General features: G+C 39.5%; 6 protein-coding genes across 22 annotated transcripts; 5 read left to right on the top strand and 1 right to left on the bottom strand.

Annotated features, from left to right (window-relative positions):
• Window positions 1-344: 344 nt before the first annotated feature.
• Window positions 345-12,168, top strand: LOC121943712 (von Willebrand factor A domain-containing protein 5A-like). 5 transcript variants are annotated; one of them, XM_088078644.1, is made up of 20 exons: window positions 345-457; window positions 2,190-2,237; window positions 2,563-2,765; window positions 2,966-3,188; window positions 4,831-4,997; window positions 5,104-5,218; window positions 5,356-5,528; window positions 5,607-5,695; window positions 6,035-6,179; window positions 6,505-6,584; window positions 6,683-6,797; window positions 6,931-7,089; window positions 7,828-7,931; window positions 8,027-8,247; window positions 8,944-8,988; window positions 9,692-9,760; window positions 10,155-10,220; window positions 10,632-10,828; window positions 11,036-11,159; window positions 11,253-12,168. In XM_088078644.1, exons 2-20 carry the CDS (start codon window positions 2,195-2,197, stop codon window positions 11,330-11,332), a joined length of 2,418 nt encoding a protein of 805 aa, XP_087934770.1. In that variant the 5' UTR covers window positions 345-457; window positions 2,190-2,194; the 3' UTR covers window positions 11,333-12,168. The 5 variants fall into 5 exon arrangements, with proteins under 5 accessions (XP_087934770.1, XP_087934767.1, XP_087934766.1 ...); XM_088078641.1 differs by lacking the exon at window positions 345-457 and adding an exon at window positions 470-940 and having other exon boundaries at window positions 10,158-10,220; XM_088078640.1 differs by lacking the exon at window positions 345-457 and adding an exon at window positions 470-940.
• Window positions 12,169-15,205: 3,037 nt separating this feature from the next.
• On the top strand, window positions 15,206-125,002 carry LOC121943293 (rap1 GTPase-activating protein 2-like). 9 transcript variants are annotated; one of them, XM_088078639.1, is made up of 24 exons: window positions 15,206-15,276; window positions 38,679-38,714; window positions 96,248-96,332; window positions 105,268-105,303; window positions 108,912-108,944; window positions 109,612-109,644; window positions 109,870-110,091; window positions 110,203-110,306; window positions 112,042-112,120; window positions 112,705-112,758; window positions 113,569-113,652; window positions 113,761-113,861; window positions 114,353-114,482; window positions 115,220-115,375; window positions 115,652-115,723; window positions 116,609-116,695; window positions 116,850-116,990; window positions 118,123-118,272; window positions 118,792-118,904; window positions 119,503-119,601; window positions 119,747-119,870; window positions 121,688-121,790; window positions 121,904-121,977; window positions 122,808-125,002. In XM_088078639.1, the coding sequence occupies exons 3-24, from the start codon at window positions 96,327-96,329 to the stop codon at window positions 122,814-122,816; spliced, it is 2,010 nt and encodes a 669-aa protein (XP_087934765.1). In that variant the 5' UTR covers window positions 15,206-15,276; window positions 38,679-38,714; window positions 96,248-96,326; the 3' UTR covers window positions 122,817-125,002. The 9 variants fall into 9 exon arrangements, with proteins under 9 accessions (XP_087934765.1, XP_087934763.1, XP_087934762.1 ...); XM_088078637.1 differs by lacking the exon at window positions 15,206-15,276 and adding an exon at window positions 19,713-19,824; XM_088078636.1 differs by lacking the exon at window positions 15,206-15,276 and adding an exon at window positions 33,528-33,899.
• On the bottom strand, window positions 118,132-128,853 carry LOC121943295 (uncharacterized). Of its 2 annotated transcripts, XM_042486803.2 has the most exons (6): window positions 128,590-128,853; window positions 127,375-127,701; window positions 127,013-127,264; window positions 126,873-126,901; window positions 126,617-126,730; window positions 118,132-118,270 (listed from the first exon to the last, which is right to left on the bottom strand). In XM_042486803.2, exons 1-5 carry the CDS (start codon window positions 128,639-128,641, stop codon window positions 126,632-126,634), a joined length of 759 nt encoding a protein of 252 aa, XP_042342737.1. In that variant the 5' UTR covers window positions 128,642-128,853; the 3' UTR covers window positions 118,132-118,270; window positions 126,617-126,631. The 2 variants fall into 2 exon arrangements, with proteins under 2 accessions (XP_042342737.1, XP_042342736.1); XM_042486802.2 differs by lacking the exon at window positions 118,132-118,270 and having other exon boundaries at window positions 125,657-126,730; window positions 128,590-128,850.
• Window positions 128,854-131,162: 2,309 nt separating this feature from the next.
• On the top strand, window positions 131,163-156,678 carry blmh (bleomycin hydrolase). The gene is made up of 12 exons (XM_042486903.2): window positions 131,163-131,316; window positions 133,416-133,613; window positions 134,623-134,732; window positions 137,263-137,404; window positions 137,645-137,733; window positions 137,845-137,937; window positions 148,246-148,401; window positions 148,528-148,686; window positions 148,800-148,867; window positions 149,949-150,066; window positions 150,350-150,416; window positions 156,370-156,678. Exons 1-12 carry the CDS (start codon window positions 131,307-131,309, stop codon window positions 156,516-156,518), a joined length of 1,359 nt encoding a protein of 452 aa, XP_042342837.1. The 5' UTR covers window positions 131,163-131,306; the 3' UTR covers window positions 156,519-156,678.
• Window positions 156,679-159,591: 2,913 nt separating this feature from the next.
• On the top strand, window positions 159,592-181,577 carry slc6a4a (solute carrier family 6 member 4a). 3 transcript variants are annotated; one of them, XM_088078633.1, is made up of 14 exons: window positions 159,592-160,345; window positions 167,956-168,898; window positions 170,180-170,314; window positions 171,583-171,805; window positions 173,876-174,014; window positions 174,288-174,422; window positions 174,526-174,629; window positions 175,233-175,360; window positions 175,615-175,727; window positions 176,532-176,663; window positions 177,487-177,586; window positions 177,899-177,999; window positions 178,126-178,293; window positions 179,881-181,577. In XM_088078633.1, the coding sequence occupies exons 2-14, from the start codon at window positions 168,427-168,429 to the stop codon at window positions 179,953-179,955; spliced, it is 2,025 nt and encodes a 674-aa protein (XP_087934759.1). In that variant the 5' UTR covers window positions 159,592-160,345; window positions 167,956-168,426; the 3' UTR covers window positions 179,956-181,577. The 3 variants fall into 3 exon arrangements, with proteins under 3 accessions (XP_087934759.1, XP_087934760.1, XP_042342757.1); XM_088078634.1 differs by lacking the exon at window positions 159,592-160,345 and adding an exon at window positions 163,085-163,213; XM_042486823.2 differs by lacking the exon at window positions 159,592-160,345 and adding an exon at window positions 165,823-166,037.
• Window positions 181,578-191,087: 9,510 nt separating this feature from the next.
• ssh2a (slingshot protein phosphatase 2a) lies at window positions 191,088-226,200 on the top strand. Of its 2 annotated transcripts, XM_042486334.2 has the most exons (15): window positions 191,088-191,289; window positions 194,639-194,682; window positions 214,111-214,223; window positions 214,864-214,928; window positions 215,288-215,409; window positions 215,680-215,745; window positions 215,933-215,998; window positions 216,641-216,835; window positions 219,944-220,037; window positions 220,159-220,287; window positions 221,015-221,061; window positions 221,527-221,673; window positions 221,785-221,985; window positions 222,079-223,000; window positions 223,975-226,200. In XM_042486334.2, exons 1-15 carry the CDS (start codon window positions 191,227-191,229, stop codon window positions 225,667-225,669), a joined length of 3,969 nt encoding a protein of 1,322 aa, XP_042342268.2. In that variant the 5' UTR covers window positions 191,088-191,226; the 3' UTR covers window positions 225,670-226,200. The 2 variants fall into 2 exon arrangements, with proteins under 2 accessions (XP_042342268.2, XP_042342267.2); XM_042486333.2 differs by lacking the exons at window positions 191,088-191,289; window positions 194,639-194,682 and adding an exon at window positions 206,939-207,505.
• The last annotated feature ends 17,174 nt before the right edge of the window (window positions 226,201-243,374 follow it).

Genomic DNA, 243,374 nt, shown 5'->3' with positions numbered 1-243,374 from the left:
GGGTTAAATTATACTGTTATAGTGTGTATAGCTGGCAGTTGGGGGTGAAGTAAGAAAAGACTGAGAACTGTTGGCAGTAACACAACTGCACTGCATTTTTGTGTGGGCTTTATGACACACTATGAGTGGATCCTTTGTGCGTTTTAGCAGAGAAAGTTGCTTTTTGTGAGCTGTGATTTCAGTTGTAGCAACTGCAGGTTATCACCAGATATACGATCGAGTTTTGCAGCTCTTCAGAGGCGTTTTAGAATAAAAAATGAAAGGAATTAGGCATTTTGGAGCAGGAGTCATGTTGCAAATTCGAGCCCCACCCACCTGCTGCGCACTTGCACACAAATCGAGCGTAACCTACCTTGTGGGAGTGACTTTCAGTTTCACATTTGTCAGTTTGCGTCTCTGCGAGTCGTCTCATCTTTACAAAGAGGACTGCAGTAAAACTATCGCGTGTAAATCAAAGGTTGGCATCCTTTTGCAGTGTGTTTATTCAAATAATGTGATCGGCTGGGGAAAACCTGTTACGAGACACAATATACTGGAAAACCTTGCAAAAATAAGTACTGGATAATGTGGTGGTATTGGGTTTGAATTTGCACACTAACTCCAGAGGATTGTTGTGACGGCGGCTAGTTACCTCCGATTTACATCAGCTTGTTTCAGTGCTGAGCTGTAATTCCTATTTTTATCTCCCAGTCGCTGTTAGAAACGTGGCTAAACGCCTGCGCTGTCATGGGTTTATAAAAACAGGAAGTTCAGCGTTTGTTGTTCTGCGCACCCATGCTTTTTTCCAGGCTATTCGGTGCATAGTAAAAACATACTGCTGTTTTGGGGATACGCTGGTTAATTTAACACTGCGACAAGGCAAAAAGATAAAGCTGAGAATCAGACATGAAGCTGATTTTAAGGAGCAAACTAGTGTGGTGCTGTGTGTTCTTGACATACTGTAAGTATGTATACTGTTAGTTTTTATTTTTTCATTGACTTCTATGTAGAAATCATTCATTATTTACGAATTATGCTACTGTGCTACTATGTTTTTCTATGTGCATTGATTCAGAACTTAATACTGTAAGTTTATGTTATTTTCTCTCTTTATACAAACGTGGGGTAAACGTGTTAAATAAATAAATAAATAAATTACATCACATCATCGGCACTCAGCTGCCATGCCCGAATACAGCCACCACATATCTCTGCCTACTCCAAATGCTGTGTGACCCTCAGTAGTCATTTGTGCTGGAGGAAGGATTTCATGTAGTTGCTGTCAGGTTCTGTGTAAATATATATCTTTATATTCAACTGTGGTTGCATTAATATCTCCAGTATATAATAATAATATAATATAATCCTTGTTTATATATTTTAGATTGATTGCAAGTCACTTTTAGTCAGTAGGCTATTATATGGAGATAGATGGGGTGTAAAATTTAGTTGGTGTATTTACCCTCCAAAATAACCCTGCTGAGAAAAAAACAACAACAAAAAAACAAAAAAGAAACGTATGCTGGTAGCTGGTTTTAGTCGGTTTTTGCTGGTTAAAGATTGTCTTAGATGGTCCTAAACCAGTTCTTGCTGGTGTTACCAGCCTATCAAGCTGTGCACATTCATCTTTATGCATATCACATGACAGAAGACTTAACTAATTTCAGCCTTTGCTTTTTATCCTTCCCCCTCCTGATGCTGTTATTTACCATACTCAAGGACATGGATTTGGTTTCAATTTTACAGGAACTTCAATGGAGAAATCAGCTAGAGTGTCCATCACAAGCTGGTATGAGCAGCTAAACCATAAGAAATTATGCAAAAATATACCAAAAGCTGGTCAACAAGTTAAACCATCTTAAGCTGGTCAAGCAGTTATTTTTGACAAGTATATTTAATGGGTTATTATCTTTTGTTGAGTTTTTGACCTAGGAGATTTTTAAAGGAAATCTGCAAAATGTTTTATAAGGATTTTTAGACCTTTTCTCAGGGAAAATCCAATTCAGTCCTGTGGTCATAGTATCGTTTAAAAATAATGGCTGCAACATCTTTTTGGTGGTGCAAAACAAATCCATAGATACCATAAAATGTGTTTATTAGTTTAAAAATAGCTTATTTTAATTGCAGAACATACAGAATATAGAGTAAAATTATTATTAAAATCCATCACGAATAGGAAACCTCTAATGCTCTTGCTGATTGTTGTACAGGTACAATGGCGAACTGCTGTGGTCTGATAACCTCCCAGAAGGAACCAGGTAAAGAGTTTTCAGAAAACAGACATACAAATGTATATTTCCTCCATAATCTTTTTTTTGCTCATGTTAACTTCAAATGTCGCCTGTGTTGGCTGTGTTGACTATTAGGTACATCATTGCATCCTTTTCAACACACTATGAGACAGAGGCATCTATAACAATCATCTTAGCTAACAGTTTCAGCTCTTGTGTAGCTTAAACACACTTCAGTAAAGACAAAGCTAGAAGCATTATTCTCAACAAGAAAGAAAAAATGTGATAAAACATAACACAGAATCTTCTCAGTTTCACGGTTTATGGCTATTATGTTTCCTGTTCTTGTCAGTTCCTCTGAAGAGCATCGAGGTGGAGGTGGAGGTGAGGGACCATGTGGCCACAGTGGTCTCCACTCTTAACTATGAGAACAAGGAGGACAAACCAGTAGAGGCAGTTTTTGTCTTCCCTCTGCCTGGAGATGCTGCTGTCTGTCATTTCAGCGCAAAGATTGGACAGAAAGAGATTGTAGCTGAGGTGAAGGAGAAACAGAAGGTGAGCTGGACAGTTAAGACTAACCCAATACAAGTGATCTTAAAAACACATTGAATACACTGTGATGAATTTTTTTGCAGCAATTTTTGCATTTTCTGCTTGTATCTGTGGCAGAAATGTTTTTTATAGGAGGGGACAAAGGTACATGTTATAAATATTGAGAGGAATCTACATTCACATGTGTATCAACTGTACTCCAGGCTCGTGAGGAGTATGATGATGCACTGAGCTCCGGTCAGCAGGCCTTTCTGTTGGAGGAGAGTGAGCAGAGTCCAGATATATTCTCTCTGAGTGTGGGCAGTCTGCCTCCAGGAGAGAGCGCCTCCATCAGGCTGGAGTACGTCACTGAGCTGGCTGTGCAGGCTGATGACGGGCTCAGGTTTTGTCTGCCTGCTGTGCTTAACCCTCGCTACCAGCCTCAGGGTAGGAAAACCAACCATCACTTTAATCTCAGTGCTCACCACATGTCCATCCTTAAATCCGTTTTCATCCACAGCAAACTGAGCGAAGTACTCCGGGTGTTCTTTCATCCAGCAATGCCCTCCATCTCTTTCTGAGGGATTCTGAGGAATTTTTAGGCCAGATGAATATATAATCCCTCCAATGTGTTTCGGGTCTTCCCTGGGGCCCAGTATCAATTGGACATGCTCAGAAAACCTTTAATAGGAGGCGCCAGGAGGTATCTTTATCAGATGCCCAGACCACCCTAACTGGCCCCTTTTGAAGCAAAGGAGTAGCGACTCTGCTCCATGCACTCCTCAAATGTCTGAGCTTTTTCACCCTGTCCCTAAGGCAGAGCCCAGATACCCTATGGAGAAAACTCAATATAGCGGTTTGTTCTAATTCTTTTGGTCACTGTCAAAGCTCATGACCATAGGTGATGGCGGGAATGTAGACGGACCTGTAAGCAAGAGGGAGCTTCTGGCGCAGCTCCCTCCTCACCACAACAGTTGGGAGCAATACCTGCATCACTACTGATGCTGCGCCGGACTGCTGTTCATCTCATGCTGCAGTTTACCATAATTTGTGAACAGGACCCCTACATTCATAAACTCCTTCCCTTGGGGCAGTAACCCTCACCCAACCCCGAGGTGGCAATCCACCATTTTCTGACTAAGAACCATGACCTCAGACTTGAAGTTAATGACTCTCATCCCAAACGCTTCGCACTCAGCTGCAGACCGCCTCAGTGCATGCTGGAGGACACCGAGTTTAGCCAACAGACCTACATCATCTGCAAAGAGCAGAGATGCAATTCGGAGTCTCCTTCCCACAGATATGCCTCGAAATCCTGTCCATTAATATCACAAACTAAATTGTTGGTAAGGGACAACCCTGGTGGAGGCCAAAAGCCACTGAAAATGTGTTTGATTTGGTTATACCAGATGGCTTGTAGCAATTGCTATGGTATCCAGTAACCTCGCAGTCCCCCCTCCTGTCCTCCTGGTCTTGAGCCTTCTCCAAGTCCAGCAAGGGAAAGAGCTGGTCAACTGTACCACGGCCAATATAGAATCTGCAATGCTCCTTCAAAATCTGAGGTTCAACAATCAGTCTGAGCATCCTTCCCAGCACCCTGGAAAAAAACGTTCTTATGGAGGCTAAGCAATGTGATACCCTGATAGTTGGAACACATCGTCTGGTACCCTTTTTTAAAAAATGGGAACCAGTGCTAAGGTCTGCCATTATACACTTGTCTCTACAAAATAAGTCAAAAATGAATGTCCATTTCACTGTCAGAACACATCATCTTACAACTTCTTTCACAGGCCAGAAACACTCTTCCAGCCTCTATCAATTGAGATAAGAGGTCAACACCAAAGAATTTGAGATTTTAAAATCAATACTGATGTTATAGAAAACCTTATACTGACTGATATTCCTTTTTACAGAAACACATACAAATCTTTTGTAAAGCAACAAAAGTTATATTTTCATTCAGTATTTCTTATCAAAATCTGTTAAGTGAATCTATGAGTTCCTCTTTGGTCATCCAGAACTTCTGCTGGACTGAAGATTCTCAGTTTTTAATGCCTCTTATAGTATTACTGACTTCCTAACTTTACAGGAAGTGAAGGTGGCAGTGTCCAGGTGACCTCTGTTCCAGCCTCTCTGGTGCCCTACAATCTGTCTTTCTCTGCCCGAGTGTCCTCTCCTCGTCCAGTCTCTAAAGTAGAGTCCAACTGTTCCCTGGAGCCTCTCCAGTACCTCAACACAGAGCAAACTCAGGCCACGGTGGGTACAGTGTTGATGTGTCTGCTGTGTGTGATTGCTCCTCAATACTGAAAACAAGATATATACAAATGTATGTGTATTGATGAGTGTGTTTTGTGAACTACAGGTCAAATTGGCTGCAGGACACAAGTTTGACAGAGATGTTGAGCTACTGATTTATTACAAAGACGCCCACCAGCCCACTGCTGTGGTGGAGGCAGGACAGGCCTCTGCCAAGCCTGGTGAGTGCAAATTAGTGAAGGTTTTACGTTGCAAAGAAGAAGTTCATCATTTTCATTATCAAACTGAAGAGTTGTGTTGTATTATATTTTTTAATCCAGCTTTGTGGTAATTTTTCTGTCTCTCCTCTGTGTTGCAGGCACTCTGATGGGTGATCCAGTAGTGATGCTGAGCCTGTACCCAGAGTTTCCTCAGTCTGTGATGTCTTCAGTTGCCTCATGTGGAGAGTTTGTGTTCTTACTGGATCGATCTGGAAGTATGGAATCAAGTATGGACAACACTGCTAGTCAGGATCGCATCAGCAGTGCCAGGGTATTCATCATTTCTGATTTCTGTCATAAAATCGCTCTTATATAGCAGCCTTTATCATCTGCTCTCTCTTCCCTTAAGGACACTCTGTTGCTCCTTTTGAAGAGCTTACCAATGGGCTGTTATTTTAACATCTACAGTTTCGGGTCCAGCTATGAACACATCTTCCCGTAAGTCACTCCTTCATGTCACCCGGTCAAAAAAATGAGCTAAATTCTTTGATATCACTATACGTGGAAACTCATATCAGCTCTGCCAGCTAACAGATAATTGCTATTGGGTGATTCTGTAGATCCATAGATTATGTTTAATGTCAGTATTTTAAATGTTCACTCCCAAAATTTAAAACAAATTATTCCCGCAAATTATATTACTTAAGCAATGAGAAAGATTGTGTTTAGACGTAAAAAGTTGTCTCTGAGACTGGATGTGAATTCCAAATTGTGGTGTTTAAGTTGATTGTGCTACAACCATCCACCACCTGACGTCGTCCGTTTGTGTTTCTGCAGTAAAAGTGTGGCGTACAGTGAGAAGACCATGGAGGAGGCTTTGAAGAAAGTTGAAGTGATGGACGCTGACCTAGGAGGAACAGAGATCCTTGAGCCCCTCAAACACATTTACAGCCAGCCCTCCATACCCAATCAACCTAGACAAGTACTAAACACACCCACCCACACACACACACACACACACACACACACACACACACACACACACACATATAGCTAGATAGATATATAGGTAGATCAGCTCAATAACTCCTAATATTCTACTAACACCTTTCCAAGTTACAATCTTGGCCAAACCGGTTTATTCGCCTCACACTACTACACATTTGTTGTTCTTCATACTTCACCATTAAAACCACTTATGTAACTGAAACATCAATCCAACACAGCTTCCAGTAAATGATTTGATGACTCAATATGTGCTGCATGTTTCTGGCTGTGATATGACATATGTAAACTCTCCTCCTTAGCTATTTGTCTTTACTGACGGAGAGGTGGGGAACACCAAAGAAGTCATCAATCTGGTGAAGCAGAATTCAGGTTCTCACAGGTGAAACCACAAAAACACAACAAAACACCCTCACATTACACAGAATATGTCTCTTTTTCTGATTCTTTGTGTACTTAAAGAAAACCACTGTGTTGTAGGTGCTTCTCTTTTGGGATTGGTCAAGGGGCCAGCTCTGCTCTTATCAATGGGTTGGCGAAGGAAGGAAGAGGTCACGCTCAGTTCATCACAGGAAAAGAGAGGATGCAACCCAAAGTAAGACATCACAGTCATTATATACAATTTTTCTATATAAGAATAATTTCAACATGATTAGAATTGTTCCCAAATACGTTTAGTACAAACCCAGTGCTTCCTTTAGTTGTTGTGAACTGTTTTTACTCATTAGGTGATGCAATTGCTGCGATTCGCTCTGCAACCAGCTGTGGTGGACATCTCAGTTGACTGGGATGTGCCAAAGGAAGTCTCTGTCACTGTCCTCTCTCCACCAATCACAGCACTTTTCCATGGTCAAAGGTCACTGATTTATGCCCAGCTCACAGGACAGGTAGGAGCGTCACCACCTCATAGTGAAATAACTTTGTGGTTAGATTTGTCAGGTTTGAAAAATATGCACAACAGTGATTTTTATGTAATTATGCAGCCTTTTCTGATTCACTGTTTGTACTTAGCAACAAACCTTATGCACTATTATTGATATGTAACCCACGTAACTGTGAATCAAGAGGCTGTGATCATGTAACCAATCCACATTAGGCTGTCATTCATCATATGACGGGATCAAAGGAGGTAGCAAGGTGACAGGTTCAACATAGGGAAGAGGGTTAGGGTAGTAGATGGGGTCAAACAAACACAGGACTTTGACGCAGGAAACTGCTGTTTGTGTCCTGTGTGAAACCAAAAGTCGTGACGTGACGTGGCGTGGCGTGACGTGACGTGACGTGACGTGACGTGGCGTGACGTGACGTGACGGACGTGACGTGACGTGACGTGACGTGACGTGACGTGACGTGACGTGACGTGACGTGACGTGACGTGACGTGACGTGACGTGACGTGACGTTGTCAGTTTTGTACATAGCATGACAATGCCTAACCATGATTCTATTCCTAAACCTAACCTAACTAATAGGGGCACTATTTTGTAAGATATCATGGCAGTAATTCTTAAGATATAATACAGACCATGTGCATAACTTTTCATATAATATCATAAGAACAGTTGTATAAGAGCATATTGAATTATGATGATAAGGTTGATGTCCAACACTGTCATGGTTTCTCAGAGTTCAGAGGCAGCAGATGGCCTTGTGACAGTGAAGTACAGCCTGGCAGGTCATCCCTCTCAGAACCAGCTCCACTTCAGTCTCAAACCTGCAGAGGACACTGGGTATATCAGGTTTTGGTCAGAAAGCAGAGTCACTTAAAATTAGATACTGACTTCACAATACTGACACAATTTTGTCTGTATGAATCCCCCTGCAGATTAACAGTCCACAGGTTGGCTGCTCGGACTGTGATTCGCTCCCTGGAGTTGGAGGAGAGAGAGCACAGAGGAGAGCGAGATAAAGAAGTGAAGAAGAAAGTTGTGGATCTCAGTGTTCAATCAGGAGTGAGCAGTGTCTTCACTGCCTTCATCGCTGTCAATAAAAGCTCTGGCCAAGCAATTCATGGACCTCTGGTGCACAGAAATATTCCAACGCCAAGTGAGTGTTTTTTTATAATAAGTTATGAAGCAGGGAAGCTCTACACCTCAACCACATTATGCATGTTGTATGTTTGAGACTATGGCTTTTTCCCGGCTCAGTATGTTATAACATTTCTTATAGACATGTCTAGTCTGGTGGACAAACGAAACACCTTATGTATCTGAGCACATCGTGCCTTCTTCTTCGTTTAATCTGACAAAGTTTATAACTATGATGAATCATATTTTTTTTGGCAACAGCAACATGAACCACCCTTATGATGTTATTTTTTTGTGTTGCTGTGACTCTGCTGTTTTGAGTTTGTGAAAGAGAGACAAAGTGAAAGACGAGGCTCTGTTGTTTTGTTGTCTGAACACATGGCAGCGTAGCCGTAAATGTCGTAGAAACAACACAAAGTTACATGATGTTGTGGTCTGATTACTGATATCGTGTTCGGATATTTATTCTTTGGCCTTTTATATCCAGTGGCATTTATTAAAACTGCATAGTCTAAATAATTTTCTTCCTGCAAAAATTAGCCCATGCAGATAAAGGTATCTATATTAGATTTGTGAAAAACTTTAAGTTTTATATATGAAGTAATTGTGCCCAATACAGTTATTATCGGTTATCAGTTTATTATCAGTTTTTTGTTTAATTTTTACCTCACTAATGATGATTTTCCTTTATTATCCTATTCTCTTTTTACTGCAGGGTTTCATTTGATAAAAAAGGCTGGTGCTAGCCACAGATTACTTTGTGAGTAAATGGTTCATTTGCTGTTTTAAACACACACTGTTGTATTTCTATATCCACTGGACAGAAAAACACATGATGACACATGTTTTTTCATATACAGTCATATGCCCAGTCAGCACTACTCTAACATATATTGAATTGCTTGCTACCATCTTTTTGTTTGTTTTTGTATAAGGTGTTTTATAAATACAACAACTGATTGGTTTTGTTCCGGACATAATAAAAGATAGTTATTGAAGAATATTTACTTCAATGGATACTGATTTACACCTTAGCATAATCTGATAGCAGGACTACATACAACTCAATGACATGTTGGTTCAGAAAAATGAGCAAAGGTGGGGGTCTAGTCTAATCTTTTATTGTAGGGTAGTTGGACTGTTTCTTGGTTTTAGTAACATTAATCCAGACGTCATAGTTATCTAGCAAATCATGATGTAGATAGTTAACGTTATATTCTTGCTTTTACCTAATCTTGTGTGCTAATAAAATTAAATAAAAAAATTAATTGGTTCCTGATTGCAATAAATACGTTACTACAACAAAGGCAATTTAGTTTCACAACTAAATCAACATAATCACAGTTTAAACATGAAGACAGAAGTTTCCCTTAAGCAGTTTATTTTGTATTTGGGGTGCGGATAAGTTTATTAAGCTGATTAAAAAAAAAACTTTTAACCAAAAGTTAACTCACTGTTTACAGCTCAACCTTTTAGAATGATGGGGCATGCACGTGTATCCAACCAGCACCTTGGCAAAAGATCTTTCAGAGGTGAGTCTATGAAGCCTCTGAGGCTCAGCCCATCCAGGGAGCACAGCACCAGGTAGAGTAGGGTTCAAGGAAGAGGGAATTTTCTACAGTTTGGGACACAACTGCAGGTTGTGTCCAAAGCTCCATTAGATGTAATTGATATTTGGGGTGCAGTACAAAAATTCATGTGTTGTAACTCTAGATTATCACAGAGCGTGAGGGTGGGAGACTGTTTAATCTCAGGGTCACATGGGTATAAAGCTAAAACAAACCAGAGTCTGGCACAGAGTAGCTCAGGGTTACAGATCAGCAATTTAATGTAACATAGGGACACTGATATTTTTTCATTAGTATCATAACATATTTTGGCATGATTTTTGCTATTCTAACAGTGCATTTTTTTCTGAAACATCAGCAGATGATGACGAAGAAGATGTCGATGGAGACTTTGGGATTTTGGAAGAGTTACATGAAAACGAAGGTATCTGTTTTGTTTCAGTGTTACACACAACACATGTATTGATTCTGAGAACAAATGTGTGATTCCTTTTGTTAAAAGCCATAACTGATGGAGGGAGTAATCAGTGGATAAATGCCCATTCATTCAAATGAAACCTGCTCACATACTGTAGGCGTAGACAGTTTCCACCACTTACATGTTCCTTTCTAGCGTAGCTACCCATAATGCTATAATGCATGTGTATCAGTGCGTTTAAGTATTTTTTTTCCGACTCATGATGCCTTTTAACATATATAGTGGCTAATGAGTGATATTTTGGCAATTCAAGGAGTATTTTTTTAACTTGTGGTGTTCTAATATTTTTAGTCCTTATTTTAACTGTGGTTTCTTTTGACATTGAAATGCATTGCATAAATTCTCCTTGGGTCCCAGGGTTTGATGCCCTCATGTCATCCTCAATAGTTTGTGCTGGAGACGCTGAAGTCTGCAGGCCCAAGCAGCCACCCAGAGACCCTCTGCTGCAGCTGGTCTCCCTCCAGAATGCATCTGGCAGCTGGAAGCTGGATCCAGCTCTGGCTGCTGCACTGGGAAAGACGCAGGAGGAGGTGGAGAACACAAAACCTTCAGGAGTAAGTCATTGTCAAAAATATTAATCTGCATAAATAGTGATACTTTTATAATGATCAATGGGAATCAGTCTTAAAGAAATTTTGTGTGATGTCTTATTTTATGTAGTATACAGTGTTGTTACAACCATTTAAATAAATTCTGTTTCTCCTTTGTTTTCTATAATCTTTTTATCTTATTGTCTGTTTTTCTTTGATTTGGTGACTAAGGTAAATCAGGATGTGTGGGCCACTACTCTGGCTCTGATCTGGCTTCACGGTTACGAGAAGGATGCTCAGGATGAGTGGGAGCTCCTGGCTATGAAGGCTGTGTCGTGGCTCCGTGCTCAGAATGGTACTAACTGGAATAAAAAGTGTGGATATGTTGTTGATTTTCACAGCATGTGCTGGTTCACTCTATTGATTGCTTGTTGTTATTATTTTTCAGCTCCATATGGGACAGAGTGTTTGAAAGCTGGAAATGCTCTGTTGGGTTTCAACGTGCAGAAAGACGCCCTAGGACTCTGAAGCTTTTCTTCATGATTGAAGCAGATTTACTGCATATTACAACTGTTGCATTGCTTGTTACACTTTGCACTAATCTGATTTTATTATACTGTATGTCTTTGTATACTGTGTACTGTCAAGCACTGCCAGCAATAAGGGGGCACAAGGGGGGAAAGCTTTATGGGGCGCAGCTGCAGAGGATGGTGTGGTAGGTGGGACATACAGTATAAACTTTTCCCACCAACAGTAACATGTGCGCATGGGTTTTTCAAACATGACTAAAAGTAGGCAATAGATTGCTTTCCCATTGCAAAGAGAGAAGGGCTTATACACGGATCTGCAGCAGACAAGTGTTTGTTTTGTGTGTATGTGGGGTTTTGTTTTGCTGTGTCCATGTGACGTCACGGACGGATGTGAGAACAGTAGAAAGCAGCATGGACAGAGGTCTGTGAAAACTTTAGAGTGGTTCCTTGTCTTTATATATCTCTCATTTATTCAGTCTGTTTTAGAATGGTGTTGTAAGCAAATTTTTAAGCAAGGCTGAGCTGCCTATTCGAGTGCCTGTCTTATATGAGTAAAGGAGATTTTTGAGATAACAATGATATATATATATATATATATATAATTATATTTACCCAGTGACTTTGGAAACATCATTCAGTTATTGAACTTTAAGAAAGTCTTTTAGTGGTAGTCTTTGATGTAGTAAATCAGGTGAACCAGGAAGTGTGGGCCACCATTCTGGCACTGATCTGTCTTCACTGTTTCAGGAAGGATGCTCGGGGAGAGTGGGAGCTTCTGGTTATGAAGGCTGTGTCATGGCTCCGTGCTCAGAATAATAAAAACTAGAATCACAAGTGTTGATCTGTTGTTTTTAACAATGTGTGCTGGTAAAAATCAGCTGTTTGCCCACATTAACTCTGCTGACGACTTGTTCTCAGTGTGTTATTCAGCACCAGAAAGACACCCTGGGACTTTTTATTGTAGTGGTTTTTTGCATACAGAAGCAGATACAACCTTTACTTTTTCAGCGTTGCACATTTGCACTGTTCACATTTAATTACACAGATGTTTGTTTTTGGCTTTTTGGAAAATGATTTTTTTTTGTTTGTTTGTTTCTTCACTCCTTTTGTTTGATTTTTGTTTTTAATATACTTTAATGACTGTTTTTTTTAATATACTATACTTTAATATACTATACTGCACTAGTTTTATGTTCATACTTTTGTTTTGTGAGATACTATATCCATTCAGAGTCAAACATTTGACAAAGAGTTGTTTTTTTTTCAGTTTTGAAAATAAAAACATGAACTTTAATTGAGAATATGCGGATAAAGAAATAAAGGCTCTTCAGGGTTATGTGTGAAGTGTGAATAGATAGAAAACAATGCCAACACTTCTATTCATGAAGAGTCTGAATTATTTAAGTGTAAATGGTGTGAGAACATTACAAAGGCACCACTATTCACTCTGCATTCACAAACTGACAGAGACTGCATTTAAAAGGCGGTTGGCTCTGTAATGATAAGTGGATGTCATAATGTCTCTATAGTGGCTGATACCATCTCTCTTTGCATCTGTTATAAATCTGTTGAAATATATTATTGATAATGTTATTGATAAAGCTATGAAGGAAACAGGAGACCTCACCCTAGTTTCAACCTGTTGTAACAATCCACTGGTAATGCTGACCTTTTGCAGGTGTGATATGGGTATTTCATTGAGCATTTGCATTGAATTAGTTCAACATCACCATCTGTGACTGAGCCTTGCTCGTTATTTGGGGAGCTTCATTATGGTGTGAACAAACCAAGTTGGCCAAACAAATACAAAGCAGGGTGCCTTTAGTTAAACAGTATCTACTTTAATAATGTATAAGAGCAATTATTAACTTGCTATGTATTATATATGTATGACAACTGTACTGCTTTTTTGTGGGCCAACCTTTGTTGCAACCTCCTTTCTTCCTTCATGCCATGCAGATGGATGAAGTTTTCCAAGGCTTTCTACCAGAAAGTGTTTTCTTGGTTAAAGTTAGGGGGAAAATAGTCATGGTTTAGGTTAGAACAAATAGATTGTTGTCAGACTGGGTTCTCCTGGAAAAGCGTAAAAGAAAACTTCTACCATGTGCTGATATCACTAAGACCACTATTAGACCTTAACCTGGTCTTTCACTACCACCCAGTGGTCTGTGTGTAAATGTAGCAACTCTGCAAGACCCATCAGGAAGACCTTTGGCCACTTTCTTCCTTCGGTTCCTCGTGTCCCTGTAAAAAAATGCACTTTATTTTGAAGGATAAACCCACAGACTTTTTTAAGGGTCTCTTGCATGGTAACCTGTTTTTTCCCCCAGTCAAACTATTTTATTGCACAGTTCTTGGTATTATTAAGCCTTCTGACATGCTGCGCCTTTGCAGAGTCACTGTTATAATATACCCTTTTTTGTGCTATTTATTTTAAGCAATTGCACTTCTTGCATTCAATTTTATTTCATTATGTTCTTAGCACTGGACTACTGTTTAAGACAGACTTGAAAAGTTGTGAACCTATACTTTAACAGTATAATCAGAAAGGCCTGCACGGGCCTAGACAAAAACTCAAGATTCAGAGCCACTAAAGTCATTGAATCATACAAGCTTTTCTTTCATAACAATATGCAGTATTGTCTGCCTTTGTGCCATAGCATAGCTCTGAATGAGAAAACCAGTGATTAGTCATATTTATCCACCTTAAAGTATTAGTCTGGTAGTGGAAGAATTACAGAATATTAATCTCAGTGGGGGGGAAATATGAATACACAGAGATAATATGACTCTGGGAAAACCTTGTTTCAAAATCAATTCAGTATTAAGTGTTGATATGTCTGTGCTATATTTCCCAAAATCCCTGAGTACACACAATATTATGTCAAGGCTTAAAGGGTACAATATTATCTCATGTTTTGTATCAAAGTGACTAATGGAAAAAACAATCCTCTCAGCCCAGTACTCAGTAAGAGCACTACAGACAGGCTACAATGTAACTGCTTGGGGTGTGCGTGCACCATCAATTAAGGTTTACTGAGAGAGGTGGAGTCATTGAGGAGAGATAAGTCCCCTCCTGCTGGTTGCTGCAAGGACTACAAACCATCATGGCATCCAGTAAAAGACTACAAGACCCATAGTAAGCAAGCTGGGCAGTCAGGGCAATGATTGCTGCCTGAAACAGATCAGCTGATTGCCCCAGTGAGGAAGCTGAGAGGAAAACAGTGCATGTTGTGAAGTTTTTAGACAAATTAAAAAAAAATACAGTTGGTTAGAATTTTGATTTAAATATCTGTGTTTGTTTTTTTTAACTTCTGTCTTGTTGGAGAGCAAAGTTTGGCTGTCCTCATTTCCTGCACAAAGCTCCACGGGAAAAGCTGACCTCTGAAGACATCTAAGTGCACATCACTTTAACATTGCTGCTGGTAAAGGTAGGGCTAAATTTAACTGCTTCACAGCTGGGTGGCTTGTGATTGTGGTCTTTATCTGTAATATATCATTGTTTATTTGTTGATTACATTTTGTGATGAGATGAAGATGATGATAGATGAAGTAATCTTGGTTTGTGGGCAAAATTACCATACTTGGATTGGAGTTTTTTGTATTTCTCAGCCCTGGAAGTAGCTGCTTGCTATAAAGAAGTACAAAATATAAATATTCAAGTAAAATACAAGTAACTCAGAATTGTTCTTAAACATTAGTTGAGTCAGTGTATCCAACTACCTTCCACTGCAGGCTATATATTTAGTTCAAAATATTAGAATATTGCTAATGGAATAACTTCTTTAATATGATGTGTGATAACCAGAGCTGTGTTTTGTTTTTCTCCAGGCAGTGATCGTCATTGGAGGAGTGGGCAGTAGACTCTCTGCGGTATCACAGCCTGTCCAGCTTGGAAGAGGTAGTGCTCAGCCTGCCGGAGTCTGTTCCTGCCAACACAAGGTCAACACCACAGAATCTAGAGCAGCAACTAGCACACTCACTGCTGGCTAACTTTTTAAACCAGGATTCTGTAAAATTATACTTTAAAATATTAGGCTGTGCGTTATTGGGAAGATATATATTTCTCAAAAAATATTTGTTTTGTTGAATCAGCTGGAAGATGAATTTCAGTGATGTATTTTAACTATTCTAAAAGCCTCTCAAAAACTACTGTTGACAGAAAAGGCAGACAAATCAACAAAAGTATTTTTAAAAAAGATTAGATCATAAGTATGCATCTAAAGTGTGTTTAAAATAATAAAAGTAATTATAATAATGGTAGTAGCACAACACATAGTGAAGACTGGTATGGCTGCTTATGTGGTTTTCATCATCTGGTTTTTGACCAGAAAAACCTGTTTGTCTGACATAATTAATTTTCTTTAGTCATAATGTCCGGCAGAAATATTTCCCTCTAATATGTAGGTCTAACACCTTGCACTAACAGCAAGCAAACATCTCTCTGTCCACACTTAATCTGTATCAAAATTCACAGTGTATGCAACATATTGGACTGCATGAGTGCTAGCTGTTACAACTAAACGAACCTAAACAATTCTGTTTTCACAGAGTAATGTTTATATAGATTTATTAACCAGAGTAATCTGTATACTTAATTAGGGCTGAATTTTCTATTTAGAATTACAAAGAACAAACAGGTTAAATAACTTCTGTCTTTCTGTACCAGGCATATGTAATCACTTCACCATCTCACAACAAAAACAATGGGAAATAAAGACTAATAGTACATATAATGTTAAATATTAGACAAAATTGTATTCACATATTTTCATAAAAATCTTTTCCAGGTCTGGTTTGTTTATAGACAGGGTTGAATTGAATTCCTACACATATAATAGGAACCATAAGCGCTGGCTTGTATTGAGCATTAGGCATGTGCCATCAGCTGACACCCTGACAAAAGCTCTGACATGTCGCTTGTTACTGGAACTCACAGAGACAGATTTAGTCCTGTGGGGGACTTGTTACTATGGCAGACAACAGTGATACGCGATGCAACCTAACGTCGACCCAGACTTCTCCAATTTAGATCATATAAATCTTCCTTCAGACTGTACAAGCTATTGATTATTTGGATGTTGTTCATCTTCAAAGTGAGGTTTTGCTCTCCATATTGAAAAAGGTTTGGCCAAGTGCAACATGTTGCATGTACATTAGAGCTGAATTTCACTTAACATGGCGTGTTTCTGACATCTATAGAAGGCAATAAATAGCAATCCGCTTCACTATGCATCGTATGTCTCTATTTGCATCAATGATACCATGTCAGTTACAGTAGCCCATTAAAGACGATCTTAACCAAACCTTTGGCAGACCTCCAACCAACACTTTCTAAACTGGTTTCCAAGGCAACTCCAACCAGCAGGACCAATTAGAATTGACATGGACTCTTAGACCACTAAACTGCCTGGAGATTAGAGGAAAAGAAGACACATCCTCAAAACAAACACAAATGAAAGGAGGGGGTTCTGATCGGCTGGTGTGTCTTTGAGTGTGTGTATATGTGGTCTTGTTTGGGGGGAGGGGCAAGACGAAGAGAAAGAGATGCCCGCAGGTGCATCCTGCATGAGGATGCACCTGTGGGCTCAGTTGTGTCAGCTTTGGTCGATTCATTAAGAGGGATTTAAGATTTTAATTAAACCTGCCCTCCCTGCCTTTCTCTCTCTGTAAGACGGCGATGTGTCCATGTGTGTTGTTAGAGCCACAGGCAGGAAACCAGATCAATGAGAAATAGTTTAGAGAGGCTGCAGTGCCGTTTTTTTTTTTCTTTTTTAGAGGCCATCAATGGAGCGCTGTGGCCTCTGAGCTGCACCTCAGTCACATACTGTGTAAGTGTGTGTGTGTGTGTGTGTGTGTGTGAGTGTGTGTGATTGATCTGATAGCCTTTGTACTTCAATGGGGATCTACTTTATTGAATAACGGACACCTATGACCCCATAGTGCGTGTTGGTTATTGTGTGTATGTGTGTGTCAGTGGTGGCTGTTTCTCTGGGAGTTGAAATGTGTCAAACATCAAAATCTGTGACCTTTACTGTGAAACCTTTTAGCACGCTCCTGTGAGGTGAGAGTGGGGTTTTAGTCATTCTAACAGTCATACGGCTCTATAAAGCCAAAACATGCTGACTACATATTTGGACTATGTGACCAAAATATGGTTTGGTAATCTCAAACACAGCGTTTATGTGATATCAGTAAGACCCTAATTACATGAATAAAAGTCTTAGTCCTAGTTGGAGATATCAGGAATTTATGCCTACAATAGTGTCTCCTACTTCGTGATAAGAACTACAACTATCGCCAAACTTGGGGCAAAAAGCCACAATTGCTGGCAGTTACATTGTCATTGTCTTCTCGAAGATGATTGTCCGCCTTAATATCCAGCCCGCTCTCATACCGACCTTGTAAAATAGTGCTGTATTGACAGTGCATTTGGCATAAGTTTGCAACAGCAAAAGGCACCTTTCATGTGCACATGGCATAAGTAGCAACATGTGACAACATAAGAATATGTTGCAATACCACAGTTTACAGCACAAGACCTCAGTTATCAATAATACAAAGTAGTGCTGATATAAGTAACTCTAGGCATTGATTATTATGATATATTATGATACATATTATTATGATATGAAACAAGCGTAGTTTGTCATTAACACATTCTCAGTCAATATGTAAACAAACCATACACCACCCCATTGCTGAAATGTCTGTGGGCTTCACAGGATTTATGCTTTCTGTACTGAAGGTATACATTTATACCATAAACAAGATACTTGGTAGTATAATGTTGCAGGCAGTGATGCAGGGTCAACACTGACATTTTGCTGTCAGGTTGTATGTGTCAATGTTGTTAATAGCCACAATTTGGCCATATAAACCCTGGTTGGGGTGTCACGGTGGTGCAGTGGTTAGCACTGGCGCCTCACAGCAAATGTATCAGTGCAGGTGTTTCTCCAGGGTCCTCTCATACTAAAATTCCCTTAGGATTGAATGTGAGTGTGAATGGTTGTCTGTCTTTATATGTCAGCCTTGTGATAGTCTGGTGACCTGCTGACGACCTCTCACCCAATATCAGCTGGGATAGCCTCCAGGCCCCTCCACAACCTTGTACCATGGTAAACGGCTACCCGTAATGAATGAGCAATCCCTGACATCCTTGCTGAATTACTCTCGGTATTCTCTCAGTACCCTTCTTCTCTAGTTTGACAATTTAGTGGGTTGGGAAACTTTCTTAATTGTGTTTTTGACTGCACCGCCCACTGTAGAGCCTCGACTGATACAGCCACAGCTAACCTTGGCTAATTTCAAAGAAGAATTGATTTATTAGCAGTTATCTACAATAGAAAATGTGATGATTTGACATCTTGGTAAATCATTTAGTTAATCAACTTTATTAAATGAGGCAATACCAGCATCCATAATTAAAACCCAGTTAAACCCATGCTAAAGGTATACTAACTAACTAGCTTAGCAGATCTCCTCTCAATTTCTCATGGCTACACTAGAATTCATGTCAGTTTGGTTCACCTTGGCCACATTTAGATCAAATGTTTAAATGTATCACATTATAGATTAACTGATTTCAGTGTGCTAAATTTATTAACACCAGACAGACAGAAGCAGAGAAGCATGCCCTGAGATATGGACATAATTCCTTTAAACATATTTGCACAAATAGACTTGAAGGCTTAAAGAACACCTTCTGTTTGTGGATAACAAATTTGTCCCCTGAATGCTGTGACAGTTATCCAAAGGCAGAGGGCAGTACTTTTTTAAGGATGATGTGTAGCTTTAATAAAGATGATTTCTTTGGGTGAAATATTCAGCACTTTCTACTTTACGCTCATGTCAAGACCTCCAAATCGATTTTCCAGTTTTCTTTTTGTACGTGTTTTCAGCTAATAAAGTCGGTCTACATATCTGTATCTGACCTGTGTCAAGGCCAGTGCAATGCTGCTGTTGGTACTGATAATGAGTCGAGAGCACATCTTGCCCCAGGTCATGATCTTTGAACTTGCCAGCACCCTGTCTCCTCCCTCCCTCTCCCTCCTTATTAATATCCTTTTCTGCTGACTATCTTTAATATTTAGTCTGTCTTTTGTGCCTTGGTCAAAAAAGTTCTGCCATTTTTTCCCTTGACTTTCTCTCTCAGCTTTCTTTTACTCTGTTGGGCTTTAAAGGAGTTTAAGTGTAGCCCTCTCCATGGTAACACCATCTCCCATTTTTTCCACACATACACATTTTCTTGCTGTCTCTCATAATTCTGTCCTATCCTGCGCTTTATCGCTGTACCCTCCCCCCTATATGCACTCTCTCTCTCTCTCTCTCTCTCTCTCTCTCTCTCTCTCCCTCTCCCTCTCCCCTCCTCTCTCACACACATACACTCAACCTCTCCTGCTCTGGATGCGGGTCTGCTGTCAATGCTGCACCATCCACTGATTGCGAGATGTTCACCCCAGCTTGTAAAGGATCTGCAGGGGAGCCGAGGTAAGGCTTTCACACCCGCTCCCTCTGGAGCAGAAACACAGCAGAGATGTTACTGCTGCTGTTGTTGGCTGCTGACTGGGAGCCAAATGAATGATGGGAAGAGCGTGAGTGTGCGCGTGTGCTGATTTGTGTGAGAACCCTCCAGCTGGAGTGGGGAGCCTATGTAAGTTGCAGGTTAGGTATAACACTTGTGAGCTGCAGAAACTCACATTCAAGTGAGGTGTGAAATCTATTTCCAGGGTTCTTTGTCTGTTGTGTGTTTACTTAAACTTGAAAATATTGCTCTGTGTGTATTTATTTGTGTATTGTGTAGAGTAGACATGCATGTGAATGTGTGTTTATGTGTAAATGCTGGGAGAGAGCCAGGTGAAGCATATTGGCATGCAGATTGTCTTTTGAGTAATGCTGCAATGGTGCTGCAATGCCTGGTTGTGGTGCTACATTCTCTGATGGTTTATAGCACCATGTTGTGTTCATGTGTGTGTGCGTTTGATTGCAGGCGGATGGTGAGAAAGGGGTATGAAGTTAGGTTTCTACATATGTGAGTGAGTGGATGAGAACAGTGTTTCTTAATATTTTCATTAATTCAACTCAAAATACTGTGTCAGTGTCACAGGAGGTAATTCAAGGGAAGCAACAGATAGAAAACCAAGAATTGTAGAAGTCTTATTATGAGAAGAATTATAATATGTGTATGATATGTGAAATGTGAGCTTTCTGAACTGTGTGCAAGCCAGCGGGTAAATGTCTTCATGCATGCATGGATTTTCGAGCATTTGTGTGTGTGTGTGTGTGTGTGTGTGTGTGTGTGTGTGTGTGTGTGTGTGTGTCTCAGTGGGTATTTGCTCATGTTTGTGTGCATACAGTACATGCGGAGTGTTACTAATATGTGAAAGCAAAAGTCCCCTTAAGGAAACGTGGTCCCTACTCTATGCAGTGCAGAAGGAGATGCGTCTTGATTTATGAGTCTGTTTCTCCAGAGAGCGCACTGCATATGCTGTAACAACAGACATCAAGCATTGTTCAAGACATTTAGTAAATGATATAGGTTTTTATGAAGTCCTTTACACAAAAAAGGAAGCTAAATATCTATTGGCAACATCATCGAAAAAAAAGAAGGTATTCTTTTTCATTCTGCTCTGTTTGAGGCAGACTCTAAAGTGCGAGAAAAAAAAAAGTATACTCCTACAAATAAAAAATCACAACAACCTTCCCAGCTGCTACTGGACATCAGTATGACTTTTGACTCTTACATCAAACAGATATTTAATTTTGGTTGGAATGTAAATCAGGTTGATGATATTTAATTGATGCTTTATTAGACATTTTGCAGACGTTAGGTTCTGTCCTCCAGACCTTACAAATAAATTACGTTATTCTCTGTCAAAATGACATTCGCATGACACGTTTGCCAGATTTTTGATTTTGATGACTTAACCACAATAACTTCAAATCAACCAAATATCAGCGTCAGATATCATCAGGATTTTACATCAAGTTGATGTTGGTATTAGACATTCTGACATTTAATTGTGGTCACCTGATGCCAACCTACATTCAACCAAATATCAGTCTAACAACGCTGGTGGCCAGCTGGGTAATTTGTCATGGTATGACCTGTAGCTTATGGTGGCTAATGTTAGCTAATGTCAATAAACTGCAAGTTACATGGAGCTGCACATTATTGCATCTGTTGAATGACTTCTTGACTCTCTACCACTATTACACAACGTTTTAACATTTAGCATTGTCCCCTTATTGCCATTTCAGGCCATAGTGACTGCTGCTCAGCAAAAGTTACTGTGGATTCCTTACACCAGGCACTATCATTGACGTCAACCAAGTGGGAAGAGGCTACAATTCTATCTATAGTATGCCACCACCTTTTTTCAGAGCTGCGTAACCAATTGACTGGTGTGAACATGTTGCATAATTTCTTGCACAGATTGTAAGCTGCCAGTTTCTAGAACGCTCAGAGCTGTGAGTTCACAATGATGTTCATAAGATCTTATTATAGTTGTGTCATCCGTCGTACAGTATGTGTGGAGATGTTCGTAGTGTGGAGTTATGCCTTCAGATAAAGCCCTGCAAGTACTGTATGAATGGCTGCTGACTTTGGCTTTGGACCTTCAAAACCATGCTCATGTCAAAGCAAGATGAGTTTATTTGTATAGCACCTTTCGACAAAAGTCAATTCACCATGCTTCACAAAAGACATAAAGACATTATAGGGATAGTTGAGATCTTTTTATAATGGAGATATGTGAGAAATGTATCCATAGTCAGAGTATTACATGTGGTAGATGTGTGTTGGTATGCTTCCAGTCTGAAGACGCAGGCAGGAATACCGGCACCGAATGGACTGCTGTGGTTGGGGGTCAGCAACAAAATGTATTTTCGCTACAAAAAAAAATTCCACCTTAAAACAACAATATCAGTTTAAGTGTATGCTGCATTGAGAGTATTTTCAACACTTTACCTTTCCGTCAGACAATGGGGAAGCTCTTAACAACTTCAGTTCCTCATATGCTTTCCTCAAAGCCACCAAACTCCACTGACAAAACCAGTAATCTGACATCATTGAACACTGGAGCTGCTGGTCTGCCGCTGCCTCAATCAGTTAGTTAGTTTCTGTGATCGTGTGACATTGGTATAAACTAACCCTTTACAATGCTAAAGTCACACAATACCACAAATAATATAACTGATTGAGGCAGCGACAGAACAGCAGTTCCTGAATTCAGCCATGTTAAATGACTGTTTTTCTCAATGAGGAGTGGCTTTAAAGGGAGCAATATAAAGGCTTTAGTTCCCCACTAGAAATTGCTGTCTGACAGCAAGGTAAAGCAGTAAGAATATTCTAAATATAGTGTACCCTTAAACTTGTAATGATTATTCTTTCTGTGCCTCCACAGCAGTTCATTCGCTTCTGTGTTGATACTTCTGCCTGCTTCTCCAAACTGGGGGCATGCCAAATGACATCTACTATAAATGAAACACTGATTATCAATACGGCCCCACTTCCAAAGTTCAAAACTATGCTTTTAAGAAAAGACATGCTTAAAAGGATAAAAATAAGATACAACAGAACGCAGCAGGTTAAACATCGAACGCAGCTGCAGTGCAAGATATGAATAGTCCCGATATCAACCATAAAAAGAGTCTTGACACAGCAGACCTAGAATAAGAGGCTTCACAAATCCCAGTTCTGCAGTGTCAAGTGGACGGCCGGTGCAGCTCTGTGCTCTATCTGCTGCTGATTCCTGCTCAAAATAGGTGGTGGCTAATCTGTACTTCTCAGGTGGAGTGAATTCAGGATTTGTCCCAGTTAAATGTATGGGAGCATGCACAGAAATATGCACATGTGCTGTGTGTGATTTATGCTTTCAGTGACTTATGCAAAGACAGCAGAAAAATTGGCCAGCGGTGACTGGAATGTCATCTTTTAAAAAAACAAACAAAAAACTCATTCATGTGAATGTTTTATTTCCCCTGACTCTGTTTGACTGTTTTTTCTCATCTCTCAAGTCTCATCTCTATTGTCCCTATTATGACTTGCAGTCCTCTTGTGAGCTGATAAAAGTCAAAAACCACTCAATGAAGACCACAAGCACAGTCATGTCTCCTCATCACACCTCTCCTTCCTTCTTCTGCTCATTATCAACTTTTTAACTCTTGCATGAATCCACCTTCAATCTGCCAACACTTCTCACTTCCTATCTTCTCTCCCTCCTCCCTTCCCTCCTTACACCTCCATGCTTTCCTCACATGCTTCCCCTGTGGTCATTAAGTCTCCTCTGTGATTGTCCCTCATCCCCTCTTGTAGATCATTACCTTTCCAAACCTCTGTTGCTCTTCATCTCTGCAGTTGTTTTTCTTCATTCTTTGGCTCTAATTGATTCCGAACCAAATTCCTCCATTTATCCGCCTCTTATTCGCTCTCCTACTGTGGTGATGAGATCAATGCGCACTTTGATACAGCAACACACGAGTCAGCTTCAGAGGGGATTTGCTGTAAAACTTCTGCAGCTTGTGTTTGTATTTGTGTGTTCGCATTAAGTGGGAAATGAAATGGTGCGAGGAAATTGCCATGTTCTTAGAGCGCACCTGATTAAATTGTTTGTGTGTGGGCTGAGAGTTTGCAGTCGCCCCTGTGGGTGTTTCTCATTGTGCTGGCGGATTCTTGGGTCTGCATCCTGCTTTTTAGAGCCTGCCCGAGCTGCAGTAGAGGGGAAGTACGCATATTAAATTGATGTTTTTCTCTGATCAATGTTGTCTGGAAGAGTGAACAACGGGGAGGAGAAGGGCTGAAGGCACCGTGGAGGCCGTGGGTGGAGGAGGTGCAGTGTGTGCATGTGTGTGCAAATGTCACAGCTTGTTAATTTGTGTGCACACGAGCCGAGTCTGCATGTCTTTGTATAGTCTATCTGTGCTCATCTGTAAACGTCTGTATGGATTTGTACATTCATCTATGTGTGTGTGATCTGGAAGAGTGGGTGTATGGGTGGGCTTGCTGTCACTTTTACTAAAATCCACCAGCAGGGACAAGAACTATAGGGGGGAACTGTGGGAAAATAAAAATAGAATGCAAACAAGAAGTTGGCTTAGTGAGGAGTGAAAGATTGAGTACTATGAAAGACAAGAAAAGGGGAGAAGGACAGAAAATAATGAAAGCTGAGAACAAGCTAGAAGAATGAAAACAATATTAGTATATAATATAAGAAAAAAATGTATATCCACATACTGTTCATTCCTGTACCCAAAGAAGCTTAATAGCTCCCACGGTCAGAGCTAAAGAAGGTCCTAATAATGAAACACAAGTCCGAATTGATAAAAGCTTTAATCAATGTAGATTATATTGGTTGGTAAAGTGCACATCTCCTGTCACATCTGTGTAAGTGCACATCACAGATGTAACACTGCAAACCTCTTTTTTTGACAAATTTGCAGCAGTAGAAAGTAAATACTGTAACTACATTAACTCAAGTGTTGCACTGAAGTATGAGTCCTTTACAAAGGCACTTCCTCTTTCATTCCTTCTCCACTTCATTTCTCAGCAAATATTGTACTTTTAAACTGAAGATGTTTCAGTTACTTTACATAGTTAACTTTTAACACACATTATAATATAAAATGCATTGCTGCAGATCGATCAAACAGCCCTAAAGGTCATAAGGTAGCTAAAATTAGCTCCATTTCACAGCTACAACATTTTTCATGAATGTCTATCTTTTTTCATTTGCCAGTTTTTGAAAAGCGACATTGTTCTATACTCCTGTTTCTCAAACTTGCACCCAACTGTGCAATAGTTTCCCCCACATCCTCTGATGCCAGCCCAGCTAAACTGCTGTGTTCAAAATAATTGAAATTCTTGTTTGCACTTCAGCTCATAAACTTTGTCTTTACCCAATCAGTGCCCAATCAGTTCTGAAAATGTGCAATGATAAAACACTAACAGAGGCCATTCTGCTGCATATGAGTACTTTAAGTACTTTACAGGTATACTTTGAAGGATTTCCTAAAAAAAAAAAAAAAAAAGCAAAGACTGTTTGTCATCAATCAGTCTTTGCAAAGGACGGGGCTCAGCAGGGAATTAGTCATAACTAAAGATGACTTTGAGCAATCCCGGTAAAAAAAAAAATGAAATGGACAGACCCGGCACTAAATGCTACCTGTACCTGTCAAGTTTAGTTCACATTCAATTAAGGCGAAGCAAAACGTTTTCTTGCGCTTTCAGTGCAATTACTGAAACGTTGCATACATTGTTATGATAAAGTCTCACTCCTATAGGCCAATTAAACCTGGGGGACTTTGTTCAGTTTTGAAACACTTGACACATGCTCGCTGTTGCTTGCGACCTTGCTTTAGTGAAATCCTTATTTTTGATGAGAAATGCCTTTAACCTGGAATTAACTTCCTTGCAGTTGTCTTCTTTACTTCCTTTGCTGGTGTGGTGCTGTGTTTCTTGGCGTGCTTCTGCCACCTGTTGTTCAGTGAAATAGTTTTAAAAAACAACATAAAAACTGCTCACTGTGGTCAGAACCTCCACAGGATACATTAACTATGAAGCTGAATTCGGGACTTTTACTTTTAGTCTTTTTGTAGTGTGTGTCTGTAGTGTGGTATTGCTACTTCTTCCTTTACTGCAAATTCATTTCATAAAATGTTAATGATGTTCCAGGTCGTATAAATGCTATTTGAAGGAAATGTTTATTTCCCAAAACGGATTTAGATTCAGACAACTTTATTAATCCTTCCAGGGGCAATTTGTTTTAACAGCTTGCTGTACACTCATACAGTAGACACAAAAATAGATTAGTAATAATAATTAGTAATAATTACAAAATTAAAAAAAGGAATCCAAAAATATATGTTAGGTTTGATGATCAATTATAAATAAACACAAAACCAATAAAATATAACAGTTACAGAAAATTCTACTATAGGAAACACATAATAATCTGTCTTGCACCCAACTGATTTGCACTGTGTCCTTCCATGTGTGAATATGAGCTGAGTCATGATTGGTGAAATGATGCATGAGCCCTTTATAGGCCTCTTATAGAAATCACAGCACTTGCTGGAAACGACCTATCAGAGTTCACATCAAAGGTGTTTTTGCGTACAGCATATGCCATTTGTGTATCATGTGAATCATTTTTGTTACGTCATGTTCAAAACATCAAATGGACGATCATCATCAGCCCATGTGGTGTTTATACAACAGTCCAGTCACAAATTTTAAATTACTCTTTAAATGATACCAACATCAACGCAATTATGTGATTAGCTTGGGCAGTGAGCTCCGTAGTGTGCCATCCATTCATTCTTAATAATGGACACTTTGTCAGGGATTATCCCTTATATAATGTGTTGACATGTATTCACAATTGAATTATTACATAATCATCGTATCATAAGGCCTGTTTAATATACATTTTGGTTTAATAAGAGAAATCATAGTGGTTTCTATGTCTGCCTGTCACATCTTTCAATATGATAAATAAATCAACATTGTGACAAGACCTGCAATGATAAATTAGTTCTCAACTATTATGTTAATTTCTAACTAAATTAATAACTGGTTCATTGTGTTGAGATTTTTTAATTTTTGATTTTTGATTTTTGATTTTTAATTTCAGCTTCTTACATGTGAATATTTTCTGTTTCTGTACTACTCAATGACAGTAACCTGAATAACTTGGGATTGTAGACAAAACAAGAAATTTGAGGATGTCTTCTTGGGCTTTGGGAAACACTGATTGACTTTTTTGACATTTTTTTGCAATTTTATACACAAAACAACTCATTGATAAACTCAGAAAATATACATATTAATCAACAATGAAAAAAAATGTTAGAGATGCATGATAATACTGGCATGTCAGCGGTATCTGCAGATAATGGCACAACATTTGTGTTGCTATGTACGGTGGTAAGAGGATGTGACTTTAATTAGTTGAAATATGTCAAATTAGCTCTTGTGTTGGCTATTGTCAGAAATGTTTAAGGAAGAGCATGATCCAAGGGTGTTAAAATGGGATGAATTTGACAGTGTTGTTAAAAAATGATTACATTAAAATAAAAGATTTATGTTTTACATGTAACCTAGGTTGAAGTAGTTGTATTGTTTTGGCCAGTGAATTTGTACATTATGATAAGCATTGTATTTTACTTCTGCATCTGCCATCAGCAGACCATCACAATTACAGTAGATAAGGCTACTAAAGGAGAGACTGCATAAATAATCTGCATCGCCATTGGTAATCAGTCAAAAATGATTAATAAAATGTCAGCATATTAGATATCACTAGTTGTGACCTCTGCTGACATCTGTTACAAAATTGGGTGAAAAGTTTAAGGGACTCACACAGCAATCATCAACTGGTTATCTAATGATAATGGGATAATGACCTTAATATAATCTGAATAAAATACATCTGGCAGGATCATGTTTAAGTTGATCGGCTGAAATCACACTTCATGCAAAATCCTGACTTTGAGATCAGCAGTTTGCAGCTTAATTAATGTCTCTAATAATAAAATAGCTGTGCTTTACCAGTCTGTATACAGGAAAGCAATGTAAAAGACATGAGAAGATGCATTCGCTGTGGCTCAATATGTAGCTTTGATGCCTGTTCTCTGCATGTGAGTATCCGTTTATAATAGATGGTGATGGATGTGGTTGAGACAGGAGCCATTAAAGCAGAGATTCAGCTCAGTCTCTAAATCAGCATCCCTTCTGGAAAACCTCATATGACTGAGTAACCTATTAGAGACAAAGGGGACGGATGAAGGGAGGGAGAGACAGATGAAGAGAAAGAGAAAGGTCTTTCACGTCCGTCTGGGCGTATATCACCCCCCGGGAGTCCATCTAATGACTAAATACATTATTACATGGTGAGGAGAGAGAAGGAAGGGGGAGAGGCGGCGAGGAAGGAACAAAAGTAATAAAGATGGAAACATCACGTCTCTCGTAGGTCTCACTGCCAATGGATGACAGGGAGGACATTATTGAGAATGAGATGAGGGACTGAGACAAAATAAACAAACCCGGATTGATGTGTGTGTGTGTGTGAGAGAGAGAGAGAGAGAGAAAGAGAGACAGAACGCCATTAATGACCATTTGAAAAAATGTTCTGTGAGACATAATCCTAAGTGAGAAATCAGTGCATTAATATCTCCACACTGCATCATTATGCACAATCATTATTACAATACACTTGTGTTCTGTTTGCATAAAACATGAACAAACTGCAAAACTGACCCTTCCTTTTGCAGAAGATTTTTCATTTCAGAGTCAGAAAACATATTTTACCACAGCCTGTAGTGATATCTAGTCACTAGCTGATAGTTTTGCTTTTAAATGTCCAGTTTTTTTTTTACACCAAATGAGGGCCAAAACCATAATTTCTTGTGCCAAACAGCAGACAGACACAGTCAGAGGCTAGCTGAAAAATTAGGCAGCTTATGAGCCAGATATTTCCCTCAGGAAAGACCAAAGACAGAGCTGGAAGAAGAGTGGATATTAGATTTAGTTATCAAATGGACACAACACGACTCCAAATGAATAATAATGTTGCTCCACAACTGCTGGATGTGTAAATTGCAGTACCAACTTAGAAGCTGAAGTTTCACAATTTGTTTCTGTTGTACTGAAGTAGGCAAAAAAATCAATTATTGCAAGTTTAAAATATTGCACATTATCCAGCAACAAGGCCTTGTATTGGGGAACCACAGGTTCACAACACAACTCATCACATGTTGCAGAACTGGAACACTAATAGCATGTCAGCATCCTGAGACTTTATATGTTTAGCGACAGTTTAATTTTGCTCCAGCCTCCAGTCTTTCTCACCTCCCTCTCCCACTTACACACACCTGTGTAAGTGCGAGAGAGGCAAATGTCAAGCATGCTGTGGTGACCTGGTAATATTGTCATCCAATTAGCTGCTGTAGGGTGATGTCATGCAACCCACTTCCCAACTTTTCAGCAGTAACAGGAAACGTGGTGGTGCTGGTGGTGTTAATAGGATGATGTCAGTGTGTTTGACTCAAAAACAGTGAGGAGTCATCGGAAACAAACTCTGAAAGCAACAACTAAATCGATTATTTTCAGTTGATAATGTTCTTGAAAGCTGACTTAATAACTGAACCTGCCACAGTGCATCAATAGGAAAAAATGCCTATATTACAACAGGCAGTAAATATAGACAGCCAGTAGATTAAATAGATTATCAAAGCAAGAAGCAAAAGATCTGCTGTCTGTTCTGTGTCTGTTATGATGCTATATTTAAGTTATCTTTATCGCATATCTAAGAGTTTGTAGAGTGTGAGACATTTGTAAATGCAATCAGGAGTATTATTATTGAATCTTGGAGTGGCCCAGGAGGTTTTTTATGTTTGATTGATATGCAGGCAACAAGTCTGATACGGCAAAAATAATAAACATGTTAAACTCAGATGAAAGCTATAAGGCATTTACTGAGACTTTTGAATAGCTTCTATATCTATCTATCTGTCTATCAATTATAACAGTAGCATATACATTATATATATTTATTTTTTTGTCTTACCAGTGACATTTACTGAAGAAAATAAAAACATGGGAAATTAGAAAATTAAAAAAATGCATATTTCTCCCTTGAAAAAAATGTTAACAGATTATTTTGGCCTCATTGGGGCAGCATAACAACCTATAAACACAACATTGACATCACTTTTTAATATGACATGGCGCACGTGTTAACGTTTGCAGGTACGGAGCAGAGTAGCATTTACTTGAAGTGGTGTTCCCTTCGAAGACTATCAGTAGACATAACTGGCTCTTTAGCGGCTAAATGCTCCATGTTTTATATATATATATATGTACTTTTTTTTGCTTTAATGCTAGCCTGCTGTGCCCAAAATGCATATGCAATAATGCGAGATGCATCATGACCTAACTCCACTGTGGATACCACTGTTCTCATTCAAACACTGTGGTCCATAGCGGCATTTACTGATATACAGGTTAAAAGTATGTTGTGTTTTTTCATGTTAGTGTGTGCAAGTGCATTGCTCAGCGACTGAGCAAAAGCTAGCAAGATCACCAAGAAGTTGACCTTAAATTGTAATATAATGTTAGTTCTACAACCATGCAACAGACATATTTCTGTGTTTTGGACTCATTCATTTTTAAACCTGTCTGACTGTTCTCTCACAGGACATCTGCAAACCACTAGAGGGAGGGTGAGGTCTGCACTCAGAGCTGTTACTGTCAGGTAGTCTAATACATGACGTGTATTTCCTTAAATGCTGGTAAAACTATTTTCCATTCTTTTCTATTCTATTCTATTCTATCTTTTATTCAGGTAATTATTAATGCTCGGTGTGTGTGTGTGTGTGTGTGTGTGTGTGTGTGTGTGTGTGTGTACGTACGCAGACCCGCAAACACACACCACATTAGGCCAGTGGAGCGTTTAATTGCTTTTAATCAGAGCAATCTCGCCATGAGAGAGATATGGACTGAGAGCACCTCCACTCATCAGCCTCAAAGACAGAATGAGTCAAAGCACATCGATACTATTTAACTGTGAAAGCTTTTGACCATAATCATTCTCAACAGGTCTCAGAAGTGCCTGTTTGGTTTCTCAGACTCATGAGTACTTTTTAAAGTGATTCGTAATTCAAGTCAAGGTTATATTAAAAGAAGAAAAGACATCGGAGTTCAGGTTTCATGCGAAAATGAAACCTGCAAGCTCTTACTAAATAATTAGTTAATTTTTTTAGGAGCTATCATGCTTAGTGTTTGTCTTTGAGGTCCAGTTCACACAAGATAATGGTGTAATCCAATATAAAAGCCTGGAAAATAAATATGTGAGTAAATATTACCTTTGTCAGAGGGGATGGGCCCTTTAATGATTTTTGAGGCCATACTTTGCGACAGCGTTGCACTCGATTCAAGGTTTAAACCAGGTCCCCAAAATACCAGGTCCACTGTGTGTCAGGTGATTTTGTGAGTATGATGACTTGCAAAGTTCTTAGGGAATTTGCACTTTATCAAACACCTCTCTTGGTCCCGATGCCGCACCATCGGAGTGTGAGTGCGTGTGAGTGGTCACTGAGTAGCAGGTGGCACCCTGTGCAGCAGCCTCGGCAACCAGTGTGTGAATGTGTGTGTTTGAAAGGGTGGATGAGACATGTAGTGTGAAAGTGCTTTGATTTGTCAGGAGACCATAGAAAAGCATGATACAAGTGCGCTCCATTTACCATTTACAATTTAGGAGGACCATGTTTCAAAGACTAACATCAGGATCTGTATTATTTCATTCATTTGGTGCTCAGATTTATATTTTTGAAGTTAAGCTGAAGTTGAAATTAATTTCTGATAAGAAATCAGTATTTTCTTGGGGTTTGTTTAAACTTATATACTTATTTGGCTTATTTTGTGCGTTCTCTGTGTGGGCAGGTACCACCAGTAACCGGATTTGGGGCTGATCTGTTGCTTTATCCCATCATTTATTTTAACTCTGTGTTTCTGTGCGACATCAGAAGTCTGTGATGACATGAAGTCCTGACCTTTCTTAAACTGAGGGGATGTGTACACTCATAATGTGATATATTTCCTTCCACATGAGGTCTTAGTTGGTATCATTGCAGCACTGTTTATTTAATAATATATGTTATAGGGGCCAGGTGCAATAGTAAACCTTAATGTTGTAATGTGTCTTATGAATTTCTGGTGGTACCGGTTGTTCTCTGGGGCTCTGGGCATAGGCAATAACAAAGCTGTAATGCGTAGTTCGAGGTTTGCTCTGAACTTGAGTATTACAGTGAAGTTTACAGGATAAACACACAATGTACAGAGGGCAGGGGCTGTGGGTTGGAGGGTCAACATAGCAGCAGACAGCACATGTTTTTCCACAACAGCTTAATGCATCCATCATAGGAATTAATTCTATATCATGTAAGATAATAATAAGCCCGTTGAAACCTGGATTGACATCAGTTTTCTATGTCTTTCTGTGCAACTTGGCATAAAATGTCCTGATTATTATATAAATTGCACAACATTATTCAAAGGTCATATGTAAATTGCCTGAAAATTATCTTAGAAAATGGAGAGAGAGCGTGAATTATTAGAAAATTATCAAAAACACTAGGAGGAAATTTTGTGAAAATTCTAATTCTAATTATTAGAATTATATATTTAAAATTGGGTTACAGTGAAAAATGTATAACTAATATAAATTCTGTTATTATCATATTATTTGAGCGCTTTTTACAGGTCATTTCCTGTTTTTGTTATTGTTTTGTGCTCATTTTTAAAAGTTTTTTTGTAGTTTTTTTTTTTACCAAAACGTTGCTAATATTCGGCTGATATCTCACAAAGTCACTCACAGGTTTCAAAGGGTTAAACAAAGTCTCAATATACAAATATTTTGTAGAGTTATTTCATAGGGTTTCTTGAAACAAAGGTTTCAGTCAACCCTTTCAGTTCTGTAATTCGCTGTGAGAACATTAACTCTTCGAGTGAGACCTGTCAAATCAGGAGTGAGGAGGAAGGGTGTCAGGAAGGACACTCCCTTTGGTCACAACATGGGAGGTTTCTATGTATATACCGCCGTCTGACTGCACAGCGGTTCAACCACTCCCTTTTCCTTTAGTAGTCTAATATCGCACTCTGTGTTACAGTTTCACTCCATTGTTGAGTATCTGACAGGAGTCCCATTTAATACAGACTCCTGCAATGAAGTTTAATTGATTTCATGACTCAGGACCTTCAATCCATATCAAAATGAAAAGATTTGAAGAGAACCATTTGGCTGAAAACATGATCTCAGTGTTATTTTTGACTCAGACAGCAGGTGTCATGGGTTGTGGGTGTATTGTGATTACAGTGTACTTTGCTGTATCTTTGCACATTTAGGGCATTAGAATGAGTGTGAACTTTAAGTGTGAACTGTGAGTGGCTCACCACGGGTTACCCAGTGCAAACAGTGACCTTGTTTGCTGGTGGGGTGCATGTGGGCAGACCACAGATGTTGAGGCTCTTTGTAATGATTCAAGAGTCAAAATGCTAGTTTCCACTGAGCAGCTCTCAGCGTCAGTGTCTGGGAAACGAACCTAGAGGGTCAGATGGTAGATTGTGGCCCCTCCTCACATTGCTCCTCCCCCCTGCTGAAACATGTGCGTACCTCACTGTACCTGTATGTGTCAGTGTGTCAGACTGTGTGTGTCTGTGACAGCCAAAGAGCAAGCAGTGTTTCAGGAAAGCAGTCGACTGGTCAAGTGACAAAGTGGAAAACGACAGCTCTGGGGAAGAGGAGAAGGAGACAAAAGAGGGAAAAAAGAGGGTAAATAGAGACGAGAGAGTGAGAGAGAGAGAGAGAGAGAGAGGACGTGAGCCAGGGAGATTGGGTCAGAGAGAGAAAAAAAGTGCAAGTCTACACAGTATTGAGAGTGAGAGTGACTGTCAGCAGAGCATACACTTCCCAGAGGAAAGAGCCTGAGAGCGAGAGAGACTGCTGAGAAGTTCAGTCTGACAAAATGCTGAGGAGGAGGAGAAGCGTGTCATTTGGTGGATTTGGATGGTATGTTTCCTTTTCATTGGATGCTGATGTGTGTGTGTGTTTCTGCATCATGTAGCTGCTTCATGCTCATCATTGTGCACATTATGATTACAGCTGTATAGTGAGTTTAAATGATGCACATAACGCTGCTGAAATGTGTATGTGCTAAGTGTTATGGGTGTGTGTGTTGAAGAAATGTCAACTTTTTTTCTAAAAAGGAAGGATGGGCGGAGGGCTGAGGCTGCTCCTCTGTGTCACACCTCTGACACTCTGTCCTTTGTGTGTGTGTGTGTGTGTGTGTGTGTGTGTGTGTGTGTGTGTGTGTGTGAATGCAGAGTTTCACTCTGTGCTGTCTCCACTTGGGGAGGGATGGCGATCAACGAGCTGCTTTGTCTCTGTCTCTGTCTGAGTCTGCGTCTGTTGTTGTTGCTGCTGTCCTGTTATGGGACTGCGGGCACAGCTCTTACCAGTCATGTTCTCCTGCTCTCTTGGCCAAGTTTAGTTCCCATGATGCAGCGCTGAAGAAGATGCCAGGGAGCCCATTTAGTGCTGAATGCACTGACACACTTGGATGGAGTGTTTTTGTGCTTGCTCCCTTGCTGATTGTTGTTCTGACACTGAAGCGCTGCTTCAGAGCACTTAACCTTCCCAGCTGGACTAAAGCAGCACGACAGGCTGAAATAGGCTGAAACAAGACAAAGCTGGGAAATAGCATATTGCACATAACAGGGTTGAGTAGTGATAAAACAGAACAAAAGAATCTGATGGGTTTTTTTTAATATAAAAACAGGTGATTTCTTAAAGGGACACCGACATGAAGTTTTGCTCACTCGTCATGAAGGGCATCTCCCTCTGAGTCTGAAGCCATTTTTACCTAGTTTTGGTTAGCCTGGACTTTTTGTGTAATAATGCACTTAAAACCTCAGACCCTCAATGCACAATGAAGTTATAGACATCTTTTTTTTCAGGATAAACTGGGCTATCAGAAAATTTAGGCTGCAGTGATGTCACTTGAATGTACAAATAGTTATGAGACCTTAAAGACAAAAGAAAAAACAAGACAAAATTGAATTGTACAGATCTTTAGTGATAAATCACTCAATAGTATTATGCACAAACTTTTTTTCCTGTAGAAAACCTTTCTCCTAAGTGCTGGGAATCAGAAAGTGAAAAAATAAACATTATAACTATTATAGTTCAAAAGTGGACACACTTTTCCAAAAAAAGTTTTTTGTTTTGCAGTTGTGTGTGTGTCCCATTATCTGTCCCATTCTGCAAAGCATCTCCTCTCTGTGATGCTGCAGAGGGTCACATCACACTCCTGACACTTCAGAGAGGGGCCTGATCCTCCTGCCTGCTCTGCCTGCAGTCAACACAGAGTTTACATCCATATGAGGCCCTGCTGCTTGTTACACTGTCTCCTGATTTACCCTTGTGTCGTTATTATTATATTATTATTGTTGTTGTTGTTGTTGTTGTTGTTGTTGTTGTTGTTGTTGTTGTTCTTCTTCTTCTTCTTCTTCTTCTTCTTCTTCTTCTTCTTCTTCTTCTTCTTCTTCTTATTATTATTATTATTATTATTATTATTATTATTATTATTATTATTATTATTATTATTATTATTATTATTATTATTATTATTATTATTATTATTATTATTATTATTATTATTATAGGGGCTACCAGCGATAGATAGAGTAGGATTAGGCCAATCACATTACAGTTTGCCTCAGGTGACGCGTGGCAATGAAAGCGGATACGTCGGTCTGTCTTCCAATTGGACGGTGAGACCAAAACAAACCGCTGACATCTCTCCAAAGGGACTGTGGGAAACCAATATGGCGTTTAGTATCGATGCTAACATACTTTTATCACCGAAATATGATTAAAATATAGACGGAAGACATCCAATATCGGATCTGTCATCACGGATTTATTGAACAACGTCCCGTTTCCAGGGCTGAATCGAGAGGTTTCTAAAAGAGCTACGATGCATCCGAGTCATCCCCGTGAAAGGCACCAAAGTAAGACGATCCGACCTACGGTCTCAAAGTTGGACACTTTACATAAAGTTTAGCACATTTTAGTCGCACTATGGCGGGCTCAGAGGTTAAGCAGGATTTTTGTTTAGTCCTGCACGCAAACTACTGATAATCCACATTTAACTGAAGTCTAGAATTTATTAGTTTAAACTGATCAAAGTTTGCATGCAGAAAAGACAGGAAAGTAGACAAAGCATTAAGGAACAATGTGCGTCTTTCTTCTTCACGCCTCTTAAATGAGAAAACTGTGCAGGGTCACTGCAAAACATCCAGTTGCATGCTGTTATCTCACTAACAGCAGGCTTTGAGGATGAATCCTAACATTGTCATTTATAAAGCAGAGATATAAATAGAATTATACTCCTGAGCTTTTTTATTTGGGATACTTTATGAGCTTTCATATAGCACTACTACTTTAAATTGTAGTATTACAAAACAGTTTTCAGTGTATGGATTGTTCCAACAATTTCAAAGCATAAGTTGCAATGCATTTGCAGCCTTTGGGGGATAAAGTATCTATCTGAAGCTCTAGTTTTCAGCCTATTCAGTCCCATAATGAAATTTGCTTGTTTCCCTTCGTGAACATGGACAGACACACATATTGATGCATCGATGGCTACTCCAGAAAGTGAATGCATTACCGAATGTAGGGCTAACTTTGAGCCAGCAGGCCGCAGTTTTGTCCCAAGCATGTGTTTACATGCTGACATGCGCTGGATTGTCCTTTGGTCTTTGAGATGTGGAGTGAATAAAGTTCACACATGATAGAATGATTTTTTTGATGATTCAGGCATAAGGTGGGCGGCGTATCTTCTCGACTGCTTTGTGATAAATCCTGTGAGAGCACAGACTGCAGCTCCATCATAATATAAAAGAGGCCAACATTTGTTGTCCAGCACAATCAGATACCATTGAGAATATAAGGTGTCACTACGGCACAGCAGGAAACCAAATATGACATCACAGTGGAAGTGTGCTTATTGCATTGTTTAACTGTATTTCTGTCGATTGTGGTGTGTTTTTATTAATGCATTATGCAAACGTTAATATAAACTACATTAGCGGCCTCTGCTGCATGAGCTACCTCACTAGCTGTTGCCTAATATGAATCTTTATCCTGAAGTTCTGTAAACAACATTACAATTACAGAGGCTCAGTTCTCTCTGCTCCGTGCAAATTGCCTGGGTTGACGCTGCTGTAATGTGTACTGTTACTGATACACCATTCAAAAACCCTGGAAACAAATTCAAATGATATTCAAAACTCCAGGTTGGGTGAAGGTGCAGTTACAATAGAGTACGCTGTGTAACTGTTGTGAGTGTGTGTTTTTGCATGAAATAGATCAGGCACAATTCTGCACGGTTCAGTCTGCAAATTAATGGGATTATAGAATGAATATCATAACATCCTTGTCAGAGATGCATGTGAGAGTGCTGTATAACAAGCACTGAGCATGGACATACATAGATGCATGCACACTCACACATACATAAACAGAAGAGGTAAAAACATATTTGTATGTGCAGTTTCACTCCAACAGAAGCCTCATGTTCTTCACAGATCCTCCTCCATGATCAGCATTAACAGAACTGGAAGGTTGTTAGTGTCTTCTCACTGTCATGTTTTTAGTATGAACAGGATGTGGTGAGGCATGAATAAATCCCTTATAAACACAGAGACCTCTTGTAACCGGTCTGAGCAGGTTGCTGAGATGCAACCTTGTTCATTCAAGTCAGGTGTCATGAAGCGTGCTCTGCTCTCTGCCGGTGAGTTGACACTGACACCTGTACACACTAACTGTCCTCAGGCTCTACGTACTCTCTCTGAATTACAGATCAATTATGGAAATTAGCTCATGTATTTTCGGCCTCCATGACCCGGTTAGCTTGATTGCACCAACCACAAAATATGTAGGGGAAAATACATATTTTACAAACCCTCGTAATGTTGACAGTTTTGTTTCTTCATCACTCATACAAGCTGTTAGTTCATGCACTGAAAATGCATACTGCACGCATACTGTACTGTATTCTTTTAAAGCTGTAGTTGGTAACTTTTCTAAAATAACTTTTTGTCTTATTTGTTGAAACTGTCACTGTACCTTGACAGTAGTACATAAGACAGATAATCTGTGAAAAAAATAAAACCAACCTCATGGTTTTTCTAATGGTATTTGTTATATAACTATAACAACCAATCACAACCAAGGAGTCTCTAGCCCAACTGTCATTCACTTCTCTTGAACTGCAGTAAAACCATCAAACTACGCAGTGCTGATCTATATGAATCAGCATTCAGATAGATTTCAGTGTTGTGTTTAGCTGTAAAATGAAAAAGCAAAACAAAAACAAAAACTATTGAGCGAAAACCAAGCACTGCCAACCGGCCAGACCAACTTTCTCATTTAAAGCTAAGCAGGACCCTAAAATATGTTTCTGAAACATTGTATAACATACACTACTGTGTGGATGTAGAAGCAGTAACAGCAAATATGACAAAAGTTATTGGCATAAAAGTTATCAACTGTAGCTTCAAGGCGCCACAGCACCCAGGGGAGACCGAGTTCCACTCCTCATCATCTTGATTTACAGTGCTCATTTCCCTAATCTGTCTCTAAAAAAAAGAAGAAGAAGAAGAAGAGCACTTACAGCAAATAATTTAATTGCTGCTTTTGAGCAGTTTGTATCAGAGATGTGATCAATAATCTCTCTCTTTCTCTCTCTTTCTCTCTGTGTCTTCCTCTCTGCTTCTTCTGCAGGATTGACAAGTCCACTTTGTCTGCACTGAAAGCCCGGTGAGTTCTTCTTGCTTTTAACATTATCAAAAGTATCTCAATGTCTAGTTAATATTCTTATCTTAATTTCTCAGTCAAAGCGATAATTTTTGTAAATGTGCATGTGGAGAGGTTCCTGGTGAACACTGACACTGCGACTGCAGCTTCAATTTAAAGCTTCATTCAACCCAGACCTTATTTCCACTCACTCTCCATTACGGTGATTGATTCTGACTAAAACCTCAACAATCGATTCACTGTAAGGCTATGGACATTTCACTTTAGCAGCACACAACACAAAACAGCTCACGCTCACTCAAAGCAAGCCTTCTCCAACAAGTGAAAATGAAAATTGCTCCTTTCTTGTGCAGTTTTGATGCTATTTTGACTGCTGCTTTGTTGCATTTTTGTTGACCAATATTGTTTTTTTTAGGGCTGATAGTGATACTGATTATTAGTACTTAATGAGACCAATAACCAATATTTGGATTTGATATGCATTTACAATAAAAATAAAGATCTTTTTTGCCAATATTTAGAATTTGTAATATAACAAACTCCAACACAAAACTTTGTTTAAATACATTTGGCAAATGTTTCATCAAACTGAGACTAAAGTAAAAGCTCCTTCCATGCTGACACTTTCTTTGCACTTTTTAATGAATTAATTTTATCTGCGAACATTAAAATAAAACAGCGATACAAATAATCAGCAAAATGCCAAATATGGGCCCCAATTATCAGCCAGGCTGATAATCTGTGGACCCCTAGTTTACACTTAACCTGCCACCTCTCTCCTACTTGCTTTCATGTGCTCCTGTGTGAGGAGAGTGATTGAAATCATGTTCCTCTGAGCTTTTGGACATGTCACGCCACTACTTACTACAGCCAGTTGTAGTAAAAGACTGTGTTTGTATTTTGGTTCCCACGTGTGAATGTAGCTTAATTTATAAATATGAAGCAGCAAGAGTGTCATTTCCATCCCTCTTATATCCAAAAGTTCAAAGGTCAACTTCACTGTGAGATCACAATGCTAAAATACTTTCTCGGGAGCGTTATTTTGAAACTGTGCTGACTGTATAGATCTTTTATGCTGCCGGGTTGAGGATGTGTGTGAAGCATCCATGTTTCATGTAGCTTTTTTGCAGCAGCGTCCATATCTGAGCCGTTGTCTAACTGTCATGGTTACATATGACTTTGAACCGACACGGGCGTAAACTGAAACTGCAGTTTGACTGCAAAGCAGAAGCATACATTTGCGATTGCATTTTTTTTTAGCAAAGCTGATGGAGAGATTTTTTGAACAGCTAATTTTCTACTTGGACAAGCTGTTGAAGGCTGCAGTTAAAAGATTAACAACAGTGCATCATTTTGATCTCAGATGGCACTCGCTGCAAGGTGGCATGCTGTTCAGGTGCTTACTACAGTCACAGCAAGAAGCCACTTAGTCAGTTTCCTCTGTTTTTTCTGCTTTTCTCCCACAGTTAAAGGCATACATGTTAGGCATCAGTAGTACTCCTGCTTTTGTCTTTGATTAAAACACTGGCCTCAGAGATGGAGATGATCTGTGGGCAATGTGGCTGCCCCCACTGCTCTAAAATAGTTAGGACGGGTCAAATGCAGAGGACTGATTGCCCCACAGGAATGAAAAAATATAACGGACTGGATGAAATTATGTAACTGTTTTATAGAAGTGGGTTATGGACACTTTCTGCAGGATAGTTTACTTAGTTGCTTATTTTTCTCAAACATGTGACCTGTAATAGCCACAGCACACTGTTTAATCGCTGCAGTAAGCTGCGCTGTTGTGCTCCACCGCTTACTTTGTTGATGCCTTATTCACTGGACGAATGCCATTGTTCACTCTCACTTTGGTTTTCTGTGTTTTGGAAACAAGAAGTGACAGCGACAACAGATAATTATGAGTGTCCTTTACAACTGACAGCTGTAAAAGGAGAAGCAGCAGTGGGTGTTTTGACAGACGTGGATTTTAATGTGTGACTGGGTTGTGCAAGATGAGAAAACCATTAATTAGAAGTGAAAGTCACATTGTGTCATGACCATTTGAGACATAAATAACAGCTGTAGCATCAAAATAATTTTGTATTGGAGAGCTAATGTGAATATAACTTGCTGAGTTGTGTACCAGTTTCAGGGGATGTTCTGTGTGAGGAGTTTCCTTTTGTTGAAACAAACCATCTGCAAGCCCTGTTAATGGAGGTTGCCATAGTGATGGGAGGTGAAGCTCTTGTGTGCATGTTTGTGAGTGTGTATTTATACTAAACCCCACCCTCTATGTGTCTCAATCATTTTTGACTCAATCACACTGACATTTACTCTATAAGAAAACATGCTTAAACCTTTTTGTGTTGCCCCATGGGTTGTCCTCATGTCTCACCTGCTACCTTCACCAGGGCTCAGGCTGTCTGTATTTACCATGATGGCGCCACCTGTTGAAACTCAGCATATCACTGTTGACTTCAACTTGGGTTTTTTTGACAAATTTGGAAAAATTTGTTGGGAAAAGGTGGAAACTCAACTGTCAGTTTGCTCCCGGCACTCAGTAACATGCTCCGAATCGTCTCTCTTAGTTATTTCGGCACGCCTCCTTTCAAATTAAAAGCGCTGACGCACCAAGCAACTGGTCTGCAATCAGTCAATGTTGGGCCTTCAGTGAGCGTCTGTCAGCTTGTTCTCATTCCAACTAAAATGGCGCTGCTTTGTCAGTGCTTTTGGCGTAAGAGTGCAGCGGCAAAAAGCACCTTTTGCTTGTGCATGAAACGATGCTAGTTGGTGTCTGATGAGAACCCGGCCGCAGTGTTATTATATGCCAATGGATGGATGAGAAACGTGGCAGGATGGTGTCAGTGTCAGTGTCAGTCAGGTTGTTGTTTTCAGGTTTGTTTCAGGCATAAAGAAAAAAATGAGGTCAGTCTGAGTCATATAAAATAGGACTTGTCTGTTATCTACAGTGTTCTAACACACACACACACACACACACACACACACACACACATCTCCACCTCCAGTGTCTCCCTCAGTCTCTGGCCAGGTGTCATTAGACCGTCTGCTCTGGAGTGGCTCTGAATATGAATGAGTGAGTCGTGACTCTGCCCAGACGCTGAATAGCACAACTTGTGTGCATGCATGCATGTGTGTGTGTGTGTGTGTCAGTGTGTCTGTGTTTTTGATCCAGGTGTTAGATGTGAGAAAACAGTGCAAAGACAAGCACTACAGAGCTAAGAAAGAGATGAATGATGATTACACTTTGCAGGATGGAAAGGATTAATACATGTCAACCCAAAATAATAATGACTTCCAATTAGCATGCAACCTGAGGGGAGGTTGAACAGATGGGAGTGAGTTTATCACCCTTGTTGCGGGGACGCGTGACATGCTGACAGGGGATTCATGATATAGTTTTGAATATAAAGAAATGCCATTTAAATTATTCTGTTTTGGGATGCCCGGTAGCTCAGTGGATGGCATGAGCCCCCAGGTCATGTCCTTGCTGCAGCGGCCGTGGGTTTGCTTCCAGCTCATTGCCCTTTGGTGCATCCCAGCTAGCAGGGAACATTCCTACAACATTGGCTAACGTTAGCTACAAGTTGCAATAACGTTTTAAGGAAAACATTTTAATCTCATGTTCGTTTTAAGGATGCTTATCATTTCAACTAATCTTCCTGTAAGGTTAAATGCTAACTAAGACGTAACGTTTTAACTGAAACTTTCTGAGGATGTTTTGGTGATGTTTGGAGGTGACAGATGATAGAATCTTCTTCGATAAAACGTTCCTGCAATGTTGCATAAGTACAAAGGAACATTTTCAAAGCAGCATTCATAACATGTTATCAAGGACCGAGATTACACAACATTTTTTAAATGAAAGTGTAATGTAATATAATATGACACACAAAAAAACCCACATATTTTGATGTTTATAAATTATACAACCTGGTCTTTAAGAAGAATGTTCTGGGAACTTAATTAAACTTATTGCTGTAAACATTACTAAAACATTGCATTAGTTGCATCGTACCATTCTCAGAACTTTTTTCGAACCAAACATTTGCCAGCTGTCACCCCATCTCTCTCCCCTTTTTACACTTACATTCTTCCCAGGCACATAAAGACAAAATGCCCCCCCCTCCCTCAAAATAATAATAATTAAAAAATACTTATCATTTTCAGCTAAAGCAAAGAAGCATCAGAAACTTAGTAGGCGACACATAGACAAGACATGCTCCTAATTTATGACTTTAAATGTGCTCCATTGGCTCAGTAGCTGGCGGTCTCCTGCAGTGGAATTGCACAAGGACAAATGTACAGCAGAATAAAGCCACAGAGGGAAAAAGGAAAAGGTGAAAAAGGGAAAAAGGAAAAGGTGAAAAAGGGAAGTGGAAGGCCACGGGCACAAAAGCATCAGATGGGTCGCTCACTTCAAAGTTTGAGGCTGCAGAGTAGCAGGTGTGCTGATTTTATTTTGTTGCCATCTCCCTTTTCCCCCCTGCCTGCCCTCAGTTCACACTGTGCTTTATGTATCCTCTCTCGATCAACCTTTCTCTCCCCCTATTTCGCCTTTCTTCTCTCTCCTCTTTCATTAATCCCCCGTTCCTCTGCCTCTCCTCTGCGCATGGTTACTACAAAGAGATCCCTCTGCCTCTCACACATACACACACACACACACACACACACACACACACACACAAACACCAACCTCATTAATAACTGCATAATCAAACCTGTGTGTGTGTGTGAGCAAACACATACATCTGTGGGGTTTTGTCTTGAAGTGGTGGTGAGGGTGAATGAATATTACAAGTGCACAAACAGGGATAATAGAGGAGAGAGGATGAAATGCAGAGAGATAGAGCGAGAGGTTGCTCCCGATCAGATTCTTAATAGATTGTGACGATGCCCCGAAAATTGTGGTGAGTAACTGCTGTCTGTCATTTGTGTATTTTTGCACCATCCACATAGTTGTATTTACATGATTACAGTAATTTTTTTTTTTCTTTTAGCACTTTCTAAGTTGTTTCAAACTTGCACTTAATCTGTAGAATAAATGCTGTCCAGACTGAGATTTTTATCATGTAATTGCTGCTGGCAGCACGAGCTGCTGTTTAAATAATGAATCAGGTACTCACAGAAAGTCTGAAAAAGTTGTGTGATTAGTTAATACATTTTGGAGTGAAGACAGCATCATTTACTTGAAAACATTTTCTACAACATGTTTGCACTGACATTTACCATTTTTAGATCTTTATTGAATTTGGAGTCATAGTGTGCACATTGATACAATGCTGATATTGTATTTATTTGCATGGTAAATTGTGTGGCTAAATATGGAGCTGGTTTTGCTCCTGTTAGCTGTGATTCTAATCTGTTCAGCTTTATTTAAGGTCACAGGATCACTTTATTGGTTATTACAATTCTCTTTAGTTAACAAAAGTTTAGTTAGACATAATAATACTACTGCACCTAGTAAGTAGGCTCATTAAAGGAATACCTTACCACTCAAATGACCATTTGTCTATCAATCACTCACTCCGTATTACATTGAATTCCTGAAAAAAATTCTTTTCACACCTCTAGTGAACAAAGAATCCAACAACTGAAACACTTATTGAATTGAAGTATTTTGAGACCATATTTAAGGCAGAACTATATCAAACATCTGTTTACAAACTCTCACACAACTTGTGCCCTATAATCCAAGCTGCATTAATCCAGCTGCATGCTCAATACTTTCCAAATATACAGTCCTCTCGACGGGGAGCTGAACTAAGAAAAAAACAAAGACAAAAAACCCAACTTTACTATGCTGTCTTCAAAGAAAGACTCAGTGCACAAACACAGTAATTTTACCTTGCTGAAGACAGGAGCTGCTAGTCTACCACTGCCTCAAGCAGTTAGTTTGTTTCTGTTAAAATTCAGCTTTGGTGTTTGATGGATTAATCCTGAATCACCAAAGTCACACAGTGATTCAAATGAGCTACAGATGGAGGCAGTGGTAGAAGAGCAGCTCCGTGTTCAGAGAGGTAAATCTACTGAGTTTTTTTTAAGGGACGCTGGCTTAGAAGAGAGTTTAGATAAATTTTACTTTCAGTTCATCTCTCCATCAGAAAAAAACAGTCTTTGGGTTGTACTGAGCATGCAACTGGATAAGTGAGACTTGAATTATATTGCAGGCAGCTTTGAGAGTTTTTAAACGGATGTTTTGCTATAGATTTGTTGTTGTTAAACACGATCCCCAATGTCTTCAATAAATAAAAAAGAAACTCTCCATTTTTGGATTCTTTGTCCACCGTTGAGGCATGTGAGAAAATGAATGCAATTAAACAGTGTTAGTGTGTGTTGTATGATCCCTCAGGATATTCAGTGCCAGTCCTTATGTTTAGCTTCATTTGCATGATGTAAAAGGGCTTATGTAGATTTCAAGTTTAAGTACCAAAACAAATTACTTTTGCCTCTCCGGCTATATCCCAGATGGTTTTACTTGTTGGATTTTCATTCTGGCCAACTGTCTGCCTGCCTCCTCTAACATGCTGTTAAATGCATGTATGTGTGTGTGTGTGTGTGTGTGTGTGTGTGCGTGCATGCGTGTTGGGGGTCTGCAGCCAGCTGCTTCTAATTAGACGGTGATATTCGACATGCATTATTTCCATCCTCCTCAGCCCCTCCTTGGTTGTCTTCTCTTCTCCTCACCTCTGCCATTCTCTGCTCGGTTCAGTCAGAGCAGCTGCTTACATCTGACAGCGTGGTCTCGCTCAGACACACCGCTCACTCGCAGCGCTGTGATGTTAATCCACAGGCACCTGTGGCACTGTCCTCTCTGCTTTTCAAGAATAAGGGTGCAGCCAGGTCACTCTTTGCTGGATGGTGCTGATTTGTAGTCGAATGTAGCATTTATTTCACCTTTTTACCACTATGTTTTGAGTCTTAAATCTGGACTGTGGAAGTCTGACATATAAATGAAGCACCATTACATTCAAGCCCTTGCTGATTAATTTCTCACAATGCTGATTAGCTATCGTCGCCAGGGAAATCTTTTGGTTTTTCACAGTGTGCCAGAGTTGTGGTGTCTGTGGCGGCTTTCCCACGCTGGCGCACCAAGAGTAATGAGAGCTAAGGGGGGGGGATTGCAGTTAAAAAAAAACAAAAAAACTTTAAGCAAGCGCTTTGAGGATGCAGCAAGCTCAGTTTCAGCTGATGTCATAAGCACACATCAACAGTGCTCATGTAAATACTCCCAATGCCAGAAGGGGGAGACAAAAGTGTCAAACTCAAGCTTGAGCATCCTTTTGTTTGGAACTGCTTACATTTGCTTACATTTGATTTTATTCCCCTTTGCTCACCTAATCTTATTTTATTACATAGTGGTAGTGTGTAATGTGTGCACAAATACTAATGTTATGACCCCATAGGTAGTACAAAGAGCAAGGAAGTCTGCGTAGGGAGGAAGACCTGATGGTAGATAAGTCAATCAATCACTGGAATTTAACCTATGAGGCCACTGTTCATGTCCCCTGTGAAACAAAATGTCAATGTTGACCACTTTTACCTTTCATCCTTTATCCTTTATTTACAATGTACTTACATCCTGTATGTATAACAAACTTTTATTGTAGCCAAACACACTCTTTTCTAAACCTAAAGAGGTAGTTTTGGCACCTAAACCCAACTGTGCCGCCACCACTCAATGCAGGGTTAAGAGGTCCTGGTAATATATTTCTCTTTAATCCATTTCGCCAACCTGATCGCATTGATTACGTGAAATGACCGTGACCGCTTAAGACCGCAGCCTATTACGTGGACGTGGCAGGTAATGTGTGAGGACCTGGTGGTGGATGAGTCAAACAAACACAGGACTTTCACCCAGGAGGCCACTGTTTGTGTCCCTCATGACAAAGAAGTCAGTGTCCTTTACGACTAATTTACATTCCATATGTAACAAACTGTTATTTTAACCAAAAATATAATCTTTTTAAAAACCTAACAAGTCATTTTAGGGCCTAAACCACATAATGCTTGGTCTTTTCAACCTTTTTTTGCACATATAAGGAAAGTGATAAGATAAATAACATTACTGTCCACCTGAGTTGTTGACTGTCATGTGGACTGACAGGCAGGATGAGTGACAGGAATGAGGCTGAGCAATTGGAGAAACTGGGCTCAGATGAAATTATAGGCATCTTTAAAAGACTAGAGAAGGATGATAAGAGGAGGTGCCTCCTTCCTTGAGGTGTGCCCTCCCTTTATCGTTGTCTAGCCTAGTTTTTTGGGGCCAGGTGTAAATGTTATCTGTCTGCCAGCATCATGGAAAAGAGCAAATGGGCTGCTGCTATTTCTGGAGCCTGGCATTTACTCTATCTCCTGGCGCAGCTTCCATATTGCGGGGAACGATGGTGAGTTGTGACCACCAAACAAACACGACACTAAATGTCTGCTGATATCATATTTACTTTAGGTGATGGCTTATTAAAGCTCAAGGCTTTGCTCTGTATCATAGGAGAAGAAGAGGCAGTGATTAGTCACAGAGAGGTTGTATGCAGCCTTAATGAGCTGTCAGCTTTATGGTGTTTTGCTTATTGGAAGTAGATGTTGATGTAGTGTACACTGTTACAGTCTGTTAACCTAATATAAGGAGTAGTGATGGAGGACAGGAAATGAGTCAGTATGATACTCAGCTAGGGTTAATTTGGGAACCAGGGTTTAATATAACTGCAAACACTTGCATATAAATCTATTTAATGGGACTGACTCACTCCCCTACCATGCTTTCACTTCACTTTTTAAAACAATACAGCCTTGAGTGTGTTCCCCCTGGCTATGGGTGGCTGCATGAGTGTGTGTGAGAAAAAGGTAGAGAAACCCAAACCACAAGGTTGCGGTGATACTTGTAGCAGTGTAATGTGGGAAGTGGTGGAACTCCACCCATCCTCAAAAACTCTAGGGGGGATGTTGCACTTCCTCTCCTCTCAAATTCCACTTAAGTTACAGAGTATTACTGAGGACATTTTATATACATTACTATTTTTTGGCTCCTATTTTAAAATGAAAATTATGGTCAACTTTAAGATTACAGCCGATGGCAGCACTGTGGCTATATCTGCATTAGTAATAGTAATAAGACAAAAGCAATTAAATCAACTTTTGGATTAATTGAGCTTAAAATTGCAATTTCTGGTCATGTATTTACTTCTGATACTGTCCTCTTGCACAAATTACTGCATTAATCTGTCCATGGGGAATAAAATGGTACAGTCCACACATTTTCACCTATTTTTGCTCTGACCACAAGAGGGAGCTGCCAGCACACATTTGTTTCAAAGGTCCTCTCAGAGGGAGTAATGGCTGCACAGTAATGAAGGCAGCTGATGTAAAAAGAAGTGATCACTAGAGTGAGCAATTTCTCTATTTTCATGAGTGCTGAATCAGTGAGGAGGTCTGACCCACCTGTAAATGCTTCCACCTGTTTAGGCTGACATTTAGAAAAGCTCTACACGGCTGGTATACATTGTGAAGCCAATTTGCTCTCCTTGTTTTGTTATCTACTAGTAACTAGTGTAAGCAAAAGAAAAGCAATGGCATTTAAAAAAAATGTACTTTATTGCAAACAGTGTAAAGAAGAAATACTCAAACTTGCCCAAACTGTGTCCTCCATCTAGATGTCCCTGGACAAACCTTTAAACCCTGTAGGATTTTGTCTTTTAGTAACCACTGCAAGACAAGTGTTTCTTTTTATCAGCCACGCTGTATGTCGCAGCCTATAGGGAGCTGCAGCTGTCGCCGAGGCAACGAGAACTGACGATCACCTAAAAGATGCTCTAAGCATGAGCCATTACCATGGTGATAGGGCCTGGTTTTCTCGCCTTGCAGCCATACTTCATCGCCAGTGCATCAAAACATGACCAGCAGAAAGATAATTTGACTTGCAACACTAGTGGTTGCCCATAGTGACCACAACAATGGATTTAGAGATTGTGTGAGTGTGTTGAAAGGAACGTGTGGGGGACAGCAGGTTGTGCCCTGTGTAATGAACCATAACTCTGGTGGGTCTGTCTGTTACATTTCATTCATCACCTTGCATTCTTTTATGTAGAGGGATTTTACATTGTGCCTACAAGTTTGTAGTCAGGAGAGACATCTTTATTAAAGGTGGATCAGGTGGCTGTTGCAGGCTGATGACCACTTAAAGACAGGAGACAGGAGCTTCACCGGCGAACAGTCTGATGTCGCTGTTGATGGGCTGGAGGCTGCACTGCGGTCCGTATTCAGGGGAGTGATAAAGAGTAAAGGAGCTTATGGATCTGATGAGAGAGGATGATTAATAGCTGTAGTGTTTCGCAAATAGTTACTTACAGTGAGCTGATACAGAGAAACATTAGCATTAATTTGCAGTCTTGTTTCTGGCTACATAACAATTTAAAAGAGTACTTCAGCTCCCAAATGACCACTTGTATTTCAGTTGTATACCCTTAGCTTGCATTTGTGAAGAACACTTTGCTAAAATAAATACAGAAAATTCCTGTTGAATTTAAGTTATAGGGTTCTACGTCTAACAAGAGCAAAACTGTATCAAAACATCTGCTTACAAAGTTGAGCAGTATAATCCAAATCTTATTTCAGTCACATGCTCAGGGCTTCCCAAACAGAATGGGTGATGTCACAGTAGCTATGTCCATTATTTGTCCAGTCTATGTCTATGAACAGCCAAACTCAAATCTGGGACGTATTTCACTCATGTGTGCATAAAGCCAGAAAGCAAAGTCAGTTTCCCAAAAGTGTATGACTGTTTCTACCCTTTTTACCCTTTGAAACCTGGAGTGACATCACTTTTCTTGTGACGTCTTTTACAACCTTTGAAAACCTGAGCAAACTGGTGTGATTTCAAAAACATGGGGAAAAGGGCAGTGGCAACTTGGTAAGAAATGTTCCACAAATTGCAAGAAATAAGTAGATTTAGATTTAAAAAAAAAAAAAAAAAAAAGCTAGGGGAAAATGTATAGGGGAAAAAAATACAGAATTATAATAAAATATTTAAAGTTTATTGGTGCTTTTCCAGGTTAATTCCTTGTTTGCTTTTTTGTTTTTATTTAAAAAACAGAAAGAAAAAATAATTTTGAAGTAATTTTCTAATATCTTGTTACTTCTGGGTAATTTCAATGCTTTCAATTCTCATTGTCTTTACTTCATTTTTTTGAAATAACATGGGAAGCCATGTGAGCCAAAGGGCTCTATGAGCTCAGCGGATTAAAAATGTGTGCTGTTATCTAAGGTTTGTCCTATCTACTGAAGTATTAACATTTCAAATGCAAGAAATTTATTGGATGGCAGTGGTTGTTCTTGGTATGACTTTGTTATGGCTTGTGAAAAACAGCAGCATTAATGTACTCTGCGGAGGCAACCTGCCCTGCCTGTCATCCATTAATTTCTCATAGTAGACACCAATGTTTTTCCACTTTACCAGCTAGTCCTGTGTGTTGTGTTTGTTTATGTTCTTTTCTTAATTTTCATTCCCTTTTGCACTTGTAAAATATGACACCAGATGCAAATACGCCTGAAGGCTAACTGCCTTTTTTACATCTTGTCTGTGACTGTGTCCCTGACAAAAAACAACAACAAAAAAACAAAAAAAAAAAACCCAAAACATAATCTCTGCTTTTCTTTCTTCAGTCTCTAAAATATGTATTGCCACCGCTGTCACTGTATGTGTACCCTGCTTGTTAAGCCAGAGTCTTGTTACTCCAAAGTCCCCCAGACAACCAGCTGCCTCTTCGCTTTTGACAAATATTTACTCCTTGCTTTCTGGCTGATGCTGCACACACTCACACACTTAGACACACAGAGTAGCTGATAAGCGCACCATCTGGCTTGAGTGCTAGCTGTTAAGGGCTCATAAAACAGACCCTCACCTATTTAGAGGCAGAGGGCTCCCTGAGCGGCAGGCTGTGGAGAAAAGGTAAACAGCACGCACACATGTGCATACACACAAGCACACTAGCATGCACGCCCACCCCCACGGGGGACGTAGGAGGTGAGAGGATCAGAGGATGTACCTGTTCTTGCTCTGCGAACGTCTTTATCTCTACCGCCCTCACTGACTTTCTTTGAGGATAAAGATATACAGGAATTGATTCTGCAAACTTATCCTACATTTACGAGTGCGGCAGTACTGCAAAATACTCAACTTTATACAACATGTCAGTGCTAGGTTTGCTTGTTTTTCCATCACAATAAAAGCAAAGTTGTCTCACCTGTTCCTGGGTCCTCCATAACCTCACATAAAGCCTAAATTGTTTAATATGTTATTTATGCATCTAAAAAAAACTGAAGGAAGTTATTTCACTAACAATTATTGTCTGAGTATCCAAAGCTCTGTTGTTGTCCAAAATCTATTTAAAAAAAACATCAATAAGCAATGCTGTGCACTGGGTGACATGTCCCTTCTCTACCATGAACACACACATTGTAGTTTATTTTGAGTTAGTTTCTCACACACCGCCCTGCTGCACCCAATACTAACTAGAGCACAAAATATGTATTAATCTGCTGCTGGAAATAACTCCTAAACAAATGCTCTAGTAACTGCTATGTCCTTGAAAGACAATTTTGAAAATGCATTTATAAGGAAAATCAGTTTTTACAGATGGACTAACACAGAAGTAGTTTAAGTCTTTTAACAAAACAAACAAATACTAGAAAAGATAACTAAATGTGGTTATGCAGTTGTGTATGAGTGCATACATATTTAGCTGAAAAAGAAAAGAGAGAAGTGACAACCTTTAATTAAGCCTAAGATTAAGCCAATGTGGAAGAGCCAAAAGCTGCAGTTCCTTAATTGTCCACTCGAGGCTGGCTCTTTAACAGAGCACCATAAAACTTCACATATAAGCCCAGTTAAAATTAGACGGCCAGTCCTTTTTACTAGCCCGGTTTGGTGACACATTTGACAAATAAAGGCCTATCTCAATTAGAAGCCCGGTCTAGTTGCCATGCAGTTAATTTTTATAAAAGATCTTTAGATATATAAGACCATGTTGTTTGCTGCCTGCTTGAGATTAGTTAGCTGCTTAGATTGCATTTACAAATATGATCGTTTAAACTTTTGACAATACCAATATGCTACACACATGGTTAGTTTGGAAAGATTCTCTACAATTCAATCATTCAGTTCATGTTACTGAAACCGTGAGTACCAAAGAAGACAACAACATCAGCATAGTAAACAAGAGATGCAAAAAATAAGATTCAATAAACAGTTCCACTGTATTGCCCATCTTTGCTGAGCAACAGTTTTGTGTAAAAGAAATTAAAAGCCAGTCACTACACCTGTCCCAAATATAAGCCTATTGAGTTCAATGGTTTAAGCAATTAATGGCCTAGGCTATTAATTGAAGTTTAAGAGTAAATCCCCACAGACCTCAATGTTAAAATGTCCAACTTTACAGCAGAAATAAGCATGTTTACAGCCTGATCCAAAAATGGTTTTGGTCTCTAGAGCTAATTTTAACATTCATGACAACTGAACATGATAATTTTTATATAACTCAACTATTTCCAATTTATTACAGCCCAAAGTTAGTCATATTTAAGGGCAGGGCAGCTTGACGGAAAGGGAGTCTGGGGTTGTCGCTACCAGCTGTTGCAGCCTGTGAGTCAGATCTGCCCATGATTGCTCCCCATTTTTTAACCTTTTGTCCAAATATGGTAACCTTTGGCAACAAAAAAACAAGATGGCAATGGCTGAAATGCCGAGCTCGAGGCTTCCACAAACTAATGGGTAACATCAAGGTAGCTATGCTCATTATTCATACAGACAATGGATTAAACAGCTGAGCAGCTAAGAGAGTGGGATCGGATGGATCGGACTCAAACCCGTGCCGCTGCCAAAGACTCAGATGGGGTGGGGAGCTCGCGGCTGCCCCAACATATAATAAGTAAACTTGAAAAATAAAATAAAATAATGAACAAAACAGTTGAGTTTGCAGCCTTTGGTGCTTGCCTTGTCAGAGAACACAAAAAAGTAAAGGGTTTTTAATCTTAATAGTCACATGAAGTCATGACAGTAGTCATGATGACTAATTAAGATGAGGTCACATTGGGAAATGATTTCTTTTAGATAATTAAATTAAAATCTGACATTTAGAGGTTGTTTTGGAACCTTTTGTTTCATGCCCTTTTTAGTGGCAACTCCAATATCACAGTTGCGGATTAAAGAAATATTAATAATAATATAATATATCCTGATTAAGGGAACCAATAACACCCATAATGTGTGTTTTCATCTTTGTTCTGCTACTTACAGAGCAGCTGATCTTGTGTGTCGTGTACATCTCCTCTCCCTCTTGTCACTCTCTGTTGTGTCTCTGGGAGTCTTTGCCAAAACTAACCAGCCAGGCCTGGCAGTGTTGCCGTTGGAAACCAGCTAAGGAGGATGTTGTAAGTTATGCTCTGCGATTGCTGCTGTTACTGTTTTGTACACAAACACTTGACATAAGCTGGCGGCAAATTACAGCCCGTTCCCGCAGAATCCGAAAGTAAGGAGGGCGATGCTGTAGAAGGAGTGTGGAAAATGAGAAAGAGAACGAGCGAGGGAGACTAGCAAAGTTCGGAAGAGAGACAAAAGGATCAAGGGTGATAGAGGAGAACAAGGAGACAATAATAGACCAGGGGAGATGGATCCTTTGCTGAGATTGGATAAATATAAAAGAGATGAGAGAGTCAGGCCTTTCCTCCTCCTCTCCTTCCTGGCACTGCTGTCTTCCCCGCAAAACAGACATGCTCTTAGCCTCTAAAAAGAGAGAAGAGGGTCATGAAGGGGACAGAAAAAGATAAGATGGAAGGGGATGAGGGTTAGAGGAATAGAAAAAGAGCTGGATTCTCTCGGGAAAAATGAGTCGATGGGGGAGAAAGAGGGCAAAGGAAGGACAGGGAGGGCGAGAGGAAGGGGTTATGGAAGAAAATCTTTTTTTTCCTTTCTGTTTCTCCCTTGTAAAGTGTGACCTCTGTGGAGAAATGTGAGCGAGTGAATGCATGTGTGGCATCTCTGTGACCCTGTGAGGTCAAACATCCACGTTACAGCTGTTGACAGATAGTGGAGTGCCGACGTCCTTGTCCATCCTCTCATTCAAAGACATTTCAGAACTTTCTATCAACTAACAATTGCTTTTCTCTCACCTCTGCCTGTGTCTTTATTTGTCTGAGTCTGAGGCTCACCTTGCTCATAATCCCAGTCATAAATTGACTTTTAGGGATGTGGATTTGGCTTCTTTTTAGTCCTGTGTTTCATATGCAAACACACATAAAAAACACACACACTTCTCCTCTCAGTGCGTCCATTTTGTACATACATCAGAGGCAGGGAACAAGGCCCGGTCTCGCTCCAGCAGAGCTGAGCTCAAACCCAATTTGCTTTCAAAGGAATAATTCATCTCCATGTGAGCAAGCTGCAGATATGGCCACAGCTTGTCCTTGCCCGCGCAGCCCGTAAGCTGTTGCTAACAAGTAAAATGGTTATGGCTTGTGTTGATAGATCATCGCAATTTACACCCGGTCACTACAAAATCAAATTACGGGCTGCAGACGATGAAAATCTAAATGTATGGTGAGATATGCACCACTTTATAAAAATAACAGCTGCTTCCACAAAATGGTTTAGAAAAAAGAAAACAAATGGATGGTGCTATTGAAACCATTAAAATTACTGTTGTGCAATTTGTTATAGCAAATTAGGCCATAACAAATTGTGAAACCCCCCTACGCCTAAGGGGAATGGCACATGCTGTTTACAATAATAACCGGCAGATTCAAGCCTTGAAATTCTTGGTAACCTTTGAAACAGTGGATTCTTGATTTCAGACAGAGAGAGAAACAGGAAAGCAGCTTCTCACCTACCTGTAGTTGGCAACTCCAGATTTTACTGGCTGCAGTAACAACTGCCACTGGCATATTTTATCAGCTTTACATAGCTAGCTAATTAAGTTGAGCTCTGTGAGTTGGCTGAAAACACTGTCTCCGGTTGACCTTTCAGTGGCTCTAACTGACTTATTTTGAAACAAGAACACTGTTTAAGTGTCTCGTCTACCTGTATGTGCTTGAGGGCTGATGCTATAACTGCATGTCCATGTCAGCATCCTCACCAGCTGATGACCTGTGTGTGAGACACAGAAATAAAGAAATCGCTTTTTTATTGTATAGCTTGCAGACCTTAGTCCTGATAGTGATAAAGAGGACTGTGATATTGGAAAACACATTCTCGCTCCGAAGTCATCGCATGGTGACGGTCCGTTAGTGACCTGCCACATCAAACTATGACATTGTAGTTATCCTTTGATGTTCTGGGATGCCACTACGGCGATGTCAACAAAAGCACGCGGTGGGATGACGTCATGGTGGGATGACGCAGCCCGTTACCGTCTCTATATTCACACAACAGCACCAAACTGTCACGATGGTTGGGATTAGGGACCAAATTCACAGACGGTTAGGTTTAGGCACACACACACACACACACACACACACACATACAGGATGCAAACTCTGGACTCCCACATGAAAGCGGGTTATTTGTGGGATACCCCCTCTCTAAAACGTGATAGGTTGATGTGGAAGGTCACTGAATGACCGTCAGCATTTAACACTTCGGAGTGAGACGGTGTTATATTGGGCTGTTCATTCATCATTCATTTAACCTTGCTTGCCAGAGAAAACACTTTCAGGAAGAGAACTAACTTAACCGATATGTTCGGTAACAAATCTGACCAGGGTTGCTGGAGGGTAAATTTTCCCAGAGCCGGAAGTGGCAAACCTTGGTCTAAACTCCAGCAGCATCCAGTGGGAGATACTTATAGTCGATGTGCTTGTTGTTAATGGTGTGGTTGGGTATCATTTGGGTTTTTACAATACTGGTGCTAAAACGATACTTTTAAAACAGTATCAGTGCCACAGTGGCAGAACCAATACTTTAAAAAAAAAGCACAAAACAACAGCCAATGACATTTCTGAACATCTTTTTCATTTTTGTTTTTTTTTTCGCAAAGGCAAATTTGAACTTGAAATTGTTACAAGTTTAAAGTATACTAAAATATATATGGCTAAAGACAAAACACTATTAACAGATTCCCCTAATTAATAAAACATAACCCAAGTACAATCATTTAACACTAAATAACAGTTACAGAGACGTTTTTTTATTATCTGTTTAGGAGCGTTTGTCCCACACTACAGTCCACCTTAAGTGAGCCTGGTTAAGTTCCAAAAAGAAGCTCACTTAGCTTGCTAAGTCGGCTTCAGTCTTTATGTGTTGCAGCATTTATTCAAGGTTACATAGCTGAGACTGTCCACATACTGCACTGCTTTGTTAAACTTCAGTCTTATTTGTCTGTGTGCATGTGTGTGTAAGTGTGTATGAGAGAGAGAGAGAAATCATGGCCCAAAGCCAATTTTGCTAACACATCATAAGCAGAGATAAACAATCATGCTGCAAATAGCCCGCCGCAGTGTGTGAAAATAATTGTCCAATGACATTTCTGCAGCGGTGAGATGAGAGCAGCGAGCGGGGGGCTAGTCAAGGCCAGTGTGCTTGGTGATTAACAAAGGACTGTCTGTGATTTGACACTGTAATCAGCGCTCACAAAAGGAACGGATATATCTCCTATTCATCATCACCCCGCTTCCCTCGCATCTCATTTCTCTGCTGCAACTCTCGTCTGTGATGTCTCACTTGCATTTTCTCTCTGTGAATTCCGGCTCATCCTCTTTCTTGTTTGTCGCCTGCCTCTCATTTCAGTACTCAATCTCACTTCTGCACTTGTTTTCATGCTCTCTTTTCTTATATTCTTTTCATTTGTTGTGCAGCATGCATCATCTTTTCCTCTTCTGATTTCTTGTTCCTCTTTTCTCAGTTTAATTCGTATGTTGTTGAAATTTTGGAAAACACGCTTATTTGTTGTCTTGCATAGAGTTTGATAAGAGGATCAAACCCAATCTCATGTCTGTGCGGGGAATATTTGGCTGAATTCAGCCTCTTAGATTAGCATAGTTTAGCAGAAAGTCTGGAACTAGGGGAAAACAGCCAGGCTCAAGAACGTCATTTGTTATAAAGGAGGTTATGGGACAGAAGTTACTGGTCCCAGCCATAGACTGTATATAAAGATGGACGACGCTCCCCCACTTACCTTGCTATGCTGAAGTGAGGTTAAAATATCTGAGGTACAGGCATCGCCATCTTTAAGCTTTTGGGGTTTTTCCTTTTTCTTGTTTTGTATAGTATTATTATGCTTGTAAAAGGTCTCCTAAACAATAAAACCCAAAGTCCAAGCCAAAGGGAGCTCTTTCTCCTTCAAAATGCACTGCTCCTAAGATGAATCAGCTCATTTGAGTTTCAACGTTTACTTCCCTAACTTGGTTATAACACAATGTAACAAACAGAACAGAATCTGCATGGAGAGAGCCAGCTGACCAATCAGAGCAGACTGGGCTTCTCAGGAGGCGGGACATACGCTCAGACAGACTGTTTTAGACAGAGGTGCTGCAGCCAAGGGCAGTAAGAGACACATGGTGTGTTTTTTGACCACTAAAGCATATAAACCTATCGTAGTAGACCCCCAAAATACAAATATAATCCCAAAAATGAGCATAACAGGGCCTCTTTAAATGCAGATCATGTTTCCTTTGGACAGAGCAAGGTTAGCTGTTTTTCCTGTTTCCAGTCTTTGTGCTAAGCTCAGCTAGCTGGCCGCTGGCTCTACTTATTTGCTGTACAGACATGATCAGATATCGATCTTCTCCTTAAATTCTAGAGAAGGAATGTGCATCTCCTAAAATGTCAAAATATTGCTGAGGCAGGAGAAGTCAACACCTTTTGCTGTGGGACATGATAAGCCAAGTTGTAATCCATAAATGGCATCTGGTGCTGACAGTTTCTAATAATGTGAAAAAGATCCTGAGGTCCTCTGTTTTATAGCGACCTGTGAAGGGTGTATTCGGCCTCTCCCCGATGCATGCTGGGATATACAAAAGCCCCCACGACCCTGGACAGGATAAGTGGTTTAGAAAATGGATGGATAGAGAGATGGACGGAAACACATCCTCTCCCTCTTTGCTAACTTCCCCTCATTTCCTCCGTCTCAGATGTTTTATAAGACTGGACAGGTGCAGGCTGGTGCTTCACTTCACAGCTGTTACTGATTCACTCATGTCAAATCAGTGTTTGACCAAGAGGAGATGGATGACTGCATGATGAGGTTGGGTCAAATTGCATTGATTTATTTTCTGTTTGTTTCCCCTCAGAGAGAGAGAGCGAGAGAAAAGTTTTAGAATTTCCTTTTAAACTTTAAAGTCCATTTCTTGGGGTGCCTGGTGGCTGAGTGGATGGAGCAGCGCCCCACGTGCAGAGGTTGTGTCCTCACCGCAGCAGCCTTCTCCCCCTTTCACACTTAAACTGTCCTGTCCATTAAAGACAATAAAAGCCCCCACAAAAAAAGTCAATTTCTTTACAGCATGAATTCATAATTAAAAAAGAAGGAAGCAAAGTTAAAGTTTTTTTGGGAAAAAAAAGTTTATTCATTTGGTTATTATTGTCATTGTTTAATGCTCTTAACGTGTTTCATCAACACTGTGTTAGTGTGGTTTGATCACACTTGGACAACATAAGTAAACACCCACTCAAATGTCATCACATTTCCATTCAAATGTTGCTAAATTCTGATTGCTGCATGAAAATTTGCAATGTCACTAATTTCCAGTTGAGCCCTGGCCACTTAAAATCAGTATTTAAATTGTCTGTCCATCACTCATAGTGAGATGACGATGAAAAACAGAGCCCTGTTTAAACTCAGACTTCCTTTTACTAGCCGGGTTTGGCTACAAATTTTTACAAATAAACAGTTTTCATTGATTCTGCAAAGCAGTTCATTTGTGAGTTATTTAGATGTGCAAAACATCTTAAAGCCTTCCAAGTTGTCGGAAGACCACTTGATCTAAACTGCATAGATCACGCATTTAAACACAAATGTTTCAACTTTTGTCATTTAAACATGCTACACATTATTAACTTGGTTAAATTCTCCACACTTCAATTGTTGAGTTCATTTTACTAAAACCATGAGCACCAAAGCATAATTCATTCAGATTTATCTCCATGGAGAGCAACAGAGAAGAAAAAAAGAGGTGACTCCCCACCTTTGAATTGGTCATGAAGTTTGAATGTGTCTATTCCTGATTGTTTGCATTATTTTGGTTGAAAAAAAATAATCAAAATTAATTCAAGTTGATGTTGTGAAGTCCATTGCTCAGTGTATGCTAACTTTGTTTGACAAACAAACAATGCACTTTAATCGAGATAAACTATTTTCTCTTCTCGCTGCACCGTGTTGTTGGGTACGCTTGTTTTCTTTACCTCGCTGCCTACAAAATTAATGTTTCCCAACCTTTCTCCGTAAGGTTTTCACCCCTCTCTCACTACTTTCCTCTTGCAGCCATAAAGTTTTGTAGGATTTCATAATTTCTAAGGTAGGCTCCTGGCATTTTGATCGGAATATTTTAGGTCCTCGAAAGGACATTGAAGAAGTGCAATAAAGGCCACATGGATCAGAGATTTGCTAACATTTATGATGACCATTATCCTTCATGTTATTTTATTACACATAGATTTTTTCCAGTTTCTTAATACTGCAGTCACATTTGTCTTGCAGTTGTATCATCACTTTCATCACTTGGTATTTATAGTTATTGATCCATGATTTTGCAGCTTTAATAAGTATAGATTCTGCCCTTTCTTTCTGATGCTGAGAGCACGGGCCATGCTGCTTTGCACTGGCTGTCTGAGTTGTCTGTGTCACAGCCTATCTGGAGAGCAGACACCAATAGCCCTGCTGATGGATCATTCATCAGACACCACTTTGGACGCTCTGGGGGCAAGAGAGCAGTTCGTAATAGCTGTCTGGGCTGTCGTGCTGTGAGTGTGTGTATGTGCGGCCCTTGCAAATGCCCTGTTCTCCTCTGCACCTTGGTTCTGCTCTGAATCTCACAGGACTGCTCCCTGGTCCTGCTGGTGCATCTTCTCTCTCTCTCTCTCTCTTTCTCTCTCTCTGTCTCTCTCTCTCTCTTGCTTTCAATCTCTCTCTCTCTCTCTCTCACACACACACACACACACACACACACACACACACACACACACACAAAGACAGTTTTATCACTATATCCTCTTTTGTTTATCGTCCCTATTTCCCACAGCTGGGGCCCATGGGAAGTAACTGCTGTTTGTGTGTGTGTGTGTGTGTGTGTGTGTGTGTGTGTGTGTGTGTGTGTGTGTGCGTGTGCATATATTTGTTGCCCATATTGCAGTTCAGCTCGTCCCCAAGCATTGTGCTCCTGTGTTTACTGCCATTATCACTCAAGGCCATCCGAGGCCCAGGTGAATGTGCCGTCATCAAACAACCTCTGAGAAAGTTCAGAGCTACAGACACTCCTGTCTCCGTCCTTTCTGCATGACAAACACTGTTCATATACTGACGCACTGAGATTCTACATTGACTCATCCATCATGATATTTGTCTCCTACAAACCTCTCAAGTATAAATTTTCAGTTGGAGAAGAAATCACAGCAAAGTTACTGCTATAATACGAAGGAGAGCCATCCATTTCAAGTTCTGCAGTATTAATGAGTCGCAATGCTTGAGGGATTCAAGCTCAAATTAAAGTAATAACACAACAATTACACATTAATTACCTTTGCTACATTCTATTTCCCATTGGGATAGGACACCTGTGATCAATCTTGCCTTCTGGTGATAAAAGCTTTTGCAGCCAAACAGCAGGTGGAAGGTGGATGTTTACTTTTTTTTTCAGGAGCAGTGATACAGTGATAACAGCATAGCACCATGGCAGCAGAAACAAAGACCAAAAAGCTTTGTCAAATCACAAAGCTGTAATTTATAAAATTAGCAATATTCAACTCTATCCAAATGTAGTACAAATTTTAACCAAATTTCTAGAAAATCCGCAAAAGAAAGTACAAATTGTCGTAAAGAACTGGTGGTGCTAATTCTCCAATTGGGTGGCAAAGGAGGGTCAATAAACCTCAAAAAATGGAAAACCCTGTAGGAAACTTGTTAAATATGACATTACTTCTAAGTATTAATTTAACCTGCTGTCATTCCCAGCGGACTCTGTCACACACGCTCTGCAACGCATAACAATGCACAATGTAGCCTTTAGCATCTGTAAGAGATGCACAGCTGCCTCCTGGGGTGAAACAAGGTTTCACATGTAGTAAACATTGTGAAACAGTTGCAGTTATTTTCAGGCAACAAAAGTTTAGAAAAAAAATATCATGTTTTTTAGTACATTTGTTACAAGGTTTGGATTGCACCAACCCAGTCTCACCCCAAAGTCATTACAAATGTGAAGGTCGGGCAGTGACCGTCCATGTCAACCTATAACGTGTCAGGTATCCATGCCACACCAAGCTTTGACGTTCCAAATTTGGTGTGAGAACGGGTTGCATAACCATGCAGTATTAAGGACCATGAGGGCGGGTAGGTGAGGAGGTGGATGAGTCACACGAACAGCCGACTTTCGTGCAGGAGTCTGGAGTTTGCGTCCCGTGTGGATGTCGTGAACATATATCGTGCCCCTTTGTCCCACCACACATGCATCGGGTTGTGTCATCCAACCATGACGTCTTCCCATCACACGAACATTTCTGTAGCAGCATCCTGGCACATCATAGCTTGACGTAGGAAGGATACCTGTAACATCATTGATCGACATGGAAGGTCCCCCCCGAACATCACCATGCGACGAGTTCGGAGTGACAATGTGTTGGTAACACATAATGTGATATAAATACATGACATAACATATGTACATAACTTACTAATGTTGCGCTTAAATGGATTAAGGTAGACTATTGGTTTCACATGGGACACAAACACCAGTCTCCCTGAGAGAAAGCCCAGTGTTTGTTTGACCCATCCACAAACCCCAACCTCATGTCTATGGGGGTTTTGGTCTCTCTTCATCGCAGTTGCTCTGAGCATCTCATATTGCCAAGGATGGGTTTAAATTAGAGCTAGTTGAAATCCCGTTGAGTCTCATACAGACACTAATATAAGCCTTGTGCATTAGTATGAGATGCCAAGGGAGTGTTAAAAAGCATCACTGTATTAGTTTGGAGAACCACCAGACTGACTAAGTAGAGCATGTTCCTATCATCACTTCTCTTAAGTGGGGGCGGGATCCTCAGCGGACGTTTGGTGTCATGATTTATGCATTTAGTCTCTTTTATTGCATTTCAGTACATTTTGTTTTTATTAAACATTAACATTCATAACCCAACCAAGCATGAAAACTTTTTTTCTCTATTATTTCCATTCAGGATTTTTAATGTGCATGAAAACAGTTGAATGGAAACACTCTTATTGGCTTGGTTTTATAAAGTGTCCCAGTCAGTACTGAGATTGGCTCACCTGTCGTCCAATGACATTAAAGGATCACTGATTTATACCTGTTCTGAATAACCACACTCAAAATCATGGGTGAAACCAACTTCCTACCTGGTCTGTCCCAAAACTTGGGCCTTTTCTCAAATTAGGTGAATAACTGTTGCTTGAAGTGGGCATGATTGTTGGATTCTCTTTTTTTGGAAAGCCCCCCCCCCCCGCTGTTAGACAATTTGACAAGCACTTATTTAATACTGGGGCCTTAAAGATGATGACTACATACATGTTTCATGTTTCATTTTATGAAAAACAGTTTGTTTGGCTTAATTTTGCCATTTTAGTTTCAAGGTTGACTGACCTCTTGCTCTCTGTGCTGAGTCACTTTGTTACAGACGAGGCACAGATTTGTCTTCAGATTCAGTTCAGTTTGAAACAGTGAACAACAGCTGAGTTTTAATGAGCTCTTATTCTGTGTGTCACCTAATCTCACTCTGTAAGGCTGGGCTTGGGTGTGTGCACATGTTTGCGTGCTTATGCATGTGTGTGAGTGTATATTGACCGTCACACACCCCACATCCCTCTTCTTGTCTCTCCCTCTCCTCTCCTCCCTCTCCATCTGTCGCCTCTTGACAAACACATGGTGTCTTGTTTGGCCAACTCAGCAAGGCCCCCGGCTTTATGGGCTACATGTACCATATAGTCGCACATTCTCCTCCATCTCTCATGCATTGTTGTGTGTAGGATAACGGGTCTCGGGAACATAGAGAGTGTGGGATTTGAATAGTTTGGAGAAAATGGCAGACGGATGCATCATGAAACACAGAATTGACAAGCAAGGGAAGCAAAGAAAGAGAAAAAATAAGATGGCTCTCCACTGCGGTGCATCCACTTGAGGCTGTTTGGCAGAATTTCAGGACACACAGGACGAACCTGCAGAGTGTGAGCATTATATGGAGAGAGGTTAGTTACAGAGAGCAGAGGAGAGGGCTGGTGGGAAGAGCACACAAGCATAAATACTGACAATTACTGGCGGAGAGAAACACAGACACACAGCTCATACAGGGATTGACAAAAACATGACTAAATAGTTTTACTCTGTTAATTATTTGGGTTCAGTGTGCATGCAGGGCAACAGGGTGAGACTTGGAACAAACTCATGTTGAATGCCATCAGTGCCAGTCGCACTGCTTGCCACAGGGAGTCAAGTAGCATGCAGATCTCTAGGATTACAACTGTTTATTAAGGGGCAACACGAGGTGTAGAAAGTGGCACAACTCGTATCTGCAGCGATGCAGTAGAGCTCATAGTTGTTTCATCCACTTGTAAATAATAGAAGTTTTTCTTTTTTCAGCATTTGAGAGATTTGGGGAATGTTTTATGAGTTTGAGAGTCAAAGGTCTGCACAAAGTAGTATTCTGGCTTTACATTTAATCTGAATATGAATTAGTGCTTCATACAGACATTAAGCCTGGAGCATCAAGTGTAATGTTTAACAGCTTTGGTTAAGACCTTGGTCAATTGTTAACAGACCTAAAGAGAGACCCGTGGCCTTGGTTTTATTGTCTGAGAAGTGTTTTCAATTCAAATCAAACACTTAAAAACACACATAAAAAGTGTTAAAAAAGTGGGGTTGCTATTTTTTCCCTATGCCATTAAAACTTCTCAAACTTCTGCCTAAAAAAATCATCATTGCCACTGACACTGTGACATGGAGGCAGAAGCAATAAGTATAAATCTGTTTCAGTTGATTTAGCTGGATACGAAGCATTAATTTGGTTTCCTGGAACTGGCCACCAGATGAATTGAAGTTCAATATTAAATCTCTTTAGTTCTGTTTTGGTCTCCACCAACTCCTTGGGGAAATATCTTGCTCTTAATCTGATCTCATCCCTGTTGACATATTTTGACACTGAAGCCTCCATTCTCACTATAATGACACTGCAAGCAGCCTTTAGCATTGTAGCATGATGTAAGGAGCTGGAGAGGAGGCTTGTAAGCAGAGGAGGTTGTGATTAGGTTAAGGCAGCAAGACTACTTGGTTCTGGTTAAGAAAAGATTGTGGTTGATGTTGACTCAGGATTAACAACTGACTTGACAGCATAAGTCAACATTGTTTCAGACAGGACATAAGCATTGGTCTCCTGAGTCAAAGTCTTGTGCTTGTTGGACCCATCAGCCTTCTTTTCCTCTCCCTACCAAAGGAGACTGTGGAACTCCTAAATTTACATCCATTGCCCTGAAGATCTAACAACAATGTGAATGGGGTTACATTGGAGTTGGTTGAAAGCCCCATGTGTCTCACACAGACACTAAAGGGTGCCCCCAGCTTTATTAGAGTGGTGCCAGGTGAGGAAGCTGCCTAATAGGTGTATTTTGATGCCCTGGGAGTGAGACCAGGCTGAGCTGCTAAATGACTAACTAACCATGGTCTTATTTGTCTGTTTGCCGTTTGGTGCAGGTAGTGTACAATCGGTTATCAGAGCTTTTTCACTGATAATAAAGCTCTGTTGTGTTTGGAAACAGTGTTGATGAGTGGCTAAGTGATAATAACTTTAATAATAACTTTATACACACACACACACATATATATAACATCTTTAAAAACAGAGTTTACGAAGTGCTTTGATAAATAAAGCAAAGCAGATACATATACGGCAATATGGAAAGCCAAATAGTCCCATTGGACAAAAGCAAGAAGACATAAAATTAAAACTAGAGAACAAATATTGCAAGATGTAGGACAAATGACATCAATATAAAACAATACAAAGAAATAGACAATAAATAACAACAGAAACAGTATAAACAATGAAACCACAAATAAAGCAAAATAAAACAGATAAGACATTAATTAAAAGGGTAAAATAAATAGAAAGAAAGAAAAGGAAAAGAGAACCAAAAAGTGAACCAAACCAGTAAAGCTGTGTGCCATAAAACCAAAACAATGAGCTGAAAGATGCTAAAATGCTTCCAGTGGTAGAGCTGATGGAAACTGCAGTGTCCGGTGATGAATCTCTGTGAGTTTGTCACTCCTAATAACACACTCACATCACACTCCGTGACTGAATTAATTGTTGATATATAAATCTTATTTAATTCAGCTCAAACTCACATATTCACATTTACATACTGTGGGAAGTTTGTGACATAATAATTATAATAGTTGTGGTAATGTGGGGTTGTGTGACATGTTGATGCGCTCGTCCTGTAGCATAGTCATCATGCTGTCTCATGTGCTCTGGGTAGTTGGTTTTAACACCCCTATTACACCTTTTCATCCACACAACATGATGCATGTGTCTCACACGAACATGAACGGTACTTGAACCTGAGTAACCTATGTACCTTTTTACACAATGAGTGTGGCTGAGTGCTGCCATTATTAAGGTTTGAAAGAAAAAATAGACAGACAGTGAGGCAGAAAACAAAGGGGAACTTGTGTTAGGTCAGAATAAAGTTGGTGTAAGGAGACCTGAGTGAAACACAACTACAGTGGCCTTATGTAAACTGATATACAGTGACTGGATTATCAAATGGTTAATGATACATTAGGGCAGAACAGGGTAAGTGGAGCCAGTGAGTAAAACAAAAACATAAGAAGGACGTACCTTAAAATGACTCAAAGGTCACTTAAAGTTTACACAGTACCAAACATTCATCTCCCGCAGGAAAGTCCTGTGTTTGTTGTGATCAATCCACCATCCCAACGCGCATCCTTACAGACCGCTCAGAACCGCATCCTTGTTTCCTCTTCTGCTTTCTGATGTGGGGTATGCGTGAATTACTGGCTCATGATAACATGGGATATATACAAATTTGGGTGTATTACTTCTCATAGAAAAATGTACAAACATTTTATGAGAACTGCCTAACAAAAGTAATGATGTGACCACAAATTAAGAAAATTGTTTATTTTATTTATTTAAAAGGGACCATTCACAGTTTAAAACATAAATGTTACCATTTGATACAACATACCAGATTATAGCTTAGAGATAATTCACATGTGCAGTCCCTCGGCAGGTCAGAACATGTTATGTAATCCATGTTAGTGAAAACACGTTTTGGACATTTTCACATGTTAATTTAAGTCAGTGAAGCAACAAATTAGGCCATAAATGCAGCATATTGTGGATCTGAGCTTCTGTGTTAAACAGTTTTGACAAAATGAAGGTTGTGGGGTAAAATGTGCCAATGATGTTGGAACATGTTTACTCAATGGCTCAATTTACCCCAAAAAGTCTAAATGGGCTCTAAATGTACAGACTAATCTGTGTGTATAAGTATAATTGTCTGATATTCTGCAGATAGAATCAAAATGGCAAGGGAGTGCAAAATGAAGACAAATAGAGGCTCAAGCAAGAATAGCATTTACATTACCTCGTCTCCAGGCAAAGTCAGGCATCCAGGCACCTCATAATAAGACAGCCATAAGCGAAATATAACCCTTGATGAAATTTAAGACCTTTTGGGCTCTCGGGCTTTCTTTCCAAAGCCAGTAAACAAAATCATCAGTGCTTATGCTGCTTTTCATTAAAAATCACTGATCCTAGGCTTTAGTGTCACATGGAACATATCAAATTACTCTACAATGGAAGTTGCTCGCTCTACCTCTTCATATATATATATTAATATATATATATACTTCATAATGGCACTTTAGATGGGGTTACAGTGAAATATATTGAAAGGATTTGTCATCCATTGCTGCAAATTGTGGTTGTGCACACTGATCTGAACTCATCACTTCCCATGTCACTTAATATGATATACAGTCGTGTATGTGGGTGCATGTTTGTCTGTGGGCGTGACTGTCTTATTTTATGTGAGCATTACTTATGTAATAGCAATTTTCCAGCCTCAGTACAGTATCTGAGTAATAACTCTCTTCTGATACCTCGCCTGAGAGCAACAGACAGCGTGCCACAGTAAAGTTATCGTAAAGTAATAATCCACCAGCCTCTGTGGTTTGTTAGCTGCCCTGTCGCTGATATGGCACAGCAGTGATTCATGAAGCTTTTACGTTTAAAAACAGCTGTCAAGTATGTCTGGGAAAATCCTCGATCACATGGTTGATGATTCATTTTATGTTGCCTGCAGAGGAAATGGGTAGTTAGCATGAGAGGCTACAGCTGCCAAACAAACAAATAAGAGCGACACCCAGAGACACTTAAATCTTATTAACAGAAAAACAAGACAAAAACTCAACGGCTTAATTAGACAGAGAAAGGCAAGTGTACTGAGAGGAAAAGTGATGTGTCTGACTGAACACTAAGCTGTCGCCTTTGCTTCTGTATTATCAGGTGAAGTGTACATTGTGTGACTTTATTATTATTTTATGCATGTATTGTGCGCAGATGTGAGTTTTAAAATCAGGAACAAGACTGTTAGATGAAAAAGACTTGGTTAAATGGCATTAGACATTGACTGGGCTTGTAGACTAAAGAGCAGAAGTGATCTTGAGCATTAAATTGTAAAAACCACAAATGCAAAGTAAAGACATGAAATATCAGTGAAAAGGAATAAAGGCTCATTTATGCTCAACCTTAAGTACTTGTGGTCTATATGAACTGAGCTCTCTGTCTGCACAGATCATAGACTGTATATAAAGATGGACGAAGCCCCTCTTCACTTTGCACCACTGTACAAAAATGAAGCCAAAATGTCAACTCTATGGCCTCTGCACCAGTGACATCATTTGAAGCCAGAATCTACGCTGATTTTTGCTCTGCAGACTGTGTCGAATTCCCGCTGATACACCTGTCTGACCCAATCACAAGCAGCACTATTGACTGTGAGCACACCGCTTGGCTCAGTCATCCTGTCAAATTCCATTTTTATGGCATCAAATAACTAATTAAAACCAAACATATCAGAAAAAAAGAACATACGGCGGTGTGATGAGAACTAAAATGTAACTAACCATCTTTGGAAAAAAATGATTTGATGTGTACCTTGAGTTTGTCAGCTGCTAAGATGAACGGGGGTGGGGTTTATGACCTTTACTGCAGCCAGCCACTAAGGGGCCACTATGTTTTCACCTCACTTTTGGGTACACATCATGTCATCCATCCTTATATGCAGTTTATGTACAGAATGGAGCAGTGCCACCAGAGGTCATGGGGGCAGTGTAGCATCGTTCCAGCAAGAGACATCCACAAAAAAAGACAAATACATTTTTAAAATGGCAGAATAGAACAAATATAGTAAAAAGGACTTTCCATCCACATGTCACAGTGTATTCACTGGCCTCATAGACCACAGCCTTCTGCATCGGCCACAAATCCCATTAAAACAATAATGTCATCAGTGTTACTGTCCACCTCTCTAAACTTTCCAACTTTCCCAGTGATGCTTAGTCCCAAGCCTGTTAGCTCCTTTTGATTATGTAAATCTTTGGTTAAAAAAGGGGTCACAAATATATAGTCTAATTAATAAGAAAATTCTGTAATTTCCTAGAACTGCTGGGAATTCTAAGTTTAAGCAAATGTTCTCAAACAGGAGCAAAAAAAGGCAATTTCTCTGGGACTATTTTCAGTTGCGGATTAATCCACATTTAGTGCTCCAGTGAGTATGTGGGGCAGCAGCATGTGTTCATTGTAATAAGGAAACATGTCACCCATTGCAACTGCACTGTGGCGCCTTAATGTGTTTTTAATAGTTTTTGGATGACAGCGGAGCTCTACAGCACAGAGGAATAAACTAATAGTGCTTTGACTTCATAGACATTGCTTGAAGCATTAGTTTATTGTTGCATTTGTTTGTTTCACTCTTTTGTAAAAATGTAGAGATGTTTCCTCTCTACAGTTTATATAATAAGACAAGACAAGACCACAGACAAAAGACAAGAGGCCGCTGCTGACCTGACTGCACACACATTCTCTGGAGTGGGAAATTATACTTAATGAGACATGAGTAGAACAGAAAGAGGAACAGTTTATGATTATATAAATGACCCTGTTGAGTCTTTTATGAATGCATATTTATTGTAAACTCCTCATAAATCACTTGACACAGTCTTCACTCAAGGTCTGTGTGTGCGCATTTGGTTTTGAGTGTACCTGTGTGAGTGTTACACTTGTGTGTATAATAAATGGGCACTCTTTGGGAAAATGGGCTTGGATTCAGATACTGAGTGGTGGAAGGGATCATTGTGTACTGTACGAGGCAGAAGAGTACACAAAGTGAGGAGATTAAAAAAAGGAGGTGTGATACGAGGTGAGACTAAGTGGCAGATAGGTGTGGATGGAGGATTAGACTCTCAATTGATGCAGGTAATTAGCTGCACATAACTGATTATCTAAAAAAAAAAAAAACATGATCGCTGATAATGTATTCTGTTGGGATAATCACATTTAGATTACTTTCCTCCAAAATCCACTGACTGCAGATGCTATCATTAAGATGTGTTATTAGGTTGGTAGGTCAGAACTCTTCCCTCCTGCATATACATGTTTCTGTTTTTTTTTTTAACTACAGAAGTTATCCTTCATCTGGTTTCCCTACAGAACCGTTTTCTAATTACATTTCTGTAATCTTCTGCAGTTTACTCTGTAATACTGTTGATAAGAAGAAGGGAGGAAATTGAAGGAGTTGAATGTTAGGAGGACAAAAACGCTGAGATAAAAGAAAAATAACGACAACTAAAGAGAATATAGTGTGCTGAAAAAAAGATGCAGGTGAGCAGAAAGCTCTGAAAAAGCCTCAGCATGGCTGGAAAATGTGAAAGCCAAAGTAAAGAAAGTTCTTTACTTTGGCTTTCATGTCACAAAGAAAATTCTTTGTGACATGAAGAGTTAAAGAGCCAAACAAAACAAGGCTTTGAAGTACAAACATATACTTGGATAATATCAGATAATTGGTAAATGAGGCCAAACAATACATGTCAGACTTTCACCCTTTAATTAAAGGGATAAGATACTAATTTCACCAGAGTGACACCAGCACACCAAGGAGGGAATTTCTTTCACCAGCTGGTACTGACAAGACGAACAGAGACTCTGTACATGAGGACCAACCATGTCTTTAAAAAACATGTCACATGATCCAACATGATCCAAAACAAAGAATAAATTCTGTTTAGAAAGCAATTAAAGCAGGTAAAAAAGCCTTGTGTACATGCTCGGTGCACACAGTATTGCCTTATAGGGACTGTGATATAGAAATGCTGCTACATCAAAATAAAATACCAAGACTTGAAAGCGACTTTTTGTTTGCTGCTCACATAATCAAAGCCTACAGCACATTTATAACACCATAAAACACGTGTGAGCTCAACATGTGAAGTTCCCATTCCCAAAGCACTTACAGCTGTTTGAAAGGTAGGGAGGATGACATTTTCTTGTATTTACCCCCAAAGCTCATCATTTGATTTATATGACAACATGACATTTCAGAGTTTATCTCTTATTTATGGTACATTTGCCATTTCCATTCCAACCTTGTTGTTTTTTCATAAACACTGAACACGCGTTCCTTGTCCACTGACAGGTACTGTTAGTGGTCAGAGTACACACAGACACACACACACACTTAGACACACATGGCACTGACAACTACAACGAGGTTTCACATACAGGTGTCAAGCTGAGGTTTTTTTTATTATATACATAGAACATGGAGGGGATTGGGAAAAGGAATTGAAGAGGAAAGTGGGAGAAGGGAGGGAGTGTAATTTTTTTTTTGTGTGTGTGTGTGTGTGTGTGTGTGTGTGTGTGTGTGTGTGTGTGTGTTGGGGGATGGAGTATTTTCTCAGCAGCAGTTGTGAAGGTCATTTTCTTCAACCGACGTGCAACCGGGTCAAGCATTTTGTTTGTGAGAGTTATGTATGTAATCTGTGTGTGTGTGTGTGTGTGTGTGTGTGTGTGTGTGTGTGTGTCCTGTGATAGAATGAGCTGCAAAGAGAGGTGACGTTGGTAGACTGGCATCTGTTTGTGTGACAGAAACTTGAGAAGCTGTGAAGTGACAGGGAAAGCTGGTGGCACCACTGACACATTTAGCATTTCACGTTTAGGAATTTGATCAGTTTTGCACATAGATTAAACAAGTCTGGATATATTTCCGCATGACACATGTAACAATCTTTTTTAAAAATGAAAATTATAAAATTATTTAAAAAATGAGGATGTGCCTTTTTCATCATCTGATCATGTTTCAGCAGTGAGTTGTACTGCAAATGTTGGCACTTATTCTGAGCACTGGTGCTAATTTATGTTAATAATTTCTGCATCTACTCAAAACAATTGAATCAACCACCCTCAAGCTCAAGAAAACCATCTGCAATGCCCATAGCCCGCATTACTTGTTACTATATGGATTTTTAAAAAAGTATCCAAATGCATGCATTTAAGCACTATAGGAAATAAACAGTTTCAAACACTGATTTTCAGTATGGGCTATGCCATGCAAAGTATGCTGGGTTTGCTAACAAATTATTGTAAATTTGTCCCTGACTGTACGCTGAAGCATATGGGTGCTCAGCCTTCTCCGTGGGTGTTTGGGCCCATCACGGGATCTGCGCCATGTAATGTGCGTACCTCCACCCACTGGTATGCGATGTTAAACTACACAATATCTGCTGCAAATGTTTATTATTAATGGTACTGGTACACCTCTCGATCTCACGGGAACAATGTTGCACCTGTGGAGTGTGTGTGCGCATATGTGTGAGTGAGAGAACAACCGGGGGGGGGGGGTTGAAAGAGCAGTAGTGTTTGTGAGTAGTGAATAGATACACGTGTCTAATTTTTCTCCCCTCGATGACGCACAATAGGACCCTGGTGAAATGGCCAAGTCACTACAAGTGTGTGTGTGAAGGAGAGAGAGACAGTGTGTGTTTGTGTGTGTGTAGATTAGATGTTTTTTTTACAAACAGTCTCTGGCGGATATTTGATAGTCCAGTTGAGCTTGTTTGTTTGCCTCGACACAGGAGCTGGGAAATCCTCAAGTGGTTCTTGTGACGACGCCATGACCCCAGATTATGTCAATCAAAAATCACAAACTCTAGTTTTTGGAACCAAAGTCCGCAAAGGGCAGTAACCAAAGACCCAGCAAGCCTTTTTCACATTGTGGTTGTTAAGGGGATACAGCCTTCAGGGTCCTCTGGGCAGATCTTCAGGCAGGTGTCTGGTTGCTATGGCGCTGATGTTACACAGGAAGAGCGATGCATAAGAAGAGAAATGGCACTTTCCATTTAGCTGTTGTGTTTTTTGCTGTTTTGCTGGCTAAATGTATTCTCTGGCTGCTGTCTGAAGCATCTCATCTCCCCAGATGTCTTTGTCTCTTGTCTCGAGTGATGCATTTCTCTAATTATCCTCTGCACAAGGAGTCCAAGACACTCCATTTATGCTATCGAACAACATTATCCCCTTTCCTATTGTCACCACTGTCAGATGTGCTCCAGATGTGCAGCGTGATTCATTGTGTATTTTTCTGCTGGTTCAGGCTTTTATGCTGCTAGTACAGTTTTATGTCTGTGTCCTTGTCTGTCTAGAGAGTTTTATACCTGCCGCCATGTGAGAATTTCATAACTCAAATGGCTACTTTTACCGTGAATTGAAAGATAACGATTTTATGTTTGATGTTTCATCATCCAAAGAAAATATACAAACTCTTTCAAACATAAACTCAGTGGGAGAAATGAGGAAATCATTGCAGAAAAGCCAGACTGTTAAATTGTTTAATGAGATGGATGAAAATTAACAAATCAGTGCTTCATTACTCTTCCATTGGTGCACAAAGATGTTTCTGGTGTTACTTTAATAATTGAAAATACAGTTTTTGTTCAACAGCTGTATCTTTTAAAACCTTTTAAAAGAAAAAGGTATGCATATTTTAATGGTCAAATGAGGGCTTAGAAATGTTGGGAAATACCCTCATTGAGATGAGAGATATCACTCTTAAATATGAAGCTGGAGCCACCAATTTAACATAAAGACTGGAGACACAGGAAAACAGCTAGACTAGCCCTGTTCAAAGATGCGAAGCTTCACCGGTCGGCACCTCTTAAGCTCACTAATTATATCTATCCAAAAACCACAATGTAACCGAGCACCAGGCATCCAGTAAAGAGATTCCCGCGTCCAGTCTTTCTGCAAAGGCAAGCTGACTATGACTTCCTATTCCTAACACTACAGACACGATGGAGGTATCATCTCTCTTATCTAACTTTTGTCAACAAAGCAAATCAGCGCATTTCCCAGAAAGCCGAACTATTCCTTAAAAAAAAACACACACACACACACACACACACACACACACACACACACACACACACACAAAAAAAAAACATCCAGACTAAATATACATGAAGCAAATGATATAACAAAATGACTAAACAATCCCAAAGTTAATGATGGACCAGCTTGGTTTAAGGAAGAAACTGGCTGAAGATATTATGTGAGTTGTTCCTACTAGTATCAGAAATGCCTCCAATACTTTTCAGAATGCTGGATCAGATATCAGCAAGTATGCAAGTCTATGCACCAATCTGATCCAGCGTAATTTATTAATACATTTTTAAGTAAAAAAAAAAAGATAAAATGACAGTTTTCCTGGAAATCAGTTTTTCTTTACCTCTTAAGAAATATACATATATTTCTGGTAAATAGTAGAACATTAGTAGTAACAATAATAATAATAAACTTTATTTGTACAGCACATTTCATACAAGAAATGCAGCCCAACATGCTTTGTAACAAAGCAATTACATGTACCAGGTGCTTCACAATAAAGACATTAAGACATATTAAAACCTGCATTTAATGATAAGAGCAGAAAAGAATACATTGAATGTCTTTACATGGATAAAACCCATTTGATAATACTAGTAAAAGTAAGATAAAATAGAATGCACAGAATTCATAACATAAGAGGGAAAATAAAACCCACTGAGATAATAGAAAAAAACTGAATCTATAAAATGTGTAAAATTAAGGAAAATACAACATTTTAAAGAGGTGCAGCAGTGTGAGAGTGCAAAGAAAAGTGCAAAGCAGTTAATTTAGAAAATGTTAGCCATTTGGAAACATTTAACATTGGATAAAAGCGTGTTGGCACTCTGTCTCTGTATGTTTGTTCTTCACTTTTTTATTACAAAAGGTTAAACCTGAGCCATGACACACCACAATGATAGTTATCATTTCATATCTATATAGGATTAGTGGTTTACATGCTGTTAATTAACTTTATTTTTTAAATTCAGTTGTATTGGATCCGTGCTCTACCAATACACACGTTGAAATATCGGAATTGGTATCGGCCAGAAAACCATGGTGCCAAAACATCTCTAAATACTATATAAGAAAATTAAATGATGCCAACTAGTGCTGCTAATGCTACTGGAATTAATGCAGCTAGTGAGTCCATTAGCTCTTCATTCACTCACCCACTCAGTCACTCAGTTGGTTCGCTCACTAACAAAGAGGAAGAAGAACAGGTGGCCCAAGATGAAACAAAACACTTGCAGATCAATATATTCTGGGAAGATGACTACTTTAGCTCCGTTTACTGATGCGTACCAGAAGAGGAAACTGTCTCTGGTTGGAGCTGGAGATAAACACTAGCTTAGTAGACTGTATATTTGTCAGAAAAACAAGAAGCATGTAGACAGTTTATTAGTTCGAGGCATTCAAACTGAGCTAAATTGTAGGAAAGATGTGTCACGACGGGATAATAGCAGGTAACGAACGAAGAAATGCAGTGTGAAAAAAACGTGTTATGTATTTCCCCGTGTCTGGAGAGCATGTAAAATTCTTAAAATTATCTTTTTTTTTATGTGGTGTCATTTAATCTCCCTTCATTTAGTGAGGTTACATTTCAATTCCAATGTCCTTGGCAGCGGCACAGCAGGCAATACGCTGATAAGCCTGTTTGAATTGAGATTTCACACAGGGGACTGCGTGTTTGTGTGTGTGTGTATGTGTGTGTATGTGTGTGTGTGTGTGTGTGTGTGTGTGTGTGTGAGTGTGAAAAAGAGAGCGACAGGGTGGGGTAGTGTGCATGCATGTGCCCAGAAATAAAATCATAAAATCAGGCATTGATAGAACAAGGTCAGGGAGATTAATATAAAATTATTAACAAGGTAGAAACAAGGACATGGAGAGATAGAGGCAAGCATACAGTAGAGGAGGAGGAGGCGGTACTTGTACCAGCTCCAGCCTATCAGAGGAAGGAGGGCGGGACTCAGCAGTCAGGAAGGAGGGAGCAGAGCAGCAGCAGACACAGGGAGAGAAGAAACGGAGCATGTTAGAGAAGGGGGAAGAGGTGGGAAGGTAGAGGTAGGTAGACAGAGAGATGCAGTGCCACAGTGTGTATGTCTGCGAAGCTGTCAGCAGCGCAACTCTTCATCCTCTCGTCAGGGACCATGATGTGTTGTGGAGCTACGATGCACAGATTCACTGCAGAAGCAGGGAATGCAGATAGAAGTTCACCTTGAGCTGGAGTCCACCGGTGCCACTCTGGACCTCTGGGATTACAAGAAATGCCCATTGATCTCAAGATTGGAGATTTAAACGGACCTGACAACCTGCCAAACCAAAAGTGGCTCCAGAATTTTTAACTTTTGGATTACTGGTCCAGACTAAATCCAGAACATATGACGGAGAGGCTCTAAACTGACAACCCAGGGTTAGAAATCAAACAGGTACTTGGTTTGGCAGAAACTTGCCAGCTACCTCCAAACCGGACAGCATACAAGATTGTGACATCCACAGTTCACACTGGAACCTCGCAAAGCTACGACCAAGCAGGTCCTGCATCCCAGGGATCCTGGAGCCGGCCTGACCTTGGACCGTCTGTCACCTGAACCTCTCCTGGCACCGGCAGAGACGTCCGGCATGTCACAGAGCGGAGGACGGTTCCACAACAAAAAGGCTGGCATACGGGCCGCCGTGATCCTAATAGGACTCCTGCACAAGTCTCGCAAGGCCAAGGAGAGGGAGAGAGAGAAAGAGGAGAACGAAGGGTGGGTGAAGTTTGTCCCGTTGTGTCATCTGATTCGGCGGGCATGCTGGGTAGATGGTGTACAGCTCACTGACAGTAAGAGAGTCTGCAGTGCAGTGCTGAGTTTGGATTGTAAAGAAAACTTTATTAGCTTGTAATGTCTTAGTTTTTCCAGAGGCATGGGTATTTTGTGCTCTTTACGGTTCAATGAGTTTGCAACCGCAGTTTTATAATAGGTCCTTTTATTGGAGTGTATGTGTCTGTGTGAGTGTGTATCTCGGTGAGTGCAAAAAAAACAGACAGGAAAGATATTGAGGATTGTGGGTGAATGGAGGTGTGTTTCTGAAGAGCCAACACGAAGGACTGAGAGGGCATAATCAAGGCTGAGGACAGGTCATGAAAAGAGAAAGGAAAAAATGAGAAGCGTTAAAAGCTAGAGCTGAATCGAATGAGAAGGCAACGGTGCAGGGCAAAGGTCATTCACTCATATATTTTTGTCTTTCTATGTCAGTTTCTTTGCAGTTTTTGCTGTAAACTCCAAGCATCAATGGACACTTGTTGATGCCTGTAATGGTTCAGAAACGGTTTCAGTCCTTGCAGCGGCAGAGTAAACACAGGTTCTTATGTTGGCTGAGAGTTCAGTAGGTGAGCTCCAAACTGCAGTAGAGAAAATAATGCAACACCGTGATTTTCTGCCCACAACCCTGCTGTGAACAGCGGCTGTTAATATAAGATTTTAAAAGGTTTTGAAATGACTTTATTATGAACCATGAAGGCTACAAAGAAAGAAGCAATACTGTGTTTCTCAATCTCTTGAAGACCTTTAGGCAGTTTAGTATAATGAAAGAAATACCAGATTGAGCCTTCAAGAAGACTGTTGATGCTTTACTTCTTCACAGACAGCCACTCCGAATGCACTTGTAAAGGGATTTTCATTGCATGCTGTGTAGCGTCCAGATCATCTTACCGCTAATACTACCTGAGATGAGTGTAGTCAATATGACCCCTGGGAATATCCCACCTGGTAACAAACAGTGTATGAGGTTGCCAACACTTCCACCCACTAAGCCTCTCTCTGGGTAGACCTGCTTTGGTCAAGCGAACATTAGCAACCATGCATGTATAGTTAAAATGGATTCTGAGCAGAGGGTTGTAGACTCAGCATGGCTATTTTTTGTTATTGTGGTGAAAGATGTGTACAGTGTGATCTTTGTTTGGTGTATGTGTGTGAACATGTTGATATGGAGCACTGAATGCACTCAGCTACTCTGTTCTAATGGCCTCGACCAAAATAGGCTACATCGAAATAGACTGTAACTCACTTTGCAAATGCTGATAAGTTTATCTGACCTCTGTGTGTGTGTGTATGTGTGTGTGTATGTGTGTCTGTGTGTGTATAGTGTAAAATTAACCCCTGGAGGCAAGGCTGGATTAGCAACCACGCAAATCCGGCAACTGCCCCAGACCTCCTGGGGCCCCTAAAAGCTGCAGGTTTATCATGTGATAGCTGGTTTGTGGTACTTTGATTAATTGTGATTTAGTTCAGATGTATGCACTTCTAAAACAATTGTCAACTTTAACCTTACCCTAAAGTCTTGGTTGGTATAAGCAGCCAAGCCTTTATTAATTTAGTTGATAGTGTGCTGACATTGTTTATATTCCCAAATAAATGTGTCTTTTACTCTTTTCCCACCAGAGCATTTTGCCAGCCAGCGCCTCAAGACCTATTATATAAACCTATTACCTATTATATAAACAATTAATACAATTAATCAAGATAAAGAACAGATCTTCAGCTTTCATACACACAAAAAAACCCTTTTGATTCTAGCTTCTTCCATTCTTTTTATAACCAAAATATGAATTTGTGCATTTTCAATTTAAAAAAATGACATTCTGGACAAAAAGCTGAGAAAAACACAGTTTTGTAAAAGAAAGGAATCTTCAAGTGCAAAATCAATTTCATTTTTACATTTTTTTTTCTTCTCTTCTTATTTTCTTATGTTAACTTCAATTGGACAAAAACAATGCCGAAAATAATATTCTGTTTGCGTTATAGTGGGACCACAGCTACAGAAGCAGGCCTAACAGCTTTGCTGCAAACAGCATATTTACATGTTGTTCTGCTTGTTGTTGGTTGGAAGGAATCAAACATCAGATATCAGTTTATTCTTTCAACATAAGTGAGCTGGAAACTCACTTCATCTGAATTCACACCACGAGTAGCGCCTCCTCTCGTCCGCCTGTCTATGTCACACACACACCTGGCGCAGGAGGAGAGAGAGGGGAGAGGCTGGTGTTCTGCAGTTACTGTGAAGAGCGGGCATGGGAATAAAAGACAGTATATGTCCTCCTTGTTCCCCGATGATCTAAAAAAGTTGCTAAGTGTGTCTCTTGCTGCTTTTTAAATAAAACGCAGCTGAGAGGGTCTGAAAAGCCGCTAAATAGCGATATAGTCGGCGCATTAGTAGTTCTCTCCTCCCGTCACCCTGGGATCTTAGATCATCTCGTTTGTTTGTTTTTTGACATGGAAATATTGTTTTATTGCACAACAACTGTAACAGTGCCCCCTGCACTATAAAAGTGAAAACACAGAGTGAGGGAAAATCTCGTCAATGGAGGGGAAGAGTCAGTTAAGTGACACAAAGCAAACTGGTAGCTTAGTGGTTTTCCAGTGTAAAATTGGTTGTTTTCTTTGGCTTTGAGGAAAATATATACTTGACTGCAACAGGGTGCATTCAAAGTGAGTGTAAGGAAGGGGTAGTCAGTGGGGGCTCAGTGCTTCATTTTTGCCCCAAGGCCCTCCATTGGATTAACCCAGCCATGCCTGGAGGCTATAATCACCTGTGAATGCAGCGATACTGCATTGTCAAACAGATACAGGTAAATTATGCACACCTTTTCAACATGAATACTTTTGTGCATGTCTTTCACATGCTAGCTGTGTGAATTATGATTGCAACCCTGCATGTTATTGCCTCCTATCAAACGACAACAATACAATCATGCCTGGACAGCAGAAATGGCCCAAGGCACTGCTCTAACAATATTCTGCTGTTGTCATTTCTATCACTGGGGCTCTGTCACATAATGATCCAGGCACAATGGCAGACAATTTTGAGGTATCTTGGTCCAAGTGGTAGTTGTTATGTGCATGATTGCAGTCCTTTCAGGCGTTTACTACTATTTCTCTGAACATATAGGCATCCACTGTGGCAAGACATTTTATATCCTTTAAAGCAAGCATATTCTAACAGTGAATACAATGAAAACTGAGTTACAGACTAAGGAAATAATAACAGCACAGCACTTTGCATGGACTGCCATAAAAAAGAGTGTTTTTATTGGGTTTTTGCCACCTGAGTTTGCAGCAGACAGTTCAGCAGACAGTTCATGAAAATGTAATTTTCAGTTTTTGGGCAACATTTTTCTGCCTCTCCACAAACACAACATATACAAGTACACATGCAACATACAGGAATGCAATATTTCTCCTCGAATGTATCTTCTATGTATGCCTCTCGCTCTTTATCTCTGCACTGATAGAGCCATAATGTATATCTGCCCTCCATTAAGTTGAAACCACAGAAAGTCTGCCGCTTGTATTTGAATGTTTATATTACTCTCCATGCATTAATGCCCACCACAGCCTATTTATCTTCAGCTGCAGACCTGTTTTGTCTGTGTGTGTGTGTGTGTGTGTGTGTGTGTGTGTGTGTGTGTGTGTGCTTGTGAATGAAGTGTTTGTCCCACAGTGTGTGCAGCTTCATATGCATGAGGTGTGACGAGGCAGTTTCTTATACAAGTGCCTAAGCGGTTATGGGTACATTTCCCTGTTGGTTTGTGGTTGTGTGGTGCAGTCACTGGGTTAGTGTGTGTGTGTGTGTGTGTGTGTGTGTGTGTGTGTGTGTGTGTGTGTGTGTGTGTGTGTGTGTGTGTGTGTGTGTGTGTGCATGCGAGCGTGCATGCGAGCATGCATGTGTGGCAGAGGAGACAGACTCATTTATGATGCCAGAGTATATTTGAGACCTAATCTGTAATCACAGCACAGGGCTTCTTGTTCACAAACTGTGTTGTCCCAGTTTAAGATTAAAAGCTTTTACTAAAATGTACCACGTAACAAGATGGCATGCTATGCTACATGTGTTTTGAGTAGGCATGAGACACATAATAGGTTCACTGCAATTTCAGAGTCATTTTGAGACAAAACATGCACCTGAGGTGCAAATTGCAGTATTTAGTTATCACTTTTTTATGACTGTACTTTCCCACTGGTACACTACCTCCTGCTGATAACATGGAATGGGACAGTAATGGCACAGGAAAAAGGCTTGACCCCCACTGTAAATTAGAGGTTTAGGGCTCATTTAAACTGCATTAGGTGGTTCATTTTGTAAGACTGATTCACTGACAAATGCGGGGAGAATAAATGTCCAGATGTAGAGATGAACTGCTAACCGTCTGTAAATTAAGCTTTCATGCTGGTGACTATAACTACAGAGGCTGAGCAGATGCTAGATAATACAAGCCTACATCAGCTGTAAATGCCAAAAGGCTTTACAGGAAAAGGTTGTTGCACAGGCATTAAAAACATGCGAATGTAAAATGATACTGCAGTAATTTATTCGATATTGCATAATGCATTTCTGAGAATACTTTTTTGGTGTTTTTCTTGTCTTTTTTCATGCTTGACAGGGTTGTGAAATTCCCTGCCAAAACATACATTTTCCCCATGCAATTAAAAAATCCCCTAGCCTGATTCAGTATTGTCAATTTAGCCCACCCATTTTGGCTCTTATTCACTGTATTAAATAGATGTTTTTAGTTGTTATTGGTATCAAAGATATAGGCCCTGTTACACCAGCTAGTAGATAAAGAACATTGCTATCAGCTCATTAAATTCCCTTTGTCATCGGGAACAATTTTGTTAGGTTTAATCTTTACTTTCATAAGGTTAGGGCAAAGGCTGTAGAAACAACATGGTTTGGCTTAAGTCTGTCTGTCAATAATGTGAATGTAAATGACATATGCCACGTGACATAGACTACAAAACATGATTTGAATTTCTTGATGTTTACTTTCAGTTTTACATGGCACACAAACTCCATTCTCCTGAAAGTCCTGTTTGTTTGACCCATTCAACATCCTGACCTCCTCCATACACAGACCTTCTCACTCTTACTGCACTATTCTTTACTAACATTAAATCACCCAACTTCCTCTGTCATGGCATAAATAAACATGGTCATTTAATGGACTGATAATGGCCCTATGAACCTACTATTCAGTGTTGCAGGACCCTGCTAACCCATATCTCAAATGTTGATAAACACTAATGCCCATTTAATCAAGTGATAACATACGAACGAACGAGGGGATTTAGCAGACCTCTTTTTGTGCAACTTTTTTAGCATTTCATCTACTTTTCAGGGTCATATGGGTTTTATTTTTCAGCTTTGAAATACTCAAGGCAACCCATCTAAAAGGAAATACCACTTTGTTCCGGCCTATTTGATGGAAAGTTTCATGGTCAGTTCATGTCAGTTAATAAAAAAAAAAAAAAATTAAAAATGAATTTTAAAAAAAAAAAAGGACTTTAGAAAATCCAAATCTCTTACACAGCAATACATTCAGAGGAAAAGATGGACACCAGTGGCATATCTGACCAGTAAGTATGAGGCTACAGCCATGAGTCGCTAAGGTTAGCTTTGCACAAAGACTAAAAACAGCTGGCCCGACTCAGTTTTTTGTATGTATTAAACAAAGAAGATACCATGTGTTAATTCATGAGCTTTTAAGATTACTGTTGGTGGAGTGGTGTCAATCATAGCATCTAACTCTCAGCAGGAAAGTGAATAAGTGTATTTCTGGACATGTCACATGACTATTTCTTTATCAAGAAAAGTGGTAATGCATGCAAATTTGGAACCTAGTCAGATTTTCTTCAGGTCAAAATGTCTAAATATAGTCACTAAACCCATATACTGTAAGTACTAATTTGCTGATAAGTCATTCACAAGTCAACCATCCACTGTGAATGGGAACTGTGCCCTTAACCTACAGGTCCTAGTTAACTATAGACAGTCTGTCTCCCTTTAAATCAAATTCTTCTTCAGATCCTCACAAGGTCTTCCTCACCTTCTTTATATTATTTATAAGAACACCTGTCAAAGCAATGATGAGACACATAATAAAATGTGCTGATGATTCGGTTGTTAGTCAGCCTACTTGGACGGGGTGGAATAAGATCACCGGCCTGTGGAGGAGGACTTTGTGTCACGGCCTGACAAGCCCTTCATCCTGCTAAATGTAGCAAAAACTAAGGACACAAGTATTGATTTTAGAGAGTCGTCCTCTGCTGCTTAAATGACTGTTATTAAGTGAGAGGAAATCGAGCTGGTGTCACACGACAAATATTTGGGCACAGTTCTGGACAAGAAACTGAGTTCTAAAATCAATTTAGAGCTTTAAAGAGATGCAGCGAGTTTTCATCGTGAGGAAAATGAACTCCCTTAAGTGTTTTTCTGCTTTGATGACTATTTTTATAGAGGGTTTAAAGACCTACCTTCATCTTATCTTTATTTACTGTTGTCTGACATGTAAATCTTAGAAGTAAGGGTGAGTCAGACCCTGCAAGCAGCTCCGTAGTTTGTCCTGCTGAAAGAGTTTGAACTCATTGCCTTCATCTCACTTGAAAAAAAAGCTGAATGTTGGCCTTGTATGTATGACTAATGATGGTCTGAACGTAGAAAACTGTATACACATTAATAGCTTACCTCTTGGCCTCTTTTTTCACTGAAATGTTGCTTTTTCCGTGTATGTATTTGCACTTTATGCAACTTCAAATCTGATGTGACTTTTTAATCATTTTTATGGTCTTACAGTTTGTGTGATTGTCCCAGTTGCCTGATTTGTTTTGTTTTTGTGTTTTAAACCCTGCATGCATATCATATTTCCCATCGGAGTAGATAGATTGATTTGATTTGACAGTTATGCAAGTATCTCAACAGCTGCAGTTCCCTGAAGAGAGAATCTCATCAAACAGTAGTCGGTGGTCGATTACATATCTCTTTGAGGGTCCTTACCATGGAGATATTGCGGAGCTCAGGGGGCATAACAACAGACGTTGAAATGGTCACAGAGTGAGTGTTGTCTCCTTTTGAAGAGCATGGTGCGCTGTAGAAAATGTCTATATTTTTCAAACAAGCATGCACACTTATGATGAAGTTCTTCTTGTTTAATTGACCAGATGAGCTCTTCTTATACCATCCAGTTGGGCCGATGGAGTAACTATGTCCTTCAGTAGCTATGTGATTGTTGAAATGTTTGCGGCCGAACAACTGAGAGTAAATTACACTAGCAGCTGGTCGCAGCTACAGCCCATTCTTCTGACAGTCATCCACGCCATTGCAGCCGGCCAGGCAGTTGTCCAGAAGACGAAAATGAAAACGCACCCATGAACACAGTACAGAGCACCCTCTAGTTTTGACTTCTGCTGTGTAATTACACATTAATTAAATCTAATCTGGTAACATATTGGCAAGGTAAAACTGACTAACACTAAGGAACAGATGAACAGCTTTTGGCATTCTGGCTGCTATTGACCATTGGCTACTGTTGCTACCCCTGTCAGCCTGCTCTTCTCACACATTGGCAGAATTATTGCTTGAAATTCTCGGTCATTTATATGCCTACGCCCTGGCGACAGCCTTGGACAGAGGCATTATGTTTTTGGGTTATTAGTATTCGATCTTTCCTATTCTTGACGATGCAACAAATTTGGCACAAATGTCCACATGGACTCAAGATAAACTTGTTAGAATTTGGTGGTCAAAGATCAAGATCACTGTGAACTTGTGTCCATCTTGTTCTCATGATGCAGTATGTCGAGAAAGCCTCGAGGGATCGGCACCAGCCGACTCAAAGATGAACTGATTGGATTTTAGTGGTCAAAGGTTCCTTTGACCTCAGAAAATATGTTTTTGTCTGTAATTCAAAAATCCATGCACTAATGGTAGCACATTTTCAAACAGATATGTAATAGGATAAAATGATGACGTTCAACTGTCAACTTCACTATGACATCAGAATGTTCTGCAAATACATGTTTTTGGCCGTAACCCAATGTCTTTACTCAGGAACAGAAGGGGAGACATTTGGTCTGGTACTGAATGGGTAACATTAATCTTGGGATTTCACCTTTAAACTTTGCAGATTGCATAACATTCAGAGGAAAAGATGGACACCAGTGCCATATCTGACCAGTAGTGTGCATGCTTGTTTGAAAAAAATAGACATGTGTGTGAGACGTCGATGTTTTAGAGTTTGTAGCTTCTTTGCAGCCACATTTAAGCAGTGATGCTGTATTGGTGACGTGAGGCTGGACAGAAATTAATATAAAATGCAGCTTGACTGGTGGGTGGTGGCGTACAACTGTGAGCTAGCAAAATCTACTTGTTTCTGCAGAAATTAAGAAAAACAATCCTTTCTGTTGGTGAACATTTATCCAAAATGTTTTTTCAATGTGTGTGAAGCAGATGGAACACTCTGAACATTTGCCCTTAGAGAGAAAACAGCTGATGTTTTAAAGTGCAGTCTTTTGTGTTGCTTTTCTTGACCACCTTACACAGTTTTTCCTCGTCCCTTCCCTCCTCCCGCTGTCGAACCCTCCTTCTCTGGCCTTTAAACATAACCACTTTTTATTCACCGACTCACTCATATTTCCATACCCGGTCTCCCCCCTGTTTTTCCTCTCTACCCTCAATTACTCCATCTTTTAAACTCCCTCTTGTTCCTTATGTGTTTCACTCGTGTTGTGATTGGCAGCTGCGGGGGACCACTCATATAGTCTCTCTCTCACACACACAGACACACACAGGCACACATTTGATTGCACTTGAACTCCCATGCTTCTTGCTGTCTGTTTGTACAAATATGTGTGTGTGAGTGTGTGTGTTTATGCGTGACTATGCACCTTGTCTTGGGGTGTAAAGGATGAGATGGTATTGTCTCTAACAAGTGTCCAAACACCCACCCAAGACGGCCCTATTTACCCAGCTCTGCACAGGGGATTGAGGGTGCTATTTTTAGTCTGCAGAGATTCATTTATTCTTTCTCTCCCCATACCTCGCTCTGCGGCCTTCTCTCTTTCAGGCCTGACATTCATTCATTCTGCGCCTCTCCCTCTCTGTCTTCATATCTCTCTCCTTTTCCTCAGGACCTTTCTGTTGGTGTGTTTATCTGCTAGTCTGAAGTGGTGGAGTTGGTTGGGAAGTATTCAGTGTCATGTGAGAGATGCTTAACTCTTTTTTTTTTCTCTCTCTCTTTTGACTCAAGTCAGTGAGACAGGGTAAGATTGAACTATATGATAAAGAGGAAGAGGGTCCCAGAAAATGAATAGGATTAGATAGAATTTATGGCATTTCCTGTGATATGACAGAGATAGTTGGTGATGCCAGGCAACCATGTTTTTCACTGCAATGCAGTACTGTGGTAGAGGACAAAAACCTCTGCTGGTTAAAAGCAAAACTTTTAAATCTAATCACTCTCACAAATATATATTTACATCCTTGTCATTGTCCAGACTTAAAAATTAAATAGCACACATTTCAGATGAGAAGATGATGCACAGTCATTTTGTGCCACACACTAAAAGTGGCAGAGAGCTTTTGCAAATGACAAAAAATGAACCATGAAGCACTTTTGAATTACATCCAAGGATGTGCATGTGCAGATATTGTGCAACGTAATTGAAAGAGAATTCACATGACACCTTTTTTATCTGTTGAACCCAAACAGAGTGAAAATTCTCTCAATGAGTTGTTTTTACCTGTTATTCACATTGAGCTTTAATTCAGATGTTTTTTGGATCAAAAGGCTCTGTTTTTATGCACCTGCTAATGCATTATAGTCATCTAACACTAAATTGACTATCAGCTCTGCCGAGCTATCCAAATAAAGTGAGATTAACTGTGTAAAGGACAGCCATAGACAAAGAAACAAACATGATTCAGCCTGTGGCCTTTATCAGTGTCTCGCTGCTGTTGGGAAGAAGGAACAGGTAAATGTCTGTCAGAGGTCTCTTGGCACCATTTGTGCAGTAAGACACAAAACAGCACTGACATTTCAAAGGCAAGACAAAAGCCGCAGTACGTAACCTTTTACTAGCTTGTAGTGTTTTCCTTCGCTGTTTAGAATGTAAATCTAGCATCAAGATACAGTGTGTTTGCATGTGTGTGTCATGTAGCCTGTTTGTGATCTTTAAAGTCAGCATTTAAGGCAACAAATAGGCTTCAGTACTTGGTAGCTATTATGTTAAATGTTACAGTGAACCATCAGGTAATTCAGGGTTACAAACTTACTGCAGCATTATCAAGGTACACGGAAGATTTATTTGTCATCTTTCTTAAAATGAAAATATTAAATCAAAATTGACCCTAAATCCTGCGACATCTTTTTGGCATTGAAGGGGGAGTTGAGGAGTCTCACAGCCTGAAAAAGAAGCTGCTCCATAATCTGGTGGTTCGGCAGCGAGAACTTCTGTATAACCTGGTTTGTTTTGGAGGAACAAATTGGCACACACACACTCATAGTCTCTCGGAGTGGGACAGTGTGTTCCCGGAGAGGGCGAGACCTTCACCAGGGTCGGTTTAGTCTAACACTTGTATTAATTACAAAAATAATTGAGAGAGGAGAGAAGAAGAGAGGAGAGCAGTGGCAGGTACTGCTTTATGTCGGCATTAAAGTATTTTCTCCTGTATTTTTACAGTTTAATGACACATTTTCGCACCTTTTTATTCTTTTTTGTTATCACAGCCTGTTTCTGGCACTGTACAGCAGTGTATGCCCGATGACTCTGAAAGTCCTCTGTTTCCCTCCCATTGGCATTTCCACATTAGTTGGGCGCAGCTGCTGGTGGAAACCTCTCCATGCTGACTGCGTTATGCATCCGTGATGGGCAGGGATTTCATGGGTTCCTCAGGAGTAAGGGGGTTTGGGCACCTCAGCTGTCTTCCAGAGACAGTGTGCCTCCTGTTCCACCCAGCTTAGGCATCCAGGATTTGGCCAGGCAGGACAACCATCTTTGGATCTCTAGTGTGAGACTAGCCTGCAGCCTGGCTTTCCTCCCTCTTCCTTAGTACTCTGCTGGAGGGCTTTTTTTTTTTTTTTTTTGCAGGAAACACAGTTTTTGAAACTATGTGTATGTAGACCATCACTCGTACTTTAGCTAATAGCACTACAGTATCTTATGGTTTCTTACATTCCTGTCGTTAGAAATTTGATTTAAAAGCCAAACATAGCACACTAGACTGCTAAAGTTAGTCTGCAAATTTACTCAGCTGAAATGAAAATCTTTTAAAATTAAAAACTAAACATCACTTAATTGAAAACTGCATTGAGTCAGTGACAAAAATACACGTGGGGAAGTTGTGTGTGTGTGTGTGTGTGTGTGTGTGCCAGTTAATTTGTTTTTCTTAAAGGTTTATATAATGTGTTAAAACAGGGTCCGCCCATGTACACACACACACACACACACACACACACACACACACACGCACACACACAGACACAATGCTTCCAGTCTATCAGCAGGACAGCTAAATGAAAAGGTTATTTACTTCCTGTTCCTTCTCTTGCCAGCTCTATAGTTAAAGGACTAATTATTTTTTGAACAAATATATTAATTTATAAAAGTAGCGATATCTCAACCTGAGACATGCTGCTCCACTCCGCCTTATCACCGCCTCACCACCCGTCTGTTCTTCTCTTTTTTATTGATAATGAGTATTTCAGGTTGTCTGGCTGGACCGTCTTATCTCCTGTCTGCCGCATCTTTGTATCTATTCATATCACAGAAAGTGAGAGAGGGCGAGGCTTGGCGTTCCCACAGGAAACAGCCGGTGACTTGCAGTGCAGTTGCCTCCTAATTATTGCTCTCCTGACCTCTCTGCATATCTGTGCATATCTGAGATGCCTGTACTGTTGGGCAGCTGACTGACATCCATTTCTTTGCTTTCTATGTGGAGCGGACTTTGTAACAAGGACAGACTGATAGATAGTAGATCGTAAAGTGGGAAATAGAGGAAGGACAAGAAGACAAAGTCATTGTATTTTAAATTGCTGCCCAAAGTCCATGAAGAGATGTGACAGCACTGTGATGTACGTACCTTACAATGCAACAGGTTATTTTTAGTCATACTTTCGCTAAAATAGCCCCGAAATTTTGTCAGAAAATCACTCATTCACTAATCACTATATCATAGATGCTCAGTAGAAGTGAGCAGTAAATTAAGACTTGTAGGTTGTGTAACCTTTTAGATTATTGTTTAAATACTTGTACTTCTTTATTAATGTTTTAATTAGCAATTCCACATACAGTTTATTAAGCTTATAGTATTTGTAGTTTTTTGATTAATGGCATTTTTGTGCGTTTATCTGGTGGTAATCTGCTCTACAATTGCCCTTACAGTGATAAATAAAGACAGGAGTCAGTTTTACTTTAAACTACTACTACTACTACTACTACTACTTACTACTACTTTTTATCTATAAAAGGCACATTGCTTTGTGGGATTATTAGCAGAGAGTAGTGGACGTGTTAGCATGCACTGGCTAATAAGAGCAGCTCAGATTCATAGGGATGTGATCAGTATTTGTTTATAAAATATTGGATGAGTTGAAACTTTGTCTTGATGATGGTGTAAAGTTAAGGGATCACTAAAGTTCCTGCAGTTTATCCTGAGCGGAACATGAATATTTGTACCTGATTTTTGTGGCAATCTATCAAGTAAAGTACTTGTTGAGCAAATTCTCTCAAAATTTGAATCTCATGTTGCTGCTAGAAATAAAGTAAGTCTGGACCAAAGTGGTGGTAAAAAGGTTACGCATTAACATGCAGCTACTTACATACAAATGGAAGATGTTAGTTAACATCATTTGTTCTCATATTATGTTGCAAGTGAATCGTGGCAACAGCTTTGGGCTTGTAATTGTTAATGCTGAAATCTAAAATGTGTCAATCTTCTTATCCATCACTCTGTCAATCATTAAATTACCACCTATACCTTTTGTAAGATGTGTTCACACACATAATTAACTTGGTTATGTTAAAAGGTAACTGCGACCATTTGCAAAATTCATAGCCAACAATCAGAAAATCTAAGTACATATGAACAACTCTGTCCCAAATCCAAAAGCTGGATTGCTAAAACTCAAATTTTTGATGTCATAGAGTTGACAGTGAATTGGGAAAGTTCTGGCCTGTTCTTGATAAAACTGCGAGCACCCAGGGGGATGTTCCTAGAGAACGCTACACTAGAGTAAAACTCATTTGGTTATAGAATAGAAAACAAACATCCTGTGGGTCCAAAAAATCAGGCTTCAATTCATCGTCGATGAAGCAGCTCCAGATTTTACATCCTATGAAGTCACAAGTTTGAGACTTACTGGTTTCTGGCTTTGAGAGAGAGCATCTCATGTTCACATATATTGACTGAGCTTTTCTGGGCCATGGAAAAACATACTGTGATTCTTAATTTAGGTGGGGTTCCCCTTTAAGAAATGAGCATCACCTGTCCCACATGCGTCCTGTAACATCAGCTCTTTAAAGTGCTCATCAGAGCTGCGACTGTCATGTCTTATATATACCATTGAGGAGGACTGTGTGACGTGATTCTTTCTTCTCAGTCGACTTTAATACACATCAGGCTTGATGGGTCCATCCCGCCACAGCGGTCTTATGTTCCCTGCCCTCCACTCTCTCCACCTCTGCTCAACCCTCATCTTTCCCCTTTTCTCTGTCTCCAATTATTGTTGTATTAACTCCATTAGAGAGACCATCAGTTGTGTAATTGGCCAATCAGCATGAGGATCAGACTCCTTATCAAGTTTCATAACAAATATTAAGCCCAACTGGAAACAGGAGTGCACAGAAAGCCCCCATGGGAGAGGCTTTATATCCGAGACCCGGTGTTCACCCCCTCCTCCATCTTCTTGTTCTTTATTTTTATCCTCATTACACCCTCCATCACCATCACTCTCTGTTCTCACCCCCCTCCTGTGACCAGTGGGGATGTGTCCTGTCCCAGTCCGATGTCCTGCTATCCTAATCTTATCTCAAAGGTATAATCAATACATGAAGTAACAGAAATGTATCACAGTCTCTCCCTCTAGCTGGCCCTGTCTCTGTCACAAACACACACTCACATGTGAATTACAGCATCATTAGATAAACATGATGACTGTGTAGATGTAATTACTGTTGAATCAACGATAATTAGCTGCAGCCAAACGCAAGCAGGATTATAGACATGCTGGTGCACAAGAAAGGTACATTTTGTACTAGTTTGGACATAAATGTGGAGCATCATCTGCCCTATTTTTTGCCCAGCAGATTTATAACCACTTCATCTTAGCTCGCGGTGACAGCAGCTTGAGTTAAGTTACACTTTATTCATTCACCTGGACAAATTTATCCAGCAACAATAATTTTACCTCCAAATCCTTTAAAGAGCATGTTTATTATTGTGGATGAATGAATTTTTCAGAAGTGACTCCACAGTTTTTGGCAGAGCGCCCGGCCAGAGAGGGTCACACAAACCAACACAGCTGTCGTTTGCTCCCCACAGCCAGTGTTTACTGTGTATTAAAATAATGAAATTGTGTGGCAGCCGCTGTGTTTTGCCTCCCTGGGAAATTTCTGCCAGGCATTGTTTGTACGTGCTCAGAGCCAGAAGTTTGAATGCAGTTTGACCTTGTGATTTCATTTAGCAGCTCAGGTGCTTATTTCCTCAAAGCCAACATTGAACTTATTAACAGAGCAGAACTGACCAAAAAGTCTAATCAAAAACTACCCATTTATCCATTAAGTTAGAGCTTTAATTAATTACACCAAGCCCCCTTTTTAGCAAGACACCCAACTCTCTGTGTTACCATGCATTTTATCTAACTCTAATTCCTTTATGGACTATTGTGTGAAATCCTGAATTAGATCCGGACTCGCCATTTGTAAAATACGCTCCTATGTATGATGACTTTTTCTCTCAGCAGTTTCAGGTGGCATCACTGTTGGTGCCGCTACTGCAAAGACAAGCGGATCGATTGTAGTTTTCCGCAGAGCAAAGCGACAAGGCTCTGCCAGGTAAAGTTTCCACAGTTAGGGTAGATGATCCACATCTGCTGGAGTAAATAAAAATGGTACTTAAGTTGTCATTATATGACTATACTGACTCAAGTAGAAGTAAAAGTACTCATAAAAAATGAAGGCTAGCAGAGTAAGAGTAAAAGAGTATCTTGTGGAAAAAACTACTTGGGTAGTAGGTTCATTAGATTCAATGTATTACATCAAAGAATTACAAATAGGTCCATAAATAATGACAAATTTGAGATACACACATGCATGTAAAACCACAGAAATGACAAAATGTGTGAGAGAAAAACTTTGTTTCATGAGCAGAACAGAATCCCAAAAGAAGAGGCTTGGTCTGCGTTGTTAATGTAGGGAGAAAGAAAATGTGTCTATTTCCACTTAAAGGAATGATAATGATATTATATTAATCTTGTAATATTTGAGGCAAATGTCATGTATGTTTGCAATTAAGCCCAGTTTGTCTCTCCAACATCATCTTATTATATTTATTTCACACAGCCAAACATATGTTCTTAAAAAAAAAAAAAAAAAGTCCAGTCATTTTTTAAAATCCAAAAGTCAACAATATGTACACATTTTCCCAAGGAACATCCAGACTCCTCAAAGACTCTTTTAACTACCTGAATGAAAAAACTTTCCATCTGCTGCACAGTGAAAACAAAGACCTCAATCAAACGAAGATGGTCGCCGTAAATACGTTGTTGCTTATTTTATATGAAACAGTAAAAACATAAATGCTGGGTTTTTTTGTTAAAAATGTCAAATAATACAAAGAAACATAATAATGGGAATTATAACTGCTAAAACTTTTAAATGTTGGTTCATATCATACTAATTTAGCAAGGTAATAAATCATTTCTGGACACCATTTTTGCTCAGCTCTGTGTCTCTGAACATGAAAAGGGCAAACTGGGGTAAGTCTGCGACAGTCTCCTGTATAAAAGTCTAATGTGTTTCACTCCCGTCCACCACACCCTTAATTTCCACCGTGTCAAAAGCAATAAAGTACAGATTACTTCCTGCGTTGGCAGTCAGCGTTAGTATTGGACAGAAATCGTGAGGTGCTGAACCTTTTAATGTAAACATAGTTCGTAGGGATACTGGGCTGACATTTGATGTTGCTGTTATATACAAAGCACCTTCCAGTGTCTCGACAGCACACGTCTCATCTCACCCTCTTTCCACAGTTCCCTCCTCTGACTCACTTTGTCCATGACCTAATCTCGCTAAACTGTTTCTTAGCTTCCTCCCTCCTGCTGTCCCAGTATGTGCGCTCCCTCCCTGCTTCCCTCCCATCCTTTGTGGGAGTCGGTGGCAGTGACGTAGCTGTTGTTTCATCGCCACAGAAACAGTCAAGGCTGCAAGGACAGCAGCTCCTCGTCTTTCTCTCTCTCACAGACACACAACAATTTCCTCTGGAAACAGCATCGCTCTGTGTGCAGGTGTGAGTCAGTGTGTAGCGCAGAAAAAAAGGTGTTTTCCTCGTGTCCATTTAGGGCAGCTGTAGAGACACGCAGCAAGGATCCGCCCCAGGGACAGTGGTCTTAACAAGCTTTTCCTTTTCACAGGTCAGTGGTGGGGAGCACACAGTGTCCTCTTTACCTCAGACTGAAGAGAACAAAGAGAACAATGGACAGTGTCCACCTGAAACCATGTTTGGTTTTGTTTTTCAGATTTATAAACTCTCAGTCTGTCTTGCCTTATGATGCTCATTCAAACATTGTCCACCTTTGGCTACTGTGAGATAACATACTGCAGTATTTCACACACAGGGCAACACAGTGGTGTATTGTGTGAAAAGCTGAACCTGTGGAAAGAGCCAGCCGGAGCGAGCTTTTCCTCCGGACAGAGGAATGAATGGTGTTGAAAAGGAATTTGGGTTTGGCCTGTGGTGACTGAGGGAGGCTCTGGTGTTGCTTTCCCTATTTATTTGGGCGTCTTTGAGCCTCAGGTAGAAATTTAGATGGCTATTCAAACTCCAAAGAGCATTTTTGACTAAATTCAACAGAGGAAAAGGGCGGAAACAGATCTCTGCACCTCTCATTTCTCTCCTTGACAACAGCAAGCTGCCTCAAGTTTGCCCTTTCACCTTTTTATACTGAGTGCGACTTAGCGTTTTTGCTGTTCACAGCCACTTGACACAGCACATGAGATAATGGAGAACGAGGTACTATAATTCCAGCTAATGAAGTTAAACAAGGGGTATATTAATTTCAAACAAGCACTCAATTTAAACTATAGTTTCTTGTGCTCTCATCCTAACTCTGAAGTGATCAGTTGCAGCTTTTTTACACTGGTAGAAATACAGAGTCTGGTTCGACTATGGAGTAGACGTGAATTCAACGTGTCGTCTATTTTACTGGCTACTAATCAATTTATTTGACATAAAACCTAATATAGCTTTTTGTGTAGTCTTGCGTAGTAGCTTGTTTTGTAGGATGTAACCACTGCCCCTGTGGTGGCAACTTTACAAACACCAGACAGACTAAAGCCCCATTCACAGAAAACGTACATCTCCGCGGGCCTGCGGAGGTCAGCTGTGATCTTAATCCATGCAGATCTCCATGATTTGTTATTTGAAAACTCCACTGCTAATCAGCTGCCATATTTCACCAAACACAAAGGGCCTTTAGTCAAAGGTCACTTTGACCCAATCTGTCACATTCTCTTGAATGTGATACCTCAGGAACACCTTGAGGGAATTTCTTCAAATTTGACACAAGAATTCATAGGCTAAGTAATGAAAACATTTCAAATAAATGCCTAATAGAATAAAATTAGAAAGTGGTGACATTTTATATCCAAAAGATCTGAGGTCAGTTTCACAGTGATATCATTCACACTCATCGTTATATCATCGTTATATCTTAGGAACAGAAGGGGAGTGATTTGGTCAGATAGAACTTGTGGCACTATTTTCGAATGTGTGTGAAGCTTCGCAGGCATGGATTTAAACTGTAAGTGTAACTGTAAATGAATATTTTAACAGTATTTTGGCAGCAGGAGGCTGATGCAGACCCATTGATATTAACTGTTAAGTTTGTTTAAACTACATTTAAACAAAAAAGATAAAAGGCGGTAAAAATGTGCATTACTGCCAGTGGTGTTTCTGTTTCTGTGTAGTGTTTCTGTGTTGTGCAGAGTGGGTTTTTGTGTGTTATGTCTGGAAGGTATTGTCAGTAAATTTGTGTTAAATGCAGACTTTCCTTTTCCTGTGTGAATGCAAGCCACAAAATAATTTTTTTCTTAATCACATAAGGTCCCCAGGTAATACTGTGTGAATCGGCCTTATTGTTTCATCATGTTCAGATTATCATACAGCAGTCAGTCAAACATCTAGATAACCAGTCAAGCAACACATGGATGTAGTAGGTTGTAATTAGCGTAGCATTAAGCAGTAATATGGGCAAATGAGTACAATTATGCGCCTTTGATTCATTTACTTGTGCTGAGCAAATGAAGACGCATCAGAAACATCCATTCTGATGAAAAGTTGTGGTGCAGGAAGAGGTCAAGCTCATCTATAACTACACATCTTCTCATTGTACATTTTAGACTATGAAAATGTAACTACATTTTGCATTATGGATGCTGCACAAGATGGACAAGTTTAACAAGCTGGCTGGCGTTGTAATATTTCTTCAGAAATACATAAAAACAAAGTCAGAAGAGTGATGCATATTTCATATACAGTTAGCTTTATTTGTATTATTTATACATTTATTTCATTTTACTTACCATAGTCTAGGAGAAAATGATTTCATTTACTGAGCCGCTCTGGCAGCTTCAGGGAACTTTTGGTTGATTGTTTACTTGTATGTTACTAAATGTGTGAGCACTACATCTATGACTTTTGTTTGTCAGTATCAGTCAGATTTGATCAGATATATTGTATATAGTTTCATGACAAAAGGCCTCACTAATATGGTTGTGGGATAAACATATAGCCACCAATTTACATCCAACAAGCCTTACTGAAGTAGGTTTGTATATGTAGGCAGAGAGAAAATTTGGTTTTAAGTGCTTCATGCTTCATGTTCTCTTTGCGTCTTTATAAAATTCCGTGATCATGATCACACATTTAGTCGCCCATCACCACGTGTTCAGTGAAAAAACACTGTATTTTATCCAGATAGATGGCAGTATTTGATTTTTTTGTGGCTAAGCTAATCTTCTGTCTGTCTCCCAGTGACAGCTCAACCTTTCACATCCAGGATCATTAATGTGCACTCATGCTTCTGAGTGGGCTGCAGAGAAAAAGCATTAAAGATGAGAAGAGGCTTCAAGCCCCAAAGGACTTCTTTTAAAGTCTCATTGACAGCCCCAGAGACTCCAGAGAGCAAATGAAAACAGCACGGAGCCATCTGATACTTCACTGCATATTTACAAGAGGCTCTCTGGCTCACTTTAAAATTATAGCTACAATAAAACTTTAGACAGAATTGTACAGTTAAGTGAGTTAATTGCTTTGGGTTTAAATCTTTATTCAGCAGTTAGCCAACTCCAGCAAGATGTTCATTATTGTTCGACAAAGGAGCACATATGACCTTCTTAATTATGCCTCAGTTATGCAATGTATTTTTTGTGTTTTTAATAGACAGCAATAGTGCTTTTTACAGACAAAACATGCTAGCGGAATAAGTTACTGTTTTATATTTGAGTGTCATTATTTTTTTTATTTTTGCTACTTTCTTTGTACCGAGGTCACGCCAAGTTACGACAAAAAGAAGACGTGACACAAGGGAATTGAGATGTCTTTTGTCGTTAAGCTAATGGCAAGTGCATGGCAAGCCACAAATAAGATGACGGATAATCAGAGGGGAAACAGTGGTCTAAGATGTCCTTTATCCGCACACTTAAAAAAGGGAAGGGCAGTGCATCAGCCTAATCAAATTACTGTGAAAGTGCACTGCGTACGCAAATGAGGATGGCCGACCTTTTATAAAATTTGGAACATTTCGACGTTTAGGCACATCAATCACTCTTGTTTACTCCTCATTTTGTCCTCTCTCCAGGAAACAGGAGCTGCTGAACATTTCTAACGTCCCCCTGGGAGAATGTCCCCCCTCACCGCCCCGCACTGCTCCGCCCAGCATGAAGGTAGGACACACACACATTCATGTGTACGTGCATATACTGCATACACACACATTTTTAGATTGATATTGATTTGCAGAGGTTTTAATTGACACATTTTCCCCTTTAGACCTTTAGGCCTATTCAAAAGTCTATTGATTTTGATTATCCTCAGTGAGAAATCCTGAGGCAGAGCAGTTTACAGACAGTGACAAACTGCCATGTCACAACTATGTGAAGTTAACAACATGACATATATTTTACATAACTGGGCTTTTTGATTTTTTACAGGTTATGCTGTTGTTTTACGTCACAACATTTAATTACATTTTTTAATTCATGGCACCAGTTCCTTGTTTGTCTACAGAATTTAGATTTCAAAGCCTAAAAACGTCAATATTCGATTTGCATCTATCGGAATATCTACTTTCACTATACTGAATTAGTTATTACAAAATTCTACATCTCGGGCACCTTGCATGATTTAGGTTCGGGCAGATTCTGCTCAAGTAAGATTCTTCAGAATTTCAAATATTGCTTTCAGAGAAAGTAAACATGGAGGAGACATTTTGCAGTGAATGCTCCTCCAGGCATGGAGTGATGTAATCCTTTTTTTAATGTCTGTGTAATATAAATGCTGATATTTGTTAAATTGCCTCTGGAGGATGAGGAAATAAGAGCCTGATCATAATCTCTCCATTTTTTATGTCCCCCTTATTAGACTACTTTCATTTGCAGTTTTGGTATGAGTGCTTGAGTTGGGTCTCCTATTGCAAATAAAAGGTGCTGTTATAAAATAGTATTTGAATTATGCTGTGGTGTAGCGGCAGTTACTGACACCATTTCTCAAGCCATTTGAGATAAGAGAATGCCTAAAAATCTGCACATCATTTAGAAAAAGAAACATGATAGATGAAAAGGAAAAACATCATTCTGTCAAACCCTCATACTATTTCATGTCTAATTATTCTCCAACTGTCTTCATCATTCTGAAACCATAACAACAACTGTTGAGGGTGACTGATTTTATCTTCCTGCTGATTTCTCACATCTTTCTGTTAATGTTTGGCAACTTGTGGAGGATTCTTTGGCATGTTAGTAGTGCATGCCAACACATATTAGCTTTTATGTTTGCTTTTTGTTGTTGTTTGCCAGCAGATGTTAATGACATGAAGTTACTGTTGTGCAATAAGAAGTCAATGGAGAGCAATGATTGGTTTCCCCTCTGCAGGGAGCGTGACTTAAATGCGCTCTGTCGCTTTAGTAGGATAAATACCATAGACATAAATTACAATCTGAATGACATAAAGTTGAAGATATTAAGGCAGAAGTCCCCCTCTGCGTCTGCCTCTACCAGCTACAGTGGCAAAAGATTGGCAGCTTTATTCTCAGTAGCTCTCATGACCACAAATTGTGACATTCAATCGAATGGTGTCATCAAAGAGAACTCTTGAGAAGTCAAAGCTGTGACTCGGCAAATTGAAAAGAATATCAGAGCAAAACAAAAGCAAATATGAATACAAATTAAATCCGTCAGACTGGAGAAGATCATCTTTCTCAGGTGCTGTCAGACTGTCATGTAGTGACATATCATAGTGCATCACATATAGAAAAAGGCATTTTACTATTAATATGAAGGTGTTGATGTTTTCCAACATTCATTACTCACACTGCACTGCACGGGTTCCACAGCTGAAGAATTTTTCATTTTTCCTCTAGCATGATAAAAGAGAGGATACATTTTGCAGGGAGGCAGATTAGCAGGGTGATATACAGGAAAAAGATGACGGCTCCTGCAAGAGGGAGCCACTTTCTGCAGTATGTCACCTTGAACTAAGCCATCATTATTGAATCTGCTGAAGACAACACAGAGGGAGATAGCACAGAGAGGAGGAGAGGAACAGGAAGGCAAAGTTTGCTCTTGGTAAGAAAAACTGATTGATTGAAAATATGGTGAGGCCAACACAGGAAATGACCCTGTAACATACGACAGAAAATATATTACAAAAATATAACTCAGGCCAGACGACGTCAAATTTTCCTATTGATGGGTGGTTGATTTCTTGTAATTATCAATCACAACCCACAATTTTGCTGTGAGTGTGGCCTAATGGTCAGATAATCATGTCACGCTGGTAAGAAAGTTTTGAAGCCCATAATTTCCTGAAATCACAGTTTCAGGAAATCACATCAATCTATCAAGAGAAAATTGTGTATGAGAGAAAAAAACATGCCGAACGAAGTATAATGTGCAGTCAGGGTTCCTACAGACCCTTAAAAATTCCTAAAAGGCATTGAATTCATTAATCTAAAAGCAAGGCCTTAATTGGTATTAAATCAACTTTCAAACATCTTAAAAAAGCGTTTACATATACGTTTTGGGTTTTTTTTTTCAGATGTTTCCAAGTAAAATCTATTTTTTTATTAAATAATCTAATAAATTCATCTTCTTGTACTCATGATGGGAATCCAAGCAGTGGAATCTCTCATGCAGAGTGAAAAACAGAAAATCCAGATAGATATTTCCCACTTCTGCTGGTAAACCAAATACATACTTTTATGATAATGTAATATATTGATTATCTTCCCTGTGTTTTGCTCTAAAACACAGGATTGGGTTTTTTTTAAAACATTTGATTTAGATAATCTAAAGTCCTCACTGGACAAAAAGTCATGTTTTATGTTGCAGTAAACATTTGGGCAAATTATTGCCCCTCTTCAATTTACGTTTTTAGAAAATTAGTCTTAAACTTAATTCCAAGTTGCATTAAAAAAATCTTAAATGCCTTAAATATACCATGCCTTAAACTGCAGGAACCCTGTGTGCAGTTACTTACACTACTACAGTAAATTACATTACATTGGCTTTCCTCAAAAACATTTGTCCTGCTTCTTGGATTGGTCAGCACATGTTAATAAACATTTTTTGGGTTTAGAGTCTCAGTCTCATCTAATCCTCTGAGGTAAATTTCAGGTACATTTGCTGAATATTGCACTACCCATAAATACAAAAACATTCTCACCTGATTGCAGAGACAATAAGCCGTTGCTACGCAGTGCAGTTATTAGCATTGCCCCTCTAACACAGCGGCCATAAAGATGAGTCTCCTGGAAGGTCAGAAATTCTGCAGTATGACGAGACTGCACTGCAAATGTATGTTGCACGTGAGGATATTTTGTCTTTATGGGTTTTTTTCAGTGGTTAGGACAAGTGTTTCTTCCTGCAGTGTAGCAATGACAGTCTCAGAAATTGGAATTTAAACTTTCAGGATTTGTGACATCACATATCTAAGGAACCAATCCTGTCACCTTGCGGGGCAGGGCTTTCCATAACTTTATGGCAAAACATGGAGAAGCAGCTGTAGCTTTGTATTGTATTTAGCAAGTCAAGTTTCACCTTCACTTCAACTTGTCAGAGCTGGCGATTGGGTTTATCTAACATCAGCAACACATTATTAGCTGTTTGATGTCCTTGTGAAGCTGAAGGCTTATGTTTTCTTTTACTGTGCACGAGCAGAGTTTTGTGTGTTCATTGAGCAAACTAAAGTGAGCTGGTATTCTGGAGCTGTGTGTGAACGCCTCAAGGTGGGGCTGATTACATATTCAGAGATTCTTGCATTCAAAAGCAAAGGTGTAGAGTCACATTTATGCTTTTTTAAGACATGAAGGCAATTTTATCATGGAAAAAAAAACTTCTAAATACATAATTCTGTTGAACAGAGATGAGTCTCTAGGGGTTAAATCAGTGCCTGGAGCGAACTTTAAAAGTCAAGCTTCAAAGACACTGCTGCTGATTCAGCAAAACAAATCTTAGACAAGCCCACACGGCTGACCTACTGTGGTAGTGCGTATGTTTTGTGTTGACACATGCACACTGGAATAACTTGTTCTGTTTCCACATGAGTTTGCTGCGTGACTTGACTTTCCTGTTGAAGTTCTAGGTGTTAAAAGGCAAAATGCATATTAAAAGGGAGTGAGAGGGAAGTCACTTCCTAAATGTAGAAGGGAGGTCAGGATAAGGCAGAGACATCAGAGGGCTCAGATGTTACGGCAACTATTGCTGAGGTAAGTCTGCATTTTGACTCAAGAAACAACCACACAGTTGTTTACTGTGGTAGTTTACCAGTTCAGCAATTCTCCATGTGTTTTAGGTAGCAACTTACCCAAAAGTAAGCAATTATCTCTGGAGAGTCTGTCTGCCATTCATCCCTTCACTGCTCGGCAGCAGCATGCTGATTATCGTGTAAATACAACTTCTGACTACTGTCAACTTAACAGTAATGTTCTTAGTTTGAAAACAATGGCAGGGGAACAAGCACTGCATCTGTGAAACTTCTACAGTGTTATGTCATATTTTTAGCAGATTTACACCCACATGTGAAGTATTTCACAACAATATTTCATAACACAGCGACCAAGCCAGAACAGTATTGACTGATGCATCAAAATCAGGTGTATGTCAGTGCAGATAACACCCAGTGTTCCAGGTATCTGACAAAGCTGCACTATAAGGATATAAGGGTGTTTGTGTCTTGCTGTAAGTGTGAGCTCAGGCTCATCGCTTCATCTCCCCATTGATCCAGAGGAGTATTGTTGTGGGCGTGAGAGAAGAGTATGGCTGCACCGTCCGGTCATGCTAGGATGGTGCTGACTTTAGCTAAGGTGCAGGTATTTTAACAAGGTTGTCTCAAATAGAACTACCTGTGGTAACATAGACTGTATATAAAAATGGATGACGTGTTACCACTAACTTACGGCTGCTGCCGTTTTGCACTGGTGACGCCATTTGGAGCACCATTGGTCGCGAGCATGATGACTGACACCCATATTTCTGTCATTTCACATCCCTTTTTTATAGAGACATAGTGCAAACCCTGGAAGCACACAAAATGCCTGTGGCTAGCTAAAAGCATTAGATATCAACATGACAAAGGATTATTTTAGCACCTTATGGTCTCCCAGAGAGGAAAAGTAATAGCAAGCTTCAACCTCTACAGTATGTCTGGTCAGATTAGGAAAATACTTGCTGATAAGTGTCAGGATCCCACAGTTTTCCCCCATTCTCTCTGCTGATCCCACACTTTTATATCCACTTTTGTCCTCTTATAAGCTCAGTTTTTCAGCTCGGCAGCTTATAAATACTTTGTTCTGGGTTCTTTACACTGTTGGCAGTGTATTCCATTACACAGCAGCTTTTAGGCTTTTTATTATTGTTTGTCAGGGAATGTAAATGTCAATGTCAAAGTCAATAGAGAGATTCTCTCTGTAGTCTCTATAGCATAACTGATTTAAGCCAAACGTAATAGAAAAACAAACACTTAAACACACATTGATGTGATAAGAACTACTGATCAAGATGTTTTGGCTTCTGTTTTGGGGAGGTTTAATATTGTCCATTTTTATACATGCTATGTATACTACTCATGAGTTGGATTTAGTAAGACCAAAGACAAGAGAAAATAAATGAACAATAAAAAATTAAAAAAAACAAACAAAAAAAAAATCATAGGAGAACCACACAGATTTATCTTGTTCCCATTTAATTCCTTTCTGTAATATTCAGTTTTAGTAATTCTGAAGATAACATGATGAGAAAGGGAGACCACTGTCCCTGTCTGTGACTTCTCATCATCGCTGTCAGTGTGCGGATGATTATGTGCGTGACTTTACATGAATATGTGTGAATTCTAGCAGCCAATGAATCTGTCAGTCAGGCAGGCAGCCGATCTGATCTGCCTGCAGTCTGTGATAGTCACTGTGGGTTGCCATGGGAGATAAGAGATGCAGATGTTGTTGCTGGGCTAAAGGGAGAAAGAGACCTAGAGACAAAACGCACAGCGAGAAAGAAGAGTAGGGGGAGAGAGAAAAGGGGAGGAAATAAGACACAGTCACGGGACAGAAGAGATAATAGAGCGTTAGGAGACCAGAGAGGACAAATTAGCACAGTGAGACACTTGGATAAAAGAACAAAGTGCAAGGACAGAAAATAAAGACAACCAGGTGCTTTTAGATTGACAGTGAAGCAGAAAGACAGATATGTGTCTCTTGTCCTTGCTCTTGTCTGCGCTTGTTACTGCAGGGGATGTAGATGATGATTGAACACACTGTCAGCTCTACAGGCCACTGAAATACTGCCAGGACAAGCCGCATCAGTGCGTCTTTTAAACTGTCATGGTCAACAGTGTGTGATGACGTCCCGCTCACATCTCAATAGACTCAGAGAAGACACAAACTAAGACTGCCTTTTAGGAATACACCTCCTCCCTCCCTCTTGCCGCCCTCATATGATCCTAGTAACCATTAGACTGAGCACACACACACAAACACACACCTCATGATTAAATGTGCAGTTGGCTGAGAGCACATGCTGGCTGCCACAGTTGCTATCTAACGGCTAAAGACAGCTGTGCTTATTGTTGGTGTGACTGTGTGTGGTGTTGACTCTGCAGGTCCAGGTCACAGCGCTGTATCGACTTACAACACCTTTAACTGGTTAATATTAACTCCTTGATAAGCTCTGTGTATGTGTGTGCATGTTATGTCTGCTGGGGGAGTGGTAATGATAAGTGCAGGTAACGAGTGTAGAGAATAACGTGAGCTTTTATGACAGTAGTGCTGTCAAAATGTAGTCATTTACAGTTTTTTACCGCTAGAATACAGTCAGTCAAAGGGCTGTAAAACACTTTAATAGACTTCTTGTTTAAGGAGGCACAACTCATTGGTAAGGCATATATTTCCCGGTTCCTCTTGCTTTGTGTTTTATGATTGATCCAGACTGGTGAATTTATTAGTGTGACTGTGCATCTCAACATGTAGTATTGGCTGTCAAAGTAAAGTGTGGTTATATTTTTATCTGTGGAAGTGTGACCTTTTAGTTTTTTTTATTGGGTACAACATGATTCAACAGCAGTGCACTGTGTCGTAGCCATTTGAAGATAGATTCTTTACCAGGAAGGCTTTTCTGAATTTCCTCCTTTTTAACAAGAAGTTCAGTTTGGTGCCATGAATTGACATCTCACCTACATGTACATGTACAGTTGACACACTTGAGCACTTTTCCCACTAGACAAAGAAACCCCTAACACTCAGTAACATCTGGCCTTTGTCTTTATACCAGAAAGGTCACACTCTTCTTGGGACAAATGACTTTGCAGAAGTTGCAAGTATTTAATGGTTCCTATCGGTTGTAATAGAAATATGCAACAAATCCTTACACAACGGTGTGAATGATATCTAAAGAATTAGTGCCCAACAAATGATGTCTTCATGTTAATTTAACGTGAAATTAATTACTTAAAAAGTAACTAAGCCCCCAAACCTTTTTTTCAGTTGAAAAGCAATATGTATGAACATTTAGTACCGTTGTTGAGTATTAAAATTCCACATATTGTGTATAAATATGCAAAGTGACTGCCCTCTAAAGGTTGAAATCCCAATGTGTGAATTTTGCTTTTGGCTGATTCTGATAGCAGGAGCCCGCTTTCTTCACCAACAGAGCCCCCTATTGCCACCCCATTGACGCTGTCACCAACTGACTACCCAACCCCACACTCCACCCTGTCCTCTCGAAAAGAAAGGGTCCTCTGACACTGCAGACTCTGAGAAGTGGGTTGTTTTGGAGGGGGTAAGGAAGGTGCTGTGGATCGAGAGGTGGCACGATTGGGTGACTGGCCGTGTCATAACCGCCCTCCCAGCCCATTTTTAAGACTTTTTCCATATTCCAGGGAGGGGGCACTGAAGCCAAAAATGTGGGGTTTAGTTACTGTAATGTTGACATAATCCTGTTGACATAAAGTTACATATGTTGTTGTCATGTTATGCATGTTGTGTACTTAACTTGAAGTAACATACTTAACTTAAAGTTTGGTAGCTAACGTTTAGGTATGTTAAGTTACTACTGGAACATTTTTACTCTCCTCCATGCGGCTCTCTTTTGTTTACTAACCCTGCTGTCTGGTATGTCTGACACTCAACGTAAAAATCTTAAAAAACAGAATTCATACTTTCCTTTTTTCTCTTTTTTTCTCACTTATATTTATTGTGGTTTTTCAGGACAATAAAATACAATAGATGAACATACAAACAAAGTTTACAGAAACAACAAACAAAAACACAACCAAGGCACAAAAACTAAACAAAACAAAACAAAAATTAAAAACACACACACACATTTCATATGATTCTTAGGTAGCAGTTTTATTGAGTTATATTACCTTGTTTAAATACATTACTTCATGTTCTTAAGTGTCGACATATCTTGGTAGGTAACTTTCAAGAAATTTACTAAATTGTGCCCATATTTTGAAGAATTATTTTCCCATTATTAAGTCAGTTTTTCCATGGCTAAAGGAAGTCATACTTTTCTACTGGCAATCAGAATGGAGTCCATTTCTTATTTTTAGGGTTTTTTTCCTGTATTAAAAAAAACCTGCATATACACACCAATGTTGGCGGAAGAGTAAATCTTTAACCTAAACCACCCTGCACACATTTGGTTTACACGTTCTGCGTGTATGTGCCAAAATGTGAGCACAAAGACACAAAACTTGACGCCCCCGGGGACAGAGGCGTGTGAACGCACTCAAGGATGCATGTGTTTGTGTGTTTCCGAGGAAGTGGTTGCTTATCAGTGTGTGTGCATGCGGGTGTGAGGCTGGAAGCCTCTACCCTGCCGTGCCCTCTTGACACTGCTAAGTTTAAACTGTGAAAGAGAGTTGTACACAGTGAGCTTGCTGGCAATCTACACTGCTGTCACCACCAATGTCACCGATGTAAGACCTTTAAAGTCAGACATTTTGGTTATGCTTTGAGCATCGTAAAACTTGTTTAAAGTGTAAATTAAAAGAGGGAAACAAAAGGACGCTGACTCTGCTCTTGTATTTTTGCACTCTGAGAGTCAAAGTTTAGCAGTATTGCACCCTGCTTTAGATGTTTAGTAATCTTCCTCTGTCTTTTTCAGTCTGCAGAGTTCTTCGATATGCTGGAGAGGATGCAGGTATGAAATTCTTATTAAGTCTTTTCTATACATCCAGTTTCTCTTTTTGTATCTCTTCTTTATTTCACTACCTTTTTTCTTCCTGCTGAGCAAATGTTGCATATGTGCAGTGTAGAAGCATGCTGATTCTTGCACAAAGTCAAACTTCCAACAGAACTTGAAGATACTGTGAAATGGTGTCGGTACTTTCTCTTTTTCTTTGCCCATAGCCGGATTTAACATATACACGGATACCACGTAACCCTAACCCCAGGTTGCTCGGTTCACTCTGCCACTCAGATTGGTTAATGGGCATGCTGGGGGCAGAGAAGAATAGCACTGCAAAGATCTGGACTGTCATAGCTATTTTCTCCTTCTCTGTGTGGAATTAATTCAATTCATTGATTTTTTTTTTTTTTTTTTTTTAAAGTCTCTCTGTCCTTGTATGAGTTTTTTGTGCCTCCCCCGGGCCCCTTAGGGCACAGGCTTTGAGTAGTCTGAGGACACATGGGGGTATAAAGGAAATAGAGAGAGGAGGAGGAGGAGGAAGGTGTGAGGAGAAATGTCAGAAAAAGAAGACAGAATAAGTTGCCAATGAAAGACAGCAAGAGAAGAGAGTGGTTTGTGGTTCATGACGAGATCTCCAAAATGTGTCAATTTGGCATCTAGTCACAGGAAATGTTCATAAATTGAAAACAGACTGACCCCTAATTTATGCAGCATGAACATCAAATAGGTGTGAATTGATCGGTCGCTGAAAGGAATGAGTCAGAAAAAGTGCGTATTACATAGCAATCCATTAATGCAGCATATAAAAAAGTAAAGGTGAAGACTCCTCCGTGTCCCTCATGCAAAACCTCTGATTTGGAGTCATTATTATCCTTGAAAGGATTTTGTATTTTGTATTTTCCTTTGAGCGACAAATCCCCTAAAAAAGATCAAAACCAGGAATTCACTGACCCCAAGAACAAGCATTTCTTGTGTAGTCTGTCTGATAATGGCACTGGGTGATATATTCTTTCATTACGATTTGGCTGTGCACTGTAATTTATTTGACTCTATTTCACTTACAGTCCTGCAGAGTTCTGCACACTCAGTCTTCATGAGAGGGAGCTCAAAGTTCACTTCACTCAGATTAAAATGAGCTAGTTCACGTTCACAGTTCGCAATTTGAATTAAGAAGTTCACATTAAAAAAAAGACCTTTTTTACGTTTATGTCTTGTGGTATTTTGGGGTTTTTTTCGGGGTTTTTTTTTTATAAATCCTTGCGATGATTCACTTTACAAGACTGGTCAGATGTTTCAACTCAGTGTGTCATTTCAGATTTGTTGCTGATTTGGCTGATGTTCAGATACGGGTTTTTTATAGCTGACAGGCACGATTTGCATGAAGATTTTTTTTCCCACTGGAATCAACTAATTTTGTTCATAAAATTCCATATCAATATGAAATGCCTTCAGCTGTACCAGTGGCTGTGTTGTCTTAAGAGCCATCAGCATTAGCCATGCTGGTGTTGTATCGGTATGCTGGGTGCCGCATCATCTGGTCCTGTAGAACAAGTGTCATTGGCTCCCTTGGATTGGACGCTCACATTTAAATTCATAAGATACAAACTGATGCATTCACTTCACTATTTACCTAACAAATAAACCAGTAAAATGATTCTGCTCTTTAAGCGTTTTTATGCACAACACCACCGTCATGTTGCTGTAAATACTCATCTAAGCACCAGATATGTATTAATCCGCTACTGAAAATAGTTCCCAATAAATGCACATTTACTTGAGTTTGCTAAAAACTACATAGCCCAGCTGTTATAGAAACTAAAACTTCTATTTCAAAACACAGAACTACATTTTTGAGACACTTTTTAAAGATTTGTATCTTCCGTATTAATGAATAGGTTCAAGTACCACAGACAAGGAAGTTTGGACTTCCATATCTTTTCGTGTGATTTGTTGAGAAAAGAATCTAGAACAAGGCCAGCCTCATACTGGGATTTTTAGTCACACACACACACACACACACACACACACACACACACACACACACACACACACAGGAAATGTGCACCTCATCCATCTTTTCTGACCATCAGCATGCATCGACCTGGGCTCTTGAGCTCTGCCACCTGTAACTCCACATATGGAACTGAGTGTTCAAATCTCGCTTCAATACTGTAATCTGGATAGCGCTGATGAAGGTCACCTTTTTGATCCTCATCTCTTTTTTTACCCCTCCTTTCTTCCCCCTCGTCTAACTTCACCTCTTTTTACCTCCATTTTCCGCCTTTGTTCTCTCTTCATCTGTGTCTCTCTGTTAATGTCTAGAAATTGAATCCTCTTCAGAGCATCTTTTGGATAAGTCTCGTTTTGTTGACAATGACTCCCCCGCGACTCTAACAGCTGCTCCATCAATATGCACTCAGACAGACACACACCACTACACACCAGACTGAGAAGTGTGTGTGTGGGTCTTGAGTTTGTACTTGCGCTGTGTAAATGGATTCTTTGTGTGATCGGTGGCATTAGAAGTGATGGTTGTGATGTGTATGTTCAGCACTCTGAATCTCCACACGTCTTCATTTCATCATTTATATGCTCAGTCATGTAGACAAGCTGTTCCACTGGGCCTGTACCATAATTGGCCAATTTACTCCATGTCTAGCAGGTTTGCTTCTAATATCTGTATAAATACACATAACACTGGAGCCTTGGCTTGTGTTTCAGTGCTGCTGTGTTCCAAAAAACAGGAAATAACCAGTGATGGATAAAGTATGCAGATCCTTTACTTTAGTAAAAGTATTGATACCAACTTGTGAAAGTATCCATTATAAGTAAAAGTCCTGCACTAAAATATTACTTTAAAAGTAAAACTTCCCAATGCAGAAAAATCATGAAAAAAAAACAACAAAAAAACACCCAATAAACTCAAAATGATAAATAGAAAATAGAAAATATATCCCAAATTATTAAAAAGAAAAACAGAAAAAATGTAAAAAAAAAAATTTAAAAAATCTAATTATTGAAAAAAAATAGAAAAAAAACTCCTCAAAAATGTATAAAAAACACCCCAAAAATATATATTTTTTAAATAAATAAATTAAATAATTTAATGTCCATCAAAGTATATAAGTAGTTTTATAAACTCCTGGTATGTTTTGATGCAAAAATCTTAATCTATAGAGTAACTAAAGCTGTCAGATGAATGAAATGAAGTAAAAAGTACAACATTTCCCTCTGAAATGTAGTGGGGTAAAAGTATAAAGTGATGTGAAAAGAAAATACTTAAGTAAAGTACAAGTACTTGAAAATTGTACTAGTAAAAGTACTTAGTAATATTCCACCACTGGCAATAACAAATGAGGTAAGGAAAATTTAGGATGTCTGAAAGCTGGATTCAGAAAAAGAGAGAGTGACTAAGTGTGTGTATTACCTGTGTGTATTTGTGTATGCGCTGAATTACCATGTATGACTCACTCCGCTGTCATCTGGCAACAGAGACAATGAGGTCTGACAACGAGAGTGCCATGTTCCAGGACAGTTTGTAAATGCACAAAAATAAATGAAAGTTGCTTTTTGACCCTTGTGCTTTTCCGTCCTCATGCTGCGTTCGGACACTAAATTAGGTCCCTAAAGCCGAAGAGACCAAAAGATGGAAGGTGTGACTGGACACCAGACACGCTTGCACACATCTGAACACTTTATGTCTGCATGTTGTCCTTCATCACAGCTTCACCATGCCTCCCTACGCTCTGTGGTTGTTCTCGCCTCATCTGTCAGCCCATGAGGGATACTGAACCCCTTCTTTTCAGATTTTTCTCAGGCTTTTTAAAAGTACAAAATCAATAGCCTCCTGATCTGATTGATTATAAGTTGGATGAACTCCAACTGTCAATTGATCCTCTCTGGACTGACAGTATCCTGACTCCTGCTGCTGCAGAATACAAATGACTGGCTGTCCATAGCACTGCGCCCTCAGCGGTGCAGACGGGCCTCAGCAGTATTTAGAGGTCACACACCGGAGCTGTGCTATGTTAGCAGACTGCCAAACGAGTACAGGCTCATAACAGCTCCTAACCCCAGGGGCTACTGAATCCTCTGACATCATCAAGGGACGACACGCCCTCACTGATGTCCGCTGATGACTGTGCATTTCAGGCTGTTGCATCATCACCTAAGAGTTCATTTGGGATAATAAGTTGTGTTGCCTTTCTGTTGCTGTGTTTGTGCCCGTGTTAGCATCTGTATCATTGTGCTGAAAGTCAGTGAAGTACACTTATATCACAATAAGTCCCTTTAACAGTGTGTTTGTCCTCTATTTGACAGGATGACTATATCCCCTACCCACGGATAGAAGATGTGAGTCATTTCTCACTCACATAATACACTCATAACACACATATACATCCCTCTCATGTGTGACCACTAGCTAGGAGTGTTTCCCACAATAGATAGTACATTTAAAGTACGAGAACTTTGAATTTTTTTATTATTACATGCTTAAAAAGCTTATTCTGGACAACTGTGTTTGCCCTATAGCTGTTATTTTTTATCATATTTTTATCTGCTGCCCTCCTGTGCAAGGTCCTGGAGAAAGGTGGTCCATACCCTCAGGTTATCCTGCCACAGTTTGGGGGTTACTGGATTGAGGATGTGGAGGCACCAGCAGGGACCCCCTCCTCCTCAGAGTCCAGTTTCTGTGAGGAGGAAGATGGAGGAGAGGGCATGAGCCCTGGTGGGGGGCACAGCTACCGCCTGGAGTGTAACAGCACTGCCCGCGCCTACCGCAAACACTTCCTAGGAAAGGTGAGTGTGCGTGCACTGATCTGAGTTTCACTGTGCATTTAGCCGAGCACGACTGTTATTGTGTTTGACCTCAACTCGCTCTCGCGCTAACAACCGCTTTTCTACACTCAGGAACACATGAACTATTACTGCACTGGCAGCAGCATCGGCAACCTCATCATGTCACTGAAACATGAGGAGGCTGAGGGCCAGGAGTTCCTCCGAATCATGCTCAGGTACCACTGTCTTAATTTGATTCTTTTTTGTGTCAAACTGTTTAAAGTATGCCCAATATACAGTATATAGACTATCACACATAGTGTTGAGTTTCACTATTGGATCCAGGCTGCTGGTTTTCTTTCTCCTGATTTGTTTTTCTTCTCACTCACAGTACATCGGTTCACATTTTGGTGTTGATGCCGGGGACATGCCCCCCTCCTTATTAAGAACATTTGCATTTGTATTCTCCTATAAAAACATAAAAGTAGCAGACAAGCAATAGTTGCAATCAGCTTTAAAACAGAAAGCAGAAGAAGCAATCACGCATTGTTGAATCAGGAAGTATCATAAAATTTCCATAATAAGTTTATGCAAAAAAGACACAAATTGGTGCATAAAAATTCAGCGGAATGCAGGAAATGAAGTTTACCATAATGATGATAAAAAAGGAATAGGAGTCAACAGCCATGTTAGAGGCTCTCAAGCCTCTCATCCAAATATGGTCACAATTGGTTCCAAAAATTTTAAGATGGCAGTGGCCATAACACCAAACTTAAGAGTTATAGACCGGAGTCCACAAAACAATGGATGATTTTACAGTGGCTATGTGCAGTATTTTTTAACAGACTATGGTTGAGACATGACAATCAAAGCCACACATGTCAAATTTATTGTGGCGCAAGACGAAAAAGAAAAAGGATTACCAAGTCTGGAGGACTCATCCTCTGGGGAGCTTGAATCTCTCTACCAACCTTTATGGCAATCTATTTAGTGGTTAAGGAGAAATTCAAGTTTGAAACCAAGTTGGTGGACAAACTAAGTATAAGCAACAGAGCAACATTGCCATCCACAGAGCAACACTACTAGCAATGTGTTTTTTTTATGTTCCCAGAACGTTCTTCTGAACATTGAGATAACTTCTCTATAAACATCAAAGAAATGTTAAGAATGTTTTTGTTTTATTGTTAACATATCACATTACATTACAATGACATTACAGTTTTATTTTTTAAAAAAAAGGTGCGTAATCTCAGGCCTCAAAAACATGTCCTGTATGTTGCTATGAAAATGTTCTTGTCGTAAAACGTTATGTCTAAGTCAGCATTTAACCTTACAGGAACATTATTTGAAATGATAAACATCCTTAAAACGTTCTTTGAACATTAAATTAAAATGTTTTCTTTAAAACATTATTACAACTTGAAGGTCACGTTAGCCAATGTTGTGGGAATGTTACCTGCTAGCTGGGACACTGCTAGTGTGACTGAAAATGGTGATAATACAGGCCTCCCTCGCCCCGAAAATGCGTATGGATCCTCCCTCTTTCTTTCTCTTTTGTTGCGTCTCTGTGTGCTCTTCATCATGGTTAGCTCTGAACAGATTTGTGGTGCTGCAGTAGATAGCTTTCCTGTCATTACCACAGTTGGTGACATTTTCATCAGCAGAAAAACAATGAAGTAATGACGTGTTTTTCGATTAGCCATTGTGGAGGCCGCAGAGGGGACAGTAGCCAGGTGATGGCTAATCTCCTTTTTGACAGCTGACAGTGATAATGCCAGTAATATCGCCAGAATCTCTACAATGTGTATCAATCAACCCATCAATACCTGCTGTCTTTTTGTCTTTAGTTTCTTTGTGCTAATATCACCTAATTACATATAAAATAGGAATAATAACAGTAAAGAAACTCTCTCATGGTCCAGATTTCTGAACAAACTGATCAGCGGAGCTCCTCTTCTTGTTCTGTTGCAGATCGAGGATCAAAACAGTTCATGACAGGATCTCTTTAGCAGGCATCAACCAGCTGCCGAGCGTACCACAGATAGCCAAGGTAAGATACAGTTCACAAGTACAAAAGGTATCATTTTTCATAAAAGCACCTCTCTCGTCAGGTATACAGAGCATTATCTACGCAGAATGGCAGCTTGAGAATCCGATTTGATAAATGGAGGCACGTTACTAAAAAGAGAGTTTGTCTTTTCAGTAGCTCAGTGATCTCATAATTAAATCATGTCACAACAGCATTCAGTATTTTTTAATCAACTTTACAGCATATAAACATAATGCAACACAACAGGTTACAGCAAATAGAGAAGAGGTAAAATAAAAAACAGAACAAAGCAACCAATCAAACAAACACAAAGTTAGATAGTTATATATCTTAAAAATGAAACTTAAAACCATGACATGTTTCGTGGTAACTGTTAATTCTTGCAGTCAGACTTGCATTATTATTTGATATATTAATTAAATACTATTAACGTTGGAGTACAGCTTTCGTGCATAAACTCAAAGGCATGAAATAACCTTTCCCTTTTGTTGCTTGCATGGGTTTATGTTCCACTATATAGTCTATAATGAGATTCCTCTCGCATCATATCAGTCAGTATATTTTGAGTCTTTTTCTTCTTTCAGCTTCTGTGTGATGATGCCACAGGGCTGAAGTTCAACCCGGTCCTGTACCCTCGGGTGAGTTTATCCTAAACTTTCACATCACACCCTCATTATAACCAGTCTGACCTCAGCTCCTCTGGTCTGTCATAAATGTACTTGTTCTCCTGTCTCTGATTCTGTATGACAAAGAGGAACTGTAGGGTCGAAAGTGCTAATGACACATTCGATAATTAACATGTCCTCTATCCCAACTGACCACTGTGGTTCCTACCATCTGATGTGACTCACAGTAGGGTTTTCCAAATTACCAACCCTACTGGTTAAGTTCAGGCAGCAAAATTACTTGGTTAATTCTGGGAAAAGAATTATGCTAATGCCTTGATAAACTTTTCACTTCAGCCCCATTTTCAAACTCTCCTAAACAGAAAAAAGCTCACAACTAATCAAATATTATCCTCACAAGCCCCCTACCTGTCTAACATCTGCCCTGTTCAGTGAGTGCATTATTCAAAAACAACTGATGGCACAAGAGGGCTACAACTTCCTGAAATGGAAGAGGATGGATCTGTTTCTCCTCCTGTGAGCCAGGCGGAGGAGTGTGATGGAGCATGCTTTCAGCCTGTGCCTCAGGGAAGGAAAAAAACCCATCTGAGGCACAATCTGCAAGAGGCAGCGACGAGTTCATAGCCTTCGCTGAGGGCCACGACAGTTCGTTGCATGTCAGCCTTACGTAATCCGGGGCCCGATAAACCTGCCCTGGAGACATGTTGGGGAACATGAAAACATGTTTTTCTAACTACTACAGCAAGTAGAAAAAGTGTTACAAGTTGAGTGAGATAAGTCATGATGGAGAGTAAGTAGGAAATCGTTTTTGTGTATGTACAGGGATCCCAGTTGATAGTGGCTTATGATGAACACGAGGTGAACAACACCTTCAAATTTGGAGTCATCTACCAGAAGTTTGGACAGGTGAGTGGTCATTTTGAACTTGTCAGTGCTATGCAGTTTATCTCTCACACACCATTTTTATTTTATGGTTTCCTGTCCTCTACCTTTCTCACGTGTCCTCCTCTTAAGACATCAGAGGAAGAACTTTTTGGGAACAATGAGGAGACGCCGGCTTTCAAGGAGTTTCTCAGTATCCTTGGCGACAACATTGAACTTCAGGACTTTAAAGGGTAAGAGGAGGAGTAGAGTGAATGAGAAATAAGGAAGTAGAGCTAAGTGCATTAAAGGAAAAAAAGAAAGACAGGTTTCAGTAACAGAAACCAGAGAAAAGGGTCCACAAGGTTCAGAAATATACAACAATAGCATAGAACAGCAGGGTTTAATCACTGAAAACTGAGCAATTCGGCCTCAGTGTGTAACTCAGATGAACTTCTTAGCAACATTCAAGAAAATAAAGAGCCAGATAAAAAGGTAATCAGAGCTTTGTGAACAATTGTCTAGCAGGCTTTTGTCCTTTTGTGTTACACTTGTTACTTTTACTCGGAAAGCTAGTAAAAGTAAGGAGGCTTGCAGTCATAGCTGTTACAGCACACGTTTTGGTTGGCCTTGCAGCTAGTGATGCACAAAATGTGATGACACTGAAATTTAAAACACTTAAATGTAACCTTATCTTATTACTGAAGGTAACACAGAGAATGTGACGTGTTTTTAACTGTGACAGGTTCCGCGGTGGACTGGATGTATCCCACGGACAAACGGGGTCTGAATCTGTCTACACTGTCTTCAGACAGAGAGAGATTATGTTCCATGTGTCAACCAAGCTTCCCTTCACCGAGGGAGACGTCCAGCAGGTACAAGACGTTGATGCTGACTTTATGACTATTAAAGTGCTAGAACACTTAAAAGTCGGACAGACAGACTAAAAAGCACTTTCTACCCCAGAGCAGTTGCACAGTAAAACCGAGCTAAATGATTTTATTGTTCATACATGCCTTAAGCATGACTTGAATGTCAGCAAGATTTTACCTCTGCTGTTTATGAACTGCTTAGACGACTACCTCACTGTCATGATTTATTATCACTGTTGCTTTTTAACTGCACTCTTATGTATATACTTTTTTTGACTTTTGTCTTTTAAATTGCCCTTTTTTACTTCTTGGCACTTTACTATTTCATGTTTTGCACCAGACTGAGTTGCTGTTGATAATTTTGTTGCATATTTACATATAATGAGAACATATAATGAGAATACAGTCTGATTCTGATTCTGTTACACTGCAGGTACAATCGTTTATAAGTATCAATATTAATCTACTCAGATGTGGTTATTGACAGTGTCTTATGCTGTTCTCATTGCTAAATTGGCATTGTGTAGTCTGTGGTTAATTCTCAAATCAAATGTTTGCAATGTGATATGAAGCCAATAAAACCCTCCTTAGAAATGAATTAATCCCTTGTGCATTCAGAGGTTGATGTTTCATAAATTGTGCTCTTGGGTTTAAAGTGTTCCCTTAGCAGCTACACAACCACAAAACCAAATTTGTTGATCAACTTACAATCTTATGAATTTTCCCCTCTGCTTCTTTAGCTCCAGAGGAAAAGGCACATAGGAAATGACATAGTAGCCGCGGTCTTCCAAGAAGAACCCACGCCATTTGTTCCAGACATGATCGCCTCCAATTTCCTGCACGCTTACGTGCTGGTGCAGGTTGAGAACCCCTGTACAGAGCACACAACATACAAGGTACAAAGCAGGCATGTGTGGTGGCATGGCAGTTCTCTGTAATAACTGTAAATGAGTAAATCAGATGAGTTGTGGGGAGTGTTTGAAGCTGCCAGTGGTTGTTGTCAGCTGGGTACTGGAGAGAAAACAACAAGGTACACAATCAGTCAGTTATCAGTTGCAATGGCAAAGTGTTGGCAAGTTTTCTCAGAAGTTGTTTCGTCCTCAGCTTGAAACCAGAGTCCTCCTGGAATACATGCTAATAATGTGTTACTGTTATTTGTTTTATGTCAACAGGTGTCTGTTACAGCGAGGGAGGATGTGCCTCCTTTTGGACCCCCTCTCCCAAACCCAGCTGTCTTTAGGAAGGTGAGAAAAAGAGTTATGATCAATGCAGGATACAAAAAAAAACACCTTGACTTGACAAATTCAAAAATGACTTGAAGTTGGTCCAGCTGGGCAGCGGTGGGCGGTGCTTGGTGCATTGCTCAGCAATTTCCAACATGGCAGCAAGGTCACAAATGCTCTAATTTTACAGCTAAACAGTATAGCTTATTGACAGCTTCATTAGAGACAGGTTACTTTTGGTGTGCAACAGCAAATTCTATCTAATGTCAGTAGATGCAATAGGAGGTGGAGGGACATGATACCCTCGATTCTCACTTGGGTTATGAAATGAAAAAACTCGGACTATTTTGTACATTGTTTTATCACTACATTTACTGAAGTAATAGATCTGAGTAGGGCTGTACCCGACTCAGAATTATCTTAGTTGAATCAGAATCTGTTTCTGGCTTTAAACATGACTAATAATGTTCTTAAATCAACTAAATCTTTGAATTTCATCACGTGAGCTAATAAACAGCCTGTTAGTATGTTCTCTGACATTCACCTTGTTAATCAGTCTTATTGTTCTTCTCTGTGAAACTTACAGATGTTAGTATTAGTTATATACACGTTGCCCCACACCTGAAATATGGAAGAATAAGCAGAATCCAAACTGTCCTTTGCTTTGTTCAAAACACCAATGCACGCGATGAGCAGTATGTGGGGAGACTGAGAGGATTTGAGGCAGATGTGAGGTTGATCTTCTTGATCAGAATCAGTGTACTGCAATAGTATAACCTGTATGGTGCTGATTACAGGTCACCATTTCCTTTCCTCATCTTTACCCCCCACCCCTCCACTTCATCATCTAACTCTACCCCTTTTCTCCCTCTCTTTCTCTCTCTCCCTTTCTGTGTCTCTCTCCAGGGTCCTGAGTTCCGAGACTTCCTGCTGACAAAGCTGATCAATGCTGAAAACGCCTGCTACAAATCCGACAAATTCGCCAAACTAGAGGTGACACACATCCGCGCGACCACGCTCAAACACCACAGCATGCCTGCAATCAAAGCCCAGCTTCTTCCATAACTGTCACCATAATCATTGCCAGCCCGATGTTTTCCTACATGGATATTGTGTGTGTGTGTGGGTGTGTGTGAATTGATTCTAGGGGCGAACGCGAGCTGCGCTGCTGGACAACCTCCATGACGAGCTGCACAGACAGAGCCAGGCCACGCTTGGTCTGAGCCAAGCGGGAGAGGAGGACAAGCTTGAAAACGGGGGACACGGGGGTCTGCTCGAGTCCTTCAAGGTGAACATAAACCTGGACAGAACATATACATGACACCGTGTAATCTTCTCTCAGCTCTGTGACATTTATTTCATCACCGTCATGACAGAGTGTGAAGTTTTTGTGTTGTAGGTCGACTAAATGTCACATCTCTGCAAGATGACTTAAGATGCTAAACCATCAGTGGCTTTATTGCTGCTTTTCTCTATGCTCCAAGATTTTGACATTATACGCCGAGAGTTAGTGTGGGCCTGCGCATTCGTGTGTGTGTGGGAATGATTGCAAACATTACTGTGCTTATGCATTTGTAAAAGTGTTTCCTTTCACTTTGTGTATCTTAATTATCTCTTCCATTTTCTGTCATTTGCTGTCTGTCTCATCACTCACTGTCTCTTCACACTCTTTTGTCCTCAACCAAAGGCTAATTGATGTTAATATTTCCATTAAAATGTGTATTTCCATCTGTGTGTGTGTGAATGTGTGTAAAAGAGAGAGAATGTGTGACTAAAGTGACAATTTGGCTCTCTTACTCTTCACAGGCATTATGGACAGCTACTTTGCACATTCTGCAGTCAGTCCCAGGGGGTGCTGTTCTCATTGCTGTGCTGGCAGTCACTGTGTATTACCTTACTGCATTACTGTAAATTCAACAGAGGATCTCCCCTTTATTAATAAACTTATTGTGTATGACGTTGTTTGTGTTTATGTTTTCAAATTAGCAGTATTAAAAAGAAAAAACATTAAAATTATATAATAGTGTGGGGTTTTTTATTTAAATTTTACTGGCTGAAATGTATTATGGGCTTTAAAATTAATAAATCTTGTTATCAATGAACTATATTAATATAAAGTGATTAGTATACTAAAGATTAGTACAGCAGTGTCCATTCATTCTCAACAACTCACTTGGCATCATTCTTGAAGAACTGCGTCCCCTGGTGGTGCTATTGTGCAATAGCATTTATATGTTAATACCTAAAAATTAATTCTACATTTACACTGGAAAAAAAGTACTTTTGTTCAGTACCATTACTTTCCACATCAGTTTTCCCTTGCACACTCTTTCTATCATCAACTTTTTCCTTCACCTGGCTGCTTTGTTCCCTCTCCTCTGTCTCCTCCTCTCATTATCTGTCTCCTCTCACTCCTCCAGAGAGCCATGCGTGTCAGGAGCCACTCCATGGAGACCATGGTGGGGTCTCACCGTCACAGGAGCCCCGGGGTAGGAGGTGGCGTCCCGGCCAGCGTTAGTGGAGGAGGGCTGCCGCAGAGCACAAGCGAATGCACAAAGAGCACCTTCACTGTGAGTAAGAGGGTACAAAGGGGAGGGAGAGAGGGAGAGAGGGAGGGTCACTCAGCATAGAAGGAGGCCTCAAGAAGGGACAACTTGTCCCAGACAGAAAATGGCATTAAAATACTTATATTTTATTTTGTTTTATTTTATTTTTATTTGTTTCAGTCATGTTAATGCACAACAATCAGATTTAGATTAAAAAAAAACCTCTATGAGCAGAAAGGGGAAGAAAAAAAAATTATTTTACCTTCCCCTTTCTCACACCATAAAAACAAAAGAAATAGATGGTCTGTCAATTATTGTTACTTAACAAACAACACTTGCAGTTAACTCTGTAGAGAAAAAAATAAACATCTAGAAGAATCGGGAGCCATACATCATAAACAAGGGGACAGATTCCCCCTGATAGCTTAATATAGTCTAATTATTTTCATAATAAGTCAACTTTATTGTCAATTTTACCATGTCTTTGTTCCATTTCTTTAAAGAAAAGGAGAAACTTTTAATTCTTTAATCTATGATCTTCAGCCTCCTGTATTGTCAGCCAAGTCTCCTCTGAAGAGCCCAGTAAAACGGCGTTCAGGCCTCTTCCCCCGTCTCCACTCCAGCACAGACTCCCCATCGGACAAACACACACGCAGGTCGGTTTCACTGTTTTAAAAGTCACTGCATTTCCTGTTTAGTATAGGATGCGACAGATGATGTCACCGATATTTGGCATTTTGCCGATTAGGAGGTGCCATTTTATTTTAATGATTGCCAGTGAATTCTGTAATTAAAAGATGCGAAGAAAATGTCAGCATGGAAAGAACTTTTACTTGAACAGTGAGCTATTTTTATTTTTTTATTTATTTTTACCAGTTCAATTTTCACCTTACTTTATAAATTAAAGTTGCTGGTAACTTGCTGTATGATGTTGAAAGTTTTAGTTTGACCATTTGCTAAAGGCATTTAAACAAAGTTTCATGTTGGTGTTTCTTTTATTCTAAATTCTAAATATTAACAAAAAAATGTTCAGTTTTATTGCAAATTCATATTGGTTTCAAATATCTGTTATCGGGCTTATTAATCACTAATAATCGGTATCGGTATCAACCCTGAAAAACCAATATTGGTCAACCCCTAGTTCGCTTTCATGATTATGTTAAGCCAGATAGCAACATTGTGGGTGTTTTTTTCATACAGCTACCTGGCGTTCAGGAAATGGTGTTGTCATTAATGTGTTTTTTTTGTCTGCAGCGACCACAAGCCTGCAGAGATCTGCCCGCTGTCCCAAGAGGTGAAGTCAGAGACGTCATCTAATCCCAGCTCACCTGAGATCTGCCCCAACAAAGAGAGGTAAGAACAAAACAAGTTCCTGTAGATCATCTCAACACACCTCTAAATTCTGTAAAGGGGAGATGGCTAAAGGCAATGAAGCTGCCTTCTCATTGGTCGGATTTTCTCGCATTTTTAGCTTCTCTGCATCTGTTTTCCTCAACAGGCCATTCATCAAGCTGAAAGAGTGCAGCAGCAGCAGCAGACCAAACATTTCTCGTTCTTCATCCAGCACCAGCAGCTTCAGCAGCACCACGGGAGAAACAGAAGCTCTGGAAGAACTGGAGACGGTGAGTGAAACACCTTTAATGAAGTGTAATTAAATCACAGAGTTCTGTCCCACTTTATTTTGCTGTATTCATCTTTGTGAGCCTGCCCTTACAGGGGGAAATAATTTAGTGTTTGGGTATAAAGTGGAGAGAGCAGAACTGAAAACAGATTCTTGAAAGTGTTAGGTTGTTGGTGGCAGCAAAGCTTTCATGGGTGAAATAGTCTGTAATTACGGAGAGAACTGTCGAATAGAGAGTGTTGAACATCAACACATTGATTATAATGATTACAGCTCCTCTCACTTTCTGTGTATCAGATGACACAGCTTGTCAGTGTTGTTTTAGAGATGCTGTCAAATCGTTCCTACTCTCACAATTCTCCTAGATGGGAATGAGTGTGCACAGCTGCACAGTGTGCTGTTAAAATATGATTATTGAAGGCCAGAGAAAATAGTGGAAGGTGAAGAATTAAAGCACAATCATGATTATCACAAGAGAAGATTAAATAATGTTTTTCTTTCCCTTAAATGACCTTCTCCTTGTTACGTTTTGATTAATTTGAAGGAATAGTTCAACATGAAATTCTGAATATGCTTGATCACTTTCTTGCCTAGAGTTACATATGCATGGTAAATACAAAGTAGCTGTTTATCTAAGCCATTGTGAGGTCAAGAGAAAAAAAATCCTAACTGTTAAATGTTATTGTTCGATTAACCAATATTGTGTGGTGGGACACATATAGTGTATTTTGAAAGTCAAGTCAAGGGCCTTTAAAAACTCTGAGGGCCATAACTGATCCCCAGGCAGGACTTTGGACATGCCTGTCTAAGCCTAACACACAGACTGTCAACAGCTGGTCTGGCTGCCTCTGAAGGTAACAAAATCTGCTTGCCAGCACCCCTAGAGCTCACTAATTAAAATATTATGTTTTGTTTGTTTAATCCACACAAAAACCCAAGTGTAAAACAAGTTGTGGTATTACTGGGCATTAACTAACTTGGGAAAACACCTTTAGAAACCTTTGCTTCTGGCCAGGAAAAAGTTACCCCCTGTAAAACAGCACATTTTTATTTTCATGCTTTGGTTTTTGAACATACTAATTACTGAGCTTTTGAGATGCTGATTGAGGGATTTTTTTAAATCTTTGGACATAAGCAGCCAAACTACTGTTTGCTTACTAAGCTGAATTAGCCTAACCAGCTACTGGCTGTACCTTCACAAAAGTGCATACAATTATTTTTTGCAACTCCCACTCTTTTGAACTGTCCCCCTTAACTATTAAAAACACTAAATCAGTTAATAACTCTTGGAAGCTATTTTCTGTCTTTCTATGTTTTTTGTTTCATAAGCACTTTTTTTAAAATAATGTTTGTTTTCCTCCCATGCCGTTTTTATGCCTTTACATTACTATTCTCTGTACAATTTTAATGTTTTTTTTCTACTGTTTATTTATGTCATTATTATGTTTCTTCATTTCTTTGTTGTACACCTCATTTTATTTTTAAAAGGCACATTATTAATGAAATTTACTGAGACTACTTACTTGCATGGCTTAAAAACTATAAATAATGACTATGCATCATAACAATTTCTGCCATCTTAAAGTTTAACCTATATTATGCAAATGACTCAACAAAAATAAGCCAGGTTCGGTTGGCTCTTCCTGAAAATCATCCTTTTCAGTTTTACTTCCTGTCTAACGTTTATTGCCTCTAATTTTTCTGACAGGAAGGTTAAAGTCAACTTCAGCAAAATTCTCGATCCACTGAGCCCTTTCAGTTTCTCTCCTCCTTCATCTCTTCCTCCATGTTCAGTTTCTTTGTACTCTAATCCACCAGGCCAGCCATCCCTCTATAGCGTCCTCCTCCGCCTTTAGTCCTTCCCTCAGTATCGACAGCCAGGGATCAGGTACGCCTGTCATCATGTGCCGCAGTCCAACAGGTAAAGAGAATATTCACATTCCACTGTCAGCAGTGACAGAAAGACATCCTCCGTATGATAAATTCATGGGCATTTCCTTCCTGTCTTTTCTCTTTTCTTTCCATATTCTCCAGATGTGAAAAGTAAGACGTCACCGAGGTCAAACTTGAAGTTTCGCTTTGACAAAATGAGCCACTCATCCACAGCTGTAAGTCTCGAAAGGCATGCCTGGTCATAATATTTTAATTAATATCCTTTTAAAGCAATTTTCAAAATACATAGTGTAGATATTTATGAATGAGGATTAGGGCCAAGTTGAAGAAAAAAATGTTAGATTTCAAGTCATAATATTATGAGATTAAAGACGTAATGTCGAGAATAAAGTCATAATACTATAAGGAAAAAAAAGTCTGAATTTTATGAAAATAAAGTATTTTTGCAAGAAAGGAGGTAATATATTATAAAAATAAACCTACTGCCAGCACACTCTAAAACAGGCAAAAGCACAGGCAGCCTCCTTGGCAACCGGGGACAATGGTTGCCAAGGAGTTTGCTGGCAATATGTTTATTTCCATAATATAATAATCCCTTTCTGATAAGATTATGACTTTTTTCTCATAAAATTATTACTTTTTTCTTGTAAAATTACAGTTTTATTTTCTTAATATTACAATTTGGTTCTCATAAAATTCCTTTTTTTTCTTGTAAAACTACGACTTTATCCTTGTAAAAGTCCAAGTTTTTTTTCTCATAACATTAAAACTTTATTTTCAAAGTCTCTGTTGTAAATATAGGTTCGAACTTTTTAAAGCAGAAACTAACCTAATATAGTGCAGAAAGCAGTAAAGAAAATAAAGTCACCTGGTGTGTTTTTGATGCTCACTGTCCATCTTACGGACAGCTCATTATCTCCGGATCACTGTAATGTCATTGAAACAGGCAATGTGGTGTAGGGTAATAGGCCCAGAGTGAAAGATGCATGCTGTCAGCCAACACTCTCCTCTAACTGGCCTCTCTGTTCTCTTTCCTCTCTTTCAGTCTGAGTAGCCTTGTGGAATGGAAATATCAGACTTGCACAATAAAGGGAAGGCGCGGGTTGACAGAGCTGCAAAAATGAAGAAATATCACAACCAGAAAATCACTGTAGAACCACTCTCCTATGCCAAGGATAATCTGACAAGATTACCAACTGCACCAGAGTCCCCACACACTATAAACTAACTGACAATACTGTGAGTGTATAGTGCAGAGACGCAGCTGACGTGTTGGCTTTCTTTTTATCCAGCCTTAGGCTACAGAAATTAGTCCGTGTTTTGCCAATGTTTCAAGTTGCTGCTTCTCAGTTGTTAATTATTCACATCAAAGTCTAAGCATGGCTGTAATACTGTGAGTGGAGGCCGAGCGAGACTGCCTCAGCTTTTTCTCAAGCATCTAGTTTAACAGAGAGACACAGGGATCTAGAGGAATGGTAACATGAGACTGTTGCTCTTTATCTAGTCCACTGGTCAGTTGAAAAGACGTCTTTAAGAAGTGTCACACATGCTGATGTTCCCTTTTTGCCTTTGCTCTCGAATGATACGTCTGGCAACAGTTCCTCTTTTGTCTAAAAAAAGTTTGCAGACAAACTCAAACATGCACAGAAACATGATGTAGACTTACAGTAGCAGCACTTTGTAGGTGACAACACTGGGAGTCTCAAATCTCCACCACATGATCTGAGCTTGTTCTTTGCATATAAAAAACGCCTTTCTAGGGAACACCTTTGATTTTGAGATGCTTTTGTAACTTGGCTAGCTGCTGCATTGTGTGTGCCGCACTATCAACACAACATCACTGAAATTCAGTCGATATCTGACAGCATTTCTGCACATGTAAAGGGTAACTTCAAATCCCTGAATTCAAGTGCTTGGTTAGTGGGAATTAGCTCATAGGGGGCACAGTAAGGGACACTGCCAACACATTTTGCTATAAGCTTATTTTAGCCAAAGCTGCGCCTTACAATCTATCAAAAGCCCTTTTCACCACTGATGCTCTCTCTCTCTCTCTCTCTCTCTCTCTCTCTCTCTCTCTCTCTCTTTCTCTGTCTCTCAGTCTGTCTCTCTGTCTGTCTGTCTGTGTCTCTCACTATGTGAGAAGACAAGAATCTTCTGGATCTGGTTACAGCACAGTTGTGGGTAGCCGATCAACACCCACATTTGCTGAAAATAGACGTTGCACTTACTGAAAACATTTCACCTCCTGATACCTCCCATTGAAGCTTGCTAGCTCCGTGTATCTGTGTCTATGTTCAGTGGAACTTTTGGACAGGAAAAGTCTTGCAGGTTTAAAGTTTCCCAGCATGTGAGCTGATGACGATGACTTGAAAAATAAAGATGCTTCAGGTTAAATGAACCTTTGAACCACACTTTGGCAAAAACACTTTGAATGTGAACTTGGAGCTTTTTTTTTTTTTTGATTTGATTTGATGCTTTGTTAGTTGTTATTACAAAGTCTCTTAGGCCAGTTGCTTACAAGCACAATAGGACATTAGGTCCACTCTAGTACTCAACTATACCCTAGCATTAGCCTGGAGCTGCACAAACTAGAGTTAGCAGGGCAAAGTGGGAGTGTGCTAATGAAGAAAAAGCTTACAGACGCACATACGTGTTTGTGACCAAATAACCAAACTGGAAGGTCTTTGGAAGAATATCTAAACTGTGGAGAGAACCATTCCTGGATGGCTTGATAGTGTGTAAAGTTGTTTCACATCAAACTCAAATCCCAGATGGTGCAGAGGGTCAGTTCACCCAAATTAAAAAATCCCACTTTGTAATTTGTGTGACTTTTTAATTTGCAAGGATGCTGTTATATTCCTTGACCTTATGGAACATAACAGCGTTGACTAAAACACACTGTGCTCACTCAGTGTAGGCCAGTGATTACCTCGAGCATGGGATGCAGGGACAGAAATAACACAAAAGCAGGAAGTTCAGATGTCATTTAGTTCGTAGCAGGTATCACCTCAATGCCCTGCAGCCTTTCCTCTGTTCATATGCTTAATTTATTAAAATGATAACTTCTTTTGCATTGATGTCATGTAAAAATGTAACTGCAGAGTATGCTAATTAATACGGTAAAAAAATGATTAAGGAAATATATTAATTTAAAAGATGTCTAAACATGTATATGTATATTTGGTTATGTAACGTGCCATTGAGAATTTATTCTAAAATAAATTGTTGTATTTTGTGTCATTTATGTGGTATTTCATTTTTTTTTTAATCTCACATAGTAATTGCAGCACAATACAGGGGTGTTTTTATGCCTCTGCACTAGCGACACAGTGAACACAATATTTCAAGATCACCTTTACGGAATTGCTTCAAATTTGGCACAAACATCCATTTGGACTCAGCAATGCAGTGATTCAGTTTCGTTGGTAAAAGGTCAAGGTCACTATGACCTTGCATCTGTCTTATTCTTGTAAACCACACTATCTGAAGAAGGTCTCGAGGGAATTTTCTCAAACGTCCACTTGAACTCAACAATGCACTGATTAGATTTTGGCTGGCGAAGGTCAAGGTCACTATAACCTTGCAACTGTCTCATTTTCGTGAACTTCTTTCAGTCCCTGAAATTTGGCACAGACATCCACATGGATTCAAGAATTAACCGTTTAGATTTTGGTGGTCAAGGGTCAAACTCACTGTGACCTTGAGTCAGTCTTATTCTCATGAGTGTCATATCTCAAGAGGGCCTTGAGGGAATTTCCTCTAGTTGGGCACAAATGTCCACTTGGATCTAAAAGATGAACTGATTAGGTTTTTGTGATCAAAGGTCACTGTGACTTCACAAAACAGATTTTTGGCCATAAATTTAAAAATGCATATTCCATTGTAAAATGATGATGTGATTAAATATTATTTTATTTTATTTTACAAGAGGTCAAAGGTCAGCTTCACTGTGACATCATAACATTCTGCAAAGACAATTTTTTTGGCCATTATTTAACGCCACAACTCAGGAACAGAAGGGGAGACATTTGATCAGATACTGAATTGGTGACACTACTCTGGGGTGTCCATCCTGAAAGTATGTCAATTGCATAGATCTTCTGTGTTGCCCAGGGGATGATGTGTGTGAAGCATCGAATATGTAGCTTCTTTTCAGTAACATTAATAACTGAAGCATTGTCTACTCTCATAGCTATATATGAACCTTGAAGGACATGGATGTTAACTGCAATTTGACTGATTGGTGGAGGCATACAGCCAAGAGTCGGTAAATGAATAGTTGTTCATACATAAATATTTTATGACTACATCAGAAACATTGGTAAATAATATTATACTCAGAGTTTGTTTCACATTAACTGCATTTAATGTTTTGCTTTTCCAAACATTAAAAGTGACATCTGTGAAAGTTTGCCATAAAGCTGATTTTTTTTCTCTCTGCAGCACCTCAGGCTGGTTCAGCTGGTTGATGCATGCTGCAGTATCTCTCCTCATTATCTGCTCCACTTGCTGTCTATTATGCTACCTGCACATGAAGGATTTTTGGCACTATAAACAGTCATTACTTCCACATCAGAGCATAATCAGGACAGTCCGTAGACATGGATAGCCAAAAGTTACTCTGCTGGATGATTCTGTATCTTGTTTTGTCCTCTGCTTTGATGATTTTTTTTTAAATATGCAGGTTAAATCTTGAGCTAAAGAATGTCTTTACAGTGAAATAATAGAACGTCAAAAACGAAGTCATGCAAGCGAGAAGCTCCCAGGTTCTGCAAACCCACATCAAATGTTTCCTGAATTTGTCAAAAGTCAAGCAAGTTGTACATGATAGATCCTCAGAAGATGATTTTTCACCTGCTTTGACTGCAGTCAGGAAAATCTGAGGGATGAGTACTCAGTGGACTGGTCAGGTGCTCTGGTGGCTCTCTGCTGTCTCAGTGCATCCTGGGAAATGTCTGCATACACCACCTGCAACATCATGAATGAAAAATGAAGCTCATACAAGGGCATATGCATGGACTGCAGACTTCTGCATGGCTAGTCAAGGGAAACAGACTATACTGAGGACAATGCAAAGGCCATCCTGTCTGGAAACAGGATGTTAACCCACCTCAGCTTTCTGCCGCGACTTGGGGGTGGCTGCAGAATACAAAAAAAATAATGAAAGACCAGTCAGTGAATAGAGCTGTTTTGGTACTGCTACGGTAACTTTGTATCTGTGTAAAAGACCACTAAGTAAGAAAGAGATACCTTTGTGAGAGGGAATGCTCTGTTTTTGGGGTACAGGCATGGGCTGTATAGGGCATCGAGGTGGAGGCTGTGGAGCCGAGCATTGTTCGTCTCTATATACAGCTGCATGATGAGTGGACCAGGACCTGGGAACTGGCTGAGACTTGACCTTTGAACTCAGACAACAAGCCAACCCCAGAATGATGGGAAGGCAAAGAAAAGCACTGGCACAGACCAGAACCCTGTGTAACGTACTCCTCGGAAAGGTGACAGCTGGGGCAGGACACAAACAATATAATTAGATTTTTCTGTTTAAAAAAACAAAAAATAAGGTAATCCTGTTACATACTGTGTGTATAATAATGATATATAATTCTACATACCTGCAGTGACGTTAATATACTTAAAATTTCCCTGCTCATTGTCACCTTTACCCCATTTTACATTGCATCCATAGGAACCTTCATCTAATTTGCTGACTTTCACAAAATCCAAAATTAGTTTAGTTTCATTGTCTGAGAGTTTCACATTGGAAAGAGTGTGCCTCACACCTAAATTTTCTTGTGTTGAATTGCTCCGAGTCCAGTTTCCCTCCCAGTGCCTTCCACAGTGCCGAACCACACAGAATAGAGACAGACTGCCCCCTGCTGGGACATGTAATGTCTCACGTTCTGCCAGAACAGCCTGGCTGCATTCTTCAGCACCGAGACCTAAAAAAAGGGAACCGGTTGATAACAGTGCGTTGCATGGATAGCTAAAGGTTGAAATGTCATGTTGTGAAATGGTGTCTGCCGCTAATTCGACATATATTACCAGGAAGTCATTTCTGAGAATTATTGCAAGGTGCTATGACCACATTAAGTGTTGAGTAATAAAGATTATGGAGTAATTTTATTACATATAACAAACAACCTTGAACAAATGGCTATAACAGCATGATACCATCATATGTTTGTAAGTCTATATATTAAATTATATCAAAACTATTTTGTTAACAACTTTGCAGTATTATTACAGTACAGTATTACAGTACAGTATAGTATTAGTACAGTATTATTACAACAGTATTATTTAGATAGCTTAAGAGGCTGCAGACCCCCACACACGTGCATCTGACCACTTTTTCAAAAGACATACACTCAAGGGCGTAGGTTTTGTTTTATCGTATGAAACAGGAGGGTTGGAGTCCTCCGCCAGAAAATTTTGAGTTTAAATATCTTTAATTTTGTCAATAATATATCTTCTATTTAAAATAAAAGATTTTAATGTCAAAATGGAATCAGTGATATCAACATAATGAGAAACCTTAAAGTTTAACAAATATTTCATATAGATCATGATTGTGATTATCATATTAAATGGGAGTGAGTTTCTCCAAAAATGGGCACATCGAATATCAACAATAAGTTTCAACATTTATTTTAAAAGATCTTACAGATTCTAAGTTAGCCTCACTTAAGTTATTAAATCAAGTTAGGTAAATTCAAAATCAAGATGGTGTGGTATCAACATAATGTTTGGGAAAGGTTTCCCTTATTTGTAATCAGAATTTTAAAAAGACTTCACATTCACAAATTAACAAAAAAATTCTTACTTACCAGTGTGAAGAAGACAGAGACAGCTGATGACACTGAGGAAAAGGCAGTACATGTCTGACTGTAACAGTCAGTGTAGTTTCTCTGTTCAGATTAAGCCATGGCTCGTGTGGAAGGCTGTGGGAAAAGTGCTTACTGAAATTGTCGTCAGTTGCTGGCAGTGCATCAGCTTGCTCTTTCTCTCACTTTCTTTTCCTATTCTCAATAATTTGAAAGGGTTTCCTTTATGCTGCTGCTGCTCTTGTCCAGAGGGCGATAAAGGAAGGAAGTTAAACTTAACACACACTCACACACAGAGGCTAACAAATTACAGGAAAGCAATGACCTCAGAATATACACTTTCCAACAGGAAAGGGGCCAGTTTAAAGAGACAGCATTATAGAGAGAGGAAAACCAAGCGACATCACCACTAACTTCTTTCTTTGTTTGCATAGTCAATCTGTAATTAGTGACAGGCTTTATTTAGCCTACACCTTTACCTATCAGATGGTTGATGTGTTGCATGGTCACCCTGATGGAGGCACACACGTTGAAATACATGACTCTCACAATCATCTTATTTTTCATGAAATACTTTTTCCATACATGTCCTCTTTAATGACCTCTTTCTTTGTACATCACTTGTGTAGTGGGTTATGGCTGGAAAGTTGTATAACCCTTAAACCAGCATCCAAACTGCCTTTCCAAATACTTGGCAAAACCTGATTTCATTTTATACAGATGTTTTTATACAATATATTTTAGTATTTTGATTATACTATAATTCGAATCAATTCTATTTTTATTATGTTATATTAAATATTTGGTTTTTTCTACCTTATATTTAAACAGATTTTATGACAAGATTCATCATAATTTGTATTTATTTTTATTTGCTTATTTTTAGATTTATGTGTTTGTTCATTGGTCTATTTTATGAGGTTACTTTTATTATCATATTTTTATTGTATTACTATTACTACTATTATATTAGATTACTACCGTCTATGATGTTGTATAATTTTTTGCAAAGCCATTTCTCAGTGTGACGGTTAAAGAGATAAAATATCTGGAGTTATTAATTAGCTGTGAGTAGTCAACACTGATGACTTCCTTTAAACTGAACACACAGAGAAAAGTTTTGAGAATTCACTTTCTTCATACTGGGCATTCCCAGCAACAACAAACTGATTTTCAGTAGAAGGTTTTCTTTCAAAATAAAAGCTACTTGCCACCCAGAGAAAAACATATTAAATAACCTGTTTTTTCTTGCTCGCGTACATACTCGGCATTGAAGGATTCCCTCTCCCTCATGTAGTTCCATTGTAAGTGATGGGTTTGGCGTAAGTGGACTGGGACTATATGCCGCTTACAAAAAATTGCAAATCGTGGTTTTATTTTGTACACACAACCGGAAGTTTCATACGCAATTATTCTGTCAAGTGGACGCGCTCGTTTAATGTTGCGCCGCGCACTCCTCACCACGTGACGTGTGAGACTAGTAAGGGAAGTGAGAACAGTGATACCTCTCCTGGTTAAAAATTATGGGTGCAAATTATGATGGCTGGAATATTATTTTACAAAAAGCAGCATGAATTCGACGATAGTATGTCAGAAGTTAAATTTAGGTTACTTTCACAGCAGAAGTCATTTGGCCTAATCATAAATAGTTTACCTTTGATGAGAGATTTGGAAAGGCATATGGTCACCAAACTATTTTTAGGGTAATTGTTTCTCAGCTGCACATATATGGAAGCACAAAATGCTGCTGGAAAACACAACAAATAAATAAATAAACAAATAAATTTTGTGTATGTAAGTATGTGTTGTAGGTCTTTTTGTAACTAGAATGAAAGAAATCTACTGTGTATACACACACACACACACACACACACACACACACACACAGACCTTTTGAAGTTCATCAGCTTGACAAAGGATCAATTAACTAAATTAATCAACTGTTAAATTACATAATTAATTGAATTAATCATTTTGATTGACTTAAAGGATTGTCCGCTCTACTTAAATTCATAAAGACACTAAATTGACACACTTGTACTTGTTTGTCTTTTAATATATCTTTTGATTTATTCTTTTATTCTGTCTGGATCCTGTTAAATTCTATTATTGGTATTATTATTTCTGTGTTTACTGCTAATATTCTTTGAATATTTACTCTTAATGGTACGGTTGCTGTTGTTATTTTTTTTGTAATTGTTTCTCTCAGAGCAAAGCTTACATTTTGGGGGTGGGGGCTTTTGTGGTGGAATTGTACATAGCAGTGATTAATGAACATAATAATAATAATAATAATAATAATAATAATAATAATAATAATAATAATAATAATAATCTTTATTTGCATAGCACCTTTCATACAAGAAGACGAACAGCGACAAAGAGATTACATCCACCAAGAGCTTCACATTTTACATTAAAAAAAAGAATACGATTTTATATTATATCATGAAGAGATGAATTGGCTTATGAATGTTTCCATAATCCCTTAGTGCAATCAGAATATTTAGCAAAATAATTTTCTTATTGTAGTGTGGTGCAGTTTCTTGTCACCTGTCCCACCTCGGGAACTCCGCCCACCCGCCACGTCAAAGACCGACCGCGAGATCACAAACGAGCGCACCTCGTAATCACACTGACTTGCTGTCGGTGAATGAGATAAACAAAGAGCCGGTGACTTTTCAGGAAAACTGACAACACCCCACAAGCTCCCCGGGAACATGGAAACTGGTAGGTGTAGTGCCCTTCTCCCCTGTGTCGGTGCTGGTGGTTTGTGTGGCCGGCAGCCTGAGCGCAGTCTATATTTGGCTGTTAGAGGATGACAGCTGAAGGAGCTAACAGGCTAAGCTAGCATTCATTGCGTTAGCGTGCCAGCCTGCTAGCATGGCTTTGCCGTCGTTTAGTCGTTTAGGTTTGTCACTTCATGCCGATACATTGTCAGCAAGGTACCGACATTCAAACCGGAGACACCGACAATAACTCAGTTTAACTCGTTAGTTTAAGCTGGTGTCCGCTTCAGGAGCCGGAAATGTTAGCTTGTGGAGCTAGCTCGTTGGGAATGGAGTTGGAAATACCAGAAGCTGTCAAAGTCTTTAAAGTGATAGCGATTTATTTCAGTGGGGTTTTCATTCAAAGGACCCGAAAAGAGAATAGCGTCACCTATTTTACATCACCCTTTTAATAGATTTCAGTGACGTTGTGTGTTAATCTTCAGACTAGTAAATTGAGCCTGATTGTTTCGGTTTCACTCAAACTTAATCTCAGGTTTCGTAACACTTTTGTTCTCAAGCAATCATTTTGGCTTTGGTAACATGGTTATTTCGAAGACCTGTGGTAAGCCATTGTTCTCCTCTGTAGCTATTATTTTCCCAAAATTTTTAAACTGTTAATAACAGTATGGACGTTGATAGTATCATAATATTCTGACCTTTGCTCTGTGATTTTCTTAGCTGTGGGCGTTTATTGAACCTCCAATGTTTGGCTTCATGCCAGCCCTTTGCACATGAAGCAGTGATTGGCAGTGCTTAGCTAATATAAAATCAGTTGTATGACCACTGGTGTGTAAATCAGTAAGTCACCCCAGCTGCCTGTGCTTGGCCCCTCGCCATAGAAAACCACTGTGATCTATGTCCTGAGCAGTCATGCCTCCACTTGTTGAATAACAGCCAGACTGACTATCTAACTCACCCTTTAGTTAGGCTTTTCAATTTGTTTTTCAACACCTCTAATCTTTTGTTCCTGATAACTGCTGTCACTTTGGCGCTGCGGGTCAATACTCTGTAACAGATTGGAAATTAATCTCTTACTATTTTCCCTTTGTTATCTGTCCATAGTCATCAGTGTCACACAATTCAACTGCTGCGCCACAAGCAAAATAATAGTGTTATTTTGACACAGGACCCCATGCAGGCTTCTCAAAAATATTCTCTGCCCAAGGCCTGGTTTTGCACGTTTTCTGATAATATAAGCATGACGGTTAATGAAGTTTGACAGTGTCCTAATCTGCGGCGGTCAGTGCATTTGTTTCAATGGAAAATAACAGACTGCAGCTGAGAGAGAGGGGTCGAACTCTAGGCGGCATGCATGACTAGGCAATGTGCCTCTCAATGTTTAATTGCTCTGCACTATTATTTGACGGAATTACAAACCACACATCAATGGCAGTTAGCTCTGTCAAAGTGTGTGTGCAGTGCACCCCGTCCTTCCCCCATCCAGCGGGAGTAGACAAGCTTTCCAGTGTGTTCCTCTCACAGATGGAGCCAGATGAGTGATGGCAGCCAGCTCTGATCAGCCCTAAGCTCCCCAAGGCCACTTACAGAGCTACTAGAAAGCACTCTCGATTACTTCCATGTTTGTCTTTGTCTTGTCTTTTGCTCTATGTGAGGTCTGTCCTTCATTTTTCATCAGAGCGTTAATCATGATTGTGCTTAGTATCCTTAATAGAGTATTCTTCACTATAGTCTCAGTATGGATGGTGGAAAAAACAATGTACCAGTCAGTTGTAGTATTCAGTAGCCGATGTGCTGGTAGTTTATGGCTATTGATCTGATATTTTCCAGGCATTATTGCGACGTCTGAGTACCTGAGTGCTCATAAATAAGCTCTTAAGAAGGAAGTATGTGCGCCTAAAGTGCACAGATGAGTCATGGAAATTGAGACAAGGAAATTCTTCCTCATAGTTACACTCACCTGCCTAGCTGTGAAAATCTTCCTGTTACAAGTTAACTTTCATGACTTGACCATTCATTCTGTTATTCTTTTATAACACTGTCGGTTTTTCTTCCCTTTGTCCCTTCTTCCTTCTAACCTCTCACTTCTTGCTCCTCCAGGTCTGAGTCAGGAGAAGGTAGCCACTTTCCTTAAGCGGCTGCGGGCCGAGCCACGCTACCTGTTGGCCCAGAATGTGTCAACTTGCATTGACCCGCTGGAGGTCTGTCTGCACAGGCAGACGGTCCAGGATACTGTGCACATCTTCCAGCACTCCATTCCCACAGAGGGCAAGCCCATCACCAACCAGAAAAACTCAGGTAATGTAATATGGCAACACTCACAAACATGCACAAACAAATATTATTCAGTGTTTATAGGTAAGTGAAGGTATTTTTAAAGTAAATAGGTCACAATTGACATGCAGATTAATGAATAAAGGACACGCTGCAAAAGTCTCCTCAATATATATATATGCTCTAAAAAATATTTTTTGACTGCAATTATCCATCACAAATTCTGTGTATGGATGCTCTAAATTTTTGTGTGGGGAAGTTTACACTATATTTGCATAAAGTCTTACATTTGGTCATTCCAATCACTTGCTAGCTAGATTATCGCTTTCTCACTAAAAGCACTTAATTGTTTACCTGTTTGTATTACTATCTGCAGCTCACACTAAAACCTGGTTCTGACAGTACGTGACATGTTTAAAGTCTGCTGTTTTTCGGCTGAAATCTTATTTTGCTGTGTGAACTCTGGTCAGCTTGAACCACCCATTATGTGTTGGCGGATAAAGTGTAGGCTACAAAAGTTGGTCTTTCAAAAATAGACTAAATGTCTCCAAAAAAAGAGAAGAAAAAAAAGTCTAAAGATGGATGCACTTTGACTATCCTGAAAACTGTCCATGCCAACCATGTTACAAAGCAGACTGTAGGTTTTATAGCTGATAAATGAATTTTCATGTCAGACAGCTGTCAGTTCAGTTCAACATGATGTGAAACCTACAGAGACTTGGAAGTTCCTTAAATTGGTCCATCCAACTCCCACACCAATCTATTAAGCTTTGGAGGACTTCCACATGCATTTATTAGCATCCTCAAAATGATTTCACAGTTATAATGCAATAATTATTAAACCACCAAATCAGACTTGATGACTTAATGAGCAGCACAACCCTGTTGCTTAGTTAATGAATCTAATAAACAGGTGATTCCAGCCTTTAAGGTTTAAAGGTATATATAAAGATGCCCGTGTGTACAAACATGTTCCTGTAGGTCCTCCCTGACTGCTTATTTCTGTCTGTCACGGTCTTCTCTTTATCACTAGGACGATGTTGGATCTTCTCGTGCCTCAACGTCATGCGACTTCCCTTCATGAAGAAGTTTAACATAGAGGAGTTTGAATTTAGTCAGTCCTATCTCTTTTTCTGGGACAAGGTAAGAGTCAGAACCACACATCTGTTCTCTGTTCCTCGTTGTGGTTTGTCATTGTTTATGGGCTGAGAGTTACACCTTGTATTTGTTCTCTTTTTACTGTAGATTGAATGAATAGTTTTGTAATCCTGCTTTGTTTATAAATTTCGCAAATAATTCACTGTAGTCAGTGTTTGCAAATCGTGTGGGGGTGGTGTGATCATGTTTTGAGTGTTTCTGCACATGTTCTAGTTTTCATTGTTTTTGTTGTTTTGCAGTTCAGACACTGTGTGTGAGTGTGTGTGTGTGTGTGTGTGTGTGTGTGTGCATGTGCATTGGTACAGTATTACTATGCAGCACTCTACTACTATACAGTCATTGTCCTACAAAAACCCTCTATTATGTGTTTTGGTCAGTGCTCTTCCAGGGCTGACGTCACAGTGACACCTCGCTGAATATTTTTATCTCTCTGTCTCTTTGTCTTTATGACCTTTTGCCTTTTTTACCCCCTACATGTTTATACAGTTGGTTGTTCTACCATGAATGCATCTTTTTTTTAACGAGAGCTAGCAATAAGGAAATAGCACGGACTGTAATATTAGTTCCAAACAAGGAAAGACTAACTGAGGGGCTCCCAGAATATCCTGCCACCCTCATGGCCAGTATGGTATTTCACTGCATCAGAGGTGCAGAGTTAACGCAAGTCTAAATTCAAAGTAACAACCTCTTTGTGAGCAAGAGATTGTTATTCAATTTAGGCACAGTGTTATAATTTCAAATATGTGTCAATAATGTTCTTTTGCCAACCAGTTAAAGGTTCTGTGTGTAGGATTTAGGGGGATATATTGGCAGAAATGGGATATAATATAGTATTAGGGTTGTTAGCGTTAATGCGTTAATTGCATTTTTTTTTTTAATTGCGTTAATCGACGGCTGACATTTCTGTCTTTTAAGAGGCTGCAGTGGGCTGAGCTTTAAAGCTGCAGTGTTATACTGTATTGAGTATAATACTACAGTAGATTATTGGTAAACTATTGTATACTGGTATTTTGTACTACAGTAGTATACTGGTAACATCTGAAATTAGAGGACTGGAATCCAGTGATACTAATCATGTCATGCTAGCCTCTCAGGAAGGGGGCCAGATAACGCTCCACAGTTAGGATAAATTTTGGTGATGGAAAATCAGCATGGTCATTTCACAGGGGACCCTTGACCTCTGACCTCAAGATATCAATGAAAACGGGTTCTATGAGTACACAAGAGTCTCCAATTTACAGACGTGCCCTCTTTATGTGAGTCCAATGCAGTTTTTTGCTGTCATTTGATTCATAATAAAGACAATCTGGTAAGAATTGTTTTACCCCATCAACATGGATTTCATAACTGTTTTTAAGTGCAAAATAATTGCATTGAAAATGTGAATAAAATGTGCGATTAATCGTGATTAACTATTAAAATTCTGCGATTAATCGCGATTTAAAAAAATGAATCAATTTATTTCCCTAATTAGTATGTTTTCTTTAGTTTATAATCACCTGAAAATGAGAATTGTCGTGTTTTTGTTGTGTGAAAATGAGCCGATTACATCGACACAGGGAGCGGGGTCTTGTCCATGGAGTACGCCATGTTACACTACTGTGTTTCTACAGCAGCCCGGAGCAAACCAAACACTGGCCGTAGATAGGGCTCGTTTTCATGTTTTCGTCACCGTAGTTACCAGTCCTCTGGCATAAGCAGTATTGAATAAAAAACAATGTATTTATCTTTTATTTTTTATTTTTTTACATGTAACTGTTTTATTCAATGTTTTTACCAATTTAAATCACCGGGTTTGTTAGTTCTGGAGAGGAAGAGACCTTTGTGGATAATTTATCTCCTTGTAAAAACCTCCTGAACATTTGGATCCTAAGTTATCAGACAATGCTTGAATGTGATGCTTGTCGCAAGTCATGTGAAGTCTTTAGAGCAGTGATACTCAACTTTTGGCCTGCAGGCCAAATATTTTTTGTGTATTTTGAATGTAAATAAGGTACCAGAGTACATAAAAAATACCAAATAGAGCTTAAACCCAGAATGTCCTCAAATCCTAGTAACTGTAACCCTGTGTGCATCTCATTTCCGTGGGGCTTGTACATCCAGCTGCATGCGACAGCAAACGTCACATGGTTGAAAACAGGCAATTCATTTATTATATACACTGATAAATATTGTTAATATTTGTATATTAACTGGCTTCCTGTCAATTTGCAAAAGTGGCTCCAAGAAAACATAATTGACTATCTCTACCTTAGAGTTTTTACAGCGCTTGAGTCTCATGTCCTCAGTTTTGTGACTTAAATCTAACTTCTTTTGCTCGGGCAACAGCTTTAGTCCCTGTTTACTTCCGGTTTGCAATAACAAAAATTCCAACAGGAAATAGACTTGGACGTGTTCAGGATGTTTATGTTGTATGAAACGCTCTACAGTAACATCACATTGTTACATTGTGCCCCTTAGAATTTCTCTCTTTAGTCACCATGTTTCTCTGTTGTTTTTATTTGTTTTTCTACAGGTTGAGCGTTGCTACTACTTCCTCCAGGCCTGTGTGGAGACAGCACAGAGGAAGGAGCCAGTGGACGGACGCCTGGTCCAGTTCCTGCTCTCCAATCCAACCAATGATGGAGGACAGTGGGACATGCTGGTCAATCTCATTGGTTAGTTATCATCATGAGCACATTGACAGGGAGTTCATGTTAAATGATTGACTGAACTTTGTTTTTAATTAATTTATTTATTTTTTTGCAATTGCAAAGATTTGGTTTTTAGGAAAATTAACTGTACCCTCTGAATATGTAAATCTTCTTACATGAGAGAAAACACTGGTAGAACATTTGAGTTATTTGACTGAGGTAATCATTTTGTTCTAAGTGTGTTTTATATTGTCCTGTCTTCAGAAAAGTATGGCGTCATTCCAAAGAAATGCTTTCCAGAGTCACACAGCTCAGAGGCCTCACGCAGAATGAATGACATCCTTAATCATAAGGTGTGTTTGCACAATTAAATTAGTTAAAAAAAAGTTAAGTTCATATTGCAGTGAGTCAGACAATGGGTGAGGTAGTGCTGACGGTTGTTTTTGTCTCACTGTGTGTTACAGCTGAGAGAATACTGCCTAAGACTGAGGAACATGGTGGCCAGTGACGCTACTAAAGCTGAGCTGTCTGATGCTATGGACACCATGATTGAGGAGGTGAGACTGAAAGGCACATACAACTGTTTCCTGTAGAATATATCATACAAGGCCCTTCCACCACAGGAAGTTTCCCAGGCTGCCAAGAACCTTTTGAGGAACTAGGGAACATAGACCATGTTTGACTGGAAAAACTAGGGACTAAAATTAGTTCCTAGATAGAGAAATACTTTATTTGTCCCTGTGGGGAAATTAGGTTGCAGCGACAATCACTTGACATTTCCATAAATCAACATAGCAAAAGAGAACACATCAATAAATGTACCACACTTACATTGCACCTTAAGTAGGGATTTGATGAGACAGGACAGAGGAAGACGTTTTACCAGTCCAGCAGGACATACTGCTTATTATTTGTGCGTATTTAAATTTTAATGGCTTGTAGGATAAAGGTTTGGATCTGTTTTTTGTAAAAAGAGAGGAGCAATAACGTTGTCCAGATAGAAGCAGGTTAAATGATGTGGTCAGTGGATGCCTCTCATCACCCACAATGATGTTTGCCTTGTTAATAACCCTGTCTCTGTTAGCACATTCAATATTTGGCCATTCAATCCCCAGCAGATTACTGGCTGTAGTTACTGTTTTCCTAAGTCTTTTTCTGTCCCTCAGTAGCATTTTCAAACCAGCAGATGATGCAGAAAATCAGAACGCTTTCAATAAAAATAGAGTAAAATGTGCAGCATTTTTGGATTGACATTAAAAGACAACAGTTTCCAAAGTTACAGAAACAGTTTGCAGGACTGAACATTGTCGATTTATTTAACACAGACCTTGTAACTGCTATAACTGCTTACAGCGTCAATCACGAATGAAGAGGTGACTCTTAAAAATATCAGGACAGGAAAGTAAGGACATTACGGACAGAAAGGCTATATAGTGGTCTGCTTCCTGACTAGTTTTTAAAATTTAAAAAGCAAATAATAAAACTTAACTAATTGTTAATCATTTTTGATTAATTTAGATTATCCTTTTTGTTGCTCCATTGTAAATGCAAAGAACAGGATGAGTCGGTGTTGTTTCCTGGAGAAAATTGGTCTCAAATGCTTCCGTTTTTATCCGTCCTTGATCTAATTTGCTTAATCTTCTGGCACTGGTAAGACAAACAGGTCTGTGCAAAAGAAACTTTTAAGTTCCCAGTTTAGCTCCTGAGTTTGGTTCCTGTTGTTCGGTAGTATTATGAAACTATTCAATGGAAAAAGGATGATAGTGACCCAGATGCGCTCCTTACCTGTTCCAATATCGCACACAACAAAAAGCATTTTAAAAAAAAGAACACGTGCAGACTTGTAAATATATTTAATAATGCAGTGGGCACTTTTTTGTAAAGCAATCCACAACATCTTTTCTGACATGTAGTCCACTTTTATGATGCCTATAATGTCCATTTTTTGTTGACAATGGGGAAGACAAAGACTTTTGAAATCAGTAATAAACATGTAATAGACTTAACACATTTTCAAAAATCCCCAAAAGGTTAACATCTATAAACATCCTATATGTACAATTTATGGCAGAGCTTTTGTATTGCATTATAACAGACTGTAGTATATATATTTAAAAAATGGCACGTCATTTAACATTGTAACACTGTCCCATTTTAGCCAGAAGAGGGTGCTGTCAAATTAAAATAAACTGAGAGCAGAAACGTCTCTCCAGTTTTTCATACCTCACAGAAGCCTACTCTTATCTTGGTTTGGGTTAGAGTTCAGCTTTGCCTAACATTGCAACAAATAGTAATGTATTGATGCTGTATTCAGTAACTGGTAGGTAAGTGTCACCATTACATCATCCAAATACAAGAGGTTAATGTAAACAGTTTTCTTGACAATTAAGAAGCTTTAAAAACTGCTTATTTAAATATTGGCATTTTATAATACATACATTTAGAATTCAATATCAGCATGACTTGATTTAATATACAGGGACATTAATAGTGCAGGTAACACTAGTGCAAAGACATGCCACCAACTTGCATTTGAGCTGACCTGCACTACAGGGAGAGATGATTCGGTTTGAGAAATTTTTCAAGAAAAAATAAAACCAATGAGATTCTTTCTTAAATGTGAACATTTTCTGGTTTCTTTCCTCTTCTATAACAGTACACTGAATATGTTTGGTTATATATGATTTTCACCATTTCTTGACCTTTTAAAGACAACAAACAACTAATTGACTAATTGACAAAATAATAAACATATTAATCGACAATGAAATGATATTGTTAGTTGCAGCCCTAATATAGTTACAACTAACATTTGCTCACTCACTGCAGGTCTGTTTAATGTCTTGCTATCAAAATAAAATTAAGGTACTCGCATAACAGAACCTGCAAAATACCTGCCTGAAGTATTCTGTGATTTTAATGTATTATGTGTACATAATATTCACATACACATGTAAATTTGTGTGTGTGATTTGCTTGCGTCATTTCTGGACTACAAAGTGTCTAAAAGCAAGCAATAAAAACAAATCACCTGCCCACTGCACCACATGTCATATAGTTGGAGATAGCGATCTTGTTTATGGAACGATCATATCTTATCACAGAGCTCCTGACCCTGGACAGTGAAAGCAAATTCACCTCCTAAAAAAAAAAAGTGAACAAACTCTTTCGCAGCGTAACAAAGGTTACACGTGTTATGACCATGTTTGTTCGCAGTGAAATGCAGTCATGTGCCGACAGTGGATGTTTTTGTGACAGGGTACGATGTGTAGGTGTGTATATGAGGCTTTATTTACGCTTACCGTGTGTGTGTGTGTGTGTGGGAGTGTGAATGTAAGAGTGGCCAGTCAGTCAGTCAATCAGTCTCCCATTGAGACGACTGCACACAGAAGAGGGGTCTGGTTATGCAGCCTTTGTTGTCAGCTGTTGGTTGCATTATGCTGCTGGCTCGTTGCTTGTTTAAACAGTCGCCTGTATCTCACAGTGGGTTCCCGGCCACAATCACACGTACACGCGCGCGCGCACACACACACACACACACACACACACACACACACCAACATACAGTATGTTGTGCAACAGTAACGACTGCTTTCACTGCACTGCACGACAGGGTGGGGGGGTGGAGGGTTGTCAGTGTGTTTGTTTGTCCACCTGGAAGTGGTTTGTTTTGCGAAACACCACTCTGTCACGGCCGATGGTGATGGAGGATTTGGTCATGTCAGAAGAACGGCTGACGTAAAGCAAGCCAAATTGTTCCAGGATATTGTCCCAAGTACATTTGACAAGCATCACTCTAAAAGCCGTCATTTATATTTTGACACCCACCTTGTTTTAACCTTTTCATGCTTTTGATTACTCTGATAAGAGAGTCTTGAGAGTCTTGTTTAGGGCATGTTTTATATTGTACTTTCAAAAGCAAGAACCAGTCAAAGAAATTACTATACTCTACATTTTAAATCTAACGATCACTTGAAAATTTGAATTAAATATGCACTATAAGATTTCTATATTTTAAAATCTGCTTTAAACATATTTGGACTACAATCACAGTGACTCACTTTATGTGTGAACAAGTGTCAATTTTCACTGCATGTAGCATCATAGTTACTATAAGATAACACATTATAGTACTATCATAAATTGGGGGAAAAAAAACATAACACATTAGCTCTGTAACTTGGGAAGCCTGTGATAGACTTGAGGTGATGTTCTTGTCTTCTTATGTCACTTAACTGACAATTAACAATGGTGTCACATGTATTGTGGTATTACAGCACTGTTTTAGTAAAGCACACTCAGGAGCTGCTGGTGTGCTAGGTTAACAAGCTGACAGAGGTGATTTCACCACCAAGTATATCAGTAGCACTCATCTTCCAGTATGTTCATAATGACTTCATTGCTGTGTACAAGTCCACGTGTGCAAAACTGTGTGTTTGTGGAAATGCATTCCCTGCGTCAGTGTGGTGTGTGTTTGTAGGCTTACGTAGTTGGTTTTCTTTGAGTCTTACAACAGGGAAACAAGTGTTTCCTCTACACATTCGCCATCATTTGCATCTCTGTGTGCACATGTGTTTCTCAGGATCAGAGCACCATGTCAGTCCTACTTTGGTGTGTGTGGAGGTGATGCTGTCCACCCTCCCTACGTGGCGGCTGTGATTGTGCACTGGTCTTCATCACGCCAGCCACATACACACTCCCATGACAGGCAGCCGGGGTCAACGTCTCTGCTTCCACTTACTGTATTCGGGGTGCACTTGATTTAACTAGATCCCCTTGCGTGTCAAGAATCTATTCTTTTTGCTAACATCAGTCAGGCACATTGCACATCACGTTTATCTAAAAAAACTTCTGCAACAGCAGCTTAACCCATTTTAAGCTGCACCTGCACTAAGAATGAGGAAACTAATCTCATGCACCGTTTCTTTCTATAGAGGCTGTTAGGATGACAATGTCCATACGCTGTGTTATTGGGGCAGAGAGGATTAGTTTAAATTTCAAAGCAAGTCTTTCTCTTTCATGCTGTATCTGGCATGTGTCCCTGCTCCTCTGCTCTCACTTACGTAGACAAGTGGGCAACACACACACACACACACACACACACACACACACACACACACACACACAAAAAAAAATAAATAAATAAGGGACAATCACCGGTAACTGTACATGCACATACACTACCAGAACACACAGATGGTATCCCTCACACCACAACTGTAGCCCTTCCATGCTCCATTGCGTCATGGAATCAGAAACACCATGTGCAGCTCTGCTCTTGGCTCTGAACACACAGAGAGTGATTCTTAACACAAGTCTAATTTATGAGACGTACGTCAAATCACAGGAACTTTCTTGCTGCAGCTCAGAGGGTCAGCGCTGCTGGCTATTGACTCAGTTGATTTGTTGTTCGATGTGGGTGGGTTCCTGTGGATTTGTCATTGTTAAGGGCTGCAACAATAGCTTTTCCAGCTCACATTTCTTGAATTTCTCTGCGCCATTGTTAGAATTTAACAATGACCACGTGTTGCATGTTTACAAAACATGGAAGTTTAATCAAAACCTCGCTCATTTTTATCCAAACTGTTTGCATGGTGTCATTTGCTTACACTCACAAGTCCACCTTCTAGACAATAGTTATAAATTTATTTCAGAGTAGCAATGAGCCACATGCTTTGCCTCAGTTTGGCTTGACTGGTTTAATGCCAGCTTCAGACCCTAAGTATTAAAACAATTTTTACTTAAAGCTTAAAATAATTTTGCCAATCTTTTTAATTAATATTAATTAATATTAATATTAATATCACATTTATATGTTAAATCTACAAAATATAATTCAATTTATTTTAAAGACTGACAAAGTGGAAGCCATCACCACTGATTTGGCACTTAATTCCAGTAAGTCATCCTTGATGATCACATTGCCCCCGATCCTAATCCGAGTCATTTAATACTGAGTATCAGTTGATACCAAGTCCCAATCCCATACCTCTTTTTTCTAGACAATAAAGTGCACACTCTAAGTAGGCTTTCTTTAAGTTATCATACTCAATCCAATAAATGGCCTATGCTTGATAATATAAATTAATTAATAGCTCTGCAGTGAATTAAGAAAAAGAAATGCATCCAAGCTGTTCCTTAGTGTTTATTTTAAGTTTTTTTTTTATAAGCCTATATATATAAATATATATATATATATATATATATATATATATATATATATATATATATATACAAACAAACCCTCCTATTAATGTTGTAAGACTTGTTGCGCTCTTGAGGAGATCTTTCTGTCCCTTAAAGAGTGTATTTTCTGGTGTTTTTTCTTGTCATCTACAAGTCTTTTGGATTGATTACGCTTCATAAATAAATTAGCCATGTTGTTTTTTTTGATCGCAGGGCTTTTGTTGCAGTTGCATGATGAGTGCGCTTGTAGTAAACTCTGCACCGCTGTCTGTCTCTCCTCTAAGCAGGGCAGAGAAACACTGTGACTCTCACACTGATCTGAATTGAAACAAGTGCTCATGACTTTGGTTAATAGCGTAAATAAACAGTCTCATACATGTTCTATAAGCTCAATAATGCCAATCTGAATCAGTCAAAAAATGCCTTGATCAGCCATGATACCCGTCTTTGAGATTGAATCTTTATCAGTGAAACAAGATCAGGTGCACATATTGCTGCTCTTGATTAAACACTTTAACGCACTTCACCTTCAAGCAAAATGACAAAAGCAAATTTCAGTTTTTCTCTGCAAAGCAAAAAAAATTGTTCAAGCTAACAGAAACTTGACTAGATTCCTGCACATCTGAATTTAAATTTGGCAGCTTTCCTTTTAAAATGCCTTTAATACAATATGCTAAATCAAACACGTAAATGCCACTTTTCACAGGAAATGTTAAAAAAAAGTGAAAGTCACAGGTGTCAGTCAGGTTTTATGCATAGTTAGAAGTTGGTCGGAATTCATTGTGACATATGATGTCACTATGCTTTTATTTTACATAAGCAAAATGCTGAAGCAAAGAGCTGTTTTTTGGCAGTGTGGCTAAAAATACTCCTGCATACAATAAAAGAACAGTAAGTACATTAAACAGTGTTTTTTTCTACAGTGCCAGTGTTGTTGTTGGCACACACAGATAGTCCAGGAGAGTGGTAAGGCTGAAATCTCTGTCCAGTACCACCATAATCTATAAAAGTGGAGTGTCTTGCTCAAGGTTACCCATCCATCCAGATATATTGTAGAGTGTGTTGCCATTGGCTCGGCCTGCTTACTGAATGTGTTAGGCTCGCTCCAAACTCCAGGTGATTTGCTTGTTTGAGTCACGTAAATCAAATAAACATGCAGAGAAGATGCCAGCCGCTCGACACTGGTCCACAGATGCTATCAAACATTAACCCCAGTTAGCCCTGATAGCGTGCAGTCAAGTCAGCCTACTGTTTATTGCGAGACACGCAAACTCTGTCACAGAATCAAGAGTGACCTGAGGTGGACCTTTTACTTGAAGAGAAAGCTGCCTGTGAACAAACTAATTGAAGCCGGTTAAGTTTGAATATCATGTTTATGTTTGTAATGTGAAGATATAAATGAGATGGTCTTTTGAAGTTACAGTCCAACATGAATGGAGTTGATCAATAACACTAGTTGGCGTAATGCAGAACGTGAAGTCTACCCTGAGGGCTGGGGCTCGAATCATTTGTCTGTTCTGTGTTGAAAATGTACTCATGAAGAATTTGCTGACAGAAGTACAATCAGTATACATCATTCTGTTTTTTACACACTCCCAGCTTTGTGAAAAGAATTAGTGTGTGAATTAAAAGTTAAAGAAGTATTTCACTACTGGAAAGATGGTCTTTTCATGAAACTACACTGTTTTATGCAGTAGAAAGACACAAACACTGTTTAAATTGGTGCTATGTGACCACTGAAAACAGAGAAAAGGGCTAAGGCATTGTCTTTCGCTCAAAAAACAGAATGTAATTGTAATATGACATTGGGATAAATGTATTGGATATAACCAGCTATAAACAGAAGACGTTAAGAAATCTGTAAACTGCACTATGATGAGCCTCACTAAGTATTTTATTTTTCTTTCTGTCTTTATTTTTTTTTTTTTACAGGGACAGTGCACATTGATTTACATTGCTGTAGTGTTAGTCATGGGCTAATTTTCAACTGTTGGCCCAAGGCTAGGTGTTAAAATAGCCACTAAAATGAAAGATAAAAAAGCATGCAAACAATTAAAAGCTTGAATGAAAACATGAATGTAAAAATGTGCTAACTGGTTAGCATGTTAAAAGCACACGCAGAAGACAATTCTGCATCGTAGAACATAAGCAATCAGCCAAGAACACACAATATGTCCAAGAAGATATAAAAATTAGCAGGCAAGAAACAGTTATGCACATGACATAAGCATCATCATTATTATTAATATTACTATTATTATTATTATTGTTACAGCCATGACAACAACAGTAGTTTTATGCTTTGCTCTCAGCTTTCTGTATCCCTCTCACCTTTCTCTCTGTCTTTCCCCCTTTCTCAGTCACTCTTACACATCTGTCATTGAGGTGGCAGGTGTTTCAATATTGATCCTGCTCGAATGTCACTGTGGCTGTTTATTCTCTGACTGAGGGCTCTCTTTCAGCCCAGCCTTTCCTTCACACCTACTTTATTTACCTTACCGGGGCAGGATGAGTGGGCGCGAGGCTAAACTGGCATTAAGAGAGACGCTTGTAGTACTTCTCAGGGCATCTGAAAGACAAATTGTAAAGTGACTGGAAAGGTTTAAAGTTACCAGGGGGAGCAGAGTTATTCTTGGAAGAAAGAGACAAAAAGGCAGGAGTCAAGGGGTTAACGGGGGATGTCTTGTCGAGGTGGCGAGGTGCATCTGGGCAAACACAGACCAGACAAGGGGATGAACACCTTGGCATGTCGTCTTGCCCACAGGGCAGTCTAAACAAAGTAGCTGAATTAGAAGGAAAATGGCCCAGGGGGATGAGGAGTTGAACAGATGCCTTTGTTGACTCTGCGTATGTGTGTATTTTTGTGTGTCTGTACTTTTGACCCTCTGTGATGAAGAGGAGGGATCGTTTGTTTGTGTAAGCCAGGCCTGAATTTATGCATTTTTGCGTGTTTGTCTCTGTGCAAGAACGTGCCCGGTTATGTTTGGGGTGAGAATAGTGGTCTCAGTGTCTGTTAACCAGAGAGCAAGACTGTCATCTTTATATAGGGGCATTTAATATGTGTTGACTAAGCATGGGAAACTGCTGCCGTGGCTGCTATATTTCTCGGGGCCGAGCCTAAAATGATCCCCCTCAGCTCAATACTCAGCTGGACAATTTGTCTGAATATCAGTAATAGAACTCAATAGAAATACTGAGTTAAAATCTGTCGGAAATGTGTCCTTTGTGACATTCATAGTTGAAGCAATGAGAGTGGCATGTATCACCATTCATCCACACAATCAGAACAATACTCGGAATAATGCTCTGAACAATTTCAGGAAATTCCTGAAATAAGAATATCAGAGTTTCGAAGCGCCAGATTGACAGACGGCCCAGTCCAAACAACCCAATTTTGCCCACAGGAACTGAGTCTGAACTTCAGCGCCGCAGGAAGGCACACATGGAGGGAGGAAAAAGTGTGGGGTGCAAGTGGGGAAACGGAGGGATATGAAAAAGTTGAAGGGGAGGGAAGCACTGTAGAGAGGAAAAAGGGGGAAATGTTGGGAGTCAAGAGAGGCCGAGGCACTGATATATTGTGAGTGTATGCAAGGACAGACATGGGGATGGAGGGGTTAGATAAGTGCTGATTAAAAATATGAGCTGGACATTAGATTTAGAAACATCTCTAACAACCTTCCTAAAGGCAAGGAAGTACATATGTCCCTGTTTAGTTTGACTGATAGTGGTTGTCTTTGAGGGAGACACTACAGGTGAAAACTTTTTTATTTATTTATTTTTATGCAGTTTTGAGATTTTGGGCTATTTTGCTTTCATAACATGCCTTCTTTCATTATTGTGGGAAGAAAAAAAAAGTATGAAATACACATTTAGATGTTTATTCAAGGTCAGATTTCTGTTATGCAAATGCATCAAAGGAGCATATTTACTATTTTTCGATACATTAAATTAAATAAAGTTAGTTTTTACCATGTCTTATTTTTTGCTAAAAAAAAAAAAGAATATAATAATTTTGAAATTTGTATCTTTAAAAAACATTTTTAGAAAAAAAAAATCTCATACTCTGGGCCAGAAATCTCAATTTCAGTAGCACATACACCAAACTTTCCAGTTTTATTCCTATCTATGTTCTTAAGGTTTTTACTGAGGGGTTTACTCATATATCATTCATAGTCTAATTTATGTAACATTTTTTCCCCCACAAAAATGGCAAAAATATATTTTTTATTGGCTGCTGACAGTGTTTTCTGATTTCTGGAGTGATTGAGTGATTGAATATATCTATGTATATATATATATGAAGATATCCAAAATTCTCTGTGTAAAAACCTTTCTTTGACTCGAAAGTGAACAAAATGTAGCAAGAATTTTGAACCTGGCTTCATCCACTGTTCAGATTTATGTTCTTGAAATATATGCAAATTGGTGTATATTTATATCGAGAATGCATTGTTTGCATATTTAAGCATAACATTTTAGAAAATGCTATGTCTCCAATTTATTAAATTATATGTGCAGGGGTCACCTCTGACTTAATTAGAAATAGTGATAGTGTTTGTTCACTATGACATTTGTTTTCTGTGTTTTTGATACAATGATTGTCTGAAAATGTTAAATATGAGTTTAACACAGATCCAATTGGCAAAGAAGCTAGTATTTTAACTGTTTGTGCTGTGCAGGTGTTCCGGGTGGCCAGCGTTTGTCTAGGCAGTCCTCCCGAAACCATATGTTGGGAGTACAGGGACAAGGACAAGAACTTCCATCGCATGGGGCCTCTCACCCCCCAGGAGTTCTACAGGGATCACGTCAAACCTCTATACAACATTCAGGACAAAGTACGTAACCCATCACACACATCAGACAGTGCCTGTCTTTCTGTAGGCCATGTAACTTGCTGCAGGCCTCAGTTTCTGATTCCCCATGGGAAGTTGTTCTGTTCTGAGCTCATATCCTATCCTCAGGTCTGCCTCGTGAACGATCCTCGACCCCAGAACCCTTATGGGAAGCTGTACAGTGTTGAGTTCCTAGGTAACATGGTTGGTGGCCGCAGCACTCTGTACAACAACCAGGCTATCCAGCTGCTCAAAAAGGCTGCAGCTGAGTCCATTAAGGAGGGAGAGGTAGGTTGGGGAACACAAGTATAACTGTTTTAACATAACATAACATAACATTTTAAGGATGTCTGCATATGTGAAATTTACAAATCTGAAAACGGCTGCTGTTTGTTTCTTAGGCGGTGTGGTTTGGTTGTGATGTTGGGAAACATTTCCACGGCAAGCTGGGAATTAACGACATGAATGTGTGAGTATAATGCATCATGTTGATGTTATTTGCAATGCTGTTTGAATCTAGTCTGCCGCTCATTTGTCCCAGATACAAGAATGAATGGATTTTGCATTACTGGCATGGTTTTAGACTCGTAATTTGTCGAATGTAGGGATAGGAATGCAATAAAATTTTAAATTTCATGCTTCACTGTCATTAAGGAGAGATTCTGGGCAAGGAGTTTGAAGTTGTTTTTTTTTTTTAAATGACTCAATTACAGCAACTCTTTGAGGAGAAAGCATCAAGGGTATTTAAAAACACCCTTAACACTGAATATTCATTGTTGTTTGCCACTTTTACTGTACTGAACGTACAACTCTGAAATGCTTGAGGCCACTCAACTCCAACCAGCCTAACACTCTTCCTAACGTAAGATTTCAAAATCAGTTTTACCAACAAACTGGCCCACCTTTGTCTGTGCAATGACTGTAGGGTTCACATCAAGAGCAGATTTAATCCGCCCTCAAGAGGTGTCAGTCTCTCCACAGCGGAAAAGTTGCTTATCTTTGCCCTTCAGGTGCAGCAGCATCTGTGTCTGAGTTGCTGGCGCCAGGGTTAAATTTGCCCACTGAACCAAACCAGCGTGGTCCTGAATGTCTGCAACCATCTCTGCTGAAGCTCATCTTTCAGACAGATCTTTCTTTTAATTGGAACGAGGTTGAGGCTTAATGGAGCCTCATTTCTACGACCTGTTCAAGAAAAGAAATAAAAAGGTGATCTGTCTGGTAGGCTGTGCAGAATCCCAGACTTATGAAGATTTTGCTTTTGGCTTTTTATGGACATTGCATCTCTTCCCCTCCCCCTGTGAAAAAGATTTAGGATTGCTGGGATATGATGTGGAAAATTACCCATGAAGCTATCAGAACTTTCCCTTTTCTCTTGAAATGGTCAGTTTAAAGATGAAATTATGGGCAAGGGTCAATTGTTTTTTCATCCAAGAAGGTAGTGTAATTTGATTTGTGTGTGTGTGTGTGTGTGTGTGTGTGTGTGTGTGTGTGTGTGTGTGTGTGTGTGTGTGTGTGTGTGTGTGTGTGTGTGTGTGTGTGTGTGAACACAGGTTCAACCATGAGCTTGTGTTTGGAGTCTCGGTGAAGAACCTCTCGAAGGCAGAGCGGCTGATATACGGAGACTCCCTCATGACTCACGCTATGATCCTCACTGCTGTCACAGACAAGGTACGCTCACACAAACACACAGCACAGGTGGGTGACTGTTCAGTAAACTCAACACAATACGTATACAAGCAAACTGACAGGAATGCACACATTCAGAGTTTCCCAGGGTTTATTGCATCAAAGCCTCGCTGCATGTTTATGCTGCTTTAATCGGCTGCAGTTTCTCATAGTGATGTCAATTTCCCCTGCTGTAAGTAACCCCAGCTGTTAGGACACTTTCTTTCCTCCATTGTCGGCTTCTCTCTCTTATCTCCCCATCGTCTGCTCTCTTTCTCTCTCGAAGGATGGGAAGGAAGGCTATGAGAAGTGGAGGGTGGAAAACTCCTGGGGCGATGACCGTGGGAACAAAGGTAAGTTGAGAGACAGATAACACATTATGACACGATTCCTACACTCAGTCCTTTCCTTCATGGCAATTTTTTGTTTTCAGATTTAAACTGGAATCACCAGCAAAAAATTATTTTAATCTGATGGTTGTGAAGTTACGAAGGAGTAGCTGGCTAAGAACACCTCAGTCACTTTGACCTGGATCTCATCTCGAAATCATACTCATGCTTTTGCAACAGAGTCCTGCTTCTCCATAACTCTTTAATATCTTTCTCACACCGCAGGGGCTTGTGATAAATCAACATCTTCCTGTTTGTGTCTATTGAATTAAGAACAGGATTAGAATGAGAGGTTCCCCCATGTTGCTGCTTTATGAACTTCTAATTGGCTGTGTCCTGTTTCATAAGGACTCACAGGCACACACAGGCACAGCGGTCCTTATTGTGTTCTTTAAGCTCAGTGCCTGTGGGTCAAGTTGCATAAACGTAGCTACAGACTGAGCAAATCCTTAAAGTCAGTAAGTAGCAAAGTGGAATTCCTCCGAATGCCTTTGCAAAATGTTTGGCTCAGAAAGTTACCTGATGAACTACCACAGCTGGTGAGCTAACCTATTAACCCAAAACTCTTTTCTTTTTTCTCTGTTATGGGCCGTTTCCTCGCCCATGGCATTTTATACTCAGGATTGAACATCATTTAATTCCATAAGAGACAAAACATTTTTCAAGTTAAGGAGCTTGCTAACAGTCTGTTAGCCAGCATTTTTGCTTTATTCCTAATAGGACACAGATTACACAATTTATTTAAAAGACGTATTTGTGCAGTCAACTTTAGAGTCAGTACGTCCAAGTCTAAGGATATGGTTCTCTGCCAGAAAACATCAGATTTCCCCCTCTGGGTTAGATTGAGTTATCACTCCAAGCCAAGGAGTTCAAGTATCTCCGGGTCTTGGTCACAAGTGAGGGCAAAATGGAGCATGAGATGGATGGTGGATTTGAGTAACTGTTAAGAGTAGATGTAAGCAGGCGGTCAAGAAAAAATTGCATATAGGAAACAAATCAAAATTGGGCATTGAGAATTGTAATGTAAATCCAGTCTAAGACTTGTAGTCGCAAAATGCCTTTTGTGAACAAGGAACTTTTGAACCTGTTATTTTAGTGGTCAGCTAACTGAGTTGTTTTGTACTTCCTAAACCGCAAATTTAAAATGAATTTAACAAACTAAGTCAGTGTTGGTCAAGCTACTAGCCAGTCATTTTGGTGCACGGGGGAAAAATGTTGTCATTAAGTAAGTAAGGTTGGTTTGTCTTTATGCAACAGGCCCCACAACACAGCAGGTAGCCCACATCACTGCCCCAGACTTTACTGTCTACCGTTGTTATTCCCTCGATCCTTTCATCTCTGTTTCTCATCTTCCTCTGCCTCTCTTCTCCATCTCTGGGCTCCACATTCCACTGCAAATTATAGGAGTGTATTTCAGGTCAGTCATGCATCGTCTGGCAACACACACATACAGGGCAGCGTATACACACGGAGAGACACACACATACTCACAATATTTGCTTGAACCCACAAACCGTAGTGACGGTTGGGAAAACATGTGAAAACCCCTCAGTCAAATCAAATGTATTTCACGCATATCTTATTCCATAAACAGCAGCAGATAGGGAGGGCCGGGGCCCCCAGCTCGTCCGCAGCCAAATTAATAAAGTTTTTGAGAACAAAGGTTCGAGAAGTGGAGTTCACATGGGAATCCAGGGGCTTTGTTTGTTTGACAAAAGCTGAGGGGGGAAAAGAGGCACAAGTGGAGAAAACGAGAGGGGAGCATGCAGGCGAGAGCTGAAACAGAAATGGAGGCGTAGTGCAGGTAGAACCTGTAAGAAAGAAGGATAAACAAAGGCAAGTAGATGATTTTGGAAAGATGAAAAAAGAGAAACTGGAAGAAGAGTGGTAATAGCTGTGGAGCAGAGGGAGAGACTGGAGTGTGTAAGTTGAGTTTTTTAAAGGCTTAACATCTCCCTTTAGGCTGTTTCATGAGTCCAAACCCCGAAAGAGTCTCATGAGAGGTTCAACTTTCTGTTTCCTCCATCTTTAAGCCTTCACACAGCTGATGTTATGGCTCTGTTCGCTCCACAGCTCACACTCTTACATTTCAGAGAAATATTTGGCAACACGCTTGAGAGTTTTTCATTTTGATAGGACATTGACCCAAAATCAAAAGTACATATTTTTACTCTTTAGCACTGTTTATCAGTCTAAATTGTTTTTTTTTAGATGTCTGCCTTCTCTCAAATGTAAGGGATCTAAATGACACTCCAGATATCATAACCTAGTTACTAACAATAATCCACAAACCTTGTTGTGAGCAGTTTCATGTAAGAATGTTTTTTTCTGCTGAACTACATGAACCAGCCTTGTCCCTGCTCATTTTTTTGATTTGGGGTTTAACTGTCCTTTTAACATTTGTCACGAGTTTTGTTTGAGCTCTGAATGAGTTTGACATGGTCAAAGAATTTCTACAAACATGGTTCTATTGTTAGGTAAATAGAAGAAGATGATGTACATGTGGATGGAAGGATTTCCCTGGTAGCGGACATAACAGATTCTTGGGAAGCGTCATTAGTTTTTCAGTATGCTTCTAATCCATTGCCATTGTTCTGCATCCAAACCACAGTTGTATATCTGTCCCCTCACTTCATTTAAAGGTCCCATTTCATTTCCCATGAAATAAAAAATGCCTTTTCTGTGGTCTTACCACAACTCTGCGGGTGTACTGTTCCCCATCTGTTCTTTTGTAACAGCTTTATTCTTATTTCCATTTTTATATACCACTCCTTTTGTTTTGCCAAGTGTTACAGTTACTTCACAGAAACATGTTCAGCTCGAATCAACATCTTTTTAAGGGGTTTAAGTCTAAATCATATGCAAGACAAGCCCCAACTTTCTTTTTCATGCAAAAGTATGTCAAACTGCAAGGGGTGACCATAGTCTTAAAACTGCTTCTTTTGACCTTTGATTGACTTTGATGTTTTTGTATCCTCATTTCTGCATTTAGCTTTGCTTTCAGCCATTCTACCACCATGTCTAGAGGGATACTAGTGTTCGTCAGTCAGTCCACAGACGGTGATATCTCAAGGGTTATTGGATGAATTGACATGAAATTTTGTAAAAACATCCATGGTGTCCAGGGGATATATCTTTAAGACTTAAATAAACTTAGATGGTAGACATGGTAAAAATGTACCTACTTTACATCAGCACTTTAACACTGTAAGCATACTGTTGTTTTCATTAAGCTCAATGCATGCTTTTAACACAGCATAACAGAGCAACTGGCATTGCGACAGTCTCGTTTTTTAATGTCCAAGTCATTATTAATTTTCTCTTATTTTGACGAAATATAATCAAACAAAATGTCATGGTTCGTGCTGGCTGCTACAGTTCTGTGTTAAGAATTGCTGCTCCAGCTGTAAAGCAAGATCTCTGCTCCAAACTCTTCTAGCTTACAGTATATCCATCTGTTCTGAGACAGGACAGCCAGCCTATCCCTAAAAACAAATAAGGACACCCAACATCCACACACACACTACCATGCCACCCAACACGCGGGTTCCAGGAAGCCCACATCAACACACACACACACACAAGGATACCACAGTGAGAACTAGGCGAGGTGCCATGTAAGATTTGCGTACTTGGAAGGACACACATACACAACACACGCCCAGTCACGGCATCACCCGATACATTGTTTTGAGCTGTGGCACGTTCTTGCGGTTATCCTGACGTCTTTGATAAGTCAACTTGACAGTAGGAGGGATGCTCTCGTTTGCTCAACTCTGAACACATGAGGAGGGGAATCGAGGGGAAAAGAACAAAAAAACTTTCACTCTAAAATCTGGTTGCCAGTTCTCATCCAGCTTCCTGTATGTACCAATTCAGCACCAGATCTGAGCTGCTCTGGTTTCTCAAAACCTTAAGTCTTTGTTATCTAAGTAGAAGCCACTCATGCAGACATTTTTTCATTTTAATTAATCATTTCAGCATGGACCTACATCCTCCTCTTTAAAGAGATTAGGTTATCCCAACATGTCTTCTGTCAGCATAAGTTCAAGGTTTTCATAACCACCCCAGATTGGGCCCTGTGTGACTGCAGAGACAGACTGAGGGAGGCAGGCAGGCATTGTTTAGTTTTATCAGGGTGGACGCACAGAGGTGATAGCAGAAGTGTTGAATGCATACTGCACTGCAGGGTGGGGAACCATGAGGGTCCTCCACCCTTCTGCCTGTTTGAAACAGTAGAGTTCAGTGATAAAGCGGCACAATTAAAAATGTGCGTGCATAGACAAAGTATGTTTGACCATTCTGTTGAACTGTTCTTAGCAGCTCTCCCTACTCCTCCCCTTTCAGTGAAAGAGGACTAACGGTAATCGGCTTAATTAGTGACACGATGTTTTCTCGAATCAAGTATTTCTCTCTGAAAGAATGTGTTGTGATTAAGGCTTTTTGTGAACTGACAGATTGACTTTGGCCTTTTCCCCAAATCCTGCTATTTTAGCAAAGATATGTTTAAAGTCTGGACCACTTTCTGGACATCAGAGATGAGGAATTTTTTTCTGAACACGACTATGTTCAAATTTGGAGGAACACCACTCTTATGCATTGTATAACACTTTGTAACAAGAGACATTCAGAGTCTAGCTTATTTACACTGACAGGTTTAATTATCCTATTGATTATAATCTATACACACATCCAAAACAATTTCACATGTTTTTTTGTCTCTATTAAACCTCTTTGTAATACAGTCACCTACACCCTATTTAGACCTAGCAGCAACATGTCTCAGGTGATCTGATCACAGTTGGATAGCGATAAACAGGTATCAACAGCCACCAAGACGCATTTCTGATCCGATCACTCAAACCACTTGCTGATGTGGTCTGGGATACATATGACTCCATATGTTTTGTAGTATAGACTAACCCCGTTCTAATGCATCTCCAAAAAGGACTACGTCATCAGTGTAGGACGTGGTTTTTGTTTTGATGACAGTGTGCTTACGCTCTGTAACCTAGCCGTTTTGTGTCAAGTTGGAGGAAGTGTTGCATGACTATCCCTCCATATGCTAATACCCTGTTTAAACAGGCTCAAAGTGGTCAATGTGTGTGACACATAGGAGAGAAAAGCCAAGTCTCAATGAATGTTTTATTGCAAATATATGGACTTAACTCTTAGGATGCAGCTTAGATTCATGTGTATGTATGAGAGGCAGGTGTATGTGTGTGTGAGGGTTATTGCCAGTTTGTCCAACTGGCCACACATGCAGCCCAAAAAGCATTTACTCATAGACTGCAAAACGTGGTCAGCTAATGGATCGGCTAATAGAATTTGTTACAGGAAGAATGTTGAAAACACAGACTACCAGGATGTTTGGCTTTTCTCTTTTTTGGAAGAAACCTTTCTCTTTCACAAGTCTTAGCTTTTTTTATTTTTTTATTTTTGCAGTCGCCTTAATCTGTTCATTTCTTATCTTTTAGGTCAATAAGACGATTTCCTACAATCCAATGATTTTTCCACTCACAAATGTATAAGCAGATCTGTGTCTGATCTGGCATTTAGCCATGCAGGACCATGATGTTTAGTATACATTTGTGAACTCATTCAAAGTCATATTCACTTGCTATTTTTGGTTAATATATACACATTGTAATGTGGTTGATTCCTGTTTCTGTTAATTGTGCCTGGATTTATTTATGCCCAGTACATTTCTGATGTACTACGCATAATGATGACGCAAATATGTCATTTTACGTCAGTCAGATAAACTTCCCATTACCCCACATGAAGCATATGTAAGTAATAATACCAGATGATGCCAAACAGCTTGACCTGATTTGGATAGATATCCAAGTTTTTTCTGTATTCCTAGGTCTCTACTGAACTGCCATCTTAGTTGTCTTCCCTGTCTTCACTGTAGGTTACCTGATCATGACGGACGATTGGTTCTCTGAATATGTGTACGAGGTGGTGGTAGACAAGAAGTACCTCTCCACTGACGTCCTGGAAGTGATGCAACAGGAGCCCATCGTACTTCCTGCTTGGGACCCAATGGGAGCCCTGGCGTAACTACAGGAATCCAGGTTTTAGCCCCAACCTCTGGTCTATTTGACTCCGCCCTAATCCTCAGCTGCTTTTACCACTCCAATATTTCCCCCCACAGCTCCTTCCAAAACAGCCTGTTCTTCTAGACAAAATAATAAAGATTTTGTTTTCTTTTTTTACTTGACTGCTTGTGTCTCTTGTCTGTCTTTATTCCTTCGTGAGAGTGGAAGTTTACCTTTTTGTTTTCTTGTCTTTTTGGATGGTAGATTCAATTCAAGGCTCTGAAACTGGGCCGGAACATTTTAAAAGTTTAATGGCATCATACAGATTTTTCATTTTGAGATGAGGGAGCCGATTAGGTTATATACTGACAAGCAAGTTCATTTACTTGTGCCTTCTTCTCCTTAACCTCTTGGACATGAGCAAAACAGCAATGATTTACCGTTTTTGGAATATCCCTTAAAGAATTTCTAATAAGTTATGATCTTCTCATAACTTCCTCTCTCTGCAAACAACATGTTAACCTGAAAAGTAGCATGGGTGTGTACGTGCGTGTGTGTATGTATTTATTTTCCTATCTTCTGCCTATGTCCTCCCTGATTGGGTATTTAGGAATGTTAAAAGCAGGAAAGGGTCATACTTCAACAATACCCATTTCTACGTTATCGTGCTAGGTGAAAATCCAAGCACTTCCTGCCTAGACTCTAATCATTCCTCAGTGACGTTCCAACTCTTCCTGCTTTAAAACACTCCTGTCAAGGTAAGGATGACCTCTGACCTCCCAGCGGTCAGTCTGTCAGCTGAGTTATTGCTGTTCACCCTTAGCGGCGTGCTTGTTAAGAGCAAAAGGTGCAAATTCAGCATCACGGGCTGAAGGTGGATGTGAGATCAGGCACAGGAAGGCTTTTATTGTGACAGGAATGTGTGAATTGGGTGGATTTATGCGTAATTTAGAGGTTAAGAGATCTTATTTCATGGTAGTAACTCACGCTTTGTGACGTAAATCTTTCCTGTCACATTGCGCTTTGTGCTAGAGATGAATAAGCTTTAGTGTAATCCTAAAAAACGTGCAAACACAGAGGTTAAGCCAGCTAACTACATTAACTCCTACATCCTCTTATTCATAAACCTGAAATTTTTGTTGTTTTGTTTTTTCTATTATTTTCTCAACTTCTCTCGGGATTCCTTATTACTTCCTCTGTCCTGTGCTGGCACTCTGCTTTCTATGCCTCTATCTGCAGCTCATCTCATCTTTCTTTAAATACTCCTAACTGTTCCCAGTTTTCCTCCATCTAATCCAAAGTCTCTGTAATGTTGGTGAAAAGATATAGATCGATTAACAGGTTTATGTTAAAGTTATCACACAAAGAGTAATTGCCATGTTTGATAGAAGAAATTTAAATAGACAATCTCTCGATGCGTGTGCATATGCATACAGGCCAGCGGCGTAAACACAGCAGGTAAAACTGCACTACAAATATAAAGCCCTAGTTACAATTAAAGTGTATCTAATGTGAGATAAAAACGAATAGAGAGCTTATTTACCCTCCGTGAAAGAAATCAAACCAATTTTCTCAGGTTTCAAAGGGTTAAGTAAATGCTGTACATACATGTACGATATTAAACATTTCACTCCACACTACTCTTAAATGACAGCCATTACAGCAGCTTCACCTTGACAAACTACAACACTAACATGCTGGTTTTAAGAGAAGGATAGAGTGCCAAGTGAAGCTAAAGTAATTAATATATTGTAATTTTCAACTTTATTGCATCCAATGCATTAGCACTTTTTTAAATTTTTTTAAATAATTTATATTTTATTTTTTTAATGTATTTTTAGCATAACAACAAAAGTTAGGCTACTTGTAATGCATGATGCAGCATGGGGCAGCCATATCCTGCAGCAGTAACAGGTGTGCGTTAATTGGTTGATTACTGTAACTGCAGTGCGTATATCAGACAGCCAATCAGGAGGAAGGAGGCCACACTGATTCTCAGGTAAAAGGACAAATGACTATCTCCTTAAAATGGAAAAAGAGTTCAACAACATTAATAATATCCTGGCGATAAGTCAAGGTTCGTATAATATTTCCCCAACACATTATATTTATAATGTCTGTTGTCACTGAAATTATCCTATTTTTTGAACTCTGTTTTTGAACATGAGCACCTGAGCTAACGAACTTGATGAGCTGTATGAATTAGCTGGTATCGGCTTAAGCTAGGGCAACAGTTTAACTCAAACTAAACAAACACAGCACTAGAAACGTTTCTGTTTAATTGTGTACAATTTCACTTTTCTGAACTTCTCAGCGCTGTAGGCGATGTTAATTTAAGTTTTACTACACTTACACGTTTACTATGTTAAGTGACCGCTAACTCAAAGCTAGCACTTCCGGCAGCGCGTGTTTCACATTAAAAGCTGTACATGGCAGAACTCGGTGGAGACTTTTATTGTGAAAGAAACAAAATTGCATTGTGGGGTACATCACAGTATTCTCTTCTACTTGGAGTGCATCACAAAGTCTGATGGTTACTCATGGCATGATACAGACTATATGGGAGCTGGGATGTTATGGGCTAATTTCTGTGAATACTTTGTTTAGATTGAGACAGACATTGTGATTTTTGCTTGACAAAGATTGTGTTTAGATTCAGATTTAACCCCTTCCTAGTACTCCTGTAGGTGCAATCTGTATGTTGAATGTTTCAGCTGTATATGGATTTAAATTATAAACAGGCTACAAAGCCGTCCTCACATGTTTCTTCTCCTGAAGGCAGCTTGTGAGAGCAAACTGCTTATTTTGGATGTTTGCAGGTATGGGAAGCAGAACAAAGCAGGATTTCAAAGTTATGAACCTTTCAACTGTGGCTTACAATTCCTGACGTCAAAAAAATAAGTCTTATGATAGTTTCCATGTTTGTATTTGACAGGAGGAATTAGCCCACAGTTGAACCATACAAGACTGTTCATCACACACCTGGTCTCATTATTCTCTCCCATTTTCTCCTCTCTTCTTCCCCTTTTCAGTTGTGTGCGCGCGTGTGTGTGTGTGTGTGTGTGTGTGTGTGTGTGTGTGTGTGTGTGTGCTTGTATGTGTGGATTTGTGTGTGTTGCAATGAGGATTAACCTAGTACTTCAGCTGATGCTGATTGGAATGACGTTCAACACTCACACAGGCTGGCTTTAAACAAGAAGGTTAGACAGAAAGCTGTGTGTGTGTGTGTATGTTTGGGTGAGACAGAAAGAGGACACAGTGATTATGAATTAATGTCGATATGACAGTGACTGTTGTCTGTCTTTACCGAGGCTGCCCTCTTTTCGATCTCTCAACACACACAATGAAGGCAAAGTAGACTGTCTGAACTACTGTACCTGGCATGGTGCCCTCTGGCCCAGTAGGTTGTGAGTTGCTGTAAATGGGTTAGTTAAACCTCGATACAAACAGGCTGTAATCTCTCTCGAACACTCACACACACTTCATAATGTAAATGTTTCACATTTTTCTACATTTTGTAACATAATTTATGCATCCGTGTCCCCCTCTTATTCCTCTTTGGCCCTCTTATAAATATGCATCAAGGAGTGTTGGATTAGGGGCAGGGATCCTTTTCTAAAGCTCAGCGTGTGTGTGTTTGGGTGAGAGCATGTGTGTGAGTGGGCGCATGCATGCTTGAGTATGTGTGTTTGCGTCTTAAGCCAGGCAGAGCAGAATATGGCCTGCTGTAAGCCCAGGCATGTGTGATTTGTGTGATTAGGTTTAGACTGCGTTGATAGGCGACGTCTTGGACGTTAGATGACCAGACGCTCCATGGATAACACAAGCTGTCATGCTAAAAATATCAAGGTAAGACCTCTATGCCTTTTTTTATTTCTATTTTTTTTACAACCCTTAATTTTATTACCAGCAGGCTCATCGTTTACAATCACTGTTTACATCAATCAGTTCTCGGCTTTAAATTTATATCGATGGCCATCTTGTATACAGTATGTAGTGCACATGTGAAAACCAAGAGAAAAAACACGAGTTACTTGTTGAGTTTTTTTTTTTCCAGTGTAAGCTTTAGTGTGAGTTTAATTTACTTTATTTAATCATCTTTTCATTATTTATCCTCATCTGTATTGTTTCCATTGCCACTAGGCATTTGAAATCATTTGGCTATTATTGTGAGATGTGGAAAAAAAACCTTCCAGATTTGGGGATTAGCTTTTTAATTAGGGTATAATTTGAAATGTTTTGTACAAATATCTACAGATATAAGCCCATTTATTTTACACTCTGACTAAGTGAAATCTGTAGTTACTTTTTTTCAAGGAAATGAAAGAGAAAATATTAATGGCACTTATTTTTCCTCTTTCTAATAAGGTGAGGAACAGAAGGTATTTTTTTACATAGCTCAAGAGAGGCTCAGAGAGGGGAAACATATAAAATCTTGCTGTTTTATAATCCACCCTCTATTATCTGTCAACCACAAATTTTATTAACATTAAAGGAAAAGCTGTATGCAGTTTTGGAAGTATTTCACAAGTCAGCTCCCACTGTTAGCCTGAGAGTGCAGGAAGTTTTAAAAAAAATAATAATAATAATTTTAACACAGTCCAAGCCATAACCCTCAACCGCCCACAGGTCATGCCTCTGTCATTTTTTGCCTCTATATTTTATCCCTTTTAAGAAATCCGTTGCACAAAGGAAATACTGACATCCTATTAGATCTATGGGGGATAATTACAGTACATCACTTATGCCCTTATGATCTTTTCTCAAATAACTAATGATTTGTTTGCAACTAAAGGTGGCCTGGAAAATATCTTTCCACTACAACATCTACAGCACCACACAGAGATGCTGTGTATAATGTCATTCCCACCAGAAAGGTGGGAATGACATTATACACAGCATCTCTGAAAATCTATTAGTTTGGCCTTAGCAAAATGCACTTGGTTCTATGCTTGGGCTTTGAACATCATGCCAAGTGTATTTCAAAATTGTCTGACACCAGATAGCAATAATACAATTCCCTCTTTCTTCACGATGTACTGTTTTCTTTGTCATTGTTTTTTCTCTGCCTGAAGCCAATTCATGTCATGCTTGTGTTTTTAAGAACTGTGATATCTTGTGTAAGTAGACACCCTGACATTTTGATAACCTAGCTTATGTGATGTCTAAAAAAGTGTTAAATGTAGAAAAGAAACGTTTTCTTTAATTTGCACTGACTACGTTTGTGTCAGAAGCTTTTGAACTGACTGGCTGACTTTTTTTTTTTTTTTTTTTACTCAACGGTATTATGTAACAGAGGATACGGATTCATCCAAGAGAGACTGTATGTCCGTAATTAAGGTGTGCTGGCACACCAGGTAGTATTACTGCAGTCAAGCAGTCTGAGATAGCATAGAGTCTTGTGTCTGTAGTTGCCCAGATCTTTTTTTGTCTCTTTATGACATCTAATGCGGCATTACAAACACAATATGTTATCTATACACCACCAGTTCTTTTATTGAAAGGTGGCTCACGGAGCCATCTAAAGTATTTGTTTAAAGCATAGCCCAGTGATCATGTGGTCACTGTCTTCTTCCTCTATTTTCTTATTAGAAAGCGTCATAAACATAAGCATCATAAACATTCCTACTTATCTCTTACTGACACACATAATTTATTTTAGACTGTTTGACTGCGACTAAGGTGTCACTGACACAAACAGGACTTGATCTGCAAAATGCTATCATTAATCATTATGGAAATTTCTCAGTCGGTAAACAAGTCTTTATTATTGCTTATGGTTGATATTTTCGGCACATTGCATTTTCTCTCGGCTTTGACTGCTTGATTGGATGATTTCATTTGTAAGCTCAAACACAGAGGAGGTTAAACTAAGACTAGCTGCCAATTAGGTTGTAATGTTCTTGCAAGCTGGAGGAGTATTGATGTTTAAAAACTGATGACCTAAAGCTAAAACAAATCAACGTGGGAATTTCGGAACCTCAAACAGCGACTTTCAAACAACAAGAACAGGACTGCAGGAGTGTGACCAAAACACATAATAATAAACCACAGCACCTTACATAACAGCTAAATAAATAAAAGTTGAACATGCTGTACAAAGTCCTTTATGTGACTACACAAGTTTGCTGCTGTCTTGTGACTTTTGTTTGTATATTTCAGAGTTGACTTGGGTGCATGATGGGGTGAACGGACAAATTTAACAGTCTTAGTGCAAGCAAAATTGCCATAATTTAATTATGCCAACATTAACATTCCCCACATTTAGAACCATTGAAGAGCAAATGGAAGTCAGTCTCCCCTTTAGGGCAGGCTACTGTGCATGTCTTGACAATTTGCCACTTAAAACATGTTTGCATGTCTACTTATCAGACTGCCCCTAAATCAGGGACATGTAAAAGCCTAAAGTGTTTTATTTTCTCCTGAGAGTAGTTTCCTCTTGAAGTACTATAAGTTCCACTGACTAGTTAAGTGTTGTTTGTGCAGATGTGACAGCAGCAGTGTGGAGGCTTTCAGACGAGCAACTTCTAATGCACTGAGCGGTTCCCCCTCCCATGTCTGCCTGCACTGTTTATTTTTCAATTAGCCAGGGCTCAAGTTGGCATGATGTCAGGTGGGCAAGAGAAACTATAGCAAACACTTGTGGAGCACAGTAGAAAACCTACGGAGAAAGACAAGGATTTTAAATAAATTAGGATTTAATCATTATTTTGTCAGGTTGGTCTCTCTCTCTCTCTCTCTCTCCTATGGTATGTTTTGAATTGTTTGTGACAGTGGAAGAGAGGACTGCTTCACCCTGTGTGTGTGTGTGTGTGTGTGTGTGTGTGTGTGTGTGTGTGTGTGTGTGTGTGTGTGTGTGTGTGTGTATTAGTCAAAATGTTACTGTATCCAGCTTTAACAGTTTATTCAAAAACAAGAATAAAGACTAAATGTAGAGTATTAAGATCAATTAGTTCTATTTGTTTTGTTAGTTTTTAAAAAAAATCTAAATATTTCAAATGTAAAATGATACTGGGCTACCAAAAATGAATTCTTAACTTAATTTGCCCCACAAAGGTAACTTATGATTGTTGAGGAATCTAGTGCAGCTCAGAGACACTCCAGCAGGACAGGTGTTTATTGACAAAGAGGCTTTAACTCGAGCGCTCCAGTTGAAGGATGATCTTTCTTACTTCCAACTGCCCTCAAGACCTTTATTCATGAAAGGATAGAGTATTATTAATCCGCCCTTTCTGCTAATCTGCTATAGCAAAGTAAAGTAATCTTGATTATGCAAACCTTCAGAGCTGGGTAAACTACAAATGTGTCTCATTCCTTTGTTGTGTTTTTTAGGTTTTTCATTCATGCAAATGAATGTCTTTTTTTATGAAAAAAAAATTATTTATCCATTGAAATGACTTTTACAACAGACAAACAGTGGAGATAGATACTGTGGATAGACAAACATTAGAGCTAAACCAATACATTTGCCAGTTCTGTATATATGCCTATATTAGCTTATCACAGATCTGTATCAGTGGAAATGATGGTTATAGGTTACACGGAATTGCAGTGGAGAAATGCAAAATGTAGTTTGAAGTAAACTGTCTCCCATTGCATGGTTCGTCCACCAGAGAGCACTGATTCTTGTTCTAATTCTCACATTTAAGCTTGCAAAATAACCCTTCAAAACTTGTCTACTGTTAGGACTTAAATAGACTGACAGACAGATGTTCACAGACAGACAGATATTGTAGATATTTATCAAATTTTTGGTCTTTTTTTTCACTTGCCACTGTCACGCCACTAAAACTATGCAGGAAACCCCCTGAGAGTTGCCGAAGCAGATTCCGATAAGCACATTATTTTTGCTCAACCATTCCTGAAGTCTACCGCCCAGACTAAAGGGTGTTGGTCTGTGTTCAAAAACAGTGAGGTTACAAAAGCTGGCGCGGAGCCAAAAGCTTTATGAGTTATTTTAGAGTAAAAGATACACAGAGCAGGCGCCCCTCGGGATCTCTTGGGAATTTCAGAAGCCAGTGCTCCCCAGCTGTTACACAGTTCATGATGAAGCAACTTTTAAATTCCAGCATGACATATGCTTTAATTACTCCTTCGACATTTCATAAATGACAATTTAGGATTGCTCTTACTCAACCTTGTGATTGCAAATTTAGAATATGTGACAAGAGTGTGCACGAGAAAGTGTTTGCTGGTTTGTGCATGTGTCTGTCTGGACTTTTGTACCTGCCTGTGTGCATGATATATGGAGTGAAGTAAAATGCAACACAGACAGTTGTGGGATTGTCGGGCTGCTTTGCATAGCTTTTTTGTATTTCTTGAGTTTCTTTAAAACGGAAAAACATTTTGACAAGCCTTTTACTGTTTAATGTGACAATTTGATCTATTAAGTACATAAAACAGTTATGTTTTTAAACTTTACTGAAGCAGGGAAAAATGCATAAATTGTAGCAATGACTTGGGGGAGTATAGTTATAGTGGCAAGACTGGCTGAATGCAGTCTGACCTGGGTGCTGCAGAGCACTACCACAGCCTTGCACTGAGTGCAGTAAGCTTGATGATTCAATGAACTTGCAGTAACACCAGCAGCAAGCTCAATTTTCTAATTTAGCATGTAGAGTATGTTCAGTGAAGAGAAACTTTTATTATGCAAGATCTGTAACACATCTTCAACACATAAAGGTTTATACCAGCCATGAATTCAATGTAATTCATGGCTGGTATAAAACAAGACTCAAACTTTATGTGCATCTGGAGTCAAAGCTGCAAAAGTCTAATCTCTCCAAAGCAGGTGTGTGTGTGATGACACAAGGAAAGAACTTGACAAGTAGTAGAGAAAAATTGGAAGGAGGAGACCAAAGGTTGATTGATGGGGGGAATGTAAAAGCATAATGAGCTAAGGAGTAAAATGGAAAAAGAGGGAGTGTGTGAGAACTCCAGCAGGGTTTTACCAAGCAGTGTTTCATTGTGTGTGTGTGTGTGTGTGCGTGCAAGACAGACGGTAGCACCCTGACACAGAGCCCCATATTGGCACACTCACGGGTAGGACTTCCCCTATCAGCAGTGTGTATGTGTTTGTGCTTTAATGAGAGTTCATGCCATGACCATACTGTGTCAGAGCTGCACTAACAGTTCATCGTTTGTGCCGCCTGTGCTGTTATTGTATGTGTCAAACCAAGCTTCAAAGCGTGCATGTCTGCGCTTGCATAATGTTCCTCCAGTATCTTCTGTCTGAGCGCATGCATCCATGCATCCATCTCCACATACTGTATGTGTGGCTGTGCGGCTCTGAATGCGGTATGTGTGTAAGTGTGTGTGGTTGCAAGTCAGGGAGAGAGGGACAACAAGGGAGGGAGAGAGAGAGAGAGAGAGAGAGAGAGAAATGAGAGAGGTTTGAGAGCTCAATGGGCAAACACTGTGTCCTGATGTGCTAGTGCATGCTGTTGCTCTGGCAAGTTTTTGCAACACCACGGGATTCTTTAAGTTTTGGTTTCTTTTAGCCGCCACAGGTTCTGCTTGTCCTTTTTTACCATCTCTTGAGGTAATGTATGGGATGCATGTGAGTTGGGATAAAAAATAATATTGTTGTCTTTACTTTATTGTTTATTTCCCTCAAGTGTCGTCTTAAATTTAAATAGAGTTCACTAAGATGAAGGTGGCTCAAAAGAGCATCTACGTTTTTAATTTGGATTTTTTTATTTTCCTCGCACATCCTCTTTGAGTCCATCTTTGATTAAATCTTGATGTTGCCATCTTACTCTGCCTTTTTTATTAAAGTCGTCTTAGTTGAGAGCTAAAGGATGAAAAAACAAATCATTTTTGATATTCAGTGATGATGAGTGACTTAAAGTTTATACCACGGCATAAATCTGTAAAGTCCATTTTAAATAACAGCACAGAAAAAAAGAAAAACAAAAACATTTCAAATCTACGCTTGTTAGTTCATGTTTTTATTATTAAGAGGTGATTAAGTTTCAGACAAAGTCTTATGATCAAGCCATTTACTATTGTTTGTTTTTCCCGACTTTCTATCGTGAAGCAGCGTGACAGCTGACACGTGTGCTTTAAAGATAACTGTGAGTAAATTATAAAATGTAACATTTTTCAGCGATGTAATTATATTATTTATTTATTTTTTAAGTGAATGAACATTTCACTCTGCTCATATTTCTTTTAAGTTGCTCCCTTTCAAGTAGAAATTGTCAGATTTCTGTCAATTTTAAGCCTTTTAAAGAATGTTCAACAGGTGAGAAAAATGTTTGTGTTGAGTGGAAGGATAGCTAGCGTTTCTTCCAGGTACATGACAGGGTCTCGGTTGCGTGGTAGTCAGATGTTGGGGTAGAGTGAATGTTGTGCCGTGTAAAACAAATGGACACTTGTTCTTGATTGAGACAATGGCGTTCCATGTAAATTGAGTCTTCCTACAGTCTGGCATTCATTTGTAATTGAGCTAACAGTATAAACAATCAAATCCACTTTTAAATGGCTCTCTCAGTTTGACCCCTTGCTCATGTGATAACATTTTGGATTTTCTGTTGAGTTTGTTAAATGGCGACATTGTTCCGTAAGTGTTATTTGTTGTCATATTTTTATCTAAACATCGCAGGTTTCCTGCTTGCCAAGTTTGCAGCCAATTAAAATGTTTCATGAAGTGGCTGTAGAGGAATTTGTACTTGAGTATGAACCATTTTAATTTAAAGCAAAATTAATATTTTCCTGTGTCTCATTTACATCTCACATAATGTAGAAAACAGGCAAAATGATTATGATGCAGATGTAGAATTCTGAAGAAGTCTGGTGTGTACAATATATATTTATTAAGTAATTAGAATTTAGCATTTAATTAAGATATAAAAGACTGGAATTTGTCTCAACATCTTAGCATTATTGGAATTAATTGTTAAAACATGGCAGCAAGTTTTTAAAGCCTTGAGTTAAAATAATTACGAGCATTTTTATTTTACTTTTTTCTGCTAAAAACTGAGAGCAAACTCATTTAGCAAATAACTTTAATGCAATCCATAATTTACTAATGTTGAATATTTAGCATTAATATTTTTATTGCTTTGAGTAACAATCAAGAAACATTTCCAAGTTAGTCTGCCTTTTAAGTTTTCTCTTGTGTTTCCTGCCTCGATGAGTGCTGCTGGTGCCTGTGTATATTCTTTAATTTCTCCTTGTTACTGCTTTGATCAGATAAGCACTGGAACAGGTTATGGGGCTGGAGATTGCATGACATGAGAAACATGAGGAAAAACTAAGAAAATCAGCACGTCAGATGTATTTCACAATCTCCCATTATGTCTTTTTTGATTTAATAAAGGTAAAACATGTTAAATAAGACTTTGTGTCTTGTGGAAAGACAGAAAGGCACATCATGAGTTCACTTAAGAGTAATTTTGAGCTGAATAACTATTTTCCTGTGACTTATCTGTTCATTTCCCCTCTGTGTGTTGCAGTTTTCCCCATCACTGAGTGTCTCAGAGGACGAGCAGATTGTGGAGAAGATCCAAGATTTTTGTAACTTTTCTGCCGGCTACATCCTTTTCAAACACATCTCTCGTCTTGTATACCCTCCTCTGTCTGTCCTAGCTTTGTGCTTTTATTCCTTTTTACTCATCAGACTTTTACACATTTCAGTCCTATCCCACATACACACACACACCTCCCCTCATTCTGGCCTCATTCTCTTTATTTAGCCCTGCCCTCCTCTTTCCCGTCTCCTTTACCTGTCCGGGAAGGACAATACTGTTTTCTGTCAAATTTGTCCCTACACTTCCACTGCACCATTCCATCGCTCTCCTAACCCCTCTGTTCCCCTAATGGGCGCCATATCAGGCAACAGTGCCACATTCCCTTCAGCGTCACTGAGAACCTCTCTCCACCCCTAACCGCCTCGCCAACACCAACATCAACATCAACACGACCCGATGGAGACAAAAGATATGATGCTGACAAGCATGTTGACAATGGACAAAGGGGAGAATGAGGGAGAGAGGGAGAAAGGAAAAGAGGAGGTGGGGAGAGAAGAGGAGGGGACGCAGCAGGAAAATGGCAAACTGATGTTGGCTGATGGTCTCGCAGAGAAAGGACCCAAGAGCCTGACCTATGGCTCTGGACAACAGGTGTCCAATGGCTTCCCCACATCCACTCCTCAAAGCCCCAGGGAGGGGCCCGGGAGCGCGGCTTGCTCCGGAGGTACAGCCTCCGGGCCTGGAGGAAGCAGCGGGTCCTCTGTGCCGCTGGGGGGCCTCAGGACTCTGGTGGTCCAACAAACCAGCTTGGAGAGGCCCAGAGAAACTTGGAGCAAGAAGATGGACTTCTTGCTCTCTGTGATCGGCTACGCTGTGGACCTGGGAAATGTCTGGCGCTTCCCTTACATCTGCTACCAAAATGGAGGAGGTGAGGAGGCAAAAAATGTTTAAGAGGGGCCGAGGGAGATAAGGAGTAGAGAGGGGTGGAGATCCAATGCTAGAGTAAACAGGATTTTAAGAATTAGAGAGGAGAGATAGCTCTTTCATGGTTTGAGCTGTTCTGCAGCATATTCTAGCAGCTGAAGTGAGTCAGTTAACTGCACTGTAACTTTTTCCATTGTCAAAGATGGAGGTCATCATTTTTGCAAAACTAAAATATAAAAGGGCGCAGATCTATGGAGTGCTGCAGTAAGCATACTTGTTTATGATTCAGCTCATTTCTTGCACAATCTAAGGTATAAAAAAGGGAAGCTTATGTTTTCAACAAAGTCTGTGTGGTCTGGCTGCACCCTGTTACCAACACAGTCCTCACCTAGCAGCAAACAGGGCCTCCCCTTTCCACTTTTATTGAATTTGCAATAATAAAATCTTTGCAATATCCTGTGTTCTGTGTGCGTCTCACGGAGCGAGGTAGAGATGGGGACCGGGAGACACTTGATAGAGGCAACAGTATTAATTGTGGGGTTTTCATGAGAACGCCTTCAGCCTCTTTCTCCTTGCTTAATAACCTGTCTCCCAGGCAGCTGCTCAATCAACCCTTATCTTTGCTTTTGTGTCATAAAGACACGAGTCACACAGCGACCCACTCACATACACAAATGCACACATGCACACAAAATACGTTGATAATCAGATAGATAGAAGAAAGGCGAGAGAGAGAAAGATTTGTTATCAAACTCTGCCTGTTAGGTTGGAGAGTTCAAAGATCTGGCTGCCGCCCTGCTGCTTCTCACTGTTTGGCCTTCTTATTCTCCCTTCATGACGTTTATACTTTCCTTACTTAGCAGCCAACATCGCAGTAGTCCTAATCTGTCATTGTAGAATTTAAACAGAATGACCCTCTTACTGCATGTTTCCACATATTAAATTGAGTGTTATATGAAACTGGGCAAGCACGCACTGTTGTTTTTGAATGGACTAAGGTTATGTAAATGATAGGGTACTTAAAATATTTAATGATTTTTACAGAGTGCTTTCTAATGTTCTTGTTGATAGGGAATTATTGAGGGGACCACTGAGACCACAAATGGAGTGTGAATGAGCAGCATTTCTCAGGAGTGTGATTGACTTTTTACTGTTCGTCTATAACTTATTTTCCTCCCACTTTTCCCCACTGTTTTCACATTGTAAACATAATTCCCCACGTTTTTGTTTCCAACCCTTAATCTCCCTCTCCTCAAATGTCCCCCATCCTTGTGTCTCTGCCCAGGTGCCTTTTTGCTGCCCTACCTGTTGATGGCGGTGTTTGGAGGCGTCCCTCTCTTCTACATGGAGCTGGCCCTCGGCCAGTTCCACCGCAGCGGCTGCATCTCCATCTGGAAACACATCTGCCCCATCTTCAAAGGTAACAGGAGGAGTGGGGAGAAAGCAGAACAGATGGAGAAATGAAGCAATAGCAATAGCTTGGATTAAAAGCTATGGAGAGAACACAAGAGAGCAGTGCATACTACCAGGAAAATTGGCAGCAGGAGAACAAAAAAAATATGAAGAAGGACAGTCTCAAGCTGTCAAAGTCTGAGAGACAGCTCATTTAACCTCCTTGTCCCCCTCAGTAAGGTTCTTTTGAAGAGCATCCCTAGTGCCTTGTACATCTAATGAGATATACTGACTCTCTGTTATGGAAATTGTCACATTTCCGTGCAAAATGCCAGATGCTCAGAAATTTGATAGTATGTTGGTTGTTGTTGTTGGGAAATGTCACCCATTTACCCAAAAGCAACTTGAGTTAGCTTGAAAACAAAACTGTTGTTTCATCAAGAGGTGACTGACTGGCAACACAGACTGCATAAAATATTTTTCTTCTTAATAAAATAATAAGATAATAAGAAGAACTTTGTCATCAAGATAGTTTAAATTGTAAGGACTATTTGTTGTTTATTGAAGGAGAGAGGGTGGTGCAAAATTGGGAAGGCACTTCAAATAATTTTTCAGACACTGGGAAAGGAGTTCTGCTTTTTTATTGGCTTAAGGGAGCCCCATACAACTTGAAATGGTTGTTTTTTTGTGTTTATTTTAAATACCCTCAGAACTGCAAGTGGGTTGCGAAGGCATACTTTTTTTTAATAAATCGTCAAATTAAACCATTTATCATAATTTAAGCAGAACTTATCATGAATTTTTTAAATTTCAGACAGTCCTTGAAGAAATCCTGAGCAACAAACACTTAAATTGAGAAATTAAGAAAACAAGAAACATGATAAAATCTAAGCTTAAATTTTTTATGTTTAAACGGAGTCGCTCATTTTAGTATCATCAAAAAAATTACCAGATCCTGTAAAAAACATTAAATTCTGTGCTTCTGTAGGAATGACATAGGCTTTTTTCAGCCTAGGGATTTTCTTTTCAACTTCAGATCATTAAAGGTTATGTTTTTTTTCATGACCTAATAACAACTGCCATGTGAAGTTACTAAAATTTCTGCCTTTGCTGCTACTGCTGCGTACAGTATGGTCTATTTGGGAAAATGGTCATTATACGCACAAGTTGCTTTTATCTATGGGGAGGATAAAGAAAAAAAAAAGTCCCCCCCCAGCCATCCCTTTCTCTGATAAGTAAAGTACAGTCCATTAACTCCCATATTTGCGCTAATGATCATCTTTTCCATTTTTCCAGGGATTGGCTTTGCCATCTGCATCATAGCCCTCTACATTGCCTTTTACTACAACACCATCATGGCCTGGGCTTTGTACTATCTACTATCATCATTTCGGCAAACCCTGCCCTGGACCACTTGCACTAACAGCTGGAACACAGCCAACTGTAACCGTTACATGTCCACCGACCACAATGTGTCATGGTCCAACTCCTCCACCTCCCCTGCCGAGGAGTTCTATACGTAAGTGCATGTAAGTGGGATGTAGAGGCGTAGGGGGAGAGCTGCGCAGGAGGAAGATGTCAAGTGAAGGAGGGAGGATGACTTCCAGAGAGCGATTACAGGGTTGGTTGGGGTGTTTAAGGAGTCCTGACAGACTTACCACCATTCTTCTTTTCAAAATCCACATGGATCAAGAAACATTTTATCAGTATTTCATAATAAGAGTTAGATCTCATCTGAGACGGTTAAAGTTCAGGAGTGATACAGGAGTGAAGGACCAAATATAATGTATCTTCACATATAAAATTACTGTGTTACAGTTACAGTAAAGATTTGTACCAGTGGAACACCTATGGGAGAGTTTATTTCTGAAGTAGAATTTAGTCATATTAGGAAAGACATCACCAGTTAACGAGAATGCAGTAGCTATATTTGATTGACTTAATTTGATAGACTTTGGCGTTGACTCAGTAGATTAGATTTATGTGGATAGAGCTCTATAAATAGTGGCCAATGAGAGCCACAGACAGGGCTTTAACACCAGCTGAGAAGCCGCATAGACTTAACAGTAGTAAGTAACAGCAAAGGGATTTATTTATTTATTTGCAGTAATTACATTTAATGTATAGTTGTTGTTTTAGTTGTTTGTTTTTTTTTTACAGTTACAAGTAGTTTCATTTTCAGATAATCAGGCATCAGTGAAGTCCCACTGAGTGAATATGTATTAAATTATAAAATTATTAATTAATAAATTGATAGTATATCAAGTTAAATGTAAAACAATAGTAATAAATAAAATTCTTTAGTATTAACTTTGTTGTGAAACAGACATGTTTGAAAGTTGCCAGATGTGATATCATTTTCTGTTGACTTTCAAACAATTTGTACCTCAGCACAACAACAAATCAGGATGCTCCCAGTTAAACCTGAGTCGGTGTGCTAAAAGTATGAGCTAACTAATTTAAAATAAAAAAGCAGGTGAAGGGCATAGCTGCAGGAGATGAGGAGGGAGAGAGAAATATAGAGTGACGCTTTGGATTATTGGAAAATAAAAGGGTAGATAAAGAGGTAGTGAGACAACTTTGAAGTAGAACAGAAAATTTTCATCTCTCGAATTCCCCAGTTACACACATGTTCTTGTTTTTAAAACAACAGAATTCGACTGAAAATTGGAACTGATTATTTATATTATTCCAAGCCAATCCTTGACAAGCTGCTTTCACAGGAATTACGACACGCAGCTTAATCAAGTTTGTATTTATTTTTTTAACACAACATAGAACCTGAGCTGTGTCAGAACAAAGTCTTCCTCGTTCGTGACTGCTCTGGGACTCTAACATCTTGTGGCTCAGTCTTATCAGCTGCTCACTGGACCGTGTCTGTGTCTGTCCACTGAGACAGATTCAGGGTTTATCCATAGTTGACTTTTCCTAATACAGGTTTTAAAAGAAACAAATTCCGCAACTCAGTCTGGCGCCAGAATTTCCTGTTTTCAACATAAATCAGTCTCTGTTTTATCAGCCGAGTTCTGTATGCTTAACCTGTGACCACATTTTAACCCCACTGTTCATTTCACCCTCATTTTTTTTCACTTTGTGCTAGTGTAAAACTTTGTTTATTGACATTAATTTGATATAAAATAAGTCAAGCCTCTGTTGTTTTGTATTGTTTCCCTTAGGGCAACTTTCATTACATCTCATTTAATCTATATGTATCATGTACATGTGTATATTCATATTGCTCCGAAAGTTTATACCCCTATATTTCCCCTTTTGTCTTGTTTATTACCCCCTGTCCTCCCCAAACATTTATTTTGCACCTTTTCATAACCTTCTGGTGTTTTTTTTTCCTCTTCCTGTTCTGTTTTCTCTCACATGTCCTTTCCCTCTGTTTCCAAATCTGCAAACTTCCTGTCTATCCCCTCTATCTTTGTATTCTCACTCTGTCTTATCTCCTCTGTTACTTCTTACTGTTTTCCACATTTTTCTCCTGCCCTTGTACCTTCCTCCTTTCTTCTCCCTCCCTCTACTGCCTCACTGTGTGTCCTCCTTTGCACCCCGCTCGACCTCCTGCCTCGTTTCCTCCCTCCAGTCGCCAGGTGTTGCAGGTCCACCTCTCCCCTGGCCTGCACCAGCTGGGCTCTGTCAGCTGGCAGCTGGCCCTCTGCCTGCTCTTCATCTTCACCATCGTCTACTTCAGCATCTGGAAAGGAGTCAAGACGTCTGGAAAGGTAACCGAAGGGGCGCCTGCATGGCTAATGGGGGTGTCAGTTAGAGTAGATGGATGGATGGATTGATGGAGCCAGAGAGGCAGAAAAAAAGATGCTCGTTCCCCTGTCATTTCTTCACCATCAGTATCATTCATCATCATATAAAGAAAATGTATTTAGAAAGGCAGGTAAAAAGTGATTTGTAAGTATGACCGGATATCAGCTGCTATGACAAACTAGACATAAAAATTTACCAACGGAAAAGCGAATCATTTTTCCTGTTTTCTGCATTAGGTAGTTTGGGTGACTGCTACCTTTCCCTACCTGGTCCTCCTGGTGTTGCTCGTCCGTGGGGCCACTCTGCCAGGGGCCTGGAGAGGCGTGGTCTTCTATCTCAAACCCGACTGGGAGAAACTACTTAGCACTACAGTAAGTCAGCTTGTGCAGTCTAACAAGGCTGTCTGTGTGAAATTTTTGCTTTTATCTGTGTGCAAACATCTTGTTCTAACACACATGGTTTAACCTGTCTAAGGTGTGGATTGATGCAGCAGCTCAGATCTTCTTCTCACTTGGTCCGGGCTTTGGAGTGCTCCTTGCCTTTGCCAGCTACAACCCGTTTCACAACAACTGCTACAAGTGAGAACTTTTCTTGAACACACTCTTCATTATGTAGCCTCTCTCATACTAAAATGACACTAACCTGCTTGACAAGCTGAAGTCAGAGGCTTTAACACTTTCCCAAAACATTTCTGCAGAAATCCTTTAAATCTAATTAATTACTTGTGCTTCTTAAATGTAGAAATATTTGTGTCAACATCCAAGTGGAGCAATAACCTACATATAAATCAGGTGGGCCGAGGAATGCTGCCTCACATTTATACGTATCAAATTCAACAAAAACACAAGAAACTTGTGCTCCAGAAAGCACTCAGTGAAGATCCCAGGGTCGCTGATCAGCAGTTATGACTTGAATATAAAGGCCAGAGAGCAGTAATAGACAATAATTAAACAGGTGCGCTTTGGATCCAAGGACATCTGTGTGCTCAGTCAATGTGTTTTAGAGTTATGACAAGTCTAATTTCTCTCTTTCTCTTTAATAACCTGCCTATATCACAACGATTCCAGTAGTCTTAAACAAGTCTAAATAATTTGCAGAGGCTCAAAGATGAATATTTTCTACAGATGTTCTCTCTTACTCTGTCCTCCACCTACCCCAAACCTCTCCTTTCTGCATCTCAGAGATGCTTTGGTCACCAGCTCTGTGAACTGTCTGACGAGCTTTCTGTCTGGCTTTGTCATCTTTACTGTGCTGGGCTACATGGCTGAGATGAGGCAGCAGGATGTGGATGCTGTAGCCAAGGATGCTGGTAAAAGAAGGACACACCAGCACAATCCCAAATACATAATTCCTTACTCACTCTCACATTGTTGAAAACAAATAACAACACTGTGTTTAGATTAACTGTATCTACGTTTTTACATAGGATAAGCTTTGACGTCATGTTAGCACAGTGTTGACAGATGCACCTGCTCCATATAATTGTAATTCTGCACAAAAATACAGCTGTAAGGATAAATTCAGATGATTCAGATTTAACCTGCTTCTCTTTCTCCTCTGCAGGTCCCAGTCTGCTGTTCATCATTTATGCAGAAGCCATAGCAAACATGCCTGCTGCTACTTTCTTTGCCATCATCTTCTTCCTCATGATCATTATGTTGGGTCTGGACAGCACGGTTAGTTGGTTGATTACTCATTTCAGTGCAAAAATTAAGTCACTTGAGTAAATGTTCTGTTCGCTAAATGCTCTTTGTGTTCTCACGTGTTTCTCTCTGTTTGTTATAATCTACCTGATAATTTTGTTGCTCTGTGCTTGGCTCTTGTGTGCTCTCTCAAACCTAGAAACAAAGGCTTCATATTTGCCTTGTCATATAGGCGAATGCATTGCTCTGTTTGACTTGTATTTGCCTGTTGTACTTGTCGCTCCATTAAGGTGTCGGGTATTATTTGTCCTTGCTGAATAACAGTCAGCGAAAAACAATGTGATAGGACTTTCATATTACTGTTGTGTGGCAATCTTGTCTCCATAAGCCTGTGTTTATCTGCTTCTGGGCAGCCAGCTGGAGCGACCCACAAGGTTCTTATCACGTCGTGATAATCAGTGTGGAATCAGCATCAGGGGTTGCTATGCTCCCTGATTTTATGACTGAGGATATTACAGCAAAACATGTTGCTGTACTTGGATTCATGTTGGATCAGCTTAATATTTTGTCTCTTTATTTTTTTGTAATTGTGAGAGGGTTGTAATACACAGGGCATCTTCAGATGTTTTTTTATCCCTGTAATGGGGATCGTCAAATTTCTGATTAGCAACATGTCACATCTAGATTCTTAAAGCTGTAAGACGAGGGTATGTACAATATAATATCTCCTTTATTATAAGATGCAGTGTTTTTTCCTTAACCCCCCACAACCTTCATATTGTGAAACCTTTTTCACCATGCACCCTCCTCACCTCCTTGCTGTCCTCCTCTCTCCAGTTTGCAGGGTTGGAGGGAGTGATCACAGCTATGCTAGACGAGTTTCCCCACGTTCTGGCTAAGAGGCGAGAGTGGTTCGTCTTTGGCCTGGTGTGCGTCTGCTACCTCGGGGCTCTCTCCACACTCACATATGTAAGTAAAATGACCGTATTACACACAGGCTCCTATCAAAATCACATCTGTCATGAAAACATCATTCTCGATCAAAATATATAGGAAAATACCTCCAATGTTTAAATCAAGAATTTATCCCCACTGGCCATCAGCAATTAAATGAATGTATTGATAATCTGCTACTAATAATGAACATAAGTTCAAGACTTAATTTAATGGCCATAATTTTTCACATTGTCAGTTCCCAATCAGATATACTATAGACCAGTGGCTCATAATGATCAAAAGCATCTTAAATGTTACTGCTTTGTTGGAAGTAATGTAATGGACCGCAGTTTACAATTAGCTGAAATCAGACTAAAGCAGTACTTGAGCAATAATCTGCTCATCTCCAATTCTAAACAAATTCCCTAATCGTTGTCACAGACCAGGAATACTCAATTTTCTTTGTCTAGGGGCCACTTTTGCAAAATTACAGGAAGCCAGAGGCCAGTCACAGCCACCCCGCACAGGTCAGGTGTACACAGGGGTGTTCCTTGGATTTGAGGACTTTCAAAGTTTAACCTGAAGCTTTGTTGTTGTTGTTATTTTTTAAATGCTTTTTAAGCACTATGGCATCTTATTTACATCAGAAGTACACAATAAGGTCCTAGAATGATTCAGTTTATTTTTATTGTGAATTAGAAAAGGTTTGGGGGACGGCCTGGCACACTTTTGCAGGTTGTAAGTTGAGTATCATCGTTTTAGACCTTCCAGATGAAGCCTCTTGCAAAATAGTATTTTTTGAATAGCTGAAATTTCTTCTTTCTCTCTTTGTCTCCGGTCTTGTCTGCTGTTTTAGGGAGGAGCGTTTGTTGTGAAGCTGTTTGAGGAGTACGCTACAGGCCCCGCAGTCATCACTGTGGTCCTGCTTGAAGTCATCGCTGTTTCCTGGTTCTACGGCAAGTTTGAGCAATTGATCATCATGATGATAGTGATGACTAAGTTGCGATCTTATTGTGAATGACAGCAAAGAGTTGGTTGGGACGGTGACACAATACTGTACTGGTGTTCATTTTGATGATCGTTATTGAGCAGGTATTGAGAACTTGCGGTGCCACCTTGCTTCGATACTGTGATCTCCTCAGCTCTTTGTCATGTCATGTTTTTTCCTCTGTGTAGTTTCAGTCACAAATACATGATAGAAAAGAGATTGTAGACATCTTACGGGTATTTAGGATTTTGTGGTGATTGTGTATGTGTATGTGTTCCAGGTACCAACCGTTTTTGTAATGACATTCAGCTAATGCTTGGTTTCTACCCGGGTTGGTTCTGGAGAGTGTGCTGGGTGGCCATCTGCCCCTGCTTTCTACTGGTGAGGCTCGTGCAGAGTATTAACACTCATGCATATGCACTTTTTGACCCTTTATGACATTTATCCCGATGTTTGGTGATCCTTGTCATATCTGACCTCTGCTTTTGTTTCCATTCCCATGTGCAGTTTATCATCATCAGTTTCCTGGCCTTCCCTCCAGAGGTTAGGTTGTTCAACTACCACTACCCACCATGGACCACTGTCTTAGGCTACTGCATCGGGGTGTCTTCATTTATCTGTGTGCCTGCTTATATGGTCTACTACTTGCTCAATGCCAAGGGGACATTCAAACAGGTAAGGCATTTTACTTTCTCTCCCTTCACTTTAAGTCTGAGTTTCTCATCGTTCACCCCACATGTCCTTCTTCTCTGTCCTTTTTCGTATCTTTTCGTATTATCTATATCCCTGCCTGACCTTTGCTTTCTCGCTGACACCTCTCCAACAACAGGGATTGCCTCCGTTCCTTTCTTTTCCATGCGCTGTCAGGGTTTACCCTCTGCAGCGAACACATGACTGGAGAACAGGATCAAAGGAACGTGGAAGAGGCACAGGCCAGAGATTAGCGAGAAAAAAGTCAGGACAACTACCAGGCGCTATCGATGTTACACACACACATGCACATAGGGAATTACCCGATGACACACACCTTACATTCACTCACTTAAAAACACATCCACATTTTGCAATGCATGTGTCGGCTGTCACGTTGCCAGATTTGTGGATTAAGGCTAAACTGAAGGAAACCAGGTTCTTGTCATCAACAGTGCTTTGGCACTATAACACGCAGCAAGTGTGCCAAGTCAGAGTCGTTGATAAAACTACTCTTTTAAAGCAGTTTAACAGAAATTTTATAGATGTCTGTTATATTTTGAGCTAAGCATCTTTCATTCTTGCCTCTTTTGGGCCCTGCCTGCACTTTTCTTAAATAAAAAATACAAATACAAAATGTCTTCATCATGATCATTATAATTGTTATCTTGTGATACTCTTAGATAGATTAGTTAGATTAGATTAGTTAGATTTGACAGAAGGTAGGAGGACATCAAAGACAGACGTCTCTGGCTGTTGTCCAGTATTGACACTGCTGCCAGGACACACAATGACACTAACACACACTGTCAACACACAGGAGTTGTGTTTTTGTGTGCATATAAGTGTGAAAGAGGACAGTGTCAGCGCAACTCTAGGGGAGGGATGAGGCCGAGCGAGATCAAAATGTCCCAGTGTCTCTTTTGGGGTTCTGTGTTTGTCATCTGTCTTGTAAAAGTGTAGTTACCATTCTTGTTTTTTCAGACTCTGTATTGCTTTTGATCATGTGAGTTTGAAATTAAAACAAAAAGGATTTGTCAATCAACAAAAAAATAATCTGCAACAATTTTGATAATGGGATAATTTTTTGAGTCATGTTTTTAAGCAAAAAATGCCAAACATTCACAGGTTCAAGCTCTTAAAATGTGAATAGTTGATGTTTTTTTGATGGGTTCAGACTGCACGTCCTCTGACTGAATACTTTTGAAATCGGTCAGACAAAACATTTAAGAATGTCAACTTAAGATCTGGGATATTGCGATGGACACTTCCCACTAGTTATGGATATTGTGTTGATCAAAACAATAAATTGACTATTTAGAAATAGAATTATAATAATTTATATATTATGATAATAACAAAACTAAATCATTACTTTTGAAATATCGACAAACCAAAACTAGTTTTGCTGACCAAAAGGTGTATAGAGTATAATAACAAGAATACTTCTGCCTGCTTTGTTGTGTAATCCTTTCTAGTTTCCAATTAAAAGTGGTTTATTTCAGTTTAATTTACTCTTTTCTCTGTCCCTCATCTTTTCCCCTCTGTCCGTCTCTGTCTCTATATTCACAGCGTCTGTTAAAGAGTGTCACTCCAGAGCCTAGTGGCGACCAACACAGAGACTACATTGTCACCAACGCAGTCTGACTAAACCCTGACCAAAAGAAAGTGCCACTCTAGCTATATAGAGCACCATCTTCTGGACTAACTGCACAACCACAGGACAAGGGGGCTACCTTTCACCGCCTATGCCTCTTCTTTCATACATCACCTACATTTGTCTTTAGCTGTCTCACTCAGAGATCTAGAAGTGGTGGAGTTAGGTGGAGCCAGGCTGCAGTGGCTTTGTTTAGCTTTGATTTGTTTGGTTCCTTATGCTAGTTCAGTTTTGAAGGAGTTCTCTGGTGTTGCAAACCCGTATCTTCAGCATCGACATCCTCTCTCAAATACGGCCACTCACAAGTTTCACCTAAGTCATTAAGTGACGACCCTACCTTCAGGTTATACAGTTGTAACAAATTTTTTATACAATTATAGAAAGTATGATGAAGGCCAGATAGTTACATTTATGTCCTCTCAGTCTTTATGGTTGCATTTTGTTATTATGCTGTTAAGTTATGCATTATAATATGTAGCAAAATTCAGGTATCTGTTACTGAAGCCAAATATATGATATCTGTTCTCATATTTCGAAAGATGTTTCAATATTGTAGCTGTCATTATGTTGTGTTCACTGTCAGCCTGTGTTTATTCATCTTCCCTACACTGTGAAGCACTGTCTGGTAGTGACATGAGTGTGTGTGCGTGTGTGCAAGAGTGCATGTAAGTGCTTGCTTGTCTGTGTGTATGTGTGTGTGAAAAAAAAAAGACTGTTATAATGACTAGTGGAAAAAATGGATCACAGACGGAACTAACCAAGTGTATTCATCCTATAACTGCAATATAAAATGTGTATTTATTTTCTAATGTAACATTGCTGTCATTTTGACCTCCCACACTTCAGTATGATGAACATTACATGTGACATTTCATGACATAGTGCTGATGGTCCTTGTTTAATCACAGTGACATCCTGCATTCTGTTGTCATACCGCGTAACTGTCAGTAATAGAAACCAAATATGGATCAGAGCTAATAACATTATCAATTGCATAGTCTGAAAATCAGTGTTACTGCTCTTTACTTTCTACCAAAAGAAAAAAAAAGTGCGTCTGTGCGTGTATGCACATGTGCCTGAATGTGTGTTTCTGAGAGTGTATGCTGGAGCAAGACTTAAATATGGGCAAGTACTGTACATTTACATGTGTATTTACTATTCAGTCTGGTGGTGGTGTAATCTATCTTGTGAACCTGTCTCCTCTTTTCATGGATGTGTGAATGTGTGTCTGCACCTTGATTAGTGTGCTGGTACACATATGGGTGGTTGTGCAAAAAGGATTAGAGGTGTTCAGCCCATTTATGTGTGCATGCTTTAATGTGTGTGTGTGAGTGTAGTGTACTTCAAATGTGGGTATGTGTGTCTGTGTGTGTGTGTGTGTGTGCGCGTGTGTGCGCGTGCGTGTGTTTGTAATGTGATCTGTTGTCTTAACAGCCAAAATATCTTATGAAGGATGTAACCTCCCTCTTGCCTCTCTCTCTCGTACCTCTCAAGCTTATGTAAGATCTGTGTATGTCAATAAAAGACTGTATTAAGAAATACACCTGTATAGAATAAAGATATATAAATATATGGGAAATAACACATAATAAAGATATATGGAAAAAATGAACCCTGTTATCTGTTAGTTGAGTCTTTAATTTATTTTGATTATATATATTATATTATGTTATATATTATAACATTATAATTTCTATTCAACATTAATAATACCTACCAACAGTATAGATATTCAACACAACATTCATGCAAACCTGAATTGATGCTGTAATGACGAGTCGATCAAAAGATCTAAAAAGGAAAATAAATGCTAAGATCTCATGACACCACCACAGCCAGACTTGATAGAGGATTTTACAAAAACACATGCCGCTAAGCTAACTTCTGCTATGTAAAATGCCATAGGCTTATGCTAGTAACATTAGCATGTTGTACTGGGGAAAATTTGACCTTCAAAAGACAGTTGTCTATGATCCTTGACAGTTATTATTGAGGTTTATTGAGGATGTTGTTTTCAAGTCAGACGTCCCTGAAGTTTTAGGAAAAAAGATCATGGTTTGAATTAAAATGAAAACATTTTTCCAGAACCAGTTTTAATTATTTCCAATTATGTATATATTGTTTTAATCTTTTCTGGCCAAAAGCAAAGAAAGGGATGGCAGCTTGTCCCTTAACCGACTGTGTTAAATGAGCATATAATATCTGCTCATATAAATCGCAGGCCCCTAAATTGAATCGAATCGAAATCGTATTGTGGTAGACTTTGTAATATAAGCAAATATCGTATTGTTGCCAAAAGTGTCAACTGTTTCAAGGGGTTGAACTAGCCTTTTAAAAGAACAGTGTGCAGGATTTCGTGGCATCGAGTTGTGAGGATTGCAGATTGCATCCAACTAAAACTTCTTCCATGTGCCAAGCATTAACTCCAGAAAGACTTCCTTCAGTGTTCATTGTTCAGGAGGCTCTTCCTCTCCAAAACAAATGGACCAGGTGTATTGAACAAAACACAAAACAAAACAAACAACAGGGGATACCACTGAATAAAGCAGTTTCATGTTAAAAGTCGGTGATTCTATTGCCCGCTTGTCTGTGTCAAGCCGTTGGCCTAGCACATGCTAATGTGAGCTCAGCTCTTTTCTCTGATAACTTAAGATCTAGATGTTCAGAAGGTTTTTACTGGGAATCAAATTATCACAGAAGTCTCTTCTCTCCAAAGCAAATGGACCCAGTGATTTAAAGTGGTAAAAACACAGAACCAGTAATTTTACAATGCTGCTCATCACTGAGGGTCTGCTAACAACAGTGACTAGCTAATAAAAACTAGTGGCCATTTCTAGAGCCAGTGCTAGGTTTACCTGTTCTGGACTACTTTAGAGACGTAGAGGTGCAACATGGCAGACTTCTTGGATGAGGACCCCGACTCACTCTAATGCAACAAAGACACAACAATTCCAGTTTTGATTTGGATGATTATACAATAAAGAAACACACTTACAACATTATATTCCATTTCTGCCTTTATATCCCCATAAATTCTACACACTAGATTTATGCCTCTTGCTTGAGGCAGCCTCTCGCTCACCTGGTGGAGTAAAATCTGCCCAAAAAACAAGCAGAATATTTTGGATGTGGATGACCTAAAGCAAAGTCTACCACAATGTGCTGGACTGAATGCATTTTAATGAGGTGATAAAAATGTTGAGTTTTAACACAACTACATCACTAAAACAGTGGGCTTCACTAGATCAGTAGATTCTTATCAACAAGTGGGCACTGTGGGGCTGCATTATTAACTGCTCTGTCTGTTTTATGACTCGACTAATTTTAAGGCAGACTGACACAACAGTGTGACGTGAATATTGTCTCGATCAGAGGCTTCAGCAGGGCTGAAATCACGTGTTGCACTGAGTCTCTTTAAATGCTAGCCATCCAAACCTGTCAGGACAATCATTGCTTCTCTGCCAACACCAGTGTGTCTGCATCAGTGTGTGCGTGCATGTGTTTATACTGTATGTGCACAGCACAATGGTTCCTTGTCACCAGTGATTAATCCTGCGACTGAAATCTGCAATCAGCAGCTTCAGCAAACAGTCTTGTGGTCACGCAGACACACACACGAGGTAACAGAAAGAGAATGAGTGTTTGATTTCAGTGAGAGGAGGATCCTCAGCTCATCCCGTCTGAGTTGTAGCCAATGCACAACAGATGTGCAGTCATATATATAAAATTCCCCTCTCGCCCTATCCCTTCGGGCGGTTTCTTCCTTTAAGCTCAGGTCCTCTACCAGAGGCCTGGGAGCTTGAGGGTCTTGCACAGTATCTCAGCTGTTCCTGAGACTGCACTCTTCTGGACTGAGATCTCAAATGTTGCTCCTGGAATCTGGTGGAGCCATTGTCCCAGTTTAGGGGTTAAAGCTCCGAATGCTCCAGTCCAGCCCTTGGTATTTCTCGAGCTTCTCTTGTTCCTTCTTCCCGATGATGCTATCGCTCTGGATCGCTACTTCTATTACTACTGCCTTCTTCTGCTGTTTGTCGACCACTACGATGTCTGGTTGGTTAGCCATCACTAGTTTGTCAGTCTGGATCTGGAAGTCTCACAGGATCTTAGCAATATAATTCTCCAGCACTTTTGGAGTGTCTTCCATTTGGAGTCTGGGACTTCTAGCCCATACTGCTTGGCGTTCACGGGGTGCAATTAGCTTCTTCAGTCATAGGTGTGAACTATGTCAGGGCCAGGTGCGGGCCAAGTGTTTATTAAAGACGAGTTGCTAGTTTTTAATGTACTAACAGCCACACACTACAGTGTGACACACGTTTACTGTGAGACTCTGTGCACTTTAACTTTTAAGCGTGCAGAATGCATTCAGTAATGGTAATCTGAAGAAAAGGTTTTGCATTTTTATGGGTGTCTGTGTGAATAACAGAAGCTAATCAGTTTTATGAGCATGTTCAGATGACGGTTGATTGTTGAGTTCATACAAAAAAATAAATTGCAACTGTTTTTGCAATTTTTACTTCCTCCTGCAGCTTCATTGCAAAAAAAAAAAGTATTACAACTTGCCCTGCAATTTTTTGTCATCAAAGCTGTCGTGAAAGCAAGCATTTTAGGCTGTAACAATCACAAAAAAGCCTGTGAAATACTGGAGGGGCTGATATATTATGCAACCAGTGAGTACAATGTATCCTGAGATAGTGATAAGAAACTTTTTAAGAAGTGTCATTATTTCACTTTGTCATTTCCAAACATCAGCAGTTCTGTCTTCCAGGTTTGAAATGAAACTGGATATTTTTGGGGTTTAATTGCAATCTCCCAGAATGTGCACATCATCATGTGCAGGTCTACACTGAGTCTCTCCTATATGTGTGAGTGTGTGTGCTTTATTGTGGCAATTTCCTCTGAGTCCCATCCCCTGACTGATGGACACATCCTGTGTTCTCTGTCTGCCTTATCGCTGCAGATCTATATTAAACAGCGCAGCACAGCCAGCGTATCCCTCCACCTCTGCTGTACCTGTCATCTTAGCATCTGCCTGCCTGCCAGCCTCTCTCACTATCAGGTGTCTATCAACACCCGCAGCTCATTTCATCTCTTTTCCCAGCTCTCATATCTTTATATTTTCTCTTTCTTATATTAATTTGGGCGAGCCAACCCCGGCTCAGTGTGTTCATGTATACTCTTTTTCTCAAATGTGTCTACAGTTTGCTGTCATTCTCAGAAATCCCTCATGGGTTTTATTTTGCCTTTTGCACATTGATAACCTGCACACTTCATTGCAGCAGCTCACTCTGACTCTCCACTTTGCAGAGCGCAGCTGAGTTTGACATATCTTTCAACTCTCTTTCTGTCTGCCTCCCCTCAGTTCTCTGTATAAATGTGTTTTGGCAGCAATCTAGAGGGTCACTCTTTTTTTCTGACAGAAAAATTCTGGCATTTACCCCTCTAACTTGCGTCGTCTGTCCTCTCCCTGTCTCTCCATTTTTTTCTCTACCCAGCCTCTCTGCTGATCCCCTGATACTGCCGCTGCCTCTGAAGAACAGGAAATGAAACTCTTTTTTTTCCCTCTGATCTGTCACTCTCACCCTTTATCGCACAGAAACCTTGATTCCCAGCAATGGTCGTCTCTCGCACCCTTAATGAACTCATTTTGCACGAAGGGAGAATACCATCTTATCTCTGCAGAGTAGGCCCTTTTCTCTCTAACGCTCTCTCTCTCTCTCTCTCTCTGTCTCTTTTACTCCATTGCTTGCCTCTCCTGTCGACCTAGTTCATAGAATTGTTGCCAAGATACACTGAGAGGTCCTCGATCCGTTGTCTTCTCATTACAGGTGAGGAGATGGGAAAGACAAGGAGAGAGAGCGACAGAGCGTGAAATGATCTTTAATAGTAACTCTGACATGCACTGGCTTCATTATTTCTGTATTATGAAAGTGTGTACAATGTGATGGTTTTATGTCATGATGCACACCAAGAGAGCATGAAAAAGAACAAAGATGAGATTCAGCTGAGTGAGAGGATAAATTTATGTGGGTTTTTTGGGCTGCAGATCTGTCTGATGGTTTTGAGCTGTTTGGAAACTTACGTATTTTTGATTAGTGTCTGCTGTGGCTCAAGATAACTGATGAACACTATCCACATTTGCTTCTCTCACTTGGAACATAGGAAAAGATTTGCTAACATGAGGGAGATAAACTGATGCAGGAACCTTCAGTTAACCCATGAACAGCTGGACTGTCATCAGTTTTCTTGTGCTGCATTTAAATGCCTTTCATGAGCATCTTAACCTCTGAAACCTAGAAAATTGGTTTGATTTCTTTCAAAACACAGGAAAAACGTAATGAGCAACTTTACGAGAAATACCCTGCAAATTGCACAAAAAAAGTAAAAGGTGACATGGAAACAATAAAAAAAGAGAAAAATAAATGTACAGAAACTATATTTAGAATTATCTTAATGATATATTAAAATATGTTACAGAAAGAAAGGAAAGAAAAGGGAAAATAATAATAATTTTAATTAGAAAGAGAATATTTTTTGTCACTTTCTTGAAGTTATTTTCTTGTGTTTTTGTTGTATGTTTGTTTTTTTTACTTTGCTTTTTTAATTTTTTTTTCCCTATTTTCCAGTAATTTTCTTGCAATGTCGTTTCTTGCTAATTTTTGGCTCACTGCCTCTTAGATTTCAAAGGGTTAAAAGTTCATGTGAAAGCCACAGAAACTGAAGGGCGTGGTGATTGCCATTTTCTAAAGAGCAATGATACAAAAAAAATGATTAACTTGCTTGATTAACTTTTTTTTGCATGTTTAAGACAATTAAAGGACAGCTTCTCCAAGGGCTGGGCATTGAGACCAGATTTTGGATATCATGATATTTTAAGTGTTGTCTTTTCTGAACTTACCTGACTGTTTTATTATTCACCTTTAGCCCCATAGCCACATTACTAATGATCATTTATCACAAAATCTTATGGTGTAAATATTTTGTAAAAGCACCAGTAGTCAACCTCACTTCGTGTTTTTGGTGAAAAATATTGTGATAGTTGATTTCATCTAGTCCTTACTGCAGCCTAAAGCTCTGGTCACCATGTAAGTAAAAGCTGTGATTAAATCGGGTATATAAACATATAACTTTAAAGTTGTGCTGCCAATTAAAACCAAGTACATCTTATTCTATCTAGAGAGTTTGCCCAAGCTTACGGGACACTAAAGTTACTCCATATATTTCTTCCTGAACACCTTACATCAGCTATGATTTCTGAAACACTGCCTACTTGTCATGTAAAAAAATATAAAAATATGTTGCCACAGAACTTGTTGACACAGAAAAAATAGAGAATAATTTAATAAGACTAATTAAATCACATTTTAACATCTAATCTACTGTAATGACCAGTGTTTGATTCTTCCATCTACTATTAAGAGCTTTGTAAACCAAGATCCCAGCCTCCAGTGTCAGTTGATTTTAATGGTGTCATATCCCCCCCTGTTGGTTTGATCATGTTATTAGAATCAGAGGATGTGTTTGATGAAAGCTGACCACTGGGGGGACTGACGCTCCATAAAGAGGAGGAGAGTGAGGAGCTCAGGGTGTGGACTGAAGATGCAAGGGGAACCCTGCAGACATCTGTTGTCTGTGGCAAAAAACGCACAAGACTGGATGAAAAAAATGATTAAATGGATGTATTAATGAAAAATGGGACATGTCAGTGAATCAATTGTTGTAGATTTGTCACAAAAAAGAAAATCATCTGAAAATAATCCGAAAGGGAAAAGAAGTAGTTAACAAAAAAAGAAAAGAAAAATAAATATATAACATGGAAACATTTTTTTTTTAAAAAAACACCTGAAATATAGTTTTAAAATGCACTTCTTTCCCAGGTAACATAATTTTAAATTTAAAATCAAAGTAATTAAAGGTATAATTTTCTGCACATTTTTCATTGGACAGTTTTTTAAAAATATTTTTCTAGCCCCCTGCCTTTTTTCTAACTAATGTTGAGGTCATTCTTATGTCACTTTTTACGATTTTCTGGAAATTTGTGGGACGTTTCATGCCACCCTTTTTACCCATGTTTTTTTTTTAATCAAAGAAATCATACCAATTTGCTTAGGTGTAAAAGGGTTAAACAGCTTGTGAAATGCATCTGAATGAAGCGCAAGACAGCCGATGTCACTCCAGGTTTCAAAGAGTTAAATACTAGAGTTTCATTGTGAATTTACACAACAATTAATCACATTAAATGTAATGGGCAAGTGGCAAAATGGGGTCAAAATGGCATCTGTCTATTGTTTTGCTCTTTTACTTTTCAAACACACGCACTCTTTAACACACAACAATTTCATCAACCTCTTTCACACACACACACACACACACACACACACACACATACACTAGTGCCTGATGCAATCTCTTGGGGATAGTAGAGCTTTAATTACAAGGAGGATTGTCTTTAGTCCTACTGTCTCTGTCTTGACACTAAGTCCCTGAAGTAGAATCATCCTCTTCTCTAATCCTAATCTTGTTTGCTCCTACACACTCACTTTCTCAGTCTCTCCCCGCCTCTTGTGGTTACCTGTCTGCACAGGAACTATTTTGTCTCTTTTAATCTTTTTTCCCCTCTTCACAACTCTCTCTTCATCTGCTCTTTTGTCAACCACCTTGTTCTAATCGGTGTGGTTTGGCTATTGTGTTATCAGCCAAGACGGTAGACATGAGCTCTACCTACAGTTGAAATGTTATGCACACAAATACACAGTTTCTTTATAATATATCTGAAAAGTAGATTTATATGCATGGGTGCTTGTTCACACACATGCATACAGAGTACAAGACCTAATGGGCCACACCCAAACTGCGCAGATGGATATATAGTGGGGGAAGATGTGGGAAAGACAAGTCATCTATCATCCTGTCACTCCTTTATTTGCAATCATTTTTATCATATGATTTTTCACTTTATTTGATCCGTCTCCGCTCATTCTTTCTTCCACCCACTGTAAAAGATTTTGTTGTTTTACTGTTAATGTAAACATTTTTTAAAAGTCACCTTATCTGTAAAAACCTTATATATATATATATATATATATATATATATATATATATATATATATATATATATATATATATATATATATATATATATATGTATATGCCAAAACATTTTGTTATTTAATTGTTTAGTGTGAACATTAATAGGAAGGTTCAAGTTGTGAGGGACGTTGAAAGGTAACACTCAAATGTTTTAAAATTCATTGTAAAATCCATTTGTAGGGAAAATATTTATGTGTAAATCATAACATACAAATTTGTAAAATGTAAAATCTACCTGAGCAAAAACAGTATTGTAACAGCCATGGTGTAATTTGAACAAAATTGTACTAATTTCTTTTGTATTACAGTTTTCTTCTTTTTTAACATACTCTTACTTTAAAATTAAGAGTTTTGGTGCTTTACAAAATATGACTTTAAATTGAACAATGTTTCATTTTGTTTTCTATTTACAATTTTATGATTTATAGCACTTCACTGTTGATTTTGAGGGCATTTTTTTCACAGTGTTTTCATCTCCATACTCCTCAAATCCAATGAAATTACTGTTTAACAATCTGAGCACCTTTCCATCAGTTTCAGTTTTATTTTACCTTATTTTGTCTCTCTTTTTATTTTGCTTCCCTTGTTCTTAACACAAGCTTATTGACTGATCAATAAAAAGGAAAGAAGGAGAAGAAGATGGAGGAGGGGAACTGAGACGGACAGAGGGAGGAGGAGGAGGAAGCAGTGACCCAGATAATGCAATTGAGTGAATCAAAATAAGCCTCATAGACCTTCACACCCATCCACACCTTTCCCTCTGTCCCCAACACTCACAACAATATTTGCTCTTTCAATAAAATGCTGTGACCATGAAAAGTCAGGGGAAAGGTCTTGTGATGTGAAGCTTCCTTGTGATGTGGATTGCGTTAAAGGTGCTGTGTATCTCCTACCATCTATCACCTGTTTTTCTCCTCATGAACCTCCCCTGACTTTCACCATCACCCTACACACACACACACACACACACACACACACTTCCCCCTGCCCCCACCCCCCACATCTCATCTCCCAGGAGAGGGTGGGTAACTGAAAAACATGGAGGTACAGAGACATAAGGTCAGCTGGTCTTCTCCTGTGTGCCAGATCCTGTGTAGGAACAGAACACACTAATGCATTATTCATGATGCTATATGTCACCTATCTAATACAAAACACACACACACACACACACACACACACACACACACACACACACACACACACACACACACACACACACAAGCTACAGTTGCAATTTAGTAGACTAGACCGTTTTGATCTGTATCATTTTCAGTTCAATCGATCGATTGGTGGTGACCTCTGCATGAATGGGAGTGTAGTATTAATCAGTAAACCCGCCTGACAGCTGGTAGCTATTGCGCATGCGCTTATAACCGGCAAGGCAGCCTTTACACGCTTGTTAAGCTAACTGGAAAACTTTGGAAAACCATGAGATCTGTCTGTCAAAGTAAAAGACCGCTGCAAAACGACAATGGGAAAATTGTCCCTTTAAATGAATAAATAAATAAATAAGTTATGCTACAAAAAATGCAGTCTTTTCTCAATAATTTTTCAGATCGTTTTCTTTTTGCTTTTATTTGTTTAATTTTATTGATTATTTTCAGCTAATTTTCCTGTAACTGTTTACAAATTTTTTACTGATTTTTGGGCCAGGTCTTATCGACTTGCACGTGGCCTTCTCCCCAATGTTTGCAAAATAAATCACATGAATTTGCTCACAGTTTAAAGGGTTAAGTAATTGTCCTTGCTGCCCATGGTTTATTTTTATTTTATTTTACTTTTTTTTTTATCATGTTGCGCCCGCCAAAATGTTGTCATTTGGTTTTAGGCTGTTTCATTCCTCTATTTCATTTGACTGGAGATATATGCGTTTATGGTTCTGGTTTGAAATGTTTCAAATGCAATCTGCGGTTCCTAACTGGATTATATACCGAATTTAAAAAAGTTCACTTCAGCGCTTCCCGAATGCAAACTTTTATTTTGAAAAAAGTCAAGGCCGGATGTGCTTACTGATTCTGTTTAACTTTACGCCAGCGGGGCAACTTACTCAGCAACGAGCGGGGAAACAGCATCGGGAGCTCGGTGTACTGTAGTTCCTGCTCCAAAATAATGCCTGGTATTCCGGTGTTTCACTCTCCGAGGTGACCGAGGTCTGAGCAGCAGCAGCCGGGATGGCGCTGGTCACCGTCCAGCGGTCACCGACACCGAGCACTACCTCCAGCCCCTCTGTGTCTGTAAGTATCCGTGAACCGGTGTGACATTTTGGCTCAGTTTCGTTGTTCGTTAGTATGTCACGGGGAGACTACCGTTAGCCCAGTTTTTACTGCTCGGGTAAATGTACCAGGGTGGCTAACTTAGCTGTTAGCATCACACTGTAACCCAAAGTAACCTCTCACAGTCCCGCAGAGGAATGCACGTTTCTTTTCCAAGTTATTTAGCTCTGCGCAAAGTTAACTAAACTGTCTCGGTTTCATACAAAAGGTGTTAAGTTTTTTGCAAACTAACTTAGTAAGATGATGTTAGCAGTTAGAGCTCTTTTGCTAACTCACGTCCTGCCCGAAAGCCCAAAATAATTCAGAGGAACCGTCAGACAAACTAAAACTTCTTTGACTTGCTGCTTGAATTTGCGGTTATTATTGATTTGCACATGGCCTTAGATTAGTATCACGATATTTCGGGGTATTTTGGCTATTACGATATTTGTGAAGATATGACAAAACACCGAACAGTATATCACCATTCATTTAAAAAACGACTGCACCAAAATGAACTTTAAAGTTGTATATGTCAACATAAAAGTAAAAATTTCGCTGCAAATATGCCGTAAAAAGTAATCACAAATGGGCTTTAATTTCTTTAGTTTGTAAACAACAACACCAACCTAGATTCTTCATAACATGTAATCTGTACAACAAAATAAAGGCAACCACAAATTGTTCGTGTCCCAAATACCTGAAGATGTATGTAAATGTACCTTTTAGAAGTAGCAGTTTTGCTTTTAGTCACGCTTTTTTTTTTTTTTTTTTGCTTTTAGCCATGTTTGTTGTTGCCATACATAACTGTATGATGTCGTTATTGCCATAATCTCAATATGATTTTTTTTTTTATCATAGTAAAATGATATTATTGTCAATGCTGTAATATGGCACACCCCTAGTTAAACTATGACTGTACACCTGGAGTATGCTGTTCTCTGCCTGTGTCCAAATATCCACACACCACATCTACAAATTATGAACCATTATCGCTGGTTAGTAGAGTGACAGTGAATGGAGAGGGGCTGCCTGTAAAGCAGGTTAGTGTGACAGGCCTTTGAGACTCTGTTGGACGCAGTGGGGCAGTTCTCTTATCCCCCATGACACTTTGAGGTTTTCCATGTCTAGCTTCAGACTCTTGACACAGACCCAGGCCGGGTGATGGTGTGGCTGCCATAGATAAGACGTTGTCCTTTGCGCAGGAATATGATACATTGGTCACAGTGATATTTGTAGGGGCTGATGTGCGTTCGTCCATCAGACTGCCTTCTTAAAAGACATATCTTGTGGCTGAAGATCCTTAACACAACATGACAGGAGTTAAGCCACATGCAGCTTAATTTAACATTAGTGTTTTACAGAGACTGACTGTATACCAGGTATCAGGGCCAGTTTGATGGAGAATCATGTGGGACAGCTATGCAAAATTATGGAGAATGGATTAAGAAAATCCCAAGCAGAGAGATGGTCAAAAGACGTCAAAAATCATTTAACGGCTGGAGGACGATTTTAGAACGGGGAGGGGTTCAAAAAAAGCCTCAAGAAAAACACCATATTTATATAACCTGAAAACATTATTAAAATGGCTGCAGATGATGATATTACTGTTCAGAGCTTGTCATAAATGTTAGATTATGGAGTTTGAGACATTTGGACACATGTCCATTAGAATCTTGACCAGTCTGTGCCAGATCAAAAGAAATAGCGCGAGTGAATTATGATATAAGCTGCATTTATAATTCTGAGACCCAGTGAGGGTTTGTAGCTTTGAGGGAGTGTCGGATCCCAGGCTGAGGTTACCAGCTGCTTGTCATGAGACCCATTCCTGATGGGAAGCGGGCATGTGAGCGCTCTTGTGAGATGCTGAGTGGGGAAAGGGGGCTGGGATAGGGACAGCAGAGCCAATGTATGGAGGAAAGAGCTGGGAGTGAGCTGTAGAGAGAAAGATGAACAGTCATGAGAGACACAGCTGGAATGCCATTGCTACTTCAGCATGTCTGTGATGGGTGTTTTCCTGTATGCTGCCTCCTAAACCTTTATCAGGGCTTGGGCAAATGAAACACAGGTTTCATATTATTGACCCATCAATTAATACAGATAGAATTTGACTTCAGCACAGTGGGGAATAGCCACCCTACAGTGGTGGTGTAATCTGCCTAGCAGCACACCAAATCCCCTGTTCTCATTGGCTATAAGACCACTCCCTACACATCTGTGCAGTCGTGTGGTAACCATGGAGATTAGCCTGTACATTATATCACAGCCATGGCTTGGCTTACTATGGTATGTTGTTTTAATCACATATTATACAGCCCTTACATTTATCAGTAATGTTTGTGTGAGTGGTGTAATGGTATACCAGTATCACATTTTGCCTTTGAAATCTGCTGAGCTATGCATTTTGTCGAGTGTGTGTGTGAGAGTGTGTGTGTGTGTGCAGGGTGTGTTTGAGTGCATGCATGGGCTCCTGTTTCTCCTGTGTCACCATATTTTGCCTTGAAGGCAGGCTGTTAGGCTGCTGATGCAGAGAGCATCATTCTGCCAGCTGCCTCTCCAGGCCTAATCACATCTGTGGAAGCAGACACAGGAATAGATGAAAACTCCATCCTTCCTCCTCAAGCTTCTGCACCTCCTGACCTCTCCACCTAATCTTCTTCATCCATCATTGTGCATCATCATCATTCATCAGCACTAGTATTAGCAAAAGAAAGAAAGAAAGAAAAAATGTAATTATTGTTTAGTGTTCCATGTCTATGTGTATCCTTGTGTGTCCATCCATACTGTATGTATCAGTGGGTTTGTGTGTGTGTGCATGTTTTGGCCTGTGTAGTAGCCAGGATTGACAGATTGATGCCAAAGACAAAGTTCCCTGAGTTTTGTGAGGGATTACGGAAACAGGCTGGGATTAAAATTGTGTATGTGTGTGTGTGCCAAACTGTGCTGGTTGCAGTGGTGGGGGAGGATGATTGCAATTTGGAAAAAGAGAGACAGAGAGGGGAGGGCATGGACACTCAGTCTGTTTCAGTCTTATCCCTGGTCCCTGCTCTGAGCCTCAGTTAAAATACCACACTGGTCCTGCCTCGTAACTGAAGTCACAGATGAAAGGCTTCATGCAGCCTCCCTCGCCGCCAGCCAATTTAAGACTCTTTTAACACAAGGTTAATTGAGTCTGACTCAGCGTGTGATGCAAATAACCTCCAAAGTCTCTCTGGTCAACATGATGCAGTGTGTCCTTTCTGAAATGCTAGTTGCTGGTACAGGACTGATGTGAAGTGACATGGGTGTTGAATATTCATTTCCATTTTTTTCCTTCTAATTCTCTCTCTAGGAATCGGGCAGTGGTGAGGATGACCGTCGCTCCCAGCCCAGGAGGTGAGACCACTTCCTGTTTTGTCATACTCCTGGAATAACTCAGTTCTTTCTCACACTGTCATTCAGTAGTCACTAGAAACTGTAAACTGAGATTAAAGCCACTAGGGGGAGGCGGTGCATCAGATTTACAGTGTTTCTTCAATTACTGAATCACATTTGCTGTTACAGTTCTGCAGCTCAATACTTCATTTGATCTGCAAAAGGCCAGCCTATGTGTCAAAATAAAACCAGTTTATCATCAATGCCACCAAAATGAAAATTCCCTTTATCTTTACTGAAACCATGACTGTAACAAATAAATGAAATTATGTTTCCCAGTAGTGAATAGTATCTATCAAAATGTCTGTCAGACAAACACAGTTGCTAAAAAAAGTATTTATTCACCAGTTTCACATTGTTGTTTTGTACTTTTCTTCATAGTACTTTGTTCAATAAGCACAGTCAATGTCACAGAGGAAATACAATATGCAAAAGCTATTGAAGCTTTTAAAAAAAGATAAATTCTCATTCAACTAACTGATGTAATTCAGGAACTAATTTCTTCATTTTTGTGTATGAAAACACTGCACATTTCACACGAGAGTACTGAATGCTATTTGAGAATTGAGCCTGTTGGCACCAATCGCTGTGGTAACAATAGTTTTTAAGGTATACTTTGTAGGCTTGTTGGTTAATGATTGCAAACATGCACACCAGGGAAACTGAAGGTAAAAGCCAACCACAGATTCACTCTCATTTGGTGTGTCGCCTAGCTATATTTGCATTTTTTCGGTGCTGTTTCTCTTGTATGCCTGTTGCTGAGGTTCTGGCACCTGGTCGCTAGCTTTTTATAAGGTCCCGCCCTCACCTACTTGCTGTGGATACACACCCATAAACATCCTGAACAAAGAAAATAAGAAGATATTAAGAAAATATAGGTCAAGGGCAGCATGTCTGCAGAAAACTACACCACCATACACTTTAAGTGGGTCATAAATGATGATTGAAACTGAGAGGGATTACTTCTGTGTGAGTCTATGTATTGTTTTTGTAGGAGAATCCTGCATGGTATATATTTAAGTTGTTTTTTAAAGTAGTTTTTCATGTGGAAAACAAATGTCTTTGTGAGTACTTCTGTCAATATTTGGTCAGTCCACTGATGTCATAGGATGAGGCTGATTTGCATAATTGTACCAGGTGGTTGTGGTGGAGTAGATGATTTGCTTTTGATGTGCGTATCTGTATCTTTATAGAACACAAGGGCGTCAGCACTGGTAATGTCCTTTTGTTTTGATGACTCATGTGCCTTCGTCATTGTGCTGTATCCTGGCCTTAGAGAATTTAAATGAAATTAATAGACTTAATGCGGGACAAGCTGAACACATGGGCTTTATGTTTGTGTGTGTGTTTGACTTAGTTTTTGCCTGTAGCCAGCTACTGTGAAACATAGAAACTTTTTTTTACTGTGCTGAAGCTCACATAGTCTATTATCACGTTTTAAGTGTTATCCTTTCATCCTAGTCTGCCCATTGAGACAGTATTACACAATCATGATACAGGGAGCAGATTATCAAAGTCTATACAGCTTTGCCATCTTTAATAGACACTGTAAGGGACTCTTGTGGACTAATCTAAGCTTTGAAGTGCAGTCTAAACAGTCTAGCTTTGTCATTTGATTTATTTTGTGTCTAGCTTTTAATATATGTTATCGGTAGTAACTCATATTTTTAGGTTATGACTTGTTATTACCGTTGGCACTGTTTAATACAGCAGGTAATGAGACACTGCAGTAAGACTTAGCGGACATATTCCTGCAGTGTTAAGCTGAGCTAAGACAGACTGGACTGTTTATATCTTGCTGTGTGAGACCAGGGCAGACTGAAGGACTGGTCTGAGTGAAACGTTGTCTTCCTGTCAGGAGACTGTAGACATCAGATATGTGGTTAAATTGGGTCAATAATTTTGACCTGACTGAGATCTAAGTAGGATTGAAACAGTGTTTTCTTTAAACTTGTGTGGCATGAAGAAAGAAAGCAGGAGTGACTTTTGTCTTCAATGCATGGCGTCATTAAACAGTTGTTGTCAGTTTATTTATCTGACAATGGTGTATGGTACACAGCAAATTTCTGAAAAGACAAATATCTTTCAGACATATTTCAGCCTGACTCTGAAATCTGCCAGTCGGTACCAGTGCTGTTTCAGTTTTGAACATTGTTATTACAAAGCAGGAGGAGTTCTAGGTTGTCAGAAGGGGATTTAACTTCTTCATTGCGTCATTTTCTTATTCTTCACCCTTGGGCTTTGGCTGTTGGCCAGGATCACTCTCAGGTTTCATTCATGCATGTCTTGGACCCTGTCACACCTCATGAGCCCACTGAGACCCTGCCTGGCAAAATCAAATGCATCTGAAAAAAGCTGGTCAGGCTCCCGCTGGTCTAGAGTTGTTAGGAGGGTCAAAGTCTTTAGTCCTGAGCTCATTCACACAACAGGAGAATGTGTCCTAACTATCAGGATAAAGAAACTGTCATTCTGCAATATGCATCGGCTAACAGAGCACCCACCCCCGTGCGTGCGCTGCGGAGAGGCTCCACGCCCCACCCCGCTCGCCTCGCCAGAGGGCTACCTGGTTGATCCTGCCAGTAGCATATGCTTGTCTCAAAGATTAAGCCATGCAAGTCTAAGAACACACGGCCGGTACAGTGAAACTGCGAATGGCTCATTAAATCAGTTGGTCACAGAATACTTTTGTGGTGTCATAGGTTTGTGTGGAATCATTTTTTTCACTTTCAGCAGGGTATATTTTATATGAGGATAAAGACAAAACAAAATGGAAAAACTGTGAGATGTGTGAGCTGAAAGTTTCTTTTATTCACTGAATTAAGACTAGTTTAACTGCATTTTTAACTCATCGCAAAACACTTCATTCAGAGTGGACAGAACTGCCAAAGTTATTCTTTACACTGTTCCAACAATCACCAACTCTGGTTTGTTGAAATAAGCCCTTAATTCACTAAGCTTCTGTGAAAATCTGCTATTATTTCCTCCTGTCATCCCTACGGATGGGGATCGAAACCTAGTTCTATTGAGGACCCGGTTCCGCTTTTTTCAAAACCCGAAAATCAATAACATTTGAGCTTATTGATACTGCTAACGAGTCCCGTGGGTCCTATAACGTAACGTCACATCTGGAGTTGAGACACGTCATTCAAATCAGACTACATCAAATTAAACCTAAATGCAGTACCTTCGAACTGTCTTTGGGGGAAAAAAACCATACTCATTCAGCTCAGTCTACTGCTGCTGTGACATAGTCTTCATCATCGTCCACTCACAGCAGCAGTGGTAAGCACACCCAAACTTTGTAACAAGTACCGTCAGATAAAAATAGTAAACCAGTGTTGAAATTCAAGTTAAAATCGGCTAGTAAATTAAATAACCGAAGTTCCATAAGGTTTCATTGTGATGTGTTCAGTGTGAGCGCAGTAAAATGACTGTTAGGCAAAGGCAGATAAAACGTCATCATGATGTGTTGAAATGTGACATCAAGAAAAGGAAAATTTAGTTTTGTTGAAAAACTTGAATGATACAGTTTCGGTGAGAAATTTGTTTTCCCAGCAATATAAAATGGACAGTAGAGATGGAATTACAACCTGTTTAACATCCTATCATGAGCTCTAATCAACTTATAATACATAATTAAAACAACTGATGCCAAGATTTGTCAAAGTTACCACTTAAATTAAAATACAATAATTTATTTCCCAATCACTAAAAACATGTCTGAAAGCTCTTTACTAGTCCTGTGACGTTATCCCCACCATGCGCAGTCGGCGTCTTTCTCAACTCAGCCACCTGCTGCACCAGTAAAGACTGACTTCTGGTGGCACGTACTGCAATTATACGTATCAGTTAAATAGAAAGAGGAATGTCTGTATATTTTTAAGTACAGTAGAAAATCATACCTTTAGGATTTCTAAAAAGACTGTTTCACTTGAATTGCATTACTATACAACAGCTCAGGTCCATGTATACTTCCTTCAGCTGATGCCGTTCACATACGCTGCAAAAAATTTCTTCAGGAAATATCAAGAATGTTTATGTTATCGTTTGAAATGGTCTATACCCTGTGTACTGTAAGACCACCCAAGCCTAGTGTCTTACTATTTCTTACATATGGAAGCTAAGCTCACTATTTTTGGACATTCGGGTGCAGCAGAGACATGTAAGGGTGGGTGGTGGAAATGTGCTTATGCTGTCTACACTAATGGATATGTAACAAAACAGAAAAGGATTTTACTTTATCCTTTATTGTTTCATGTGAATTTTTGCAACGCGAAAGCTGATCACTTATTCCTCTGCCAGTGGTCTAGTTTTCTAACAAATTTCATTAAAATGCCATCAAAATACCAAAATATGGACAAAGTGGTCTGAAGCCCCATACACACCATAAGATGATAATTTAACTTCATGATTGCAGCAACTGGCCCAAGATAAGCTAAAGGCCTCATGTGGCGTATCTATAGTGACGAAACCTGGAACAGGGTGGAGGTTAGCCCAAAGCAGAACATAATCGAAAATATTTTATGCTATGTCACACATGTATGAAAATTGAAACTGGGTGATATCACCCCTTCAAGCCTTAAACACACCCCGATAGTGCCAAGAAGAACATGTGGTCCCAATTATCTGTTAGGTAATACAACAAAGCAGCAGCAGCTGGTGAAGTCATACCCATGGATGCACACACGCGCACACACACACACACACACACACACACACACACACACACACACACACACACACACACACACACACACACACACACACACACACACCGCTTATCCCCCATACGGTCAGCATCATTATAGTCTTGTTTTACCATTTACCTTGCTCACATTTGCTCAGCATTAACACAGATCGACACACACACTCAAACAGTCATGCAGGGTGCAGCCAAGGGCCTTGCTGAGTGACCCCTAATGCGTATTACATAAGAGCTGAGGTCCAATTAAGTCCCCACCCTACATATGGATCCAAGTAGCAGTGTGGGCCAATATATTGTGCAGGAGCCACTAAGACCGAGGGAAGCTTTGGCTTTAGCATTGCAGTAATATTTTCCACTCTGTCGTGATTTCTTGCTCTTCTCCAGAGTCTTTGTGTCTTTTCTCTTTCAGTTATTCACTTGACTACTCAGCACTACTCACGCCCCATATCTCTCCCTCTTATTCTGTCTTTCTCTCAGCCAAAATCTTTCATAGAGACAGACACAAACAGCTGTCTGTACCCCCTGCACCACACCAATGAAGTATAACGTTACTGCAGTGCAATAATGAATCTCTGCCACACACTGTTGCCTCGGGACTGACGCTGACTGTCAAGGACAGACTCTGAGAAACTTTTCTTTTTTTAAATTCACAGTTAAAAAAAATGCATTTAAAGTTTTTGTACTGTTCTAAATCAATCTTTAAATGGATTGAAAATGGTTGGAGAATTTTGTTCGGCTGTGGCTGCTGAGCAAAAGAGTTGCTTCCTAATCCATCTTGTGACTATCTGCAAGGATGTCATGTGCAATGGCATGGCTGTCAAAGGTTGCAGCATCACAAGATTAAAGCGCAGTTAAACATCAGTATTGTTAAAGCACACCTGTAATGACCCACTTCAAATGTCAGGGACAGTTCTTGCCTTCAGTTCTCTTTTCTGGTTTGCAGAGTGACTTCATGAAGCAACACCACTGCTAACTTAGTTTGAGGTGTGTCAGTTTATTGTATCTACAGTGGTCAAAACCAAGCTGTGGATGAGAAGAAGCCTGTGAGGAGAAAAAGGGGCGTTGGCTGTTCTCTTTGTCTCCCAGCTGTAGAGCATTTCCTTTTATTGAATGCAGTACAAGTCATGGAATAATATCAAGTTTTATATTGCTTTTGAATTTTCAATTTATTTTAATGTCCAGCAGAATCTATTTGGGTGGCAGGAGGAATGACGTTGTGAAAAAACATATGAGCCACTACTTCACAACAGCAGACTACCAAAGTTTACATAAAACTTCACAGATCAGAATCATATGTTGTGCAAGTCTGATCCTGCACGGATATTGACTTGTTCATCAGCTCTGACCCAGATGCAGACAAGCAGAGCAGGTTCACCAGGCCAAGAATTTAATAAGAACAAGAAGGGCAAGGTGCTGTACTGAAAAACCAAGCCAAAGAACACTATCTGTGTTCACTCACTGTTTGAACACCATCTCCTCATGTAGAGACGTGCCTCTTAGAGTTCATAGGTTGTTCCTCTGTCATTTACACAACAGTGGATATCACACCTGCCTCCTGTCTTCCTACAGTAGTTAAACATAGACATAACATGCTCCCTGTCCTGGATTAGGGCCTATATGGCCATATATATATCAGTTTTCCAGCACAATGTATGCAGGGCACAATGTTATACATGCAGTGTTTCATACACAAAATGTAGGTTATGTGGCACAAAAGCTACTGTGTTCACAAACTGTGATAGTTATTTTTCCAACAGATTTCATGAAGATTCCTAAAATGTTGTATTTTGTGTGACAAATTAGTCAAAGTAAATCCTTTCATTTTTTCATATACCAAATGAAATTTGGTAATGTTGGCATATTGCACCAATTAGACTAAGTAGTATTTCCATAGTATGGCTATAGGATTATACCACAAATGTATGATGGACGACTTGACAGCTACACAAGAGTGAAGCCAAAAAACCTTGATCTCCTCCTGGTGGCTGGCTGCAGTCATAAAGCCCGCCCCCTCTGTGTTAGAAGACGGGACATGGGGGCCAAACTAAAAACTTAAAGTCACATCAAATACATTTTCCCATTTTTTAATAAGTTTTGTTTATTGTTATTTGATGGCATGAAAAGAGGATTTATTGTTGTCATTGACAGCTGTGTGTGCCAGTTGGGGTGCTGGACATCAGTGGCAGCCGTGTCTGGGATACAGAGTGCTGTAGGAATGATTCTTAAAACGGGATTTTGGTTAGATGCCTAAAATAAGTCCTGTGGTTATCAAAAGCTTAACAGACTTGTATGTGTTATTCTACTAAAAACGGTATGTCAGTTAATATCCCATGCATAAATTTGGAAGCCTTTATGTGTTATTAAAATGGCGATTGCTAACAATTGGCTAAATGAGACCACAGAGCATCATCATGCCAAACATGGCTGTACAGCCTCATTTTAATGGCGAAGCTGAAGTCATACAACCTTGGTGTAGTTTGTTGATAGCCTAACATTAGTTTGTTATGTCTTGCAATTACATTTACACTCAAAAATCTAAAAGTAATGCTCATCTGTCAAGATTGTGTAAGTACCATGAGCTGGTGTTTGTCACAGAGCTTGTTTTTTTGCAATAATGCACAATCCTTTGGGAAATCATTGGCTTTTTGTCAAGGGAACCAGGGCTACGACGCTAACTTCCGTGTTGACCTATAAACAAATGCATCCCTGCAGCACTCTATTTCGGCATCAATTTATTCAGTGGGAGGAAGTGGAGGCGCATTGTCTGACTTTGTATACAGTCATTGGATTTTACAAAATAACCCAACACAAAGATGGTAAAGTGTTTTACCCAGCATTAGACCCCTCTGTAGGGTTTAAAAACCAAGAACAGATTCCTCAGCTGCTGCTTTTTAGCTGCAGCACAGTACATGTTCGGTTACTGTACTTCAGCTTACAGGTCCGTCTTTGTCTGTCTTATCTGGCTGTTGAAAGTGCTCCTTGTTTCTCCAAGGTTAAGTGCTCCTATCGCAACCGAGTGGGCTGAGTAGTCAGTAAACATTTGAACTGAAGGCGTTGTAGTTTAGCTGTTCTTTGCTTTGTTTTCCATCTTGAAACATACTTTATGATGTTTGTTTTAAGGTTTAGAGGCCACATGTTTTTAGCCACTGCTACAGTTCCATCACACGTCTTTACCTTTAGTGTGATAGGCATTTTAAAATGAAAGAGGGATGCTTTTTAGTATTTGTTTCAAGGTAGAGTATATCACGCTGCAGAGTTTATAGCTTTATTGTGAAACAGTATGCTAACAGTAGCCCATCTCCAGCTCAGCATCTGGTAAACAGCTGGCTCTATGCACTGACCAAGGAGGTAGCAGGGTCATAAGGCTCACTCTGCAGGGACTCAAAAACACACACTTTGAAGTATACACTACTCACTAACAACAGCACCTTTGAACTGCTGGTTTCTGCCCATTCCTATCAAGTGACACAGGAAGACATGTAGTTGACAGCGATTGTGCAACATGTCTTGGTCACAGCTAAAAACCACAACAGACTCTCGTGTTACCAGCCCATAGACAAATGAGTTCCCCCTGAGTGCTGGTAAATTTGACGACACTAAACAGAACCACATGACAAGAGCTCGGGAGCCGCTGTGTGTGTGTGTGGGTTTGCTGGTCACAGTTGCTCTCAGAGCTCATTGGATGACCTGCCTTGTGATGCAAGAGTTGTTCGGAAGGTGAGATGGAGTAAAGCTTAGTGTGACGGCAGGAGCGCAGGTGTGTTTCATATGTGATGTAAACAGAACACGTGGAGTCCATACTCTGTCACTCGCCACATATTTGTTATCCGTTTGAAAATGTCCAATGAAGATAAAAGTAAAGTCTGGTTGTAAATCATTGTTAATACGATTAGTGAAATAGTTTATAACATCCTCCAGAGTTGATGCTATCATTTATTATGGTGAATATTTAAAATATGTTTTCCCCAAAAATGTTCAGAACATGTAAACTACAGAAGCATTGCTTGAAGTATATTGTGTAAATTTCAGTTTTTACTGTCACGGCATCTTGACTGTTAAAATGAGCCATGCGTGGATTAGTTTTTTTGCACATGTATACGGAGAAAAGTAATAAGAAGAGAGCTTCAGCTGGTCTGAAATCATGATCTCATTGGCAGTGGTAATAATATTGAAAGTCAATACAGACCATATGATAATAATTTAAGGTTATGATTGCAACTGGCACAGGGCCTCATGTGGAGCAGCTATAGAGATGAAACCTGGATCAGAGTGGAGTTTAACCCAAAGTGGAACACACTTGAAAAAGGTTTAATGCTATGTCACACATATATGAAAATTGGAACTGGGTGATATCGCCCCTGCAAGCCTTTTAACGTTTTCCTGACTCGCAATTTAGTCATGAAGAGAAAAAATAACTTTTTACATTCAGTGTCAAGAGGTCAATGTTGTAATTAGTTTTACAGTTTTTGATTCTTTTCCAGAGTAAAGCCTTGTTCCTGATAGCCAGCTCTGAAAAGCTGAAGTGATAGTAAAACTTAACTTGCAAAATGTCTTTGTACAGCTACACCTGCTTCTCCCCTGATACCCCTCATTTCACAAGTTGAGGTGATTGGTTACTTAGGTTTGTGACCTAACAAACCCTGGAGGTCTAAATCTGTGTTTTAGAGACTGTCATTTGGTACACTGTAGTTTTGAGGTGAACATGCTCAGCCATGGTGTTGGTGGCTAATTTTGCTGATAATATGTCTTGTGGTATGTAAAAAACACCATATCAACATGTTAACATGGTTGAAAAAAAATGTAGGAGGTCTTGAATTTCAAAACACTAATAGAATTTGATGCACTGTGTACACAAAATCCAACTTTTACAAGTTGTCTACCTTTGGCTGTTATTAATTTTTTTTTTAAACATATAAACATAAACAACATGCAGTTTGAGGAGGAAATGGAATCCTACAACTGGCCAGACATTTTGCTCTGTAGGCCTACTTGTGAAAACATGAAGCTTGCCAGATTGGATACAGTGCATGTGAATTTGTTAAAATTTTTTAGCTCGAAATGATTACTCGGATCCGTCCTTAGTCTCCTTAGCCTCCAAACACTATGGTCAGTCTATGATCAGTAGCAACAGTTTCCCCGCAGCCTCACAGCTCGGGGGTGTTCACAGACCCAGATCACAAGCACACTGCAGATTACAGTGAATAACAATGGGCTGAAAAGTTTTGAACACTGAGCCAAAGGTGTGTTGTGTAACGGTATACTTAATATTGGCCTATTTCTCAGTTAGATCTCAACTGATAACTGCTCTGCTCCGAAAAACAGCCAAAACATAAAGCGAGCCTTCGATAAACATTAGGATAAATCTTTGCTTCTCTGCATGGTGGTCCTTTGCCACAGATGTTTTAGTTTTGCTCTTAGACTTTTGGCACAAGCTGGTGTGAATATGATGGAGGTGCTGTAGTTTTACAGTGTTTTTCGAATTGTTGTCAGCTTACATACAGCCCAACATGTTGGCATGCCAGCAGAATATAAATGTTTAATAAGCTATAAAATGAAGCAAAACATTATGTCCATCTCACAGCATGCAGTATGTTAGTTCATACTTTATGTCCTCAGACCACCTCATGCCAGCATTACACCAAATAACTTTTCAACGATTTCACTGTCATGGAAAAATGTCCAATGTTGGAGTTGATGTGCACTCCCCTGATCTTGATTGTTTGGTATATGTTGGTTGTAAAACTCAGCCCAAGCTGTCTTAAGTTGGGCTCTCTCTCATCTTGATTCTACAAAATAAAAAAATGTTTAATATTATCTGAAGTTTCTAGATTCGGGTCATGCAAATTCTGGAATTCAATCTTTCGAACATTGTCACCAACCAAGAGGTACACTTTCTCCGACACCAAACAGAAAACAGCAAACCGGTTAGACAGTAAACATGAAGTGGACTCCTGGGAGGCACAAGAACATGAACACTATGTTCTCTTGAACTTTGGAAAAGGGGGACAAACTGGTGGAGCTGTAGAGTGAACAAAAGTCAGTGTTTAATTTTCTGTACATCTGATCCACTAAGCGGCCGTTATTTTAGTGAGAAATCTTTATTTTTGAAACGGTTCATCTTTCATTCCCATGCTCTCCTCCCATGATAATAGCGCAGCTAACATATGGGTTGGTAGCAAGCTGAGGCCACAAAATCCAAACTGTAGAGTTTGTACACAAAAACGATTTATCATTATAGATAATATTGATGGTGAATTAACAAGAATATTGTTTACATGTGATGCCTTGTGTCTTGTGTTTCTGGAATTATGTGTTTTTGTGGACATGTTAGGAATTGTTATGTCATACTTTTTAAATCGAGTTTGGTTAATTTGGATGGGAATTATTTATCAAAAGGAATCTAGCTGTAATCTCGCAAACACTGACCCTGCAATATCCTCAGTCTTTGCAAAATCTTATAGTGTTAGACTAGAAAGTCACGTTGTCTTTAGATATGAGAGGATGTCAGACTTTAGTCTTTTAAAGGTATTTTCAAAGTGTTTCCAAAGTCTTCTAGTGTTTGTTAGGCATTAATGTGAAGATGTGTTTCTCCCCCAAACTTTCTTGACATCACAGGCTCCGGTATATGTCCTCTGTACCTAGATACTACAGACCTGCTGCTACGACAGCTCAGTCTGGATAACTTCAGACTGTGTCTCATTTGTTCTTGCTCCTTATGTAACTCAACCACAAGTCATGTGTGTTGAGAAAAAGGGTGGAGAGCCGACAAGTGAAGTCTTCACAGTGATCTCACTGCCAAACCAAAATCCAGTGTGGGTCTAATTGACTGTATTTTATTAGCTTATTGAGCACATCCCCATTGACCCTGTTGTACCAGGACACTCAATTAGCTGTTGGACAGTAGTTGATTCTAACTATTTACAACATTATTAACCCTTTGAATATATGTGTGTGTGTGTGTGTGTGTGTGTGTGTGTGTGTGTATTATAATTTCCTAAATATACTACTTTCTTGCAATATGTGTGACATTTTTTGCCAAGTTGCTGATTGCCATTTCACCCCCATGTTTTCAAAATATATGAAACCAATTTGCTCAGTGTTCAGAGGTTTAAATACTTGTGGAAGGTATGTGAGTGCAGCACAAAAAGTGATGTCTATCCAGGTTTTAAAGGTTTGCCATTATTTAAATGTATTACCTCTATAGTCTGAACTGCAGTATTATATAACAGCCGTGTGCCTTGCAGTACCAAGCAGTTTTTAAGCAAACACTGAAAGCAGTGAATTTTCAGATAAGCACTCCCTCAGTGAGACAGGAGGAACTAAACAGTCTAATCGCCTGCTGGATGAAATACCTGCATGGTGCCAGCTCTTTGTATACAAACTGCTCTGCTACAGCAAGTGTCGATGCAGAAAGGCTGCTGGTGTGGGCGGTCGTACTACCCTGTTATCCTCACTGGCTCCCCACTTTTCCCAAAAACACATGTCTCCGGCTCCTCCCTCCAATGACTTCTCCGGTGAGAGTTTGACCCAAGTCATATGCCTCAGCACTGTACATGACAGAGGATACTGTCTGTTTTAACGGCTATGGATAATGTTTAGAAATCGGTACGGACATTTATTTGTGATGGGACTTGCATCGGCTTTCTTAGGGATTTTTGGTCAGACAGACCATACTGTCGGTACAAACGGCAAAATGTGCTAGACTTTTTTGGCTTTCCGTTTTTATTTAGGTTGCGACAGAATCGCTATTTGGAAACATCTCATTTATTCCGGTGACTGTTTCGCGGAATACTTCGTCATTTTACCACTGTATTAAGATCAGCAACACCCAAGGAAGCTATTTGCCAACTTGAAATGTCAGATCCCATGGCCGTGGGAGAGGAGTAAAAAGTTTTCTCCCGGACCAAGAGCACCTGGCACCCTCCCTCTCTGCGCTTCTCTCTCTGCCGGCATGACTCTCGGCGCGGTGTCCGGATCCGACAGCTCGTCGGCGGTCAGCTTCTGCTCCTGCTGCGGGGCCAAGATGGTGCCCTACTTTGACGAGGACGCGGTGGTGTCCAAAAATCAGATCAACCAGCTGTAAGTTTTAAAAAGTGGCTACTCTGAAATAGACTGTAGTTTGAGAATGTTTTAAACATTAAAACATCCATAAAGTCAGTAACAGGGATAAACAGTGAAGATGCCATGAAGTAGCAGGGTCTCCATCCAAACTGAAAGACTGATTACACATCATCACAACTTAACTTCTAAAAGAGAGATTACACTGTTTAACTACTGTCTTTACTCAAAATTGAATTGTTATATTAAGGATAATCTCAAAGTTAATAATACATTTAAATATAGACCAAAATGTTTCCCATGCATATCTGGATATAGTAGAAATAATGTGGGAAACTTTTAACATTGCAACACTGAGTAAGAACAGCATGCGTAAAAGTTTTGCAACATCAGTGTTGAATGTATTTCCTGGTGACGTAGCAGTGTCTTACTCATCTTAGTGGCTCCTTTTTTGACCTTACTAAGACATAATGGCTCTGCATGTATCATGAATCATCCGACCTGTTTCACAGATCAGACACTTTATATAGGAAAACCGCATTGCTACTGATCACCTGATTGCCATATCAACACTTTCTGTTTGTCCAAGGTTGGCATCTTTGTTTAAACTTGTGAGTGCTTTGTGTGATAGTGATAGTTGTTAGGAAGTTGCAGTAAAAAGTTGTTTTTTAAATTATCTTTTAAAATAAACATTTGGAAAAGTAACTTAAAAAAGTTAGGAAAAGGAAAAACATTGTCAAAAAAATGTAGGTATTTTTGTGTAAAATGTGGTGTTTAACCACAAACCAACAATAAAACTTAATGTCTGTGAGTCACAGTAAGATGGTCTCTTAGAAACAGACCCAAAAATTTGGCCTGCATCTACTTGGCTTCCATTGTTAGTATAGGAAACCAGGAAAACAAGCAACTGAGTGTCACTTTTAATATAAAGTTTAGAGATTATGATAATAGATTTCCTTGTAACTCAGTAATAGGCTACACTGAAAATGCCTGCATGACTGGCCACTGATCAGACCTAAAATAAAAAGCTCCCGCTATTATTTTTAGCCAGTTGACTGAACAAAATAATATATACCTTTTGCTGCAATGCAAGAGTTAGCATGAATGTATGTTAACTGAGTTTATCTGTGATCTTCAGTGTCTGCAGACATCAAGGCAGGCTTCTTTTTGCTTGTGAGATTTAAAAAGGATTTAGTCGACTTGTGAATTCGGTGAAGACAAGTTTGTCCCAAAGGACAGATCAAAGACTAGTCTGTTCCAGTGTCTCCAAACTTTCATGTGAAGCTGTCTTAGATAAGCTGAGCAAATTAGCAGAAAAATCAATGTAGAAATGACTGATTGCATAATCATGAAAATAACATCAGCATATTTCCCATAAAATCAATTAATTTATTTTCAGTGTCTTGTTGTGTAACATTTCTGTGCAGTTGGTAATTGGTTATGCCCTGCATGAGAACTGGCCTTCTGTGGTGGTATTCAGGAAAGTCAAGGACAGCCTGTGTCTTGATTGCATTGTTTTTCAGCTGTTGTACGCATGATTGTGCAGTGAGTTTTTTGAGAAAGCTGAACTTTTAGCTTTTATAGGGGCTCCACCCGGTCTTTAAGGAAATAGGTTCTTTTTTGTTTGTTTTTTAAGTGTGAGTTTGCATAATGAAGCTTTATGGGAAGATGTTACCGCAAGACCCAGTGCATACTGGCAGGCGCATGACTAGTAAATAGCAGTAGTTGTGGGAATCCTTTGACTTCCTGCTTTTGTTAGCCACATTGCATGATGCATGTTGGTTGTTTTTATCGCCCCACCCTTGTGTTGCTCAGGAAGGACTTGGGCCCTTGTCTCAATGCAGATTTTAGCATCCTTTGATTTATAGCACCTAGTGTGTCTACTTCTGTGTCGGTTTGTTTAATGTTTGTTTACATATGTCTGTTTGTTTAAAGCGTGAACGCCTGTATGTGCCAGAATGTCAGCCGGACTAATGTTTAACCAGGGTTTGAATGAGTAATTACATGGCTCCATGGGGTTAAGTGTTACCTGCAGCTAAATGGCATCTAAAACACTATTGTTATCCGACCAATTTTAGAAATACCGGTAAACCCATTTCTTCCGCCTCGCTTATGTGATTGTGTTATGAACGTGTTTTCCAGAGAAAACAGATAAGTCAGAAACTTGACAAAAGTGTCACTTAAAGTGTGTGTTAAGTGTTTGTGTGAGGGACTTCAGCAGCTGAACATAGATATGAGCAGCTGGATATAGGTCACTACTTATGCTTGTGTGTATGTGTGCGTGTGATGGATCTAAAATCAAATCACTTGCATTACTTGGGTTAAGTTTGTATTATTAGCTTCAGTAAATGGCACGAGACCAGACCAGCTGTGTGTTGCTATCATGTACCACAGTAGCTGCATTCATTGCCAGGCATATGATAGTGCTTGTTAATGGATGTGGAAGTTTCACATGCGGTAAATTACAGCTATTCTTTTTATTTCTTATTTTCACTAGCTATCAAAGTGGAAATGTAACTCTCCATTCAGCCATTGTTACAACCAACTGGGCTACACGTAGCTTCATTTGACTATCATGTCATTAGATTTTACTGAATGTCTTCAGTACTGTTTCTCAGTATTGTATTTAGTCTCAACTGTAAGCTAAAATGTAATCTGAATCCTTCTCAGAATAGCACTGCATGCTGCCTTGGTCAGGTATGTTTAGTTCACCAAGGTGGCTGGTCCTCAGACCATGGCCGGCATACAGGATTATTGAGGAAACTGTAGCAAACTCGGGGTCCTGACGCATACACATTCAAAAGACAATGGCTCTGGCCAAATGTTGATGGCATTGGTGCCAGTTAATGAAAGTGTATGTTTAGTATGTCCTGTTATTCCTTTCTCTTTATCAGCCCTGACCCTCCTCTGCTCTGGCTGCCCCAATCTGCCACCTTCTTGTGTCTAAATTCTTTGCCCAATAATCTACCGTGAAGTTGTGTTGACCCTAATTTGGGGAACATTTGCCAAAATTGGACAATATAATGATGGAAAGTCAGATGACATAGGGCCCTGGCCAGACTTTAAGGATGGTACAGTTAGGACTTGGGAGCCTCTACTTCATGATGCCCCATAATCTTTTCGCTCTTCTCATTCATCTGGGACTCTCTTCTGCCTGTGACACATTTTCCGTATACGTGCTTCCAAGTAGCAGGGCCTTGACGCGCAACTGTGGACATGTAGCCACACACATCCACTAGCTAACTCCCTGACTTTCCCATGGGCTGTATCTGTCTCGGGTGCAAACTCATAAGGCCTTAGTGTGGCCTGCCCTCCACACAGCCAGGCCCTATATTTATCCCACTCTCCTTCTGAGAGTGACTAATATGGGCACAGGCAGGAGGGGGGAGGGGGTCACCCAGTTATCTGGCCACTATGTGGAGTGGTCCTTACATAGTGATGATTGTGTCTGTGACAGTTGCCCTAACAAGTACCTTCTGCCCAAAGCTGGGGATGGCTGAATGCCAAAAGATGACCCACCCCACTCTCTGCTACACACTCTGACTGGGTCGTCTTTCTTTATCTTCCATCCTTCACTGCCCATTCCTCATTTACATAGTTTGTGGAGTCAAATTTAGTTGAACCTGTTGCCCTTTTTTAAATTTCCCCTCTTGCATTAATTAAACCAGCTAGTCTGGTTTAAGGGGGCACCTTTACAGTTGTCTCGGATGGATGGATGGATGGATGGATGAAGAGATAGATAGATATTTATTTCAAACATGTAAAACAAACAGGAAAAGACAAAAATTTAAAAATGGCAATAACAAAAATGGATAATGACCTATACAAAAAAACCCCACAAAAAATAGATTAGAGGAAGTCCTGCCAAATTTTTCTTACCTGTTGTTGTTGTTGTTGTTGTTGTTGTAGACCAATGAGCTCAGCATACACATAATGTAGTTCATCTGGGTACATGCTAACATACTGACCAGTGTTGCCATCAGTCTCTGACGGTGCGTTACAAATGTACCAATTTGAATCAGTCCACTGGCAGCTGTATTACATAAGTGAACAACACTCACTTTATGAAAGAGTCTTATTGATGCAGAGGTTGGAGAAAGGATCTACTGTCAGTTGCCAGCCCGTTCAACACACAAACAACACATTTTTAGAAACGCTACTATTTGAATCATTGATTAATCTGGTTATTTTTTCCTCAATTAAATGATTAATTATCATTCTATAACCCAAAGATATTCAGTTTATCAACCAATCGTTCAGCTCTAGTGTGGGATTAGTGGCTGATTGTGTGATCTAGGCTACAGTGTTAAATGTCTGCATAGGGCTATCACCGCCTTGTCAAAGAGAGCTTTCTATGTACAGTAAGTCGGCCGTGCTCTTCTGCATGCTGTCTATCAATAGCTGAGACTTTTAAAGGCTACAGTATTTTTAGAAACTGCAGTTCAAGGTTGTTCACAGCCCTCCACCTTTCCAACCTCCAGGCTTAAATTCCACTTTCTCAATGTGTCTGCATGCAGTAGTGTTGGCCTGCATGCACGTGCATTGCCTTCTGTGCGTGATGTTCAGAGACTACAAGTGTTATATTACAGATGACATTGTACAGTAGCACTGCTATACATGGTCATGTCAAGTACAGTACATGAGTCTGTGTGTGAGCACAGTTGGACATGATGCAGCAGGAATTGAGGAGAGTGACGGAAATGAAAAGTAGGACAAAGATGTGAGAAATGCAGAAAAAGAGGAACTGACAGAGGGGAGAGTCAGAGGAAACAGCTGGGTCAAGGGTGGGTGGGTTATGGGAAATATGCTAGACACAAAGCTGCAGTTTTGTTTTTTGTCTCTGCTGTCTGTGTCTCATGATCCTGTACATCTCAGCAAAACTCAGGAAGGACAGTTGGATCGCTGGACAGATGGAGAGATGGAGTTACAGAGAAAATGGGCATGACAGGAAGCCTAAATGGCAGACAGCAGACAGTGAAACTTAAGTACTGTAGAACCTGATGAACTGTAAAAGTCGGGTTCATTGAGTGTAGACTTGCAGATTGCTGTAAAGGGCAAAGTAGAGCACAGCGGTTAACTACCAAATACACATATCAATCAATTGTTTGCACAATTCAAAGGATATACGTGGCTGTGATGTCATCACCTTCCTTTCATTGATCCCAGAGGTGTGCATGCGTACTTGTCAGTTTCTCGTCTTAATTTCTGGCCCCGGAGGCTACGAAACCACACCTATCCCAGTTTAACAGAACAGGTTGGCCAACTCCCTGGAGTAGGACGTGTTTCCTCCATTAACACCTCGAGCTATATCCACAGGATTTGTTCCCTTTAATAGCAGACAAACTACAGTGAGCTTGAACTTTACCTGACATTTACTTCATTTGACCTCTTAAAAAGGAAAAACAAAACTTTTTTTGGCAATGTTCTGAGTAAAATATTAAAGGTGTAACAGCAGGGCAACAAAAAACAAAAGGGGCTCCTCTAGAAGTCTGTTCAAGTCTAAGACCCACATTTGGCTGGCTGTCAAAATTGTGGCTGCACATGTTCTTGTTCCTAGATAGGCTAAGTCCTTGCCAGCTTAACTTGAGGTCTCAGTTTTGGCAAAACCTGCAGAACCAATACACCCAATGTGTTTTTGTTATTATGAAGGGTTCCTCCTTGGTTTGCAAATGCTACTTCAAATCCAGATGAAACATTTACCATGCATAGTTTTCTCTTGCAGTGGTGCTTTTTTGTGTTCTCAGCACTGACTGTATGAATGCAGGAGCCTTGTTGCCTAAGTGCTTGCTGTCCAAGTGGCAGACTCCTTGCTCAGCATCATTAAGGCTATGGTTTACTGGTCCCATGGCTGTCATTTGACATGGTCATAAGCGACTGGAGAAGTAGGTCATTTTATTGGTGTTGTGTGTGACTTAGGTTAGTGTGCCATCGTGAGACTCTAAACAAACACCTAGTCATTCACACATTGCACATTAGAGGCGCTCACGCACCCTCAGTGTTTGGTATACAGTCGGAACACCGACCTCAGTTTATTATGCATCCTTCCCTTCAACGCGGTGACCTCAGTCACATTTAATAAGATTAAGTGTTCCAGAGAGGAACAGAACCCTGTTTGATACGACCCGCTCTGGTGTGGAGTGCTGTGTGCTGGCCGGCTCTTATCTGCGCTCAAACATTGTGGAAGGAGGGGACTCGCTCTGTCTTCCCGCTCGGACCCACGGTCTCCTCCCAATCCCCTCCTCCCTCCCTTCTGGCAGCTGCTAGAATGAGTACGTCTGTGTGTGTAATCCAGCTGTGTGGAGGAGCAGAGAACATTGTGTTCTGGGTTCAAGTTGGGGCTTGGATCTTGTTTTGCTAGCATCGGTCTGTCAGCTCTGATTTGGGGGAGCGAGTAGACCAGAGGCCAATTGAGTGGATATTTGTGACACTGACATAAGCCCATGACAACACTCGTCTGTTCCATGTCCCCATCTTGTGCCTATTATGGGAAGTTTGGTGTCAGCGTGTGCAAGAAAGTGATAACAAATTACATAAGTTACATGAACAACCAAATATGATCAGATAACTTGGAATAGGTCCCTGTGTTTAAAGCTTCAGTTCATGTTTTCTTTTCTCTTCCCTTCCAGCATCAGTGAGAGTTTCCTCACTGTAAAAGGTGCAGCCCTGTTCCTTCCCAGGGGAAACAGCCCCACGCCTAACTCTGCACCTCGCATCAGCCAGCGCAGGAATAAGCACACAGGTAAAGACTTGAACACAAATGACAGCTGCAGCTTCTCCCGGAGCAGACTCTCAGACTCAGAAATGAACTCAGCAGAGGAGCATGAGATTTATAGCAGTGTGTTTTCAAATAGCCATTTCTCTGCAGCATCACTAATAACAGCTGGTGTTAACTTCACTGAAGCTGTTTCACAACAAGGCAGATGAGTTCAGTGCGGTCAGTTCACTGCTGCATGCAATGTGTCTTGATTTAGGAATGTCAAAGAACCCACATTTTAAGTATATTTACACTTTTGGACAATGAAAACAGATTTTGCAAATTTGAGAAACAAGAAAAGTAGAATCTGCCTCTGTCTGTGGATGAAGGCAGCCTTTGCAGTGGTGCCTCTTGGTAGTTAAATTGACTAAATTACTACAAAAACAAACCATTATAAGCTTTGTTTCAGAAAGAACAGCCTTTTTTTTTCCTCAGATGTATCTGGAGAGGAAGTTGAATGTAGGTCTAAGTGAAAGGGACTCCAATGTGAATGCATTGAAAACTTGCCACAGGCTAAATGATATATGATCTGAGGTGTTACATCAGCCTTCAAATGCTAAGAATGCACTATTTTTCTCCCAAAAGAAACTGACTAAATGAGGATGTTGAAATCTTTTCTATCCAGGTGACCTCCAGAAACATCTTCAGACCATGTTTACTGTACTGCGGCCAGAGGACACCATCCGACTGGTCAGTAACACACACACACACACACACACACACACACACACACGAGGAAGGCAGCATTGTGATCAGAAATGTTACACTCCAGATGGGAGGGGGCTGGTTTCAGTTCTTTTGTTAGCAGACATGAAGAACTGAAACAGGACAAAAAAACATTGTAGGACATGGAAAGTCTTAACTCTTCTCTGTCACCAACAAAGATATTAGTACATGAAAACATGAAACAGTCAGTACTAAAAGTATTAGGAGCAATTCACATTCATTCAAGTACTTTTTCACTAATTGATAAATTTAAAAATCTGGCTCTGCATCTCTTTTTTTCCCCATTTCTCCTCCTCCTGTTCTCCATGTCTCTTTCCACGCAGGCTGTGCGTCTAGAGAGCGCTTATCCTCAGGTAACCCGCTACATGGTGGTGGTCTCCACCAATGGTAGACAAGACACGGAGGAGAGCATCGTGCTTGGCATGGACTTTGTCTCCTCGGACAGGTCAGTGCCACAATGGTAGATTACCCTGGCTTGCAGTTTGATATTAACATTCAATAAGTCCCACTATTGTGGAAGCAATAGATTTTGAGATATCACGTTATCCCCTTTTTAGCATAATTAGTTTATGTATTGTCTATAACTTTTAGAGTGAATGTGCATGTTAACGTATCATCAGGGAAAGTATGTAGTAGGAGTAGTAGGAGTAGTAGGAGTAGTATGTGTGCTTTTGTTTTGTTGTGCTGTTGTTTAACATGTTGATCTTTTGACCAGCTGCTGTACGGTGGGTCTGGTTCTACCTCTGTGGAGTGACACTTTGATCCACCTGGATGGAGACGGGTAAGACACCACACATACCTCCTGCTTCCTCTTACTGCTCCCTGGGGCAACTGACTGCTCTGATACTTGTACTTTCTGTACATGTTACTGTTTGTAGCCTTTAGTTGTAAGTTATGTTATTGGTTTTGCAAGATGGCCATAAACTTTGATATCAATGTCTTATCTCTCTCTCTCTCTCTGGTCACAGTGGTTTTAGTGTGTCAACAGTTAACAGGGTTCATGTTTTCAAGCCAGTATCTGTCCAGGCTATGTGGTAAGCAAATTTATATTTTTTTCCATGAATTGACAGCTATGTGAAGTTGTATTTAAGTTAAGGTTGAAGACTTTAAAAGACTGTTCCCATTGTACCCTCCCTTTGACCTCCAGCCTTTTGTCTTTGTCACTGTTTCTTAGCTTCCTTTTTTTTCATTATCTATGTCTTCCAGTGCCTTCATTATCATTCCCTGTCTCTTCATTTCCGTACTCGTCTTCATTTCCTCATTTGCTTGTCCCTCTGTTACTTTGCTCTTTGCCTGACCCCCCCCTCCCTTGAATATCTCAATATGCCTTCATTTATCTGCAGTTATATCTCTGTTTTATGTCTCCTCATTGCTGTAATCTTTCTGCTCCTCTCCTCTCATGTCTGTTGTTCCCTCATTTCTCCTTCGAATTATTCAACTCACCTCCCTTGTTATATTTCTCATGAGTTATTATTCAGTACTCACTTGTCTTTCTATTCATTTTCTCTTTCCTCCTTTCCTCTTACCATTTCTCATCTTTATTTCTTTGCCAATTATTATAGCCACTCTTGATTAAATAATTGTACTCTCAGGCAGTCATTTGAACTCTGTTGTCGTTTTGCCCTCGAGACAACCTCTCAAGTGTGAATCCTCGTCCCTCTCACTGTCTGCCTCAGGTCAGCCCTCCAGTCGCTCCACAAAGCCTGCGAGGTGGCCCGCTGCCATAACTACTACCCGGGCAGCCTGTTCCTGACCTGGGTCAGCTACTACCAGAGTAGGGTCTCATCCAACCAGTTCTGCGTTAATGAGTGGAACGCCATGCAGGACGTGGAGTCCCACCGTGCCAATTCACCCGTTCTCTTCACAGACCTGTGAGTAGAGACCACATGAATACACACATTGATACTGCAAAAACCCACAGCTCACACTGATGGAGGAATATCTGGAATATGGTTTGATTTGTGGTGCCCTCCAGACATGGAGTCATTTTCACAAGATTTCATTTTGTATGCTATAGTCTCCATCGAAGCGTAGTGCAAAATTCCTGTAGAATAAATACACTGCTCTAAAATTATTTAAATCAGAAGATGTGCTGAATGGATACCAGCAATGCATAAACATTTTCTGATGTTGTAGTTTTCCTTTTTTCTTAACAATTAGCTATTTTTTGGATGAAATTTCTTGCCGAGTTGCTAAGTACATTTTCCCCATGTTTGTGAAAGAAATCAAACCAACTTGCTCAGGGTCCAAAGGTAAAAACACTGAATGCAGCACAAGAAAACTGATGTCAATCCAGGTCTCAAGGGATTAACAATAACAAAAGTTAGTAGGTATAGCCATCAACTTTTATTACAGATATGATGCACTCAATCATAACTCCAGCAGTGTTGCCTAACCTCTTCTCACGTGCAGACACTGCGGGTGTTGCTTCATCAGAGCAGAATATTGCAGGCTGTCAATCTTCAGGGCCGTGGACTCTGGAGCCGGGGTCACATGCTGTCTGTGACCTCGCATGGTAACAAGAAGCAACACAGAGAAGCATAAGTAAAAGCACACGTGCAGGCTGTGTACAAATAGACAAATTCATTGAATCTTCATGACAGAGTTGTCAAAAGATCCACTGGGATGATACAGGCTGCTGGATTTATGTCTTAACTAATACCAGGGAAATTCCCCTCTCTGCTGCTTAGTCACATGTCTCGCTACCTATTTGGAGTGTCTCTTCCACACACACTTCAGAGATCCTCCAGTGTCCAAAATAGCTGACGCTTTAGCTGGCTTGATTTACATTCGGAAAAATGGAAACGAGACAGACAAATAGGTAGATCAGCAGAGGGATGGACAGAAGCAGGTGGTAGGCAGAGAGAAGGGGGTACAGGGTGGGGGTGTTAAAAGGGGGATTAAGGAAGATATTCTGCTGCTGCTGTTGCATGCACCTGATGACTCTGAATGGAAAGGTGAGAAAAGAGAAAGAGAAATCAAGGTCCACTTAAAAGTTGATAAACAAGAAACACCCACATTTACTGTCTGCTGGGAAACAAACACTTCACACTCAAGTGCACTTACCACCAAGGTTGCCACCCACATTTTATGAGCTCCAATACACACGTCCAAACACATGAAGTCACTGTTTGTTGTCCCTCACAGGGACTTGGCCTGCCAGTGTTTGTTGACATGGAAGCTTATGTCCCAGTGAATAAAAAGTTCAGATAGCAGGAAGTAGTTTGACATTGGCATGTTTTCATATTTGTGTGATTAATGGGGATTACTGTGAATTCCCGTAGGCTACTCCTCTATCAGCGGTTCAAGGAAGTGACATAGAGTTTCCATTCGTCAGTTACTCATTAGCGCCATTCCACGTGTTGTCATAAATGTTTTTTTTTCTTTATTATTATGTCTTGTTCCCTTACCAGACATTGCTTCCTCGTGCTGTATGTAGGCAAGCTGTGGCTTGTATTGAGGTCAGAGTCTTAGTCGATGCCGTTAACTAACCTGTAGTCGTTGGCAGGAGTGAATAGCTTCTCTTTCTCTTAACCATGTGGTTTAATTCTCTTGGGATCAGTGAGACATTCAGATGTTCATTGTGGTAAACAAGCTGACTGTTTCCAATTCTTCAACACAGATAGATGCTTCTAAGTCTGCAGTTACACACTTGTAGCTGTCACACTGCCCTCTTTGTGACTGCTGACCAAGCGGCAACTTCCAGGGCTGGAAAATGAGGCCAAAGCCCAAGTGCCAAAAACTTTCTCCAAAAAAAAATTTCTCTAATAGCCACTTAAGGCTGACTGCAGAGGCCAGTCAGTAGCCATCGACTACCATGTTAAAATGCCCAATTTTATAACGGAAACAAACATGTTTATAGCCTGGTACAAAATAAACCCCAACAACAACAAAAAAAAGTTGTTTGACTTTATAGCTCATTTCACGACAAATGCAGCTGTATGGAAGGTGGATTTTATATAAATAACCTGAAGCTTACTAAGGCTTAAAATTATGCATAATTAAGGATGTAGATGCTTTAAGTGACAGGTTGTCTGCAAGGCATTACCTCTTAGTCAGGCCCATCCCTCGCTCCTCCACAGCTCCACCCTCTTGTCGAGATATGATTAATACTGGCGCCAAAAATGATGCGCCAAGATGGCACATATAGTTTACCTTTTTCTTTTCTTTTTCTTTTCTTTTCTTTTCTTTTATTTATTTCTAGTGCTTTTAAAAAAAAAAAAACAAATCATGTATTATTTTTCTTGTGTTGTTTTTGTTTGTGTATTTGTTTTTAAATTGTCTATTGCACTTTTCAAATTTAATATAATCGATTTTGATTGATTTATTTTAAATACCAAGAAAAAAAAACTGCTAACGCCATCCAGGATGGTGATGGCTAAAATATTGAACTCTAGGCCTAAAAATAGAAGTTCACAAACCAACGGGTGATGTCACAATGGCTACGTCCAGTATTTTTACACATTGTGTGTTACTGACCCACACTGCTGTTTACTATTACCGTGAGAATCCAGTTAGAAACATAACAAGAGAAAATTAGACAGCGTAAGAGGAATCTAGGAGACAATCTGAGCTCTTCTCTCCAGAGAGGTAATTAGACCACTCGTTGGTATCATCTGTATGACGTACAAAAGCTAAATGTGTCTCCCAGCAGAGAGATTAGAAACAGAACCAAGCACAACAACAGGCATACTCCACAAGGGGACTTTGTTGTGGATCGCCGATGGGCCACACTCTCAGACTTTCTGTTCCCTCTCCAGTTTCTGAGAATCAAACAAAGTAGCAATTCTTTCGTGGAACAACTAATCTCATTGAGACTAAAGTGAAAATGAATCAATGAACAGAAGGAAAGCGTCGTTACTGTGACTGTGAAGGTGGTTCACTGTGTCCAGAAGTGTTTGGTTTTATTTGTAGGCGAAGACAAAATGTTTTTCCAAGTTGTTGTTTCATAAAGGGGTGTGTGTTGTTTTTGTGTGCAGGCCCACAGAGAGGGAGCGCACAGAGAGACTCATCAAGATGCGTCTCAGAGAGATCATGATGCAGAAAGACCTGGAGAACGTCACCTGTAAGGAGGTAAGAGGCACACAGATGAATGCGGGAACATCTACAGTCAGTTTTGGCACATATTGGTTTTGCAAATGCAGCTTTACTTGTTTAGATACCTATAAGTGGCAATTTTCCACTGTTGTAACAGATCCGAACAGAGCTGGAGATGCAGATGGTATGTAACCTGAGGGAATTTAAGGAGTTCATAGACAACGAGATGATAGTCATCCTGGGACAGATGGACAGCCCCACTGAAATCTTTGAACACGTCTACCTGGTAAGAACCTATGAGCAGTGTGCTCTTAGCCACTTAATTTGGTTTAGAAAAGACGACACTCTGGTTTGTCAAATCCTGCAGTTTGACCACAGTGATCAGAAATACAACATAAGTAGATCTATACCAACTTTACACAATTTTATGGTTTATGTCAGGAGTGTGCCTGATTAGTCAACCAGTCTATTAAACATTGATAACCTAGCTAGTTGGCAGCAGAAATACTAAACAGTTAAACTTTTTGTCAAAATAATGCTATTATTGCATTCATTCAATGAAATCAGAAATTTCATTGTAAGAATCAGGCACATTATTTCTTTTCCTAAAAAATATTGTTTTTAATAAATGTTGTTTGTTAACTTTCATGAGTGAGTTGTTGTCATGTTTTTCAGGATAATGTTAAATTTTTATAACGCACAGCACAAAGTGCCACACATTTCAGCGGCATTCAAAATATAATTTTGCTTTTGAAATTTTACTTTTAGACTATTCGACTAGTCTAAGTTTAAACTTCTCCTTAAACATCAGGGAATTAGTCATTTGGAACATCTCTAGTTCATGTTCAGAAGGAGTACAGTCAATTTAGTAACATACAGTTGAGTTTGAAGAAAGATGTGGAAGTTTAAAATGAAAATGTATCAAACCATGCACAAAATATCCTCTATCGTCTCTTGTGTGTTAAATATATTTGTGTACACCTTGGTATTGACTGGACTTGTGATGTCTCCAGGGCTCTGAGTGGAATGCCTCCAACCTTGAGGAGCTGCAGAACAGCGGGTAAGGGATCAGTCCGTAACCGACCCTACAAACACGAGAGGAGAGGGCACACTTCATGTATTACTCATGGTTTCTAATTGGAGTTTACTGAAATGAAATAAGCCATTGCAACTGCATCAAAGTATTCTGCAAAGGTTTATGCATTTGTTTTAATCTACCTGTAGTCTATGGAATTTTTTTTTCTACAATACCTCACAGTCTTGATCTGCAATGTTTCGGGCTGCTTTTGTTCGTAAATTTTTGTTTTATCAGGTAATCAAATGCACAGTTGAAATATACATTTGAAAAGCAGCGCTTGTTACCAGCTGCTTGGTTTCTCCGTTCTTTGGAGCTGCCTGTTACTTGCATTGACCTCTAAAATAGTTTGCAGCAATATCTGACCTGTGTGGTCTTATATTGTTTTAAGTGTCATTGATGTGAAAAGGTCAGCCAGTCAACCTGAGCCTCTTCCTGTGCCTTATGTAGAGTGCACTACATCCTGAATGTGACCAGGGAGATAGATAACTTCTTCCCGGGGATGTTTGAGTACCACAACATCCGAGTGTACGATGAAGAAGCCACCAACCTGCTGGAGTACTGGAACGAGACCTACAAGTTCATCACCAAAGCCAAGTAGGCTTAAACACACGCACACATACACCCACATACACCCATGCTTGTGTTGTTCTTTTTAGTTTCACAATCTTAAAATCCAACGCAATTTCTCTCTTGACTGTCTCTTAGGAAAGCTGGTGCTAAGTGTCTGGTTCATTGCAAAATGGGCGTGAGTCGCTCTGCCTCCACAGTGATCGCTTACGCCATGAAGGAGTACGGCTGGGACCTGGACACCGCCTTCGACTATGTGAAAGAGAGACGAGCCGTCACCAAACCAAACCCTTCCTTCATGAAACAGCTGGAGGAGTATCAGGGAATTCTGCTGGCCAGGTGTGTTTTCATGTCGAAGCATCAGTACAGTGCACACGTTCTTTATAGAGCTTTCTGGTGCAAACAAACTATTGTTTTCCTTTCCTTCCACAGCAAACAAAGGCATAATAAGCTATGGCGCTCCCACTCCGACAGCGACCTATCAGATCGCCCGGAGTCAATGTGCAAACCTCCGTCTCACTCTCTGGGCCGCTCCGACTCTCACAACAACAACACTTCCTCCCCCTCCTTACATCACATCCTGGGCGTGGCCGTGCTGCAAGCGCTTGGTGCCGAACCCGAAGACTCAGCCAAATCAAACACCGCACACACATTGCACACTGACTCACACACAGACTCCAACAGTGTGTGTGACTCACCGGGTCAGGAGGAGGTCGGATCAGATTGCGGAGACCCTCTCCTGCTTCCCCTCCCCACGCCGCAAGCAGCCACTGTGGTCCCAGAGGAAAGACTGGACAATTCAGCGAGTGTGGCTGTCACTGTGCCTGTTGCTCTCCCCCACCCTCCACCAGCACTCCACATCTTACCTCCTACTCCTGAGCTCCAGCGTGCTCACCGGGAGCCTCCCACACAGCTGTCCATATCAGTGCCCAAACACAACCTGGTGGAGCTGCCCCTAAATTTGCCTGAGCGAAGCAGCTCAGAGGAAATCTCTCCTCTCACTCTGGGATCCACTGACTCAGACTTAATAGACCGATCATTATCAGATTCAAGGAGTGACAAACACAGTCCCCTCAGTCCGCTACCTCTGATCCTTCCCCTCTCTGACAGTGACGACAATAACAACCCCAGCGAGTTGCAAATGGATGGCCGCGGCGAGGCCGACGGGTCGTCCAACCACAGCGCAGACAGCATCGACTTCTTCAGTGCCAGGGAGAAGTTTCTGGGCCTGGCTCAAGATGGCAGATCAAGGACACTTGCTGAGCAGGCACAGCAAAGGATACCTCTGTCACCCGAGGAAAACGAGGAAACTGAGACTAAGGAGGAAGAGGAGCACGAAAATGTGACTGGTCAGGTATGTAATCATTCAACTTTATTCGTCTGGTATGATTTTGTCTTTGTGGGCGTAACTTGCTTTGTGCAGAAAGCCTTGTAACTTAATCAAAGCAAGATTTTTTGCTGTGCGCTACTTGACTGTATGTCAATGAGGGTTGTGTCACAAAACAGCTGTCTGCTTACTGTTTTCCATGCAAAAGTTGCTCACAGCTGTCCCAGCAGCATCACTTTTTTTTAAACATATTCTGAACTGCAAATAAAATTCCAGAGGGTATAAATATACAGCTGCAAAAAAGACTTCAAGTAAGGGAGGCTGTCTGTTACATAAACAGAGGATAGCTGGTCTGTGTTGTAGTCAGGGTATGTGCACGTCTTTATACAAGTTTGAAAATATCTCAAATTCAATTTTATAGATGTTGGCCCTTAAAAATCATTAGTCTTAGATTGGAATTTTTGAGGTCTTAATTGCCACAAACATTTTATTTCATTTCATTTTATCCATTTTTTAATTCAGTTTGTTTTATTAATGAGTCAAGCTCAAATCTCAAGGGAGCATGAAAGTACAAATTTCTGATGTTGAAATCTTTAAATCAATAATATACTATTGCTGTCTTTTACTTCATACTTGCACTCACTTAACTCGCTCTAATAAGCACATTCCTGCATAAAACCTACAACTGCATAGGACCACATAGCCAGTTTTGTATTTTAATCAAAACTGAAATCTGTCTGTAGGGATGTCAAGGTAGCAAATGACCTCAGCCATTAACAGACAGTAAATCTGCATCAATCACAGTGACACCTGCTGGAAGATGAGAGTAAAGTCCAGATAAAATTTGCCACTTATTTGTCTCCTACAATTTTCTTATTTTTATGCTTTCCAAACAACAGTGTTTTATCCATAGTTTAAATAGTTTCAAATATTCACAGAGTACAGCAACAATATAGGACTACGATTATTATGACTTTGTGACTTTGTTTTTCGTCTCCCAGGCGTCTCCACAGTTTGAACACAGCAATGACAAAGTCAGCCCTGACCCAACTCATCATCATCACCATGACAACGGAGTATCAGTCCGCCATATTGTCACAGAGATAGAAGCCATATGCCACCCTCCCTCCTGTCTTCCTCCCCCCTCCTCCTCCTCCTCCTCCTCCTCCTCCTCTTCCTCTTCCTCTTCCTCCTCATCGCTCCCTCAATCCGCCCACAGCCCTCAATTTACCCGACCAGAGCATCAGATGGAGGCAGAGACTTCTGAAGTCACACACGGCTCTCTAACTCCTCCTTCACACCCGCAGTCTCCCTCCATGCTGCCGTGTGATTGGCCCGCTGGCTCGGTGCGGCGAGCCACCAAGCAGCTGGAGCAGAAGCTGAGGCAGGAAATGGAGATGGCTGCATCTCAGCGGTCTCCGCTGCATTCCCCCAGCGCTGAACACCCTCCTGTCAGACTGTCCCTGTGTCCCCTGAGCACTGAGCATCCTCCCCTTCGCTCCCCTCAGGACTGCACAGAACACAGGATCACTCAGGGAGAGCTTACGGCTGTATTAGATAAGTCCAAAGATGGAGAAAAGCATACAGGGTCACATCCAGAGCTCAGCTCCTCAGGCACGGACAACTTTCCAGACCCCTCATGCTCCCCAGACTCACATATCAGCCAAGTCTCTGGTGCTAAACCTATCATTTTGCCCACATCCATAGATAGCCACATGCTGACATCATCACTGACATCTACGAGTCAGTTACAAGAATCACCTCTGGATACCTCAGCCCAGTCCCAAAGACAGAGCCAGCTCCACAGCCAAAACCAGCAGCGTCAGCCTCAGGCCTGCTCAAGTCAAATGACTGTGGATGGTGTGACAGTGCAGGAGTCAGACACAGATGAGAGGATAGAATCCAGTCTCCAGGTCAGGCAAGGGGGCTGTGGCCCCGGCTGTGACGTCCAGAGCAGACTGGTTCGCGGCAGCCAGGAGCTGGAGAGGATTCAGCAGACTCTGAGAGAGCTGCAGGCTTTCCTCCATGAGGGCATCAGCCTGGAGACGACAGACAGCCAAGACCAGGAACTGGGGCAGCCTCAGGGGCTCAGAGTCATTATGGACACAGAGCCAGGGCCTTGTAGAGGGGCGAGCTCTCAGCAGACCCCTCCAGACCTGGAAGTAGGGCAGTGGCTCAGAGAGAGACAAGAGGGGAAGAGTTTCCTGGAGCCGATAGTGTGGCACAGAGCCATGGAGCTCGAGGCTCGCATCCGCCAGGCGGGCCTCACCCCCCCTTCTCTAATGAAGAGGTCAGCCTCTTTGGCCAAACTGGACTGTTTGGAGCTGTCGGCCAATGACCTTAGTGACCTGGACCTGAGGCCACATATCAGAGCGACATCATCACACTCCCAGGACTCTTTCTCGGTGTCCACATCTCACCCTGACGACACCTGGAAGAAGCAGAAAGTGTTGGGTTTGTCCCCCAGCGGCAGGGATCCTGACGAGTCATCCTCGTCACTGTCCCTCTGCCTCTCCTCCTCCCGTCATTGCTGTCCAAAAGGGGACACAGGTGAGAGGGAGGAGCCAGACGGCAGCGGGAGCGGCGTGTCCTCTACCACACGCCAGCAGGGGAGGGGACACTCATCGAGACGTTCTCGAAAAGGCTCAGCTGAGAAAAAGCAGCGAGCCGTCACTGTGCTATACAATACCATGTAACCTCAGTGCAATGGACTGGAACAGACTGGACTGGAGAGAGGCTGCATGTATGAATGTGTAGCAGGTAAACTGGAGACCTTGTGTAACCTCTGATGTATGTTTAGTGTGTAAGAATGGAATGACGAACATATGTTTGCATGTAAACCACTGGATGTGTTGTTTTAACTGGAGTTCAGGTTCGTATGTACAGCAATGAAAATATGAATGTTCAAACTAAGACTGAACCAGTGCATACTGTATGCACTCTGTTATATCTTATATCCTTTTTTTAAAGATAGGTTTGTTATCAGTGTTTGACCCTTGCTGCCTGTTCAGAGTTTCTAAAACTACGAGAGGGGCTTTTTCTCCAAACATGCACTTTACTGTTTTCAATTATTTTCTTTTATTTGAAATCTGTTTTGTACCCTGAGGAGGATTCTTTTGCACTGATCTCGGTCAACTTGTCTCTGTATGCGTGCTTTTTTGTTTTCAAAGTGGACAGACATGTCTTTACTCAGATTTTTTAATTAAACTAGGACATAAATATTGTGAGTTTGTGCTAAGATGTTACTCATATTACACACATTAACACACCCATTTGAAAAGAGGAAAGAAGGTGACTGTGTGCAAAAATGTTATTAAATGCACTGGTGACACTGCCACCTGCTGGCTACTGCAGAGAAATACAGTGTCAACTTGAAGTACTAGAGAACGTGTGAAAGGAAGCAAGGTTATTATACTATATTATATTATAGCCTCCCCAACCCCCCAAAAAATGGTATTGTAATATTTATTCTGACAGTCCTAAATCTTGGCACTGACAAATGCCCCATGTTATAAAAAAAAACCTCTAAAAAAAAAACAACCTCTAAGCTCCATTTTAGTTTGTATTTATTTCAGTATTAGTTTATTATGTAGTGTATGATGATAAACTAATACTGAAATTAATAAAAACTGAAATGAAACATTTTTAAACTATAAAAATTAAACCGAAACAAGCAAACCCACTCTGGAAACTAAATGGAACTAAGGTAAGTAAATTGACTGAGGCTAAATGAGACTGCTCTGAGCAGCAAGTCGCAAAAAGCATTTTTGATGTCTCCAAATCTTGTGCTAAAGTCAGCAATTGTGTGCCGTGTATGTGTGCAAAAGAAATTATGTAACTTTGCCTTATAACAATAATTTTACCACCAGCAACACACCTACGCTATTTACATCCATGAGCTACTCCATAACCGTGGTGGTTTTGTCAAAGCAAACGCCCAATCTATGTTTAAATGTAGTGGGGGCAGATTTAGTGATGTGGAGGTCCAGGGCAAATGCTCTCATACTTAACATTTCACCCTTTCTCGAACTGGAAATTTTGGTATTATCACTGAAAGAAATAATAGCCTAATCAGAACATTGTCACTGACATAAAACTATTAACTATTAATAGTAAACATATTATTAAACATATTAAACATACACAGTAAAAACTGTGTGATAATACTTTAAAGTGACAAGTAATAATTAAATTAAATTAAATTAAATACAGTTAAATTGTATGCAAACATCTCAGCAGAGCATGATGTTTCCTAGTGTTTTTTGGACATGTAAAATTTTGACTTTTTTTGTCAAAAATACAATACCAAAGCATGATATTTTCTGTGTTTTTTTTTCTAAATGCAATATTGTGGTGTTTCTTGGCTGTTTTTGGAACTTTCTTTGCTATGACATGTCTCAGCACACTATTTAAGGTTGATTCCAAGTATTTTTTGGACATGTCAAATTTTGACACTTTTGGCAAAAAATGCCATACCATAGTATGGCATTTTCTGATGTTTTTTCAACGTGCAATATTTTGGTGATTTTGGCGGTTTTTGCAACTTTCTTTACTATTGCATGTCGCAGCATGCTATTTTAAGTGGTTTCCAAGTGGTTTTTGGACATTTCAAATTTTGAAATTTTAAACCAAACATTTGTTTTAGACTAACATTTGTCCCCAAAAGTGCAAATACTGTAGTTTGGCATTTTCAATTGTTTTTTTAACATGCAATGTTGTGGTGTTTTTGGCTCTATTTGCAACTTTCTTTGCAATGGCATATCTCAGCATGCTATATAAGGTGGATTCCAAGTGGTTTTTGGACATTTTAGATTTTTACATTTTTAGCCAAAAAGGCCATACTATAGTATGGCATTTTCTTTACTATTGCATGTCGCATACTATACTATAGTATGGCATTTTCGGTGGTTTTGCAACATGCAATATTATGGCATTTTTGACCATTTTTGCAACTGGCTTTGCTATGGCATGCATAAGCATGCCATTTAAAGTGGATTCCAAGTGGTTTTTGGACATTTTAGATTTTGACATTTTTAGCCAAAAAGGCCATACTATAGTATGGCATTTTCGTTCGTTTTTTTAAACATGCCATATTATGGTGTTTTTGACCGTTTTTGCAACTTTCTTTGCTATGGCCCTTCTCCGCACGTTATTTAAGGTGGATTCCAAGTGGTTTTTGGACATTTTAGATTTTGACATTTTTAGCCAAAACTGCCATACTATAGTATGGCATTTTCGTTCGTTTTTTCAACATGCAATATTATGGTGTTTTTGACCGTTTTTGCAACTTTCTTTGCTATGGCTTGACTCAGCACGCTATTTAAAGTGGATTCCAATTGGTTTTTGGACATTTTAGATTTTGACATTTTTAGCCAAAAAGGCCATACTATAGTATGGCATTTTCTGTGGTTTTTTCAACATGCAATATTATGGTGTTTTTGACCGTTTTTGCAACTTTCTTTGCTATGGCATGCCTCAGCACGCTATTTAAAGTGGATTCCAAGTGGTTTTTGGACATTTTAGATTTTGACATTTTTAGCCAAAACTGCCATACTATAGTATGGCATTTTCGGTGGTTTTTTCAACATGCAATATTATGGTGTTTTTGACCATTTTGCAACTTTCTTTGCTATGGCCCTTCTCATACGTTATTTAAGGTGGATTCCAAGTGGTTTTGGACATTTTAGATTTTGACATTTTTAGCCAAAAAGGCCATACTATAGTATGGCATTTTCTGTGGTTTTTGCAACATGCAATATTATGGTGTTTTTGACCGTTTTTGCAACTTTCTTTGCTATGGCATGACTCAGCACGCCTTTTAAGGTGGATTCCAAGTGGTTTTTGGACATTTTAGATTTTTACATTTTTAGCCAAAAAGGCCATACTATAGTATGGCATTTTCTTTACTATTGCATGTCGCATACTATACTATAGTATGGCATTTTTGGTCGTTTTTTCAACATGCAATATTATGGTGTTTTTGACCGTTTTTGCAACTTTCTTTGCTATGGCATGCCTCAGCACGCTATTGAAAGTGGATTCCAAGTGGTTTTTGGACATTTTAGATTTTGACATTTTTAGCCAAAACTGCCATACTATAGTATGGCATTTTCGTTCGTTTTTTCAACATGCCATATTATGGTGTTTTTGACCGTTTTTGCAACTTTCTTTGCTATGGCCCTTCTCCGCACGTTATTTAAGGTGGATTCCAAGTGGTTTTTGGACATTTTAGATTTTGACATTTTTAGCCAAAACTGCCATACTATAGTATGGCATTTTCGTTCGTTTTTTCAACATGCAATATTATGGTGTTTTTGACCGTTTTTGCAACTTTCTTTGCTATGGCCCTTCTCCGCACGTTATTTAAATTGGATTCCAAGTGGTTTTTGGACATTTTAGATTTTGACATTTTTAGCCAAAAAGGCCATACTATAGTATGGCATTTTCTGTGGTTTTTTCAACATGCAATATTATGGTGTTTTTGACCATTTTTGCAACTTTCTTTGCTATGGCTTGACTCAGCACGCCTTTTAAGGTGGATTCCAAGTGGTTTTTGGACATTTTAGATTTTGACATTTTTAGCCAAAACTGCCATACTATAGTATGGCATTTTCGGTCGTTTTTTTCAACATGCCATATTATGGTGTTTTTGACCGTTTTTGCAACTTTCTTTGCTATGGCCCTTCTCCGCACGTTATTTAAGGTGGATTCCAAGTGGTTTTTGGACATTTTAGATTTTGACATTTTTAGCCAAAACTGCCATACTATAGTATGGCATTTTCGTTCGTTTTTTCAACATGCAATATTATGGTGTTTTTGACCGTTTTTGCAACTTTCTTTGCTATGGCCCTTCTCCGCACGTTATTTAAGGTGGATTCCAAGTGGTTTTTGGACATTTTAGATTTTGACATTTTTAGCCAAAAAGGCCATACTATAGTATGGCATTTTCTGTGGTTTTTTCAACATGCAATATTATGGTGTTTTTGACCGTTTTTGCAACTTTCTTTGCTATGGCTTGACTCAGCACGCCTTTTAAGGTGGATTCCAAGTGGTTTTTGGACATTTTAGATTTTGACATTTTTAGCCAAAAAGGCCATACTATAGTATGGCATTTTCGGTGTTTTTTTCAACATGCAATATTATGGTGTTTTTGACCGTTTTTGCAACTTTCTTTGCTATGGCTTGACTCAGCACGCTATTTAAAGTGGATTCCAATTGGTTTTGGACATTTTAGATTTTGACATTTTTAGCCAAAAAGGCCATACTATAGTATGGCATTTTCGTTCGTTTTTTCAACATGCCATATTATGGTGTTTTTGACCGTTTTTGCAACTTTCTTTGCTATGGCATGCCTCAGCACGCTATTTAAAGTGGATTCCAAGTGGTTTTTGGACATTTTAGATTTTGACATTTTTAGCCAAAAAGGCCATACTATAGTATGGCATTTTCGTTCGTTTTTTCAACATGCAATATTATGGTGTTTTTGACCGTTTTTGCAACTTTCTCTGCTATGGCCCTTCTCTGCACGTTATTTAAGGTGGATTCCAAGTGGTTTTTGGACATTTTAGATTTTGACATTTTTAGCCAAAACTGCCATACTATAGTATGGCATTTTCGTCGCTTTTTAAACATGCCATATTATGGTGTTTTTGACCGTTTTTGCAACTTTCTTTGCTATGGCCCTTCTCTGCACGTTATTTAAATTGGATTCCAAGTGGTTTTTGGACATTTTAGATTTTGACATTTTTAGCCAAAAATGCCATACTATAGTATGGCATTTTCGTTCGTTTCAACATGCAATATTATGGTGTTTTTGACCGTTTTGCAACTTTCTTTGCTATGGCATGCCTCAGCACGCTATTTAAAGTGGATTCCAAGTGGTTTTTGGACATTTTAGATTTTGACATTTTTAGCCAAAAATGCCATACTATAGTATGGCATTTTCGTTCGTTTTTTTAAACATGCCATATTATGGTGTTTTTGACCGTTTTTGCAACTTTCTTTGCTATGGCATGCCTCAGCACGCTATTTAAAGTGGATTCCAAGTGGTTTTTGGACATTTTAGATTTTGACATTTTTAGCCAAAACTGCCATACTATAGTATGGCATTTTCGTTCGTTTTTTTAAACATGCCATATTATGGTGTTTTTGACCGTTTTTGCAACTTTCTTTGCTATGGCCCTTCTCCATACGCTATTTAAAGTGGATTCCAAGTGGTTTTGGACATTTTAGATTTTGACATTTTTAGCCAAAACTGCCATACTATAGTATGGCATTTTAGATTCGTTTTTCAACATGCAATATTATGGTGTTTTTGACCGCTTTTTGCAACTTTCTTTGCTATGGCCCTTCTCATACGTTATTTAAGGTGGATTCCAAGTGGTTTTTGGACATTTTGGATTTTGACATTTTTAGCCAAAAAGGCCATACTATAGTATGGCATTTTCTGTGGTTTTTTCAACATGCAATATTATGGTGTTTTTGACCGTTTTTGCAACTTTCTTTGCTATGGCTTGACTCAGCACGCCTTTTAAGGTGGATTCCAAGTGGTTTTTGGACATTTTAGATTTTGACATTTTTAGCCAAAAAGGCCATACTATAGTATGGCATTTTCGGTGTTTTTTTCAACATGCAATATTATGGTGTTTTTGACCGTTTTTGCAACTTTCTTTGCTATGGCTTGACTCAGCACGCTATTTAAAGTGGATTCCAATTGGTTTTTGGACATTTTAGATTTTGACATTTTTAGCCAAAAAGGCCATACTATAGTATGGCATTTTCGTTCGTTTTTTCAACATGCCATATTATGGTGTTTTTGACCGTTTTTGCAACTTTCTTTGCTATGGCATGCCTCAGCACGCTATTTAAAGTGGATTCCAAGTGGTTTTTGGACATTTTAGATTTTGACATTTTTAGCCAAAAAGGCCATACTATAGTATGGCATTTTCGTTCGTTTTTTCAACATGCAATATTATGGTGTTTTTGACCGTTTTTGCAACTTTCTTTGCTATGGCCCTTCTCCGCACGTTATTTAAGGTGGATTCCAAGTGGTTTTTGGACATTTTAGATTTTGACATTTTTAGCCAAAACTGCCATACTATAGTATGGCATTTTCGTTCGTTTTTTTAAACATGCCATATTATGGTGTTTTTGACCGTTTTTGCAACTTTCTTTGCTATGGCCCTTCTCTGCACGTTATTTAAATTGGATTCCAAGTGGTTTTTGGACATTTTAGATTTTGACATTTTTAGCCAAAAATGCCATACTATAGTATGGCATTTTCGTTCGTTTTTTCAACATGCAATATTATGGTGTTTTTGACCGTTTTTGCAACTTTCTTTGCTATGGCCCTTCTCCGCACGTTATTTAAGGTGGATTCCAAGTGGTTTTTGGACATTTTAGATTTTGACATTTTTAGCCAAAAAGGCCATACTATAGTATGGCATTTTCGTTCGTTTTTTCAACATGCAATATTATGGTGTTTTTGACCGTTTTTGCAACTTTCTTTGCTATGGCTTGACTCAGCACGCCTTTTAAGGTGGATTCCAAGTGGTTTTGGGACATTTTAGATTTTGACATTTTTAGGCAAAACTGCCATACTATAGTATGGCATTTTCGTTCGTTTTTTCAACATGCAATATTATGGTGTTTTTGACCGTTTTTGCAACTTTCTTTGCTATGGCATGCCTCAGCACGCTATTTAAAGTGGATTCCAAGTGGTTTTTGGACATTTTAGATTTTGACATTTTTAGCCAAAACTGCCATACTATAGTATGGCATTTTCGTTCGTTTTTTTAAACATGCCATATTATGGTGTTTTTGACCGTTTTTGCAACTTTCTTTGCTATGGCCCTTCTCCGCACGTTATTTAAGGTGGATTCCAAGTGGTTTTTGGACATTTTAGATTTTGACATTTTTAGCCAAAAAGGCCATACTATAGTATGGCATTTTCTGTGGTTTTTTCAACATGCAATATTATGGTGTTTTTGACCGTTTTTGCAACTTTCTTTGCTATGGCTTGACTCAGCACGCCTTTTAAGGTGGATTCCAAGTGGTTTTTGGACATTTTAGATTTTGACATTTTTAGCCAAAAAGGCCATACTATAGTATGGCATTTTCGGTCGTTTTTTCAACATGCAATATTATGGTGTTTTTGACCGTTTTTGCAACTTTCTTTGCTATGGCATGCCTCAGCACGCTATTTAAAGTGGATTCCAAGTGGTTTTTGGACATTTTAGATTTTGACATTTTTAGCCAAAACTGCCATACTATAGTATGGCATTTTCGTTCGTTTTTTCAACATGCCATATTATGGTGTTTTTGACCGTTTTTGCAACTTTCTTTGCTATGGCCCTTCTCCATACGTTATTTAAAGTGGATTCCAAGTGGTTTTGGACATTTTAGATTTTGACATTTTTAGCCAAACCTGCCATACTATAGTATGGCATTTTCGTTCGTTTTTTCAACATGCAATATTATGGTGTTTTTGACCGTTTTTGCAACTTTCTTTGCTATGGCCCTTCTCCGCACGTTATTTAAGGTGGATTCCAAGTGGTTTTTGGACATTTTAGATTTTGACATTTTTAGCCAAAAAGGCCATACTATAGTATGGCATTTTCGGTGTTTTTTTCAACATGCAATATTATGGTGTTTTTGACCGTTTTTGCAACTTTCTTTGCTATGGCATGCCTCAGCACGCTATTTAAATTGGATTCAAGTGGTTTTGGACATTTTAGATTTTGACATTTTTAGCCAAAACTGCCATACTATAGTATGGCATTTTCGTTCGTTTTTTCAACATGCAATATTATGGTGTTTTTGACCGTTTTTGCAACTTTCTTTGCTATGGCCCTTCTCTGCACGTTATTTAATGTGGATTCAAGTGGTTTTGGACATTTTAGATTTTGACATTTTTAGCCAAAACTGCCATACTATAGTATGGCATTTTCGTTCGTTTTTTCAACATGCAATATTATGGTGTTTTTGACCGTTTTTGCAACTTTCTTTGCTATGGCATGCCTCAGCACGCTATTTAAAGTGGATTCCAAGTGGGTTTTGGACATTTTAGATTTTGACATTTTAGCCAAAAGGCCATACTATAGTATGGCATTTTATCGTTTTTTCAACATGCAATATTATGGTGTTTTTGACCGTTTTGCAACTTTCTTTGCTATGGCATGCCTCAGCACGTTATTTAAAGGTGGATTCCAAGTGGTTTTGGACATTTTAGATTTTGACATTTTTAGCCAAAAAGGCCATACTATAGTATGGCATTTGGTTCGTTTTTCAACATGCAATATTATGGTGTTTTGGCCGTTTTTGCAACTTTCTTTGCTATGGCCCTTCTCCGCACGTTATTTAAATTGGATTCCAAGTGGTTTTTGGACATTTTAGATTTTGACATTTTTAGCCAAAAATGCCATACTATAGTATGGCATTTTCGTTCGTTTTTTCAACATGCCATATTATGGTGTTTTTGACCGTTTTTGCAACTTTTCTTTGCTATGGCCCTTCTCAGCACGTTATTTAAAATTGGATTCCAAGTGGTTTTTGGACATTTTAGATTTTGACATTTTTAGCCAAAACTGCCATACTATAGTATGGCATTTTTGTTCGTTTTTTCAACATGCCATATTATGGTGTTTTTGACCGTTTTTGCAACTTTCTTTGCTATGGCATGCCTTCGCGTTATTTAAAATTGGATTCCAAGTGGTTTTTGGACATTTTAGATTTTGACATTTTAGCCAAAACTGCCATACTATAGTATGGCATTTTAGGTCGTTTTTTCAACATGCAATATTATGGTGTTTTTGACCCGTTTTGCAACTTTCTTTGCTATGGCCCTTCTCCATACGTTATTTAAGGTGGATTCAAGTGGTTTTTGGACATTTTAGATTTTGACATTTTAGCCAAAAGGCCATACTATAGTATGGCATTTTAGGTCGTTTTTTCAACATGCAATATTATGGTGTTTTTGACCGTTTTGCAACTTTCTTTGCTATGGCCCTTCTCCATACGTTATTTAGGTTGGATTCCAAGTGGTTTTTGGACATTTTAGATTTTGACATTTTAGCCAAAACTGCCATACTATAGTATGGCATTTTCTTTTTCAACATGCAATATTATGGTGTTTTGACCGTTTTGCAACTTTCTTTGCTATGGCCCTTCTCATGCACGTTATTTAGATGGATTCAAGTGGTTTTGGACATTTTAGATTTTATTTTAGCCAAACTGCCATACTATAGTATGGCATTTATGGTTTTTCAACATGCCATATTATGGTGTTTTTGACCGTTTTTGCAACTTTCTTTGCTATGGCCCTTCTCTGCACGTTATTTAAGGTGGATTCCAAGTGGTTTTTGGACATTTTAGATTTTGACGTAAAAATAAAATAAATAAATAAAATAAAAATTTTGACTTTAAATAGCGTGCTGAGGCATGCCATAGCAAAGAAAGTTGCAAAAACGGTCAAAAACACCATAATATTGCATGTTGAAAACGAACAAAAATGCCATACTATAGTATGGCCTTTTTTGCTAAAAATGTCAAAATCTAAAATGTCCAAAACCACTTGGAATCCACTTTAAAGCCATAGCAAAGAAAGTTGCAAAACGGTCAAAAACACCATAATATGGCATGTTGAAAAAAAATGCCATACTATAGTATGGCAGTTTCGCTAAAATGTCAAAATCTAAAATGTCCAAAACCACTTGGAATCCAATTTTAAATAACGTAAGGAGAAGGGCCATAGCAAAGAAAGTTGCAAAACGGTCAAAAACACCATAATATGGCATGTTGAAAAATCAAAATGCCATACTATAGTATGGCAGTTTTGGCTAAAAATGTCAAAATCTAAAATGTCCAAAACCACTTGGAATCCACTTTAAATAGCGTGCTGAGGCATGCCATAGCAAAAGAAAGTTGCAAAACGGTCAAAACACCATAATATTGCATGTCGAAAAAACCACTGAAAATGTCATACTATAGTATGGCATTTTTGGCTAAAAATGTCAAAATCTAAAATGTCCAAAAACCACTTGGTTTCCAATTTAAATAACGTGCGGAGAAGGGCCATAGCAAAGAAAGTTGCAAAAACGGTCAAAAACACCATAATATTGCATGTTGAAAACGACAAAATGCCATACTATAGTATGGCAGTTTTGGCTAAAAATGTCAAAATCTAAAATGTCCAAAAACCACTTGAATCCACTTTAAATAGCGTATGAGAAGGGCCATAGCAAAGAAAGTTGCAAAACGGTCAAAAACACCATAATATTGCATGTTGAAAAAACGACCGAAAATGCCATACTATAGTATGGCCTTTTTGGCTAAAAATGTCAAAATCTAAAATGTACAAAAACCACTTGGAATCCACTTTAAATAGCGTGCTGAGGCATGCCATAGCAAAGAAAGTTGCAAAAATGGTCAAAACACCATAATATTGCATGTTGAAAAACGACCGAAAATGCCATACTATAGTATGGCCTTTTGGCTAAAAATGTCAAAATCTAAAATGTCCAAAACCACTTGGAATCCACTTTAAATAGCGTGCTGAGGCATGCCATAGCAAAGAAAGTTGCAAAACGGTCAAAACACCATGATATTGCATGTTGAAAAACGACCGAAAATGCCATACTATAGTATGGCCTTTTGGCTAAAAATGTCAAAATCTAAAATGTCCAAAACCACTTGAATCCACTTTAAATAACGTATGAGGAAGGCCATAGCAAAGAAAGTTGCAAAACGGTCAAAAACACCATAATATTGCATGTTGAAAAACGACCGAAAATGCCATACTATAGTATGGCCTTTTGGCTAAAAATGTCAAAATCTAAAATGTCCAAAACCACTTGGAATCCACTTTAAATAGCGTGCGGAGGCATGCCATAGCAAAGAAAGTTGCAAAACGGCCAAAACACCATAATATTGCATGTTGAAAAAACCACCGAAAATACCATACTATAGTATGGCAGTTTTGGCTAAAAATGTCAAAATCTAAAATGTCCAAAAACCACTTGGAATCCACCTTAAATAACGTGCGGAGAAGGGCCATAGCAAAGAAAGTTGCAAAAACGGTCAAAAACACCATAATATGGCATGTTGAAAAAAACGAACGAAAATGCCATACTATAGTATGGCAGTTTTGGCTAAAAATGTCAAAATCTAAAATGTCCAAAACCACTTGAATCCACCTTAAATAACGTATGCGGAGAAGGGCCATAGCAAAGAAAGTTGAAAAAACGGTCAAAAACACCAAAATATGGCATGTTGAAAAAAACGAACAAAAATGCCATACTATAGTATGGCAGTTTTGGCTAAAATGTCAAAATCTAAAATGTCCAAAACCACTTGAATCCACTTTAAATAGCGTGCTGAGGCATGCCATAGCAAAGAAAGTTGCAAAACGGTCAAAAACACCATAATATTGCATGTTGAAAACGACCGAAAATGCCATACTATAGTATGGCCTTTTGGCTAAAAATGTCAAAATCTAAAATGTCCAAAACCACTTGAATCCACTTTAAATAGCGTGCTGAGGCATGCCATAGCAAAGAAAGTTGCAAAACGGTCAAAACACCATAATATTGCATGTTGAAAAATCGAACGAAAATGCCATACTATAGTATGGCAGTTTTGGCTAAAATGTCAAAATCTAAAATGTCCAAAACCACTTGGAATCCAATTTAAATAACGTGCAAGGAGAAGGGCCATAGCAAAGAAAGTTGCAAAACGGTCAAAAACACCATAATATGGCATGTTGAAAAAACGAACGAAAATGCCATACTATAGTATGGCAGTTTTGGCTAAAAATGTCAAAATCTAAAATGTCCAAAAACCACTTGGAATCCACTTTAAATAACGTGCGGAGGCATGCCATAGCAAAGAAAGTTGCAAAAACGGTCAAAAACACCATAATATTGCATGTTGAAAAAACCACCGAAAATGCCATACTATAGTATGGCAGTTTTGGCTAAAAATGTCAAAATCTAAAATGTACAAAAACCACTTGGAATCCACCTTAAATAACGTGCGGAGAAGGGCCATAGCAAAGAAAGTTGCAAAAACGGTCAAAAACACCATAATATGGCATGTTTAAAAAAACGAACGAAAATGCCATACTATAGTATGGCAGTTTTGGCTAAAAATGTCAAAATCTAAAATGTCCAAAAACCACTTGGAATCCACCTTAAATAACGTGCGGAGAAGGGCCATAGCAAAGAAAGTTGCAAAACGGTCAAAACACCATAATATGGCATGTTGAAAAAACGAACGAAAATGCCATACTATAGTATGGCAGTTTTGGCTAAAAATGTCAAAATCTAAAATGTCCAAAAACCACTTGGAATCCACTTTAAATAGCGTGCTGAGTCAAGCCATAGCAAAGAAAGTTGCAAAAACGGTCAAAAACACCATAATATTGCATGTTGAAAAAAACACCGAAAATGCCATACTATAGTATGGCCTTTTTGGCTAAAAATGTCAAAATCTAAAATGTCCAAAAACCACTTGGAATCCACCTTAAAAGGCGTGCTGAGTCAAGCCATAGCAAAGAAAGTTGCAAAAACGGTCAAAAACACCATAATATTGCATGTTGAAAAAACCACAGAAAATGCCATACTATAGTATGGCAGTTTTGGCTAAAAATGTCAAAATCTAAAATGTCCAAAAACCACTTGGAATCCACTTTAAATAGCGTGCTGAGGCATGCCATAGCAAAGAAAGTTGCAAAAATGGTCAAAAACACCATAATATTGCATGCTGAAAAAACGACCGAAAATGCCATACTATAGTATGGCCTTTTTGGCTAAAAATGTCAAAATCTAAAATGTCCAAAAACCACTTGGAATCCACCTTAAATAACGTGCGGAGAAGGGCCATAGCAAAGAAAGTTGCAAAAACGGTCAAAAACACCATAATATGGCATGTTGAAAAAACGAACAAAAATGCCATACTATAGTATGGCAGTTTTGGCTAAAAATGTCAAAATCTAAAATGTCCAAAAACCACTTGGAATCCACTTTAAATAGCGTGCTGAGGCATGCCATAGCAAAGAAAGTTGCAAAAACGGTCAAAAACACCATGATATTGCATGTTGAAAAAACGACCGAAAATGCCATACTATAGTATGGCCTTTTTGGCTAAAAATGTCAAAATCTAAAATGTCCAAAAACCACTTGGAATCCACTTTAAATAGCGTGCTGAGGCATGCCATAGCAAAGAAAGTTGCAAAAACGGTCAAAAACACCATAATATTGCATGTTGAAAAAACGAACGAAAATGCCATACTATAGTATGGCAGTTTTGGCTAAAAATGTCAAAATCTAAAATGTCCAAAAACCACTTGGAATCCACCTTAAATAACGTGCGGAGAAGGGCCATAGCAAAGAAAGTTGCAAAAACGGTCAAAAACACCATAATATGGCATGTTGAAAAAACGAACGAAAATGCCATACTATAGTATGGCAGTTTTGGCTAAAAATGTCAAAATCTAAAATGTCCAAAAACCACTTGGAATCCACTTTAAATAACGTGCGGAGGCATGCCATAGCAAAGAAAGTTGCAAAAACGGTCAAAAACACCATAATATTGCATGTTGAAAAAACCACCGAAAATGCCATACTATAGTATGGCAGTTTTGGCTAAAAATGTCAAAATCTAAAATGTACAAAAACCACTTGGAATCCACCTTAAATAACGTGCGGAGAAGGGCCATAGCAAAGAAAGTTGCAAAAACGGTCAAAAACACCATAATATGGCATGTTTAAAAAAACGAACGAAAATGCCATACTATAGTATGGCAGTTTTGGCTAAAAATGTCAAAATCTAAAATGTCCAAAAACCACTTGGAATCCACCTTAAATAACGTGCGGAGAAGGGCCATAGCAAAGAAAGTTGCAAAACGGTCAAAAACACCATGATATTGCATGTTGAAAAAACGACCGAAAATGCCATACTATAGTATGGCCTTTTTGGCTAAAAATGTCAAAATCTAAAATGTCCAAAAACCACTTGGAATCCACTTTAAATAACGTGCGGAGGCATGCCATAGCAAAGAAAGTTGCAAAAACGGTCAAAAACACCATAATATTGCATGTTGAAAAAACCACCGAAAATACCATACTATAGTATGGCAGTTTTGGCTAAAAATGTCAAAATCTAAAATGTCCAAAAACCACTTGGAATCCACTTTAAATAGCGTGCTGAGGCATGCCATAGCAAAGAAAGTTGCAAAAATGGTCAAAAACACCATAATATTGCATGCTGAAAAAACGACCGAAAATGCCATACTATAGTATGGCCTTTTTGGCTAAAAATGTCAAAATCTAAAATGTCCAAAAACCACTTGGAATCCACCTTAAATAACGTGCGGAGAAGGGCCATAGCAAAGAAAGTTGCAAAAACGGTCAAAAACACCATAATATGGCATGTTGAAAAAACGAACAAAAATGCCATACTATAGTATGGCAGTTTTGGCTAAAAATGTCAAAATCTAAAATGTCCAAAAACCACTTGGAATCCACTTTAAATAGCGTGGTTGAGGCATGCCATAGCAAAGAAAGTTGCAAAAACGGTCAAAAACACCATAATATTGCATGTTGAAAAAACGACCGAAAATGCCATACTATAGTATGGCCTTTTTGGCTAAAAATGTCAAAATCTAAAATGTCCAAAAACCACTTGGAATCCACTTTAAATAGCGTGCTGAGGCATGCCATAGCAAAGAAAGTTGCAAAAACGGTCAAAAACACCATAATATTGCATGTTGAAAAAACGAACGAAAATGCCATACTATAGTATGGCAGTTTTGGCTAAAAATGTCAAAATCTAAAATGTCCAAAAACCACTTGGAATCCACCTTAAATAACGTGCGGAGAAGGGCCATAGCAAAGAAAGTTGCAAAAACGGTCAAAAACACCATAATATGGCATGTTTAAAAACGATGAAAATGCCATACTATAGTATGGCAGTTTTGGCTAAAAATGTCAAAATCTAAAATGTCCAAAAACCACTTGGAATCCACTTTAAATAACGTGCGGAGGCATGCCATAGCAAAGAAAGTTGCAAAAACGGTCAAAAACACCATAATATTGCATGTTGAAAAAACCACCGAAAATGCCATACTATAGTATGGCAGTTTTGGCTAAAAATGTCAAAATCTAAAATGTACAAAAACCACTTGGAATCCACCTTAAATAACGTGCGGAGAAGGGCCATAGCAAAGAAAGTTGCAAAAACGGTCAAAAACACCATAATATGGCATGTTTAAAAAAACGAACGAAAATGCCATACTATAGTATGGCAGTTTTGGCTAAAAATGTCAAAATCTAAAATGTCCAAAAACCACTTGGAATCCACTTTAAATAGCGATGCGGAGAAGGGCCATAGCAAAGAAAGTTGCAAAAACGGTCAAAAACACCATGATATTGCATGTTGAAAAAACGACCGAAAATGCCATACTATAGTATGGCCTTTTTGGCTAAAAATGTCAAAATCTAAAATGTCCAAAAACCACTTGGAATCCACTTTAAATAGCGTGCTGAGGCATGCCATAGCAAAGAAAGTTGCAAAACGGTCAAAAAACACCATAATATTGCATGTTGAAAAAACGAACGAAAATGCCATACTATAGTATGGAAGTTTCGGCTAAAAATGTCAAAATCTAAAATGTCCAAAAACCACTTGGAATCCACCTTAAATAACGTGCGGAGAAGGGCCATAGCAAAGAAAGTTGCAAAAACGGTCAAAAACACCATAATATGGCATGTTGAAAAAACGAACGAAAATGCCATACTATAGTATGGCAGTTTTGGCTAAAAATGTCAAAATCTAAAATGTCCAAAAACCACTTGGAATCCACCTTAAATAACGTGCGGAGAAGGGCCATAGCAAAGAAAGTTGCAAAAACGGTCAAAAACACCATAATATGGCATGTTGAAAAAACGAACAAAAATGCCATACTATAGTATGGCAGTTTTGGCTAAAAATGTCAAAATCTAAAATGTCCAAAAACCACTTGGAATCCACTTTAAATAGCGTGCTGAGGCATGCCATAGCAAAGAAAGTTGCAAAAACGGTCAAAAACACCATAATATTGCATGTTGAAAAAACGAACGAAAATGCCATACTATAGTATGGCAGTTTTGGCTAAAAATGTCAAAATCTAAAATGTCCAAAAACCACTTGGAATCCACCTTAAATAACGTGCGGAGAAGGGCCATAGCAAAGAAAGTTGCAAAAACGGTCAAAAACACCATAATATTGCATGTTGAAAAAACCACAGAAAATGCCATACTATAGTATGGCATTTTTGGCTAAAAATGTCAAAATCTAAAATGTCCAAAAACCACTTGGAATCCACTTTAAATAGCGTGCTGAGGCATGCCATAGCAAAGAAAGTTGCAAAAACGGTCAAAAACACCATAATATGGCATGTTTAAAAACGAATCGAAAATGCCATACTATAGTATGGCAGTTTCAAAAAATATCAAAATCTAAAATGTCCAAAAACCACTTGGAATCCACCTTAAATAACGTGCGGAGAAGGGCCATAGCAAAGAAAGTTGCAAAAACGGTCAAAAACACCATAATATGGCATGTTGAAAAAACGAACAAAAATGCCATACTATAGTATGGCAGTTTTGGCTAAAAATGCCATACTATAGTATGGCAGTTTTGGCTAAAAATGTCAAAATCTAAAATGTCCAAAAACCACTTGGAATCCACCTTAAATAACGTGCGGAGAAGGGCCATAGCAAAGAAAGTTGCAAAAACGGTCAAAAACACCATGATATTGCATGTTGAAAAAACGACCGAAAATGCCATACTATAGTATGGCCTTTTTGGCTAAAAATGTCAAAATCTAAAATGTCCAAAAACCACTTGGAATCCACTTTAAATAGCGTGCTGAGGCATGCCATAGCAAAGAAAGTTGCAAAAACGGTCAAAAACACCATAATATTGCATGTTGAAAAAACGAACGAAAATGCCATACTATAGTATGGCAGTTTCGGCTAAAAATGTCAAAATCTAAAATGTCCAAAAACCACTTGGAATCCACCTTAAATAACGTGCGGAGAAGGGCCATAGCAAAGAAAGTTGCAAAAACGGTCAAAAACACCATAATATTGCATGTTGAAAAAACGAACGAAAATGCCATACTATAGTATGGCAGTTTCGGCTAAAAATGTCAAAATCTAAAATGTCCAAAAACCACTTGGAATCCACCTTAAATAACGTGCGGAGAAGGGCCATAGCAAAGAAAGTTGCAAAAACGGTCAAAAACACCATAATATGGCATGTTGAAAAAAACGAACAAAAATGCCATACTATAGTATGGCAGTTTTGGCTAAAAATGTCAAAATCTAAAATGTCCAAAAACCACTTGGAATCCACCTTAAAT

This window comes from Plectropomus leopardus, chromosome 6 (genome assembly GCF_026936395.1).
Source record: "Plectropomus leopardus strain MGB_pleo_1.0 chromosome 6, ASM2693639v1, whole genome shotgun sequence".
In the NCBI taxonomy this organism is placed as follows: Eukaryota; Metazoa; Chordata; class Actinopteri; order Perciformes; family Serranidae; genus Plectropomus; species Plectropomus leopardus.
The sequence above is the reverse complement of the archived record's forward strand: the minus strand, read 5'-3'. Positions and strand labels throughout refer to the sequence as shown.

Excerpts from the sequence above, each read along its gene's own strand:
- LOC121943295 (XM_042486803.2), bottom strand. The coding sequence starts at position 128,641 with ATGTACTGCCTTTTCCTCAGTGTCATCAGCTGTCTCTGTCTTCTTCAC. Across the intron at positions 127,265-127,374 it reads GTATATTAACGTCACTGCAG|CTGTCACCTTTCCGAGGAGT; the intron begins GTATGTAGAATT and ends GTCCTGCCCCAG. Across the intron at positions 126,731-126,872 it reads AGTCGCGGCAGAAAGCTGAG|GTGGTGTATGCAGACATTTC; the intron begins GTGGGTTAACAT and ends ATGATGTTGCAG.
- LOC121943293 (XM_088078635.1), top strand. The coding sequence starts at position 75,979 with ATGTCACAGAGCGGAGGACGGTTCCACAACAAAAAGGCTGGCATACGG. Across the intron at positions 115,724-116,608 it reads ACCCAGCTGTCTTTAGGAAG|GGTCCTGAGTTCCGAGACTT; the intron begins GTGAGAAAAAGA and ends GTCTCTCTCCAG. Across the intron at positions 116,991-118,122 it reads GTCTGCTCGAGTCCTTCAAG|AGAGCCATGCGTGTCAGGAG; the intron begins GTGAACATAAAC and ends TCACTCCTCCAG.
- slc6a4a (XM_088078633.1), top strand. The coding sequence starts at position 168,427 with ATGGAGACAAAAGATATGATGCTGACAAGCATGTTGACAATGGACAAA. Across the intron at positions 168,899-170,179 it reads CTGCTACCAAAATGGAGGAG|GTGCCTTTTTGCTGCCCTAC; the intron begins GTGAGGAGGCAA and ends GTCTCTGCCCAG. Across the intron at positions 176,664-177,486 it reads CTCTCTCCACACTCACATAT|GGAGGAGCGTTTGTTGTGAA; the intron begins GTAAGTAAAATG and ends CTGCTGTTTTAG.
- LOC121943712 (XM_088078640.1), top strand. The coding sequence starts at position 886 with ATGAAGCTGATTTTAAGGAGCAAACTAGTGTGGTGCTGTGTGTTCTTG. Across the intron at positions 4,998-5,103 it reads CAGAGCAAACTCAGGCCACG|GTCAAATTGGCTGCAGGACA; the intron begins GTGGGTACAGTG and ends TGTGAACTACAG. Across the intron at positions 6,585-6,682 it reads CAGAATTCAGGTTCTCACAG|GTGCTTCTCTTTTGGGATTG; the intron begins GTGAAACCACAA and ends ACTGTGTTGTAG.
- ssh2a (XM_042486333.2), top strand. The coding sequence starts at position 207,378 with ATGACTCTCGGCGCGGTGTCCGGATCCGACAGCTCGTCGGCGGTCAGC. Across the intron at positions 220,288-221,014 it reads TCTTTGAACACGTCTACCTG|GGCTCTGAGTGGAATGCCTC; the intron begins GTAAGAACCTAT and ends TGATGTCTCCAG. Across the intron at positions 221,062-221,526 it reads GAGGAGCTGCAGAACAGCGG|AGTGCACTACATCCTGAATG; the intron begins GTAAGGGATCAG and ends TGCCTTATGTAG.
- blmh (XM_042486903.2), top strand. Across the intron at positions 148,868-149,948 it reads GGAATTAACGACATGAATGT|GTTCAACCATGAGCTTGTGT; the intron begins GTGAGTATAATG and ends GTGTGAACACAG. Across the intron at positions 150,417-156,369 it reads CGATGACCGTGGGAACAAAG|GTTACCTGATCATGACGGAC; the intron begins GTAAGTTGAGAG and ends TCTTCACTGTAG.